This window comes from Aythya fuligula, chromosome 8, assembly GCF_009819795.1.
Source record: "Aythya fuligula isolate bAytFul2 chromosome 8, bAytFul2.pri, whole genome shotgun sequence".
NCBI lineage: Eukaryota > Metazoa > Chordata > Aves > Anseriformes > Anatidae > Aythya > Aythya fuligula.
Window position 1 is genome coordinate 1 of NC_045566.1, and position 227929 is coordinate 227929.

The 227929-nt window shown below is 40.6% G+C and overlaps 4 protein-coding genes, 1 long non-coding RNA gene and 2 other non-coding genes across 9 annotated transcripts; 1 reads left to right on the forward strand and 6 right to left on the reverse strand.

Annotated features, from left to right (window-relative positions):
• Positions 1-1465: 1465 nt before the first annotated feature.
• LOC116492239 lies at positions 1466-5520 on the reverse strand. Of its 3 annotated transcripts, XR_004253558.1 has the most exons (7): positions 5494-5520; positions 5171-5224; positions 3189-3301; positions 3018-3067; positions 2539-2632; positions 2294-2429; positions 1466-1590 (listed from the first exon to the last, which is right to left on the reverse strand). It is a non-coding gene; the product is annotated as an uncharacterized LOC116492239 (long non-coding RNA). The 3 variants fall into 3 exon arrangements; XR_004253559.1 differs by lacking the exon at positions 2294-2429; XR_004253557.1 differs by lacking the exon at positions 1466-1590 and having other exon boundaries at positions 2212-2429.
• A 13553-nt stretch (positions 5521-19073) lies between these two features.
• On the reverse strand, positions 19074-51714 carry MSH4 (mutS homolog 4). Its single transcript, XM_032192815.1, has 20 exons — positions 51415-51714; positions 49035-49196; positions 45670-45833; positions 42081-42188; positions 40848-40963; positions 40054-40227; positions 37612-37784; positions 37071-37138; positions 32162-32236; positions 31782-31846; positions 31138-31307; positions 29579-29715; positions 29035-29138; positions 28121-28245; positions 26083-26283; positions 23672-23790; positions 23015-23143; positions 21361-21535; positions 20173-20261; positions 19074-19824 (listed from the first exon to the last, which is right to left on the reverse strand). Exons 1-20 carry the CDS (start codon positions 51686-51688, stop codon positions 19639-19641), a joined length of 2814 nt encoding a protein of 937 aa, XP_032048706.1. The 5' UTR covers positions 51689-51714; the 3' UTR covers positions 19074-19638.
• Positions 51715-52831: 1117 nt separating this feature from the next.
• On the reverse strand, positions 52832-65188 carry RABGGTB (Rab geranylgeranyltransferase subunit beta). The gene is made up of 9 exons (XM_032192051.1): positions 65165-65188; positions 64434-64541; positions 63209-63406; positions 60433-60538; positions 59099-59151; positions 58870-58980; positions 58391-58516; positions 57502-57651; positions 52832-54991 (listed from the first exon to the last, which is right to left on the reverse strand). The coding sequence occupies exons 1-9, from the start codon at positions 65165-65167 to the stop codon at positions 54851-54853; spliced, it is 996 nt and encodes a 331-aa protein (XP_032047942.1). The 5' UTR covers positions 65168-65188; the 3' UTR covers positions 52832-54850.
• On the reverse strand, positions 62128-62212 carry LOC116492258. The gene has a single exon (XR_004253569.1). It is a non-coding gene; the product is annotated as a small nucleolar RNA SNORD45 (small nucleolar RNA).
• LOC116492260 lies at positions 64190-64272 on the reverse strand. Its single transcript, XR_004253571.1, has one exon. It is a non-coding gene; the product is annotated as a small nucleolar RNA SNORD45 (small nucleolar RNA).
• A 10542-nt stretch (positions 65189-75730) lies between the features above and the next one.
• SLC44A5 (solute carrier family 44 member 5) lies at positions 75731-162562 on the forward strand. Its single transcript, XM_032192327.1, has 22 exons — positions 75731-75911; positions 116594-116642; positions 121144-121217; positions 125820-125904; positions 129564-129648; positions 133401-133529; positions 134317-134377; positions 136008-136131; positions 137335-137418; positions 139289-139401; positions 139861-139992; positions 141712-141811; positions 146764-146856; positions 147822-147909; positions 149113-149375; positions 152854-152948; positions 153347-153450; positions 154744-154817; positions 156655-156725; positions 158396-158484; positions 159136-159220; positions 161559-162562. The coding sequence occupies exons 1-22, from the start codon at positions 75875-75877 to the stop codon at positions 161669-161671; spliced, it is 2148 nt and encodes a 715-aa protein (XP_032048218.1). The 5' UTR covers positions 75731-75874; the 3' UTR covers positions 161672-162562.
• A 21400-nt stretch (positions 162563-183962) lies between these two features.
• Positions 183963-195572, reverse strand: LHX8 (LIM homeobox 8). Its single transcript, XM_032192661.1, has 8 exons — positions 195492-195572; positions 194983-195141; positions 191662-191783; positions 189895-190115; positions 189322-189425; positions 186222-186317; positions 184889-185072; positions 183963-184039 (listed from the first exon to the last, which is right to left on the reverse strand). Exons 1-8 carry the CDS (start codon positions 195570-195572, stop codon positions 183963-183965), a joined length of 1044 nt encoding a protein of 347 aa, XP_032048552.1.
• Between the last annotated feature and the right edge of the window lie 32357 nt (positions 195573-227929).

Sequence of the window (227929 nt, forward strand, 5' to 3'; positions counted from 1 at the left end):
TAAAAATGATCTATGCCATGCCACTGAAAAAATGGACCAAACACACAAATGGTTAATTCCTGCAAATAATACTAGGTGGGTATGTTCATTGTTGGGAGTCACTCCTTGCCTATCTTTAAAATTGTTTAGCATATCTCATGATTTTTGTGTACAGGTGGTCATTATACCAAGGATTCTATACCACACTGAAGAGTATATGTATACCTATCACACAGTGGCTGAATACCATCTGGTAAAGAGGGAGCCTATTACAGCTGTCACCTTAGCCACTTTAATGGCCCTTGGGGCTGCAGGTGCAGGAACTGGAATTGCTTCCCTGATAAAACAAAGCCAGGAATTTACTTCTCTACGCATTGCCGTAGATGAGGATCTGGCCCGTATAGAGCAATCAATAACAGCTCTGGAAAAATCGGTTAGGTCATTATCCGAAGTGGTACTCCAAAACCGTAGAGGGTTGGATTTGATTTTCTTACAACAAGGAGGACTGTGTGCAGCCCTACGTGAAGAATGTTGTGTATATGCAGATCATACTGGGGTGGTAAGAGATACAATGACTAAATTGAGGGAAGGATTAGAAAAACGCAAAAAGGAAAATGAAGCTCGTCAGAATTGGTATGAATCCTGGTTTAATTACTCACCTTGGCTTACTACCCTGCTATCAACCATAGCGGGGCCCTTGTTGTTATTAATATTAGCACTGACTTTTGGACCATGTATATTCAATCGAGTAATCGCAATTGTGAAAAGCCGATTAGAGGCAGCTCATCTTATGCTCGTGCGTGCTGAGTATGAATTTCTTGAGCAGGAGAAGGAAGACACAGAAACTTTAATGCTCAGCAAGCAAATATTGCAAAAATTCAATGAACAAAATATGTTAGAAAAAGAAAAAGGAGGGATTGTGATAAATTAGTGGGGGGTTTGTTCATTGTCTTTGAGGAATTTGGAGAAACTGCTGAAGAGATAAGGTTGTACAAATTAACGGCCTTGGTAAAGGGGAGGATTAAAGCAAGCAGATAACAGGAGGGAGTATTGGATACACATCCTTGAGTGAAACCAGACATCCTGTCTGCCGCTTCATTACCCCCACCTGAATACGAGCACAACGTGTGAACACCAGCAGAAGAACAACGACCCCCCCTCTCAACAATAAACTGCGCAGCCTCAGCCAGTTCAATAGGTCTCGATAAGCTGGAACTCGACTGCTATAAAATAGCTACCCTGGAAAGGGAAGGTGCGTGCTGTTGCGGAGCGGAGACTCCCCAGCCGCCCAGCGCTGTTTTGCTTGTGTCTGCTTACTTGATTAATAAAATAATTACAATAGACCTGTAAATTGTGTGGTCTAATTTATAACAAGCCAGACAAATAAAACAAACAAACAAACAAACAAACAAACTGAAGTCCACAAATGCCACAAGGCCATGAATGCATAGCAGCCCCGGCAGGGGTAATGGCAGACATACCCTTTGCAGATGAAAAAGGTGACCCTGCTCAGTCTCTTGGTAATACTGCACCAACGCGGTCAAGCCTCTTGTAGCATGTCATCAAGCTGGTTTTAGTCCTCTGGAGAGTTACACAAGTGGGTTGATTCATCTAGAGATTAAAATACAGATCAAACACAGGAGCGTATCCCACCATCCCAAAAAAAAAGTGAGCCAGCAACCTCTGCTAAATATCCCTCTATGAAGTGAATTCCAAGCCCTTAGAATTCCAGAAATCCATAGACTCCAGCCTGCCTAGAGAACCCGGCAACTGACTGAAGGAAAAACAAAGCACTTACCCCCAAAGAGCAGCCCAGGCAGAAGGAGCTCTCTGACGGCATACTTGGGGCTCATATACCTTTTGGTCCCACCCAGCACCCAAACCCAATCACCTGGGAAAGGGGAGGGGCAAAGCACATGAAAGTAGAAAGAGGAGGAGCAGCAGCTGTGGTTTATTTACTTATTTATAAGGCTTAGCTCAACAGCATGCAGAGGGCAGACAGGAGAACTGGGGTGTTTCTATCCCCATGCTTTCGCTGCAGCTTTGAATGTTAGAAGGACATTACCACCAAGCAAGTAACTGAAGCTTTTCCTGCTGGAATTAGCTCAAACTTTTATTTACACAGAAAGAAAAATCTAGGAGCAGAATAGATTACACACCAAAAAAAAAAGTCAATTCTATTCCACTCACAGGAAAAATCACTTACTTAAGTAGGCTAAGAACTAAAAGGCTATGCTGATGGGTCAAAACACACTACAGGACACTGGGGCCGGGCCCTCCGCTGCACCCACTTAAAACCCATCCCTACACTCACCAAGGTGCAACCCCAACCCGAACACAGACGCAGCATTTCAGCCTCAACACAGTTTCCAGAACTGCTGGAAAGCAAGCTTCATCCTCAGCGAGGCGTGCTCAGGCTGCACAGGAGGGGGCTTCGGGCACCTCTTTGCCTACCGAAGAAGACCGCCATCAGCACCTGCTTTGTTCCGATCCTAAAGGCTAACATCACAGCCCACGTCGCCTGGGACACCTGATAAACAGAAGAGAAAGCAGCCATACCGTTTTCAAGCCCTCCCTGCACGTGTCGCTCCTCGATGATCTGCAACCTCTTCTCAAATCCTCAACCGCTTCTGTGGAGAGCCTGCCATGGCACCTGCAAAGCAAGACCCTTCGCAGTCACCTCGTGCTACTTGGCAGTTCTGCTCCAATCCAGCTCACAAACAGCCCGCCCTTCCCGTGCTGCTCTTCAGAGTGCAGCTTGGCCCCACTCAGCCTGTGCGACACACCTGTGAAACAAAAAGAAAAGCATAGGCTGAAGCAGCATCCAAAGCCACAGCACAGCTGGGACAGTTACTCTCATCTGCTCCCTAACCTCTGCTCCCTCACCTGCCCTCAAGGAAGATGCTTCCATCTGCTCTCTTAAGCCAGCTACAACACCCCTGAAATATAAACAGGATTTTTACTGTACTTTGTGCAGTTAAGTAACTGCAGTGACAACTGCACCCCTAAAGTACCTGCTACATCTGTTCATCGCTCACCTTGCCAAAAGCAGCTCCGGTCAAGTCCCGCGTTGTACACTGTGTTTCAGCTTTAACAAATGAAAACGGTCACAAGATAATCATTCAGCTGCCAGCATTAGCACCCATCCCTCAACAACACAAAGGGACCCCGTTTACAATATTATCATTTCAAAACAGCAGCCCCCATACCTCAGCACACCTCAGAAGTAGACCAAGCCAGTCACCGAGCTGCCTACAGAGCGCTGAACAGTTCCGGAAGGAGCTCTTTCCTGCGACAGGTTCCTCCAAAGGTTTACACTCTACTGGGGACAGGAGAGAAATAAAAATAAAAGTTTCAAAAACCCCTTATCTGTAAGCTTTCAAGATTCCACAGACCTCCTCCTCAAGCACACCGTTCAAGCACTATGCGAGCAGCTGCTCACAAGCAGCTCAACTCTTCCCCCCCACACGCACATCTGACAAACACCACAGAGATGACTGTGCCTGCTGCCCTTCAGTACGTGCGCAGAGGCAGACCAGATGTCTTCGCCAACACAGTCCGGACAATGTATTAGCACACCCATGCACTGCCACGTTAGCTGTCATCACTAACTGCCAGGCAGGACAGCTCCAGACCAAACACATACACACACAGCCACGCCACAAACACTACAAACAAAACACACAACACAAGGCGCAAGAAAAAGTGACCCCCGGAGGGAAGCCCTATGGCAACAGCAAGTCACAACAGGTGCTCTGCACCAGACCCAAGGAGAGACTCAAATGTCACGACACGCGACTGGAAGACACTGCCAGAACTGGGGTGATGGAGGCCTAAAAAGCCTTCCTTCAAGACAAGAGACCAGAAGGATGGGGACTGAAAACCCCATATGATTCAAAGATTGAAGCCGAAATTCCTTTAAGCGGTATATTCTTTATTGCAGCGCTGGATGCACGGGGGGATCTCTCCACCTATCGTGCATACCCAAAGCAGAAAGCAGTCTTGAATTTATACAATCAATCTATCAATATTCTACCGGCGCCTATACATATTCATTGCCTACCCCCGCCTTCCCTCGCTTCTCATGCTAATTAGCCTTTTGGCACCTTGCGCCTGAGCAGAGCCTCCCAAGAACTGTGGGCAGGGGCCTTTGGGATGTGGGCAGGGGTCTTTGGGAGGAAGATCCCGAGTCTTCCTCACATTGTACTTTTCACCTTTGGTCAGGAATCCGCTGAGTTGGCATGTTTCTTAATCGCAAGAGCTGGCTGTTGCTAATTCTTCCCTTTGTTGTGTCTTTATAATGAATTCCAACGTCCAGTTTTGAGATTTATAGTCCTTACATTTGTTTCTCTGTCCGTCTGCCGCTTCCTTATCGTGAGTTCCGGTGTCTTGTTTCGAGATACACAGTCCTTGTCTGGGGACTGTCCTTGCCTCCCCAATACCTCCTTAATCACATAAGACGACGCTTAGGAAATCAATTCCCAAGCAAGAGCTCCTGATGCGGCCCAGATGACTTCCACAAGAGCGAGGATGGAAACAGATGCGATCTCAAACCGAGTATGACGCACGAGACCTGAAACAGAACTGCACTTCAAGCAGCGACTGCAAGACAAGAAGTGCTCGGATCAGAGCCACGATGACAAAACAAGCACTGAGGCCCTTCAGCACCGCTACCAAGTCGCCTGTCTGGTCAGTCCAGTGTAAAAAGCTAGAAGGATATCAAGACCCGAGAAGCACAGAACAGACGCTGCAGAAGCAACACTACAGGACAGACGAACAGAAGGAAACTGTCCTGCCTGGCGCATGCACTCACGCTACAAAATAATCCCGCTGCTTCTATTAGCCTGGTGACCCGGCCACAAGCAGCCTGAACGTGACCCAGCCTGAACCACCCTCGCAGCGGCACCAAGTATTTTCAGCCAGCTGGCTCCATGCTGCTCTGGCTCCCAGCTCCCATTAGCCACCCCAGATATGCAAATACCAGGTGCCCCCCAACTTAGCTCTCAGGTTGCTGCATGGTAAATTCCCTCCGCCTCAAGAAATACACAGGCACTGGTCGTCATCTTAGTCAATTGCCAGGCTCATCATCAGCTGCAAAAACAGAGTACCAGCATTCACTAGCATGCCGGTCATGATGCCCACCTTCTCCACAATGCTGACTACTGCTGATGCAACATACAACTATGCTCACCTGTTCCTCTCCAAATCCAAGCTCCAACACTGCAACCAGTATCATCCACACCACCTGGGAAAACAAAGGGATTAAATGATCGTTGCGTTCACAACACATCACCCAATGGTGTGGTTTTTTGTTGTTGTTGTTTTTGTTATTGTTGTTTTTTGTGTGTGTGTTTCCTGTATTTATTTATTTTTTAGTCTGCTTTAGCTCAACGGCATGCAGAGTGCAGACAAGAAAACTGGGGTGTTTCTAGAAGCCACAATCCCCACGCTTTTGCTGTAGCTTTGAATATTAAAAGGACAATACGACCCAGCAAGTAACTGGAACTTTCTTACCTGGAATTAGCTCAAACTTTTCTTCACCTTGAAAGAAAAATCTAGGAGCAGAACAGATTATACACCAACAAAATTGAGTCCATTTCATCCCCAGAAAAAAAAATCACATGCTCTCATCCCCTCCTGTACCTCAGCCGCTTGCCTACCCCACGTGGCACACGCTTCCATCTGTTCTCTTTACCCACTTATAGCACCTCTAAAAGGCAAACTGGAATTTTACTCTATTGGCTGTAGGAAAATAACTGCAGTGACAACCGCGCCCCAAACTGAGCCAGCAGCCCCTACTAAACATCCCTCTACTAAGTGAATTCCAAGCACTTAAAATCCAGAAATCCATAGACTCCAGCCTGCCTAAACAACCCTGCAACGGACAGAAGGAAAAACAAAGCACTGCCCCCAAAGAGCAGCCCAGGCAGAAGGAGCTCTCTGATGGCATGCCTGGGGCTCATATAGCATTTAGCCCCGCCCAGCACCCAAACCCAATCACCTGGGAAAGGGGAGGGGCAAAGCACATGAAAGTAGGAAGAGAGCAAAAGGAGCAGCTGTGTTTTGTTTTCCTTTCCTTTCCTTTGTTTTTTAAAATCTGTTTTATCTCAAAAACATTCAGAGAGCAGACAAGAGACCTGTGGTGTTTCTAGAAGCAAAAATCCCCTTTTGCTTTTGCTGCAGCTTTTAATGTTGAACTGATAACGGCACCAAGCAAGTAACTGAAACTTCTTCAACTGGAATTAGTTTAAACACGCTCACCGTCATCTGCAAACACAGAGAACCAGCATTCACTAGCCCTAACCCTAACCCCAACCCTCACCCTAAACTCTAACCCTAGCCCCAGCCCTAGTCCCTAAGCCCAACCCTGGTTCCCGAGAACTTCATTTCCAGGCGTGCTCTGGGCGCTCAACATGGCCTCCCGGAGGTCCGGAGTCCCAGAACTACATTTCCCGGCATGCTCCGGGCACCCAACATGGCCTCCTGGAAGTTCGGAGTCCCAGAACTACATCTCCCGGCATGCTCCGGGCAGTCAACACGGCCTACCGGAAGCCTGGTGCCGGAAAACTACACCTACCAGAATTCCCTGGACAGCCAGCACGGCCAATCAGAGGCCGAGTTTTCGAGAACTACATTTAACAGCGCTCACTGTAACCCTAGCCCTTCCCGCCCTTACACAAAAAAGCCTCAAGCCCTATCCCTAAACATCCTCGAAACCCCTACGGACCTAACCCAAACTATTTACCACACTAAACCCCTGAAGTCCTATGCCTAAAACCCCTAACCCAATGAATTAAGACGCTCAAATCCCAAACCCGCAAAATTGAGATGCTCAAATCCCAAACCCAAAAAAATAGGACGCTCAAATCCCAAACCCCCTTCCAAAAAAGAAAAAGAAAAATCAAGAAAAAAAAAATCAAACAAAACAAAAACAACAAAAGGGGTAGATCTGGTGGCATCTGCCCTGTAACCCTGCAAAAATCACGAGGGACCTAGAACAACAAAGCAAACGCACAAAATAACATTGACATCCTATCCATAAATGTGCTATAACAATTAATCACCTCCAAAGAGCTTCAAGCAATAAATGCACATACTACTAGATCGGTTTCCTCTAAAAGATCGTACCAGACCCTGACCCACCAAAAGAACCCTGCATGTAGCTAACAGAAGCATCAACAAAGCACTGACCCCAAAGAGCAGCCCGGGCAGAAGGAGCTCTCTGATGCCGTGCCTGGGGCTCCTATACCATTTGGCCCCGCCCAGCACCCAAACCCAATCACCTGGGAAAGGGCAGGGGGCAAACCACAAGAAAGAGAGCAGGAGCAGCAGCAGCTGTGTTCTTTTATTAATTAATTTGTTTGGTTTTTTTTGTGCCTATTCCTAGTTTACAGCATGCAGAGTGCAGACAAGAGAACTGGGGTGTTTCTAGAAGCAAAATTTACCGTATTTATGCCTCAGCTTTGAACATAGAAAGGACAATACAACCAAGAAAGTAAATGAAATATTTTCCAAGGGAATTAGCTCAAACTTTAGTGTTAGGTCAGAGGTTGGACTCAATGATCTTGAGGTCTCTTCCAACCTAGAAGATCTGTGATTCTGTGTGATTTACATATGAAGAAAAATCTAGGAGCGTAGGAAATTACACATCAAAAAAACCAACGACGTAATAAGCAACGCGCATGCACGGCCCCACGGCCGCCTGCAATACCCGTTTTCCACCAGCAGGAGGCGGCAGAGGGCGCCCGCGGGCGTCACCGCGCATGCGCGCCACCCGGCCGCCTGCAGTTCTCGCTTTCCACCAGCAGGTGGCGGCAGAGGGCGCCCGCGGGCGTCACCGCGCATGCGCGCCCCGCGACCGCCTGCAGTACCCTTTTCCCACCAGCAGGTGGCGGCAGAAGGCGCCCGCGGGCGTCACCGCGCATGCGCGGCCCCCGGCCGCCTGCAGTACTCGCTTTCCACCAGCAGGTGGCGGCAGAGGGTGCCCGCGGGCGTCTCCGCGCATGCGCGCCCCCCGGCCGCCTGCAGTACCCTTTTCCCACCAGCAGGTGGAGGCAGAGGGCGCCCGCGGGCGTCACCGCGCATGCGCGGCCCCCGGCCGCCTGCAGTACCCCTTTCCCATCAGCAGGTGGCGGCAGAGGGCGCCCGCGGGCGTCACCGCGCATGCGCGGCCCCCGGCCGCCTGCAGTACCCCTTTCCCATCAGCAGGTGGCGGCAGAGGGCGCCCGCGGGCATCACCGCGCATGCGCGACCCCGGCCGCCTGCAGTACTCGCTTTCCACCAGCAGGTGGCGGCAGAGGGCACCCGCGGGCGTCACCGCGCATGCGCGCCCCCCGGCCGCCTGCAGTACCCCTTTCCCATCAGCAGGTGGCGGCAGAGGGCACCCGCGGGCGTCACCGCGCATGCGCGCCCCCCGGCCGCCTGCAGTACCCTTTTCCCACCAGCAGGTGGAGGCAGAGGGCGCCCGCGGGCGTCACCGCGCATGCGCGCCCCCCGGCCGCCTGCAGTACTCGCTTTCCACCAGCAGGTGGCGGCAGAGGGCGCGCGCGGGCGTCACCGCGCATGCGCGCCCCCCGGCCGCCTGCAGTACTCGCTTTCCACCAGCAGGCGGCGGCAGAGGGCGCCCGCGGGCGTCACCGCGCATGCGCGCCACCCGGCCGCCTGCAGTACCCCTTTCCTATCAGCAGGTGGCGGCAGAGGGCGCCCGCGGGCTTCACCGCGCATGCGTGCCCCCCGGCCGCCTGCAGTACTCGCTTTCCACCAGCAGGTGGCGTCAGAGGGCGCCCGCGGGCGTCACCGCGCATGCGCGCCACCCGGCCGCCTGCAGTACCCCTTTCCTATCAGCAGGTGGCGGCAGAGGGCGCCCGCGGGCTTCACCGCGCATGCGTGCCCCCCGGCTGCCTGCAGTACTCGCTTTCCACCAGCAGGTGGCGGCAGAGGGCGCCCGCGGGCGTCACCGCGCATGCGCGCCCCCCGGCCGCCTGCAGTACCCCTTTCCCATCAGCAGGTGGCGGCAGAGGGCGCCCGCTGGCCCCACCGCGCATGCGCGCCCCCCGGCTGCCTGCAGTATTCTTTTCCCATCAGCAGGTGGCGGCAGAGGATGCCCGCGGGCGCCACCGCGCATGCGCGCCCTCCGTCCGCCTGCAGTACCCGATTCCCACCAGCAGGTGGCGGCAGAGGGCGCTCGCGGGCGCCTCCGCGGCTCCCGGCCTCCTGCAGTACTCGTTTTCCACCAGCAGGTGGCGGCAGAGGGCGCCCGCGGGCGTCACCGCGCATGCGCGCCCTCCGTCCGCCTGCAGTACCCGATTCCCACCAGCAGGTGGCGGCAGAGGGCGCTCGCGGGCGCCTCCGCGGCTCCCGGCCTCCTGCAGTACTCGTTTTCCACCAGCAGGTGGCGGCAGAGGGCGCCCGCGGGCGCCACCGCGCATGCGCGCCCTCCGTCCGCCTGCAGTACCCGATTCCCACCAGCAGGTGGCGGCAGAGGGCGCTCGCGGGCGCCTCCGCGGCTCCCGGCTGCCTGCAGTACTCGTTTTCCACCAGCAGGTGGCGGCAGAGGGCACCCGCGGGCGTCTCCGCGGCTCCCGGCTGCCTGCAGTACTCGTTTTCCACCAGCAGGTGGCGGCAGAGGGCGCTCGCGGGCGCCTCCGCGGCTCCCGGTCGCCTGCAGTACCCCTTTCCCACGAGCAAATGGCGGCAGAGGGCGCCCGCGGGCGCCACCGCGCATGCGCGGCGCCTTTAAACCTGCAGTACCCACTGTCCGCCAGAAGGTGGCCGCGCTAGAGCGGCAGGCACGGCTTTGCACGTTTTTCCCGACAAAGGACGAACGATTAAAGCAGAAATTTGCACCCTCGGCCGTCAGGGAGCACGTTATCTGCCTTGTTCAGTGTGCTTCTCGCGACTGGGAGCTGGGGCAATCTGAAACGCTTTTTTTTTTTTTTTCTTACCTGCAGCCCACAGCCCGAAGAGTACACTGTCTAACAGACTGCAGGACACCACACGCTCTGTCCTCTAATCTTGTGTTAAACGTCGTGGACCTCCCTCTCAGCTTCCCTACCACCTCCCCCTTGCCTCCTGCCCAACTTCCCACTTTCACAGGTGCCACCTCCAGCATCACCAAGAGCAGTGCTAGGGCCTGGCCTGGCTCTCAGCCTCCCCCTCATCTTCTCCTCCTGAGTAAAAAAAAATAGCAACATTCCTTGGAAAATAGAAGTAGCCTCAGAGTGAGGAAGGAGCACAGCCCCGGGCTCCCACGCACAGGTCTGGAGCCCTGCCAGAACCAGTTAAGGTCCGTGGCAATTGCAGCCCTTCCTGCACTGCTCTGCCACTGCCTCACACCTGTGCCACAGGGTGAGTGGTGCCACCCAACAATGTTTAACTGTGCTCTCCCTGAGTGAGGCCTGCCTGCTGCTGGCGTGCTGCTCCCAGGGCCCAGCTCTCATGCTAGGGGGCTGCCTCCTCTGATCAAGATTGCATACAACAGCCATGGGGACAAATGACTTTTTACTTAGATGTGAGTTACAAAGGCGCTTTACTAGCAAAGAACAACAGACAGACTTGCCTTATACATGTAGCTACTTTCATCATAAATACAAGGGTGTAAAGCAAAGCTAAGCCACCAATAAATTATAAAATACATATAACTCAGTGCTGTGACTGAATCTTTTAATAGTTTTTTCTCTAGTTTGATAGTGTTAGCAAAAATGAGTAGACTCCTTCCATTTTTTTAAACTTATTTTCAAGCAACCATTTTTTTTTTTTCCAATTTTTGCCAATTCAAGGCAAGAGGTAAGTATTATAAGTCACCTGTTAAGGATGTTTTCCTTGATTAGAATAAGGTAACTGCTAATACCTCATTACCTTGTTCCCCAATCTGACCACACCTGTAGTTTAAAAAAAATATATTTAAAGTGTTTTATTTAGAAAAAAATGGAGGAATCAATCTCTGTGCTTCAAGAGCTTGCAGAATACAGCTGCATTTTCTTAGTAATATTTAATAATGTTCCACCATTATTCTCACCATCCCCAGATCAAAGGAATGCAATTTTTAAGTCCTTCTATGATACAGCAAATTCAGAAGCAGCTAAAGAAAAAATTAAAGAAACAAGTCAAGACCTTTATCCCATTACACATCTCTTCTTCCGATAGCAGTGGAAATCCAGTTCTGAAGTCTCCCTCTTTCAGATGATCTGCACTGTAAAGATCTACCTTCAGTTTGATATGTAAGGATGTTTTTGTTGTTGTTGTTATTGGGTTGGACCCCACATGCATCAGCATTAAAATATAGTATTTAATACAGTCTAGATGTTAGCAGGTTGAAAGACGTAATTGCTTATTAAAGAATTACAGAAAAATTATCCTCAGGAATGTAACCATTGCAAATATTGCGAGTGGCTTTTATAAGCAAAGATCTAAGCCAATGAACTAGTGCTTACATAGGTCAGAGATAAGGCAGTTCAACTTAACTCAGTAATCTGAAAGAACAGTGAAAGTGACAATTGAGTAACTTGAAATTTGCAATTAAGTGTTACGTCCCTTCTAAAAAAATTGAAATACTAAGAAGAAAACAGGGGTGGAAGAAGGGGCAGAACAAACAATTAGTTCATGATTGGATTTATTTATTTAAGAGTCTCTGTATTTTTATTGAATCTAGCAGAACAGGCAGCACCACCACTGCTGTGGTGAAAAATCCACTAAATAGTAAAACAAATGGGGACTTCGATAGAGGTAGAAAAAAATTAACTTTTTAAAGACTGACCTATTTAAGATAGTTGTCTTCCCCCAAGGGAACTTTTTGACAAGTCTGCAGGTAGAGCTTAACATTTATTGAATCAGATAAAGATATATGGAACATTGCTCTAAACTGGAAAAAAAAATACATTTTAAATGCTTTGCAAGCAGCACTAAAAACTAACATCTTAAGATTTTTTCAGTTTCCCCTCCCAAAAGGCTTCTTTTCATCCTTATGCAGTAATAAATGTCCTCCACAGTCCTTCTATGTAATGGGCCATCTGTAAATTATTATATAGTGTCATTAAGAGAAACAAATGAAGAAAAATAAGACACTGAAGCTGTTCTATGTGTCTATAACACATAATCGTGAGTAGTTCAGCAACCATATGACACTTATTAATTCTCCAGACCCTATGCATTCTCAGCAACTGGCTTGCTGTCATCACTGCCACAAGCTCACAAACAAATGGATTACCTGGACTTCAACAATTTTTTCATTGCAGTCATTGCTGTTAGAGAGTAACTGGAGTCTGAATAAAATCTCTAACTTTTTTCCTTCATGAGGCAAATCAATAAATCAATTGCTCTATAGTGCCAATCTTTCTCTTTGTACACATAACCAGAATACGAGACTTATAAAGAACGTGATTAGGCAAATAAAGCAGCCCTAAGTTTATCCTAATAATAGTTTAATCCCCAGTGCCATATAAAAATACATTCTCAGGGGACCTTCCAAGTAGAACATAAAGGTCATAAAGGTACAAGAAGCAACGCACTACAGACTCGGTCAGCACTGTCAATTCACAAGAGGTTCTTAGTCCTTTGTCATAATACATTTGATATATTTTAGCAAGGTATGGGCATATACTGATGCATAGCTAAATCATTACAAGTCAAATATGCAGGTTTCTATTTATATCCCCTTTCACAGACTTGCCAGCAGAGGTCAGTTACTTTCCACAAAATTTCTTGTTCAGAAGAAAGATCAGAAGGTTGACATTTACTTTTGCTCTGTCGAACAACTTCATGACTGCAACGCCTTCATACTGCAGCTGCAAAAGATCCTGTCAAAGAGAATACACTTATGAGTGAGTAATCCTCAACAGCTTATGACTATACAAGACCCTGTGAAACAGTAAGCTTTTGAGGAATACCCATCACAAAGCACATGGCATAAGCTAGAAAAACAAGCAAGCTAAAGACCAAATCATCGAGCAACATATTTTGCTATTTTGCATGCGCTAAGACTTTTCAGATCTTTCATCTGTGCTTACAGAAAATAAAAATTACAAAAGGGCAGAATTAGAAAGCAATTCCAAGAAAGCTGTATTTCAGATCTGGACATCATCAGGCTTCTCATTCGTGTAACAGCCACAAAGTTTAATTTTCAAAAAGGGTCTCACTTCCATATGCCTAATGTTATCACGTACCCATGAAACATTAAAGCATTCCACAGTATGGCTTTCTAAAATGCCTATCTGCCATAGACCTCTGTGAGGCAGTTTAAAACATCAGTTTAAGTCAGAGAAATAAACAGTACCTCCATTAGTAATAAATACATGATGCTGATTCCAGCTCTCCAGTATTTATGCAGTATTTCTAGCTGCACTTTCCTCTTGTCTGTGACGCACCTGACAAAGCATTAAGACTACCTGCACCGATTCATCTCAGCAATGAATTTCTTTCAGCAGCTCTCACTCTTGACCACCACATACTGGAGAAGGTGTTCAGGTTGTGCTACCACGAAGAAACGTTGTGTGTTTTCTGAAATATGAACTTGCCTCCTGCAGCTGTAGAGTCTGGGTGATGCTGGAGTAAATATCAGAAAACTATTTCTGCTACTTTCTATAAAATCTTGGCAACGCAAGCAAAGCCATTGCTAATGCTGTATTTGGAAAAGCAATGGCAGCTTCCTCATTACTCCCCTCTCAGAACATCTGCTGTTTCTGAACAGCAGTTCTACAAAGACACATCAGTACAGCGACACGTGCTTGAGGACTGAGCAACCTGAGGTACCCACATGAACAAGAGTTTGTGACCAGCTTCAATGGATTAGAATTGGAATGAGCTACAGGTGTTCTTAGAGCACACATATGGGATATGCAAGACAGCTGTCCCTTCCAGCAGCTGATTACTGAGTGTGACACAGATTTATCTGTGCGTACCCTAACCCTAACCCTAAACCCTAACCCTCTAACCCTAACCCTAACCCCAACCCTAACCCAAATAAAGAAAATAAAGAAAAAAAGAAGAAAAAACAAAAAAACCCTAACCCTAACCCCTAACCCTAGCCCGCCGCCCTAACCCTAACCCTAACGCTAACGCTAACCCTAATAGCCCGCGCCCACCCTAACCCTAACCCTAACCAACCCTAACCCTAACCCTAAACCTAATGACCCTAACCCTCACCCTAACCCTAACCCTAACCCTCACCCTAACCCTCACCTTAACCCTAACCCTAACAACTCTAACCCTAACCCTCTAACCCTAACCCTAACGGATCTAACCCTAACCCTAACAGATCTAACCCTAACCCTAATGACCCTAACCCTAACCCTAACGCCCCGCTGCCCCGGCCGCCCGCCCACCCGCCCGCCCCCTAACCCTAACCCTCTAACCCTAACCCTCTAACCCTAACCCCAACCCTAACCCCAACCCCAAACCCTAACCCTCTAACCCTAACCCTAACCTAACCCTGGATCTACCCTAACCCTCTAAACCTAACCCTCTAAACCTAACCCTCTAAACCTAACCCTCTAAACCTAACCCTCTAAACCTAACCCTAACGACCCTAACCCTCACCCTCTAACCCTAACCACTAACCCTCACCCTCTAACCCCAACCCCTAACCCCCAACCCCTAACCCCAAACCCCTAAACCCCAACCCCTAAACCCCAACCCCTAACCGTAACCCTAATGACCCTAACCCTAACTCCTAACACTAACCCAAAGGCCCTACCCCTAACCCAACCCCCAACCCCTACCCCTAACCCCACCCGCAACCCCCACCCCTACCCCACGCCCCAACCCCCACCCCTAACCCCTATTCCAACTTCTAACCCTAACCCCTACCCCAACCTCTAACCCTAACCCTAGTTCCCGAGAACTACATTTCCCAGTATGCTCTGGGCACCCAACATGGCCTCCCGGAAGTCCAGAGTCCGAGAACTTCATTTCCCGGTATGCTCTGGGCACCCAACATGGCCTCCCGGAAGTCCAGAGTCCGAGAACTTCATTTCCCGGTATGCTCTGGGAACCAAACATGGCCTCCCGGAGGTTCAGCGTCCAAAAACTACACCTCCCACGATGCTTTGGGCATTCAACATGGCCTCCCGGAAGTCCAGAGTCCAAGAACTACATCTCCCGGCATGCTCTGGGCAACAAACATGGCCTCCCGGAAGCCCGGTGCCGGAAAACTACGCCTACCAGCATTCCCCAGGCAGCTGGCTTGACCAATCACAGGGACAATACAAACAAGCAAGTAACTGAATTTTTTTTCCATCCCTCCGCTGCACCCATTTTTTTTTCCAGGCCCTCCGCTGCACCCACTTAAAACCCATCCCTACACTCACCAAGGTGCAACCCCAACCCAAACACAGATGCAGCATTTCAGATTCAACACAGTTTCCAGAACTGCTGGAAAGCAGGCTTCATACTCAGCGAGGCGTGCCCAGGCTACACAGGACAGGGCTTCGGGCACCTCTCTGCCTACCAAAGAAGACAGCCATCAGCACCTGCTTTGTTCCGATTCTAAAGACTAACATCACAGCCCACGTCGCCTGGGACACCTGATAAACAGAAGAGAAAGCAGCCATACCGTTTTCAAGCCGTCCCTGCACGTGTCGCTCCTCGATGATCTGCAACCTCTTCTCAAATCCTCAACCGCTTCTATGGAGAGCCTGCCATGGCACCTGCAAAGTAAGACCCTTCGCACTCACCTCGTGCTACTTGACTGTTCTGCTCCAATCCAGCTCACAAACAGCCCGCCCTTCTCGTGCTGCTCTTCAGAGTGCAGCTTGGCCCCTCTGAGCCTGTGCAAGACACCTGTGAAACAAAAAGAAAAGCATAGGCTGAAGCAGCATCCAAAGCCACAGCACAGCTGGGACAGTTACTCTCATCTGCTCCCTAACCTCTGCTCCCTCACCTGCCCTCGAGGCAGATGCTTCCATCTGCTCTCTTAGGCCAGCTACAACACCCCTGAAATATAAACAGGATTTTTACTGTATTTTGTGTAGTTAACTAACTGCAGTGACAACTGCACCACTAAAGTAACTGCTAGATCTGCTCATCGCTCACCTTGCTAAAAGAAGCTGTGGTCAAGTCCCGTGTTGTACACTGTGTTTCACCTTAAACAAATGAAAACAGTCACAAAATAATCATTCAGCTGCCAGCATTAGCACCCATCCCTCAACAACACAAGGAACCCCATTTAGAATATTATTATTTCAAAACAGCAGCCCCCTTGCCTCAGCACCTCAGAAGTAGATCAAGCCAGTCACCGATTTGCCTACCGAGTGCTGAACAGTTCCAGAAGGAGCTCTTTCCTGTGAGCAGTTCCTACTAAGGTACACACTCTACTGGGGACAGGAAAGATATAAAAATAAAAATTTCAAAACCCCCTATCTGTAAGCTTTCAAGATTCAACAGTACACCGTTCAAGCACTATGCGAGCAGCTGCTCGCAAGCAGCTCAACTCTGCCAAATCCACATCTGCCAACCTCCAGAGATGACTGTGCCAGCTGCCCTTCAGTATGCACCCAGAGGAAGACCAGATGTCTTTGCCAAAACAGTCTGGACAATGTATTTGTACACCCATAGACTACCACGTTAGCTGTCATCACTAATTGCCAGGCAGGACAGCTCCAGACCAAACACATACACACACAGGCACACCTCAAACACTACAAACAAAACACGCAACACAAGGCACAAGAAAAAGTGACCCCCAGAGGAAAGCCCTATGGCAACAGCAAGTCAGAACAGGTGCTCTGCACCAGACCCAAGGAGACACTCAAGTGTCATGACATGTGACTGGAAGCAACTGCCAGAACTGGGATGATGGAGGCCTAAAAAGCCTGCCTTCAAGACAAGAGACCAGAAGGATGGGGACTGAAAACCCCATAGGAAGACACTTAGGAAATCAATTCCCAAGCAAGAGCTCCTGATGCGGCCCAGATGACTTCTGCAAGAGCGAGGATGGAAATAGAAGCGATCTCAAACCGAATATGATGCACGAGACCTGAATCAGGGAATGTTTCTGCCCTCAGTAAAGGCACAGCCAGACGTCACTTCCGCCCATAATTCCCAGCCAATCAGGGAGTGTTTCCACCCTCATTGAAGGCACGCTCTGACACGTGAGGTCCAGAACAACAGAAGCAAAAATGACCAGGACAGAGTAGCAGAGAGAAAAGGCTGGAGAAGGGTAAAATGTAACTGACTACAGGACAAAGATGGAAGAACCGAAATACAGGGAAGAGGCCTCTGCCAGCCTCAGCCAGATGCAATCGGCTACAATGTCCACAGGGGACAAAGGGACCACTTGGCCCTCAGCACCAGCCCTTAGAGAGGAAAGGAACAAGCTGCTGGCAGCAACACTTTATTCTGAAGCTTGCAAACAGCCTGGCAGCCCTCCTCCTGTGGAAGCTTCTGGAGGCACCGATCCTTTCCCAAACTGACTCTCCTGGGCATTGGGGCCTGCCTTCTTGTTCTACTCTCTGCTACCACTCTGCTGGTTGCCTGGTGCGGCCCTGACTTTGGCTCACTGGGAAGCTTTCTGAGCACTCACTTGGAAACTTCCCTAGGCAGGCAGACTTAGGTCCTGGGCTCCTGCCAGTCCCTGCCCTCAGGGCACCTGAGGGAGGGGGGGCACCCAGGGGAAAGGTCCTGCTTCCGGCAGAACATGTCCCATCCTCCCCCCCGATACTCCTGGGAGGCACCACCAAAGGGTTTCCCTCACCTCACTACTGGGAACTGCACACACAGTTGTCAGTGTTTGGACATGAGCCAGCAGTGTGCACCTGTAGGTCAGAAAGCCAACTGTATCCTAGGCTGAAGATGTGTGGCCAGCTGGTCAAGGGAGGTGGTTCTTCCCCTCTACTCCGCTCTTGAGACCCCACCTGGAGTACTGCATCCAGCTCTGAGGTCCCCAGCACTAGAGAGGCATGGATCTGTTGGAGCGAGTCCAGAGGAGGGCCATGAAGATGGTAAGAGCATTGAAGCATCTCTCCTGTGAAGACAGGCAGAGGGAGCTGGAGTTGTTTAGCCCAGAGGAGAGGAGATGCCAGTGAGACTGTATTGCAGTCTTCCAATACTTAAAGGGGGACTACAAGATGGGGAAAGACTCTTCACCAAGATCTGTAGCGACTGGACAAGGGGTAATGGTTTTAAACTAAAATAAGGTAGATTTAGATGTTAGGAAGAAATTCTTTACAATGAGGGGGTTAGAACTAGATGATCTTTATAGGTCCCTTCCATCCTAAACCGTTCTGTAACTATAAATGAGCATAAAAGTGTATTATCTTTTTGTGTTCTGGTCCTGTCTCTTGGTATTCAGACATCAGTAGGGGAAGAAAGGGAAAAGGGACGAATTTACAATTTATTTCAAGAGAATGGTATGAGCAGTACATAAACACAGTCCTCACAGACCAAATGGAAGCAACCCAATGGCTCTGAAATGACCGGTACAGAAGAGGGGAACAGTTCTGATATTATCAATCTACCCAAGGCAGCTGAGAAACAACCCTCAGAACTGTTACTTCTGGTGATGTGGTGGCTTACACAAATGGGAATGTACACCCTCTTCAGTCAGAGTCTGAAGCAAATACCCCTTGCACTCTGGTTCCTTTTGTTAAAAGCAGTGAACACAAACTACTTACTTTTGTCAAGACTCTCACTGGAAGACAACAAATATGGTTATTACTGATGGGTATGAGTGATAAAATCAGCAACACTTGAGGCATGAAGACAATGGAACTGTAATTAATAAGTCAATAAAAACACTTTTTAAATAGGAAAAGAGTGCAACTAGTAGAAATGTAATTCTGCTTACGTTGGTATGTTTGCAAAGGAAATATGAAACTATATATAAGAATGTATTTTTTGTTATTATTTATCAGATTTTGCACTCCTGTGTATACATTAATGTATATATTACATATATACATATATTACATACATACATTTTATGCATATATGTAAAATAAACTATATATAAAGGAAATCTATAAATTCCTGGACAAAGTAGGTTGGAAGGCAGTAAGGTAAAGACAAATTCCTTCAAGCTGGAATACAAAGTTGCAATCATTTGATTAATTCTTATTTAAAAAAAAAAAAAAAAAAAAAAAAACAGGAAAAAGAATAGCATTTTTAAAAATTTATTTCCCATTATTTTCCACTCAAAACCCAATCAACAATGTTAGAAAGTCCTCGGTGCCGAGTTCTGGAGAAAAAGCAGTCCTGGACTGGTTACTTGATGTTGCATTAAACAATGATTTAGAGAGTTAGAACCCTCTATGAGCAGGGAGCAACAGGATTTGCACATGCACATCCAACAGTGCAAACAGAACGTGTCTGTGAAAGACAAGCGGACAGTCTGTTTCAAGGACTACTTTTTGTTAGGTAAAATCTTTGGAATCAGATGTAAGAGCTGTAATACCACATATATAATGTAGAAATGGCTAATTAAATAACTTTTTGTCTCTAAAACAGTGAAAGAAATATAATTGCTATCAAAAAAGAACTGTTTCACATACAAAGTAAATGCTTTTATTTGTGACAAAAAAAAACAAACACAAAGAATATGGTCTTTGGTAGCGAGTATAATTTAGACTAAGAAGTTATAGACATACAAGAAGCTGTGTTTCTAATACTGTGGAAAAAAAGCAGAATCTTCTTGCAGTCAAAAATTATTAAAACAGCCTGCGTTATACATTACTGTTGTTCATCGTTTCGTTCAGCTGCAGGACAACTGGCTTTATACTTTTTCTTCAAACCTTTCAAATATATTCGCAAACTGTCTGAATCTAATCGTGAATTTCTGGCAGTCTGAACCAATCTCATTGCTAAATGATATACAGCTCTGTGTTTCATCATCTCAGGAGTGCTTTTCTGCTGGTGCTGTTCTTAAAAACATACACATGCATTAAAATAGGAAATTAATTACGTTCTGTCATTACAATACCAATAGTGTATTTTCCAACCTATTTCTGATCAGGTGTTTCTTGGTTTGAACTCCAACATTACATCTAATGCTCCTTTAACAATAAGGAATGATTTGTGTTGTCACCTAACAGTGATCTGAGTATAACCTCTTATAATTAGTTTCAGAAATAAAAGATTTACTTTCTTGATGCCATCTATCATCATAAAACCTGATGTAGCATTTATTCTGTAGCCTTTTAGAAACAGTGAAAATATACAGTTTTATAAAAACTATGAATTAAAGTATAACTAACCACTACATACCAAAATTTGTTTTGCAATGTGATTTGTGATTTCCTTTGCATCCAAAATTATGGATGGTGGTAGAGAGGAAACTTCTGCAGCTTTTAATCCTAAACATAGAAAATACAAATAAGGATTTTAGATAAAAATCTTTCCCCATCCTTCACAGTATGTGTACTAGAATCAGCTGAGTTCATTTTTAAAGGGTGAAAGTTTCATTAAAAATATTTTAATATAAATTTTCTATTTTGGTCTCTTTTTCAAAACAATACTGTTTTGAGAGGTGCCAAATGCACACTTTGTTGTAATGGTGTCTCTAAAATACACTTCCACATAAAGTTGCTGCTGTCAGTAAGTGGGCAGGATTTGATACATCAGAGGCTAAAGGAAAAAAATGAGACAGTGGTGGTAATAGCTTTCTCTGTTTAGTTTTTCAGTTTGGCAGGCTGGCAAAATACTGAGATTGTGCTAAACGTGCTCTCCACTGAATCTGGGCATCTAGTGGATATGGATGTCACATTCCAACTTCTACACTCTTGCCAGCAGTCAAGGTGTCAGGTACTCAGGGTAAAAAAAATGTGTGTTTTTTTCTGCCCTAATATAATTTTTTCACTTTTCATTTTGCCTGTTGCCCTGGCTGTTGAGAGGAAATTCTGTGCTTCATCAGGTCTACACTAATCCTACATCTAATACTGTGGGGTTAAAAATGGAAAGGGCCAAGAATAGATCTTGCACTTTTTCTTTTTTTTTAATGTAACTTTGCTCGAGTATGACAATAAAGCAATACTACAGGAGTTACTACAGGTCTCCTGTTCTCTAAGAACGCTGTCTAAACATATGTGTTTTTTTTCGTTCTGAGTTAGGCCTGTAGCATCCAAAACAGACGCTGTACTGCCAAAGGTAAATAAATTTACAGCTGAAATACTGATAAAGAAGCAGTTTAGGTCTAGTTAATTCAAACCTGATTGGAATAGTCTGGAGTCTTCAGTCACCACTGGCTTGCAATAATCATGTGTAGCTAGTTTCCTATTGATTAAATGTCACTTAAATCACAGATCCAACTACAGAATCCAGCATTTGGAAACATACGGATTTCCGTAACTCTTTAAAACATAGTTATACCTTATTGTCACTCATTCATTTCTTTATTGACTCACAATCCTTCAATTTGTCCAGTCTTCTATTAAGAGTCATAGTGGAATCCATTACCATAGTTCTTTTCCTCTGTATATCCTTTAGAGAGCATGTAAGTGTACGCGATTTTCTCCTTCTTTATAGCACTGCTCCTCACATGTTGCACTTCAAAATGGTAATTTTCCACATTGGGATACAAAGCATCTATATGACACAGTTCCAGGAAATGTGTAGCAAACAATGTAAATGCCTAAATAAGAAGGAAAAAAAAAAAAAAAAAGAATTTATTTTTGAAATGATCCTTTAATAAATAAACCCCACCTAGAGTACTGTGCTCAGCTCAGGGGACCCCGGCACAAGAGAGACATGGACCTGTTAGAGTGAGCCCAGAGGAGGGCCATGAAGATGATCAAGGGGCTGGAGCATCTATCCTACGAAGACAGGCTGAGGGAGTTGGGCTTGTTGAGAATGGAGAAGAGAAGGCTCCAGGGAGACCTTATAGCAGCCTTTCAATACTTAAAGGGGCCTACAGGAAAGCAGGAGAGGGACTCTTTGTCAGGGAGTACAGTGATAGGACAAGGAGTAATGGCTTTAAACTAAAACAGGGTAGATTAAATTAGATACTCAGAAGAAATTCTCCCCTTAGAAGGCGGTGAGACACTGGAACAGGTCACCCGCAGAAACTGTGGATGCACCATTCCTGAAAGTGCTTAAGGCCAGGCTGGACAGGGCTTGGAGCAACCTGGTCTAGTGGGAGGTGTCCCTGCCCACAGCAGGGGGGTTGGAACTAGATGATCTTTAAGCTCCCTTCCAATCCAAACCATTCTATGATTCTACGTTACAGTGAATAACAAAAATGATCTCTCAGATGTCCAGTTTTCCCTCCACAATTCTGAAAAGCCATCTTTAAATTACTAAAATAATAAACAGATGAAAAAAAAATAAGCCATGAGTTCTATCATTGGCAAGGATATCTTTTCCCATTCAGGATTCCCCCACTCCTTTCTCAATAGAAGGAAAAGAACATCAGAAGTAACACAAAATCCATGATGCTTTTAAAATCTGACTTGGGTTATTTTGAACGACTGTCAAATGGTTGCCTTAATATTTTCAGGGAATGCTATTCCAGTAGTACAAGCTACAGAAAATGTGTGTGTTTTTAGACCAAATCACAGAAGTACTCTGAATAAAACTCTGACAAGAAATTGAATCTATGTGTGTCAAAAAGCTGACAACAAACTGAGGTTGATTACAAAACTAGTAATAGAGGTTACTAGTAATAAAAGAAACTTCCAACCCATCTAAAATCATCTTCCACTTTTCTAAACAAACCTCTAACCTCCATAATCAATTCTTAAGTTGTATGGAAGAACCATTGGTAAGATAACAGACATGTAAAGAGGTTCAGCTTTAATGGTCAAGCATACAAAGTTATATATATACATACTAAGCAAAACTAAAGAGACTGGGTTAGCCTTTTTCTAGATAAGAAAGCAAGCTTCCAAGCAAGTTGTAAAGAGACGAGACCAGTGAACAGAAGTGCAGATTATATCAGCATTTTTTGTCTATCACCATATCTCTTTGCATTCATTGGTTACAAAAAAAGTCTTATGTAGGCAAGAAATACCTAAAAAAAAATTAAGTACAGTTATGAGAGATTACTGATTTGCTTCCAGTATGATAAAATAATTACAAGGCTTAAACATTTTTTTTTTTTTTTCAGAATTACCTTCAAATTCAACAGGTATTCACAGGCAGCATAACAAATGCCAATACCTTCTTCAGCACTGGTACCTCTGCCAAGTTCATCAATTATGATGAGTGATTTGTCATTAGCGTTTTGTATGATGTATGTTATCTAGGAAAATATTAAATTTGTTATCATTCCTAGAAATGCATCTTTTTTAAAACTCTGCTACTAATAGGAATAGTTTGTATTATTCAGATAAAACTTAAATGTAAAAGAAACTCATCAGATCCATTTTTTTTCCACAGCTTTCAAATAGCTATGAATTCTAAACAAGCAAAGATTTGTCCTACAGCACTCTTTCTTTTTTCCATTGACCATATCAGTTTTCCTCAAAATCTCCCAAAAGTTTGGGAAAGTGAGAAGGCTTAGGCTTAGAAAAATAATTCTGTAAGGCTCACGAAATAACAAGAAAACTTTGGAACTATTGTCCAAAGGAACACCGATTTTTACCCAAATTGGAGTATCTTTATTTAAGATATGCATGTTTTCTGTAGTTTCTCATTTAGGTAAGAGATTAAAGATGAATTTTTGTACTGTTTCTAAAATACACTCTATCAGTAGAAATATACTATTACAATTTCAATCAGATTAACAGTAAAAATGGGCCCTGGCCCCTGGATTAGCTATGTTTAATACCTCTTTCATTTCCTTCATGAATGTTGAGGCATTTGTTTCTATATCATCATCCATACCTATTCTGGTAAAAATTTGCTCCGCAATTCGAAAAGAACAATACTCTGCTGGGACGTAAGAACCTACAAAACAAGGGAAGAGTTTTCTCATATCAGCGTGACAAATGCCAGCTTGCCTGAATACATCAGTGTTTTACATTTGGTCCTTATGCACTGTAGAGAATGCATCTTGTTCTGCAAAGTTTTGTAGGATTATATTCTACCACTACTTCGTAAGAAAAAGTATTACAAAGATACCATAATTGAAGAATCTGATCAGCAAAACCTTAAGAAATCACATGCCTGAAGCTGTGTGTCAGTCTAAATGAATGCAAAAGTGGGAATGAACTGTAGAATTAATTTACATTTCTGTAGACATTGTGATACTAACACCATGAAATCTTAGTTTTGTAAACCAAGATTTATATTGCTTTACCAGACTTAGAGACTTACTAGTTTTATAGAATAGAAAAGAACAGGAAGCTTGCCAGAAGACTTTGCAGACTTTATTCATATTAAACTCATGTTTCTGAGAGTAATTCCTGAAGAACATGCTGTTTGGGATTACACCTATAAACACACACTGAACAAATATTATTCTGCACCGCGAAGTAAATTCAATCTAGTAGTTAGGGTCAGCCTATTAAAGTCTTTCTCCTGTGCTACTGGCCTTACCTTCTTCACCTTCAAGGTAAGAATCACGAAAAAGTCCAAAGTACAGGGAGGAGGCTTTGATAGTGAGACTTTACAGATATTTTACTTTCATAATTTTAGAGATAGAACTTTGCAATATTTATTACTTCTTTTATTTGAAGAAATGGTTTATCATTTATCTATTAATTCTGCTTGCCTGCAAGAATGCTTCCCCACATAACTGAGGTATCCTTGGGTTCATCTATTCTTCCTGGATGACTTAACACATACACAGCCTACTTCCAGGACATGTGCTATTAATCTAGCATAAGGTGGCTAGACAGGGTTAGGGTGCTCGAAGAAATGAAAGCACATAACTGTGCTCCTCCTAAAGACAAACCAGGCACAATTCCATATATAGGTGACCATGTAAGCTTCCACAAGCAGACACAAAACTCTGCAGTGCTCTCTGTCAGCAAAGCAAGAGCTGGCAGGAACAAACAACAGAATGCCTTGAGTTGGAAGGGACCTTAAAGATCATCTAGTTCCAACCCCCCGGCCATGGGCAAGGATACCACCCGCTCGATCAGTTTGCCTAGGGCCATATCCAACCTGGTCTTTAACACCTCCAGGGATGGGGCATCCATAACTTCTCTGGGCAACCTGTTCCAGTGCCTCACCACCCTCGGAGGGAAGAAGTTTACTCTTAACCTCTAATCTAAATCTCCCTTCTTTTAGTTTAAAATCATTCCCCCTTGTCCTGTCATCTGATTGAGCAAAAAGTTGCTCTTTTGTCCAGAAGAATCCAAAAAGTCCATCTTTTTTTAATAGTCCCCTTTAAGTACTGAAAAGCTGCAATAAGGTCCACTTTGGAGCCTTCTCTTCTCTAGCCCCAGCTCCCACAGCCTTTTTTCATAGGAAAGGGGTTCCAAGTCCTCTGGATCAACTTTGTAACCTCCTCTGGACCTGTGCTAATAGATCAAAACCCTTCTTGTGCTGGGGGCCCCAGACCTGGATGCAGTACTCCTATTGGGGCCTCACAAGGGCCACCTAGATAGAGGGGGACAGTCCTCTCCCTCAGCCTGCTGCCCACTCCTCTTTTGGCACAGCCCAGGACGCACACTTGGCATTCTGGGCTGCAAGCACACACTTCTGGCTCATGTCAAGCTTTTCATCCAACATAACTTCCAAGACCTTCCCTGTAGGGCTGCTCTCACTGAGTTCTTCTCCCAGTCTGTACTAATGTCTGAGATTGCTCAGACCCAGCTGCAGCACCTTGAACTTAGACTTGTTGAACCTCATTAGGTTCACGTGGGCACACCAAGCTTTTGTCCAGGTCCCTTTGGATGGCATCCCTTCCTTATGTTGTATTGACTGTACCACTCATCTTAGTGTCATCTGCAACCTTGCTGAGGGTGCACTCCCATTGTCTACGTCATTGATAAAGATATTAAATAGTCAGTACCAGCCCAAGGATGGACCCCTGAGGTACGCCACTCATCACTGGCCTCCACCTGGACAGACATAGAACCACTGACCACTACTCTCTGGGTGCAACCTTCAAGCCAATTCCTTATTTACTGAATGGCCCACCCATCAAGAGAACTAAACATTATATTTTCCTATTTAGATATAATCTTATTCTTGAAACTGAAATATTAAGCTTCAAAAATAATTCTATTTTTAACAAGAAACCAATAAAAGTGGTGCAAAAGATTACAAATATGGTGTAGTCTTACTCACCAATCTGGGCCATAATTTGACAGAGCGCAATCTGTTTTAGATAGGTTGATTTTCCACTCATATTTGGTCCTGTAATAATGAGAAAGTTGCTACCCTCTGTCAGGTATGTGTTGTTAGATACAGGTTTTTCCATAGCTATCTTTTCAAGAATGGGATGCCATCCCTGTTTGATCGCTAAAGTATCCGTAAATTCTGGACGAACTAAAAGAGAAAAAGGATATAAAGCTTTATAGAGTTAGTATGGAAACCTTTAAGTTACTAAACTAGAGTGTTCTGAAATAAATTCATTCTTACAGAAGTCAAACTCTCTGGTCCTGATTCCCTATTTTTTACTTTCCTATAGTCAGCAAGACTAAGATAGAGCACTTGAAAGAATTACCAGCTATTTTCAGATATAGATTCTGATCGTCTTTCAGCCCTCAAGATTTATCACAACAAAAAGAATCCCATAACTAACACTTTATTTCTAAATTAAGATAGTGTTTGTGTTGCATGGTAAGTAGTACAGAATTCCAGTAATAAAGAAAAATACAAACAGTGAAACTTCAAATGGAGAATGTGGAACCCAGTTTCATTTTTATATCTACTATATAGCAGAATAAAAATAAATTATAAAAATGAACATAAAAAATACAGGGAAGTCATGAACTCTACCTGTTACTAATACATATATACTATTAGATAATCATAGGAAACAAGGAAGTTGCCTTTAATTTTTGTTCATATAGTATATTGATAATCCATGTATATACCATGCCTATGTAGATCCATTTGATACTGGGACTATCTGTATGTGTTTCTGTCCAAACAGTCTTTTTCTCAACCTATTCATTTCTCATGCCTCCTCTCTGTCTACTTCTATGGCAGTACTGCAGGCTAACAAGGAAGTATTGTTAAAATAGCTTATCTGTTTAAATGGAACAACCTTCGAGAAAGAAATGCCAAAGCAGGTTTTCAAGTTTCAGCGTTGAGGAACTCAACTACCATGTGTAGCTTTTAGCCATTTAATGATTTAGAAGAGAGAGAGTCAAGTGGCACAGGACGCTGAAAGCTACAAATGACAGTCTGCTTCTTTGGGCAGATACGCATTCAAGCCTGTCAGTGCAAACGGCAGGTACAGATTTACAGGAGAAGCAAAGCAGCTTTATACATGTATTCATTATTAACTGCTGAAGTACAGTTGTGCTCTGATTCCTTTGGTGTGAAAAAGGTTGTAATGACTCAAGTGTACCAGTTACTGAATGGAATCAACTGCACATAAAGAATCACTGCGATACTGCAAAGTAAACAAATTCTGCTCCTGTACCGGAAATTTCAGAGCAGCATCAGTAATGATGAGCTAATACACTTACTGAGATGGCTTTCCAGACCTGATGTGATTTAGCATCTACACAGCATTGTACTCTAGATAAGTACCTCAGGTTTGCATTGGTTGTACAGATAGGTATCTCAGGTCAGCACTAATTGAAGACCATGAGTTCATTTGTACATTGCAAAAATGGGGTGGGAAGCAGAATGACACAGTGATGCAGTATGACCAAACTTTTGACCCAAGACGTGAATAATATGCAAGTAAGCACACAATCTTGGATTCCTTAGAAGACTCCCCAAAAATATGTAAAAGTGTTACAAAAGTTGAAGCAAATAAAGAAGTTAGCCCCCTATTTTGTCTAAAGGTATAAGAAGGCTGACCTCGTTAATATAATCTTGTGTCCTGTTGGAACAGAAGGGTAAACTCAGCACGTTCACAGACGACATACTTTTGAAAAGAATACACTTAAACTGGCTAATTTGAAAAGACTGGCTATGAAGGCTTACAGCATCTAAATGGCAGAATGCATTTCCAATGGATGGAAATAGGAAGAGTATCAGCACAAAACTGGCAAGGATAGACCAAGATACTTAGAGCCTACTGAGACCTATATAAATAGAATAAATGACATGGGCTTAGCAATTGGAGAACCAGACAAATAACATGGACATCCTGCAGCAGGAGAGTCTTTAATTGGCCTATGACAGAATCAAACAAGAAACTTACCATAGTCGGAAACAGTGCAGACATGGGCAAATGAAAGCAGCATGTCCAGCATTGACACAATATCAGACAGCTTGTATAGGCAATGAATATGTTCGTAGATCTCGTTCAGTAGCTTACACACGATTCTAAAATAAGACACTGATTTAGCTGTTGTACAGTACCTAGTGTCACTTTATACACCTTATGGAAATAAAGCAACAGTTGATAATGTTCATACTCCATATGTTAGGATGTGAGGTTATCAAATGCAGGCAAATATGTGAATTTCTTTGAAGTATATTAGATCTTATACAATAACATTAGATTAATTACTGCTATCAGACACAAGACACATAGCTCAAATACCAACAGCTTGTAAGAAAGCTTCATGAAGAATTAACTAAAAATATAGCCGTAGAGTCAAGTATATTCTATTAACATCTCAAATATGACTCTAATTCCCTTATGCCTTCATGCAAACAAACGTGGTTTCTAAAAAGAATTTTCATAAAATTCACGTGAAATGTTACACCTAGTAAGTCTTTTGAAACAACAGAGCAACACAGTGTGCAGCAAGGACAAAAATACAGATATAGGTCATTCTACTGTAAATACAACAGTGAGTAAAATTAATGATTCACCATTAAAAATTAATACATTTACTGTGCCATTTTATGCAGATAATTCATCCATAAAAATAATTACAAAGGTTACATTTTTAAATAAATGCCTATGTATTTGTAATCATCTTAATACAATTAATACCACGTTCCTTCCTTTCTCTCAGGTACTACACTTGATCAGTGTCACTTTGGATTATTTCTGTAAGTAACCATAATTTAACAAAAAGGTAGCGTTAAGAAAACATGTAATTAGCTGTTAATAGGATAAAATAAATGCTGTTAGCACAAACATTTAGTTTTAAATGGTCTTACAAGTATGTCATGTGATATATTTCTCTCAGGGACTCCTGACATCTCTCATTCATTTTTATTAAGTCTGCTGAAGTGAAGCTATATGTGTTTTTCATTTTAGTGATCTGTGGGGAATTCAAACCAACAGTAAGAACTTGCCACATAATCAGAAGCCAAAAACAGTTTCTAAAAACCAAACTGGTAAAAATATGGGGGAAAAAAAAAAGGGGGGAAAAAAATAATGCCTTGCTTCGTTTCATAAAAGTCTACTTAGGAAAAAAATCCTCGCAAATGAATGCAGTTATCAGCAAGATACAAAACTTTATAATTGCAAACAAGGTAACTGCATGTAATTGCATATTTCTTACTATATTAAGTTTAGCTAAAAATAGCATGGTTATAAAAAACATATCAATTACACCTTCATTTATTTCTAGGTATATTCACTTAAATTATTTTAATTATTTAAATTACTGTTCAATACGTGTTGTGTTAGTGTATTATACATTTTATATAAGTTACTCATTCAGAACTATTTTGAAGAAAACACTTCTAGTGCAGATACCTTTGTAAATTCTGAAGGAAGTTGGCCACTGGGCAGCATTGAACAATCAGCATTCATCTGGATAAAAAATCCACGAGCAGAACTGAAACTTGTTTTCATTGGTAGGTTGTACTTTTCTGCAAGTTGTGTTATCATACCTACGTATCACAAATAAAGATTTGAACCGAATTACATACACGCATGCATACACACTTATACGCACAAACTGTGGAAGTGATTTACACAGGTCGAACATGTCAGGTAAGTAACATGACTAAAGGCCTTAAAAGTGGATCTACGGGATCTAATTAACGTATTAATGTAAAAAAAATTGTCTGCATAAATGGATTGGAAAAAAAAAACAACATGGGGAATCAGATCTATTTGCGTATTCTTTAAATGACTCTAAGCAGTCTGTCACCCCTCACTAATAATCCCACCCTTAAATCAATCTTGTTTCTAGCTGAGTTGAGGAAACTGTTATATGATTGAATAAGATGTACTACAAAGTTATGGGACTTCTGAACAATGCAAATAGTGGCATTCCTTTGAGAAGAAAGGCTGGATTTATTTAGTGTGTTTCCTGATACTTGTTGCTCTAAGCTTGTTCACTTTTGTGTTCCAAGCACCCATGCTGTAGACCAACAAAGTTATAAGCCATTCTGGATATTTCAGTCTTGGAGTTGCTTAGAATATAATGTGGTAAAGAACAAAAGAGAGAAAAAACCCTTCTCCAAGCACATCGACTACAGTAAAAACAGGCAAGGGGAACACAAGTGTCGACACACTCTTTAGTCCTAGCAGCTACCAAATTTTGGAAAGTTTAGGAAAGAAAAAGCATTAACATCTGTATTTTTCACCATGTACTATATAGAATATAATCCTGGAAGGAAACAGGAGGTTCACAACATATTACGGATGCTAAAGTTTCTGTTACTTTGTATTTTTTCTAATTATACAGAAAACTAAAAAGCTGGTCCTCTAGTTAGGAATCAAACTAAAACTTTTTTTGACTAAAATTTAAAAACTAAAATTTTGAACTAAATAAAAAAATCCATTCCAGGGGATATTTTTTCATCTATTTTAAATTAAGGATAAACACAAAGGTTAATAAAGCACAGTAATAAATAATATGCTAAAATTTCTTTAATTTGTACTTTCCAACTCCTAATAGGTTCGCTAAAATAGCCCACAGATAGGTCAAAGCTGGTCAAAATATAAAGAAGAAAGTACTGAGATATTTTAAGTTAATAAAAATAATTTGATTTTTTATACAGAATTGTTTTAGTTGGAATAATTATTATACTTTAGCTTGTCTGTATTTTTAGAGAATAAAGAGGAGAAAATAAAGGAATCAGAATTGTTCACCCTCATTTAAATGAAATTGAGTTTTTACCTACAAACGGAGAATCTGAATGTACGTATCTAAAGTCTTTAGTTACTCATCAATGATGACCAGTTTATAACAATACTAAATACATTTTCTGCATAAGGTCATAAAACACGATTATGTGGCTTCTGTATGCCAGATACAACGTTTTTTGAATTGCAAGTAAATAAAAGTTTTGGTTTGGAAATACCTGCTATGTCATCAACAATTTCTGTGTATGTTCTACGAGCTATGTCAAGGAATTCATTGATGTTTGGCTTAACAGCATAGCATTTTTGTGTCCTCATACTCAGGCATCCTTTTGTGTACCTTGTATCGTCATTAATTACAGTTGTAATCTTTTCAAGTATAATTCCAAACCTGCAATATTAGTACTGTTACTTATTAGCAATGTAATATTTTAGTTTTTATTTGCATAATCATTCTGAAATTAAAAATAACTGAAGCAAATTTTCTACTGTTGAAAACAAACACTAAATTTCATGGGTATTTCCACCTCAGAATGAAGTACAAATATACCTAAGTCTGATTGATAACAGAATTCAAATCTTCGGGACATATAAATTCTCAATTATATAAGCAACATTTTTTTTTTTGCATTAGTATAAGGACTACAGGGAACTACTACTTTTGTCTTTTCATAGTAATTTCTAACAGAGTATAGTTCACCAGTAACTACAGTATCAGTGGTTAGTTTTCGCTTTTGCTTTTTTCTCCTGCATTTGTTTGTTGAAAAAAAAAATGTTTTTAAGTTAATGTCAGCTTTTAGTCAAAACAATAGAGCTATGCCTGTAACTACAAATAAGCAAAGATAAAAAATTATCATCATAATACCTTCTATCTTCAAGAGAACTGTAGTATGCCTTTAGCAGTGGTGTGTTACAGTTTCTTAAAGCAGCCTGTACAATATGAACACAAACAGTTAATTCTTTTCATAGCACTTTTAAAGGGTGGACAGTAGTTGGATAAGCAGCTTACAGAACCTGAGCAGGTAAATCTATGCTATAAAATCATATTCAGATAACAACACGAATCTATTTCTTAGTAGTATTGAGCTCAAGGACTTTCTTTCAGTTGGCTTAAGAGTTGACAGACTACATTGGCAGTACTGTGTTCTGCAAGATATAAAGTAAATCTAACCAGTGTAACATGTATAAAGAAGGGCAAACTGGTTTGTACATTACACAGAAGAAGAAATTACAGATAGAGCTTACTTTTAGGGGCTCCACAAGTTCTAGAGTATGCTTCAGGTAAATTAAGTTAGTTATTTTTGATTCAGCAGTTTTAACCTGTTAAAAATTTTACAAATATTAGAGGTTTGTATGTCTGTTTAAAGAAAATACTTAAGATAAAGCAAAATTCACATTGTGACTATTAACAACTTTGTATTTTTAATCTCCAAGGAACATTGCTAAAATACTTTATAAGGTCATTTTGTCAGCTTGGTGTATAACTGCATAAGAAACATTTACAGAATTTTTACACTGCCTGCTATTGTAAATTGTCCAGCAGTAACATATTTTTCTTGCATCTCCACTGATAATGATCAACTCTGAGAACATTTCACTAACCCAAGCTGCAAAGGCTTCTTTGAATCTCCTACATCTTACGTACAGACTCTTTCAAAGCCGCTATATGCATAATTAAGAAGCAAGGTCCTTTTCATAAATGTTAAAAAACCATATAACCCAATTTGCTTGACATAGTTTTGGTTGACATATTTCACAGAATCACAGAATTGTAGGGGTTGGAAGGGACCTCAAAAGGTCATCAGGTCCAACACCCCTGCCAAAGCAGGTTCCCTAGAGCAGGTTGCCCAGGTAGGCATCCAGACGGGCCTTGAGCAGACTCAACAACCTCCCTGGGCAGCCTGTTCCAATGCTCTGTCACTCTCACCGTGAAGAAGTTCTTTTGCATGTTGGTGCGGAATTTCCTATGCTCCATTTTTTGGCCATTGCCCCTTGTCCTATGCCCACAAACCACTGAAAAGAGGTTGGCCAAATCCCACTGTCTCCCATACTCAAGATACATTGATAAGATCCCCTCTCAGTCTTCTCAAGGCTGAACAGACCCAAGTCTCTCAGTCTTTCCTCGGAGAAAAGATGCTCCAAGGCCCTGTATCATCTTTGTTGCCCTCCGTTGGACATTTAAATCCTTACGCATAATTAAAAAAATAAATGAATGAATGTTAAGTATTTTTGCTTGCAGAAAGTACTGCTCAAGATTTTTTTCCCCTACATATATATTCTACCCTATTTTGTATATCCCATTAACACATCTGGAAAAGAATTTTGCTGTTGTCATTACCACATAGCATATGTACTGCATTGTATGCTCTTGTACTTTCAGATAAGAGACCTAAAGGAAATTATAATCCTGCTATTTTATGAAAGGGAATAAAAAAGTGTATACGCACACATATACATTGTGTACGTGTACTCTACATGTATGTTATATACACACATGCATGAAAAAAATCTTACACCCATTCAGAAACTTTTAGGGTAATGGAGACAAGGGGGAAGGAATCTCATACACACATAGTTTAACTTGAATAGCTACCTGAATAACAGCAGTTACCTTGACAATAACATTTTTCCTTCATCTGAATGCGTACTTGCTTATTCCCCCTATTGTTACTGTTAAACAGTATGTGAAACTGCATACAAAAGCTGAGGAGCCATGCATTTTTACATATTTCATCCTATCAATATGAGAAGATAGTGCTTTGAAAAGAAGAAAAAAAAAATGCATCTCTTCGCCCGAGAGAAATTTTAGAAACTGATAAGCACGTTCCAAAGCAAATCCAGTGTCAGTTTTTAGCATGAATCTCTGAGTAAGGCTCTCATTACGATTTTGTCACATCTGAGTATAATATAAACTTTGCTCCTGTGGTAGGGAGCATATCTTGCTTTATCTTACCTTCTATACAAATTAGTTTTACATAGAAGATAGAAGAAGATTAAACAATGTTAATGTACTAACGGAGTAATCGTAATCCGCGAAACACATGGGGTCTAAGTCCCATGACAAAATTTAACATCAAAAGGAGATGGATGGTCATATATGAAAAGCCAGCATATCAAAATGAAATGTATCTGTACCAAAAGAGTTCTTACAGGAACTTTAATAGAACCAGCGTTAAAAGCGTGGCTTTATACATGGTACACTTCAGCATCAAAGGCAGGAAATGAATATAATCATCACGACTAACTCTCCTATATAATATTCTCTATAATTCAATATTAGTGACTGAAGTGCAAGCCTATCTTTTACAGTCTCACATTAATTTTTGAACATCATACTCTGGTAAGTAAAACACAAAGATTCAGAGAAGCACTTGTCTTCTTTTTTTTTTTTTTTTTTTGCCACTAGGGATTTATGTCCTATCGACCTAAGTGCTATGGCAGTGTATAAGCCCTGGTTTAACTTTATTTCCTGGAAATTCACCAAAACCAAAAATACCGCTTATCTTCACCCTGAGACAGAAGGAACTAATCTCTCATGGGCCTGGAACTTCAGCAGGCATAACATCTACTGAATTTGTTCTTCAGACGGGTGATCAGGTAATCCAGAGAAGGCAGTCCTCACTTCTGCCAGAAGCTGGATGTTGATCCAATTTCCATGGATCTGTGATTGAGACTAAACGTTCTTTTAAGGAAATTTGCCTTCCCCCCGTCCTCAGGTAGCACATCTCAGCAAGATTGTCAATGGATGGTCCTTCTTAGAATGAGAGAATGCTCACGCTGAACACACTACTCACATTTCTAATGACTGAAACTGTAGGTTTCTCAGATAAGCACTTCACCTGTTGACTGGTGGAGCATCTGTGATGGAAATTTTTATAGAGAGTGGGAGTGGAACATACTGAATTGGTTAATTTACCATTTCACAAAAGCAACTGAGCTAGCTCTTGATTGAATGTGCCTGCTGGATGAATAGTAATCTCTGCTATACTGGAGCCAGTCAAGACAGAAAACATCACACTTCAAAGTTTTGTGTACATGGTCCTACATAAACATAAATGCACTCAGTCTGACAGTTGTAGCCATATAGCTGATACTGCGTTCAAGTTACAGATTTCCACAAGGAAAGCTGTGAGCAATACATTTTCTCTTTTTGGAATATGTCATTAAAAAGACTTACCTGCATTTATTACAGGTCTTTAACTGGCTGAAGTCTTTAACTGTCATTAGACAAGTCATTTATCTAAGTAGGTAAGGCAGTATGTGAGAAGAAACCGAGAGGTAAAAAAACCATAAGGCTCCATGATGCTTGCATACTGGCATAAGCACAGGCAAGTATAAACCTCAACAGCACTGACAGAAATCTCCTACTTAAGTGCAACAGGCCAACGTAACTTATAATGGTAGGATCACAATATGCTTAGGAGACAGAAGTGGAAATTCAGTTATCTCAAGCCCACTGTAGTTGACTGTTGTGTCTGGCCTTAACCAAGAGCTACATGTAAGCCATATGTATTTATCCTACTTTGATGATTCTACTGCACGTGGTAACATATGGATTGATAGAGGTGAGATCTGATGAAAAACTTTGCATTTTACTGAAAAATGTCAATACTCGCTAGGAAAACACTTATAACCCTGCTTCAATAATTTTTGTTTATGAAGTAGTTAAGAACAGGAGCTAACCCAAGTCTGAAAAGGTCTGAAAAAGACACAGTGGCATACTGAAGGTAAAGAAACCTTACTGCAGTTAACCACAACTGTCTCCTAGTTAAAAACATTACAGCATGACCTTCAAGGTGGAAGATTAAATCTGTCTCAAGCTCCTAAAAGACTTAAAAGGGGAAATCGAATCGGAAGGTATATTCATTAATTCTCCCAGTGGTGATTTGTGATGGAAGCCTTCTGTTAGTTAAGTTCTTTAATGCACTCTAATGGATACAGCACGCATAAAGAACTCACACAGACTGAAACATGCCTACCATTGTCAAGTGGATAAGGGATAAGATACCTTCCCTCTGAAGTCTTAACGTAATCAAAGCATTGCTCCTCTTTCAATTAAACACTGTTGCTGTAAGCATTTATGGCTTTGTTGCCTTGTTATTCTGTTACAAATAAATGCTTTTATCTGCATCTCATTTTAGTCTCCTTTGTGCAATGTGTGAACTGTGGCAACACATAAGAGCAGAGTATTCCTTGAATCCATAAGCCAGGATACTGAGAAAACTGCGTACTCAGTTCTCCAAAACATTTATTATGCCTTGTTAACAGAAAAGCATAGGTCAAGCTGAGAACTGGAGGCAGAAAGAACTTCAAGACACTATTTGTAACCTGGGTGTATCTCTTTATGTCTGAACCGTAAGGTTCTCTGCATATTAGAGAAGTCAGTTCAAAGGAAACTTCTTTGTTGGTACTGCTGTACAACTGAACATGCTACTTTCTGTCAGCTGGTTGCTGTTCAAAGGAAAACACTGAACTCCCCATTGAAAAAGCTGTGCTTAACTCATACAACATCTGTAGCTTGGAAACTAACAGGCAAGTCTGGCTTTATAGATTTACACAATTCATTTATTAACTGAATGCAGATTTACGTTTGTCTGTATCTCTGTATTATAAACACAGTTGAGCAAAGTCAAAGTGCTTCTCAAGAATCTTTTTCAAGGTATTTTTTTAGGTTATAAGGAGTAATTTCTATTGAGTTATATTACATGAAAACTCACTATTTTTTGAATTTCCTGTAAGAAAAATGCATTGTTTTCTTTAGGCTATCAAAAACTGTACTAACCTCCAAAAATAAAAGACCGTATTTCCACTATACAGTTTTTTCTTTCATGCTGATGTGAAAATTCCTTCTTATCCTAGCACTATTAGGTAGTATGTACATTTATGAAGAATAAATGTGGGGAGTGATGAATGATTGAAAACTTCTGAAGTTTAATTTGCATGAAGTAAGATGAAACATTGCAGCAAACCTGAATTTTCCTAACATTCTCCTTTGAGAACCTTCAACTGCTATAAAATAAGATACAATCTAAATCTACGGTAACATTAGTCAATTTTTAAGGTGCAGCCTTTTTTCATATCTATATATATCACATTTGTATATTGCATGTTATATCCAGGTAACTGATCATCTAACATTTATTTTGAAACATACTGTATCCTGCTTTGGAATTTGTACCAAAACTGAAAGCAGTTGTTCTGTATCCAGAAATTTTGAGATAACTGTAAAACAAAAGTAAACAGATCAGGAACTTAAACGTCATTGTAATAAGATCATATTAAAAATCTGTTTCTTTAAAAAATGCACGTAACTGCCTAGTAATATTTACACTAATGTTTTCCTTTTGTCCTATTTTCATAAATTATTTACCAAAAGAAAAAAAAAACATTAATATTAGCTATCTAAATTATTTTGTCGTAACTACACTTACCACACCTCACTGGCTTACTGACTTTTATGCACTTTATCAGATAAGTTCACATTTCTTAGAAAAATAGTCAAGAAAAATGTCAGTGTATTACAATAAAGATAACTTTTTTTTTTAATTAAAAAAAATGTCCATTATAAAAATATTACCTCACAAACCAGAATAATATACTTTTCAAACAGATTAAGTCATATCATATACTTCCACATATAAGAAAAAGTATTTTAAAAGAAAAATATTGTTATGTATTAAAAAATAAACTACTACCTGCTTGAAGACCAAAAAACAGCTCCTCATCCTGGAGTAATTCCTGAACACAATCCAGTCTTGTGTTAATTGTTTCCGCATCAACTAGTGGCTCCAGGATATTGGACCTGAGTCTTCGACTTCCACCTGGAGTTTTAGTATAATTTAGGACACCAAAAAGCGTGTGACCATTCCTTTCGAAACAAAATACATGAGAATAATACACTCACAAAAGTAAAGATGGTAAACATCAAATGACATTTCTAGTTAAAAGTATCCTACAAATTTGAGGCTTAGTTTTGGGGTACTTAGCGCCTCCCTACTCACTATGTTTATTTTATGAACAACAGCAGATCAGGAATTAAGATGAAATATAATATAACATTAGCCATCATTACATCACTTCCCAAAGCACAAAAATACATTTGTATACAGTATTTCTTAATTTTTTTGTAGTAATATACCATTACTACTTCAGTTCACACTTTTCCTCTCAATGGAACTACTTGAATTTAGGACAAAACAAAACCTCCAAAAGGAGAATATTACCAGAGATAAGATGATTTTTATTAAAACACATTTATGAGAATGATTAAATATACTTAGACGTATAAGAGTTAAAAAAGACACGATTTTGTTTTCTTTTAAAAGTAACTGACTTCCAGTCAATATAGGAGCCAAATAACACGCTTAAATTTTATAAAAGTTATTTTCAAGTTCTTGACTTTTACATGCTACACATCCAAGGTTCTCACACTTAAGGCTTGACTGTATCTGTTTAAGATAAATATCCCACAATACTTAAATCTAGTACATAGCTAAACGGTTTTAGAAATCTGAAACCTTAGATGCTATTGCTTGATAGAAGACCAATGAAAAGGCCATGTAAACCCACTGACTGAAATCAGAACTTGAATAGCAAGGAAGGAATCTGATAGGGGTATATAAAATAAACAGCACAAAGATAATACAGGAAGCCCGGAATTACCACGGTATAAAAGAACAAAGCAGTATTCTAGAGAATTAAATGGGGAAATTCAAAACCAGTTTTAATTAAGGACTTGTCAGAAGATGCAACTCATGACAAAACTTGAATGAATTCAAAGAGGAGCTCCACATTTGGGATACTATCAACATTACATACTTTTAAACAATTATAATTCTGAGGGCTCATTTCCCTATATGGTACAAATAATGAGATAAGCCCCTACTGAATTAACATTGGCATAAGACCTTGATTTAGGTGTTTCCGGTGTGTGTCTTTACTAGTAACTTTTACCTGTTAATATCTCATACAATGATGTCTAACTTCAGGCATTAATATGTGATACAATGATATCTAACTGCAGGCTTTAGAAGTAAGATCTGTGTAACGAAAATAGTTGCCCATGGCCCAATTCAAACTTGCCAGTGGATCAGCAAAAATGGCTGCAAAAATACTGCTAAAGAAAGAGAAGCTGACAGCAGTTTACTGCTGCTAAGTTCCTCCTTGGGCTTTCTTTGTCTCAAAACCATCTGTGGACTTAGGAGCTGCTTTCAGAGAATACTGCTCTAAGGTACCAATCTCAGAGCAGCTGGCTCCTGCACTTACAAATGAAATAACAGAGCAGAAAAAGAGGGGATGAGTGATGAAAAGAAAGAAACTTTACCTCCCATTTCTTCTCAACAATACAACCACCAGTGTAATTTGTGATCCCCACAAGAAGGGGAAAAAAAAGGAGCAGCAGCAGTAGAGCAAGGACAACATCTCTTCAAGTGGAAAGCTCTTATGAGTGACACCTGTAGAGCGAGAAATCTCCAGGCTCCCCTTTTTCTGTCAGGGTGGTAACTAAACAGAAGTGGATCCCTTGACAGGCTACAATGTGCAATTTGAGTTTTTCCTCTTTCTGACTAGAAGTGTAACAGTATGGAGAAGGGAAGCCTTGCAGCTTCTTCTGACTAACACAAGTAACTGCCAGCAAAGGAAAGTGCTATAAACATGGTTCTCATTGTGGAAGAACTACCGCACAACCAAGTGCGCACATGTACCGCACATGTCCATCATTATAGAAATTACTCTGTTTGCCTCTATTCCTTAGAGCTAAAAGAAAACAAATCAACCTTTCAAGTCTAGGCTATTTGCCTTGTATAAAATGAGTAAAATCTAGACATTTTAATCCAACATATTCAACTTCTTGCAGAAATGATGCTTTTACATTGCTATAATCTGTGATTTGCATCAATATCACTTATAATTCTGAATAAAATACAGACTTTGATGTAAGGATCCGACAGAGAAAATACCTTCTCCTCCAATTCACTTGTAGAATTGTCTGTGCTGTATGTTCTTAACAGCTCTGAATGGTATGTAAGTTCTGTCATAAAGAAATAAATGTATTGGATAGCTCTTTGACAGACACATCAAGGACATCTGGTGAAATACAACGTTATAAAACTGTAATTTGAAAACTTAAATATTCTTACCGAGAATCTCTATTATTAGTTACTAGTTCAAGATTTTGAGCTGATGATGAATCTATCATAGCTGTTTTCTCACTCCCTTGGAAATGCACCTTGAGTGATTTAGGTGCATAAACAGAATTTTGAATAAACTCAACATATTTTAGCAAAGCTGCAGCAGCTGCAAGACAGTAGTACCTTGGAAAGAAATAATCTTTAATGAATTTTGAATAGTACTATTTAACTACCAGAAAAAAAGAAAACAAAACAAAACAAGTTGTGCACTATAGAAATCACATTTACACTTCTGCTGTTTTACAACTACTGGCACTGTGAGCACTGAAAAAGCAATATATTTTAAGTTTCTACTTATCCATATAAAGTGCACATACAAGCATGTAAATCAAGTATTCATGAATGTTTGAGTCACTGTACACTTAATAATCCATATTATATAACTAGCATTGTGCTCTTACGTAGTTTAGCGGTTACACATGACTTCAAATGAAGACTCAGCACAAAGTATCATTACTGAAAATGGCTGCGACAAGGAAAATACTTGCTGAGGTCAAAAAGAAATGCGATCATAGCTGTTAAGGTGTATCGTTAAGGACAGAGTGAAAAGGGAAAAGCAGAAGGTTGTGAAAGCTCAAAGAAGTCTTTTTATTTAAGTTTCTGGATACATCAGAAATACTGGAAGGTAAAATAAAAAACTCTGTTAAGACCTTCTAACTTTCAAGAATGCAAAAAGCTACAGATTTGTAAGAAGCTGTTAAAAACTTATCTGGACACTGTGTTTTTTCCTTATCTATACATACTTTGACTGAACCTCCATGAAAATGGTGCTGAATTCAGATGCACACAACTGTTCTATATATTCCAATCCCTTTGTTTCATTGAAGTATTTTCTTTGGACAGTTGTGAAAGTCACATTCTGTAAAGATGGGGGGGGAGGGGGGGGGGGGGGGAGTTTGAAAAGCTAAAGTGAATATTTCATCAGATAGGCTTCTCTATTTGTCTAGAGATATGTGTTTCCATGAAAATATATCAACTGATTTCAGCAATCTGTCTTTACAGAAGTATTCAGTGCAGTTTATTAGCAGAAGGCAAGTCACAAAAGTCTTGTCATGTCTGCTTACATATTCCCTATGCAAGTCACACTATTGTCGGTCATCTATCTTTCTCTTTTATTTAGTACAGTTAAAAAGGCTCATACACCAGATTCTGAAAAAAATTAAGAGGGTTTCTCTTGGATACAACTTTTCCTCTCAAGAACTAGCTACTCAAACTTCTGAGTTTAACCTTGGATTGAATTAATGACTTCTACGGAAGAATTATTTTAATACTTGCATTGATGCTGACAATGAAATTGTAGTTTTCGCTTTCTAAGGTCTAAGCTCAAGGGATCGTTATCAAGCCTTCACTGGTTAAAAGGAAATAAAAATGTACAGGCTAATATAAATGCACGTGTGTAACTTGTGAATGATTTACACAAGAAAAAGAGGAGGGAAGTCAGTAAGCAGGTCTTACGTGAGGAAACCATCAACAGTGTAGACATGGAAATAAGTCAAGTAGAAACACAATAAAGCTTTTACAGTTCTGAGGTTTTAATACTCATAAAATACATATACTAATTCATCTCACCCTGTGAGTACTCTTCCTCCTATTCAGTGATGTATTTGCCCATCTATTTATCAAGTAAAGAATAACAAAACAGAAGGAAAGGAAAATACTTGATTTTTTCATCTCTGAATCCTTCCTAGGTTTGGTATTGTTAAAATTACTTCAATGATGCAACTTCAAAATTTTCTGCTTTAATCAGTAATAATCTCTGTAATTCTCATGATTAGAACAAGCAGTGCTGGAGCTGCGTTTGGGTAATTCTTTACCATGGTAAAAAATAAAATAAAATAAAAAAGGTCAGAAATCATAGAAAACATGCAATATATGACTGCATTTATGGCTTCAGAAGTTGTGGAAGACTGAACTCAACAATCATATAAAAGAGATTAACAAGAGTTCTAAAACATGGAATAAAATTTACCAGCTACCTTGAAATGTTCTGTTATCAAACCAAACAATTTTGTGTTCCCTGCATCACAAGCAGTGTTTGGCATTATTATTTCCAGTGGTGTTAAAATCTTGAGTTTAGTAATAACCTGAAAAAGAAAAAATCCAAATAGTTCAATAAAAATCCATATATAATCTGAAACAGTTCTACACTTTAACATATCAGCAATAAAGTACTATAGAATTTTTATATTTTAAAATTGCAGTTCCAGGCTTGTAAGTAATTACTTAACTTTCTACTAACTTCTACATTAATAAGCTAAATATATCTGTATTTGTAGATATACAAAAATATACATAAAACTATATTAAAAAAAATTAGAGGTTCTCTCTCCCCTGTTATTTGAACACAAAAATATACTTGTGTTCGAAGCAAGAGATAAATATCCAAAACTCTGTTCCATGGCTCTGATGGGAAAAGGACCTTATTTTCAACAGCTGTTGGCTTTCTGCCTTTACAGATAAAAAGTTAAAGGAGCTCTGGAAGTCAAAGAAATGCAATGGGTCTGAACATTAATCTTTTGATTAAGACTTGTTTTCAGCTTTGCTCTAACCTCCTCGTATACTTTCTCTCAGTCTTGCTTTTTTTTCTCTTTCAATATAGCTCAAAATGCCCGTATTTAAATAAAATTTCATTTTAATTTGTGATACATACCTGCTGTAGGGATTTAAAGTATACTACATGCTCTTCTATTTGTTAGCAAATAAATAAAGAAAAAACATCATTAAGCATGTCTGTCAGATTCATTTATATAATTACCCACAAACTGTCAAGGGAGAAATGTGGGGAAAAAAAAGCCTGTATTTTACATGCTTCAAAATTAAGATATGAAAGAGGGGACACATAACAATGGAAAGGTGAACAAGCATAAAAATTACACAAAATAAATCAAAGGATATTGGGGGTAGAAGAGTGAGTTGTCACTGTCCATCCTTTTTGATAATCATCAGGATTTTTTTTTCAGAAACATCTAAGTTAAAGCAAACCTTGAGAGGCTTCAAGAATACCAGAGAACTTTATTGAATTAATTTACAGAGCATTCAAAAACAGAAGGGTGCATGAAAAAGAAAATACAAAAAGCTTAAAATCAATCACTAGCAAAGCACAGATCGTAACATTGTAAGAAAACAACTGATCAGTAGATACTGTTTTTTAAAGGTCTCAGAGATTAAGATAATAAGCAGATAATAAAAAACAGATAATAATTTAAAAAAAAAATAGATAATGAAAAAAAAAAAAGATAATAAAGGCCACATAATACATTCTGGAGAAAGTAGCAGAACACTAGTAGCTCTCATATATGTTGGTCAGGACAGCCAATACAGTATCAGAGATGTCCAGAAAATAGAGAACTCAATAATCCAAATGGAAAACTAAGAATATACGTGAAAAATAAAAATGGACTCTTTTGGAACTGTAAGGGAGGAAAACACTGAACAACCTGGCCGTAGGCTGGCAAGGCGTTACAAAAGAAGTAAACTTGTCTTATCAAATTACAAGTTCAAGTAACACTGAAGAGAATCACATAAGCAGAATGTAAAACAGCATATGAAAGGCTTAAGAGAAATAATTAAAATTTTATCACTGAATTCAAGACAAAACCAAAAGTAAACTTGGGCACAGAGAGAGAAACAGAGGGAGACCGCGTGTTTGTGCAGCTAAAATTCTGGACACTATACGGTTCTTAACCCTCATAGTGGAACATGAGAGACTTCAAACTATAAACACAGCTACAGCTCACTACAAAGAAAGCCTTTTACTCTTAGAAATAACTGTCATCTTTATGAAAACAACTTTTTAAAAGTAGTAAACAATTCCCATACAGATAATCTAGCTTCCTTATAGAACTGTAGTCTTTATCATTCTCTGGGGAATGAGAGGCTGGAGAGCAGCGCCATTAAAAGGGATCCGGGGGTTCTGGTTGATGGTCAGGTAAGTATGAGCCAACAGGATGCCATGGCAGCCAAAAGGACAAAGTGTATCCTGGGCTGCATCAAGCACGCATCGCTAGCTGGTTGAGGAGAATTCTTGTCCTGTTCTACTCTGCGCTGGTGTGGCTTCACCTCAAGTACTGTGTGCAGCTTTGGGTTCCTCAATACAAGAAGGACATAAAACTATTAGAGAACATCCAAAGGAGGGCTATGAAGATGGTGAAGGGTCTGGAGGACAAGATGTATGACTGGCTGAGGTACCTTGGTTTGTTCAGCCTGGAGAAAAAGAGACTGAGGGGAGGCCTCGTGGCAGCCTACAGCTACTCAGAAGGGGAACAGAGGGGCATGAGATGATCTCTGTGCTCTGGGGACAGCGACAGGAGCCAAGGGAATGGCATGGAGCTGTGACAGAGGTGGTTCTGGGTGGGTGTTAGGAAAATGTTCTGCACCTAGAGGGTGACTGGATGCTAGAACAGGCTCCCCTGGGAAGCAGTCACAGCAATGAGCCTGCCAGAGTTCAAGTGGTTGGACAACACTCTCAGACACGAGGTCTGGTTTTTGGGTGTTCCTGTATGGAGCCAGGATGATCTTTGTGGTTACATTCCAGCTCAGGAAGTTCTGGGATTCTATGATTATCACAATTACATATGACTTTTTCTAGGTCCAAGCAAGTAGCTCTTCAATTAGAGATTTTCAATTTCAAATTCTCCAGTGAATTGTTATTTAAGTTGCTGCATTATCATCTGAATATCTAAATCTTTCTCATGCACTTATATTTTCAAGCTGCATGTCACTTTGAATTTTAGTACCATGTATAAAGGAGGTACTTATACAACTGCCAGATTCAATACGTAATTATGTGTATTAAGACCAGAATAACATTTAAAAGACTAACGGTCAAAAAAAGCCTGACTTGTTATAATACATTTTAGTAAATAGATTTCAGTTTATATTCTGAGCCATACCTACTTATGCTACTAATATGTTTTAGTTTTTATTAGTCTGAATATTATACACTAGTAGCTACATAGTTTTCTAGCATTTAAAACTGCAACAAAACTTTTAAGGAAGTGGCTTTATTAATATTGGTGTTGTATAAGTCAGAAATCACTTTCTAAATGAATATAGAGTATGTAGTCCTGGTAGACAGAACACTTGCTTATAAACTGAGCATGTTGAATTTGGAACCAACTGAGAAGGAAAATTCATGCAACCATACAAAGACAATCCTATGGTCAACCCAAAAACACCTGTCACACTTGTGCAGTTCTGCTTTCAGAGATATTCTGCCTAATGAAAAATATACTTGCAAGTTCTATTACCATGAATTACCTGATGCTCTTCAACAAAAGGCAACTCACTCTCACACAGTTTGAACACACTACTCTTTATGGAAGGATTTTTTTTTCCTTTGGAAAAGGTTCTCTCCTGATCTAAAATCTGAGGCATATTAAAGAAAACAGTAGCCCTTGAGACATGTTAAATATTGCAAATTTTCTAAAACTTGTTACTTTCCCTTTTGAGAAATGTATTCTAAAGACTACATGTTTCATTTCTGATCGTTCATAAGCTTTTTTAAGCAAGCAATCCACAGTAGTCAGCTTGTAAGATATACAAAAATTAAGTATGCAACAATACCTTGGCATAAGTTGTATTGTCTGCAAATTGTGATAATATCACCTCAGGATTTTTTAAGTCAATACTGGCCATTCCTACTTCACCTCTGGCAAGGCCTCTTCCTTCCACTACAGCTACAATAACTGATGCAGTGGTATGAGCAGAGACTGCAGATGAGGATGTAACTGTAAAACAGTTTCATATATTCAGTTATAACCGACTTCTTTATACTTCTTTATATTCTATATATATATAGAATTATATTTCAACATTCCAAGCTTGAGCAAGCTGTGACTGAACTGGAACACTGAAACAAGGTTGTGAAGCTAATTTGTGATCAACTACGGTTTAATGAAGTATAGTCGACTGGAGCCAAACTTCCCAGAATCATAGAATCATTTAGCTTGGAAAAGACCTCTAACATCAAATCCAACCATTAACCTAGCACTGTCAAGTCTACCACTAAACCACGTCCTTAAGCACCACATAGTATCTACACATCTTTTGAACACCTCCAGGGATAGTGACAACTACTTCACTGGGCAGCTTGCTTCAATGTCACACAACCCCTTCAGTTAAGAAAATTTTCTTAATAGCCAACCTAAACCTCCCCTGGCGCAACGTGAGGCCACTTCCTCTTGTCCTGTTGCTTATTTCAACACATTCTTTCATCTCACTGCTCCCACAACTCCTCATACTGTACTGAACTTTAAATAGCACTGATTAAAAACACTAATGCAACTCTTATCTTCTAGCACTAATATTTCTGTGCCTAAAGCCCAAGAAGTGAGGCAGTTAGTTTCAGAGATGAGGTGTTATCTGCAGTAAGGATTGGGAGGTAAATAGTCAGGCAAAATGAGCTGATGCTACCACTTAATCCCTGATTTCCCTTTGTGCAACAATATGTCTTAGCTAATAGTAAGTGAGTCTCCCAGTACCACATTAAGCTCCATTAACTGAGAAGCACTGCTGTTAAGTGCTAAGTTACAGCACTCCCTAAGTAAGAGATTTAACTATCAGGGGTTATGCCCTTTTTCTCTGGTATACTGCATTTCTTTTAATCTATGAAAGACCAAAAATACAAATACTTCTCTTAGCATCTCCACTAATTTTGTTCCCCATTTGCAAAGTGGTTTTACATCCTTTCAAATCTGACTGGAGAAGCTACTAACATTTTGTTCCAATATTTTCAACCACTGTGAGACTATGCTGTTCATGTTAGAAAATGCTGTAGAGATAAGGTAGCTATACCTCTTTTTTAACGTGAAATTCTTTTAAGACCAGATGCAAAGAACAATTATTCATTTCACCAAAGCAGTTAATAAGAAACTGAAAAAATTTTTAAATGCTAAAGTGTAACTTGCTGATCAATACTGAAATAATTACCACTCCATAAAAAGCAGATGCTTCATCATCTCAAGCTTCTTAACTTTCAGATAGGTGACAAACTAAACCTTACCACAGCTGAGTTGAACAGATTATTTACATACTAATTCCTCATGAATTCATTTAAATGTTCAGAAGAGATGCAATTATTAATTAACTACTAAGTCTAACATATGCAAAATAAGAAAGATACTTGCATATACAAGAAATTATATAAAAACACCTAAACAGTCTTGGATTTTGATACCATATACATATTGATTGATCTGAAACACTAATAATCTGTATCTGTTTCATGGTAATCATTTACATTCTTTTCCACCATTACCTTCCTCTGTTCTTCACAGAATTAGCTCTCAAAAACCAATGGAATATAAGTATTCTCAGAACAGAATGGTCCTGCTCAGAAGGCATAATATACCAAACCTGTCATTTTCTTCTAGGTGTACCCAGTTTGTACCCCAACAACCAAAACTAATCCTACATGGAATCTCAAAAAGCAAGCAGAATCAGAGTTTATCTAGAAACTGACAATTGAAAGGCTGATCTGCAACTAGCTGTCACCGGAGCATTAGTAATAAAATTAAAAATCTTTTATGCTACACACAGCTGAGTCTTCATCCTTCATTTACTCTACCTATGTTCTGTAAACCACAAGATGTCAGCAACAGCATTCTTGCAAAGTTTCACCTGAGGCCTACCAAAAACGTAATTGTTATTCTGAATGTCCTACCCAGGACAATCCGTGACTTCCCCCATCACAGTTATTACTCTTCTTTTAATGGCAACTGAAGGTGATGATGATGATAGTTTCTAAATTAAGTACGGTAATTACAAAAATTTTATTTGGAAGATGGTTAGCTTGTGACACTTAAAAAAAAAATGCAGTGACCAATGTTCTTCATAATGTGCTATTTTAGATACACTTTCTCCAATACAGATTAATGAAAGATTGGTCAAGAGTTTCACATACAACACAGCAAATATAAACAATTGTATAGACACACACATGCAAACATATACGCACGCACGCTTGCACAGTAAAATGAGACTGAAGATACAGTTTTGTTTAATTGTTAAGCCGCATAAAGATGAAAGAGAAATCTGCTCTATGGGTTTCAAAGTCATAGTCACTCTGGTCTCCAATTCCTGAAGTAGTCACCAAAAAAAAAAAAAATGGATTCACAACAGCTGAAGGAAATGACAAACTTCACGTTACTTCAGTTGTGCAATAAAGTAATTCAATTCAGTTGTGAGTGAAGACCCAATTTGTAATCTTACAGGAATAGATGGATGTTTGAAAAATCACTCTTTAAAAAAAAACAGTCTTTTTTTTTAACTAGTTTTCAGAGTTACCATTAAATAGCCATCAATAATCATTAGTAATTGAACTGACAAAGCTTAGACTGAAAGGACTAACTTTGAATACAATTACTTCAGCACTACGAGATAAATACATCATGACACAAGGCACCATTACCCTGTAAGATGACTGTTCGTAAGCATTGCAAAACATCCACCCAATGAACTATTGTGTAAAGTGTTCTTTTAAAGATCTAATGTTCTATACTGTTGGAGATGTCCACGTAAAATGCACAAAACTTGCATGAAGAAACTCAAGAATTACTTCATGGTATCTTGTACAATGTATTACAAGCCTAAAAAGAACCCTGGAAAAAAAACACTCTTTAGTTCAGTCACAACAGAAACCAACACGTCCACAAGACTAACTGAATGTTGTACAGCTTGAAAAAAAATCTTGATTTTAACTACGTTGGAAACTTAAACATGAATGCAAACTACGTGACAGGAGTTTGCAATGCCAAGACATCTTAATTATCTAAAATAGTATTTTGCACTTTCTGTAATACAAGAAACATTATGTTTTGTGTTTTAAAAATCTTCACGTATCTCACTATAATCACACAAAAATAAAGCGTGTTTAATGAAATGTTAGAGATGCACGTTGAACTACTTCCTTTAAGAACTGTCAGTTTTACCTGAATATCCCATATGAGGGGTACGGCTTCTGCAAACAGATCTACTAGCAGAAAGGGGTAATTTTCCTATACGTGTGCTATTCAGGCCTTGCGCAGAAGAACTTGTGAAATTCAACATGCTACCATTTTCTGCACAAGAACTTCTGTCACCAAGGTAAGATTCTGAGGGGAAAGAAAAAAAAAAAACTTTTGAGATCAGACACATTACATTGCCTATCAGTTAAATTAAAAGAAGATTTGTGTCATTTTTTATTCAGAATACATGTACACTTTAGAAAACTTCGTTTTTCTTACTAGAAGATAACCAAATAATACACATGAATATCTTTCTATAAAAGTTCTATACAGTAGTAGAAGTATGCAATTAAATAAAAATTAATTTATTTTGAAACCAGCTGGTATTGACGCAATTATTTTCCACAATGACTTTGTTGCAGTAGCAACAAAAATCCTTGTTTACATTGCTGAACTGAAACTATAAGTCATTTTACAATGCATAATTTCAAATTCTGAGTTCTAGATTTATGAAAGAATGCTGTAATATTCAACACTATCTCATATTTGCCCATCAGTTTTAAAATCTGTATTTGAAACTACACAGTTGCATTTACGAAAATTCCAATGTTCAAAAAGGTCAAAATAATATTATTTTTTTTTAAAAAAGCTAAATATTCCTTTTAAGAGAGGACAGTAAAAGAAAATAAATAACCAAGCTCAAAATTTCCTCCCTTTGAATTTATCTCCCTTCGAATTCATGGAGTTCAACCCTCAGAACTCATATAGTAACCTAGGTTATACGTTATTTGTTGTCTGGTTTCTTCTACAGATGTATCTTAAGATTGACCTATATTTTTTAAAATCCTACAATATATCTTTTTCTCAAATCACTCCTTAATTTCAGTAAATTAGTAAAGGTATCTTAATCTCCAGTTCTTTTGAGATGAGTAAATACAACATTACATTGGTAATCTAACACACACAATTTCTACTTAAGATTTAATATATATATTTATCTTACTTTATATATATTTATATACATATATTTATATATAAAGTAAGAGTTTTTCCACTTAGAAATTCCAGGTATTAAGAGGCATACAAACCCAAATGTTTCTGTTCTATTACATTAAAATTGATTTAAAAGACAAAGTACTTACCGATTTTTGTTAAATGAACCATAAACTATGTGATATTTTATCATGATTGGTATAAAAATATTTACATTACCATATTTATTTGTAAGAAATCTTACAAAGCTGTCACTGTGATACACCTGAAAGCAGACAGCATTAAATCAAACTGTAATTTTATTTTTTAAAAAGTAGACAAATCTGCATCACAATGCATACAGATGATTTTTAAAATTATCACACGCTCAGATCTTGGCAGAACTTCACTCAGACGTTCAGCAGAAGAGCTACTGATGTTGAATATACTGAACCTAGCATAATGTGGTGAAAAAGGTAGTTCTAAAGACCAGAGGATCCAAACCACCCACAAATATTTAAAAAAATATATTCAATAAATAAGTTACGCTCTACTCAAATTAGCATCACAAGGTTTTTTTGTTTTTGTTTTTGTGTGTGTGTGTGTGTGTTTTTGTTTATTTGTTTTGGATTCACCACCCATCATGTACCGATTACTAAAAACCCATGTGCTACCCTTCATCCCTATTTACAGGTAACAGAGATATATGTACTTCAAAATGCATTTCAGTAAATGCCCCGTTCTTTTTGAGTAGTTCTACTGAAGGAAAAAGACACTTTTTCCAGCCTGCCATGAAGCGACTCTGCTAGTAGGATCAAGTCTTATGAAATGTTTGATGCATATATGTACGGTATGCAGCAGCTGTTCAGGGGTGTTGTCCCTAGAGAGAGGCAGCAAAATGATGTAAACGCAGCTTTATCTAAAGGAAAACAAACACCAGCATAATATTGTAGGACCACAACATTCTTAATGCACATGAAGGATAACAGCACTTCTACCAATTCCAAAGACTAGGCCAAAAAAAAAAAAAAAGAAACCCAAAAAAAACACTGTAACCAACTGAACCTGGTTCAGGCAGGCCTCTAGTAAAAGCAACCACTGTGGTGACATTCAAGCCACTTAAATTGGCCCAGAAAAGACCTCAGGAGCTATATCCAAAAAGTTAGGCAAAAAATAACGTCTATTTAAAGAAGAGTGACGAACACCTCTGTTCTTCTGACAGCTCAACACAGAAGAGGTTGGCTAAGATGAAGTGACAGTGCTACACCTTCTTACCTACCGATCGTACAGGATCTTCCGAAGCTCGACTCAAGAGGGCAAACAGAAGACGCAAAAGAAAACGGAATAGGGATAAAGACCCGGCTAAAGATAGCTACACCGCACCGCACCCCACCTCCTCTCCCGGGAACCGGCAGCTTCACCCTGCTACTACTGGCAGCAAGGCCCGCGCCGCTGGAGCTACCCGGCCTCGCCCCGCCGCTGGACAAGTCGCCGGTGCTGTCCGCCGCGCTCCGCGGCGTCTGCAGCAGGCCCAGAGTATAGCGGGGCGGCTCTTCCACTCGTCCGCCCAGCCCTGACGTGGAAGAGCAGCGGCCCGTATAGGACCCTGAGGCGGCCGAGACGACGGCCCGCCCATACGCGTTCGTCTCGCTGCCTCCTCTCGACATCGCCGCGCCGCCTGGATCGGGCACCGTGGGAGGAGGCTCCGTGGCGAAGACCAACCCGCGGCCACCACACTCTCCCAAAATGGCGTCAAAGGCTGGCGTCAAAGGCGGCCCACCTGCGCATGCGTACATCCCCCAACCCCCGAGGCCGCTTGCGCCAGGGCGACGGCGGGGCGTGGATGATCCTCGGCGCGTGCCAGACACGGGGCTCCTCCGTTCAAGAGAAAGCGTCAGTTTTAAGTTTAGTTGCAGCCATACAACAGCTTTCATTAAACATACACAAATACAGCCAATAAAAGGATGGCAAAGGCATGAGGGGGGGGGGGAGGAAACGGAGGAAAGTTGCTACACTTTTTACAACAGCAGTAGAGCATTTAAGCATTGTTTCTCCCTCTGTCTTTCTTCACCAGACTATACATTTTGAGACCATTTTAGCAGGAATTTCAAAAATAGCGCCCCTTCGGAGTTCAGATATCAAAAGATCCAAACTAAAACCAAAAAATATAAATAAAAGTTGGTTATATCTACGTATCCTACAGTGACTGCAAGCAGCGGCTGCTCCTTTGCTTACACCTGAAAAGCACTGCCCCAGACAGGTGAGTGCTCTCAGCGTCTGTCAGCCACAGCTTGAAAAATTCAAGCATCAGAAATTTAAGTTTCATTGCAAATGATAAACAGCATCATCCACAGTTCCAGCTGCTGCCCATCTTAAGTCCTACGCTGAACTTCCCATTCACGTTCAGGCTCCAGAAGCAAGCATTTGACAGGCCATCTCCTCTCAGACTGAATTCCAAGTGCATAGCAAGAAAAGCAGAAACAAAAGCAATGTGCAGTGCATGCCTCCCCCTCCTCCCCCACCTGGTCACAAATCAATACTGACTTCGCCTAACCAAAAAGTGGCACCTTTAGAATAAAGCAGCATCTCTGGACTTGACTGTGGCTGACTTTTATTCCCCAGATACTCTTTTAATAAACAGATCTAGAAACATTTTTTTGTAGCTAAGTTATTCACTATTCTTTTGGAAATTCTCATGCAGCCACTCAAAAAATAATTATTGCTAGGATTAGCAGCTACACCACAGTACTAAAGACTAAATATGAAGATATGTCAGGACATTCCCACAAAGAAATACACAGAAAAAAGTGTTATGAAAGTGCAAATTTCTGGAAGCCTTTAATAAAGGACCTGCAACTGAAGACTGAGAATAGCAAATTAATTATTGCAGTGTTTGCAAGTACATAAGCTCAGACAAGTCAAGAAATACATTTAACAAAACAGAGGTAGACTTGTAACAATGTACTCTATACCAAAATTACATATTTAAGTCTTTTTAAGATCGCACACTGGGCAAGGTATTTTTCCACAGTACATTTAGCAAAAAAGTGATTGTTTGCACAAAAAAATGTGATGACACTTTCTACATACTGAATATTTATAAAGAAGTAAAAAATGGAAGAAAATTCTTAAGTTCTTAGTTTGTGTACATGCGATCTTCTTTAATCTGTAATCTGTTTAAGGAGATCTTCAAGAATTACAGTTGATTTAACAACTGAAGTTGACCACATCTCCTTCAGAGAAAAATTCCAACATTAATAGGATTCCAACCTAGTGTTCTACACTGTCATGCAGTATCACCCACACACTAATTCCCAGGGTGTCTCAGTCTACACTAGACTAGAAATTCTGAAGATAATTCTATTATATTTATGCATCATGGGAGAAAAATCAGCAAATTCCTATCTACTGAAGAGTGACCACTTTGATGAACAAGTGGTACTTGCAAAGGTAACCTGGAATGTGTTTTTTTAAGTTTCTATTTGACTTTACAAATAAAGATCAGTGCTCTTATTCCCTTGCACTCAACAAAAAGCCTACCATGACTTTTTTTTCCCCCCCAAAGTCTGAAAAAAATTCCAGCCTTTGACCAAATAATTCATCAGGAAACTGGACGGCTAAAAGTAAAGTGCTTCTGTTTTGTTTTTAAACCTCATCTAAAAGATTTTGGAGAAATAAAGGTTTAGAAAAAAAACATATGTGAACATCCTCTTCATATGTGAACTCATTCTCTTTGAATTGCTGTACAAGTAGAGGTCTACCAAAAAGTTAGTGTCTATTTCTGTTCTTACTCTCTACTAACGTGAATAGGCTAGATAAAACTAATCACTTGGTTTTAAAACTGTTGAACCAGCTTTAGACCTCCCTTAAGCATACATGTATAGACAGAGACTATCAAAGACTTCTACAGAACTACCTTTTACTGTGTACCAGAATACCATTCGGTCTCAGCCAATGCATGGTAGATGTAAAGTAACAGGTTTCTGCAAAGACAAAAAGGACTTCATCCTTCAGAGAAATATTTCCCATGGCTAATTTTATTCTCAATTACACCATAATGAAGTGTTGTTTCAAAATCTACAAAAGCAGAATTTCAATCCAACAGCAACAAATTTAGGAACAACATTATATTCAGCTGCAAGTCACTGTCCTCTAAAGACTTTCTCTAGAATGATTACTGTTAGTGATTTTCATTATATGTACACTCAAGGTATCTTCCATTTAAAGTATCGGTGAAATTTTGCCTAAAGGGACTTCATCTATCAATAACTGAAAATGTTTTTATTTAATAGAACTTGTTGTTGTTTTCACTGGTATCAATTACTATCAGAAGTAAAAGCTTGCATCTCAGTATATAAAAGTGATAGCAAGCATTAACATGCAGAATTAAATACACGCATGTGTGACATTACATACATGGCTTAAGGGGTTTTCCCCATATTCATTTAAAGTGCTTTGTGTGATCCACCATCAAAGTATGCTTATGTAAAGACAGATACTACCGTGGTTGATATTGCAGGAACAGAAGAAATTAAACCAAACTATTGCTTTGACTTGATTATTCAAATAAAAACTCCCAAGGTCCATATATTTAAATAAAGGTTAGAAACGTTTCTACACCTCTATATATACAACCGAAGAACATGTTACACTCAGGTTATTAGAACAAGCTTGTTCTGATACAGTTTACAAAGTGACAAAGCTAACAGTAAAGCTACTGCTTTACTATAGTAAACACATCTCAAAGAATAATATGCTAAGCTTCAGAGATGACTTCCAATCAGTAAAACCAAAACAACAGAGCATCATCAACCTTCTGTCTCTGAGGCTTAGCTCACAAGCTCAGGCTGTACATTTATTCTTCGTAGGACATCTTCTGGCATACAGAATACAGGATTGACAGCTTTAATTTGTTCTTCTCCTAGTAAGGATAGTCCAGCAATTCCAAATAAAGTATGAAATGGATCCACCTGGGAGAAGAAAGAAAGTTTGTGTCCATTTCCAAAAGACCATTATTTTCTTCATTTGTATGGGATGAAGCTTCTGTTTGTTAGCAAGAGAACTGTAAGCCTGTATGGTGGAAGACGACACTACACAGCTGCAAACTGTCACTTGTATTGCCCACCAACATACAACAGCACAACTCCCACAGTATGCAGAGTTAAGATAGTATGATCTACCCAGAGAGGCAGACATGTCTCCGTTAACAACTGGATAGCAGAAGCAAATACAAAAAAAATTTAATAGGCAAATACAATCATCTACAAGTATTGCTTCCATAAATTCCCCATTGGGTCTTCAGCAACAGTATAATGCTGTTTAATGGTCTCTGAATAAAGAGCTGTGCTGTAAAAATCTTGAGAGCAGCAACCTACTATGCTATAAAAGTGAAAAGAAAAAACACAAAGAAGGAAAAATAAAAGTGCACCAGTTATTTGATACCAAAGTATTTCTTCACTTTATGAAGTTTCCCCAAAAGCATGCATCATCACCTAACTGCAGCAGACTACTCAGTCTCATTGCATAAGCATCCTGCCAGTGGAGTTAACTGGCCATTCTATGAGATCAAATCCAAAATTACCTGTGATACATGGTGCACCATACATTCTGTTTGTATTAATGGAACTTCTAGATCTTCTTGCAAAGGTTCTATGCTGCAGTAAACTGAGCTAGTTACCATGTTACATTCATATACACAAGCCCCAACTGCATGACAGCCTAAAAGGTTGAAACTATACTAGCATAACAAGCCTTGTTCCTCAGTAGTTTTGCAACCACATTACAGGTATGGCCAAAGCACATAGACATATATGCTTATTTGTTTCTTGCCAAAATTATAGAAAGGGTTAAGAAAAAAGTACACAAAATAATAATCAAGTACACTTGAGGACACGTGAGAGACTTTCCTTGTACAGACGGGCAGGCCTAGAAAGGCACTTATTTCCAACCAATACGTTTGCAAATTAAATGACAAATTCTACCTATTTATGAACAGACTATTCTTAGGAAGTATAGCTACTGCTGTCATCCTCCGCTGCTTTCTGCATTTTTTTCAAGCAAAAATACAAACAGGATAACTAGCTCTTATTATAATTCAGCAGGTTAAGTACTACCACTAAATTAAGTTACCAAGAACTGGTTGCTTGGAACTTAAGATGACAAGTGGTTCAAAATCTGAAATACAATCAATGTTAAACACTACGATCTAGATTTAAAAAAAAAAAAAAAAAAAAAAAAAGGATCTGTCAGGAATTAAATCCCACAGGGGCAATGCCAAAACCTGCACACATTGACATTTTTATGGAAGTGCCCATATTTCAACAAGATATGGTAAAAAAAAAAAAAAGACTGGCAAAAATAATAAAAAAGACTAATAATATCCAAAAAAGGTGACAGCACTAGATACAGAAAACTCTGCAAATTTGTTCTTCTAGCACATCAGAAATAACTTAAGTTTAATCTCAAAGCCACAAATGCATTAAGATAAGTACCAAGCTTTTCTTGGAGCATTCTGAAGAGTCTTTCTGCAAGTTCCTTAGACATATGAAAACCTATCAATGTTAACAATATCAAAATATTTTCCAAATGACAGACCAGAGTTAAAGAGATTTCTCTCTCCTCCAAGTGGGAAGGGTGTATCAGTTCACAAAGAAACAGAAAGCTACTCCAGTTCTTAGAGTCAGAATCATTTAGGTTGAAAAAGACCTCTAAGATCATCAACTATTAACCATGTTAATGCATTTGTGGAGGAAAGACATTGACAGCTGTAATAAAAATAGCTAAGATTTCCCCCAACCTTTTACAAATAAGCAGCCAAGTGTTCTAGAGTAGTTGCACTACAATCTCATAATAAATTTTATTTGACCCTTTGAAGATATGGTCTCTATTTGCCATTTTACCTATACAGTCTCGATTACTTGAAACCACAGAAAACAGACTAGCTAAAACATAATCGCTCTTTCAGGAGAGAGTACTGGGTCAGAGAAAAGGAAAAAATCCATACCAGCAGCATCTTCATAATGTTATCAAAGTTTCTTCCTCCCTCACTTAGGGCAATGCCAGTGAGAAGATTTATTTGGTGGCATTTAGGGATTCTGAGCACTGACTTACATGGATCAGGCAAAAGCACCACGAGATTTGAAGACAACTTGTGGTCTCTAGATGCTTGCAAATTGTTTAAAAAACTCAAGCCAGTATTTTTAGCAAGATCTTCTAAGTGGTCTTGTGAGACAGTGTGGTATGTGAACCACAGCTGACTTCAGTGAGTGATACTCCAGAGCAAGTGCAATATAAAAATTGCATGTGCTCCCCATGGAAGCCTTCTAAAGCAACGCTACCTTATCCTTTCCCAACTACAGCATTTGCTGCAGCTCTGCAAAATGCTCAAACCTGGATCACAAGTTACATTCAAACATGAAACATGATTTTTAAGTTTAAAAATTCTATGAAGTAAACTTTATTTAAATTGAGAATTATTTACCATATCTCCTGGTCTGTCAGCAAATCCTCCTGTCTCCTCATCCTGGCAAGCCAAAATAAAGCTGCGCAGTTTCTCTCTGTCAATCCAATGTAGCCTACCAATCATCTTCAGAGATGCTAGAACCCACCATGAATAGCATACATCAGGTAACTGACAAACAGAGAAACAGTATTATTCAATTTTGTTTTAAACTTGATGTTGCCTTTTTTTTTTTTTTGGTGATTCTGTAAACTCCTAGCTGTGCTATCATAACAACATTGTATAGAAACAAGACTTAAGAATTTCTCTGGATGTGTAAGAAGCAAGCTACTCAATGCAGTCTCTTTTTACATAATCTCTTTGCCTTTCCAAGAAAGCACAAGAATGTGTGGAACAGTCTTCACCTTGTGTGGGAAAGGCTAAAAATCTACAGCATCTTTTTTGTAAGTAAGAACAATCTTCTTATCAACCAGTGTTTTGTTTTTGTTTGTTTGTTTGTTTTTTTGAGGGGGGGGGGGAAGTTGTCTCTTTGCCAGTGGAGATTATTCCAGGTTACACCAATTTCTTACTGTGACAGGAAACACAATTATACCCAGGATTAACATCCAGTAAAGCACTGTTTTTTATACAAATCCTATGGAAGGCATCACTCCCAGTGTCATAAAATACCCAAACACTGATTTAATAGGACACTGGTTGCAGTGGTCAGCAAGACATACTTTAGTGCATACGTTCCTGAACTATAAAAAACAAAGGAGCACGCAAGCGCTACTGACAAAATGGAGAATCAAATCCTTTGAGGAATTTACAAAACATTTCATAAAAAGTCATGACATTTCCCAGAAAGCCATCAGCTTTAGAAAAATAGTCCCGATTAAGCCTTGAACAAACAGAAGAAGCCACCTAATACCTTCTCTGGTCGTCCGTTGAGACCTCCAGAAGGTAACTGACGTTCACAAAGCCACCAACCCAACAAGTCAGCGTTTATTTGATGCAACTGGTCCGTAATAGCCAGAAATCCTGTGCAACAATAGATCTAAAATTACAGACATAAGTGTTTTGTATATTTAAAAACTGAACACTTTAACAGACTAAATGCAGGAAGATCTTGAAGAATATAGTCCTGAAAACGTGATACAAACATGACATAAAATAAGCACATTTCACTTTTTAGAAAAGTTCTACTTTTCCATTAAAGTAAACCTAGCTTCTCATATCTACCTATTTGTTCATTTAATTCAACTAAGGGACTAGAAATGAACACTTGAGAAACAATACAGGTTCATCAATTGACATCAATAAAAAATGATAGATGTCAAAAACCAAGCACTTACAGGTACTACGTGATGCTCACTAATTTAAAACACTTCCATGTAAAATAAAACTTACCTGTCCCGCATGTGACTCAGAACCCGGTCTACAGCCAAATCCTCCATCAAAGTTCATACAGGACAAAACAAATTCTACTGCTTTCCCCACGTCAATAGTATCCAGTTTTCCCTGCAAGTCACAAAGCCGACTAATACATTGTATGTTCAGCACGGCTGATCAACAGAAACTTCAGCTATACACCAATAATAAAACATTGTACTTGTTCATGTGATGATTTAGGACTTACCAGAAGTGCAAGAGTTGCTGCAGCACAGAAGGAGAACCTTGTATCTATTTCTCCTAAAATACAGAAGTTCAGAATGACATTTTTATGACTAACAACAGTACTTTTAAAATCACCATGGAAAATATGGAACAAATATGCAAACAGCAACACAGATCGACCAAAATGTCCCCATACTCTTTCCTTTTACAACCCTTGATTATTTCCTCAATTTACAAAGTGCATGTTACAAGTCAAATGATCTGTTCACTGCACAGAACAGCAAACAAATTCTCTGCTGCCCTACTGGATAATGGCAGAGCAATGAACTCAAAAAGAAAAAAAAAAAAGACAACTCTTGATTTGCCTTCTACATTTCATGCTCTCTGATCCTTATGTAGGCATCATTTTTGTTATTAGATCAAAAGTGACTAGAACTTCAAATTTTCTTTAACATACTTACACCTGGAAGTAAAACCAAAAAGTCACACCTATTGCTGAGAAAGTCTGTAATAATATATCTCTCCTAAAACACACAGTGGAAAATTAGTATTTTAAGTCACTACTTAAAACGTAATCCAGGCACAAACGTTTAACAAATGCCCTTTTTTTGTTGTTGTCAAACTGGTACGGGAGTTTCTTAAATCTACAAACTAGTAAAATGAATCCACACTGTTCTGTACTACATCAGGTATGTGCATTCCACAAATTTGATTCAGTACTTTAACCAAAAGGAGGCAGCAAACTACAATAGGTTTTAACACAGAGCCTAAAAGCTAACTTTACAGTAGCACAGATATACTACTGTGATATTAGCTGATGAATTTTACTAGAACAGTAACAAATGATATGCAACCTATTATTACAACTTAAGCTTTCCACAGGAATAAGTATTTTTAAAGCAACTAAATGATTATGCTACAGCTTAAAAGTTACCAGCTTTGTTCATAAGTAACTTATGTGCAGAAACAAGAAAAGCAGGCTTTTTTCCTCGTTCTTATGTGGTGAAAAATGTACGACAGATAAAGGTCATAAGTGAGTTATGAAATAGCAAGCATAAAATATTCCTTAGGGAACGGTGTATCCGATGTATGAAAGTACTGTCAGTTAGAAGTGCCCAAATGTTTTCTACTTTAACAGCTGGAAAAAAATATATATATATATTTTTTTTAATATGAATGAAACTCAAGTGTAGAATCCTTCAGAAATGAATAAAACAAGACTTCATTCTTCACAAAACCTCCTCTTTCATAACTCAGGAAATAAGTGTTCAAGCAAAAACATCATCCAAGATCACTTAAGTTCATAGACTTACACATGTCAACCTAGCTGCTTAATTTTAAAGATCTAAAAATTACCCCATTTATCTCCAGCAAATGATCCATCTTCTTTTTGCAGGTTCTGTATATATTCAACAATTTTATTTACATCAACGACATGGAGACTATCATATAAGATAAGAATCTGGAAAGAAAGCCACAGTAAAAATCAAAGAGAAGCAAAGGTTTGTCGAACATGTTTATTAAAAACAGTTTCTGGACTTGTAAGAGACTTAAACTAACTGATTATAAATAATATTTGCTAAGATTTATTAAAATTAGATTTGATGCTCTGCAGTTCATCTATCACTAGCAAAAAACTTCTGAAATTAAAATATAGACAATTCAAGCTGAACTCCATGCTTTGTAACTTCCTAGCTTCCAGCTCACCCTTTTAAAGCATAACCAGGTTTATTTATTTTTGTTAGCGTTATGTAAGACAACAGATTTATTTGATTATAGGTGAAATGTGTGATGGGATAACACCTTAGACTTCTAAGCATGCAGTTTGTGCAACGCTGCTATTCGTACATATGCAATTTAAACAGCCAGTAATATCACTTACAGCCAAAGCCTGCTAGCAGAGATTAATTTCTAATAGTTCTAATAGTTAGCTTGGTTTTGTTGTCTTTTTTTTTTTAAAAAAGTCCTACATTCAAATTTTAAATGTAATATCAAATTGTAACAAATCAATAAAAAATATGAACAATATGAAGACACAAACTGCACAATTAATATATTCTGGAGGAAAAATAAAGTTCATACTAGGAAATACAAAGATCTCTGCGCTAGCATTGATTTGAGCCAGTAAACCACATCATTTTGAGCAGAAAAAACACAAAACACTATATAACTCCATCAGAAAATATAATACCCTAGCATGCTCCCTGAAAAGGAAATCTGAACACATTACCACTCATTGTGATCAAAGGAAGACATGGTGTGACCCTTTAAATATTCTGGATGTGTAAATAGCACTAAATGGTGTTTATGAACTGAGAGTATGCATGCTCATTGCAACATGCTGGTTATGTGTAAAAATTTCAAACCAGGCATTTGTAATTTTCAACTCTTCATGTCGAGAGGTGCATTATTATCAAAATACCTCCTAGTAATATCAGGTATTAATCCAAGAACTATACTTCTCTAACACAAACATAAACAACCTCAAAATGTACCCCCTTCTCCATATATCTTCACAGAACCGTAAAATATCCTGAGTTGGAAGGGACCCGTAAGGATCATCAAGTCCAACTCCTGGCACCACACAGGTCTACCCAAAAATTCAGACCATATGACTGAGCACAGTACAAACACTTCTTAAACTCCGACAGGCTTGGTGCCATGACTACATCCCTTGGTAGGCTGTTCCAGTGTACGACAACCCTCAGTGAAGAGCCTCTTCCTGATACCCAGCCTGAACCTCCTCTGTCACAGCTTGACACCATTCCCTTGGGTCCTATCACTGGTGACTAGAGAATAGATTAGCACCTGCCCCTCCACTCCCCCTCGTGAGGAAGCTGTAGACCTCAATGAGGTCTCCCCTCAGCCTCCTCTTTTCCAGGAGGAACAGGCCAAGTGACCTCAGCCACTCCTCATAGATCTTCCCCTCCAGGCCCTTCACCATCTTAGTAGCAGCCCTATTAGCCCTATCTTATTAGGCTTTGTGAAAGGAATTTGATCGGAGAGTTTGGAAAAGCTCAAAGGCCGTAGCCTAAAGAAACTCTAGTTTCCTGGGTCTCAGAGTAATTCTAGAGCTAAAGTGGTGATAAACATCAACTTTAGATCAGATAATACATGCCAACAATCATCACTGACCCAAGAACACGTTTTTCTGTCCTACCTATGGGTTTCAAATCAAACACCATAGAACCCGAAACATTTTCTTCTTAAAACAGGATGTTTTAATAATGTAAACCAGGTAAATAGTGTTAACTTACTTGTAACAATATATAAATATCTCTTCACAGAGACTAGACTAGAGGTATACTGCACAAGCAAACCAGCAATTGTTTACAAGCGTTTGCACCTCTACATACTATTTCCGCTGCAGCTTACATAAGAAGGAAAAAAGACTAGATGGTGAGAAATTAAATCTACAATGGAGACTGCTATGGTGAAAAAAGATTGACAATATTTTTTTTCCCTCAAGGAAGGGGCACGCATCAAATACAACGTGTAGCGGACTGCTATGACATTTTAGCTATACAGAAAAAAAGCAGATTTGAAGAACACAGTGAGAACTAGCTACTATAACATGTCATTTGCATAGTACTAAAATGTAAACACGCTAGTTATACACCTTTATGTAAAACACATTTGTGTAATATTACCTAATTATGTTGTAATATGTAGCAACTGTACGTATTATACATGTATATGTATGTATACACGCAACAGTAAGAGACACACTTTTGAGCATGTATATATATATATATATATATATATATAAATAAATAATTCCTCTGGCCATACACATCTTTCACACCTCAATATAGTCTATTGAGAGCTTATAAAATCCAAAATTAATTAAAACTTATAGCTAAGAAATATTTCAAGATGACTGTTACAAAATTTTTCAAGAATGCAAAGTCACCAGTAAATGAACATTACCATCACAACTTCATCAAATCTGACAATTTTTTAAAGAAGTGACACAGCTAAATCCTAAAATTTTGTTCATTATACTTTTTTAAAATAAGGTACTGAAATAGTTTTTGCCATTAATATCAAATAGCACCTGGCTCCTAAATCTGCCATCATTAAAATTATTAATTACAAATAGTTGTTTCTACAGTTACCCTGTTACTTTTACCTGGACAGCACTCAGGGTATACAGAAGATGAGGATCGTGACCTATGCTGGCACTTATTCCACCACATTCATGTTGACAAGATTTGATGAAATCCAGAATTTCTTCTTTGTTCATTCGGTGCAGCTGTCCCATGAGATCCATGGCTGTCAGCCCCCAGTAAACACCACTCATCCTCAAATACTCCGACATACAGTACTCCTAAGAAGTGCTTTATTTTAGTTCTTAATCAGATAAGTACATCATCAAAATAGGAAATGAAAGTACATTTAACATTTACAGTTTATAATAGGCTAAATATTTTCCATCCCATAAAAAACTTCGTATGTAGCAAGCCCCCATACTCCATATATAACGTATGTTTGTGAATATACTTCATTCTCCTCCTTCCCTAGATTTTCTAGTTTATGGCCATCAAGCTAAATGCCAAGTTAAAACACATTCAAGTAGTAAGCCACCAATTCACTTCAGATCATGCATTATTCTCTTGGCATCCATGCTACCACTTAAGTCACCACCCAACAAGTTTCAAAAATAATAAATCTATCATTTAATGAAACTCCCTGACAAGTGCCACTACCTGAACTTTCACTAGAAATTGACTTTTTACCTAAACATTGGTTACATCACCTATACTACCTGTAAGCATTACTTTTTTCGTGCAGTTTTTTTAGGTGGCATGTATAACTACAGGAACGACATTAAGGTATTCTGTGGACAATAAAGATAGTTGTAACTTTTCTTTCTCCCAAACATATGCAGTTACTGACATTTTTCACCAAATGGAATCCAATTCCCGTGGGTTGCATCCAATGACTGACACCTACAGAAGCGATGCTAGTTGAAGTGTTCATCATGCCCAGTCAGCACAAAGCCGTGTTGTACTAAGACTCAGTACACTGTCCTATGAAGCAGACACATGCAAATATACATATACTCCTTGTGCATTCTAAAGGAAGAAGGAGCAACAAGTAGTACACTTCCAAGGTCTCAGAGTAATTCTAGAGCTAAATCAATAATCTTCACATTTATGCTCAGATAATACATGCCAAAACTCATCACAGACCTGGGAAAATCAATAAAGCGTTTTTCCTCTTACACTTTGGATCGCAGGGCAATAAACAATTGGCACGTGAATACACATTTAATCCATACTCAAAACAAGTAAATAAGGCTGATTACTACTGTTAATAAAACCACAACTGTGCTAAAACAAATTGGTACCTACATAATCATCTTTCTTTGTCCCATACGAAGCTATGTAGTCTGCATGTTTCTCCCAAAGTAACGTGCTCGGGGCATCAGGTTTTATTACAACATCCTTCTGCGGTGTCCCCTTTAGAAAGTACCAACAAAGGGTCAGTTGTATGGCCAGTTCAAGACATTATAGCATCTCTTGACGTTTAGGTATAGCTTAGTCAACTGGTAGCAGAAAGAAATACTTCCTGGTGTACTTTGAGCATGGGGTTGATCCCATCTCACTCCTGTCACTTCTCCGTCCAGCTAAATCCTTCCTAGAGGAAGGGGGCTAACAGTTTTTTTTAAATAACGCTAAGAAAAGCCGTTAGTTTACCAGCGATAAACTCAACGCGCAAAACGAGCCCTTCACCACGCGCCGGAAGGGCGCCGCGCCCCTAAGGCGATTCCCAGGCCCGACACAGGCCCCGAGAGCCCTCAGCGCCGGGCCGCCGCTCGGGGCAGCCCTGCCGCGCCCGGCGCCGGGCTATCACCCGGCCCGCCTCGGGCGGGCGCCAGGCGCGCTCCCGGCCCGCGACACCCCCGGACTCGGAGCGGTGAGCGCCAACGGCGCCGGCCCCGAGGCCCGCAAGGCCGCTCGCCCGCGCCGGCCCCACGGTAATGCCAAGCAGAGGCGCTGCCAGAAAGCCGCGCGCGCCACACCAAGGGCGCCGCCACCCTCGACGCGGGCTCGCTCGCCGCCGCGCCGCGCCCGACACCCACCATGCTCGCTGCCCGCGCCGGAAAGGGCGCTGCAGCGCGGGGCGGGGCATCAAGTATGGCCCGGCGAGGCCCCCCTGTAGCTGCCCGCGAGCTGCCGCCCGGGCCGCGCGCCAACGGCCCCGCGCGCCCGGGCCGAGGCCGCGCCAGGGGTACGGCAGGGCGCCGCCGCCTTGTGGCCGGGCGCGCGGAGACCCTCAGCTGCCCGAGCCTAGCGCGGCCGCTCCCGGCGGGGCGGCGGCCGTTCCAGTCCCCGTGGTGGGCGGGCAGGGCCGCGGCTAGGACCCGCGGGCGGGGCGGGGCGGGGTGGGGCGGGGCGGTCGCCTGGTGCCGGTGCCGAGGCCGAGGCCGGCTCTCGCTACGGTCGGCTGAGGCAGCCGGATTTGGTGTCTGAGCGGTGGCGTTCGGGCTCGCCGCAGCCAAAGGTTATCTTGAAGCAACGCTGGGCGTAAATCTGCAGCGTGGTAATTCCAACCGCGCACTTCCTTGCGTCGAGGTAAACACAGCAAGTGTTCAGAAATAACTTCGGTTTCTGTCTGGCACCTCGGTTCTACGGAAAAGCAAATGCGAGAATTGGGTTACCACAGGACAGGTATAGGAAAAGTTCATTCATTCAAAAAACAAACGAACAAACAAACCTTTGCTTCATAATTAAAACCGATATGACCATGCTGTTAATTACAACTGCACCAAAAGAGGAGTGGGCAGCAGTCTGAGGGAGGTGATTGTCCCCTCTACTCTTATGTTGATTTAGATTTAGATTTAGATTTAGATTACAGGTTAAGAGGAAATTCTTCCCTTAGAGGGTGGTGAGGCATTGGCACAGGTTGCCCAGAGAGGTTGTGGATACCCCATCCCTGGAGGTGTTCAAGACCAAATTGGATGAGGCCCTGAGCAACCTGATCTACTAGGTGGCATCCCTTCCTATGGCAAGGGGGTTGGAATTACATGATCTTTAAGGTTCCTTCCCACCTGAGCCATTCTATGTTTGATTTGAAGGCACGTGTGGGAGACAGAACCATATCGGGCTGCAACAGCATTTTGAGACCATCCAAGAAAAATTATGTATAACGCTTAACCAGGATGCTACATTGTTAATCTTCCTGTGGTAAATAGGATGCTGATTTATAATGCTTAAAAATTATTTAAGGAACTAATTTCCCAGGAAGCCTACCTGAGAAATAAGCAATGCAAAACTCATACCTGTGGACAACAATTGTATCATGTAGCACTAAATTCAGGTAACGGATGAAAGACCACACTGAAGCAAGAACATTTTGGTGAGAAATTGCAAATGAATTGACAGAACTGTTGGGGTTTCAAGGCACTTCTGGAGATCATCTAGTGCAGCCCTTATGCTTGCTTAAGCAGGGTCACCTAGAGCAGGACCACGTCCAGTTGAGTTTTGAGTATTTCCGCAGGTGGAGATTCCACAACACTTCTGCGCAACTTTCTGCCAGTGTTTAACCACCCTCACTGTTTAATAATGTTTTCTTCTGTAACATTTACAAATACGGTTTAATTCCCATTTGAGTTGAAGTTCTGCTTATACAAACCTTGTATTTCTCTTAAACTCCTACATCTCCACTTGAAAGGGAAATAACAAGTATTAATTTTTGGTGAGTGAATTAGGATGGTTTTCCAGGTACTATTTACTATTTCCTTACTGAATGTGTCTGATTAAATATTCCTTGACTTTCTACAAATGTTACTGTTTCTTTACAAACCAAAATGGGCTAAGCTGTGAGTAGACATTAAAAAAAAAAAAAAAGTTTAGACAGAATCACAGAATTACTAGGTTGGAAGAGACCTCAAGATCATCAAGTCCAACCTCTGACCTAACGCTAACAATCCCCACTAAACCATATCCCTAAGCTCTACATCTAAACGTCTTTTAAAGACTTCCAGGGATGGTGACTCCACCACTTCCCTGGGCAGCCCGTTCCAATGTCTAACAACCCTTTCAGTAAAGAAGTTCTTCCTAAGATCCAACCTAAAACTCCCCTGGCGCAACTTGAGCCCATTCCCCCTCGTCCTGTCACCAGGCACGTGGGAGAACAGGCCAACCCCCACCTCGCTACAGCCTCCTTTGAGGTACCTGTAGAGAGCGATAAGGTCGCCCCTGAGCCTCCTCTTCTCCAGGCTGAACAAGCCCAGCTCCCTCAGCCGCTCCTCGTAGGACTTGTTCTCCAGGCCCCTCACCAGCTTCGTCGCCCTTCTCTGGACCCGCTCAAGCACCTCGATGTCCTTCTTGTAGCGAGGGGCCCAAAACTGAACACAGCACTCGAGGTGCGGCCTCACCAGAGCCGAGTACAGGGGGACGATCACCTCCCTAGCCCTGCTGGTCACACTGTTTCTTACGCAAGCCAGGATGCTGTTGGCCTTCTTGGCCACCTGAGCACACTGCTGGCTCATATTCAGCCGACTATCCACCATCACTCCCAGGTCCTTCTCTGCCTGGCAGCTCTCCAACCACTCATCTCCCAGCCTGTAGCTCTGCTTGGGGTTATTGCACCCCAGGTGGAGGACCCGGCACTTGGCCTTGTTGAACTTCATGCAGTTGACCTCAGCCCATCGGTGCAGCCTATCCAGATCCTCCTGCAGAGCTTTCCTACCCTCGAGCAGATCGACACACGCACCTAACTTGGTGTCATAAACACCAAGGAACATTTAGAAACATGTGTTTAAGAAAGAAACATTTAGAAACATGTGTTTAGGAACATTCTACAATGTAGCAGTTATACTTGCATGCGTTATTGGTTCCTCTGTCATTCTTCCTAAGTATTTTTTCTGCTGCTGCTCATTTCCTGCAGTGATTACTTGTATTCGCTGAAATAAAATATGTAGACCATTAATTCATCTTTTTTTAAGTGCACAGACTGTAGCTTAAAGGAGGTAAGAAAAAGTTGAACTTTCTCCTAGGGAATTTGCTTCAATAGCAGTTTGAACCCTTGTTCATCCATAAGCTAACTCTTCCCATAATAAGGCACACTTCAAATCTGCTACAGCCAAGACCACCTACAGTGGGAATATTTCATTTACTAAAATGGGTTTAAAGTGAAACATATCAGTGATTTACTCAGAAATTATGAAAAACACATTTCCCCATAACCTTTTGATTGTGCTCTTTGTTTAATAAGACATTCGCATGCAAACTTTTTAAATAAAGTTTTCTGACAATAGTAACAGGTAATTTCAAGATTCCACAGTTCCACAGCTACTGTGAGATTAATATGGGACAAGTTGCACAAAATGGTAAAAATGTACCACTTTAATTTTTTTGACTACTTGTAAGAATTTTCGTAAGAGTCCTTTGGAAGAAATAGTTACAAAGTCTCCTTCTGCAGTTCTTTGCACCAGCCTCATTTTTCCTACACTGAATAACTTTGTATTATCAGTAAATACTATCACTTCACTGTTGACCTCCTTTTCCAGATTATTTGTAGATATTCCAAATAGCAAAGACCAAAAAGAAAAGCCATGCTGCTCACTTTTCCCTACAAAACCTGATGATTTTTCAAATTCACTTTGGAAGTTCAAGCATTTTCTATCAACCAAGCATCCCTTGTTCACACATTCATTCGCTGCCTCAGCAAACTCCAATTATTTTATGAGGTATGACTTCCTTTGACAGAAACCCTTCTCTAGCACATCCACATCACATTTATCTGTGTCCAATATTTCTGTGCTTCATACTTGCACTTAATTTGTGTGGTTTATCAGGCTTACTAGTACATATTTTTTCCAGATCTCTCTTGGAGGCCCTTTAAAGCAATGGTGTCCAACTTGCCCCTTGTAAGTTTTCATTTAATAACCAAATGATTCTGCACTGCAGTAGTCCAGCTATTTCACCCTTAAGTTTCCCTAGAATTTGTGGCTGAATAAATGTGATCTTCACAATTGCTCCTTTTGTCTCTTTGCTCCTTAACCTTGTTAATTTCATTTTTCATAGAAGATAAAAGACTCTGATGAGTCTTGAAAAAAAGACTCCTACAGACAGTTCCCCATTTTCTTTTTCAGATAATATAAATGCAAAATAGAGAATCATTTAACATTTTTTCATGGTTACTCATACATTTAAGCACTGCCAAAGTACTGCTGTAGTGTGCCTAATCTAAACAGGAAAACTGTCCTTGAATAAACTCTTAAATTGCTCCAGTCTGTGTCAGAGACTAGATCAAAATATGACCTGCAATTTCTCTGCCTAATCAGTTGACGCAGCACATGACGGGAACATTAGGCAGCTGTAATCATGGTAGAAAATCTGCTTATAAATTGGTAAATCACAATGATTTAGCAATCATCCTGATTACATCCACACCTACTAACACTTGTACGTGTTAACTTTCCTAATGATTAAATTTGGATTGTTAGTATGCAACCATTTTATGTAGAATCCGTAATTACCCATGTAAATCTTATCTAATGCCTTTTCTTTGTTTTATTTTACAGATTAAAGAGAATGTTTACTTACCACAGATTTCTGGTGTGTGTGAATTCATAAGACCAAGTTCACAAGCCCATTTTATGAGTGGGAGAGGATACTGAAGTAGGAAAAATTACCTTCCAATTCAGCACAGTTAACATTTTAAATTTTATTCAGATTAAGATAAAAATGTATTTTCCCTGTACTGTATGATAGATTCATCTCTCCAGTTTTGTCGCATTGTGCAGCAACAGGAATAGTGTCCTCCACAACAATTTTATTATGAGCAGCAGCTTGAAACTCTTTCTGCTTGTAAGTTCTATTAAATTAAAAAAAAAAAAAAAAAAAAAAAAAAAAAAAAAAAAACGGTCAAAATTCCATATTATCTTTAATTTTGCCAGTTGCCAGACGATGAGAAAAGAGAAAAGCCTCAGTTCCTTCCAGGGCAATTCCAGGGCAATCCAAACCACCACTTCCGGGACCAAAAAAGAAACAAACAAACAAACAAAAAAAAAAATTCAAGTTGGTTACAAAGTCAAGAGGCTATAATGCATCTCAACATAGTGAAAAAAAGGATTTTCAGAAAATCCTAAAAACATCTGTAAAGTTAAAAGAAGAAATGCAGGAAGACCACTGCTAGGCATAGAAGGAGAAGCTATGACATAACTGAACGCTAAACTGCTAAGTGATTTTGTTAATAGTTCAGGACTGCGTTTTCCAGTAGGCAATACATTATTCATTTGGAGTTTTCATGAACCACAGCCATTGAAAAATGGTATCTTGCTTTACTCGAGTTGTGTCACTACTATCACTGTTACACGGAAGAAGACAAAACAAGAAACAAGAAAGACCTTGTTGCTTCAGAATTTTATACCTTATATAGAAAAAGACAAGATGATGTTGAAAAAAAACAGATAATTGTATTCACCTTTTTTTTTTTTTTTTTTTTTTTTTTTTAAGGAACAGCCCTTGATACAGTCAAACATAGCTTTGTCATCAGATATTTTTGTCTAAACTAGAAAAAGTACTGATTTCAAAATAGTGCTAAAGGTGATATGTCTATGTGAAAGATGCTGTCAACTTTACAATAGAGAACATACATCTGTTGTTTTTTCCTGCCAGAGTCGTATGCAAGGTTAACACTGAAGGTTACTCTGAAAAAAATCATCACTCCCCCCACAAATAGAAATATGAATTGGACAGGTGGGACTCATACTTGGAGTGGCACAAGTGACCAAGTGACAAAGGATCAGTTTTTAGCATGTAAGATTTGGGTGACGATCTATTATTCTGTCAACTTTCCCATTGTTTGACTCAGTGGGACATTTAGATTCAATGACAAGTTTACTAGTGACACTCAAATGCAACTACCACAGCATTTCCTTGGTTTAGTACATAAGCTCTGTCACAATCAGAAATGTGACCATTAAAGTGACAAGATCACCACTGGAATAACCTCCTGTCCGGAAAAAGGGTATGACAGAACATGCAAATGAAGCAATCACTTGCATGTCATACATGCAAGTGAAGCAATCTTTATTACCTTAATGTCAAAAGAACTACTGAAGTTGTTCACAAAGCTGTACATCACAGAAAAAGATAGGACAATAAAGTAAGGTCACTAACCTTGATTCTCCATCACATAACTCAGGACAAAAAAAATAAGAGTTGTCAAAAACAGTTTGTTGCTGGGGTAATATGTCAGGAAGCTGGACTTGAAATACCAATCTCCTATGGTACGCATTAACTGTCTGTGGGCTTCCCCTTCCTAAAGCATTTTGTTTGATCTGTGAAACACTCAACTGTCTTGAGATGGAGCTTTATTCCATAAATGACACTGTCATGGAAACACTTTTGACATTTAGGCTGTGTCACCCTGGGGCTAGGCCACACTTGTTGATGATGAGCTCTGGGTGAGGACCCTTCAACTTTTACCTAATTCACAAATGACTCTGGAAATGAGGAAACCAGAAAAAAAGGCCAGCGTAGAAACTAAACAAGGTACTACCTGAGTTTTGAATCATTTTTACTTTCTAGTTTGAAACTAGGAGGTTACTGGTGGTTCAGTAACTTCTCTGTATAAGCAGTATTTTTACTCTATAGGGGAATGTCAGTACTTCAGAAAAGCAACTTTTATATACCGCACATATAAAAGAATAGCATAGGTAGAACAGCTAAGCACGTTTAAAGAAATGCATTGTATAAAATGTTCTAACTGTAAACCCTGACAATTTGAAGCTGTCTCCGCCATGTAAGTGGGAAGCAGAGGGCACCAGACCTACACATATTTTTCTAAACACTTCACAGCATGCCTTTTGGTGCACGGAGAGTCCCAGGGCTGTGCAACAACTCAGCTAAAGAATAAAGCATGGGAGACCATGAAGGCTGTAAACAGATGGATCAAAATGCAGAGGCAGGAAAAACAGAACTGAGCGCGGATTTCCTCACGGCCAGGAGTGGGCAGTGACGGCCGGCAGCGAGACGGTCGAGGAGGGAGCGTGGCTCTGCCCTTGGCCCCGCCGAAGGCGCTCCTGTCCCACGGCCCCTCGCCCTCCAGCGCCGCCGCGGCGTGCGGCCCTTCCCAGCCAGCAGCGCCCGGTCCCGTCTCGCCCTCCCTGGGACCCGCATCCCGTCGCCGCCCGGCCCGGTCCGGCCCAGACCGACCGTTCTCCCGAGCGGCTCTGAACGCCGGCATCCCGGGAAGAGTGGCCGAGCGGCCGGGGAAGCTCCCGGCGATGCCTGGCGGGGCGGGACTCTCGGAGAGCGGGCGCCAGCGCCGCGCCGGCCGAGACCCGGGTGCGGAAGGTCCGCGGGCTCGGGGCCGGAGCCGGGGCCGGGGCCGCCTCGCCGCGGTGCTCCCCTCGGCAAGCCCGCAGTGTCCCCGCCTGGAGCGTCGGGTGGGGGCTTGCAGGCTGTTTGCGGTCCGGGCCGCGGCGGAGGTCGGCGGGGAGAGGGAGGCGAGGGCGCAGCGGTTTGTACGCGCCCGGCCGTGGTCGCTGAGGCCCTCCTGCCAGCTGTGGCGTTTACCTACGGTATGGCGTGTTCCATCGCCTTCCAACGCCTGCGAAGTGCGGTGGCCTGATGGCGAGAGAGAGCCCATTTGCTCTCTGTATACCGAGTCTCCTGGGCTGTTTCCAGCCACCTACATCTTAGCCCTGTTACCAGAAAAGTCCTTGTGGCCGATTTATAGTATTTTTGCCCCTCAGGGACCCATAACTTTATATTTTAGATATGTACCAGGCACTTGGGCATGACTGGGACTGGGGCATGGGTTTTGCTCAGCCTCAGCTCCTGTCTGTCACAATTTTCAGTTCTGTGCACAAACCACAGCATGTACCTGGGACTGGTCTAATTCCAATAACTTACCAACTCCTTATTAAAGAAGAACAAAGTCTACTGGCTTAGCTAGGCTTTTAAAACTTGAGTTTAGTACAAACATGAACTTTAACACATTTGAGATGTGGTAGTGATGTGTATATCATGTTGATAGCCATGTAAAATGTGTTTATGAATGCTGTCAGTTCTGGCTGTATGTTGAAACAAAAGCACTGATTTTGTAAATTAACTGCAATGTATAAAATACAGTCTTTTGAACATTATTGCTTCACTGCAATAAATCAATGTTACCTAGGGTTTTATTAAAATAATGCTTTCAAGAGAGAAATAGCTTCTTTGATGTCTCTGTGAATGACCTTGTTTGGAATATATATATATAAATTTAATTACTCTAATATAAGACACTTCTCTGGGAGCTGTATTTTGGATAATGCTTTATTTTGCAAAACAGCTCAAAGTAAGGTGACCCAAATATTTTTAGCACTGTTATTGTCTTGGTATGTTTGATTCTTGACGTCTTGTCTTGTTACTGACAGTTACAACTTTTGAATTGGTACTTATTACAGTAAAATCACTTCAGTAGGAAGCAAGCCGTGTAAGAGTGGTTTGTTTGTTTGTTTGTTTGTTTGTTTGTTTTCATGGATATCAACTAATGAAACAGGGGGTGGTTGCAATGTTGCATAGCATTTATCCTGGCACAATTCCAGGTCTTTACTGAATGGAGTCGTGTCAGTAGTGTCAACTTAGTGCACAGACTACTGATTTTTCATTCCAATATCAGTGGATTTTTTCCCTGTACTTTAAGGGTAATTGAGGAAATGTCATAGGCATAATTTTTAACTTTTTGCTACCTGGGTGCTTCATAAATATTTTTTATGTACTTCCTGTTTTAAATCTAGTTTAAAGTACACTGTACCATTGGATTGTGTGGCTATGGGGCTTTTAAATACCTGTGTTCTGTGCTCCTTTTTGTATATAGGGTTCTGTTCCATACGTCATGTTTCTGACTGTGGTGTGGAGAATTAAATACCAAACAATACACTTTCTATTCATATATTGCATATATGTTATTTATATGGTTTCTGTATTCCATTAACTTGGTATGCCTTAGATGGTTTATCATTACAACAGCCCCGTGGTATAAGGAAACATATTCAACCAATTTTAAAAAACAGTAATTTTGGTAAACAGCACGTCTTTTACTATGGGTATTCTAAATAAAATTACACACAAAACAAAATTCTAAAGGTGGGTAGATGGCTTCAGAATCTATATTAAAAACTAATGTCATAGGAAATATATACTGTCATAGGTGTTAAGCAACTCTGGCTGCCTGAGTCAGGTACCTGAACACCTGTAAGGAAGTTACACTAAATGTATTTACTAGCTGCAGGATGGTATTTAAATTCTATAGTGCTCAGAATTGAGACATTATTTCTAGGTGCCTTCTAGATTAGGATCCACAACCCTTCATTAAGTAAATAATGTTGTCTGCATGAGGTTAAAAGACAGCTTGGAATGGGGTTGAAGACATTCCTAAGTCTGAGAGACTGACTAAATCAGTACACTGAAGGAATGTTTACATTAGGATCATAGAATAGCAGAACGGTTTGTGTTGGAAGGGACCTTAAAGACCATCTGGTTCTAACCCCCCTGCCATGGAACCTCCCACTAGATCAGGTTGGATGGGGTTTTTGCACAGCCTGGTCTTGAATACTTCTAGGGATGGGGCATCCACAGCTTCTCTGGGTGACCTCTTCCAGTGCCTCACCACCTTCATGGTGAGGAATTTCTTTTTATATTTAACTGAACCTACTTCTTTTTTTTTTTTTTTTTTTTTTTTAAGTTGAAAACCATTACCCCTTGTCCTGTCACTACCATCCCTGATAAAGTCTCTCCTCATCATTTCTGTAGGCCCCCTTTAAATGCTGAATGGCTGCTATAAGCTCTACTTGGAGCTTTCTCTTTAGGCTAAATAACCTCAACATTCTCAGCCTTTCTTCACAGGAGATTCGTTCTGCATTAGGAGTCTCCTTTGTTAGGAAATAATGTGGACTAATGCTTTTGGATTTATAGGGTAAAATAGTGAGATTCAAGTCCTACTAAGCATTTGGGAGGGTTTTTGCTTTGGGCTGCACTGAATACCCCCTAGGGAGGGTCTGGAGCTCATCAAATGCACTCCTAGAGCATGTCCAGCTAGTTTAATCCAAAGTTCAGTTAATGTGCTTTGAAATGTCTTTGTGAACCGCGAACTAGGGGAGTTCGCCCGGCCGCTCAGCACGGGCCGCCCGGACAGCTCCGCCGGGGGCCGCGGGCGGGAGGCGCTTCCCGCGGCCGCTCCGGGGCCGGCGAGGCCAAGGCCGAGGCAGGAGCGGCTTCAGAACGGCCCAGTTCCTACCAGCGGCAAAACCTCCAGGCTACGGGCACGGGCCAGGAAAGGGGGAGCCTTCTCCGCCTTGACTGCGGCACGGGCGCCTGCCGCAGCCGAGCGGAGCCGATCCTGCTGCTGCTGCCCGTCACGTTCCACGGGGCAGAGCGCTCCTCCCGGCAGCGCCAGGCGGCGAGGGAGAGCTCGCGGGCCTCGGCAGGGACAGCGCCCGCTGCCACCGGCTGCCCGAGTCGCCGCCGGGGCCGGGCGCAGGCGGGGCTGGCGAGGGGCGGCGGGCAGGCAGCCGGCTGCGGGCCGTCCTGCGGCCCCCACGCCTGCCCTCGGCGCCCCCCCTCCGCCCGCCGCCCCCACCACGGCTCGGGCACCGCCCCCGCGGGCTCGGCGCAGGCGTCGGCCGTGGAGCCGGCGGGACGGGTGGGCCGGCGCGGGGCGCGGGCGGAGCGGGAGGCTGCCCGGCCGCTGCCTCCTCTCATGCCTTCACGGCAACAAAGAGCGCGCTGAGCGGCGGACGCAGGCGCCGGGCTGCCGGTTGCGCTGCCAGCGCGGAGGGCGCCGGGAGACGATGGCGAGGAAGGGGGAAGCCTCCGCGCCTCCCTACGGTAAGCGCCCGGGCACGGGGGAGAGACGGAGCGGGCGCTCGTGCGAAGAGAGCCGGATCCCGTGCCACCCTCCGGCCTATTTACGGAGCGGATCCATCGTGCAGCCAGCGGCGAGAGTTGGTTTCCCTGGGCAGATGCTGGGGACGTGCGTGGGGGTCATGCGGGCCCCGGGCAGCCGGAGCCCCCGAAGGCGCCGGTGCAGCTCTCTGCCGGCGCTGCGGCTCGCCCGGCTGGAAGAAGGCGGGACGGCTGGGCTCGGGGAGGGGAGCCGGCGGGCGCAGAGATGGGGGCGGGCAGGGCGAGAACCTCCTCCTCCCCTTCCTGCAGCAGAGCAGGTGCTGTGCGGCCGCTTTGTCCGCGCCCACCGGAGAAGGCCGTCCTGGGAAGGAGGAGGCTGCAGCTCACGCCCTGCCGAGGGCCCGCGGGCAGGCCGGCGGGCGGCAGGTGCGGCGCTCTCGGAAGGGCCCGGCCGGTGGGCGCTCGGCGCCCGGCTCGTGGGAGCGGGGGCCGCGGGCCCTGGTGGGCCGTGGTACCGGGACCTGGCGGCGGGAGCCCGTTGCGCTGGTGGCCCCGGTAGGGCGGGTTCCGGTGTTTTGGGCTGGGGACTGGGAGCGCTGCGGCCGTAGCAGAGGTACCCGGACTAAGCAAGCTCCGTGCCCTCAGTGGATCCTGCCAGCCCGCGCGTAGGAGAAGGTCACCGGGGGCAGAACTTCATCGCAGTGCTTGAGCCGTGCTCTAATTGCTCTTTGGAAGCTAATGCGTTTGCCACAGAGGAGGCTGGTTTTGCAAAGCTTCTTAGACTGTTTGAAAGCGTCGCTACAAAACCGATTTCCTTTTGCAAATATACGTGAGATTTTGATAGCCAAAAAAAAAAAAAATCTGCAGAATGTGCAAACCCCCTTAGAAACAAGGCTTGTTTTCTGTGAGTCCCAAAGGCTGACTGTAATTGCCTGCGGTATAAAAGTGGGCAACAATGGCTTGATAAAACAGTCTTTGCCTTGATATCACCGGCATGTTGTGTGGCATGTGTACTACTCGGAAAACTCAATTTTATAGTTCATCTCTGTGGTCTGAACTGCGATCTGGCTAAAAAGGAATATTCATAGTTTGGCTTCCTCATTCTTTGGACCTGATGGACAAAGCTGGTTAGTTTTACAAATTTAGTTAAATATGTTGTATGCAAAATAAAAATCTTGATCCCTCTCAATAGTAGACTCTACTATAATGGTGGTGATTTTGTTGATTATCAAACTGTCCAAAATAGGGAAAAAAAAGGAAAAAAATAAAAGAAAAAAAATCTTTATGTAATTAAAGCGACCCAGAAAGAAATTAGAATATTTCTAACCAATCTGGTGGTCTTCTGTGATGGAGTTGAGTGCATCAGTTGACAAGGGAAGACTGACTGATGTCACCTACACGGAATTCTGTAAGGCCTTTGACATGGTCCTACATGACATCCTGGTCTCACATGACATCCTGGTCTACAAATTGGAGAGAGATGGATTTGATGGGTGGACCATTCAGTGGATAAGGAATTGGCTTGAAGGTCATACCCAGAGGGTGGTGGTCAATGATGCTATGTCCAGGTGGAAGCTGGTGACGAGTGATGTCCCTCAGGGGTCCATCCTGGGACCAGTACTGGCTAATATCCTTACCAACAACATAGGCAATGGGGTTGAGTGCACCCTCAGCAAGTTTGCAGATGACACTAGACTAATTGGTACAGTCAATATAACAGAAGGAAGGGAAGCCATCCAAAGGGACCTGGATGAGCTCGGGAAGTGGGCCTAAGTGAGCCTAGTGAGGTTCAACAAGGCTAAGTGCAGGGTGCTGCACCCGGATCAGGGCAATCCCAGACATGAGTACAGACTGGGAGTAGAACTCATTGAGAGCAGCCCTGAAGAGAAAAACTTGGGGGTTCTGGTGGACAATAAGCTTGACATGAGCCAGCAGTGCATGCTTGCAGCCCAGAAGGCCAACTGCATCCTGGGCTTCAGCATCAGAGGAGTGGGCAGCAGTCTGAGGGAGGTGATTGTCCCCTCTACTCTTATGTTGCGAGGCCTCACTTGGAGTGCTGCATCCAGGTCTGGGGCCTCCAGCACAAGAAAGATGTGGAGCTGCTAGAATGGGGCCGGAGGAGGGCCACAAAGATGATCAGAGGGCTGGAGCCCCTCTCCTATGAAGAAGGGCTGAGAGAGCTGGGGCTGTTCAGTCTGGGGAAGAGAAGGCCCTGGGCAAGAAGAGAAGGCATGTTATTGCAACTTTTCATTCCCTGAAGGGGTCTTATAAAAAATACGGAGAGCAACTTTTTAGTCAGTCAGATAATGACAGGACAAGAGGGAATGGTTTTAAACTAAAAGAGGGGAGATTTAGATTACAGGTTAGGAGGAAATTCTTCCCTTAGAGGGTGGTGAGGCACTGGCACAGGTTGCCCCGAGAGGTTGTGGATACCCCATCCCTGGAGGTGTTCAAGACCAAATTGGATGAGGCCCTGAGCAACCTGATCTACTAGGTGGCATCCCTTCCTATGGCAAGGGGGTTGGAATTACGTGGTCTTTTAATGTCCCTTTTAACCCGAGCTGTTCTATGATTTAGCTAATGTACTTCTTAAATATCTGCACACTTAGAGCCTCCCTATGAGGAACTACTTTCCTATAATTTCTCTTACCAGTGCAACCAATACTTGAGTCTATAATTGGAATTACTAGTTGCTGCTGTGAAGTGATCATGTCAAGTTTTTTTTTTTGTTTTTTTTCTTTCACTAAAAAAAATATTTAATTTCCCTATTGAGGAAGGTCCTTCTGTTTCTCTTGGAAGACCTTTTCATGACCTAAGAAAATTTCTATCAAGATACGTTATTTGTGGTGGGTTGGCCTGCATTTTTAATTTCTTAATTGTATCCAACTACACATATATAGTTTGTGGGTAGGAGGACATCTTCAGTCTAAGGAGAATGGGCTATACTGTGGGACCTTTCGGCTGTGATACTGCTACAGATAGTCTCCTTATCCCCTTCTGGTAAATTGTCATATATCGTTATATGCAATTCATTTCACCTTCTGGTGTTCAAATATCATATTAATGGGTGACGTTCATATTAAAGCTGAAAACTGATTCAAAGCTTCATTCAGATTTCAACTTGATCTAGTGGGAGGTGTTCCTGCCCATGGCAGAAGGTTGGAATTTGATAAGCTTTAATGTCCCTTTTAATCCAAAACATTCTGTGATTCTATGTCTCTAAGATTTTTATATACCCAGCAGTGCTAGAAGTAGGTGAAACTCAGATCCAGATGATTCAAACCTTTAATTCTCTGATATAAATTTGGACCACTTCATCTAGGCTTTGCAGCGCGTGTTTTAGGTCCTTTTTCTGTTGTTATGGGGTCTCCAGTGCTAAGCCTTTGTCCCATCTCTTGTCATGCCATGCCAAAATTCTGTATTACTGTACTGTCTTGTGTCTCTACTTCTCAAGGCCTCTGCTGTCATACCAGGCCTTTATTTCTTTGCACTACATCGTTACGTATTGGGGGCCTACAAGAAAGCTGGAGAGGGACTCTTTTATCAGGGAGTGTATTGATAGGACAAGAAGTAACGTTTTTAAACTAAAAGAGGGTAGATATAGATTAGATATGAGGAAGACATTATTTCCTATGGGGGTGGTGAGACACTGGAACAAGCTATCCAGAGAAGCTGTGGAAGCCCTATCACTGGAGGTGCTCAGGGCCAGGTTGGATGGGGCTTTGAGCATCCTGGTCTGGTGGGAGGTGTCCTTGCCCATGACAGGGGGGTTGGAACTAGATGATCTTTTAGGTCCCTTCCAACACGAACCATTCTGTGCTTGTTAGAGTCATAAATATCTCGTTCTGCACAGAGGAGTTAGTTTTTGTTATTATCTGTATAAAGCCCTGGCTGTCTCATACAACGATAAGAAAAAATAAAACAAATTAGCCATCAGAAGAAAAAATGCTGTTGCAGTTAAATCAAGTGAAAGCAAACCAGAAGGTTATTGAGTAAGTTCTAACAAAACAAGCCACACATTCATTCTTCTGTCTCAAGCCTTGCAAACTAGCATTGCCAGTGCTGTATTACAAGACTATAATCTGTGATTTGATATGAAAGTAGAACCTTCTTTTCATCCACTTACATGTAAATTGAAAAGATAGTGCGATAGTGCTTTTACTCTTATCACTGGATTTGCCTACGTGGGAAAGTGGAGGGGAAAGAGAAAGTAAGGCACCTGTGGAATAATTAATAGTAAACTTTAACATCCTGTATTGATACACTCATTCTGAAGTAAGATGTTACTCCAAACCGGTATAACAGTATGTAGAATAAGAGCACACTCAAGTGGCCAGTCTAAAATAGTTATTACATTTCAATTCACATCCTGTGTTACTCTGAATTAATTTACCTAATTAGACTAGGGTTGTGAGATACTGTATGAAATGTTTCAGTTTTGTAGAATACAATAAAACATGACAGAGCAATGAATGACATGTTAGAGTAGCAAAAGGTACCTTCAGTATAACTAAAATAGCAAAAGGTTATCTATCTTCAATGTAATGTGAACAAACCTCCAAGATTAGGAGGGTTCAGCAGGGAAAACTGCTTGTTGTGAAACTACAGGTGACAGTAAAAATTGAGTAGTCTGAAAGTAAGGTGAGATCTTCTGCAATGAACTTCCAGTTTTAATACAGCTATTCTGTAGAGGGAAACTTGTGTCAGCTTATACTAGAGATCTCCTAAATACTCACTTTTTTGTGTGTGTTTTCAAGAAATAAATTTAAGGACATTTAGAAACAATATTTATCACCAGCTTTGAAAAATAAAAATAAACCTATTTTCAAGATATGGCTAAGGGCTACCTTTGATATATTTTCCTGAGAATTTACCATTTTCTGTCTTCCTTGTTTTAATTTTTGGGTTGTCAATTTTTTGGGATAGGAAAGCTCTTGTGTTACACGAGTGTTCTGTTGCATAAGAACTATTGGAAACAAAATGATAAACAATGTTGTCAAAATAAATGATAAAATCAACTGACAACTCCTAAAAAAGGGTCACTATGCTGTTGTATGCACAGTCATCTAATATCCAGATGTCAGCATTTAGTAATAACTCTGAATTTGTATAGAACTACATTGTTCTTACAGTATTATCTGAGAAAGGTTAGACTTGGAGGAAGTCTTGTTCTAGCTTCCAAAAGATAAAAACAATCTTACTGCTTAAAATGTAACTTTTTTTTTGTGTGTGTGTGTATGAAAAAGCAAGCCTATATTATAGTGACGGAAAAAATGAAACTTCTACATGTATAAACTATGTGCTCATGAAATATTCCAGTTAATATGACAGTTTTTTACATGCTGGTACTTCTTAGGAGCAGTTAGAAGGAAAGACCCTTTTCTTGTCTGCTTATCTACATAACTTAGTCCAGGAAAAGAATGATAGCTGCAACAAGTTTATTTTCAGATATGATTCTGAATTTGTACAAATTTAATGTGCATAACCTTTTGAAGTTCTTCTTTACTAGTCCACTTCTCAGGGTTTTCCTGTTTTTCTCCAGTTTCCATTAGTTAATTGATCTGATTTCATTCATGTCAGACAACTGGATATGTTCTGTGTCACTGGAAGACATACCTGGTGGTAGGCACTGGATTTTGGCAGCTGAATGTCACGGGTTATTCTGTAGACCCTGTAGTGAATCCCTACTAGGTAAATGATTATCACTTGGATGTGAAAATGTTTTTTTTTCACTGTGTATTTGCTCCTGAAGTGCAAAAGTACATAACATTCGTGGTTGCTTAACTGTATTTACTATTGTTTTTCCTGTTGCTCTAGTGCCTGGCTCAGAGGCAGTCAGATTTACAAAATCTGCCTCTGTGAGTATATAATGACGTTTTTCCATAGCATCTGGAGGTTGTGACAAGGATAGACTATGTTTGTATCAGCTTAATGCATTAATACAGAGCCATCTAGTAGGATAACATAAATTGGCTTAGAACTATTAAAGCACTTAAACATAAGATCCTGTGTATGACATTAGGAACAAGGTGTATGATGACAAACATCTCTGCATTGTTTAATACAATGAAGATAAACACATGCCCAAATTTGTTAACTGTTTCTTTTACAGTGACAGCTAAGCAAGACATAATGGCTGTGCATTGTACAAGTACATTGCACTTAAGCTTGGACAACAAGGTTGTTGCATTTACTCTTTTCCTGCTGAACTTATGCTGGTTCATTAGGGACTTTGAAGATGTTTCAGTCACAGGTAGAGGAAACAGATGACAATTACAATAGCCCTTCAAAGTTCCTTACGACTTTATTTTCTCTGATCACTTACCTGGGAGGTGGTCCAGTCTCAGCAAATTTGAGAGCCAGAACCTCTGATGAAAGACAGCATTTATGTGGGATGCTTCTATCCGTGCTACCTTCTTCAGTGTCTGTAGAAGCTCCTGGTCAGGACACAGAAGACTGCATTTAGCACTGCTGCAATATTCATTGCTTAAAAATTCATCCCTTATTGCCTCTTGGATGGAGAAGATTAGTAGACAAGACAGGAGATCTAGTCCACAGTACTAGATGGACTGTGCTGATGTTAATGAACAAATGGGATATCATTCAGGGTGGTATCATACAGAGTGCATAAACTCTATGAGGATAGCGGGAAAGCAGTAACAAGCATAATAAATAATTACTGGGAAAAAAAAATATGTTTATTATAAAACAAGGATTTACTTTTGTTAGGATGATAGGAAATAAGTGCCTGGCAGCCATTAGAGTTACATGCATGTCTTAGATATTTAAGTCATCTTAGGCAACAAATCCTCAAATTAACTGAGTGTAATTTCAAACCAAAGACCTCTGCAACTTAAACTTTCTTAATGCTTTTGCTTTATTTTTTTTTTCAATATGGTTCAGTCTGAATTTGTTCATACCAAGCTTTTATGATCTTGGAATTTTATAAAGGTACAAATACATATATAAATAAATAAGGTATAAAAATAGAAGTATGGTTATAAACATATGTCTTTATGCCTGTTATTCTGAATAATAGAACTGCAATCCTTACAAAACATCAGATATGGTTTTTTCATACCACATTAAGCTGCTATGGCACTCTACAGCAGCTGGACTGCTGCAAGCATCCACAAACAAAGGCAGCCAGGAGAAATTCTCCCTGGATACTCCAATATAGCTTGCTGCTGATGTAGAAATTCACTTCTGGTCCCATACAAATTCTAAGGAGTTCTTGTGGGCAAGGATGGGATGTTACTTACTGTCATTAGCAACTCAGGGGAGGCCACACTGCAATATTTGGTCATCTCCAACCTTGATCCACATAAGTGAAGTCATCCTTTCTGTCCTAGATTGTGCTGAAGAAAGCTACAACAAGTAACTGTACTCTTTGAGTATACTCTGAGCAGTTACTGTAAAGTCAGAGCTGTTTTGAATGTACTAAAACCTGAAACCATGCCTTTGAAAACCTCAGGCAGTTGCCAGGACATGGAAGTTTGGCCTGAAGAAGTCATCTCCCTGAAAATGACTGATGACTAAAGCTCTCAAAAGATGTTCAGTGGGTTACTTCTCTAGCAGAAGGTACCAAGCTTGTATCTATTTCTTAAACCAGGAGCTAGATAATACTGTTAAAGTATATGGTTTGGTATGTGACTCTGACATAGTAAAGGTGGAAATGTGTTTATGCCTTAGGAGCATGTGTCTCCAGAAAGAGGAGCTCTAGCAGATGAGCTGGCCAAAATTCTCCTTGTCTCTTCTGCATAGCATGTAATATATAGAAGAAAGCAAGTATCTTTTTCAGGTTAACACCTTCCTTCTGGGCCAATTGCACACAGAGCATCTAGACTTGTACAAGCTGATGTGCCATGAAATCTGGTAGCTGAATTAGTGTTCTTCATAATCATTATACTTTGACATAAGTGAATATGCTAAATAATAGCTCTGGTACTTATTATTTAATATGTTTTGTACTGGGTGTTACAGTAAAATTATTATTTTTTTATCACTTGTATTTTTCTATGAGAGAATTTCTTGGATGTGATCTGAGTGTTAAAAAGCAGCTGACTAACAGTGTGGAAAAATACACTGTTTATTTTTAGACTTTTTTCCCCAGCAGAATGATAAATAGTTTCATTGCCATTGCTTTGCTGTAGCATACAAAAGGCAACGAGCTGTGTCTGTGAATACCCCTCTCTGTTGGTTTCAGTACAATGCAATATCTGTGCTAGCATCTAAACAACTGCTATAAACAGTAAAATGATAAAAGTGCTATCTCCCTGTGAGCAATACTCTTGAACTGTAGTAATATTTATCCCCCATTAGCAATTTGAAGGTTTGATGGGAATTTGTGAGATAATAAAATGTTTAGATATATACATTTATATATATGTATTCAGGAAAATATGTAGGTAATATATACATATGTATATTTCCTTGCTAACATTTTTCTGGCATCTATCCAGGTTCATGGGAATTGAGAACTAAACTGAGACAAAACATCAATACAGAATTAATAAAGCCACAAATACAGTGTGATTTGAAAAACAAGTAATGTAATACGCATATACATTGCATTTCTGTTTATGTAGTTCAGGCCAAGTAGACGCTTGCTAATTTATTCTGATAGGCTCTTCACAAATGATAACAGGAATGTAAGACTAGTCTAACGTCTTTCCACAAGCTTGAGGCTAGCCACCGTATTAGAACGCCAAACTGAGGGAGAACGTCCATCTCAGCATCTGTCCTGGAGCTTATTTGTAGAGAGTAAAAAAAAAACAGCTACTGAAAACTGTTGGCTTTTTCTTCTTATCCCCTTGCATTGAAAGATTTCCTTTTCAACAAGTAGAATCAAAAAATATGTAGGTAGTGAAGTGGTGCTTTGGGATACTGAAAAACAAAACAGAAAGCTAAATCAATGAAAGTTACTTAAGAACAAACACAATTCTGCAACAAGTGAACCTCTAACTGGGCATAGCAAACAAACAAATAAAACCGGTAGAATTCTGGGCCAGGAGTTATCACTGAAGCTGTGTAGTATACCTGGAAACGTGCCTTTGCATGTGGAAGGAAATAAACCATGCAGCTGCCAAGAGGCCCAAACTTCCAATTCACTACAGCTTTTAGGGCTTTAGGGCTCAACACAGATTTACCAACACTGTAAAAACTCTGTTCCCATATAGATTGAAAAAGAGAAATAGTTTAGAAAATAGGTGCTTCATCTTATGATTCTGATTCTGATAAAGAGACTAGGACAATGTAAGCTAACACCTTATTCTCATAGCTATTTTTGTCTCCAAAAACAATTGTCAAGCTTTTTCTAATCTGTACATTACCATCTGGACTTCGGCTATTTTCTTGTGGTTTAGGAAAATAATAATATATATTAATTCTAATAAATATTAATAATTTAATACTATTTAATAATAGATTATTTGATTACTAATGGTTAATACGAATACTAATGGTTAATACAACTCATTGATAATAAATATTACTACATAAGTGCTAATAAATATTAACATTAAATAATAGATGATAGTATATATCTATTTAACAATCAGATTATCTTTCCCAACTAGATATGTTACACTTTCAGATACTTCTCACATGTTTTAGAAAAAACAGAACTTAAAACTGAATCAACCAGTTTTTGCTATCATCTAGGAAATTGAGAAATTCAAAAGAGAAGAATTTGAGTTGAAGATAATAGTAAAACAAAAAAGTAAAGATCATACAGTAACTCAATAATACAACATTGTTGTAGAAAGGAAAGGGTACCCTTCTGTTCCTAAAAATAAAGAACTCGGGAAGGTTACTCCACAAAACCTGATAATATAAATTGTGAAAACAGTGTATTCTTCCAAAAAATAAGGATATCTTCCCACAAAAAATTCCCGTTTCTTCAACAGAAACTTTCATTTTCCTTTAAAAAGATTTAAAATGTTCTGCTGCAGAATTAGAGATAGCAATACATATATATGTCAGTGCATCATATGTTTCTTCTTTAGGTGATGCATCTGTGAAGAAAGAGTTTGACTAAAGACAGATATATATATATTTTTTTCCAATTTATGAGTGAGCTGTTAGTAATGATCTGTAACCTGATCATAATTGTTCTTTGTTTATATGAGATGCTGTCTCTTTAAATATTATATACTCATTATACAACTGTGTTGCAAATAGGAATGAAATTAAAGCTGTAGACCCAAACCATTGAAACATTTTCATGTGTGAATATAGTGGTTTATATATGTTTGTGTGGCAGAACTGAGACCATTGCTGTTACTGTACTAATATTATGCATATAGTAATGTTAGATTATCATAACATCTAGCACTATATCAGATTTTCTTTACACTAGGACAAGATTCCAGTGAATTTAGATTTGTCTTTGGTCAGTGCTTCAAACTGTGTATGTGCTGCTTAAAAGTTTGCACAATTAAAAGCAGCACTTTTAAAATTTGGCACTTCTGAAAAGAATATTATTTCAGGCAAAATTAAGAATGCAGACTTGTGTTAATGTACAACATGCTGTAGATAAATGACTTCCCTGTGCTTCTCATTATAGATTTAACAAATAGAGCTCATGGTATTGCTGTATTGCACTACACAGTAATATGACGTTTTCTTTTGCAAATAATGATGAATAAGTATTAAATATATTTTATCATAGATAATCATTAAATACCACCAAATTATCATCACTTCGCATAACTTCTCTCGGAGGAAGAACTGTTTCTTGGTTTTGTTGTTGCCACTTCCCAGGTGCAGGACCCAGCACTTGTTCTTGTTAAACTTCATGCGGTTGGTGATTGCCCAGCTCTCCAATCTGTCCAGATCTTTCTGCAATGCCTTTCCACCCTCAAAAGAGTCAACAGCTCCTCCCAGTTTAATATCATCAGCAAATTTGTGCAAAACACCTAGACCTACATCCAAATAATTTATAAAAACAACAGTACAGTACAATTTCAACAGTACACATCTGACCTAGAGCAAAATAAACATGAGTGCAAGACTAGGAATTCGATGTTTCCTTTTGTGTTACATTTGCATTGTATGTCACCATCAGAACTCTAATTTTTTAAAAGGTAACTGTTGGTGACCTCACTATAATCATATTTAGAATACAAGATTTCTACCAGTATGAATTTGTACTTGACATCCAGCTATGAGTTCTCTGTAATGTACAATTTTCCCTGCAGTGAAAACTGCCATTTACTTTTGGCAGAACTTTGCTAGTGATAAACGTTAACAGCAAGTTGTTGGAGGTGATATTATTCATTTGCAGGTAGAAAGCACATTGCAGCAGATTTTCTATAGAGCTGAAACCTATTTGCACATCTTTTCCAAATCTTCTGTTGAATTTTAAATCTATAAACATGTTGGCTGGGAGAAAATCTTCCTGTAAAAGCACTAAGTATGACTAATGTTGCCATGGACTATCACGTTGGTTAGCATGTTAGGTTGACCTTGGCTAGCCATCAGGTGCCCTCCACACGGATCTCTCACTCTCCCTCCTCCACAGGACAGGGAGAAAATACCATGAAACATCTTGTGGGTTGAGATAAGGACAAGGAGATCACTCACCAAATACAAACACAGACAAAACAGACTCAGTGTGGAAAAGGTTAGTTTATTGACAATAAATAACAGTAAAGCAGTGAGAACTGAAAGAAAACTAAAACCTCCTTTCTCTCTATCCTCATCCTTCAGTTTCCTCTCCCTGAGCTGTGCAGGGGAATGGGAGGTGCAGTCAGTCCATAACACTTTGTCATCTGCTGCACCTTCATCGTCAGTCTCTGCCCCTGCTTCACATGGGGTCCCTCCCATGAGATGCCATCCTCCCCAAACTGATCTTGCGTGGGCTTCCAACAGGCAGCAATTCTTCAAGCATTCTTCAAGAATTCTTCAGAATTCTTCAAGAAATTCTTCAAGAATTGCTCCAATATGGGTACGTACCATGGCGTCCATCCATCAGGAGCAAACTGCTTCAACCCAGATCCCCCATGGGTGGCAGCTCCCCCCAGATCCCTTGCTCCTGTGTGAGCTCCTCTCTGTGGGCTGCAGTGTGAAAATCTGCTCCACTGTGGTGCCCATGGGCTGCAGGGGGACAGCCTGCTCCACCATAGGCCTCTCCATAGGCTGCAGGGAAACTTCAGCTTGGGAGCACCTGGAGCACCTCCTGCCCTCCTTCTGCAGTGACCTTGGTGTCGCTGACCCTGCGGACACAAGGCTGTTTCTCAGTCCTCTCTTCCAGCTCCTGTTATGCAGCAGTTTTACCCCATTCTTAAATCTTCTGTCCCAGAGGCACAACCAGCATTGCTCATTTGCTTGGCTTTGGTCAGCAGTGGGTCCCTCTGGGACTTCTCTAACATGGGGCAACTTCTGGACTTCTCACAGAGGCCACCCTTGCAGCCCCCCCTTGCTACCAAAACTTTGCCACATAAACCCAATACAGTTATAGAAAATATCAGGAACCATTTAATAGACAAGGGAAGCCTCTTGTTTTCATTCAGTTTGCTTTTAATAAGTTGTATATTGCTCAAGACATAAAACTTGTAGACTGTATAAGGAGAAGCTCATACTTCAGGAATATAATAAGACCATTTTTCCAGTCACTTTCTTAAACAACTAATGCACTCATAATAATTGTAAATGCAACTGTATGGATACAGCCAGTATCTCCTGACAAAGTATCAGAGGTATCAAATGTCTCAATACCTAACGTTCAGAACTCTTTTTGGTTCGATTTGTTTATTTCTGGTGATGGACTGTGAAAAACAATTGCACTAGTTCAAACACTGGACATATGAGTAGGGTGGAATGTGAACTATGGGTTTTGCTTGAATTCTGTAGTGAGTAGGAAGTTTTCAAAGGGAAAAAAATCCAGACAAAGAAGTGAAGAAAGTACCTTTTTTTTTTTTTTTGTTCCCTCTTGAATCTGAATACTGGCTTTTATTCTTAATGTGAAAACACAGAATTGTTTTGCTGTTCCAACAGAAACTGGGTAATGACTAAAGTAGGGATTAGCAGGGTAGGGAACAAAATCATAGTGAGAGAGACAGAGACTATATCTTGATGTAAAATAATTGACAAATAGGACTGATAAGTATTGACTTCCATACTTGATAACCATTGCTATCAAACAATATCAGACAATTTATTTTGTCTGTTAGTAAGAAGAAATTGTTGTGGTTTAGGTAACATTTTTTTTCTTCAAACAAGTTCATTATTACGTTTCTTAAAGCATTCATGGTATTTGTATTATCATCTTAAACTTCATTTTGCTGATACCTGCTCATTATCTACATGGTTCTGTCAAGAAATCAAGTGGGTCTTATTCTATTTCTTTGTAGGCATTCAGGAATTATTTAATTAGTCTTTTCTCTGAAAATCAAAGCCAAGTAATAATGCATTATAACTACTAAGTACTCATCTGTACTATTTTCTAGGGTTATAGTTTTATTCATTTGGGTTCAGTTGATGGGAATGTACTCTTCAGTTAGAGAGTACTTGAGTGCGTCTATTTTCTTTAGCAGGAATTAATAGTTAAGATTAAGTCATGTTATAGCTTGTCAAGAATTTACAGAATTGCTATGCTTTAGATTCACTATTTTAGTCCATAGATGGATTTTGGAATAGCTTGTTCCATTTCTCAGCTGTCAAAATGAAGACAGTCATTGAAGAAAGTCATTGACAAATGAAGAAAGTCATTGACAGTCAATGAAGACAGTCAACCAACAGATTGGTTGCCAGGAAGCAGGGTGGGAGTGTTATGTTCTCAGTATTAAGATACAGATTGTATAGCAACTGATTATTGAGTCTGGTCATCTGTAAATGGGTCCTGAAATGTTCATTGTTGAAGAGAAACACATTTACACAAAAACTGAAGTGAAAGACTACCACATTACTACTACATTAACACCAGTGAAATCAAATATTCAAAAGATAGAAAGTACTGGAGTTAAGGTTTCCTTCGTATTCCAAAAGTATCACCCTAATACATATGCACAGTTATATAGTCTTTCATTACATGATTGCATGCTGTCTGTTGAGCATGCGAAATACAGTATTTTCCTTCTAAAGGTTTGGGGATGTTCTGGGATACAAACAGATGTATCCTTGACATAATACTTATTTCCTGGAAATTTTAAACTTCAATGATGATGAGTGCTACAGATTTACAAAGAAAATACATTTCAATGTGAATAAAATGATATTTTTTTCAGATCTTTCTTGGAAATGTTTGGATAGTTTAGCTAGAGATTTTCCTGAAAGTCTTGGTGGGAGGAACCAAACTGGCATACCAAATTCTAACTGGTCAAGCTGAAAATGTTTAAAATATGTTTAAAATGGTAAGTAACTGGAAGCCAGAGCCTATAGTGAGAACTAGGGAATGACAAGGTCGAGTCCCTTTGGGTTAGGATCGGCAGGGCCAACAAGGCTAGCGTCCTGGTCAGGGTCTGTTATAGACCGCTGAACCAGGATGAGGAGATGGATGAGGAGTTCTACAGGCAGCTGACAAAAGTTGCGAAATCTTCAGCGCTTGTTCTCATGGGGGACTTCAACTTCCCTGACATATCCTGGAAGCACAACACAGCCCAGAGAAAGCAGTTTAGGAGGTTTCTGGAGAGCGTGGAAGATAGCTTCCTGACGCAGCTGGTTAGTGAACCTACCAGGGGTGGTGCCCCGCTAGACCTTCTCTTCACAAACAGAGAAGGACTGGTGGAGGATGTGATTGTCGGGAGCTGTCTTGGGCAGAGTGACCATGAAATGGTGGAGTTCTCTATTCTTGGCGAGGCCAGGAAGGGGACCAGTAAAACCGCTGTATTGGATTTCCGGAGGGCTGACTTTGTGCTGCTGAGGACACTGGTTGGTAGAGTCCCTTGGGAGGCGGTTCTGAAGGGCAGAGGAGTCCAGGAAGGCTGGGCGCTCTTCGAGACGGAAATCTTAATGGCGCAGGAACTCTCTGTCCCCACGTGCCCAAAGATGAGCTGGTGGGGAAGAAGACCAGCCTGGCTGAACAGAGAATTGTGGCTTGAGCTTAGGAGAAAAAAGAGGGTTTATAATCTTTGGAAAAGTGGGCAGGCCACTAGGGAGGACTATAAGGATGTTGCGAGGCTGTGCAGGGACAAAATTAGAAAGGCCAAACCTCATCTGGAGCTCAATCTGGCTACTGCCGTTAAAGATAACAAAAAATGTTTTTCTAAATAAATCAACACAAAAAGGAGGACTAAGGAGAATCTCCATCCTTTACTGGATGCGGGGGAAACTTAGTTAAAAGAGATGAGGAAAAGGTGGAGGTGCTTAATGCCTTCTTCGCCTCAGTCTTTAGCAGCAATACCGGTTGTTCTCTGGATACCCAGTACCCTGAGCTGGTGGAAGGGGATGGGGAGCAGGATGTGGCCCTCACTATCCACAAAGAAATGGTTGGTGACCTGGTACGGCACTTGGATGTGCACAAGTCGATGGGGCCAGCTGGGATCCACCCAAGGGTACTGAGAGAACTGGCAGAGGAGCTGGCCAAGCCACTATCCATCATTTATCAACAGTCCTGGCAGTCGGGGGAGGTCCCAGTTGACTGGTGGCTAGCAAACATGACGCCCATCTACAAGAAGGGCCGGAGGACTGACCTGGGAAACTACAGGCCTGTCAGTTGGACCTCAGTGCCAGGGAAGCTCATGGAGCAGATTGTCTTGAGAGTCATCATGCAGCACTTGCAGGGCAAGCAGCTGATCAGGCCCAGTCAGCATGGGTTTATGAAAGGCAGGTCCTGCTTGACGAACCTGATCTCCTTCTATGACAAAGTGACGTGCTGGGTGGTTGAGGGAAAGGCTGTGGATGTGGTCTACCTTGACTTCAGCAAGGCTTTTGACACCGTTTCCCACAGCATTCTCCTCAAGAAACTGGCTGCTCTTGCCTTGGACTGGCGCACGCTTCATTGGGTTAGAAACTGGCTGGATAGCCGGGCCCAAAGAGTCGTGGTAAATGGAGTCAAATCCAGTTGGAGGCCAGTCACTAGTGGTGTTCCCCAGGGCTCGGTGCTGGGGCCGGTCCTCTTTAATATCTTCATCGATGATCTGGACGAGGGCATTGAGTGCACCCTCAGTGGGTTTGCAGATGACACCAAGCTATGCACGTGTGTCGATCTGCTCGAGGGTAGGAAGGCTCTGCAGGAGGATCTGGATAGGCTGCACCGATGGGCTGAGGTCAACTGCATGAAGTTCAACAAGGCCAAGTGCCGGGTCCTCCACCTGGGGTGCAATAACCCCAAGCAGAGCTACAGGCTGGGAGATGAGTGGTTGGAGAGCTGCCAGGCAGAGAAGGACCTGGGAGTGATGGTTGATAGTCGGCTGAATATGAGCCAGCAGTGTGCTCAGGTGGCCAAGAAGGCCAACAGCATCCTGGCTTGCGTAAGAAACAGTGTGACCAGCAGGGCTAGGGAGGTGATCGTCCCCCTGTACTCGGCTCTGGTGAGGCCGCACCTCGAGTGCTGTGTTCAGTTTTGGGCCCCTCGCTACAAGAAGGACATCGAGGTGCTTGAGCGGGTCCAGAGAAGGGCGACGAAGCTGGTGAGGGGCCTGGAGAACAAGTCCTACGAGGAGCGGCTGAGGGAGCTGGGCTTGTTCAGCCTGGAGAAGAGGAGGCTCAGGGGCGACCTTATCGCTCTCTACAGGTACCTCAAAGGAGGCTGTAGCGAGGTGGGGGTTGGCCTGTTCTCCCACGTGCCTGGTGACAGGACAAGGGGGAATGGGCTCAAGTTGCGCCAGGGGAGTTTTAGGTTGGATCTTAGGAAGAACTTCTTTACCGAAAGGGTTATCATAGAATCATAGAATCATAGAATATCCTGAGTTGGAAGGGACCCTTAAGGATCATCAAGTCCAACTCTTGACACCGCACAGGTCTACCCAAAAGTTCAGACCATGTGACTAAGTGCACAGTCCAATCTCTTCTTAAATTCAGACAGGCTTGGTGCAGTGACCACTTCCCTGGGGAGCCTGTTCCAGTGTGCAACCACCCTCTCTGTGAAGAACCCCCTCCTAATGTCAAGCCTAAATTTCCCCTGCCTCAGCTTAACCCCGTTCCCGCGGGTCCTGTCAGACATTGGAATGGGCTGCCCAGGGAAGTGGTGGAGTCACCATCCCTGGAAGTCTTTAAAAGACGTTTAGATGTAGAGCTTAGGGATATGGTTTAGTGGGGACTGTTAGTGTTAGGTCAGAGCTTGGACTTGATGATCTTGAGGTCTCTTCTAACTTAGAAATTCTGTGATTCTGTGATTCTGTAACTATATTAACCATATTTTTGTCTTTTCACAATGTGTAATGGCACATAAATGACCTCTAAGTCATCAAACACAGTGGTTTGAAATTAGGGAATTTATAATGGTGAGAGTGTTCTGATGCTAATTAGCTCTAGTGTGAACGCTTACACTGGAGGTCAGCTGTTCTGAGTTTTGTCATCTGTTAATGGAAAACACTACAGATTGTGAAATGGCTGATGAATCTACCAACTTTCCATTGTCTCACAAGAGATGAATGTGTATTACTTGAGTAATCTTCTGTGTAGATAATGCTCTTCTGATTCAGACTTGTAGAATCCCATGTGACCAATCAACAGACCCCAACAGTTGAAGACGTTTCAGAGAAGATGGGCAAGAGTGAACTCAGGGAAGAACAAAAAGAATGAGCATAACTTGTCACTAGAAAAGCTGATCTTGCCTCAACAAAGAGGACTCTGGGGTAACCTTTGTTTTTGATATACAGTGGGTCACAGAGTTGTTTAAGTGGTCTTTTCTGAGATAAATCATAGACAGTAATATCTTTCTGAGCTAGCCAGACCAGCATGCAACGTGGGAAAATGTATATGTGTCTCAGCCCATTATCAAGTATAAAAACCGACCACCCAACAAAAAGAGATTTGAAGAAACCATCATGCTGACTGCTCCTGATGATTTTCTTGTTCTTCATGTGTCTGGGAATGTTTTCCAAGATTAGCTACTCCAGCCACTTTTTTTTTTTTTTTATACATGAACTATCAGTTTCATCCTTAGTTTTCTTCCTAAATTCGACACATGCATTCTCACACAGTTCTTACTGAATTCAATATGATACGAAGTTAGAATTGTCCCTTTTAATATTATGGTACCTCTGCTGTAGTACTTTTTCATATTGCTTTTAAAAAAGTCTGTATTATTGCATTTTTCTTATCAGTTTATTAGATTACAGAGAATATTATAAATAATTTTGCTGAGTTTCTGTTCTACCATGGTTATGGTTCTTAACACAGCTTCATGGAGGAACAAAACGACGGCATGTAGAATCAATCATTTTTTCTTTTAAGCTCTTCAGGGCATGGATTCTGCTTGCATATCTATTTTTGCAATCATAGAATAGTTTGGGTTGGAAAGGACCTAAAAGATCATCTAGTTCCAACTCACCTGCCATGGGCAGGGATACTTTCCACTAGACCAGATTGCTCAAAGCCTCATCCAACCTGGCCTTGAACACTTCCAGGGATGGGGTACCCACCGCTTCTCTGGGCAACCTGTCCCAGTGCCTCAAGCACCTCCAGTGTGATCTCTATCAAATGTCGAACACTGCTTTTGAAATGATCATTTTAGCTATTAAAAATCTTTATTAGTTTTCACATGTTGAATTATACATAGATATATGAATAACCATCATTTAGTTTATTCTAACTTGTGTTCCCACGAAGGCTTTTCTTGGTTCTATATCTGTCTTTCTGACTGCACCAGTTGATGCTCAGTGTTGGGGGTCTCCAAACTAGTTTTTAGGCCACTGTTTTTCTCCTTGAAGTCTTTTTCCCTAAGATCGATGACATCATGAACCATTTTTACTCAGTGGACACCAAAATACGGAACGCAACTTTTTAGACCCAGATTAACTTTTGAGTAGAGTTTCACTTATGCTATGAAAAAACTGTCATTGATATCAGTAAACTTCAGACTTCTTTTCTTCCCATTTTCTCCTCTGTAGTGCAAATTAAAATTGCAGTAATAAATGATAAATGCCTGAATATCTCAAGTAGGCCAGTTTGCCACTATGATGTTCAAAAAAAGGTAGATCAACCAGAAATCTGTAAGTATCTGCTTCGTATCAGTAAAATAGTGACAGGACCACTGTACTCTTGTAGGTAGTTGATAAATTTGGAATCGTTTGTCAAGCACTCAAAGAGTCAAATAAAGGTTATAGAAATTTCATATGAAAATTAGAAGGTCAGTATGGATTTAAGATATCATGGTAAATCAGGTTTGAGACTCTGACAAAAGTCATGAATTTGGAATAACAGGTAATTGTATGCTAAAAGGAAAGCGTATACTTAAATTAAACCCATTCCTAAATGCTTTCTTGAGTTCAGCTATAATTAAGAGGATAGAAGAAATATTTCCTCAGATGGAATATGAATATCACAGTATAACTATTATGAGTTGCACTTACATTTACACTGAGAGGCCTGATCAAGTTTAAGTAGGTAACATTAATTCTAACATTTATTAACCTTTTAGATCTTTTAGCATTAACTGTGTGTATTTTCAGGGGCTGCTGTAGCCTTTAGCTTACATGGTTTGTGCTATTGATGCATGTCTACCCATGTAATGTATAAATATTAACCAAAAAAAGATATTTTTTTTGTTAGTAGTAATTCTTATTTTATCTGTCGCTCCAGATACAACCAGATGGACATATTGGAGTCAGCCATTTCTTAGAACCTGAGGCATCTGACTGAGGCAACAAGTGACAAGTGACTATTATTTAACATGTCTTTTTTACTTTGATAAATGACTGACCTTCTTAAAGGAGAGTTGTGTTTTACAATAAAGTTTCTATCAGGAATGTGCCCAGGGACTTCAGATCTAGACTAGAGATCACTGGCATTGTAAGTTCACATAAAGGAGATTTTGCTAAATTCTAAGTTTAATACCTGTAAAAAAACCCTAAGCTATATTAAAGCAAATATCTAATTTCAGCATTATTTTATGTGTCTTTATTAGCTGGATGTGAATGAACATAAATGATAGAGAAAAAAAAAAAAAGAGAAAAAGAAATCAGGTACAAATACAATAGTAAAGGATTATAGTTGCCATAGAATATGTGCTATCTTGAGCTACTTTACAGTATTACAACAGATTTTTTCTTTGTTTCTCTTTATTTGTTGTAGTTGTAACTGAAATAGTGTTTGACTACGTGTGGGTTTTGGAAATAGAAAACAAATTCTGCAATACCATAGTCCCGGTGGAAAAAAAAAAAAAAAAAAAAAAAAAGAGAATTTTGGGGAGTATGTATTCATTTTCTTTAAAAACAAGCCAAACCCCTAGAATATATTTTGGGGGCAGTAATTTACCTGGGAACTGGATAGAAGTATGAACTTCTTCCAGTTACCTTCAGAGTTACTTTCCTGATCAAATGGTTCCAGAATCAGGCCCCAGATACTGTATATTTCCCCTAACACAATGGCAATGAGAAGTTTGCATCATAATGATTTCTGAAGCAAATCTGTTCAGTGAAACACAAAGGATGTAGGAGTATGTCTATGTATTTCTGTCATCATCAGCCCATAAAGTGTATCCATTAATCTCCAGACTTGCTTACATGGCTGCCATACATCACCTGAGGTGCTGTTATTCATGCTTGCATGCACCTGTTTCCTCATTTCCTGGAACAGCTCTGTGAGGCCTTGCAGTGAAAGTTGAGCCAGCTGCTAACCAAACCTGTTTGTTTTGAGGTACTTCTCACTCTGATCAAACCTGGCTGTTACTTCCCATGGACCTGCAAGAACACTACCATTAGCACAAGGAAAGAGATCTGGAGCGGGGTGGCTAGGGTGCAAGACCAACCACTTGAGTCCTGCTTCTTAAGTCAATTATCTCTCAACCTGTTCTTAAGTCAGTTATGTCTCAGATCAGAAACTGAGCCTCTCCCAGCAAACATATGTATATGATTGCTGTCTTAACAGAACAGTCCTTTCTGGTAGAAAGGAAGTGTTTTGTCTGCTAGCTAAGTGTAGGTTATGCAAGTGTTGCCATGTATCATGCGATGATACATGGATACATGTCACCTTGGAGTGTTAAAATCTTGCATATCAGAATCACAGTGAAGAAAATCTCTCCAATTACATTATTTAATTGTTAATAATTAACAAAAATTACTTAACTATGCATATGTGTATGCACACAGACACATGGAAACAAAATAGGTAAAATACAATCATTATAAAATTGCTAGTAGTAGTTTTTGTTGTTTTTGTTTTTCTTTGCAGATTTGGAATATTTAGTGAGAGCTAAGAATAAATTTTAATTAATGTATTTCACATATATAGTATAGATATAGTAGTATCTTTCTCTTTGATTACTTTTTTTTTTTTTTTTTTTTTAAGAGATTAGTGGATAAATAGAATACTAATGAAAAAAGTTTGCTATAATTACATACTGTAAAATCTTCCCTTCGCACACTGACATTTTAGCGTTGCAATACCTTTAGTTACTCTCAACCAGAGGATTATCAAAATTAATGCTACAGTGTGGTGGTCAGCATAGAAGGCAAATTCAGATTGCAGGCTATGAAATTTATGTTGGTGTGCAGTTCCCTCAAGATCTCAAGAGGTTAGGTTCATGTACAAAGCTATTCTGTAAGCTCAATTCTAATTTAATCATGGTAGTTAGAGGCCATGGAAAGAGTGCTAGGACCTGCCCTTTCTGCAAGTAAATATGTCCTCACAGCACTTTGTAAGTGTACCAGTGGGAAAGACAAAGTATAATTCTTCATTGCACCAGTAATAGAGTTACTGGCCACAGAAGCCTACCTTCCTTCTATAAACTTTAATGTAGTGAAGTGTGTTAGAAGCATCTTCATTGCTGAATATTAGCTGTGTGATGATCTGAACCAGCATTTATGTTTGACATACTGCCCAGCTTTTGGATCCTTCTCTTCTTAAGATGTTACTAAAGCCCATGCTACCATTCCTGTAACAGAAATGGACCTTGGGTTGGGTTAGCATTGAGGAACCTTTCTTTTGAACAGCATGTTGTTTAGATGGTACAACGTATTGTAGAAATGGTACTGCATGACTTATCTTGTCTAATCACATTTTCACTAATTCTACATACCTTATGGTTGATCCACATGTAATAAATAATACTTAATATTGGATTTTACTTCTTTAATCATTCCAGTCTAGACTGAGCATTCAGGACTGATTTATTTATGCCACTGTGTCCATGAATTTACATTCAGATGTTTTCATTCTAAACTGGTATGCCAATAGTATGAGAAAACAGAATCATAGAATCATTTAGGCTGGAAAAGACCCTTAAAATCATAAAATCCAGCCATCACCTATCATTACCAAATCCACCACTAAACTCCATCCCTAAGTGCTACATCTACATGTCTTTTAAATACCTTTAGGGATGGCAACTCCACCACTGCCCTGGGTGGCCCATTCCAATGCCCAACCACCCTTTCTGTGAAGAAATTCTTCCTAACATCCAATCTAAACCTCCCTTGGGGCAAGTTGAGGCCGTTTTCTTGTGTCCTATCCTTTGTCATCTGAGAAAAGACTCTGACACCCACCTCACTACAACCTCCTACCAAGTTGTAGATAGCGATGTGGTCCCCCCTCAGCCTCCTTTTCTCAAGACTAAATAATCCTAGTTGCCTCTGCTGATCCTAATATGTCTTGTTTTCTAGTCCATTCATCAGCTTCATTGTACCTAATATACCTAATACCTACATGTACTTAATTGCCTCATTGAATCCATTAAAACCAGTTATAATAAATTGAGTTTTGTATATTTTGCTGTTGAAACTGAAGGTGGAATGTGAGCTAGCTCTAGGTGCTTTATAAAGTAACTTGACACCTGCATCTGGAGAGGGAGATTATTTTTATAAGCACTTCTATCAAAATGCACAGCACTCTGTGTAGAGGGTTGGGGGTACATCTCTGCAGCATGTGATTGCAAGTCAGCCTATGTTCGGGTTAAAGACTCACCAATTGGTACTTCAGTAGACTAGCTAACATGCAGTTTTTCAGACTTTATCCTCTTACATTCAAAATAATTCAAATACTTTTCCACTCATTATTCAAATCATAATTATTATTTATTGTAGCACCTAATAATTAGTTGTATGGAGACATTATTTTCCGCTTCATTGTAACTATCTCATTAATCATGTATGTTGGAAATACTGAGAAATTACGTTTAAGAAAGAAAACCTTTAACTAATATTGTTTTACTTTAATAATTTTTAGTCTTATTACCTAGGAATAGAAGCTGGCTCAATGGATGCAGACCAACTTGGCATAATTTATGCATTTAAGGGTCTACAGGGACAGAAAAATCAGTAGTTACAATTGCTGCCTTTTGTCTAAGAACACATTTGGCTTTGTTTAAACTCAAGCTTTTGATTCCAGAAGAATTTTTATAAAGACAAAATAGAGAAAATAGTGGAAGTCTGTTCTTTATTAATAAGCAGAAAAAACTTGGAACAAAGGGTCACTTTTGACCATTTCTGAGCAACTGCAAGTGATTATTTGCTCAAATAAATTCTTAAATTGAATCTGCCTGTGTTATCATTTTGTGAATGCCTTCACTGTTCCAGATACATAGAGCCATTGTTAGCACTGTTAAGACTACAGAACACATCCTACAGTAAATGACAGTAGTGTCAGAGATGAAGGCAAAAACAATGAAAATGTGGCTTTCCATTAAAATACTGGATCTAATTAACATAATCTTACAAACTCCACTTGTAACTACATATCTAATGGTTCAAAAACAACTATGGAGAGCTGGTGTTCTGTTCATTATACCAGACATTGTGCTGTCTGTAGATTTTGTTCAGAAAGGCAGACATTCATGATCATCTTAAGTACAGTGTTATACAAATTTCAACAAAAGCAACAATAGCCATGAGACACCAAATCTCTATTTGAATATTTTTGTATATAATTATTTATTATTAAAAAAAAAAAAAGAGAAAAGAGTACTGCTACAAGGTGTGTATATCTGTATAGAGAATAGAAAGGGAATTAGCACATGTCTAATGATAAGACTTTTTAATCTTATCAGTGAGTCATTCATTTTCTGGACAAATCTATTTTTGCCTAACATGGTAATTGGTCTAAAGCATAACCAGTTATTTTTGTGAACAGGAAATTATAGTCATTATCAAAGGTCAAAATGCACTGAAGTGCTAATTATTAAGTGGATTAGATTTTGTTAGTCCTAAAAGTGTATGGTGGAGCAGTATTACAAGTCTAATCTCTCCTTAACAATAAATTACAACTTGCTCTAGAGCTGAAGGTTGTTTTGGGGTCTTGGTTGTAATTGTGAACTCATCAGTAACTAAACATGCTCAACAGACACATTCCCAGAGGACTGCTGAAATGAAAGAGCAGTACACGTTTGTGTAAGGCCAGGAATAGAGTCACAAAGACATAAGGAGCAAGAAAAGGAAAAAAATGAAAAAAAGAAAAAAAAGAGAGGTTAGCTGGCTTGAAAATTGGGACTTCTGAAAACTTTCTTTCAAGACACACTTAAAATCTAAAACATTAGAACCTTATCTTACAGCTTTTGTCTTCTGAGAGCTGGATATGTAATTATGACTGAAAAATGAAACAACAGTTACATTTCTGAATTATGGAACAAAATCACAGAATCACAGAATCACAGAATTTCTAGGTTGGAAGAGACCTCAAGATCATCAAGTCCAAGCTCTGACCTAACACTAACAGTCCCCACTAAACCATATCCCTAAGCTCTACATCTAAACGTCTTTTAAAGACTTCCAGGGATGGTGACTCCACCACTTCCCTGGGCAGCCCATTCCAATGTCTGACAGGACCCGCGGGAACGGGGTTAAGCTGAGGCAGGGGAAATTTAGGCTTGACATTAGGAGGGGGTTCTTCACAGAGAGGGTGGTTGCACACTGGAACAGGCTCCCCAGGGAAGTGGTCACTGCACCGAGCCTGTCTGAATTTAAGAAGAGATTGGACTGTGCACTTAGTCACATGGTCTGAACTTTTGGGTAGACCTGTGCGGTGTCAAGAGTTGGACTTGATGATCCTTAAGGGTCCCTTCCAACTCAGGATATTCTATGATTCTATGATTCTATGATAACCCTTTCGGTAAAGAAGTTCTTCCTAAGATCCAACCTAAAACTCCCCTGGCGCAACTTGAGCCCATTCCCCCTTGTCCTGTCACCAGGCACGTGGGAGAACAGGCCAACCCCCACCTTGCTACAGCCTCCTTTGAGGTACCTGTAGAGAGCGATAAGGTCGCCCCTGAGCCTCCTCTTCTCCAGGCTGAACAAGCCCAGCTCCCTCAGCCGCTCCTCGTAGGACTTGTTCTCCAGGCCCCTCACCAGCTTCGTCGCCCTTCTCTGGACCCGCTCAAGCACCTCGATGTCCTTCTTGTAGCGAGGGGCCCAAAACTGAACACAGCACTCGAGGTGCGGCCTCACCAGAGCCGAGTACAGGGGGACGATCACCTCCCTAGCCCTGCTGGTCACACTGTTTCTTACGCAAGCCAGGATGCTGTTGGCCTTCTTGGCCACCTGAGCACACTGCTGGCTCATATTCAGCCGACTATCAACCATCACTCCCAGGTCCTTCTCTGCCTGGCAGCTCTCCAACCACTCATCTCCCAGCCTGTAGCTCTGCTTGGGGTTATTGCACCCCAGGTGGAGGACCCGGCACTTGGCCTTGTTGAACTTCATGCAGTTGACCTCAGCCCATCGGTGCAGCCTATCCAGATCCTCCTGCAGAGCCTTCCTACCCTCGAGCAGATCGACACACGTGCATAGCTTGGTGTCATCCGCAAACCCACTGAGGGTGCACTCAATGCCCTCGTCCAGATCATCAATGAAGATATTAAAGAGGACATGAGATAAAATGAGACATGAATGATTTTTATTTATTTTTTTTAATGTGTTGCTCATTTTAACAACATTCATGATGTCTAATTTTCACAAAATGTTAGTTCACTGGACAAATACAGCTAGCCAAAAACAGGCAAGTGTTGGCTATTAGTTTATATCACTACTATTAGAAATGGCTGGTTATACAGAGGAGGACAGATCATCAAAACTATGCATTACTGTTTAGGCTCTGATTAGTGCAATTTCAGAATGGCTTTTGTGAATTAGACACTAGTTTATTCAGAAGGTTGTAGGTCTGACTGTATTCTTGCAAATTTAGCGAATGTGTTTTATACAAATGAAATAGTGGCAGATAGATGATGTACACATGGTCCAAAATAATCTAGCTTTTGTTTCCTTCATCTGACATTTTTCTATCTGAAATTGTATTTCCTTTCCCAGTAGAAACAGTAAAGTGGGGTAATTATTAAGGTAAAATATATAACGTAGATATTAATGTAATGTAATTATTATTAAGTAAAGGCTGTTGTAATATCCTCCTTCTGAGGTTATGAAAGCTATTTTCATGTAATTAAAGCGTTATTTTAAAGATGAATAGAAAAAGCCTCAGCTGGTATAGCATTTTACATCATAAGGTAAACTAGAAAAGGTTGTAATGATATGTAATGTTATAGTGCATTTAGAGCTAGAGAATCAGCTATGAGAAAAAAATCAGTCTAGTGTCTGTCTACCCGGATCAACTGGAATGAAGTAGCCTGGAAGCTGAAACCTCTGTTGTTTTCTGATCCTTGGTAGAAAGCATTTGATTCTTATTTATAAACTTTTTTTTTTTTTTTTTTTTTTTTTTTTTCCAGTTAAAGCATCATTAAAGGCTTTATGTTTTAGATGCAGTGTTACTAAAACACGAGAGAGCATTTCAAGGCCAAATACCCTTCCTAGCTTGCTTAATTAATAAACATGTTGATAAAAGGGGATATTTACCGAAACAGTAACATAAAACAAAACGGTATGATATCAGCTTGCATTTTTCTACAGTTAAACCAGTCTTCTGTGCCCAATCTCACTTGGACAAAATGTCTTACAGAGTCACAGAATAGTTGAGGTTGGAAGGGACCTCTGGAGATTGTCTAGCTCAACTCCACTGCTTAAAGCTTGAACAGGTTACTCAGGGCTGTCCACAGCCAGCTTTTGAGCATCCACAAATTTCACAACTTCTCTGAGCAACCTGTTCCAGTGTTCAGTCACTGTAACAATAAAAAGGTTTTTCTTATGTTTCTTGTGTCTATGTTTGTGTTCATTGTCTCTTGTCCTTTTATTGGAACCACTGAGAAGAGTTTGTCTCTGTTTTCTTTACTCCTTCCCATCAAGCAATAAGATACCCTCTGAGCCTTTCCTTTTCAAGGCTAAACAGTATGACTTCTCTCAGCCCTTGCAACTGCTCTATCCTGTTTTGTGACGTAGTTAAATTTTGACTTCAGTGAGAACTTCGTTCACATACAGATTATGAAGTTAGGTCTGAGGTGAGCACGGAATGTACTGAAGTACTCTTCACACACACTTGACTCCATTTTGGGAACATAATGATAGCTGTCTTTGCTTGGAAATTCCACGGAACTTGTAGCTGCAGTAGTTCCAGGACAAGAATGAAGAATGGAAGTTAGGAGGCAAAAGAACAAAGTTTCATCTCTACAGAAGAATTTGGGGGAACAGCTAAAAAGCACATTGAAATACAAACATTAATTAAGTCCTGGAGGTGATCCAAACTGCCTGCAAACACTTCCGATGTTTAGAGATATATTGTAAACCCCCAACCTGCTATCACTGTTCTCGATGGCCTGGCAGTATTGCAGATTAGTGATCAATTAAGTTATAGTATATTAAACGCCTAAATTTTCAAGCCTACTTTCTGTGGGTAGTAACATGACAACTGGCATATTTCAAAACCTGCCCAGTATCCCATGGTGTCTTTCATATCAGAAGAATGTGAGATATGGACCTTTGAAATGTGATCACATCAGGCTAGTCAAATGGGCAACATGTCAATTGTACAAGTGCTACCTCAGGGAAAATGTTGTCATATTCATGGATGAACTGATGTACTAGGTATACGATGTGTTGTCATTCAGTCTGTCTTGTGGCTATGAACTGGAGAACATCATACTTCTTTAGATATTTGACTAATTAGGACAATGCTATAACATTGTTTGAAGTTTTGCATTTTTTATGCCTAACATATTTCTTGATTTTGTTCCTACACTGGAAAAACTACACTGTCTGCATTCCCTGTTGGGCTGTCACTGACCTTAGGACTCCCAGGTGATTCTGTCCATGGTATGTATACGTATAGTGCTTAGGGTCTGGGCTGCTTGGGAAGCAAAGGAGACTGTATGATGGGTAAAACTGGCACAGTAGTATGGCCCTTAAACAATTGTCTTTCATTCCCTCACCACCCCTCCAACTTCCCTCTTTTCCTCTCTTTTATCATGGCCTTCAGTAGGTGATACTTGTTTTGTGAGCAGTGCTGAATGCCCTCAGCTCCACTGTAGTCAGTGGCAGTCACTTTTTGAAACTTAGACTGAATCTGGGTGGAGAATTGTTACTTCTGGTGTTTGCATGTGAAGACTTGCATCCTTGCAACTGTATAAAGAAAAGGACACGTAGGTGATGAGGTGGTCTGTTTATCTCCCCATCTGCCACCTCCTCTTCCCTCTGCACCCCTCAATTTTTCATAAGTCATGAACTGGTATCTGCAAGATTTTACAAAGTAGTACTGGATTCAAGTATCATTTGGCTTTCAACACTGCCTAGTTAATGAATACACCCTGCATGATTCTTGCCTCCCTAAGCAGTCCCTAAAACACGCAGTGGTGGCTGTCCATGGACAAATGGCTGGGGTGTAGTGGTCAGGAGTGATAAAAATGAAATTCCAAAATACAAAATTAAAAAAAAAAAAAAAAAAAAAGATGTAGTGGAAAGCTGATGGACAACTATAGGAGGAAAGGAGCATGGGAATCTGGAAATGAAGTGCAAGAACTGTGTGGGAGTGGTTAGAAAATGTAGGAGACATTTCAACTAATGTCATTTGTTCTGCTGTTGAACCACAACTTTTTTTTTTTCCTTATGTGTTAATCTTTCTGAAAATTCCTGAGAGGGAATGAATTTATGCTAGTCTAATGCAGTAGCAAATGTATAGCACAGTGAAGAGTCATTCCCTTCGCTGTAGCTTATTTAAGAATGTATTGGACTGTACATTAATAAAAATTTGCCTGTTCTGGTTTTTATTGCTCATTTCTGCAGTTCTGATTTTGTAAGTTGAAAAAAAAAATGTTAAAAATATTTTGCTTAGAAATCTGGATGAGTTACTGTTGTCATATGGTAGAGGAAATGTTTTTTCATTACTGTTAATAGTTTTCCCCTTACATTATTACTATCAGTGCAAGCCAAGCCACCAGTTAGATCTTTCTGAAGCTTTGTATTTTGAGAATTTCTAGTAAGAAGAATGATGAGTACTTTTGGCATCTACCATGAAAAAAATTACTGCTGTGTAATGGCTTTATAAGATTTTTTGTTGTTGTTGATGCTAAAACATTAAAAGGAAGGGGAAATATTTTTTTCTCTCTGAAAGAAATAACTTACTGTTTTGACTGTGTGTTAAGTATCAGGTATTGGAGTAGGGGAAGGATTCTTGGGTTCTCATAGCACTATGAGCTACCTGAATGTATACATAATTGCATTTTCTGACACAGTGACACTTGCAGCTGTGTAGAGTGCTTTTCCCACTTAAGGGAATGTCTTCCATCCCACTGTTCTGCAGTGTGGGACTCAAGTTAGAACTCTTGCATCCTGAGTGGGAGGAGTGCGTTTGTACAGTAGGAGACAGACACCATCATCTCTTTTGGCATTTGCGTACTTAGGGAAAGAATGCCTTGTTTGTCTATGATAGAAACTCCAGCAAAAGAGTCGCTGTGGATTTTGCTCAGAAATACCCAATACCCCTATGGAGGATTGAGCTGAAAATGTGCTTATTTATTCAGGGTTTTTCTGTTAGCTAGTTGGTCATTGTGTGCTTCAGTATGCTGGATACCTCTGCCTTGTTCTCAGACCTCTGTTTCAAATTAGATGGCCTAAGTGACACCGAGCTGTGGATTCCACTGCTAGAGCCCGGAGTCCCTGAATTTAATGACCTAATATTGGCATTTCTTATTATTTTACACCCTCCCCCACCCCCTCAGCTTCTCCGTATACCATTTTGTTCAACCTAAATAAATGTTTCATATGTGAAGGCAATTTTTTAACTTATTTTCAGATTTCTACTACATTGATTTATAATACTCAAGCTACTAGCGTTCATATGCATCTGTGGCTATATGAAGAAACAAGCAAGGGGTCTCTCCTGTTGTTCAGGGTCTCCAACAAACAAGACAGATGCATAATCTACCCTACCATGTAAGATAGGATCAAGACATTAAAACTCTAGTACAATTATTTAATGCAGTGATATTGCTAACTCACATTTCATTGTGTGGCATCCTTTCACCAGGACTTTTCCGTGATTTTTAATTATTTGAACATATCTATTTACTCCACTAGGGGGAAGCAACACGCACAAGTAGAGCCCAACAGCTTTCTAAAAAAATACTCTTAAAAAGCCATGCTTATTCTAGCCACATGCACATGTAATTGTTGACCAACGCCAAGGAAGAAACCTGAAGATACTAATAGTTATTTAAACAGGAGTAGCATTTTATCAGAGTTGAGTAATATATTACTGGCAAACTGACATGTTAGTATTTAGCAGTGTCTGTTGTCTGTTCAGGGCCTTCTGTTTCTGTATTATAATGTTATAATGAGATTAACTGAAGTAGCCTTTGACAGAGGTGCAAATGAGTAGGAGAACAGTAGAACCACAGAGCTGTAGTCATTTGCTTTTTTTTGCTCCCTGCTCTCTCTCCCCCTTGTGTTTGTTTGTTTGTTTGTTTTTTGTTTTGACATTTCCCTAACAGCAAAGTAGCAGGAAGCCTAGCCTTGGGAGGTAGTTCAGCATGAGAATACAACCAATGGTTAATATTTTAGAAAAGATCAATTACATCCTTACCATACTCTGTTACTGATACTGGTTATGCTAAATATCTCATTTGGTAAACATTAGAACATTGCTGTGATGTTTTATAATAGCAAAATTGGCTGTCTGCATATCACATGCATATTTTGTGAACTATAATATAAGATCATTAGATTTTGTCAATGTGTAGTATGTGGTTGAAAAAATTTATGTTTGCTATTTCAGCATGTAGTCCATTCCTGATTTGTAAAATTAATATAGGAATGAGTATATAACAGTATGCATTTCACTTTATAGAATTTACAATTGGTGTTTTAATCATATTTCACAGAAAGTGGAAATTTCACACTGGTCAGGATCACCACATTGGGATTCTGCTTGCTTGTAACTAAAAGAAGAGCTGGCTAGCTCATTAAGAAAAAAGGTTTTGGTTTTACATAGTGAATACAATGCCTTGTATTTCATTTTAGTATATACGCATTACAGTATCTAAAACAACAATGCTAAGACTTTCTAGCTCTAACTCATCTGTTCTACACTCCTGTGCTATGCAGAAATATGAAATGTATATTCCATTAAGAAAATAATTCAGTGAATGATGACACTTTCTACAGATATGGTTGACAACAATGAATATGCAGCAAACAGTTTATATTTTAGACTAAGATGTGGCAGAGTAAATCTTTTTTTTTAAATCTCCTTGCATGACTTGTACTTTGGGGGAGCTAGTCATGTGTATAGAGGAGGAAAGATTGGGTCAGCTGTGAAATGTAAGGAGTATTTTCTGTTACAACAGCACAGGCTCCAAAAGCACAATAATTGATGGCAGTGTGATACCTTATCCTTGGTTAGCAAATCATCGGCATATTGCACAGAAAGCTGAATATGGTGCTTGCAGAAGTAACATTCAGACATTTTATTCCATGCCACGTTTCAGTTCTCTCTGAGATCTACCAATGTAACAGTTTGAAAACACTGATTTAAAACATGCAGTTTAATTATAGCTGCCTAGCCAAAAGTTAAAGTGTACTGTTAAGAGCATTATCCAAATGCCTGTTGAACACTGATAGGCATGGAATATCAACCATATCTCTAGGAAGCCTGTTCCGGTGTCTGAGCACCCTCATGGTAAAAAAATTTTCCTAATGCCCAGTCTGAACCTCCGCATTGCATTTTGTGCTGTTCCCATGCATCCTGCCATCAGTTTCCAGAGAACAGAGTTCAGCACCTCCCTCTCCACTCCCCTCAGGGAGCTGCAGAGAGTAATGAAGCTGCCTTTTGGCCTTCTTTTCTCCAGAGTAGACAAGGCAAGTGTCCTCAAGGCAAGTCTGTCATCATAGGACATGCTTTTCTGCCCTGTGACCAGCTCTGTTTCCCTCTGCTGGATGGTTTCAAGGACCTTGGCATCCTTTTTATGTTGCTGAGCCCAGAACTGCATGCAGTATTCAAGGTGAGGCCACACTAATGCTAAATGTAGCAGGAGAATCACTTCTTGACCAGCTGGCAGTGCTGTGTTTAATGCACCACAAAATGCAGTTTGCACTCCTGGCTGCCAGTGCACACTGCTGGCTCATGTTGTTGAACCAGTATTGGTTCACAACCAAAATGTTGCTAGAAGAGGTAGCTGCAAAATGCCCCAATGCTAATAGATGTAGACTAAGGTAGAATTAGTTTCTGTGAAATTTCTGAAGTTTCATCAGTGAAAAAGAAATGTATTAATATGAATTATCTTTGTTATGAGATGCATAGGGCTGCAATCTATACACAAATGCCTGATGTCTACCCATAAAGGCAAAAATACAGCAGAGACACCTAATCACTCTCTCTGTTTCTCATTTGCATTTGCTGTGGTATTAATTACCATAGCTAGTATACTTCTCAAACTGATAGAAATAGAAACCTCGTCCATTGATGGCTGAAATTGACATTCACTATAGAAATACTTGCAGTCAAATAATGGGCTATGATTATCCGACAGACAAAAAAAGTTCGAGCAGGAAGAAAAAAAAAAAAAAAAAAAAAGAGATTTTAGCTGTTACAAAAAGTCAAAATCCGAAAATTTATTTATGTGACATTTTATAAGTGGTGTCCAAGTGCAGACACTTCCCTTTCTATGTACATAGTGTAGGATAATAAGAGCTAGTAAGAGTCATTCCTCTTTAATCACACTATCAGACTGGCTTGAAGTAGGTGGGCAAGGCACTGAGTCATATCTTTCTACTTAAGGAAATGCCTCCCTCCTTTGTGAATTTCCATTGTGATCGGAGAACTCTGTGACAATCAGCTTTACTTTAAATTGTATTTAAATAGTATTTTTGTGTATTTGTGCTTGCTGGGGAGAACGTGCCACCAACACAGGAGAACACAGTTAATATCTCACACAGACAACCTGCTAAAGTGATCATGAATGGGGATGAAGAAAACTACTATGGAAAACATGGTAATTTATGTGCTTTCTTAGAAAACAATTCATAAGGGCCTGATCTAAATCTCATTTAATTCAACTGGGTTATTTCTATAAACTTTAATAGACTGGGATACAGCCCCAAATGTTTGTTTTTATAACTTCCTCAATTATTAGCAATATCCTTATTTTTTCCAGCATAACATTTGAAAGTTTATTTAAATTGCAGATCAAAGGTAGACAGTATATATTTGCCAATTTTTATTTAAGACAGGTAATTATTAGTCTTTTTTTAATTATTAAATTAATGCAGTGATAAACTGCAATGTTTAATTCAATTTGCTGTTTGGAGTCAGAATTGGTAGATCAAATATCCTGTGAAATATTTATATTAATGGCATTATAATTCAAAATGCAAAAGTATCCTATTAAGCAGCCCTGAAATAGATCTGCCTCGTCTGCGAAGACTATAATCTCAGTTTTTAATACTAGCAAAAAAATTACAGTAGTTATGCCACATCACTGCTTTCTTTCCTTACACCTTCCAAACTCCTGAAGCTTGGAATTTGCTTTCTAAATGTGATCTTTGGGCTTTTATAGTTAAGGAAGTGATTTACTTTTACCAGGAGATACCTATTAATAACATAAAATAAATGTTATTTTATTATCTTATGTTATTATTATTATTATATTATGTTATGTAATTTTAAAATAAGATAAAATAATTTATCCCACCCCCTGAAGAATCTTCTCCATTTTTAAAAGAACGATATTAAAAAAAAAAAAAAAAGTAAGGGATTTGATTCCTAATTTGGAAAAAATGAGAATGAAGCAAACAACATACTGATTTATTTATTATTATTATTTTGCAATAAAGTATATTCCCAGTTTCTGTGTTTAAATCCAAGATTTAAAGTTTCTGCATTTAAATCCCAGTTCCTGCACCTGGGGCACAACAACCTCTAGCAGTGCTACAGAATGGGAGATGAGTGGTTAGAAAGCTGCCTGGGAGAGAAGGACCTGGGAGTATTGGTTGATAGTCAGCTGAATATGAGCCAGCAGTGTGCTCAGGTGGCCAAGAAGGCCAACAGCATCCTGGCTTGTATAAGAAACAGTGTGACCAGCAGATCTAGGGAGGTGATCGTCCCCCTGTACTCGGCTCTGGTGAGGCCGCACCTCGAGTACTGTGTTCAGTTTTGGGCCCCTCGCTACAAGAAGGACATCGAGGTGCTTGAGAGTCCAGAGAAGGGCGACAAAGCTGGTGAAGGGTCTGGAGAACAACTCTCATGAGGAGCAGGTGAAGGAGCTGGGGTTGTTCAGCCTGGAAGAGGCTCAGGGGTGACCTTATGACTCTATGTATTTACCTTAAAGGAGGCTGTAGCGAGGTGGGGGTTGGTCTATTCTTCCACGTGCCTGGTAACAGGTCGAGTGGGAATGGGCTAAAGTTGTGCCAGGGCAGGTTTAGAGGGCAGGTTTAGGTTGGATATTAGGAAGAACTTCTTTACTGAAAGGGTTGTTAGACACTGGAATGGGCTGCCCAGGGAAGTGGTTGAGTCACCATCCCTGGAGGTCTTTAAAAGACGTTTAGATGTAGAGCTTAGTGATATGGTTTAGTGGAGGACTGGTTAGTGTTAGGTCAGAGGTTGGACTCGGTGATTTTGAAGGTCTCTTCCAACCTAGATGATTCTGTGATTCTGCTTATGTTTTGGTAAGGAATATTCCAGTGATGTTACAGACTACTTTGGTCAGTGAATTTTAATGTACTTTAGAATTTGCATATAGTTACTCTTTCCTGTGTAAACTGCCACATTCTTTAATGGATTTATGTCAAGAGTTGCATTACAGAGGGGCACAGTTTAAGTATCATGGCACAGCAATGTGCCATGATAAACATAGTGACTTCTGACAATGAAGAACAGTTCTTGGAAGAAGTTTGCCTTGCTGCAATAATTATACTGCTGTTAGTGAATAATACTATGTTACAGCATCCCTCTGCTTTCTTGATGGACAAGAAAGTTTCCATTTGAATCACAGCTCATTATCTGGAATGCTTTGTCTGTTTTTATTTTCTTGCCTATGAATTAGAGATACTAGTTTTTATTGTATCAGTATTGTGAAGTTCACCTACACTTGAATATGTTCCACAAATATATACATCTTTTGACATGGATTTTCTTGTTTCCGTTTCAGAATCAGGTATGATATAAATAACAAAACTTGAACTAGTTACAATGTTAGACACTCTGTTAGTAATGATTTTATTACAGTGAGAAGGACACTGCAATAAACATGTATCTTGCCCAACTTGTTATGTTATAAAACCATTCTATTTAATGGAGACATTCTGGAAAATCAGGAGATTGATTTGTCAACAGGCTTTCAACAGCACCGACTGACTGGAGAAACATCTATAAGCAAAATAAAAGTATGGGTTTCCCCGCTGAAAGCCTATCATATTTTTAAAAATCTAGCTTGTTCCAATGCCAAGAGGATCAGGTATCTATCTGAAAAGTAAATAATATGTAACACATTAGAAAAGATGAAGTACGTTCAAATAGATTTGTGATGTGCTAGGTCTTGGCTGGCTGTAATCATAATTACAGCAATGTGGGGCTGGATGTATCTCAAGAGATCCATTTGGCCATCTTCGTGCTGAAACATGGTACATTTTGCTATTCTGTTCCCAATGGGTGTTTGTCTAATCTGTTCTTAAAGCTTATGGTGAGGAAAATCAGAAGTATGCTTGAAAACCTATTCCAGTATTTAACTGCCTGTGTGCTCTGAAAGGTTTCTTAATGCCTAATCTAAACCATCTTTGCTATAAATGAAGTTGTTTCCTCCTCTTTCTCTGATAGAGGAAGCTGAAGATAAATGATCACTGTAATTTTTGTACAGTATTTGAGGACCATTTTTTTGTCCTCTCTCCCTTAATCACAGTCATTGAAGTTTACATTCATTTACTTCTTTTTGTAAACTTCTTAGTATCTTGCTTTTCAGTCAGTCCTTCTACTCTTTCCAGTTTGTTTGTATCTTTTGAAATTCTAGTGCCGTGTTCTAGATACAGTTTTTCAGCTGAGGTCTTACATGTCCCAAGCAGAAGGAACAATGACTTCACCAGTCATGATCACCCTTCTTCAATCAGTTGTGCAATTTTTTTTTACAAAGGCATTGCTTTACTGACTCATTCTCTCTTTGTAGTCTGCCATAATTGTTTAGGGTTGTTGATGTTGTTAAAGGCAATTATTCTATATGGATTTGTAACCTGAGTTTGTCTTTATAACTTCCTTCGGTTTATGAAAATCACACTGAATTGTTAAAATGTTTATCAAAATAATTTTGATTCTGTCTCCGGAAGCATTTTAACACTTGTCACCTGCACGATTTCTAAGTGTTCATTCTATTTTTTTTTGTTGTTGTTCAAATTGTTACGGAAATTATAATAGCCCTGGAAAACAGGTTGCTCCAGTAGTGAGGTTGTGCTAGCTACTGACACTCAAGAGTGAGATTTTGGAGTCAGTGAATGGTTTGGTAAGTGTTTGCCCTCAAAAGCAAACAGATTGTAAGAAAGAATTATTGGGAATGAACTGAGATCAAATGAGAAAAATCATTATATATTTTATAAATAACAGCCAATGTGTACTGTGAATATCCTGTGCAGTTCTGGTCTTTCCTTTTCCAGTGATATATAGTAGCACTGAAAAAGGTCCAGAAAAAGAATATCAACATGACCAGAAGTGCGGAACAACTTATGTATGAGAAACAGCTAAACAGACTAGGACTCTTGACTCTGGAGGACAGATTAATAAAGAGGAATATAGTAAGAACCTGTAAAATTATCAGTAGCATACTATGCTACAGGTATGAGCTGACTGATGGCAAGCTTAAAACAAACAAAAGGAGATAGTACTTCAATATTTCATTAATCTGTAATAGGGCATTGCAGATTCTGAAAGTGTGTGTGAGTTAAAGAGATTTATGAGATAAAAAGAAATTCACCAACAACTACTAAATACAAAGTCTGTTCAGAGTCTTTGGTTCAGAAAAGTGCTGAGTTGCAAATCTCTATAATCTTAGAGAGAATTTTAGGAAAATACCACTGTTAGTCTTGATTTTGCATTTCTCCTCAGGTGTTCACTATGGCCCCTTGAAAAATACAGGTCATAGGTTTGATGGAACTTGTGATCTGGTGTTGGTGTTCTTACAGGTTAAACTTGGGTCCTATATGAGCTATGTACAAAGGCTCACTTCAGTATGCCTTATGCCTAGAATTTATCAGTAGGAAGTATTATAACGGATTCTGAATTGTTCTGTAGAGAAGTTATTTTTTATATGCTTAATTTGTAGAAAATGTTATATGAATAGATTCTTGAAAATACAGGCTTTGGCCCAGCATAAGCTATTGTGTGGAACATTTGCTTTCTGGAGCGTGGTGGATTTCCATTGTCACTGAGTAACAGAATAACTTAAATCATCCACTCTCCAGCATTTCTGTCATACTTGGCTCCTCCAAAGTTTTAGCTTTCCCAATCTCTTTGTTAAAATGTATTTGTTTTAGAAGCTTGGTGAGGTGGAGCTGAACAGCTCAGATAAAGAGCAAATAGAATTGCAAGATCTGCTTTGTTTGTTGTGCTGGTCTGCCAGTATTTTGATAAGGTTTTCTGATATAAACCAAGAACAAAGTCTAGAGTTAGTAAGTAAATTTTGCTTCTAATAAGTTTCTGAATTCTTCTCTAATTGAACAAAAACAAGTATTTTGTTGGTGGACTAGGAAAAGTTTAGGCTGGTAACAACACCCTTTAACACTAATTGTATTCTGAAGAAGAGATCCTTAAGTAGGCAGCGAGACGGTACTCAGCCATTTGTATTGTAGCAATGATATCCTAATGAAGAAGTGATTTTTCACTGCACATAATTTGGTTTGGTAAATCCTTATAATTATTGAACTTCAAAATACCCTGGAAGTCTGAATAGCTTTAAAATCATGGTCTTTTAAATGAGGTAGAATCATAGAATCATTAAGTTTGGAAAAGACGTCCAAGGTCATCTAGCCCAGCTGTCCCCCTGCTACCAATGTCACCCACTAGACCATGTCCCTAAGCACCACGTCCAACCTTTCCTTGAACACCCGCAGGGACAGCAACTCCACCACCTCCCTGGGCAACCTCTTCCAATGCCTAACCACTCTTTCTGAGAAGAAATTTCTCTTAATTTCTAACCTGAACCTCCCCTAGAGTGATTTGAGGCCATACCCTCTTATCCTATCGCTAGTTATCTGCGAGAAGAGGACGACCCCCAGGTCCCCACAACTTCCTTTCAGTAGCCAATGTACAGCAAATGTTTTTGAAACTAGAACATTGCTAGTAATTAAAAACTAAAACGGCAGATGGTGTTACTCCATGCAGGGCAATTTTTTCATCTCTCAGGATCTGTGAGTAAAGACAACCAAGTAATCTGCTTAAACTCCAACCCACAACAAAAGAAGGAACTTGAAAAGGAAAATTTAAACTCTGCCATAAATTTTTGTTATTATTTCAGAAGTGAAATCACACTGTAAGCCTTTGTATTCAAGTCCACATTTGAAACACAGATTGGAGCTAGTATTTTGTAGTTTCTCAGTAAGGTTTGCTTATTTGTAGAGAGGATCAATTGGAACTATGCTAACCGGGATAGCCATCCATAGAAATTTATCACAGTTAATTCCTTTCATCTGTAAACTCAGGCTAGATGCTACCACCTGTTTATAGGAAGGTCCTGACTTGACCGTCTTGTCAAATATGACCTTCTGAGGTTCATACAAAGCAACAAACATATTCAGGAACGTATGCGTTTCTTCCCCAGGATGTTCAACACCAAGAGCTTGTAGCAAACAAATGTTATTTGTTGAAGCTACTGAATGTAATATTTCTTGATCAAAATAGCAGTACAGAATACAATACGTTATAGTAATGTTGGCAAGTGTCCTGTTTTCAGCTAGGATAGAGTTAATTTTCCTCCTAGTAGCTGGTAGGGTGCTGTGTTTTGGCTTAGGAGAAGAGTGCTGATAACATGCTGATATTTTAATTGTTGCAGAGCAGTGCTTACACCAAGCCAAGGACATTTCAGCTTCTCACTCTGTCCTGCCAGCAGGCAGGCTGGGGGTGCAGCAGGAGCTGGGAGGGGACAGACCCAGGACAGCTGACCCAAACTGACCAAAGGGGTATTCCATCCCATCTGATGTCATGCTAAAAAATATATAGGGGTGGCTAGCCAGGACTGGGGGGCTGGCTGCTCAGGCATAGACTGGGCATTGGTCAGCAGGTGGTGAGCAACTACATTGTACATCGCTTGTTTCGTACACATTATTATTAGTAGTACTATTATCATTATTATTATTATTATTTTTCTATCTTAATAAACTGTCCCTGTCTCAACCCACAGGCTTCATTTTCCTGTTTCTCTCCCCCATCCCAGAGAGGGAGGAGGGAGGGTGAGCAAACGGCTGTGTAGTGCTTAGTTGCCGGCTGGGTTAAACCACAACAGCAAGATGCTGGACAACAAAAAATCTGATCCATCTTCCTGTATTACTTATAACCACAGAATCATTGAGGTGATTGGGAGGTCTCTAGTCTGACATCCTGCTCGGAGCAGAGTCAGCACTGAATTTCTGCAATCTCCAGCCTGATTCTTGTCATCTGGTAAGCCCAATGCAACAAGGGCAAACCTGTGATGCTGGTATCTAAAATAAAGTCCCGTAACCAAAGAAGTAGGAAGTAAGAATAACTGCAAAGGTGGAAATATAATGCAGAATCATAGAAGAATATAATGCAGAATCATAGAAGAGACATTTAAGATCATCTAGTTCTTAAGTACAGAAGTGACTCCAGACTGTCATTAGATTTTTAGAGAAAAATCAGAAGGGCGTAGCCTGCAGCTCCAGAGAGGTAGGTTCATTTACTTGCTGCCAAACACACTTTGTGTGCAGCTGTGAGATACAACTGTTGTCTCTCAAATATCAGCAATTTTATATTGTGAACTCTTTGCATAGGTGTAGTGATAGGATGTACATTGGAAATAATTATGTGGTAAATGAGAGGCCCTCATTTTTTTATGCTAGAAGAAAATAAGCTTTGATCTTCTCTACCAAAATTAGGTAATCATATTGGTGAATTACTGATAATGCTGACATGAAATTATTTTAACAGAATTGAGTAAATAGGAATATATAGAAGACATTCTTCAAAGACTGCTATTAACTCCCCCCTCTATGTAAGTTTTATTTTTAATAAGGACATGCTTTTATGCTGTTTTATTTTAAATGCAGGTGAACCAAGGAAATTTGACCCAAAGTTCAGAGGACCTATTCATAACAGGTAAATATCTTAAGTCATTCTTTTTTCATTCAGTTGGGTTTGTGGTGAACAGAGCATAAACATTTAATTTACAAAACTTGTGAAATTGATTCTGCAGTTCTTTTTAATCCAGAAGACTATCCTTACCACACTTAAGCAATATTATATGTATGCTTTTAGTTCTTTCAACCTAAATGCCAATTCTGTATGCTTTGTGTTGTCTAGTACCTGCTGTCTTAACTTGAGCTGATGTAAGCAGAACTGTTAGTTATCAAATACTACTAAGCCTGCAGGAACTGGTGGCGCAATCTGTATCTGTGCAGTCTGTGGTGTTGTTATATTCTGTGGTCCCTTGGCTGGATAATGCAGTCTGTCTTGTTTCCATATAGTATGGGACTGGAAACCAGACATACTCTATTCTTCAGTTTGCAGCTGGTTTTCCTGCACAGAGGGATGAAACTGTGATCATATGCCAGGACAGCTTAACATTTTTACTGTTATTGTATTCTGATCTAGTGAAAGGTGTCCCTGCCAATGTCACAGGGGTTGGAACTAGATGATTTTTAGAGGTCCCAAACCATTGACATTTTCTGCAATTTCAGAGATATATATGTGGTATTCTACCATTTCATCACTTTCTACCATTCCAAAGCAGCTTTTAAAAAACAAAATCACATAAAACCATCCCATAACTGATATGCCACATTTATTCAGTGCCTATCATAAATTCCCCGGTGAGATGATATTACTGGAAACGCTACAAAATAGGTCAGTTCCCTATACAGTGAGGGCATGACCTCATTGTACAGTAGACCATAAGGCAGTGATTCCTAAATTGGTACATACTAAGCTTACATTGCAACGAGGTGCATCTGGGTTTAGATTCAACATATTGTTTTTGCAAGACACTCAAAAGACTTACCTGACTGTGTAGGGTCATCAGTGCAGAACTGTGCAGTAGACATGTAGAACTGTAGACATACCCTTTAAGTAGTTTGTCTTTTTAAGACAATGAATGTTTGTTTGTTTTTTTTTAATTTCATTTTTTTTTTTCCAGTTACTGAGATGAAGTGATTAACAAATGACAATCTTTTGAGCAAATAAGGATTAGCTAATTCCTGTGAACAAAATGCCTTCTCAGAATATATTCCTAAGAGTTCAACAGGAGAAAAGTAGGATTTTGCCCTGAATTTGCTCCTGACTTTGGGACTTCCCACTTTTCTGTAGGAGGAGAGAAACTGATGTCATTTAACCCTGGCAGGCAGATAAACACCACACAGCTGCTCAGTCACTCCTCCAGTGGTATGGGGGAGAGCAGTGGAAAGGTATGAGTGCAAGAACTCATAGTTTAAGATAAAGACAGTTTACTAAGTAATGCAGAAGTCGTGCACACAAGCAAAGCAAAACAAGGAATTCAATCACTACTTATCAGCAGACAAGTGTTCAGCCAATTCCAGGAAAGCAGGGCTCATCATCTGTAGCGGTTTCTTGGAAAGACAAATGCAACCACTATGAACGTCCCCTCCTTCTCTTTCTTTCCTGCCAGCTTCTATTGCTGAGCACAGTGTCATATAGTATAGGATATCCCTCTGGTCACTTGGGATTGCCAATCACAGAATCATAGAATCATTAATGGTGGAAAAGACCTTCAAGATAATCTGGTTCAACCGTGACCTTACTACCAATGTCACCCACTAAACCATGTCCCTAACTGCCATGTCCAACCTTTCCTTGAACACCTCCAGGGATCGTTATGCCACTACTTCCCTGGGCAACCCATTCCAATGCCTGACTACTCTTTCTGAAAATGTCTCATGTTTTCTAACCTAAACCTTCCCTGGCACAACTTGAGGCCATTCCTTCTAGTCCTATCACGAGTTACCTGTGAGAAGAGGCTGACCCCCAGCTGGAGATGTATTCCTTCCTCACACCAGATCTATGATCAGTTTAACTGAAATCATATGAGACAGAAAAGATTTGTGAAAGCAATAGCTGGCATCACAAAAATATCTAGCACAACATGTTTGAAGTCTAACCTGTCTTTAATTCATCAAAGGCAGAAATTTACTCCAAACCAACTTGCGCTGCCCCCAGAGGTTCGCTGGTAGAAACTGAATATGTTTGCCACCTCTCAGTTTCTGAATGTACGAATACTTGCCTCATTTCACAGCCCTAAAATAGTCTCTCTCTCTCTCCCCTTCCCTTCTATCCCACCACTTCACTCACTGAAAGTGAGCTGCTTGAGTGTTAAAAGGGACTAAAGATTTGCATATTGTATCTAGTAAAATAAGTAATTATTTTTTATGAGCAACAATTAGTCTGTATGACTAATGAGTCTCTATGTTTCAAAATTCTCTGAAGCTACCCAATAAAGTATTTATTTATTTATTTATTTATTTCAGTATTTAGTTAACAGTGATACTTGGCCACAGGGAGTTTTACTAGGACCTATACAGGAGTTTGTGTCGTACAAAGAACAGAAAATCCTGTCTTTTGGTAAAGTGTTTATGGGTACTTACTCATTGTGGGGTATACAAAACTATAAAGTAAGATTAGCACAAGTAGATGTAATCTTTAATTGTATTTAGTTATCATAAAATGAGACCTCTGAGAATTACACTAGAAGAGGATCCTGAGATTATAGGAGTTGTAATTGAAGTATTTATGGTGGCATATTTCTCCTTAGATATATTTTATTAAATCTTGTGTCTCTTATAAACTGCTCTGATGCCAAGCTTCAACACAGTGTCTGAACAGACTTGGACAATGAACAGCATTTCTGTCTTTAAGTAATTGTCCTTCATTAGATTACTGTCATACTAACCTTGAATCTGTACCAGCTTTGCCTCACTAAAAATTTATTTCAGTGATTTTTTAAAACTGTATCTCTCTAAAGAAACGAACAGGAGTTTTCATTCCTTTTCCACACCTGAAAACACTTTTCAAGATCTCCAGTTGTTTAAAAGTTCATCTTCTTTATGCTAAAGAATAACGGTTGTTCATAAAAGGAAACGTAGACTGGAAAATGGAAAGAAACATAGCCACTAAAAATTACTGTTTGTCATTGGAGTTTGCATTCTGAGATTTCTTACTTGCAGTCTTCAGCTCTCATCCACTTGGCTCCTTACGTAGACTCTCAAGCAGAACTAAATATTGCTCAGTTTATGAAGACACTCTTTAACATGAAGAACACATTAGACTTCCTGAAGTGATTATTGCTCACTCTTATATCAAGAAAAAAAAAACAAGATACAGCTTTGATCAGGTCAGAACAGAAGCAGCTTATTGCTACAGCTGTAGGAGAGAGTAGAGAGCAACACTGAAGTCTTCTGCCTATGCGAACTCTGCCCAGGCAAGGCAGCTACAGATTTTACGTACCTTTAGGTTATACAACCTGCTCTTGACCAAAACTGTGTCAGATAAACAGAATATTGTAAGTAATAGTGATTGAAATACTTCAGATGAGTAAGGTCAAGACAGTACATCCTTCTACAAATAATTTTCTCCTTTGTTAATGAAATTGTGCTGACTGGTGAGACCATTAGTTGCAAATATTTTTTAGCTAGTGAGGCCTGCAAAGACCTATGAAGCATGTGCTGCCACACGTCTTCAGAAGTAAAAACTTGTGAAGTTAGCTTGTGAAAGAGAAAATTGGTCACTGTAACTGGAGACCTCAAAATTTGTTGTCTCTGTAAATGCATACTTGCCCTTCTCCTACCTGCTTAAGTGTTCATGTTTCATATAAATTACATCTCTAGAATGACTCTGATCAGGGTCAGATGCTGGAAAAAAATGATTGTAGTGATCCATATCTCCACTCCTCTGTCTGAATGAGCTTGATATGTAGACCAAAAAATTAAAAACAGCAATTGAATTGAATGCTGACTTCTCAGTTTTCAGACTGGAGAATGTGTTTTTTAGCTTGTCTGCAAATAGAGGTATGGCGCTCCAAAAGATTTTATCTATTTATTTATCTATCTATCTATTTATTTATTTATTTATTGTAGAGAATGTTTTGGTTGCACTAAATGAGGTCAAACAACCAAGTCAGAAAAGTCAGAAATTTGTGCAGAGATCAGGGTAGGTAGTTAGATACTGGCTTTTTTTTTTTTTCCACTTTTTTGTTATTTTCCCAATCATAACCTATTTATAATGCAGGTAAGCTGTGCTGGATCATCATCTCAACATATTGTTTATAATACCTGATACCAGAATTGATCTCACGTTTTCAATGTTTTAACATACCATTTGTTTTAAGAACGTTTAAGCCTGTTCTTCCATATGTTTTTATTTCTGCCTACAATTCAAAAGACATATATATTTATTTGATGGTCTTGCAGTGAAAGCAGGACCTTACACCTCACATGTGATTTTGTGAGTAAGACTTCAGAAAATAGTAAGTGCAGATGCAAACATACTTATGTAGTATATTACGATGTGAGAATACCCTATGGCACTCATTGTTTTCAAAGGGTCGTATTAGACACCTTATTTTTTAAAAAGTGTTCCCTTCTGTCCCTAGGCATTGTACAGACATTATTTGCTGTGTAATCTTCATAGTCGTCATTCTGGGTTACATTGCATTAGGAATTGTGGGTAAGTAAAAACAGGTATAGTATGTAGTAGTGCTTTCTCATACCCAGGAGAAGCAGCTTTGTGAACATCAGTACTTTTAACTGACATGTCCCTTTTGCTTATATCTACATAAAGCATTCAGTTCAATAAGTAATACCTTGCTTAGAAGCAAATCATGAATTTACATTAGAAGCAAATCATGAATTAACACTCAGTGTCTGTTGTAATTAGGGAGACACTCAAATCCACATATTTATGATAAAAAAATTAAAAATGAAGTATATTCAAGAAAAATGACATTGATAATTTTGGTAACATAAAGTAACTGTGGTGGAAAAAGCCTTTCATTTGTCATTAAGCTGAAAGCAAAAGATAGAGATAAACACTTTAGTTTTCAGAGGCTTTTTGTTCTGCAGATTACCAAAAGAACCTATATGAGCAGTGAATGGGGAAGTAAAAGAGGTAACTTCATTTACTATGAGATCCAGAGTTGTTTGCATATTAAGATATTCATTAGTAATACCCATTTTATTTTGTGTGAGAGAATTGTATAAATGCCTGTATGTGAAAACACAAATAATATTGTGAAAGTGTACTTGCTGTGTGTCTGCATGCTTTGCTGAACTCTAATTTATTTCAAAATAAGAGGTCATCTTCAGTACAACTCATTAGTCATGAATTGAGCCTTATGTCTTATTACAGAAACAATAAAAAGTACATTTCTGTATTTTCTTGTGTGAAGACCCTTCTAGATTCCTATTAAATTTACCTTGAGGAGTAAGCAATAAATAAATGTAGCTTTATCACACAGCTGCAGTGACTGAAAATCTGAATCCAATTTTGCTCTCAACGTTGTATATAGCACATAGGTTTTAGCTGTATGCACATCTGTTTAACAATGGAGTAGAATTTGTTTAGGTATATGTTTCAAGAAGAGTTAAATGTAGTCTAAGTAAAAGGTAGTTAAATCTCCTTGAAAGATGAAACATGATAATTTTTGATACTGGTCTTTCTTGGTCCTGCTTCAATGATGGCTGCTGTTAAATGACTTTACTGAATAGAAATATTTATTCCAGGATTTACTCTTTGTTTCATTCTGTTAATTTCACAGATGAGCTAATAGTGCCAATTTAACAATGTAATTTTATTTCCTATGGAACTGGCTTAACACTACATACATATTTCTGAGACCTTGGGTTTATCTGGGTGATATTTTACAGAAGTTAGCGTCTTAATTGATGATGATTTTGATTCAGAAAGATATACATAAAAGGCAACAAATAAGTTCTATTGGAAACGAGCCTCATGTTCCAAAGGACAGATTAATTTGAAGTAATTGCTTTTGTTGTATTGCTCAAAAGGATGTTTATACAACTTCAGTGTATTCAGCATGGATTTACAAATTCTGCATCATGTGTGCCACTACCTGCTTCAAAGCATTACTAAATTGCTTGTGTTAAAAATCTGTTAGAACAATTTCTCAATTTTCAGGTTAGGTTCTGCACACATTAAAACATTAAAAAATACATTTAAGAGAAGCAAATTAATAATGTGAAAGACTGCCCTTTTGAAAGTACACAGTAGAGGGAATGAAGCAGATAGTATAAACAGATTTGTGGTTATTTTTTAAGTATCAAAAGATGCCACTGTTCTAATCACGTTTTTTCCTTGACAGGGAGCTTTCCATCCTTTACAACCAACAACATAGCCCTAGAGCACAGAAAAAGAGGAGTACACCTGATAGACATTCAGATTGACAGGCAATAGGTATTTTTGATACTGTCCATGTGTGTTGGCTCCACATCAGTAAAAGCGCTGACATAACTGCAAACCTCCTGACAACGAAATGGTGCTATCATATAATGTCATGCTGCTGCTCTGGGGGTTGGCTCAACTGTGTAATATGGTTCAGCTGTTCTTTAATTTTCTTTTTTCATCTCATTTTTGTTTGTGCCAGCACTCAGACCACAGCCTTATGACTATTAGAATGTGCTCAGAAAAAAAATCTGAATGACTGGATTCTGTTTTATTTAGTGCTTGATAGTGGGTCACCAATAGTACAGCAAAACACACAAAACATGCTGCTCTGTCAAACTAGTTCTTATAATAGCCTTCTTCCCTCAGTCAGAATTGTTGAATTAGATACTTATTCTGCACTGCTTATGCCAGAAAAAAAAAAATTGTGTATTTATGACATGGATTTTTTCACTGTCATTGTTCTCAGTTTGCAAAAAAAAGTGGCAGAGAAATGTTTATTAATCTTGATGTTTAAGGCCTGGCACAGCCAGTGAAAGAAGCACATATTTTCTCTTCTGGTCATTTCCCTTCTCCTTCTGCTGCTGAGTTAATCAAATGCTAAATGTTTATGTTGTAAAGCGGACTAATTCTTTTTTGTTTCACTTTGGAATTTAGCTGAGAAGCGTCTTCCTCTGTTGACCCAGCAGCTGATTCCAGTGGTGGAATTTCATAAAGAAAAGTGTGCTCAATCTATCTTTTAAATCAAATTAGTTTAGATATTGTTTTAGTAAAAACATGACTGAATCCTCAGGCATACAGGACAGCTACTGCCAAGCAAGAGAAGTTTTAGAGAATTTGGTAATGGCAAAGCAGGAACAGTCTGTACAGAAATTCTATTGAGAAGTGAGTAGTATGCTCCATCATTTATATTCTACTATTTTCTATTAGTAATTGAGAAATACACTGAAAACGATGAGTGATGAAACCTGAGACCAAGGATTGACACAAACCCTGTGAAAAAGAGACTTTTGAAAGATTTCAGCAGAGCTTCTGTTGCAACTGAAGAGTGAGAGGATGATACACTGCCCTGCTAATTTAATGAGCAGAGTTTTATTCCTGATGGCTATATTAGTCCATTGAAACAGACTGAAGGAAGTAAGCCTGAATCACATTGACCTTTCTGGTGGAAAGATCCTTAGGAAAAGATTGCTGTGTACATAAGCAATACACTGAGACACCAAACAATTACTTTACATTGCTTATCTCCTTTTTCCCAAGTTTGTCTGAGGAATTAAAAATAATTCCAGGTTTAAAATGCTACCTTAGTAAGGGGTATTATTGGCTGTAGCAGCTACTTCCAAATTATATGTACAAAGGATCTTTAAGTCTTGCTACTAAATTCTCATCAGTACTTTGGAACTGGCATGGTGGGGTTTATCTCCACTGGTTCCTGTTTCATAAAGTGTCAAATAAAATAATAATTTAAAACACTAATTTTTAGCCTAGGAAAACACTGATGTAGAAGAGTCATTTAACATCATACAAATAAGGCCTGAAAGGCTTTTCAGATCTGTATAGGAGCTTGATTCATTTGAGCTCAGATTTTTAAGTTTATGAAAAGTAAGGTCTTACTAAAGTATAAGGAAACACTACTTATTGTCTGAATCACAATGGAAGAAAGTGTACATGGCATAACTAACAGACAACAGTGCAATCACCAGAGAGCTATGTGATGTCATGCATACATACGTGTAATTGAGTTTTCAGTTGCCTACAGGTGAGAGCTGATAGTTCATGTCTCCTGAATGTTCCCATTAGCTAGTGTTAATGAAATAAGTAAGTGGGGTTTAACAAAGAAAAAAAATAAATGGGGTTTAACACCAGTGAAGCACTTCAGCTTTCTGTGAGCATCAGAATACCACAGTTAATCTGAAATGCGATCAGTCTGGAAGTTCAGAAGTTGGTTGTTACCAGGCAACAAATTTAAAAATTCCAGAACACAAGCAAAATGAGATATGTTAAAATAAACTAGGGGATTTATTTTGGTAACTTAAAACCATACAAGGTGAAAAGTAACATTACAGATTCTCTTTTGGTGGACGTTATTATAACTACTTGCAAAAGTAAAAAAAACTATGTTGCGTATCTGTTCCAAACATTCCATTAGATTTGTAATTTGCTGCTCTGAGATCTTGTATAGGTTCTGTCTCTACTGCACATATAATAATTGTTATAATAAGCACTATTATTCTCACCAAAGTGACCTTGAGGAAAATGACAGTTTCACAGTTGGCTAAATTTAATGCCACAAAGTGGAGAGAAAATGGTGTAATTACAGAGAAGCAAATTCAAGGTAGTATACATAGGTCAAAACCTAAAGTTTGGCTTCTGGCATTCAGTAATGTATTGCACAAGAGAGGGAAAGCTGGGACTGAAAACTTCGTAATAACTGCAATCTTTTACACATAATACAGACACAAGGAAATGGTTGTTAAGAGGATTTTTTTAGTGTTCTCTAGCAACCTGATTTTAGTGTGTTAGCTCAGGGTACTGATAAGGAATTATATTCTGGAACTATAGTTTACTTTCAGATGATGCTTTAGAAAAATGAAATTTCTGTGACTTAAAGGCAGATCAGCAATTGGTAGTCAGTAGTTCAAAGACTAGTCATTGGCTAGTCATTAAGGAAGCTTTTTTTGTTTTGTTCTGTTTTTATTTATTTATTTTTTCGCTAGGAAATCTACAAATCAATACTCTTCAGAGGCAATCAACAAAAATTAAAATGATACATGAGAGGTGACATTTTCATGCTAGTAAATTTCAACTACTATCAAGTTATTGCTATACACTTTACTGTAATGTTAAAAGATATATGTGTATTTGCAGCTTGGGTGCACGGTGATCCTAGGAAAGTGATTTATCCAACTGACAGCTATGGGCAGTTCTGTGGTCAAAAAGACACCTTCAATGAGTGAGTACTAAATCCAAATACCTATCTTTATGACTTATGCACTAAGAACAAAAAGTGAGGTTTCAAATTCTCTCTGTGCAATTGGTTCTTGTGCAAAGCTGAAGAGACAACTACACTTGATTTCCTCTTCTTGTATTTATTCCAAATAAAATTCATAAATAGATTAATCCTTCGGTGCAAATCTAGACACGAGTTATTACTGCAGTGCAGTTGTTCTCATTCAAAGAATATTTTTGGTAAAGTATAATTATAGCTGATTGCATCACTGATTGCATTGAAAGTGACTAGCTGGCTCAGCTTCTGGCTGTGAAGTTTAGGATATTTAATAACCATTTGAGAAATTCTTCTGTCCACATTTGGATAAATGTAGTCCTTAAAGCATTGTAGCCAGGTTCTCAGTTTCTCTCAATAAGCTCCAAATACCATAAAAGAACATATGGTAAAGGTCTTGTTTTCTGCTACTGCTTATCTGGGGATAGTGGAGAGCAGAATGTGTGGTCAGGCAGCTGTAGCCATACCTTTCTTGGAGATACCAGCCAAACAGCTCTGTTTAATTGTCTCAATTTCCTAATCTCTTAGCTTTGAAATTACAAGAATTAAATTTATTAGTTAATATCAACAGAGTATTTCTGCATGAAAACAGCTGCTCAGGAAAGAAGGATATCACATTATTGTTTCCTCTGAAAATCTAAAACTTTTTTATGAAACAAAATTTAAGAGTTTTGTTTCTTTTTTAAAAAAAGAGGCTGATGAAGGGACTGCTCAAAGGCTAATGCAAAAGGGGGGGGAGCAGTAGAGAGGAAGTGGAAGCAGGAGAGAGAAGAAGAGCTAGTACTTTGTATCCTCTCAAGCTCTTTTTAGAGAGGAAACACAAATGCTAGGGACTGTAAGAGGACAAGACCTGTTGCACTCTCTGACTAAGATTCTTTCTAACAGTTGTTGGCGAGTGACCAGAAGAGTCCTCTTCCTCTATGAAGAGAAAGAACTAGGAGCAAAAGTGTTCCCCTTCTTCTGTTCTTTGCTCTGTCTTTGCCCCCTCTCTGGTCCATGGGAAGCAGCAGCAGCTAAATAGGTTTGGTGGTCTGGGGCATACAGCATCCATGCACTGTGTGTGATATGTAGCCAGATTTAATTCTGATTACCCATTCTCATTGCCTCTTTCTTTTTGTTATTCAAGTCTTCAATTATTTCTTACACCATGATTTCCAGTCTGTATTTTATTTGCCACATGGAGGAGTTCTTTATAAAAAATTAAGCCAAAAGTTACACAATATAATTTACTAGAAAAGGAGGAGTGTTATGACAATATTAGTATTAGGGCCTGCCAGGAGGCTCCTCTGAACAAGTCCCTCTGGTTCCCAAAAGTGGAGGTGTGGGATGTGCTTATCAGTCCTTTATGGATACCATAAGAAGTGAGAAAGACTAACCCATAACTATGGTTTTCCAAAGTCCCTGCAGGCTTAATCTGTGATCTCTGAATTGCGAAGTGATGACAGTCTCTGTGATTTGAATTTTTTGCTTGGAACAAGCATCCCCAGCAATCTCACTGAGCAGTAGAAAAGAGGAGCCGATAAGCCAACACTCACAGTTTGTGAAAAAAGAAAAAAAAGGAAAAAAAAAAAAAGAAAAAAGAGCTGAACTCTAATGAATTCCATGTATTCAAGTTAATTCTACTTTGTATAGAATCTTTGTGTGGAACTTTATCATTAGAGTATCTTTTAGGCCTCTTCATACTCCACTGTAAACCATCCATTAATCTTCATGGAATCTGTAAGCTTGTTTTGCCTTCTACAGAGCATAGTGTAAACATGGAATACAATAGTGTTTCACTGTAATGGACACAGACCTAGTTTTCAGTGGCTGTTTCCTTTTGTTACCTATATGCTTAATCTTTGTTTTCTGCCGGTAATATCAGCAAGTGGGCTAACACATCTGAAAAAAAAAAAAAAAAAAAAAAAGATTTCATTAATGGCTTAGAGAAGTTTACAGACTGTAAATACTCACAATAAACTATCGGAGAAAAATGACATTTCAGTCCAAAATTTTATTATTTTGATTTGAAGAAACAAAAACTAGTGAATTGTATTTGCTAATGTGCATGTTTTGTTAAACAGCACATAATAGAACACACTGCACTAAAAACAAATTACGCATCTAAAATGTCAGGCAGTTGACCTAATCTCAGTTTTAAAAGGAGCTTGAATGTATGATTGCTATATATACAAAACTTGCTATATAATGGCTTTGTAGACATAACCATATTCAGCAGCTCGCTGTATATGTCCTAGAATGGGGATTACCCCAAAAGCACTTCATTATTAATATATCCATCCTATTCCCAGGGCAGAGCTCTTTCTGTGTTGCATTGCCTTGGTTTGCATCAGTGGTGGCTCAGACAGTGTTGTATTGTGTTTTCTTGCACATCACAGGCTACAGGGGAGTATATGCATTACTAGCCAGACCACTTATCCTCAGGGTACTCATCCTCCCGACCTGGAAGTCTGGGAACATAAGCAGAAGCCCCCTGCAAAGTTCAGGTGGAAACAGTTAGAGACATGGACTGTCACAAGTCCGTGGGACCAGATGGGATCCACCCAAGGGAGACGAGGAAGTTGGTGGATATGATTGCTGGGCTGCTTTACATCATCTATCAGTGATCTTGGTCATCCGGAGAGGTCCTGGATGACTGGAGACTTGCTAATGTGACGCCCATCTATAAGAAGGGTCATCAGGAGGACCCAGGGAACTACAGGCCTGTCAGCCTGACCTTGGAGCCAGAAAAGGTGACAGAACAGGTCATCTTGAATGCAATCATGCAATGTATGCGGGAACACCGAGGGATCAGGCCCAGCCAGGATGGGTTCATGAAAGGCAAGTCCTTTGAGTACTGTGTTCAGTTTTGGGCCTCTCACTACAAGAAAGACATCGAGGCCCTGGAGTCATCAGTTTTCAATAAATCCAAACTGAGGTGACAGCTACCTCAAGGCCTCAGTTTCCAGAAATTGTCAAGTGTGGGGATTGTGGGGTGCAAAACCCTCAGGCTGTCCTTTATATCAAAAAAAAGGTTTATGAGCATTGTTTTGAGATTCTACAATCATTCCGTTTCCTGGCTATCTGCTTTCAGTATCCAACCATAAAAGCTTTTGATTGATTTTGGTGCCACCTTCTGCTCAGCAAAGTAATCAACTTTCACAATGTAATGTTTTTAATATGCAGTTTCATTGATTTTGGTGCCACCTTCTGCTCAGCAATATAATCAGCTTTTACAATGTAACATTTCTAATATGCAGTACATACACAATATATTCAGTACAAGCAAAGGAACCACAGAGTTTTGCAGAGGTGTTTTACCAAACAGTCTTTCCCTTTTTAGAGGCAGAACTGCAGACACCTTCTAACTCTTATAGTACCTAGGGTTGTTTCAGCTTAAACTCCTGACTGTGGAAAAACTGTTCAAAATTAAAATTCTTTATTAAAAAAAGATTCTGGTTTAAAAGAACATTCAGTATCTGTTTGGGATTTGTCTTTTGTCTTGTGTTTGCAATATGTGCATTCTGAATAAAGGAATTAAAATACTAATTTATGCTATAAATTTTGGTGTGGTAGGATGTGTAAGCACCCATATTTATAAAATTAATTATCTTGTATTCTCTTTATAGGAACAAGACCATTCTGTTTTACTTTAACATTCTGAAATGTGCCAGCCCAGTAGTGTTAATAAACCTACAGTGCCCTACAACACAGGTGAGTGAAATACAGAGCTAAGATATTTTCCCTGCCTCTTAGTCATGGTGCTTAGGAACTAGACATACATTTGTATGGATTTTAAAATTGCTTTTCATGTTCTGTGAAACATTATATGATTGTTTTACAGATGACATGTATAGCATACAGTATCTGTCACCTGTGATGGTCAGAAGAAAATAAATAGGAATGTACAAGATTGGCTATTTTGGATCAGCATTGAATAAAAGTCTGTCTAGCTGGATAAAGTGACTTGTTATTCATAAATTTATCACAGGCAGCTGTTCAGTAGTAGTAAGTGTATGCAAAAAATAATTTTGATTAACATCAAGGATTTTCCAAACTGGATGTGTACAAGAAAATGTACATATCCCCAGTGAGAGCAGTTTCTGGGTATAGTTAGATCTTATGGTGCTTTCAAAATTGAAAAAAGATTATTTTTGGCTAATGCCACAGTACTCTGTTAACTGTGCTGCAAATTACTGTGAAGCTGTGAAATAATCCCTGTCACTGACCTCATGTGGGTTAAAATTGTTCTTCTGATCTTTTTAAAATTAGACGATTTTATTGACCTGTTTTGCTGAGCAATTGAAGGGTCCAGAGGGCAAGATGTATGAGGAACAGCAGAAATTACTTGGATTGTTCATCCTGGAGAAGAAAAGACTTAGGAGAGGCCTCATGGCAGCCTGCAGTTCTCTCACAAAGCGAGCAGAGAGACAGGCATTGATCTCTGCTCTCTGGTGATGTGCGATAGGACCCGAGGGGACAGTCTGGAGCTGGGACATGGGAGGGTCAGGCTGGGTGTTAGGAGACGGTTCTTTACTAAGAAGGTGGTCAGGTACTGAAACAGGCTTGCTGGGGAAGTGGTCATGGCACTGAGCCTGCCAGAGTTCAAGAAGCGTTTGGTCAGTGCTCTCAGAAATGTGCTCTGATTTTTTGGGTGGTTCTTTGGGGACTCAGGATTTGGTCTGGGTGATCCTTGTGGGTGCCTTCCAACTTGGGATATTCTGTGATTCTATGTTTCAATAATTCAATTGTACAAACAGTTATATCGGTTCATTTTGGAAAGCAACAAATTATGTCGTGGGATTAAGTTGGGAGTTAGGAGCAGGACTGCTCTGATCCACCCTTGCTGCCAAAGTAATTGTAGCGTATAAATGAACTAGGTGATAGAATTTGGTCTCAGTCAGCTTGACAACATTCAGAGAAATCCAGTGCTACTTTGGATGAGGGCTGTTAGATAGTAACCAATTTACATATGGTAATTATCTTTTTATTTCACTGTCATTTTGAAGTGGTTAAATTCCAGCTTGTCCTTACTCCTGATCCTAGTCCTTGCTAGATCTTTCTGGCCCATCAGTTAGTGTGACTGTATGGACTATTTAAAACAGCTGAAGAGATGGGTATCTCCAGGAAGGGAGAGCAAGAACCCTCTTAACACTATTCAGGTGCTGACAGAGTGGAAATTTTATCATCATCAAATTTGTTTCAGGATTCCCCACCTACCCACAATCAGACACCAGCATTATTACCCTGCAGCCTTTGGACTCTTTTGTTACTGGAACAATTCAGGCTGTCTAGAAATACTGAGTCATTATGTGGGAATTGGCTAGTACTGTGGTCAAGTTGGTGGTGGTTGTGAGTCAAGAAAGGTGGAATACTTCTTGAAACGGAGTTTGGGGGAGGGAAGATAGTTACTATGTTTATTTTCAGACATATATCTCCAAAGCTGAGAATGTTCTTGATTGCTGTTTGGTGCTGCAGAGGTTTAATACCCTGGTATTTTGCGAAAATGCTGAAGAAACTTTTCTTTGATAATACCTCTTTTGAACTGCAGAGATCTTTCATTCCTGTCCCTTTCTCATCAAATAGTTCAGGATAAAAACAAACAAACAAAAACAAACAAACAAACAAAACAAACAAGAACTGACATGGGAAGAGCTTCAGTTCTAGAGTAAGACTGGATTTACAAACTGTTATTACAGTTCACTGGACCCACAAACAACATATTTCATTGCCTGTTTCATAGGTGGGAAACTGAGATTATGGTAAAGTGTATACTCATAGTCACCTGTTGGCCCAACAAGGAAAAAGCTCTTCTTTCTTTGCTCCTTGCCTTCTGGGTAGTCCACAGGACCATAGTACTCATCAAGAAAGATCCTCTTACAGCATCTAGCCTCTAGCCTGTTCCAAGGATTAGCCTGTTAATCTAAGGATTAACCCAAGATCTTTTCCCAATATTCCTTTAGATGAACTGTATGTGGCAGAATGCCCTTGAGGTGAAATATAACTGCAAACGGCATCTCTCTGGTACTTGGGTAGCAAAGCTTTGCAAAGGGTGTTTGAACAGCACAGCTTTGGAAACAGAGAACAGCCTTCTGGAAAAGGCTGAAATTTCCTAAGAAGATGGACTTCAAACTGGCTTACAGCAATAAGCAACACTGAAGAGGTCAGCATAGCTGTACACTTGCATGATTCTAGTGACCAGGAAAGCCTTTAGAGCCTGTGTTCTAGGGCAGCTGCTTCTCCATTACCTAATCAGAATCTCTTGAGTGGATACATTCATCAAACCCCAGCCTTCCCTAAGTTTCGCATATAAATCCTATTTATACTGGCTGTACCTGCTGCACTGTGAATTTCATTCCTGAAATGTTAACCTCACTTGCTTTGTAATTAGAGATTTGTCATTAGTCAGTCATAAAATGTTACCTTTATTTGAGTGATACACACCTAATTGAATGTTATCTGTGGAGATGTATTAGACTGAAGAAATTGTGTAGAAGGGTAGTTTAGTTTCAGCTGCATGAGACCTTTTTTTTTTTTTTTTAAAAAAAAAAAAAAAGTGAAGTTCTTCTTATAAATGTAATGGAAAGAAATGCCATTTATCCTGTGAAAATAGCTGCTGCACCACCTGGCTCATATAACCAATTATTATAGAAGGTCTAAAAAAGGTTATGAAGATGCTGAGGGGCCTAGAGAACAAGACAGATGAGGAGCAGCTGTGGTCCCTTGGTTGGCTCAGCCTAGAGGGGAGGAGGCTGAGGGGAGGCCTCATGCAGAGGGGCAGGTACTGATCTCTGTTCTCTGGTTACAGTGACAGGAGCCAAGGGAACAGCAAGGAACTGTGACAGGGGAGGGTCAGGCTAGGTGTTAGGAAAAGGTTCTTTACTGAGGGGGTGGTTTGGGTGCTGGAACAGGCTCCCCAGGGCAGTGGTCACAACACTGAGCCTGGTGAAGTTCAAGAAGCATTTGGACAATGCTGTCACACAGGGTCTGATTTTGGGGTGCTCCTGTATGGAGCCAGGAGTTGGATTCAGTGATCCTTGTGGGTCCCTTCCAACTCAGAATATTCTGATTCAATGATTCTATATATGCTACTACTGATGGCAGCAGAGGAGGGCCCCCAATTTTTTCCTTGTGCTCAAACAGAAATTTTGTTTTGATTAGACTTAAAGCTCTGTGTATGTACCAGAATGTGTAGAACCTAAGAAGATATGGAGAGCAGCTTGATATGCCAGATATGAGGAGAGACTTTGAAATGTATTCTATCAAACAGTTTTAGAATTATTCATCTGGAGATTCAAAAGCAAAACTCGTGTGCCTTCCTATATACTACAGTATTGCTTCAGACAATTGCATAAAACTGTGCACTTTTATAGGTGACCTTTTTCTTTCTTTTTAATTACATTGACTTTTATTACCTTTCTCTGCTCCCAGTGCATCTTTACTCATTTTTTTTTCTTTTCTTGTAGCTTTGTGTCTCAAAGTGCCCAGACAGGTTTGCAACCTATATTGATGTTCAGGCTTCCTACAGATATAAACCAGATCAGTGGAATTACTTTAAGCAGTTCTGCAAACCTGGTTTTAACAATCCTCGCAAGGTGTGTATGTATACAAAGGTGATGGAATACATTTTTTTCTTCAAGCAATATGTAATACACATGATTTTACTGGGCTACATCAGAGCTTTGAATTATTTCTGTTTCACCATATAAGGAGTTGTCCTGTATATATGGTTTGATACTGATTTAATCAAGGCTTAAGTATTGTATGCATACCAAATTCCCCACTCTTTCAGTGGATACTGTTTGCTTGCAAGAATATTTGCAGCTACCTGTGTAGGTACAGTACTGTGGCAAGGAAGTCTCCAGTAGTTAGGTACTCCACAGCAGTAGAGAATATGTCTCAGCCGAGTTCTTAAGGCTGCTACATCATCTACAGCTGCATAGTCAATATTTTTTAGCTAGGAAAATTTAATCTATCCTTCATATAACTGATTTTGCACTGAAGCGTATTGCAGTATTTCTTCTGTCTTTAAAAAACCTTGTGAATCAACAAAATTGTGTTAGCTTTTTACTCTACTTTAAGAGAAAAAGTGAAGAGGAGGCAAGGAACAACTGCCCAGTCACCTCGGACCTAGATAAAGATACAAAATGAGCAGGTCTTTTCTTTTTTTTGTCACCAGAAAAGGCAAGGAAAATAGTCTTTTCCCAAATCACACTGACAGTTTAGATTTTCACATCGTGAATGTGTATTGCAGCTCCACCAGTCAAGTTCAGGGAGGAAGCTACAAAACCCAGTTTGGGACATTTTCTCAGACTGGGTGAGAAATGAAAAGCATTTAGTTATTCTGTTATGTATTCAGCATTCCTATTTTTCCTCTTTTAGTCTGTTGCTCAAGTTCTACGTGATGAAGATTGTCCTTCGATGATCATTCCAAGCAGGCCTTGTGAGTGGTTCTACTTCTTACACACATCTTAGCAGAGTATTAGCGTTCACATTAAAGCACAACTCTGATCTGAAAAGTAGTCTGTGGCAAGCTCCCTAAGAGCTGTCTGTTATCTGATAGTGACTACATGTATTATTCAATCTTAAACAGCTTGAAAGTATAAAGATTTTTATTTTTTTTTCTAACTGCTGTCTGTGAACATTCAGCATGTGATCAGGTCAAGATGAGCTCTTTTTTGTTCATGAATCGTCACTAATAGAAAAAGATTTACAGTTCAAATTGTGTCTTTTAAAATATGTGAGCAAGCAACCCCACTGGCATCAAGAAAGTATCATGAATGTAAGAAGGATCATATGGCCAGCTATTAAAGTTCAAATGATACTTGAGCACAATTACAATGCGGCACAATTATTTGTTATGATGCTGGCTCTGCATGGCATACAGATCAGTAACGGAGGAGCCAAAAGGTGTTTTGGTCACTCTGGTCAGCAGGTATTTCTGAGTAGATAACCACAGATCTCAGAGTAGATCTCAGCTACAGAAGTGTAATATCAAGAGTATCTGCCACTGACCCAGAAACTCATGCAAATAAGAAATTGCTGTTTATTTTTCCATGCTTTAAAGTAGGCATCATGTAAATTGGGGGCAGGTTATCAACAAGAGGAAACATGGATTCTCTTTAATAAAAATAAGAATTTTTATTGAAACTGATGTGCTCACCCAAAAGGCAGAAAATTAATTTGCAAAGCTATTAGCTTCTTTTAGATGACAATAGGGGGCAAACATTACAGGAGAGGCATGTTACTTAATTATATCCTCACAATAATTGGTAGAATAGATAGTCTAGACTGAATATTGAACTCTGGCATCAGTTTATATTAGAACTAAATAAAGAAAGCACAGAATTCTTATATAAAGTTCAAGTTCAGCTGTGTAGGAGGAGTGACCCGCTCTTCCTTTCAAAAATGAAAACCAGGACTTCTTGCACCAAAGACCAAGGCACATAAAGAAAGTATGTAACCATCTCTCCTTTTCTCTCTTTTACAATCACCACCTAGTTTGTCTTTTCTATTTTCTCCTCTCCAAGGATATCTAGTGATAACATCTGGTACAGCAGGTCATCTGGCATATGAAGCACTGATGCTTGCTGCTATGTCTTGGTTTGGGTGCTAGTACCATTTGTGACCAGTTATGCTGAGTCTGTCCCCAGGGGCTGGTTTGATTATTGCTGTGTAAATGACATATTTGAGAAGCAGCAGTTTTTGTAAGCTGCCTAGATACTGGCAAAGAGAAAGTTCTGTATTTATTACAAATTCTTAAAGTGCTACAGATATTGTTACTGTTATTTAGTAGCACATAGCATTGCCGGTTGAAAGTTATGCTCCCATCATACCTGAACTTATACAAACATAGGACAAAAAGCCCCAGAGCATAAAAACATTATCTTGAATATAATGGTTCTTCTAATATTTGTCAAATGCAATGTGTCAATAGATCATGAAGTGTAAAACAATTGACTATGAATCTGAAATGATTTAAATATGTTAGAATTTGTTGCAAAAAACAGGTGATGAAAGTGGAGCTCATCATGAAATGTAATGTGCATCCTTTGCTTTGATATTCTGAATAGTTCTTAAGAGATGCTTCCCAGACTTTTCAACAAAGAATGGCGTGCTAACTGTGGCAAATCAGACTACGTTCAGAGATGGAAGAGGGAAAACAAGAAATGTAACTGATCTCAGGGAAGCTGCAAAGTAGGTTTTACTGTTCTTTACGTCTAATTTGCTGCATTATAAGATTGTAAAATAATTTAGGAATTGAAAAAATAATTGGAATCTGTTGTAGCAAATGGCTGAAGGTAACCTGGCAAGATTTACTAGTAAATGGTCTCTATGCCTGGGCACCTGCATAGTTCTAGTAAGGGAAACCATCATTGTGTTATAAAAAATGAGCAGGGAGCTAAAAGTTTTAGTTTGATTGTCTCAAAGTGATTGGTTTTCAGTTTTTAAGTCATTTTTCTTGTTTTTCCTAACAAAAATTAGTGTTAAAGAAAGCTAAAGAAGGCATAAAATTAAACCCTCTTTGTCTTGGCTATTCCTTCCAATGATGGTTTTTACTCTGGGCATTTCACCTCTTAAGGGTGCCCCCAGTTTTTAATAATATGTCTAATGGTCAAAAAGTGATGTACTGGGCTCTGATGCATGGTAACACCTCCCTTGCAGATGGAAAGCTAGCACTTCCAATCCTGGGTATTAACCAGGATGAGAAAAAAATACCGAACAGCTGAACTTTTCCAGCTTCTGTGAGTCCTCATCCTGTCTGAAGAACAGGGGTACCTCTTCATGCCTCTCAATCCAAAACTGCCAAACTCTAGCACCTTACCAACCCTGATAACACCCACACCTGTAAAGTTCCCTTCTTCTGGCATGTACAACCACATTGTCTAGTCTTACCAAATCTTTAATTTCCTTTTAGGAAAACATGAATGTGGCTAAGCACTTTGTGAGATAGGAAAACAATTCCATAAATTCAACCTTTATCTTCACTGCACTCTTTTCTGCTTCTCTGCTATTAGCAGTCCTGGAGTCACAACTGTGTGGCTTGTAGCACACTGCAGATCTTAGTAATACATGATTTTCTTGTGACATAATAAGCAATTATGGTGATAAAGTTGGTGATAATCAGCACTCATAGAGCTTTTCTAGTAAAGCTCTATCAGGAACAGTATAGACTTTTTAATGCAGTTTTTTTTAATTTATTGAGGATTCTTAACTTCAGAAGAATTTTCTTTGGCATGATTCTGATTGATGTTGGCGTAGTTAGAGAAATGAAGCAGGAGAATAGTAATATGATCTTACTAGCAATATTTCAAATTCTTTCACTGGGCCTATTTGTTGTTAAAATAAATTCTGCTTTTTTACCCAAAACAACCTTTTTTTTGGTTTATCTTTTCTCAGCGGCATCAATAATGTCTTGGATGCACGATCAGTTGGAATGAAAATTTTTGAAGACTATGCCATTTCTTGGTATTGGATACTAATGTAAGTTTTTAATGGGAATTTGTAATTCTTCCAAACACCCTTTGGACTGTACAGGAAATGAAAAAATACGGATCATGTATGTGTTTGTTACCAATCCTACTTTTAAACTCAAGGAGCAACTGTAACTTCCTGTCATCACATGATGGTAATGTTATGATTTCATACATGAGGTAAGGATAGCACAGCATATATACATAGAATGTCAATTGATGTGGAGTAGGTTTTAATATCCTATGAGGAAAAGTGGGAGGTGGTATGTTGCAGGACCCATCTGTGTGGTAACTCCAAAACTGAAACTCTTACAGACTTTCAAACCAATTTGAAGTGTCTAAGTGCCATTGGTATTTATATAAAACACAATTTCTAAATTCATACTGCCAATTCAATGTATAGTTAAATCTATTATAAATCTGCTAGCCCCAATTAAGTGGGCAAAGCAATGTCAAGAACAAGAAGTATGGAATAAAATTAACTTTGTCTTGCAATTAATATTCACTAATCACCAATCAATAAAAATACAGCACTGAAACAGAAGTAGTGGTGAGCTACTTCTACTACTTCAAGCTTCAGTTTAAGGCAAACTGTCTGTTGAGGACAGTTGTTACCATGCTCTCAGTTTTGGTGTTACTAGGACTCATGTATATCTAAAGAGATTTAAGCAGGGTACTGTCAGTACTTGCACAGGTAGCCTACTGCTTTCAAGAATAGAACCATAAGCTCCAAAACTACAACTTGTTTTGAGGAACATGTTCTGAGTTTTAAACAAGCCATTCGCCACAAGCCATTTCACACGAGGGAGACTTTAGGGGCAAGGATGTAACGCTAGCTTACAAAGACTTAAAATATAAGGTGATTTCTTGTCCCTCTGCCCATCTGGCTTAGTTGGCCCCAAACATCTCAGCGTTTTTGACTCTATGATCAGGCTGTCCCACATCCTGTCTTTGGTAACTGGCTAATAATACTGGGAACATTCAGAAGGGAAGTTATCAAACACAGGCAAGAGATTTTAAATTTTTATGAGTATGTACTCAATACAAAATTCTGATACAACACCTACAAAAATTCTGAAAAATTAAATGTTCTCTGAATCATCTAAGCTGGATTTTTGTTGAAGGGGAATTACTATTCACATTGCTTTAGAATGCCTCACCTAAAAGTAAAAAGACTTTTTACAGTTGTTTTTTCCTTTTTGACTTGCCTTCTGGGAGTGTAATGAGAATAAATATTTCCCTAGTGCAGACTTGAGAAAAAGAAAACAGTCTGTAGTTATGTTTCATAGGGGTTCCATTAATAGATCATATAAGTCAGCTCTTACAAGTTTCTTTTTATGCATCACAATATCCTGATCATTCCCTGTTGTGATGGGTAAATAGTCACTGTTTTTCTTCCTAACCTTAATTATCTTTGTTTAGGAAAGCTCCTAGAATGTCACTTTATTAAAAGTGTTCCTTTCCAAGTAGGGATTTTTAATGGAAGACAAAAAACAGTAACGTCCTCCCACACAGGTAGTCCTCTACTTCAACTTTCTATGCTGTAGACTACACCATGTCCTGAAAAAGGCAGTGAGTTGTTCAGCTGGTGTAAATGACTAAAAAGTCATTTTTGGTGCTAGTCCCATTCAGCTGAGCTGAGAACCTAGTGTATACAAACATTTTTGGCTGTGCCCTGTGAGATCATCATATCTAAGCTACTGGTTTCTAATAGCAGATGATATCCAAGAGGATCTATTTCATAACAAAGATTTTGAAATACAGTTTTAAAAATCATTCTCATGTGACACAAAGTGACCTTCACTTGGAGTAACAGGCATGGAAGAAAGGGAAGATTCTCACACTTTTTCCCCCCATGTTTCTGTCTCCTATCTCTCCAGTGGGTTGTTCATTGCAATGATTGTGAGTCTGCTCTTCCTTGTGCTGTTGAGGTTCACAGCTGGGGTTCTCTTCTGGATTTTCATCTTTGGTGTGATTGGAATTATAGGTTATGGTAGGTATAATCTTCTAGTTTCTGAGGCTATTTTTCCTTATTGCTTAAATCTGAACAAGGAAAATCAGTAATTATATCAATTAAATGGTACAACTGAGATAAATAATGCTCAGTTTTGGACACAGTTTAGTGAGAAATGCTTAAATGACAGTGAAACGTAGTAAGAATTCAGCTGTGCTGACACTTAGCACCAGATATAGTAACCTGAATTATTTACCTACGGTATGCTTAATGTATATGCATTTGCACTGATATTTCTTTTTGTACATGTGATTTTATAATTGACTAATTTCTTGGTAATGCATTTTTGATTTTTGTTTACTGACATGTTGAGGACATAATACTTGGCTTGTAAAAATATTTTTAAAATTAATTTTAAATATTAAATATATATATATTTAAAAACTTGTCTTTGCGCTCTTCAGAAGCACACTTTTTGTGTTAATTGCTTCTTAAAAGGCATCTGGCATTGTTACTGGGAGTATGATCATCTCAAAGGCATACCTGGATCTGACCTCACTGTTTACGATATCGGATTCCAGACAGACTTCAGAGTGTACCTACAATTGAGGCAAACATGGCTAGCATTTAGTAAGTGCCCTTTAAAACCTGTATCAATTAATGGATATTCAGGAGAATCAATCACTGTCTTTTTGCAGTGTTTGCCTTGTTAAAACTCCTTCAAACATGTCATTCAGACAGGTAAGAATTCTTTTTTTTGTATTGTGCAAAATACCTGGTTTTAGAAAGGATAGTAGTGTATTTGGAAAGGGAAATACTGCAATCACACTGGTGATGGCAGTGAATAATGATTCTGGGAGAGACACAGAAATTAGATTAATAACTATGCACATCTTTGTGGAACTCCTTATGATCAGATCACTGCTTTTTTTTGGAGGCTGCACTTAGACTGTGGAACGACCCTTCACAAATTTCATCATCTTTATTTTCAAGAGTGCTTCATTGCCTTCTCTTACAGGGTCATACACATCTGTTTTTAAAATAAAATTCTACTGGAAGAAGAAAGCGTGCACATTCCTCCCCAGGAAAGGAGGGGCAGAAGAGAGAACAAATATGTGGCAAATATTAATTGCACTGCAGTTACTACTCTATTAGAAGGCACATGAACAGTATAACTGGGATGGTGAATGGGACATAGCCTAGACAAAAACTGTTATCTGAATTAATAGAACAGTATATTGCTTAAATCTCCTTTCTTTGCTTTGTGTTTTTGTTGGATCATTGAGCTTGCGAGACATTTTCCTATGTACTGTTGAGGCAAATCTTTTTAGTATTCTATCTCTAGAGGGCCTTTTGACTGTATTATGTTTTTCCTTGTAAGTCTCCAGTCTCTTCTGCTTCCTGATTCTTAGCAGCCAATGTGTAGTTTATCTAGAGGTCAGTGTCACTTTCAGACATATAAACTGAGGTACTCAGGAACTGTCCAAATGATTTGTCCAAAATCACCCAGCAAACCAGTTAAATATCCTTGATGAAAATATAAGTCCTCTCAGTCCTAGTCTAGAACTCATCATGTTTCATTTTTTCACAAGGGAAGAAATCACACTAACTTAACTGAAATGAAATGAGACCAACTTTAAAGAAAACTCATTATGTTTTCCTTCATGAGGAACTTCATCAAAATAGGTGCTAAAGTGCATGTTACAAAAACTTTGTTCAGAACAAAATCTGTGGCTCTGAGCATCACAGTGGTTACTTGCCACCTACAGTTCTGATGGCCAGGAATGCTGATAATATTTGTAATCATGTTTTAAGAGTATCTGTGTATATCTCTGTCTGGGAGATATAAAATTTTTCAGGGAGATAAAAAAAAAAAAATGCATGAGAGAAACACACTCTTCATGAGAGTTAACTCATCATCTCCTTTTTATTTTATTTACTGTATTTAGACACTACAAATTAGCTGCAGTTAAGTATTAACATGGAAAATGCTTGTTTATGAAAAATATGGTTTGTTATGGGTAAGCTGTATTTAAGGGCAAATGGTACGGTCATATTTCAGTGCATGATTATCTTTGCCTGAGAATGCTATCTTCCATTTTTCATCTAAAATTACAAATGCTGATGTCAGGGTCTTATACATTCTAATTCCCTGCATGTAGAATTGCCCTACACTGGCACTTACAAAATTGTGAAATAGAATTGAAGATTTGCAGCTGCAGTGAATGAGAGGGAGAACTGCTGTAGCAGAGCATCTAGTGGAGTTCATGAGCAATAGTGTAAAATGCAAGGCAGGAAAAAAAGCAATTTACAATTCTTGATAAATTATTATTTTTTTTTTATTTACAGTGATAATACTTTGTGTTGTTGAGGTCATAATAATACTGATGCTGATCTTCCTAAGGAATAGGATTCGGATTGCTATTGCACTGTTGAAGGAAGGTAGTAGGTATGTTTGTCTGATCTTAAAATACTTTTAACTTTATTAAACGATCTCTAGGGTATATTCTTCCTGAGTTTCATCTTGCACTACAAAGAGCAGAAAGCTGAGAGTAAAAGCACAACACTGGGTATGTTGAGAACATTAGGCAGTATGTGGAATGCTGGTTCTCTCTTAAAGAGGTTGTATTTGTAAGAGTTTTCTGTTTTGCAATAAGACATTTCTTAGCTCTCAGTTTCATGCCTTAAGAGCACATATACAGCTAGTGGTACCATGTATCCTGAGTGCAAACAGGTGTATCAGCTGAAATGTTAAATGCAGTACATTATAATAGGAGGAGCCTGGGGACCTATTGCTGCCAACTTCGCTCTGTAACTGGACTGTCTCCAAAATGACATACAGGTGGTGGAGTTTTGGTGCTTTTTTTTTTTTTTTTTTTCAGTGATTTTTATTTAGAAAAGACTGTCTTCTTCTGTCTCCAATCCATAGAACCAGAGAACCACAGAATATCCTGAGTTAGAAGGGACCCACAAGGATCACTGAGTCCAGCTCCTGGCTTCACACAGTGCAGACATGCATAAATCTGCAGAGAGAAAAGGAGGCTTCCATTACCAGACATTGCAAAACAGCTCAGTCCAAGATACTTCTTTTCAGCTCTGAGCAAATAGGAAATCAGAGCATGTTTTTTGTTGTTGTTGTTGTTGTTGTTTTTTTTTTGTTGTTGTTGTTGTTTTTTGTTTTTTTGTTTTTTTAACCTGAAGGCTTAGGAGACCTCTTCATTTTATTTTTCCTGAAATCATTACAGACTTTGCAGTAGTTCCTATGTTATACAGTGCCAATCATAGAATTGAGGAGGGACCCTCAAGGATCATCAAGTCCAATTCCTGGGTCCCCAGAGGACCTCCCTAAATAAATAAATACACACATAAATAAATAAATCAGTTCAGATCGTGTGTCTGAGAGCATTGTCCAAACTCTTTTTGAACTCCATCAGGCTTGGCACTGTGACCACTTCCCTGGGGATATGCTTAGTTATTTTTAAAACTAGGTTTGTAACAAAGGGAAAAAGGACTTGAAAGATCAGGCCCTTGAATTTCATTTCAAATAGGCAAAGGTCTGATTGGCAACTACTGAAAGCATCTTCCTTAGCAGTAGAGCTCTGTTGTTAGAGTACATTGACTTAACTCTGAGTTTACCTATGTGCACTTGCTTACAATTTTCTGCCACCTCCCTTGGCACTGTGGTCTTCAGGAATCAGGATCTGGGATTTTTATGACAGGATTAACAAATACGGAATTTCTGTATGCAGTCAGATATTGATTTCTTATGCTACTATGCAATTAGGGCATAGCAGTTAAACTGGACAGCACTAAACTATGTACTTTAATTCTTGTTCATTAAAACCTGGGAACACTTTCAATACCCTGCAACATTTTTGGTTTGTAGTCTTGACAGGTAGGAGGATTTCAGAAATTTTATAAACTTCCTGCTGAGAAGTAGTAACATTCTATAGTTTTTCAGCAGCATAGAATGGTCACTTGAAGATGATATTTTTATACTCGTGAATACAGATGAGGTGAAACAGGCCTTACAGAGGGATCTTGACTAATTAGAGGGCTGAACAATCACCATCAGTATGAAGTTTAACAAGAGCAAGTGCGGGATTCTGCACCTGAGAGGGGGCAACCCTGGCTGTATGTACAGACTGGGGGACAAGAGGTTGGATAACAGCCCCAGGGAAAGGGATGTGGGGGTTCTCGTTGATGTCAAGTTGAATATGAGTCAGCAGTGCACACTGGCAGCCAAAAGAGTCGAGTGTATCCTGGGCTGCATTATGCACAGTTGAGCTAGCTGGTTAAGGGGAGTGCTTGTCCTGCTCTACTCAGCATTGGTGCAGCCCTCACCTTGAATACTGTATACAGTTTTGTGCACCACAATTTAAGAAGGACATAAGATGTTATGAGAGAACATCCCAAGGAGGGCTACAAAGATGGTGAAGGGTCTAGTGGGCAAGGTGTGAGGAGCAGCTGAGGCCCCTGGTGTGTTCATCCCAGAGCAGAGCAGGCTGAGCAGAGGCCTCGTTGTGACCTGCTGTTCCCTCATGAGGGGAGTGGAAAAACGGGCACCGAGCTCTGCTCTCTGGGGACGGCGACAGGACCTGAGGGAACAGCGTGGAGCTTGGACAGGGGAGGGTCAGGGTAGGTGTTAGGAAAAGATTCTTCACTGAGAGGGCAGTTAGGCACTGGAACAGGCTCCCCAGGGACCCCTTGGTCATGGCAGCGAGCCTGGTGAAGTTCAAGAAGTGTTTGGACAATGCTCTCAGACACAGGGTCTGATATTTGGGTGTTCCTGTATGGAGCCAGGAGTTGGACTCAATGATCTTTGTGGGTCTCTTCAACTCAGGATATTCTGTGATTCTAAGAAACACTATTTAATTACTGTAAGCCTAAGAGACCATGCTCTGTATTCAGGAAGATGAAAAATAAGTTGCTAATGACTGGAAATCAAGTTATGTTTCTCAATACTGTTTAACTATTCTTTTAAAAATGTTGCAATTATAATACAAATAATTGACTTGAAATCCAAAGTTAGAAACAATTAACAGTCAGTTTGCTGGAGTAACAGCCTGTGGTTTTAGTAGCAACAAACAGGCCTATTAAAAGCTGAACACTGCTAATATGTTGTGATTATTTCTCAGAAAGCATAAAAGCTATGTCCTCCTTTGTGACTCTTAATGTACTTTTACATGCATAGACTAGGATGGAATTTGACATGTTCAGGATCTTAACATCTTGATTGCATGTTCCCTTGTATTCCCCACATTCACTCACCCCCTACATTTACTTACTAGTTTAGCAGCAGAAGCTGAATAAGTTTGTCTCCTTTTGTATTTTGGAAACTGCTTCTTATAAAGCAAATGACATCAGAAGTACCACAAGTTATAAGAGGAAAAACCGTGAGCAATAGTAAGAGATGAAAAAGCTTGTGATAAGCTTATGGGGTCACTGGAAAGAAAACTTAGACAAGTGGGAAGAGGTACGTGAGTGTAAAGGTAACCAACCTGTAAGCTTCAGTGAACAAAAAACATGCACTCCACCATCACATCCAGTGAGATAACAAGCTAAAGGTATTAGCCTGTGAGACACCATGGTACCCAGAGGAACAGTCCCTGGTGGAGTAGCAATTAGTATGCTTAAGTTCCTGCTCACTATTTACATTCTAGCCACAAAAAGTACTAGTAGACTGTTGCCCTCTAAAACATCAGACGATGTACAAAGGGGTTCCTTAAGCTGTAAACACTGCAAGGCTTATTATTCTTTCTGATTTCCAACAGCCAAATACCAGCACCACTCATTTATGGCACATACAAGAATGGTGTTTTTACCCTGCTGAGCAGCTGAACTCCACCACATCCACTTCCTCACTCCCTCTCCTCAGAGAAAAAAGGGGAGAAAATGTGATGGGAAGGGCTCAAGGGTTGAGATAAGGACAGGGAGATCACTCACCAATTATTTTCACAGGAAAAAGATTCAGCATAGGGAGATTAATATAATTTTTTGCCTATCACTACTGGACTAGAACAGTAAGAAACTAAAAGCAAACTAAAAACACCTTCCCCTCCATCCACCCTCTTCTACCTCTTTCCCCTGAACAACACAGGGGAACAGGGACTACAGTCAATCCCTAATGTTTCATCTCTGCCACTCCTTCACAGTCACTCTCTGCCCCAGCTCCAGCATAGGGTCCCTCCCATGGGATGCCATCCTTCCCAAACTGATCCTGTGTGGCTTTTCACAGATAGCAGCTCTTCAAGAACTGCGCCAATATGGGTCTGTACCACAGGGTTCATCCATCAAGAACTAACTGTTTCAACATGGGTGGCAGCTCCTGTCAGAGTATGGGCTCATGCATGGGCTCCTCTGCACAGGCTGCAGCTCCAGCCCAGAGCCTGCTCCTGCAGGGGCTCTCCATGGGCTGCAGCCTTCTTGAGGCCACATCCACCTGCTCCGCCATGGGCTCCTCCATGGACTGCTGCGTGGAGATCTGCTCCATGTGGGACCCATGGGCTGCAGGTGAACAGCTTGCTCCACCAAGGACCTCTCCACAGGCCACAGGGGAACTTCTGCTCAGGTGCCTGAGCACTTCCTTCCTCTCCTTCTTCACTGACCTTGGTGTCTGCAGGGCTGTTGCTCAGTCCTGCAGTCCTTTCCCAGCTGCAATTGCTCAGCAGTTTTTTCCTTTCTTAAATATGCTCTCACAGAGTTGCAATCAACGTTGCTTATTGGCTCAACTCTGGTCAGCGGCAGGTCCCTTTTGGTGCATAACATCGGGCAGCTTCTGGACTCTTCTCACAGAGGCCATGCCTGCAGCCCTCCTGCTACCAAGCCCTTACCATGTAAACTCAGCATGAGGAAAGTCACAGTCATGGGAAGGTGTCGGAATGTCCTGGAATTCTGAAGAGAAGTTCAGTGCTTTTACCCAAACTAAATAATACTTAAGACAGGAAAGGAACAATGGGAACAATATCCCAAAATACAAAACAGTAAGGGGTAATTTCAGGCTATGTAGGGGCTGAAGGGAGAGCATAGGATCTGATCAGAGTGGGACATGGAAATAAAGGATAATGTCTGCAGCAGTCAGCAAGCAGATGTGATTGAAATGGGTTTATGACCAGGAAAGAGCAGGATCTGTGAAGCAGTAATGGAGAAGGAGAAAGTAGAAGACAGGCTCAAACATGGCAAATAAGTGAAGTCATCTGTACTGCTGCCAATAGAGTGGTAGAAATATTGAAGCGAAGATATATGAAGGCAGTACCTGCAGTGTTTTGAGATCCCAGCACTAGATTATGCTACCATTATCAACAAGTAGTTCAAAGTAAAAAGGATGATGTTAGAAGCTGATAAAAAGCTTTTTTTTGCTTATCTTGTTATAGCTTACGTGACGTTTTCTTTCTTTCATAGGGCTATTGGCTATATAATGTCTACATTGTTCTACCCAATTGTCACCTTCATACTCATTGCAATTTGCATTTCCTACTGGGCTGTGACAGCTGTGTATCCTTCTGTCTGTATACATCTCTGGAGAACAGTCTTCTGCTCTGCAAGAAAAAAATCATTCTCTGTGATATCACCTTAACCAAACCCATGTCAATAGGGCTATTTGGTCACTTAGCACTTGCTCCACTGATGCAGGATTGTTCCTCACTGCACATTTGGGACTGATGTACAAATCAGACAGTAGACTTAATTTCATTAAAAAGAACTGGACTAAAATTCTTGCCAAGGCATAGAGGATCATGCAAGGCCTTAGTACACTACATAAGGTGTATGTAGTGTACTACAGGTGAAAAAAAGGTGAAAAAAAGCCCTCAGCAAAGAGGAAATATGGCCATTAATGTGCTGCGTGCTCTATAGGCCCAATGTTAATGGTCTCTTAGCTGGGGAGGCTGCTGGTGTTTTTTGTTCAGAAAAGTATAGGAAAGGAATGAGAATATATAATGCATTTAGTCCTCTCTAAACTGCAGAACAGCAATAACTGTTTGCTCCTGGAACAGCAAGGGTTTAGCAAGAAATCAGAGAGGGAGAAAATTGCTTTTTTATAACATTTTTTTTCTTCTTTCACGTGCTAAGAATGCCAGATTTTGCTGTTCAGGACAATGTTAATTTATTCTTCTGCTCTGTGTCTACTTCCACAAAAGTATGAACCATCAAAGACACACTGTATAATCTGCCTTACCATAAGTAGGTGTGCAAGAGAGATTAACACAACCTTCAAGGTTATTCTCCTTGCCCATTCTGGCCAGGAATTATCATAGTTCAGGATTGGAGTTTGCCTTAGTTCTCTGAGTAATGAGAATATTACATCATACCTGTCAGCCCTTCATGTACATATCTGCACAGCAAAAGCAATTTTTCTGTTATCTGCACATATTCTTTAGAGCTAGTGGTTCCCCACTTCAGAGTCTTAAGTTGCTCAAAGCCTACAGTTGTGTGATTCCTCCTTAAAACATTTAATTAAGTTTTTTAGCTACATCAGGAGAACCTGTGTATAAAGTAATGGCTAATCAAACACTGTGCAAGTATGCAAACCTGACTTGTGACCCAGAGGTAAGTGTAACTAATATTTACTTTTATTTATTTATTTATTATTTATAATAAATGTTATACTAATTGCATTTCTTAATTCCTATTAGATGCAATGCTAGTAGAAAACATGCTTATTTTAAATAATGTTTCCTCATGTTAAATCTGCAAATAGTTCTTCAGGTTAACACTTCTTTGTTCAAAGCAATTTACAGATATAAACTATTTTTTCTTCTAAACTGTCTCGTGAGACAGGTAGGTATTAATAGTTTACAGGGTGAGGGAGGGAGACACAGAAAAACAGATTTTTTTGATAGGTGTTCTCAAATTTGCGAGGCTTCTATTTCATTGTCCTTTGTTCATTTTAATTCAAATGTGGTAATTTACCGAGATGCAGATTTTCAAATGAATAGTATATATATTTTTTAAGCTGAACAGGTTTTCCTTAATGAAACTGAAGCATATTAGGGCCACAAAGATGATCCTAGGGCTGGAACACCTCTTCTATGTAGAAAGACTGAGAGAGCTGGGTGTGTTCAGCATGGAGAAGTGAAAAGTCCAGGCACACCTTTTTGTGACCATTCAGTACTTAAAGGGGTCTTAGGAAGAGGGTGGAGAAGAACTCTTTACTTGGGTAGATAATGATAGGACAAGGGGGAATGGTCTTAAACTAAAAGAGAATAGATACAGATTAGACATTTGGAGGAAATTCTTCACTGTAAGGGTAGTGAGGCACTGGCACAGGTTGCCAAGAGAAGTTGTGGATGCCCCATCCTTGGAGGTGTTCAATGCCAGGTTGGATGAGACCTTGGCCAACCCGATATAGTGGGTGGCATACCTGCCTATGGCAGGGGAGGCTGGCGTTAGATGATCTTTAAGATCCTTTCCAACCCAAGCCATTCTGTGATTCTATGCTGCTATATTCTATGATTCTATATTTGTCTTAAAAGTAGATTTCTGAAATTCATGTTCCATTTTTGTTGGTTTCAGACGTGGTGAACAGGTCTGTTTGCTAACTCCTTAGTTTAAAGTTAAGCACCTGAATAAGACATTAATATAACCCCCTAAATATGTAAACAGGTTGCATACTGTTGGAGTGCAGTGTTGAATAAGCTAATGAAACATCAAACAGAATTATGTGATTTTTATTAAGTCACTAAATTTCAGAGACTTTCTACATGGAATTTGTTGCTTATCATTCTGGTTTCTGTTTTTCTTTCCATACAGACTTTTAACACAACCAACGTTACCAAATTATGTCCAGGTGCTCAGTGTACTTTTGCATTTTATGGAGGAGAAAGTCTGTACCATAAGTACATCTTCATCTTTCAGTTAGCTAATGCCTTTGTTTTTCTCTGGCTGGTAAACTTTGCAATTGCACTGGGTCAGTGTACCCTTGCTGGTGCCTTTGCCTCTTATTACTGGGCCTCTCGAAAACCAGCTGATATTCCACTGTGGCCACTCTTCTCTTCCTTTGGACGGGCAATAAGGTAAGACCATGAAGCTGGATGTAATCCTTGTTATGTGTTCAACAAGTGCTGTTTTTACAATTTGGTAAGCCAAATGGAGAATATCAAATGAAAATGTTTAGTCAGGAAAATGTAATTTCTAGGGGAATACCAAATCCATTAGCCCAGTAGAGGCAAGGCAGCTGCAGCTTGATGTCCCTCAGTTCAACCAGTTACAAGACAGAGCAGGTATTCCCAGTAGGTGCAGACACCCAGACACATGTATACAACAAATATATACACAGCTGACCATGCAAATCAGCAGACTTGCACACAGAGCACTTGCACAAGCAGCACTAGCCCCAGTAACTTCATCCTGTTCCCTTCTGATCAGGACTCCTGACTGTTGAGGATGATGGTCTGTTAGTATATGTAATTCCCACTAATGGACTTCTATCCAATTGTATATATATATATATAATATAAGGTGCATATACCACCAGTAGCCTGGCTCAGACACTTGAGCTATCCAGTAGCTGGCTCCTGGATCCCCTAATTCCCAAGTTGCTGGCAGCTGTCTATGTGACCCTGAGGCCCATGGCCCCACTCCAGTTGCTGTTACAGACTCCATCCTTCATGGACAGACACAAAGATACACAGACACAGAAACACACACACCCCTCTCTGTAACCCCCAGACATTATGGTCTCTCTGGAAGTTGTCTGGGACTCCTGGTTCCTCCTGTAGTCAGCCTCTCCAGGTGACTTTCTCTTAGAGACAGACACACAAACAGGTCTCAGTTAACATGCAGACCCAATGGTCTCTCCAGCAGTTGACCAGGACCCTCAGGTACCTCTGGCAGCCAACTCCTCCTGTGGTCTCACCTTTAGAGAGACACAAACATACTTAGCTCCCAAGCTACTTAAGCTACTCACTTGCTAATCAACCTTAATATCCACTAGCAATCACACTCACATACTATTACTTGCTTCAGGTGCTGGCATCACAGCTCCACTGGCCCTCTGATGTGTGGTCTGTGTCAAGCTGCTTGCACTTAAAAATCCATCCCCACACACATCCACACAGAAAAGAGTCCCTCACCCATGAAAACAGAAATGCGATTTAATAAGGTGGGTCAGACTGTGCTGATCAGGTGCAGTGCATGGCCACAGAAGGTGTACTAATGTGTAGCTGTTTACATGCAACATTTTATCCCCTTATTCCTCATTTTTTCCCGCATTTATTCCTCCTCAAACTACAATGATTCCCCTCTTAACCTGCCTTTGATTCCTCCCCAAAATATCCCATAGTAAGTCTTGTGCTATCCCAAAATCTTCTAATTCTCTTCCCCTGTATCCCATAATTTGTCCAATATCCCTAGTCATTAACACTGCCCAGTCCAAAAAGTGCTCAAAGAATTCAATTCCATTGATTCATCTTGATGGTTTTCACATCTCGGCCATGGGGCTGATGTCTCTTCTGGGACAGGCCGTCTTTTGAGTGCATCGTTTGGGTTCCCCCACCTGACATTGTGCCCCTGTGCTTGTGGAGATGAGCCTTTCATGGGACAGTCCATCTCCTGTGATTGGCATGGGAGGAGCAAGGCAGTGCATTATTCAGGCTGCACACTCCACTATTTTTGCTGTGCTCCCCCCTCTCCATGCCCTAACCTAATGGTCATTAGAGGCCAGCAGGACCAGGGAGGATCATCCCCCTGTACTCTGCCCTGGTGAGACCACATCTCAAGTACTGTGTTCAGTTTTGGGCCCCTCACTACAAGAAGGACATCAAGACCCTGGAATGTGTCCAGATAAGGGCTATGAAGCTGGTGAAGGGCCTGGGACACAAGTCTTATGAGGAGTAGCTGAGGGAACTGGAGTTGTTTAGTTTGGAGAAGAAGAGGCTCAGGGGTGACATTATTGCTTTCTACAATTCCCTGAAAAAAAGTTGTGGGGAGCTGGGGATCAGCCTCTTCTCGCAGGTAACTAGTGATAGGACTGGAGGGAATGGCCTCAAGGTGCACTAAGGGAGGTTTAGGTTGGAAATTAGGAGACATTTCTCCTCAGAAAGAGTAGTCGGGCAAGAGTAGTTGGAATGCATTGCCCAGGGAGGTGGTGGAGTCACTGTCCCTGGGGGGGTGTTCAAGGAAAGGTTGGACATGGTGCTTAGGGAAATGGTTTAGTGGGTGACATTGGTAGTAGGGTGATGGTTGGACCAGATGATCTTGAAGGTCGGACATGGTGCTTAGGGAAATGGTTTAGTGGGTGACATTGGTAGTAGGGTGATGGTTGGACCAGACGATCTTGAAGGTCTTTTCCAACCTTAATGATTCTATGATTATGAAACATTTGGTGCTTCCTGTCAACCTAAAGAAGGATGGCCTGATTCATGAAGTGCCTAGTTTACTAATAGCAATTAAGGAATAAACACTTTTAAAACATAGGTATAAGATTTACATAGTCATAATAATCTTTTGATACGTAAAGCCTATCTTGACATTATGAGATAATTGATTCACAATCTACCTTATAATTAGGCTCCTATAGTTATCTGCCATGGATACTCTGTCCAGTCTAGGATTGACTTTATTCTAGAATAATTTATTTTCCAAAACTGCTCAAAGGGATTGAGTAAAAGTGAACAAATTGTAGTGATCTAAGTTGCACCACACGCTCTAAGCAACCTGAGATAAAGGAGCCATTACTACTTTGGCAGAGGAGTTGGACCCGATGATCTCTGGAGGTCCCTTCCAATCCCTACAATTCCGTGATTTTGTGATTACAGCTTAGCACAGGCTTTGTACTTACCTTTTTAGCTGATAGCTTGTGATGGTAGGGAACGTTTAGCAATGTCATTGTGATTAAGACATAAAGTATAACTAGAGGCAACTGCCGTGATGTCCTGGTTTCAGTTAGAACAGAATTAATTTTCTTCCTAGTAGCTGGTGGAATGCTGTGTTTTGGCTTAGGATGAGAAGAGTGCTGATAACACCCCGATGTTTTAATTGTTGCAGAGCAGTGCTTATACTAAACCAAGGACATCTCAGCTTCTTGCTCTGTCCTGCCAACAGGCAGGCTGGGGGTGCAGTAAGAGCTGGGAGGGGACAGACCCAGGACAGGTGACCCGAACTAGCCAAAGGGGTATTCCATACCATCTGTCGTCATGCTAAACAATATATAGGGGTGGCTAGCCGGGGGAGGGGGCTGGACTGCTCAGGGTTAGGCTGGGCATCGGTCAGCGGGTGGTGAGCAATTGCATTGTGCATCACTTGTTTGTACATATTATTATTAGTAGTACTATTATCATCATTGTATTAATATTATTATTATTGTTATTATTATTTTCCTGTCTTATTAAACTGTCTTTATCTTAACTCACGGGCTTCACTTTCCATTTCTCTCCCCCGTCCCAGAGAGGGAGGGGGGAGGGTGAGCGAACGGCTGCGTGGTGTTTAGCTGCCAGCCGGGTTAAGCCACGACACGTGAATACAAGCCATTAAATAGCATTTAATTTGTTTCAGATACCATACAGGTTCACTGGCATTTGGAGCCTTAATTCTTGCAATTGTCCAGCTTATTAGAGTAATACTGGAATACTTGGATCACAAACTGAAAGGTGAGATTTACGAATCTGCTCTAGCTTATTAAGAACTCCTTTTGTAAATGATTTCATGACTTTACCAAGATGTTATCTGAGCAATTAAAAGAGATAAATTCCACATTAGCACTAGCCATTTTAGTTCAATTCAAAATCAATGAATGTATGCTGATTTACTCAAATTGAGTAAATTGGGAGTTTAATGCAGAATTCATTCAGGACATGAATATGACCTAACTGAAAGCTAGTGAGCTAAACAGGTTAGGAAAGAGAGTCCGTAGAAGAAAGAAAATATTAGAACATAGAAGAAAAGAAATATTTCTGGTTTTGCCATAATGTAAGAATTTCTTCTGAATAGATTTCTTTGTTCTGAAGGCTGTTTGTGAATTCTATGATGTACTCTCTCCTTTTTTCAGGTACACAGAACTCCTTCACTAGATTCCTACTCTGCTGCCTCAAATGCTGTTTCTGGTGTTTGGAAAAATTCTTAAAATTTATAAACAGAAATGCCTACATCATGGTATGTGTTGTCTTTGCATGTGGTCTCCCCTGTCTGGGATGGCAGAATAACCTAGTTACTTCTAGTTGTTCAACAGCCAGCAGTACTAGAATATGCTGAATAAATAATGGCATTTATAGGCGTTTTCAGGAAATGCATGTGGTACTACCATGAAAAAGTAAGATTTTTTTTCCTTCTTCTAAGCTCAGCCTTTTCTTGACTGTCTTTTTCCATACTCCATACCTCACAAAGTAAGTGGAAAAGGATGGCATAACTGGTTAACATCCTCTCTGAATCAGTGGGTGAAATCCTGATTTCAACAAGAATGTTATCTTGTTTTTTATTGCATGTTGGACACTTCTTTGTGGTGGCAGGATTTGAATAAGGAAGTCAGAAGGCACGTGGTATCTGTATTTGCTCCTGGAAGTCAAAAGCACAAATTCTACTAGCAGCAGCAGTGATGTTACTCTGAAATAACCCTTGTTATTTCAGCTTCCTGAAGACAAATTCCAGATTTTCACCTAAATAGACATACACAGATTTAACCCTAGGATGTTCTGACCTGAAACAATTTAAGTGATTGAAAATGACAGTCACAGATGTTATCTCAAAGGAAGTGGCTGTAATGAATCTATTATAAACCACTGTTCTAATAAAAGATATTTCAAATTAATGCTGTCTTGAAGAAGAAGTATTCTTTTTGAGTATCTTTTTTACAGTTGGCAAACTGACTGTACTAGAACCAGAAGAAGTTTTCTAGAATATCTTACCCTTGTGGACACTATTCCAGAAAGAAAAAATGTTTTTGTTCCTGTATAGCTTTAGCTGCTGTGCTTTATGCTGATGTAAATCTACTGACTTTGATACTGGTGTTGCTGATTTATTCTCAAGAACAGAGTCAGGTTTAAGTCAATATCTAAATGGGTCAACTCACTTTTGCTCTACAAGCACCTGTTCCTTTCCGCTGGCTATAAATCTTACATGGGTAACTAGCTAAGTGAAAAGAATCACTCAGCAAGTAGCATTTTTACTCTGCTTGGAAAACTAAGTACTGAATCTGCTGCCTGCAAGATCACAAGGGGTAGCATGCTCACAAACAGGTGATTTGGAGGGAAAAGATGGATGATATTCTGTTGCAGCTTGATGGGAAGCATCGATAGATAGCAGGTCATTGGGGGATTGTTCCTTTATGTTCATCTGAGTGTTCCATGGCCACAGATTAAAAAGAAGTATGCATTACATGTAACATGATTCTTAAATACAAAGAGGTATTCTGATTATTTAAAACACTTAACAACTACTATTGTTTTGCAGATTGCCATATATGGTAAAAACTTCTGCACCTCAGCAAAGGAGGCATTCTTTCTGCTCATGCGAAATGTGGTGAGGTAAGGGGCCATCTCTCAGTCCTTGGAAATGTCAGGATTCTCTGTATTGCATGCTGAAGACACAGCCTACTTCCTCTCCCAACCCTACTCCAATTATTAATGTAAGCTGGTTCTGTCCCATGACACGACCATCACTTCTAAAAGCCAGTGTGTAAGAGCAAGCTCTCTGGCACAGTAACCTTTACAAAGTTGATCTAATACAGCAGTTTTGTTTTGATTGCTTGTTTAAAATCCTAAGCACCCAATAGATTGTAATAGTGTCTCCAAGGAACTAATGGAGTCGCTGAGAGGAGATCTATGGGTATACAGCAATGCAATACTCATAATGTGTTGTTTGTGTTTCTTGAGTGTTTGTCCACTTGCTTTCTCTCAAAAAGGAAAACTGAAAGATCAAAGTCTATAGATTGCTCCAGAAAGCCTGGGGTGTTAAAATGTGGCAAGAAAGAAGAGGGACTCAAAAACAGTGTATTTAACATAACCAGATCTTCCCTGATGCTGGGAACTCCCCAGGTCTGTTTCCCCACTACCAAGACTGCTGCCAGACTCCCTGTTCTCACCAGTACTTTTCTTCATTGTTCTTGGCTGTTCCTGTAATACAGTGGGATCAAAAAAGAATGGGAGAAGAACTTGGGAGCAGGCCATATTGATGTCATAGCAGACAATCTAAGCAAGAGTCACAGTAAAACAGGTTAGGTAGTTTATTTAGTGAAGAACTGGGAGGAGGAGAGGAATGGAAGGGGATGCTGAAAGACAGCAAAATGGAAACAATGCTTAAGAAAAAGGAGGAAAAGATTGGAGATGTGAGAATTGAGTACATATCAGAACAGTGCTGGCCACATTGTGTAGTGCTTGTGCAATAGGAAAGAGAAGCTGCATTTGTTTCCTCTCAGAACCACTGCTTCACTGTCCCTTGTGCTTCTGCTCTAATCAGTAAAAGCAACAACTAAAATATAGGGATATAATTTTACGGTTTTGAATAGAAATTTTTTTATCTTGTGTATTTTGCTTCTATTGTTGAACTCTGACAGGCTAATTATGATTTGTTCTTTTTAATAGTTACAATGTTTATTTTTCACGGTAGTCAGTACTGTATACTGCAATCTGCATAGCATTCAGTGTAGTCATGAGACTGAGTATGCAAAGCTCATTTTCCATTCCATTATTTACCTAAAGTTTCTGGTAAGACAGGCTGGCAGGATTTCAGGCAGAAACTCCCTGCTGTTGCTTTCAGTGAAGGCTGCAGATTTACTGTCAATTTTTCTGTCTACCTCCATTCATTCATCTGTGACTGTCCCTCTGCTTTGCAGCCTCCTACCTTCAGTGTTGTACAATATCTTAAGATAGTTCTGTAGATTTGGCATGATCTGGAGTGATGAAATGTGGCCAGATGGGACCAAGTGAAAAGAGGACATACCAGCAATCTACACAAAAATTGCTTTTTGTTATGGTGTGTACTTTGCCTCTTCTGGGCTGGTTTATCTGTGACCCAAAAGAAAGATTGAAATAAAGATACATTTTTATTTTTATTTTTATTTTTATTTTTATTTTTATTTTTTATATCATCAAGAGCAATGAACAGTTTCCAAGTACTGTGGCAGTGTTGCTGCATTAAGGCCTAATTCAACAAAAGGCTCAGTGTTTTTTTTTGCCTCACAGCATTAGGTTATAACAAAGTCCATATCAGTGTTGCTCTTCTGCATTGTTATCCTATCAGTCTGTTAAATCAGCAGTAAACAGCTTCTTGGCCACATTTTGTCAATTACCCATAGTTGTAAGGAAAAAGAATACAAATGTCCGGTTTGTGATGGTTATATATCATTTGTCTTTTGCTAAACAGAGTCGCAGTTCTGGACAAAGTCACAGACTTTCTTTTATTCCTGGGGAAAATTCTCGTTGCTGGTGGTGTAGGTAAGCTAATAATTTTTTTTCCAAATTGTATGTTCTTATTTTCTGCTACCTACAAGTATGCCTCCCATATTCATATATGCTTAGTTAACAGTTGGAGGTTCTCCTTGGTCTGACTATTTGGGAAGCTGTTCCCATATCCAAAGATTTGCAAGATTGAACTGAAACAAATATATTTTTTCCCATTTTTTTCTCTGTATGGTCATAATAATATCAATTAGATGAAGAGGGTAGGATTAGATTACATATACGGAGGAAATTCTTTACTATGAGGGTGGTGAGGCACTGGGACAAGTAGCCCAGAGAAGTTGTGGATACCCCTTCTGTGGAAGTGTTCAAGGCCAGGCTGAATGGGGCTTTGAGCAATCTTGTTTAGTGGGAGGGTTTTAGTGTCCCTGCCCATGGCAGGGATGTTGGAACTAGAAGATCTTTAAGGTCCCTTCCAACCCAAACCATTCTATGATTCTGTGATTTCTGTAATTGCTTTTACTGTGTTTGCATGGGTTAGTAGCACAAGGACTTCTGCAGACAAAGCATCATAGCTGGATCAAATCAAATTCACATCCAGTAAGTCAGTCATAATCTGTTCTCCCTCCGTGAGAACTGAGCAAACTTGCACATGACATTCAGCTGGTACCAGACAGCACACATACAAGAGGAGATGGTACAGATCTGCAAGAGATGGGCCTGAAGCTCTGCTGTATAAAAGTCCATTCAAAAGAATGTCCAAGCTATAGGAATGAAATAGAATATTTCTAACATCTTCATAGAGTTTTCTTTGTTACCACAAAATATCAAAAAACATGTTTTGAAAATTTTGAAAATTGCTATGATAAAAAATAGATTTTTAAAAAATTTAAGCACTTCCAGAAATTCAAGTTGGCAGTATTTAATTACAGCTTTTCTAAAGTGTGACAGCAGTTTCAAAATATTGTTACACTAATATACATATTTTGTATTCTGTATACTTTAAAAAATTACTAATGAATGATATTTTTACTAGAAATGGAAAATTAATGCCAGGACCACATCTTTTTTTTTTTTTTTTTTGTCATTACTGTTGTGTGACTTTCAAGATGGGGCAGCAAATTTGATTCGAAACATATTTTCTGAAATGCTAGCCATAAAATACTGAAATTCATTCATGTCTTCTTTCTCTTTAAGATGTAGTGGATTTAAATCTTTTTGTCTGTTTCTGTTTTAAATGCATTGTTCTCTTCTAAATTTATTATTCTGTTTATCAATAGCATTGTCATTTCTCTTTTTAATCTGAAATAGTTAAGTATTTCTTCAAGCAATGAAATCTAAAGCAGCGGGAATTTGCTCTCTTTCTTCCTTATTTTAGAAAAATCCACCTGGTGGTCTTAGTTATTATTCCATTCTATCGTCTTTTTCATCATTATTTATTAAATCCAGTAGAACGATGAAATAAACCAATTGATTAAAGTCATTTTGGGCCCATGGATATCTTTACAGTAATTGATTCATTTACATCTATCTCTCTCCTGTTCAGAATACAGATCCAGGAGATAGTATGGAGGAATAAATTGTTTACAAGCTCTTGTAAAAACCAGCCTTGGATCTACTGTCTGTTGTTTTTTTCTCATCCATTCTTTAGTTGTTAGAAAATCAGAGTAGCCCTAGGAATCACTAACCTTTTGTGCTTCTTGCAGGTGTTCTTGCATTCTTTTTCTTCACACAGAGAATACCAATCTTTGCACAGGAAGCACCAGCATTAAATTACTACTGGGTACCATTGTTGGTAAGACAACTGTCTAATCCTCTGAACACTGCAGGCAACCTGAGGTGCTCAGACGAGACAGGGCATGTTCTGGTAACAGCTCCTGTCATGCTCTCAGTGACATACTACCCACTGAAGTGAGGAGTGAACTGCTATACTCTACTCCTCTGGGTCCTTCAGGCAGAAGTATCACTGCAATGACTCTGCACCTTCAGAGAAATTAGTTTTCACATCTGCTTTGCTCAGACTTTCCAGATAGCAAAGGCTGGTGGTGAGGCACCAATGACAGGGGGGGATTATAATGAAAAAGGTCTGTGATGTGTGTCTTTCTCCTTGTAGCCCTCACAGACTCTGGAACAACTCCAGGATGAGTCATTCTTTAGAATAATATCTTGAAGGAGTTCAGAATGTTCTTGGCATATAATTTCTGTTGGAGTTGAAATGGCTCCAATTTGGCAGCTGAAAAACTGGTGGCTACTGCATGTTAGGATACAGCGTCTTGAACATGTAATACCTTTTCACATCAGTAGTAACATCTGATAGAATTATGGAGCTGCAATTAATTCTACCAAAATTTGCTTAGCAGACTAGGCTTCTAATTTGTGTTAATACTGCCATATTGATGACAAACTAACATTTGGGGTTTTATTGTGCTTTGTTTTTTTTTTGTAGACTGTCATTATTGGCTCCTACCTTGTTGCACACGGGTTCTTCAGCGTCTATGCAATGTGTGTCGATACGCTTTTCCTCTGCTTTTGTAAGTACTGAGTTTTGTTTCACTAATATCTGAAAGCATTCTGTGGCACTCTCAAAGGGACTACTGTTCAATTTTTCCAGTCAGAGAATACTAAAATCACAGAATCACAGAATCATCTTAAAAGAAATCAGTTGATCTCAAATTAGGATGTAATTATAAGAAGAGGATATACTTCTTACAGAACACGTTCCATTTTCTAGACTTAGAGGATTAAAGAAATAAACATACTAATTTATGTGATGAAAGTCATTCTGGTAGGTCCAAGTGAAAGTTACGTGACAGTGATTGTTCTCACAACTGACAAATTATTACGTACTAAGGGAATACTGAAATAGTAACAGTCTTATCATATCCACAGCGATCACTGAGGTAAAATAAACATGATAACACTGATTCTCCTCTTACAGTAGCATATATTCCTCTGAATCATAACCATATTTAAACACTCACCTTCTTAACTCTGCTTCTCTAGGAACTAAAGTTAGGATAAATTCTGGAGATACCGGGGTGTCAATCACAGGAACAAGATCAGTCAGAAACATTTTTTTGGCATCCTAATATGCAGCTTTACCGCTATAAATAGAAAGAATAGCCTACTGTAGAGTATCTGTATTTCACTTCTTACCTCTCTGAAAATTTAGAAGTGTTCCCACCAAACAAAGCAAGGAATCATGATGATTTTTTCTAGTCTATAAGGTGGTTACATCAATTGCAAGGCAAGTGAGAAATCTGGACACGTGTGTTCATGTATTGCCATCTGTGCAGGATACTGACAATTATACTTGGGTGTTAAGAATAAAGATACAAATGGATTATGTTTGAGTGCTACAATGGCACCTGAGTCTCAGTCTTGACTTCTGTAGAGTTGTAGTAATGGCTGCATTTTCTGAAGGAATCAGAGCCAAATAATTCAGTCACATTGTTGATTTCACATCAATAGGTAGCTAAGCACCACTCCAATGGAGGACAGAGACAGGGGTGGAAAATATGATGAAAAAATATGATGAAAAGAAACTAATAAAATATGATGAAAAAAGCTAATGGGTTGAGGTAAGGACAGGGAGATCACTCACCAAGTACCGTCACAGGCAAAAACAGACTTGACTTGTGAAAGATGGAGTATATCATCACTTAATAACAGAGCAGAGCAGTAAGAATTAAAAGTGAAATAAAAGCATCTTCCTCCACCCCTCTCCTTCTTCCCTGGCTCAGCTTCACTATTCATTCTTCTACCTCTTCCCCCCAGGTGGTGCAGGAGAATGGGGAATGGGGATTGTGGTCAGGCTGAAATAATACTTTGTCATATACTGAACTGTCAAGGTGACTCTCTTCCCAGGCTCCAATGTGGAGTCCCTCCCATGGGATGCCAGCCTTCCCAAACTGATCCTGCATGGGCTTCCTACAAACAGCAGCTCTTCAAGAACTGCTCCAATATGGATCTATACTACAGGGTCCATCATTCAGGAGCAAACTGCTCCAACACAGCTCCCATGAGATCATCTGCTCCTATGTTGGCTCTCGCTGGGCCACAGCCTCCTTCAGACCAGATCCATTTGCTCCATCGTGAGCTCCTCCATGGGCTGCAGTGTGGAGATCTGCTCCGCCATGCACTGAAACAGGTTGCCCACAGAATCTGTGGATGCCTAGTCCCTGAAGTTGTTCAAGGTCAGGTTGAATGGGTCTCTGGGCAACCTGATCCAGTGGGTGGCATCCCTGCCCATGGCAGGGAGGGGTTGAAACTAGATGATCTTTAAGGTCCTTTAAAAAATAAAAAGGTCCCTTAAAAGTAGTTATGTGCCCATCTCATTATTTTAATTTCATATTCTGTTTTACTTCCCATGCTTCCGTTTTGTACTGGACAGTAGGAAATCCTATATGATATTGTGCACTCACGGCATCAGGTTTTCAAACGAATTTCATCTTAATGAAGAAGGGTCCAATTTTAAAAAGTGCTTAAATCCAAGTTTCCCTTTAGGACAAAATGTCAGGCTGCTTTAGGAAAACTGGCCACCAGTGTGTAAATATGAGTGTTCCTGAAAATTTCCACTTATAATGCCAAAACAAAGAAATGGAGAATAAAAAGGATATATTGCTGTAATTTTAAAATGGTTAAATGTGTGTGTCTTTGCTTTGTGTAAAATAAATTCTGGCTTGAGAAAACAGAATTTTTTGGTGTCCTTCAGCAATTTAACGCTACAACTAAATTGCCTTGAGATTTTTTTTAAATGTTGGTTCTTTTGCTGTCTCCCTTCAACTCTCTCTCTCTCTCTTGTGTGTGTGTTTGCATTTGTTTGCACTGCTGTTTGCTGCTTTGGCTGCTTTTGCTGTGTAAATTCAGGTGAAGACCTGGAAAGAAATGATGGATCTACAGCAAAACCCTACTTCATGTCAGCTAGCCTTCACCGAATTCTAGGGAAGAAGGAACTGAGCCCTAAGAAGGCAGTAGGATAACATACAGTAAACCTCAACATCAAAACAGTATCAATTTTAATCAAAATATGTATAAAAGGCACAAGTAAAAACAGTACATGATGCTTCTGGTTAATGGGTGATTCTTTTTTCCTTTTGCTTACATCTAAAAAAAAATCAGCAACATTGGTAATATTTAACTAATTTAAACACTTAAGCTTGTGAAACAAGGCCACGTTTTAGTTTATAGAGTGCCTATGAAAAGGAAAATGTAAATTTGAAGCTTTTCTAAGTCTATAATAATGTTTTAATAACTTTTGTAACACAAGTTGCTGCCTTAGATGACAGCAGTTTTGATAAGATTTCTTTTTATAAGTGTATATTTGTAAAAGATATTCAGGCAATTTTTTGAAAGCACTACAATGTAACCTAATTAGCCATAAAAAGATAGTTTGAGACTCTCTGGTTAACCAGGAGATGCTACTAAATTTGTAAATATGGTGCTATGATTGTATTTTTTTGTACATGCTGGTTTTCAGCTATTTAAACTGTGATTATACATGCATTAATGATGCCCTACACTGAAATATGTAGTAATATTTTAGTCATATCCATGACTATTTTAAGAAATGATAGTATCATGTAGTCCCACTGAAGGAAATTGGAGAAGACTACAGTTGGTACTGATTTAAGTGAAGTTTTCTATGAGTAGTACTTAAAAGATGATATAATTGAGAAATAGTCTTTTAGTGCTTAAAAAAAAGTGAATTGTGGTTCACAGAAAAGGGATTTCATCTGGTCCCAGGTAGTGAATGTATCATTTCTAGCTGTTGTGTAAGAGGGAGGTGCTTGTACTATCCCCTATCTTTAATCGAACTCTGATTATGTTCTACATTATGAAGACATTGAGCTGCACTGAAAGGAAAACCAAATTCAGACTTTTTTTTTTTTTTTTTTTTTTTTTTTTTTTTACTTGAAGGAAAGTCTTAGCTCTGTTATGTACACAAGGAACTTCATTGCATTTGCCCAGCTGACAAAGGCTTCTTAGTAGGCATTGCAATGACCATGTGGATTCTAAGAGCCAAGTGTGCTCTTTCTGCACACTTTTCTCTAAGCTTTCGGTGGCTCACTCAGTAAGATGTGAAGATAAGACATTGAACTTGAGTCTTACATGATACAGGATTAATTAGCTACCAAAAGATGCTCCAAAAGATTCAGTGCTCCAGAAGATTATTGGTTATTAGAACAAAATCTTTTCAAAAAAATCACATTAACATTCTGTTCAGGTCTATGAACCTCCCTTTAGTAGAACTATCACTGAGGTTAGTAACATCTTTGTTCATAGAATTAGTCTTACGCTCTCTCTGAATACTTTTCAACTTTGTTACTGCCATGAGCTGAGCTGGAAATGTTCTAACTTAATCTCATAACTACCCAAGGAAACGACTATATTCAGGTGTGCTCCTAGTTTTCATGGTTTCCCCAGTACTGAATAAGGTATTCCATAACAGTCCAATTACCAGGACTGTCATGTGGCATACTTCTCCTAAATCTATGACAGGAATTCAGCTGCTGGAAATAGTTTTCCAGCCCAAGGAGTCCTTTGGTGTCATAAAGAGAAAGGCAAATTCTTTTCCAGATTATTTGAATTCAAATTTCTGGGGAAATTTATCAACAATACACATTCCAAAATGATTTTGCTCCCTGACTTATGGCTCTGACTGTCCTTCATGCAACAGGTTTGAGGTTAAATTAATGTACAAATGATTACCACCCATCTTCTTGAAGTCATGGACATGATAGGATCTTGAAATCCTGTGAATGGAGGTAAAAGTGACAGGATGCTTCTATGCATTCTCTTATCCAGCTTCCACTGTATCTCTTTCCCCTGAAGCAGAAATGAGTGTTTCATTTTTGAACTTAAATAATGTAAACTAAAGACATAGTTTCAAACACAGCTAATGACTGTGGGAACCTTCAGTTTTTGAGAACCCCACTTGAGATACCATAAATTTACAGAAACGGCTGAGAAACATAGCTTCAGAAAATAGACTAGTGGTTTTCACTGACGTTATCATTCCTTTCTCATCACATGTGTGGCAATGAATATACAACCCCCCATTGTTCTAATCTTGTCTGAGAATTACATCAATAACTTTATGAGGCATGTGTCACCAGTCCATGATTAGATAAGCTGCTGGTCTGTGATTATGGTCCATGCACTAATTATTATCATTTTTGACCTACCATGTAATTAGTTTGCAGCTGAAGCGGCTGCATTAAGTGATCTATATTTCTCTACTGGACTCCAATGTCTTACTGGGATCTCAGCTGAAAAAGTGTATTTCTGAATACAGTATGCTTTTTTATCATATGAATGTAACCATAGAGTTTATTAGGAATAAAACATAAAAGAAATAGTGTACAGTTATTTAATTAGAAGACTTTTGTAACAAACCTATGCATTTACTAAAGGAATTTCTAAAAGTGAAAGTTTTAAATTGCATTATTATTTATATACAGTAAATATATGTGTGTGTATAAATTGTTCCACTCACTATTTTGTGAAAATTAATTATTTAGAATGTAAATGATCATCATTTATGAGAATAAAATTTAAAAGCCATTTTCTTAACGATATAGTTAAGAGAACTGTGAAAATACAAAGCAATACCATGCAAATTTTGTAATCAATAAACTGAGTAAATAAATCATAATAATTCAATAGTAAAATTGGCTTCTTAAAATAAAATGCTATTAATGAATTAAGTAGAAAATAATGCAAGTATTTACTTGGAAAAAAAAAAAGTTTTAAGACGAGGTTATAATAATGGTTCCTAACGAATCCTGTGGGACAGTGTCTGAAGACTTCCACCATGGGTACTAGTAGACTGGTGGCCATGTTTTTGGATTTGGACATTTACCTTTTTAGTATAAAATTTAGAATTCCATTCTTCACTTTAAAGTGGAACACGTGGCTACATACAACACAGTAAAGTATGTTATATAGTCTTTGATCCTCAGCCCATGGAAGTCAGTGATAAAATTTCTACAAGGCATGGGCCAGCCTTGTATAGTGAGGCTGGTTATTATTCTGTGTGCACAGTCCAGTAAGTGGCAAAATTTAAGGAACTGACAGCCTGGATCTTGTGGTCCTGTGGTTTGCAAGGGCCTCAGCAGGTGGTGGTGGGTCTTCTGTGGTCCTGCCCAGCTATTGACTAGGTGATTCTCCTCCTAGGGAAAGAGTTACAAAGACAGGATGGCTCTTCAGAAAGACCCTTTTACATTAATATTTTATTTTTTTTTTGTGGCTCTTGAACAAGCAGAATGTAGAAACCAAGAGACAGGAGAAAATACCCACTGTCATATCCACGCAATCATGTTTGCTTTAGTTATGGTTTGATTCACTGTGTCTCCTTGTGACACATTAATGGACGGCTTTTATTTGCATGTATTATACCAAAGTTTTAATGTCAAGCCTTCAAATTTTGTAAAAAACAAACAAACAAAAACAAACAAAAACAAAAACAACAAAAATGCAACTCAAAAAAAAAAGTAAAGAAAAAAGTAAAATGGAATTATTTTTCATACTGAGGTTTTTTTTCCAAGTATTATTCAGCAGTTGATTATTGTGAATTGGGTGTTATAAGGATGCTGAATAGTCTTTCAAACATTACTATTTAAAAGTATGAAATATTTTGTTATTGCCTGTTCTGTAGTAGAACAGTAAACTGAATTGGCAGACACAATTTCAAGCTTATTTTGGAACAGTCAATAAGTAGTCTAAAGATTGGTTATCACAGAAGTGACTATGAGGAACAGACTGTCTTCTGTAATGTAGAATGTCTCCCTTTGACCAATTGCAGGTCTCTCAGCCTGGACAACTGTATCCTCTTTGACAAAGTGCCTTAACTGGCTATTATTTTACCTGGCTTATATTTTTAGGTCTATTCACATCACATAAACTACACAACAGAAAAGGCTAGCTAGAAAACACATGCTCTCTTTATTTGAATTTAACTGACAAAAAAAATTAATTGCAGAAAAAAATATGAGGCATATTTAGCCTGCATAATGCAGCATACGCAATTTTCCTGTTGCTGTCATCAGATCATGGAAGTATACTGTGTGGTCCAGGAGAAAGTATATGACAATTGTGGTGTTGCAAATAATTAATTAGAAACAATGTAAGACTGTTCCAGTTTTAGTAGTAGATTTTTTATACCTTTAATTTATGGTATAATGAACTTCTGGGTATGGCCCATTCTGCTTTCAGTTACAATGATCTTACTCATTGTCCTTGTGTAACTGCAGGGAGAACTGGGCTATTGCTACTTAGATGAATAAAAAAGCTAGCAAATACTATCCTACTGTAATACATCTATTTGTATGTTCCCAAGCATAAAATTCATTCTCCATTTTAAGAATGATAATTTGTTGTTCTGGAAGCGTTTTATAAATTATTCCAAATTTTTTAACTTTTTATACAGGCGATTTTTGAGGTAATAAGTAATTTGTACTGTGCTGTAATCAAATAAGAAATATAAATGTTTCTTCGTGTATATGATTACTATTACTACTACTATTAAAATTGTTTGTTACAGAAAGTCCACAAGCATTTGTCCCACATATAGAGTTGTAAAATCACCAAAAGTCTATTTAAGGTTTAAGAAATGGAAGGGAGGTTACTGTGTGTTTCACTAATTAATGTGATTGTTAAGGTTATATTATTATCTTGCCAAAACCAAATTAACATGAGCACATGACAGTTTGAGCTCTAAAACCTGTTTGCTTCTGCTATGCAGAAATAGGAACCTATTGTTTAAATACCTTTGGTAACTAAAGCGTTTAATATTTAATTTTGTTGTTACTCACTGTTTTACAGCTCTTGGGGATTGTTCTAATAAAGATTTAGATACAAAGCAGAGTACGCCTGTTTTATGAGAAGCGCTGTGCAAGGCAGGGCGCTGGTCCCGCTTCAGCCGCCAGCAGGGTATCACCAGCCCGCAGAGCAGCGGCGGGAGAGCCCGGCCCGGCCCGGCCCGGCGCGGCGCGGCGCGGAGCGGAGCGGGGGGGAACGCCCCGGGCTGCGCTGCGAGCGCGTCGCGGGCAGCCGGAGGCGGGGGGGGGGGGGCGGCCACAAGCGACCGGCGAAGCGGAGGCGCCGCAGGGAGCGGCCTCGGGGCGCTGGGCACGCTCGGCGCTGCGGTGACTGCCTCTGAGGGTGGGAGTCGCGTCCTGCGGCGGGGGGAGGCCACACTCCGCTGCGCCTTAAGGAGTGGAAATTCTTAATGCGATTTGTAAAGGCTTGGGGGTCGTTTGTTCTGTTTATGATTTACATTTTTTTGAACCGCAGAAGAATAATACATGACTTTTTAGCTGTACCTGTTTTGAAATCTTGTTTTACCAGACAAGACAAAGTTTAAATCAGCCAAATTCACACCTTGTAATTTGATAGAACTCTTTTTTTGGGGGGGTTTAGCAGACTCACTGAAAGCCATGTTTTTCTGCTGTCATTGTGTGACGTCCACAAAACTTTTATCATGTGCAATGGGTTGACTGAGCCCCTTAGCTTGCACAGGAAATACTGCCGTAGGTGTTGAAATCACAGATGTAGCTGTAGCAAGCCAGAAGTGCTAGTCTCACCAGTGGCCCAGTGCCACAAATAGGGGAAAAGGGGCAGTGTCTCTCTGCCTGCAGTACATTTTTCTGTCTGATGGGAAAAAAATGAAATAATGAAATGAAATGAAATGAAATGAAATGAAATGAAATAATAAAATGTAATAGCATTTCAGAGATGAGGATGGATTTCAGCAGAGGCAGCACAGCAGTACTGGAGCAGTTATTTGGAGCCAGGACAAAAGCAGAACTTGAGCTCAAGGTTAATAATTAAGGTATGGATGGTAAGTCATTCCATATGTGTGGAGTCTTTTCTGAGGATGCTTCTGGCCTTGAGCTATCAGCGCAATGAAATTGCAAGATGAAGTTTTTGAATTAGTACAAAAAAAGATATGATGACAACTGGGCATGGCTGTCATCTCATTCAGAGTGGCAACTGCTATGGTAGGAGACAGAGATGCCTCAGTGGAGAAAGCATGGCTATCTGTTTGGGATTCAGTGACTGAATGGCAAATAGATACATTCAGCAGATTCATGGGGTACACAAGAAGGTTTTATTTCAGAATTGCAGCATGTCATTTAAGGCTAAACATTCAATGTATTAGGCTTACACCGGAGGATGCTACTGCTTAGAGAAAGCTAAACGCTGTCATTTTAGTTGGTGGGTTTTTGTTGTGCAGTCGGCAATCTCGTTGATCAGTGGCCACAGCAGGAGAGCAGTGCTTCTTGTACAGCACAGCTTGCAGCAGCACTGCAATGTTTTGCTGTGCACGAGTCTCAAGATTTCTGTGCCTCAGGAAGTGGATGTTTACCAGTGACAGCTGCTGGAAAAGTAAAATTTAAGTGGTGACAAGGTAAATAGCATACAGAGAGGCAAATGGATCAGCCCTGCAGGTTTGGATGTGGTCAAGTTTATTCCCAACTAGGGACTGAAAGCATGGCATTGCTCGTCAGTCGAGGGAGGTGATTGTCCCGCTCTACTCTGTGCTGGTGTGGCCTCACCTCGAGTACTGTGCACAGTTCTGGGCATCACAGTACAAAAAGGACTTGAAACTGTTGGAGAGAAGGGCAACGAAGATGGTGAAGGGCCTAGATGGGAAGTGGCTGAGGAGTGGCTGAGGTCACTTGGCCTGTTCAGCCTGGAAAAGAGGAGGCTGAGGGGAGACCTCATCGAGGTCTACAGCTTCCTCATGAGGAGGAGTGGAGGGACGGGTGCTGATCTATTCTCTTTAGTGACCAGTGATAGGACCCAAGGGAATGGTGTCAAGCTGAGGCAGGAGAGGTTCAGGCTGGGTATCATGGAGAGGTTCCTCATCAAGAGGGTGGTCACGCACTGGAACAACCTCCCCAGGGATGTAGTCACAGCACCAAGGCTGTCGGAGTTTAAGAAGCATTTGGACTGTGCTCTTAGTCATATGATCTGAATTTTTGTGTAGGCTTGTGTGGTACCAGGAGTTGGACTTGATGATCCTCATGGGTCCCTTCCAACTTGGGATATTCTATGATTCTATAAACTACATAATAGAACTGTAAAAACCATCTTCAAAAGGATACTAGTGTTTCCTGAACATGATTCAGCAACTGGGCTGACAAAGGCCACGTAACACCAAAGGAGGAGCAAGCCCTGCAGAGAAGAGTGACCTCCTTATTGCTTGGAAGAGCTAAAAGACACTTTTGCTTTACAGTAAATCTTCATGAAAGCATGCATATTATTTTTTTATTAACATTTTGATCAGATGCAAATATAGCAAATATATGTATATATGTTCATTCCATGCTTTTTGTTCTGTAAAGCTTCAAGCTCACTTCTGACCATAGTGATAAATAACAACAACATCAATAATAGTAAAGCACTGTGTATGCTCAAGTACAACATCATCTTTTGGGTTCAGGTAATCATGTATAGCCACGCAGAATCTATCATAGTGAACTTGCCGAAAGATACGTTTGTAATATAAATGATATTGTAAGGGAATTTTGGAGAATAGAGGGCCTTTACTATGTGTCTCATATATACATAGTTATTTTAACTAAATCTGGATTTTTTAAAAAACTACCTCAGTATCTCCTTTTAACACACATGGTCTGTTGGAGCTGACTATACATATATTGTCCTTCAGAAAATGTCAGGCTTACTAACAAAATTGCTTTCTTACCTTCCTTAAAATGTGTTTTCAGACTGATGTTTTATATCTCACATGATTTTCTTACCATCCATATCACATTTAAATCTACCACTGGCTGCAGGCCATAGAAACTTTAAGCCACATCCAGATGAATTCAAAACGTAGCCTTGTTTTCTCTATTGTACCAGAATTCTGATTGCAACTCTTTCCCAGGGATCCTACATCTCTTTCAAGGTTTGTTCTTTCTAGCTGCTGTTATCCAAGGGGAGCCTCATACCACGTAAGCCTCCCTTGCAGGCATGAGGTGCAGTCTGATAATCCATGCTGCCACTTGGTGGGATGCAGCATGGCTGCTTGGTTTTGGTTGGTATGTCTGCCCTCACCCCTGGCAGGAGGGAGATGGGAGGAGACTCATCACTGCCCTCTTTGGCACTACGCATCCTAATTGTGCTGCAGTTGCACTGGACAGAGTAGAGATGCTGACTGACGAAATTTCTGCTGAAGAAAAAAATTACACCATAACCGACCTGTTATAGTGAAACAGACCCTCGTCATAAATATAGGATCAAAATGTTTCTGCTTTTGACTTGGCCAGTGTGTCATGTGTACCACCTGTGATGTCTTTACAGTTTGACTTTGCAGATGAACATTACTGTTAGTGCGTTTTATTCTAAGACCTGGCATGTTGCTCTGCAAATCCACACAGCTGCAGATGGCTTGGAGAGAGAAAGGAAGAGACTGTTTTATACAGTGCTTCATAATGCAGTTTCTGGTTGCCATCATTTTCAACACATCTGACCAACTCAATTTCCTGTCTTGAATCAACTTTCTTTTCATTACTTCCCAAGTTCTTATTTCTCTTGGTTTGGCTGTGCTCTGTGGGTGATTTTAACTTTGCAGTCTGAAAGAGCCCAGATTTGCTATTTGGAAAAGAATCTAAGTAGTCTCAGGAGAAGGTTGTGCATTTAATTTGCTTCAAATGATAATTTAAAAAGATTTTTTTTGTTTGTTTTTATTTTACTTTTTCCTTTTACATTTCATGCAGTTTCATTTTCTTACAGAAATACCAAGTACTTGAATAGTACATACTGGTATGATTAAGCTCATGAGTGTTGTTTTGTGAGAATACTAATAACAATCCAAAAAAGTTTGATTTTATAATATAATCCTCAACTGTAGTGATTCTGGAGCTTTAGAAAAGTAGGTGTTACCTTTGTGAGTTTTATATTACTGGTTCTTTGTGTCCAGAAGTGGCAATTCTTTCTGAACTGAAGTCATGACAAGAAACTGGTAACTGCATGTTTGCAACCATTGTATGGAGTAGGTCTTATCATTTTAGTCTGCTACAAAGAAGCCTGTGCAGATTCCTGCAGACACACTGAAGATAAAAAAGAATATTGAAAGGTAAGGTTTCTACAGCTTTGACTATGTGTAACATAGAACCAAAATTACAAAATTTGTTATTTAAGTTAGTATTTTGGGAGAGTGGAATGAACTTTCCAGTAAAATATAAATAAGAGGAATTAGCCCCATGAAATAAGTAAATTCCTGTTGGAAACCTCACTGAATATGCTCAATGGAACCAAAGTCAGTAACTGTGGAGAGTAGTGTTGTGCTAGAACCGTGCATATTCATGACATGCAAAAAGCTGGATCAGCTCCTCATGACTCTATTTAAAAGTGCCTCTGATTTTGCATTGCACTGCTCAGCTTTCACACACCTTTCTTCCATGGAAGTGAACTGTGGGGTGGAATCTGTCTCCGACTCCCTTAGCTTACCTTTGTAGAACCTACTCTGCAAATAGCTCTGTTACAAGATGATGTAATTTAATCTTAGTTTTAAGATGGAACAACTGCTTTTGTCTTGTCCTGAATTTTTACAGGTACTGTCTATGCTGCAGTTTCAGTGTGTGTGTGTTCCTTCCTCAGTGAGCATTCTGCATGAGAGAGACTGCAAATGCTTCTCAGTATAGTTTTGAGAACTGTTAATAGAATGATTGCAATAACAATTTTTTATTTGTCAATGGTAAATTAAAGTTCGGTGGCTGTGTTACTGTAAAGAGGATAACTCTTCAGTCATTGCAGTGGCTGCAGTACTAAAGCTAGGGCATGGGAGACTCACCAAGAAGAGCAGAGAGAAAAAAAAAACTGTTGGGAAAGGGATACCTTGCAGCTTCTTGGTCTTCTGTTTATGGAATCACTCAGCTCTCACATACCATTTAACACGAGTTCAAAATCTGTGTGGTCCACTAACTATGAATGCTCACATCTTAGCTGGTTCTGCTTAGTATCACATAACATGTATTTCCAATCAGAGTTCATTTAAATAAAAAGGTTATTTTTGTTTATTATCACATTAAGTTAGAGCTAATTTTATGTCACCCATAAGAAGTTCTTACTCAAAAACTTTTAAAAAAAAAGCATGTGGCTGACAAAGTACTATTTATTTGCTTATAACTGCTTATTGTATTACATTTTAAGTGTCTGTGTACATAACATAGGAATGCTAGCATTTCTGCTTACTATGTCTGAAATTATTAAAAAAGGTGGCTGTTAGCTTTTCCTACATTCAACAAATTACAGTTTACATCCTATTTAAATAATATTTTTATGTTTAGTTTTCTTGGATAACTTGCTCACTGATAATCAAAAAATAAAATAAAATCACACATTTCCTTGTGTGACTTTTTAATGAAGTAGCTGTCTTTCAAACACAATGGCTTAATTTTCAAATTTGAAAGTGTAACTTTTTTATACACTGATGTACTCTTATTTGTTCTAGGTTTATCATATTTTGTTTATAGGAAGTTTGGAGCAAAAGACAGATTTTTTTTTCCATGAGATAAACTTTGTAGAAAATATTGGTGCATTGTGTGATGTCAGCTGTTATAAGATACCATTCTTGGGGGTAGGAGGGATTGTTCCCATTGAGATGTAGGAGAGCTTTTTTAAAAAAAACAAACAAACAAACAAACAAACAAACAAAAAAACACAACAACAACAGCAAAAGCAAGACAGCACTGTCCAAAACAGATCTGATACATAGTAATGTACACCCCCAACAGGGAAATGTTTTTTATGAGATGTGTGGGGGAGAAACCCAGGGAGAGTTGTATAGAGAGGAATGTGTTGTTTTCAAGCAGGAAAAGAAGTTGTAAGATTTTGAGGTCTTTTCCCAGGACTACTGTTGCATTGCTGTATGTTTATTCATGTAGATGAAAAATAAATAAATAAATAAAAATTATGGGTTGTAGAAGGGAAAAGATGAGCTCCAGAAGGGAGAAAACTAACCAAAATAAAGGCTGAGAGAGCTAGGGCTGTTCAGCCTGGAGAAGGCTCCATGGTGACCTCATTGCAACTTTTTATAAGACTCCTTCAAGTACTGAAAAACACAGAGAGCAACTTTTTACTCAATCAGATAATGACAGAACAAGAGGGAATGGTTTTAAACTAAAAGAGGGGAGATTTAGATTAGAGGTTAGGAGGAAATTCTTCCCTCAAAAGGTGGTGAGGCACTGGCACAGGTTGCCCAGAGAAGCTGTGGATGCCTCATCCCTGGAGGTGTTCAGAACAAGCTGGATGAGGCCCTGAGCAACCTGATCTAGTGGGTGGCATCTCTGCCCATGGCAGGGGGGTTAGAACTAGGTGATCTTTAAGTCCCTTCTGACCCAAACCACTCTGTGAGTTTTTTCCCCCTGTCCTGCTGAGGAGGGGGAGTGAGAGAGTTGTGTGGTGGGTACCTGATGATCAGCCAAGATTAGCCCACCACAAGCCCTTGTGTGTGGCTAACACCACACTCCATACTCCCTGGAATTTATATGGCTGACCTAGACTCCCAGATAGCTGAATGCATGCATGATCTCCTTTATGCAGCGATGGGGAAAAGTATTATATTTCTGGATGTTGTGCTTACACATAGAGACGTATCTGGAAGAGGCTATAAATTATATTGACAGTATTGCAGCAGCTTATAAACAATTGAACTTCTAAGCCTGAGCTCAGAAAAAAGAGTTACTTCCTTTGTTATGAATATATACTGTCAGGTACCTTGGACATTTATTTTCTGCAACAAATCTCTTAAGCAGCATGAGAGAACTAAGTAATATCAGGCAGTATAGCAGTATATTCAATGCTTTAGTCAAATAGAAAAAATGTCATGTATCTTACAAATTTCCTTGCTGAACTAGCCAAATACATACTTAGAAAAAAAAAAGTCCAAATGAAGATGTCTGCACAGGTCTAAGAAACAACAAAATAATGTGAAACCAACTGAATGTTAGTGGTATCTATCAACACAAGTTTAAGTATATTTCAATATATAAATAATATATTTATCATAAAATAATATTTATTGTTTACATATATTATTATATATTATAAAATATAAATATTATAAATAAAAATATAATTAATATATTTTATTTAATATTTTAATAAAGTATAAGACTTTTTTTTTTTTTTCCTTGTACTTAATTGTGCCTGTGTACTTCTAGCAGGAGAGGGATAAATTATTTCCTCTTAGATATACTAAGGCATTAGCTATGGAACAAAACCACTAAATAACATCATCCAGGAGAGCTTGCATTTTTAGCTCTAAAAAAGCTGGGATTTGTATATGCTATAAATACCTTATATTCTAGGTAATAACTCTGCTCCACTATAAGGACAGGATGCTGCAACACAGCAATGCAACACAAAATTAGCTGACTTTTAGCTTTCCTATTGCTTAGGAAACTCTAACATCTATCCATATGTTTTGTCCAAGATGATCTGTTCTATGGTAGTAGAGTGATAAGTCTCTCATAGCTGCTGGATGATGGCAGGACAGCTCAGTGAGCACCAGTTCTTGAGAAGTCTTCCATGTGACTGCAACCTCAATCACACACAGAATCACACAGAATTTTCTAGGTTGGAAGAGACCTCAAGATCATCGAGTCCAACCTCTGACCTAACGCTAACAGTCCCCACTAAACCATTTCCCTAAGCTCTACATCTAAACGTCTTTTGAAGACTTCCAGGGATGGTGACTCCACCACTTCCCTGGGCAGCCTGTTCCAGTGCCTCACAACCCTTTCAGTGAAGAAGTTCTTCCTAACATCTAACCTAAAACTCCCCTGGCTCAACTTAAGCCCATTCCCCCTCGTCCTGTCACCAGGCACGTGGGAGAACAGGCCAACCCCCACCTCGCTACAGCCTCCCTTGAGGTACCCATAGAGAGCGATAAGGTCGCCCCTGAGCCTCCTCTTCTCCAGGCTGAACAAGCCCAGCTCCCTCAGCCGCTCCTCGTAGGACTTGTTCTCCAGGCCCCTCACCAGCTTCGTCGCCCTTCTCTGGACCCGCTCAAGCACCTCGATGTCCTTCTTGTAGCGAGGGGCCCAAAACTGAACACAGTACTCGAGGTGCGGCCTCACCAGAGCTGAGTACAGGGGGACGATCACCTCCCTAGCCCTGCTGGTCACACTGTTCCTGATACAAGCCAGGATGCCGTTGAAACAAGTTATTCAAGATATATTTGTCAAAATCATTGAATATAGTGAAAACATGAGTTATATTGAGCTAAAGTTGTTGGAAAAAAGCCAAATCAACTACTGAAAAATCTTTTTGCAAGAGAGCAGTCTGGAGGCTACAGATAAAGAATGTCATTCTGCATTATTACTGGGTCTGATCCATGTCAAGAGAAGAGTCACTGGTACTAGACTAGTGGTTACAATGCAGCCCAGTCAGGTTGCACCAAGATTCCTGCATCTAGAAATATCAAAACACGTTGTATATTCTTGGTCAAAGCAGCCTCCTCTGTTGCTAGTTGTTCAGAAGACATAGCAAGAAACAATTAGAGTAGCTTTGCTGGCCTTACAAGGTGTGTTGTTTTCTAATTGAAATGCAGAACTTGAAACTAATTGAAAATAGAAATTAAAAATAAATGTTTGGGTGACAACACTTTACCAGAAACTGAGAGCACCATACCACTTTTTACACCTACAAGTAAGCAGGGATTTAATTCTGCTAGTCTTGTATCTGAAACATAAGTCAAACCAAACAAACATTAGCAAGATGATGTGATCTCTAGGTAGATAATGTAAAGCTTTCTAAAACCATAGGATACAATACATAGCATGACTCTTTTATTGATGCTGTATTTGGATTACTTTGAAAATAAATCTTGCACTATTATGGCTGTTGAATGCAGCTTATAAAAGCAATATTAGTGGATAGATCAATCTACTAGCATTGTGCAAATGCTGGACTGGTGCAGAGTTCATTTTGTCACGTGACACATGAAATATTCAGTTCTTAGCTTAACTTGTATTCTATTCAAGGTTTCATGTACTGTAGCCAATACTATTTCAAACAGAAGATGGATAGCTTTCAGGAAAAAAAAAAAAAAAAAGAGAGAAAAATCACAACTCATACTTCAACATTTTAAATACCTTTTCATATGTCTAGTGATTTTCAGTTATGTCTCTTTTTATTGTTGATCCAACTCTGTGAGATGCAAATCTCTTGGGAAGTCTGTCAAATGTAAGTAATGCAGAAGTTTCTGCACTCAGAATGAGAAAAGTAGAAAAGGTGGGGGGTTAGGAGGGGAATGTAATCTCCATTCAAAGCAAACTAAGCATGCAAGGCTTATAGATATTACTACTATGAACAACCACATTATAGTTTGTCAATAGAAACGTTGGCTGAAACTATGTATGTTCAGGGATGAAGAAATATAATCACTTCAGCAACTTCTTTGGGAATACTTAGTTTCTTCCTCTTAAAGTTTTGCTGGAAAAGGATCCAGGTAAGTCTGGTGCTATCCCTGAAGGTTTTACAAATTGAAAAATCTCCTCTACTAAGAGATTTCCTCCCCTCCCCCCCCCCCCCCCTTTTTTCTGGAATTGCTTTCATAAAAGATCACATTTAAAGCCATTTGATTGTGTGTTTAAGATTGTCTAAATCAGGATCAAGTGTGGAGTACAAAAATCACCATTCCTAAATAGTTAGAAAGATTATAGTTAGAAAGATTAAGTGTTGATGATGAGCCAGCTGGGGATAACATTGGACACTAGGATAGAGAGTGAATGCATATGAGAATTAAGAATTACTTTTCTCTTGGAAAATATTTGTGATGTGCAATTTATTTAAAATAGAGGGAAGGAAACATTTTATAGGGGTCATTTTAGCATATGTGGAAGAACTAAGAATGACTCATCAAGTCTTTAACTTAAGTTTATACAGCATATCAGCCTATAATAATGCTTTTCCCCACAAGAGAGTAAAAGCAGTTATCATACATTTGTATTGCAGTTATTACTACCAGACTTGTTGAAAAAAATCTGTAAACAATTTTAAAGTAACGGGTGGTTTTATAACAAATGTACACCTCCAGAGCTTGAGATTATGCTGTTCTAAGTAATCCTAAACATACCTGCTTTTTCAAATATGAAGGGCTGAAGAAAGCACAATCCAAGTACCTACAGCATTCCTGTTTCTTTTACCCTCCAGAAATGGAGGGCGTGTTCTGGGCTCAGTATTTCCTAACTGGGAGAACATTAGTTACAACATGAGTTGTAACTGAGAAAAAGCGTCCTCTTATAACTTAACAGAAAAACTATTCTGCTTGAAGCAAGGATAGCTACATAAGGCAACAGAAGATTGTAACCAGCCTGATGGATTTGGGGGGGAGCAGTGGATATTGTCTTCCTAGACATTGGTAAGGCTTTTGACACTATCCACAAGATCCCTCTCGAGAAGCTGTTGAAGTATGGCCTGGATGAGCTTACAGCAAGGTGGATCAAAAAATCAAAAACAGGCTGAATGACTAAGCCCTGAAAGTATCAGTCAGTGGGGTGCAAAATCTAGCTGGAAGCCAGTAACAAGTCAAGTACCCCTGGTGTCAATGCTAGGTCGGCCCTGTTTAAAATCTTAATGATCTGGATGATGTGGTAAAGTGCACCATCAGCAAGTTTGCAGAAAACATGAAACTAGGGGGAACGGCTGACTCACCAGAGGGTTGTGCTGCCATCCATAGATACCTTGACATGCTGGAGAGGTGGTCTGGCAAGAATCTCATGAAATTCTACAAGAAGTGAAAAGTTCTGCACCTGTGGAGGAACAACCCCAGCACCAGGACATGCTGGTAGCACCCAGCTGGAAAGCAGTTTGGCAGAAATGAACCTGGGAGGCCTGGTGGACACCAAGCTGAACATGAGCCCTAGCGTGCCCTTACTGTTAAGAAGGCTAACAGTGCTCTTGGTTGCATTAGACAAAGTATTGCTAGACAGTCAAGAGAGGTGATCTTGCCACTCTTCTTGGCATTAGTGAAGCCATACCTGGAGTGCTGTGTCCAGTTCTGGGTTCCCCAGAGTTTCCTCCTTTGTTCCTTGGAAATCTTCAAAAGCTATCTGGAAGAGGTTATGGCAACTTGCTGAGGATCTTTGCTTAAACAAGGAGGTTGAAACAGATGGACCCAGAGGTGCCTCCAACCCCAGCTGTTCCATGATTCTGATTCTGTGAAGGTCACGCTTTAAAACTGATATTAGAATTGCATTCCATTACCATGTATTGAAGCAGTTAAAAGTGCACTATTGCAATGGATACCCAAAACAGTACCTTGTTCTTTGATGTTCAACTTGAGAACATGTGAAAGACAGTTAAACTGATCATCATGTTTTGAGTAACTATTCACTGATTATTTTTTTTTTTAAAAGGAAACAGGAGAGTTAAAAAAAATGTATAAGCATATATTTCAGTGTATATCAAGAAATTGAAAGCAGTTGTTTCCAGTTTTAATGTTGTACTATCTTTGTCTGTCCATAGATGTCACTATTCTGGAGAATCATCCAACCAGCTATGGATTTTAGAAACCAACCAAACCAGTGTTTTTTTCTCTTCCACTGAAATTAATGATAAATTATTTTAATTTTTCTAGTAAGCAAAGATTAAGGTGCTGTTAGTTCTCAAGTCTTTGTATGACAAACCAGTTGCTTTTTTGTTTTCTTAAATTCTAGAATGAACTGGGGTTAAAAGGTAACTAGCAACAACAATAATACACGGAATTAAATTCTTATGTTAAATTTTTGAACTTGTAAGATATTTCTGGTGCAGGTGCACAGATAATTCCCAATTAGTTGCCCAGGAAGTTCATATGAAACAGCTGGATATTTAGAGTTTAAGTGTACACTACTGTAATGAGAGCTGTGGTTGAAAATCAGCAGTGTGAAATAACACAACCCTTTAGCAGAGGCTGTCAGTGCTAAGGCAGCGGGCAGCAGGCCACATTCTTGCTCTGCACCAGCCTACAGCGCAACTAGAAGCATTTCTAGGTTGTTACTCAGCGCCACTACTGCAGCAAAGAATGGAAAAGATCACCTCAATTGTTACAGCAGGCTACATATGCACTTATACAAAAGACATAATGAACAGCTGTCATTTGAATTAAGGATAGAATCAAGTTCATCTGTCAGACTGGTCTGACTTTTGAGTCAGTAATAAGACTAAATGTGATGCAAGTTTAAAAAAAAAAAAAGAGAAGGAAGAGGGAGACAAAAGTACAGATGCCTACAAAATATTTCGGGAAACCACAACAATGTTATCCCTCAAACACCCATTTGACTATCCATACTTATAAAATCACTGTGTGTGTCCTAAGGAGCAATGGATTGCAAGATAAACACAAGGGGCCAAAAAGGCATACCACAAATCCAGAACTGAGCTGTAAAATGCCCTAGACATTGGAGAACATACAGGAATCACCAGTAACTTCAGAAAGGACAATTATTGATAAGTGACAACTATTAATAAGTTACCCACAGATGCAGAAAAATAATAAATAAAGGTAGAAGTGTAAGAAGATCAATTTTCCTAGCCTTTAAGCAACTCTTCAACGTAGAAAGAATACAGAAAAACAGGTGATGGTTACCGTAATGCAAATATATAAAACAGCATGAACTTCTGGACAATGAGACAAAAAAACACTAGCAAATGTCATCAAGGGTAAAGAAAAGAGTATTTGTACTTTTATTAATAAAGCAAGAGTAAAGCTGGTGTTGACTGGTTGCTCTGAGTTAAAACTCCTGTCAGTGAATACAGGAATGGCATGCTAGACCTTCTACTGCATCAGCTTTGACCAAAAAAAATAGTCTGTGAACAAGTTAGGGCCAATGCCAACAAAAACTCTCTCTCTTGAAGTTTCACTCTAAATGTTTTTGGGTAGACTGGACCTGCTGCACTTCATCCTGGGACTGTAGAGCTAGACAGAAACCTTTACAAATTACTAACTCATTTTTAAGAGACACTCAGTGCTTAGATCTTAGGGAATGGGCAGAAGAAAGCCAGGGAATTCAACAACATAGTTTAGTTTCAGTCTAATTATTTTATTTGAGAATTAGAAAATCTTAACCAGACTGACAGAATCAACAATACAAACAGTAAGACTATCAAGTTGGCCCAGAGTCCTTTTGGCAAGGGTAACAGCTGTGTGGGTGATCAAGATGCTGTACATGTCACATTCTGACATAGGCAAGATATAGAAATAACCTTGGGTAGAAAAGTTTGAAAGTAAGTAGCTGCAAGCAACTCAGATGATACCTTCTCCTATTTAAAAAATGGAATTACAGAAGAATCAGGCTCCAGCCAGTAATTTAGTTAATTATTTGGATGACAGTATAAATAGATTTAGTGAATTTTCTGACAACACAAAACAAGCAATACTGGGGAATGCAGAACTGTGATTCAGAATGATTGACAATTTAGAGAAATAGTAATAAAGAAGTGGGGTGAAATTCAGTATGGCAAAATATAAGCTGCTTACCTAGGCTGCAATAATCTATGGAGAATTGTAAACAGGAGACAAAATAAGAGCTGGTCACAAATAGAATGTGCAGTGTAGTGCTATTAGAAGAAAAGCAGTCATCATCCCGGAACACATAGCAATGAGCAATTTATATGCCCTAATCTTCCTGCTGAGCACCATTAAGGGCTTTGCTAAAACTGAGCTGTGCTTCAAGAAGATGGACAAAACCAGAACAGAATCAATTAGACAATTCACATATGCAACTTAGTACGGAAAACTCAATGAATCAGACAAATCAGAAAAAAATATATATTTTTATTTTTATTAATTTTAAGTGCCAGATTTCCTGATGGTTCTGTAAAAAATTTTAACATTGGAGACATTTAACAACAGTTTAGACAAAGTTCTCTATGACCAGTATTTGTTCATTGGACTGAAATGTAGACTAGAAAATATCCAAGAACTTCTCAGATTTGTCTGTGTTATGAAAAAAACATACTTCCACTGAGTAGACGGAGTTTCAAAGGATTTATATCCCAGTATTTAATTTAAATACTAAGTTTGAAATATCTCTGAAGGATCTTGAAGATTCTAGTGCAATAGATATTTCTGTATCCTGCTTCTGTACCCTGCAAACTGAACTACTAAATTCTAATAGCAAACGTCCTTTACAGATCTTGTGAAACTTGTACTGCATAGATTTTTTCATCTGTATTTTCCCCTCTTCCCACAACAGGTTGAATATAATGAATTTTAAGTTGTATTTTGCAGTGTAGTTACAGTTACTTGTCCTGACACACAGTAATACACGAGCCATCCCCAAGAGCGTATTGGCTATATAGGTGAGGGAAGGAAGGGAAAGAGGACTGGAAGTTGATAGCCAGTCTTCTCAGTACTTTCAAGACAGAGCTTTGATTTTGTTAGTGATATTTCTTCATTTGAGAACCTCTAGGTGCAGAAGACATTTTACATCATTAGTTCCATTTTGGATTTCTTTGCTAAGTTTCAGTGTAGTTTGTATGAAGTGCCATTCTACCTTGTAGGCTAAACAGTTTAGGATCAGAGGGATGAATGAGTTCTTCTGCAAAATAACCCAAGAAGTAGAGCACTAAGCACAGCTCTACATTATTTTCTGTTCAAGATACATTACTTCTAAGTCACATGTTAAAACCAATTTATTTTGTGAATTAGTTTATTTCATACAACATTGCTTTTCAATTTTAAGTCAAATACATTGAGCCTAAAAGACACTAAACATACTATTTTATACTCCTGCTGCAGCAATATCCACATTCTTTTCCTGTAAATGCATCCCACAAATTTTCTCAGCCAAGCAGTGTGTTACTCTTTTAAAGCAGCAGGAAGCAGTAAGAACAGCTCCAGTGTCAGAGGAGTTCAGCAGCACATGCTATCAAAAATGCAAGTGAGCACACAACCAGCAGAAAAAAAAGAAAAAGCATTCAAACTTGCAAGTCATGGTACAGCAACAGCTTCAGCTGAGAGCACCAGACTAAGACTCCTGGTTTTCCATACACCTTGTCTACTCCATGCAGCCTATTCAAGGCAGGCCAGCAGCACAGGTCTTATGTTCTCAAAGGCAATGCTCAAAGTCCAGATCCTCTCCTGGAACTTCCTATTTTCAACTCCACATTTCTCCAGCCTCACTTTCTAAATAGCTGCTCATCCATTCACAGTAGCCAAAGATATCTCCTGCTTCCTATTTTCACTGGGAAGTGAGGAAATTGCTCACTGTTTACTTTAATCCTACTCTAACTGTGGAGCTAGACAGAATGGGATGTTTCATAAAGAGGTCTGTCCTTACTTTGTCTTAAGAAACCTGAAGATGCTTACGTCCTTCAAATTAGGAATTACTTTTTTTTAAAGAAAGAGATTATGTGTGAGTCAAGCTGCATTATAAAAACATGACAATTGAGTAGTATTTTACATTACCAATTTGTATTAAGAACTAAATTAGCATCAGTTAACATTTAACTGAAAACCTTAGCAGTAAGGTCCTTACCCTAAGGTCCTGTCCTTACATATCAGACAACAAAACAAGAACCTATCTGTCTACTGCTATGCATACAATTTTGTATCATGCAGATATATGGGGCTACCTTGGGTACTGAAAGTGATGCATTCAGGTCAATGTTCCACCCAGAGAATTTCAATGACACATTGGAAGAAAACAAAGTCAGTCAAGTTCTACAACACCCTGTGTCTTAAACATTGTTTGTGAGACATTGTGGCAGGGTATACTAGCCTAGAAAAAGCATTGTGCCAGTGCAAAGAGGTTACTTTTGCTACTCAGATTAACTTGAGCATCTGTGAGTAGCACTGCAAATAGTGCTGACATTTAATTTATGGAACATGAGTAATTCAAAGCTTGGCATTGAAATTATGCTCTTAAAAGCCATCATCTTCCTGTGGTGGGAGAATATTACTTTTATTAACACATTGAAATGGTTTGACCAGAACAGTTACGAAATTTGACACATTAGAGATGCTAACTCAGTTGGAGAGGAAAAAAGGACACACACACACACCTTCAAAAGTATGATTTCCTTCTGATGCAAGTAGAGTTTAGGTGTGCAGATTGGATCTACCCGTCTTAAATCCTGGAAGGAAACTAGTCTGTGAAGACAAAAATCAGTTCAGTTCATGGTATACGCTAACCTTTAACCATCAAATCAGCATGTCAAAACATACTTTTCAATTAAGGCTTAGCACAGCAACTGTTAAACACAGCATACTTTCCAGCATTTGACAGAATTCCTATTTCTATTAGCATGCAGTTTGATACAGGTCAGTCAAAATACTGAACTAGATGTTACTTTAAAAATGCGGATGACTAACATGTAATACTTAAGTAATCTTCCTGCTTAGCAAAATTGGAAGGCAAAAACCCTGACAAAAATCAGAAACTGAACTAGTACAAATGTCAAATACTAAAGCGGATTTAAATTTAGTTCCTCCACTCACTAACTTAGGTCACAGTTAAAATCTGCCCGGCATATCCACAATTTCCCTCACACTGCAGGTGTGCACCTTCACCCTCAGGAGAAGCACTGCTGTGTATACTTACATTAAAGGAGTACTTATCTGAGGTGTTTCAAGACAAATTTAAACTCATTAGAAGGACTTTTAAAATCAGGTAAGGCAGATGAACACATCTGAAAGAGTCTGGTGCAGCCTAAGTATACCAGCATCCTTTTCTTAAAATATGAAGATTTAAGTTAAACGCTTCACAAATAATCACAGTGCAGCCATAAACACAGCAACATTTTTGCTTAGCATGCTACAGCAGAAACTTTATTTAGTTCACGTTGAAAATATTTGCAACAAAATTTTTTGTAAACTCACAGAAATAAGCTTTAACATATAGGCTGTATACAACTCAAATACAGGTAATACTTTTAGCAATAACTTACAGATACAAACTAATGATAAACTACAATTTCACAAATAATTGTAAACATTTTGCACAATTGTCAGTCCTTTCTTTTAGGCAAAGTGCTCTTTTGATGACAAATAAATTAACAAATACATAACTAGAGTGGACTACTTCCAGACAATACAAAAAGGTGTTTAATAAGGCTTGTAAACAATGTAATATTTATTTATGCAGAATCCATAAAAGTGTCTTGCAGGCTAAATACATACTTACATACCTGGACAGCAGAAGTGGTCTTGAAAATGCTTTATATGTTAAATAAAAAGTTAACATTAATACCTTTCCAATGATATTTTTCATATACAATAAATGACTTAAGATTACATCCTTAATAGCTTATATCCCTGACAGAAAGGAATTAGGTATGACTTATTGGCAGTTGTGTCATTGAATGGGGTAGCAAAGGCTGGAGTCCAAGAGCTGTAGGTGAATGAGCTATAAAGACAGAAAGATTTACTGGTCAACTTCATTGGAGGTAGAAAAAGATTATTAGCTAGTAAATTAGCTACTAAAACCCACTGGGTAAGTAACAGTTTACTAGTCCTCAACCAACTAAGCAAGCTTTGTTTTTCTAGCCAAGTCTGACACCAGGAGGCACCAGCTGGCATCACAGACACTTCCACCAACCCCGCACTTTGGGCCCAGTGTTCACACGCCTTCATCCACAGCCCACCTTACACCACAGTTTTTGAGAAGAATGAACTCAGGCCACACATGCAGCTCAGAGTCCAGTGCTTCCAAATCCTTCAGTCTCTCCTAATCATAAGTAGGAGACAAAGTTGACTTGCCAGGTCAAACACCACACAATCACAAACATTTTTGAAAACCAGATTCCTCCCACCTCCACTCCCCCACCCACTGTGCATCACTGTGAAGGAAGATGAAGTTTTTCAGTGCAGTTGCTGGATTTAGTACACATACAATTCATGGGGTAAGAGTTGGGGGCTGGATAGTGAACAGTTTTCACTTAAATTAAATATGGGGGAAAATACACCACAAATACTTTAAAGTGTTTGACTTCTCATTACTAACATTCACAGTTTGGAGGAAGTACAAGAAGTGGTCTTCACACACAGATTTTCAGCTGCACTATTACAGTGAAGGACTATTGCTAGAAGTGGCACACTTCTTAATGAGGCACAGACAGCAAATACAGTTTTGAGATATTCTATAAAGAATACTAGAAATGAGAAATCAGTAAGCTTCTTTAACTGATGCTTGGTAAACTGTTCTCACTACAGTCAATAATGATTTTACTTGGATATGGAAAGTTGTTGTACCTACCATCCATATAACTATGTAGAGCAGTTAACATAGTCCCATCTTGGGGTACATATGCTGAGTACGCCATTTCTTCTAACATGGGTGGAGACAGCCTGGAGGGCTGAACTGCTGTGACAGGAGCAGTAGATGAATGATTAGGACTAACATGTTTCTTATGGCGTGCTCTACAATTTTGAAACCACACCTGAAAAGGGGGGAAAAATTTACATCATGTTGATCAATTGCATTCTGCTTTGACATGAACTTGATAAAAAAAAAAAAAAAACAAAAAAAAAAAAACAAAACAAAAAAAAAAAACACTCAGATCAGTTAGTTAATTTGGCCTTCAGCATAACACTGACAGTCCAAAAGAAGAAATATCCACTCTAAGACCGCATGGTGCCTTAAGCACATGCAGAAAAGTCAGGAAAGCTTCTGCAGCAACCAGTAGCCTGCAGAGGCAGATAACAGGCACTGGGAGGGGCTGCATGGTTCCTGAGGCAAGCGCCTGGCTGGACTGAGGAGCAACACCCACAACAGCCCAGCAGCACAGTTTAGACTGCTGCCCCCAGACACACAACTGGACAGATCCGTCTGCGCCTGAACACTGTTGGCCGCAGAACAGATTTTCACAGGATACCAGTTTTACTTTTTCATGCTGAGAAGCAAGCAAGCTTCAACTTTTTTAAAAGCTTAATCACAGCTACCTGATACCTCGCTTCTACAGAAGCGCTGTCAGTCTTCTGAGCTAGGTTGAGACAAGGGAACCGCAAGTTCCTTTTTATTTACAACAAAATTTATAAATTATATCATATGTAAAAATATTTGTATGCAAAAAGAGCATGAATATAATGATTGTTGAGAGGCATCTTCAAGCAAAGTAAGAATCTAAGTTTGTGTTTCTCACAGTTTTGAATTGTTTAGGCATATATTTCAACTCTGCTCTCTATACCACTAGATACTTAAATCACTAGATCCTTAATCCTCATGTCTGTGTTACATATCACAAGCCATTTTCAAGAAGTGCAGCTCTTAAGAACAGGCTACTGAAATCACAATTTTATATTTAGAAAAAGCTTAGTGCCAATTTATATACTATTTAAGCTAAGGATTTTCTTCCTGGAAGATAAATAATCCTCCACACAAAACACAAGAGGACTACAGCAAATCATCCAAATCAGCACTTTGGTTCTAGACCTACTCCTGACTAAGGAAGTTGTCCAAAGTTATATTAAAACCACCAGATTAGATTTTTTAAAATCTCACAATAACTACATTCCTATTGTTGATTTATCATCAACCATTCCCAATGGATGAGTATCAGATTGCTAGTCAAGTAATTTAGCACAGTCACCTGTATAACACGCCTGCTCAGGCCTGTTCTTTCTGCCAGTTTCTGAAGTGTTTGTGCATCTGGATTGTTGTCCTGAGCAAACTGTGCTTGCATAACCTGAAAAGGAAAGATAAGAGATTACAAGTTTTTATTTTTGTGCAGTCTTGAGAGTGACGTTATAGACTCTTCTCAGACTATTACCCTCCTCCTTCAATGCTTTCAGGAAACTGCTTTAACCACTAGTCTCCAGACAGTCCCCAGTACATTAGGAAAACAAAAAAATCTGCAAAAAAACAAATCCAAAATATAAGCCCCTTTTTCTGTTTATCTGAATCAAGACATTTTTGAGAAATGAAAGAAATGAATTCTGCTTGGAAATAGCCAAACATAGACAAAGTGTTCTGTTGTGATTGCATGAGAAAATCCACTGTAGAGTGATTCAAACATGCTTGATAAAGAAAACATCTTAAGCATCAGACCACAGTGCACAGCATAAGGAAGGAATGAGCTTTGACTGGCCTTCCTGAACTTGTCAATCACTATTGGCATCTTGTATTATATGGAGCAACTCAATCCTCTTTTCAGCTACATGGAGGATGCAGGCAACTTGGAAGCTCTTTGTGCCTCGTTTACTTTTCACTAATGAGAGACACACACGCTCCACCCTGACTGACCTGCACTATGCAACTGCTTTGCTGGATTCTTCTTTTTAATGAAGACTGAAGAGAATACTTGTCATTATGATATCAGCTACAATTTTTGAGGAAGGACGAAGCAGAGATGTCAACCTGGCCTGCATCCTAAACAACTCTGAAGCCTGTAAGAGTTTACCTTATTTAAGGAAGACTTAGATTTCTGTGGGATTTCTTCAGCAACTTAGTAAACTAGTTTCTCATTTCTGTATCTTGTCCCTTGACGGTCTGCATATTTTGCCTATTTCAAGGATTCAGACTACTACTCTTCATGTTCAGAAGTGTTGGAACTATTTACTTTCCAACTGAATTCCATACAAAGACAAAGAGCACAGATACCCTTCTGAACACGGAGTACTTCACAAAGCACACTATTATACGCTGCCACTCTGACAGTGGCTCTTTCCTCTGATACTTCTCTTAGTGGAAATCAAGTCTTATATCAAGGAAAGGTACAGAGACTGAGGCACTGAACAGACAGCAAGTGTCTTAAAACAAGAAGCCTGACGAGATCACACATTCACTGAAGTAGGTAACAATCTATTTAAAACAGGAAAAGAGAACATGAAAGTTTCATTGATGTCAAACCAGGAGGAGTCCCGAATACAGTTTCTGCTCGATTAGTTGGAACTATTTCCCATTCAGTTGGTGCTGGAAAAGACAGACCCCCTTCTCCAGAAGTTCAAGCTTAACATCCTTGCCTTATGCCGTTTTCAGTTTTTTTTATGCCATTGTCTCCAGTCATGGGTGAAATAGCAAACCAAGCTTTGAACAGCCACGTCTTGTTATACAGTGCTGCTTAAATGATGCACATTATTATATCTCTGCTTAGTTTCCCTCAACTGTTTTTACCATGGACAAGAGGAGGACAGGCTGACAAGATAGAACTTAAACTGAGACACCAAAAAAACAAAAACAAAATGGTAGTGTAGTGGCAGTGTACATCCAGAAACTTGCTGAAGATATGTTATAAACTGAATGTGGGGATGTGTAGCTAGAATTAGGGAGAATGCTGTAGCTTCTTTCCCACTACAGGTTGAAGCCTCTAAGTCTGGTCTCACTACTACCCTTTTCACAGGGAGCTGGTCATGGCCCTGGTCATGGTGTTTTTCTAATTTAGTGAGCTGGTGATCCAGAGGGAGAAATTACTCATATTTGAGGCAGTCCAGAGCTAACTCTTGCCAAGATAGCAACAATAAAAAACCTTGAAAGCAGAGCAGATGCAGGCAGTCCCCATCCCTCCCCCTTCAGGGCAGGCTTGACCCTACAAGGAGTTTTTATTTGATACTTTCAGACTTCCTAGGCTCCCACTTCCCTTTCATCTTGACAATGGAAAGGAATATAACTAGTGGTTGAGCTAGTACAATGGGATATTGAAAAAATGTGTTTCAATAATGCATGATCAAGAACAAATTAGACAGTAAGAGAACTGCTGCCAAGAACTTTAAATACACTTTTCCTGTATTTTACTCCACCCAGTTCTGTGAAAAAGTCCCCTGTTCCCCCCACTCCCCCCCAAAAAAAGAAAAAAAAAATGCAGCATTAAATACCAAAGCTAGGCTCTTGAAACATGACACCAAGACTACAGAGCTTAGTATGTTTTAACAAGCAGCAGCAAAGCTCAAAAGATACTTTGAGAATTAGTATGCCTGTGAAGCATTTTGTAAAGGCTGAGAGAAGGGGAAGAGAAGGAAGAAGAGCAAGGATGAGTCCCTATTGATAGTCTATCTTGCTAGTGCATATAAATATAGCCAAGACTGTAATCTGATCTAAAAAGCAAGTATTGACATGAATTAGATGCTGAATTATACTTTAGATGAAACAACGGTGATAAGAAATGATAACTACTGCTCATCTTCTTTATAAACCAAAGAGAAACAAGAAAAAAGTAATTGACAAGAGTTGAGCTATGTTCACATGAATATCAGCAGGAACCCAGAATACTTACCCATTTTGAGAACACACACTTTTACAGTCTTTATTGTACACAACAAAATCCAGGCTTCCTGCCTCTTAATGTCTTTAAGTCATACAGTACCCATCTCTAGCATAACTCTTGATGCTACGTAATTCTAAAAATATTCTCCATTATGTGTAGTGATGTAAATGTCTGATCAAATAGATGTAAACCAAGCAATCAAAAAATCAACCTTTTTGTTTCCACTCTGCAGGATTACCAGCTGCCCTCAGGGGGAAAAAAAAAAAAAAAAAAAAAAAAAAAAAAGCTTGAAGGATAACTATTTCATATGAAACCATTGAAACTGACAAACTATTCCAGAAACATGCTCCGTCTTGATAGTTTATGAAATAGTTTAAAGCGTACAAACCTCTCTCTCCCCCCCACCACCCCTCACATCTGTCTTCCTATCAGTTCAGGAGTTATGTCCTGCATAAATCTGAAATACTCAAGTTTTTAGCACTGCATTTACCTGGAGTTGATCTGCTGTGAAGCTGGTCCGAGCTCTTTTTGCTGGCTTTGGATGATTAACATCTTGTTCTGTTAGCAATGCTCCTTCCACATTAATCCCATTACCTGAAGCATTAAAAAGAAAACAATGCTGTTGTATCCTAAGCATTCAAATTATGTTGTTCATAAATCAGACTGTCCTCCAACAGTAACTAACAGTAGCTCACCAGCTGAATTTCATCTTGAAAAAAAATTGTTTTGCTTAAAGTTAAATTGATCTGGCACCATCACCCATAACACCCCAATAAACTCCCTTGCAAAAAATGGAAGGGATAGAACCCACATGACATTTTATCAGTGAGACGTGCTTTACTTTCTCTTCCTTGGGATAAAAAACAAGTTACACAAACTTAAAATAAAAAGAAAAAAATAACTTTTATACATCAAATAATTTGCACATTATTTTAATTCAAGAACCTGTGCTTCCAGCCTTTGTAAAGCTAGATAATTACCTCTTTTAATAAGGAAGATGAAGTAAAACCCAACAATTTAATTAAAAATAAGCCACAAACAGTTCTTAAAAGCTGGATGTTACCATTTTCAACTTCTCTTTTCAGATTGTCCAACATGCAGTCATAATGTACTCTACAAAGGACTTTCTCTTCGACCAAAGCAAATTCCTCTCCAGTAGAAAGTTGTCTTTTGCAGGAGAAGCAGGCAAAACACGCCAAGTGATATACATTTCCTTTAGCCCTCCGGACCCAGTCAGTAGAATGAATGTGCCTCCCACAGCGGGAACAGCGGGTGCCATACCGCCTGCAAATAACAAAGGCCAACAGAAGGCTAAAATCTCAGACACTAATCATCTTGGGCAAAACAGTCACCCCAGGAGTGTCAGTGTCTATGTGATGTGGAAGTTCAGCTGAGATCCACACCAAGTTCATTGACCACACAAAACTAGGAGGACTACATAACTGCATTTTAACTGCAACAAAATCAGCAAGTCTGTATGTGCAATTTTAAGGCAAGATTACTACTGAACTACAGAAGTTAATGATTTCCTTAAGGCAAAGAGCAAAACTTCTGAACTATAAAACGAATTCAAAATCCATCTTTCCTTTTACAAAAGCAATCTCTTTCAAAAGCTGTCAGTGGGAGATAAAAACAGCAGACCTCACATTCAAAATCCTCCCATTTATTCAAATATATTTCACATTACCGTAGTGGTAATCCAAATAATTTAGCTGTATCATCCTTCACTAATCATTTTGACCCTTTTAGCAAAAGGGGGACAACCTACATCTCCAGAGTAATTTCCTTAATTACCATCATGTTTATGATTTTTCATCCTTAAAAGAAATTCAAATATGGACAAACATTTACATCGCTACTGTAGAATATTGCTCTTTCAAGAGAAAACTAGCAACCAGGATATGTTGAATTATGTATAAGCATTCTGAAAAAAAAGTCTGCAAAGATTTTAAGTCCCATAAAATGTATTTTGTTCTTCCAAATGCCTGCAGTACTCAACCTGCTCCCTCCCTCCATGTCAAAACTGACTAGCTGACCATAATCCATTCACTACACAGGTAAGAATCCCATAAATATTTTGGTATGGGGAAGTACTAGTGGTCACACCAAAATTAACAGCAATTTTTTTTTCCTGCTTACTGAACTGAACATTTGATATCTTAAGTACTGGGGCCAGAAAGTCTTTTAATGCTAGCCAGAGTTAATAATATTCTTCCTTACATGATCAGAAATTAATCTTGAAGAGCATTTCACATTTAAATCAAATTGATCATAGAAAGGTATAACCGCTGCAACCATCTTAAAGATTTAGAGATTTATTTCGGGTTGTTTTAGTATTTCCATGGGATATCCTACGTCTTATACCAGTGAGAGTGATAGTCCAAACAGAAAGTCATCTCAACTCTACCTTGTATTCTCAATCGCCCTTAGGTAATGCTATGATAGATTTACATGTTTACACAATTTTTACATTGCACGTGATAGATTTACAACTTTATTTTGATAGGGACTTTGACTAACATTTCCACCCTCTGTGCGTACAGAGGTAAATTATTCTATAAATGCAGTAGCTAGGATAACTTAAAGGAAAAAAAAAAAAAAAAAAAGGACTTGGTACGTAGGTACATTAGGCAGACTGGGGGTTTCCCAAATCCCTCTACAACACAAACAAACAAAAGACCAACTCAGTAGTTCAATTACTTAAACTGGCAACAAGAAAAAAAAATCATATAAAGATAGTCTAAACACACATTTTAGTTACAGACAAAGCAAAACCTGACAAGGAAGTGTGATATTTTATCTAACAAAATTATATTGCTACATGATATACCTGAAATAATCAAGTTTGCAGAAGATATCTTTATCTTTGATGTAACAGCTGGTATGCCTTCCTAGAGACGTTCTGCAGACACTGCATGAGAGACAGCGCACATGCCAGCAGAGGTCGTTTACCTGCAAGAACACCAAAAGAAAGATGCTTTTCAGTTTGTAAATACAAAACACTAATAGTAGTGGCAGAAGGCCTTTTTTTCTTTTTTCATACAAACAGAAAAGACTATAAACAACACATACTGTGATTCACAGAAAATTTATCTTCAAGGCAAAACTGCCTATAGAACTGCATACATATTAGGGGTTAATGAATTTGACAAAGGTCTTCAGAAAATGCTTTCATGGCTTTGTAATTAAAAGCACAGGAAGAGGAAGCAAGAGATTCAAGTTCTACGCAGGTATTTTGTGACCAGTTCTGTTCTCACAGTATTACAGTAACAGAGCAAGTTTTGGCCTCACATGACCTTACTGCTAACTTACATGCTCCTACTTCCCAGTCAGCAGAAACTCCTGCTTAACAAAGAACAAACTTTGCAAAGTGATTTGAAATTTTAAAATGAAAGTACCGAAGCAAAACAGAAACAACATGGTTTGTCAAGTAGAAACACACCATGAAACACACCATATCATCAATTGTCAATTTCTGATAAAGCTAAGTTAGGGAATAGATTGAAGAGCTTCAAGACATCAGCAGTTTTTTTATAGCAAATTCAACAATTGTTTAAGATGTAATGCCCGCAGTGAAATTAGTTATAGTCATGGAAAGCAGTAGCCAATCAGGAGTTTTGAAAAGCCATGTATAAGTTATGTGGAATTTTCATTTCTTCATTCTTATAAAGAAAATTCTTTGTCATGAACATGTTGTGCATTACACACCAGCTTATAACTTGATTTAAACACCTAAGACTCCCACTGACCACAGAAGTTAAGTAGTAGGTGTTTATATAATTCTAAATTTTATAGGAGAAATTACATAAAGCAAGCAACCAGCAAGTTAAGATATACGAATTTTTAAGTGTCCTGTGTCCATTTCTCATCCTATAGTAAACATTAAGAACTTCAGCCCATATACTGTGAATGGCAAAACAGCAGATTTGAGATAATCCAGGATGTTCCTTTCATAAAAATGCTGCCAGACAAGCCACAGAGAAAGAGAAAGTAAGGTATCAAATCTTACAGATCAGGCTGGAAAAGCCTATTTCAGCCATTCTTGAGGTTTTAATATTACATCTTGCAGCTGCTCAATGCTCCCTCAAGATTTATTCTTGTTGGCAGCCATATTTTCATAGACTGACAAATTTACACCACAGTATAATGTGAAACTGTTGATAACAGCTGTCACCAAATTGAGCCTCACAACTATTCTTTAAAATGGATGCACTGCAGACAGACACAGGACAGCAGCTTTTGGGCCAGACCAAGCCCACCCAGTGCTTCTGCACACAAAGACTTGCCAGGCGACGCCCACTACAGCCCACACCAGGACCCCTAGAGAAGGCAACGGGATCCCATGCACAGCCAGGCTGCTGGCACACAGCTCCGTGCAGCATCAGCGGTGCAAGGCACAAGCTGACATCCCACAAGACAAAGCTCGTTGCACTGACTGCTCTTGAGAGGCTAATGCTCTTCCATAGAGGAAATCAGTAGCTTTGTTACATGCCCAGGTTGATGTCATCCTTCTACCTTCTTATTTGTTAATTTATAGGGCTGAAATTAGAATACACGCTGATGCTGATTAGCAAGATTACCAGGCTCCCACCACAGATTTCTTTTACCACCTATAAAGAAGGGAATAATGTTTGAAGTCTAAATAATCATTTAGAAATCTTTCTCTCCAAGCCACACTATCCCAGTTTTTCAGACAGAAGACAGTGATGTAAACAGTGATGTAAATGACCTACCTAAATATCACCGGAGTTAATGATGACAGAACCAATTTCTGTCAGCTCTGCTCCCAGTTCCACAGCACACTTCGTGTGCAAAACCAGCCTACTGCAACGGTGACTGGGGTTTACTAGCACAAATGATATACAGCTTTCCTGAACTGCAACAACCTTGTTTTAAATGAATGCCAACCCGACATACACGTTCCTTTGACCTTCTTATCACCACTGAGGTCTAAAGCAAATGATCTAAACAGATTATTTTGATGTTTTCAGTGGTGCTATCAACTTTCTCTTTGCAGGATATATGACTTCGTTTAAAGCTTCACCTATTACAATCAAGTGACTGAAAGAAGAATTTTCTAATCTCACTTTTGAAAGTGGAGAGGCAAGACTCTGATCCAGGAAAACTAATGGCTCTAATCCTAGAGGAAAATAGCCACCTCCCAACTGCCTTAAATTTTATACTTAGAGACCACCACGTTTTCGATTTTAAATAATCTTGCTCAGTCCTGAATGCTAAGACTAGCAAAACTGCTCTGCAATCACACGGATTTCCTTCTTCTACAGATATTAGTAGAACACGTTTTAGAGGAGTAGCTCACTTCCACGCTTCTGAATAGGTACTTTTTGCCTTTAGATTCATGGCATCTCACTAAAAAAAAAATAAAAATATTATAAAATAGCTAATAAAAAATGGGTCGTGCTACCACTGCTTAATCAGGAGCATAAAGCACAACCAGAAACTTAACCATGTACTGAACAGTGTTCTTTGACGCTCCTCATAGAGAACGTGAGAAAAAGCAGCCCCAAAACAGAAAACTGTTATCAAAACATAAATACCACTTCAGCTTTCCTGAAAGGCCCAAACCTCACAGACGCGTGCAGTTAGTGCAGTTAGCTTCATGGCATTAAGTGCCGTTTCTGCAGTAGTTCTACTCACATCTGCAAGCCGAAGGGCATACCGTCTCGGCTGCAGCGAAAATAACGTGCTAAACGTTACGGATGCTAACTGCCAAAGTACCAGCGACGAAGGGAAGCGGTTCGGAGACAAGCGAGAGAAGGGGGGCATGTTTCCTTAGAGCTCGTTTATCCGCTCGCAGCGCTGTCGCGTTTTCTCGTTGAGCTCGGTTTCCGAGGATCTTCATGTGTGCCGGGAGCCAGCACGGCTTCGAGGCGCCGGACGCCGCTGCCGCGCCAGGCTCCGCCGTCCCGAGCGCCGCCCGCCGCGGCCCGGTCGAGCTTCCCCCCGCACCGCCCGGGGGCGGACGCCGTGCTCCCCCCGGCCGAGGGCGGCCGGGCATGGGGCTTCGCCCGGCCCCCGCGGCCACGGCCCCGTGCCGACGGAGGGGCGGCGCGGGTCTCGGTATAGACGCTGCAGTCTCAGGTCAGGCCGGAACCCCGCCCGAAGGGCAGGGTCCGGCGGGCGCTCTTACCTTCAGCAGATATTTGTCCACGATCTCCAGGCCGCAGCTGCTGCACACGCACTTGTTGGGGGCGCAGCCGGAGCCCGAGGCCATGGACCGTGGCGAAGAGGAGGGCGACAGCGCGGCGGAGGAAGAGCAGGAGTCCTCGTCGGCCGCCGCGGGGCTCGCCTACGGGGGAGCGCACGGGAGACCGCTGTCAGCGCTGGCGGCAGCCAGTCTCGCCCGGCAGAGGCGGGGAGCTCCGGCCGTCCCGGCCCGCACGTATGCGAGTACCTGCAGGGCCCGACCGGAGCCTCTCCGCTGATGGTCGCGGCGGCAGCCAGTGCTTCTCCGCCAAGCAGGCGCAGCCGGCGGTCCCGGGACCCCCAGACTTGAGCGGGGAGAGGCGGAACCCGCCAGCCGGCACGGGGCTCCCTCCTGGGACCCGCCCCGCACCGGGCACCGGCGCCGCGCTCGCTTCCGTGCAGCCCCTGCCGGGCGACCGCCGCCCGCTCCCTCTGTGCCGCCGCCCCGCTCACCTTCTCCGAGGGGCCGCCGAGCGCAGGAAGATCCTTGTCATCCAGCCTGCACACGAACATCGGGTCGCTCTTCCAATACATGGCACTACCCTACCGCATACCAGCTCCGCGGCGGGGGCGCGATGAGGCTGCTCCGGGGACCCTGCTCCGGGTCTCTGCTCTCAGCGCCTGCAGGAAAAAAAGTTTTGTTTTCAAGGGGGTGGACCCTGCCGCGCGGGGACCTGCCTTCCGCGGGCTCGCTGGCCTCACCTCCTGCGCAAAACCCGCCTTCTGAACAGAGCGAGATCGTTATCTGCACCAGAGAGCCCGCGCCAGGTTTTGTTCAGCCAGCCAAAAAAAAAGAAAAAAAGAAAAAGAAAAAACACCAGAGGACACCCCCGCCCCTCCCGTTTCTCTTCAGTGTTTGCTACGGCTTCTCTCTCCCTCCAGTCTAAACAAAGATTCGAGTTACATCTCTCTCCGTATTAGCAAAGAAAAACGCGACAGAAAGGCTACGTGTGAACGGGAAAGGTTTTTCCGTCCTGCTGAAACCTAAAGCCCGATCGCATTCCTATAGCTTAGAGAGACTCACAACTCCTAACTCTGTTTTGCTGTTTCTACACTTCTCTGCGCTTCCAAGATCCCATTACAAAACCTTTCTCAATAAGCTAAAGAGAGAATATCTGAGCTGGCCAAAGGCTGTAGCATTACTCCGGTTCTGAAATTAAGCCTCAAAGATCACGGATGTTGCTAATTAACATCCGTGTCTTTGTTCACGCTGTGGACAGAGGCTTCTAGGAGCCGGCTGTTCACATCTCTCCGGAGAACTAGAACATTTTTCTTAGCGGAGGGGGTTACTTGTATGCTTTTTCCGCGTACACATTCCCCACAGAGAGTGAGTGAGTGAGTGAGTGAGTGAGTGAGTGAGTGAGTGAGTGTGTGTGTGTGTGTGTGTGTCGTGTCGTCCCCCTCCCCCCCCCCCAAACCAAATACTGCTAGCATACTCGGGACGTTTCAGGGGAATAAAGCAACAGCTTGTCCATCGCAGGTGAGGTAAATAATCGGGGTATCTGCTTCTCTGCACGTACTTAACTAGACAGGTGTTTTTAATTAAAATTCTCGTTATGTTTCCACACTTTTCTCCCTCTCTTTTTGTTTTTGCTCTGACGATAGATGTGAGACATTTTGTGACGTTTCCATAAATCAAGCTGAGAAAGTTGCCCGGACGGTTGGAAATACTGAGTTCGATAAAATAGAATTCTGCTTTTGAAACGTTTTAGGAAAGGACTAACCCCATAATACTTGCTCTTCCCCCCACCCCCCGAAATTTTTGTTTCAAATTCTAGGCCCCGAATCTGTACGACTGTAGTTGACTGCGTGGCGGCGCCGAGCCTTAGTGAATCCGGTATGTCCCGAGTAAGTCTCTCGTTTGCCGAGCGCTAAAACTGATCTAACCCTAGACCGAGTCTCGCTTAAATTTAGTCTTAGGATCCCTAACAGCTGCTGCCGCAACAAAGTCTTTCAGACTGGCAGGCAAGTAGCGCTCTTTTCTGACTACGACGAGGTTCAGGATGGCGCGACGGAAGCCAGCCCAGTCGCAGGGGCGGCGGAGCCGGCTGCCTCGGCCGGGGCTGGGCGCGGGCGCGCAGCCTCCGCTACGCCGGGAGCGGGGCGCCGCGGGCCGGCCGCAGGCGCGCTCCGTTCCCGCTCCCCGCCCCGGGCACGCCGAGCGGGAGGGTCCGACGCGCCCGTCGGGTCCCCGAGTGTCCTCGCTGGCGGACGGGGGACCCTGTCAGTCCCGGGACGCCCCGGCCCGGCCCTCCTCGCTCGTCTGGAAACTGCTTACGGGCATCTCCCCGTGGGGCTCGGGCTGCTGCCCATGCCGTCCCCCAGCCCGGGCCGCCGTGCTCCCGTCGCGCCGACCGGATGGCGCGGTGTGGGGCGGGGGGATCTCGAGGGCCCGCGCCGCCGCGATGTGACCGGCACAGCACCGCAGGGCGACGTCCGGGGACCCCGGCTGCCGGAAGCTTTCCTCTTCCCCGGGAATCGCCGCTGCGAATCGGAATCGGGGCGCGCAGCGGAGCTGCCCGGTCCCAGCCCGGGAGCCGCTCACAGTGGTTTCATCTCGGGACTCCCGCAAGGCCCCCTCTGCTCCCCGTCCGCGGCGGGACGACCTGGGCTGCCGCTGGCCGAGTGCTGTGGAGACGAGTGCCTCGCGGGCTCCGGCCGGGAGACGCGCTCGCCCGCGTCGGGCTCGGCCCGCAGCCGCAGTCAGGACGGAGCCCGCGGGGACCCGCTCTCTGCGGCTCTCTCCGTCCGTGACCATCAGAGGTATGGCATTAGAGCTATCGTCTGTTCTAGACGGCGCGACAGAAAACGATCGTCTGGTCTGGGGGCATCCAAAGAAATGTGCCGTGGAGGAAACGGGATAGAGAGGCCTGGGTAGTGCCGGCGTGCAACCCCGAGACCTGCACCGCTGCAGGGCCGGAGCAGCGCCGTTTATTGCGCGTCGGTCCTTTCCCCGCGCTATTTCAGAGTGCTTGTGCGCGTTTCGCGGACGGCTGAATATTAGATTTCGATAAAATAACACCTTTTCTGTATGCGTACACCTTTTCTCCAAGACAAATATAGCAGTTGGAGACAACAAAATCAATACGGGCGTTGTTCCCCGCGGGAATAGCAAACGTGCAGCGGTAATTCATAAATCGTGTGTCTGGAGGAAAAACAGAGTGTACGGGAGATTTCTCAGTGTTTCTTGTTTTCGGTGCCTGGCTCCGCCAGGCGACGAGCGGGCGATGGGGAAAGCCGCGGATGCACTGGCGGCCCCCCCGCCCAGCTCCCTGCGGCAGCCCCCCGCCCACATCCTCGGTCCCTTCCGCTGCCGCGGACCCGCCGCTCCCGCGCTGGGGTGCAGGGCTCGGGGGGCTCGCCCAGGACCGCCCCGAGGGCTGCGCGGAGCCGCGGGCCGAATCCTCCGTCCCGAGGCCGGCTGGGTCGGCGGCCCTGGCGGCGCAGGAGCCACGGAGGGACAGCAGGATAACGCGCCTTGCGGAGACAGGTAGCGGAGCTTGGGTATTGCTATGGCTGGGGGTGCTTCGCAAGAAGGGAATGTATTTGCCGAGCTTGTTGGAGAGAAGAGTTCTTTCCGAGAAGAGGTCAGAAATGCTAGTGTGTACATGGGGATGGACGCGGACAGCGCATGGGCTTGGCTATCCGGACTCCACCCGTGCTTCTCCTGTACGGTTTTGTCCCCTACCTTTCCAAAGTCCAGTCTAAACTTCACCATTTAACAGTTACGCGCCCTCGCTATTTTAGTGAATATTCCTAGTACAGCATCGTTTCTGAGAAGATGAAAGCACGTAGATACACAGAGTTTAGTGAATCGCCAGCTTCTGCGCGCCCTCGTCTCCCCGGTGCTCCATGCACATCGGAGGGAGGCACGGCTCGGATGGTGCTTCAATCGCGCCGCTCAGCGCCCCGCGGGCCCCACGCGTGGGAACCAGCTGAAGCGCCGCAGGGGCGGCAGGTTCGTCGACGGGCTGTCAGCAGGGAGAGACGGGACAGGAAGGGAACTTGCCGGGGACAGACAGTCCGTCGCGGCTGGGCCGGGCGGGGCGGCCCCAGCCTTGTCCTGTCGAGGCTGCGAGCGGAGCCGAGCGCTGGACAGCGCTGGGAGGGAGCGCGGGCTTGTGTGCGCGGATCGAGAAGGAGCGGAGGACTCCCACGGGACTCTCCGACGGGGGGACTGCGCCTGTTTCTGATTCCTCTCTCTCACAAGTAATGCGAGGATGTGTGTGGGGGAGAGTGCTAATCAGTTACACGCAGGAGAGATCTCTTAAATATCTGACAGCAAGGCGCAGCACGAAGAAAATGCTGAACGCGGAGAATAAGGGTGGTTTTAACGAGAGGGTATGGGCACATGGGCTTCTTAATCTCAGACTGCACCGTAGCGCAGATGCTGGATGTTTCTCTCTGAAGGGCGCTCTAGCGAAACTTCCTCTCCCGCGAAAAAGTCGGGCTGCTGAGAAATTAAAAATGGCATCGTGGTCAGTTTACGAAAAGCGGGCGCTGAAACTAAGCTGCGGTAAAGCTGGGCCGCCCACCCCCAGTAGTCCCGTCGCGCACGGTCCGTGCTCGCCGCCGGGGCGATACCTCCCTGCGGCTGCCTCAGCGCCGTCCCCTGCCCCGGGGGTCCCCGAAAACGACGGCGGGCGGCGAACCCGCGCTCCTCCAACTACGCCTCTGCTAAAGATGTGCTGGAGGAGGTGCCGGCCGGGGGCGCGGAGGCTCGCGGGACACGGCGGGACAAGCGTTCCGCTCGCGGCGTTTCGCACGGCTTGCGAGGGAGCGACTGCGCCCCGGTAGCGCAGCTGCGACCGCGCCGCCCTCCCCGCGGCCCGCCTCTGCCCAGCCTGGCGGCGGCACCGCTCCGCGCTGCCTCGCCGCCCCCAGCGGGCCGGGCGCTGTCCCGGCGGAACCCCGCCGGTCGCGGCCTCCCCGCCACCTGCCCCGAGCCTGTCCTGCGCTGGCAGGGCCCCGCTGGAGCGGCAATGAGGTTCCGCAGCCCGCCCGACGGCTGTGTGCCCTCATCTCGCAGTCTCACCTCCCCGTTCGTTTATGGACCTCCAGATCTCTCCGTGCTCCCGGAGGGAGGCTCGGGCGAGGCAAGGAGGAGGGACTGCGCGTTCTGCTCTGGCTCTGTGCGGTTTGCTCCTTGTGCAACCGTGGGGCCATGTGGTCACTTCATTTGCCAGCAGCTGTCTGGCAGGAGAGACAGATCGGAGAGGAGAGCCTGACAGCTATGCGGGACAAAGTTCACTTCCATGCACGCTCCCCTCTCCTGTCTCAGCCATCCTCTTATACGTACTTTGATACTTGCACACCTGCCAGTATCCAGAGGTTTTCCATCTGTAGACCACAGCCCCCTGGGTTGCGGGGGCCTCTGAGTGCTGCAGCAGACAGGCAGTGGAATCAAGCCAGCACGCTCGGGCTTGCTCTTTGTGAGTTTGCATCCCCACTGGCTCCAGCCATTGGAGAAAGCTGCAGGGTTTGGACTAGTCCTGAATTCTTGCTTCTGGGCTGGTTTAGTGAGGGGTAAACCAGCCCAGTCTCTTAACAATAACTTGTTTTCCAAATCTAAATCTGTGTAATGCACTTTTATTGGGCCAGGCTCTCTGTCTTCAGTTTGTGGGTCCAGTATCTTCTGAAGCTGTACACATGTGGCTTTTGCTCATGACTGTTCCAGTGTGGAGCTCTGTGTTGCTTAGTTGGGAATGACCAAGTCAGTCAGAGGGAAATGTCTCTGTGTCCTAATCGGATGTGTGAGCTGGTGGTTCTTGTGCCAATGTCCGAAACTTGATGCAAAGCTTTTTCTTCCTCACTTCCTCCCTTTCTTCCCTTTCTTCCATTTTCTTTTATTTTCTTTCCCCTGTAGAAACATGGAGGCAGGGGAGGCAAAGAGCAAGAAGGGAGGTAGTGGGATGCAGCTCTGCATCGTTTTAGAGAAGTGGCCCTTGCACTGCAGAAGTAAGTGTAGGGAGTCGTTCTGGCACCCCAGAGTGTAACTGCAATAATTTTGCCTCATTTACTTAGGTCTCACTATTGTGTATTTGATTTCCACACCATGAACAGACTACCTGGATGAAACCTATGCATGTTCAAATTAGGTGTTGCACCTATGCATTCTTGAAATTGCAGTGAAAACCTTTATCTATAAGCTGACCTTTTAAGCATCCGTGCTAATTGTGTCATGCTGTCATTCATTTAGGGAAAGTGCCAGGGACAGAGGAAATTGGAACAGCGATCACATTATGTAAAAGAGCTCTTTGCCCTTAGCATGCTGTAGGGCAGAACCTAAATGGAAACCATCGTTGGCTGTCTATGAATACACAGCTACAAAACTTACTGCCTGTTTTCGGTTGTAAGGATGTCCTGTTTTCTACAAGCGTAGAAAATCTATGCTGAAGAGCCTGAAAGGTACCCCTGAGCTATCACATCTACCCGCTTAATTCCTTTCACTTCTGTTTATGTAATGAATAAACACTGCTCTCTGGCAGGAGACCTGGGCCGTCAAATGGAAACGCGTGTGCCGAGGGGCGGAGGGGGCCCGCCGGAGCTTCTCGGCTACCTCGGTCACCGCCGGTGAGGACAGAGCCCCTTTCTTCTCCCTCACCCCTCTGCGAGGGAGAGGCCGCGCGGCAGCTACCCCTGCTCCGGGCTTCTGCGACACGTCCGAGGAGCAAAGGCAGCAGGAGGGCTGCGGGGGCCGGCCACGGGTCACCCCGACGCCGCCCGTCGCCTCGGCTCCCCGCTACCGTGGCCACCGAGGGGCGACCGGGGCAGGGCGCCCCGGCGGGTCCCCGCAGCGAAGCCTAGGAGGGCGGTCTGCGCCTGGGCGCTGGCTTTGGGGCGCGCCAGGGCCCCAGGTGGGTGCTGTGGAAACAGCGAACCCTCCGGCTGGCTCCGAGCCGTCTTGCGCTCCACGCTTCGCGAAGGGCCGCAGCTGCGCCCCGGCGGGAGCGCGGGCAGCGTGTGCGCGGTGCTGCACGCATCCTGCCATGCACCCCCGGCCCCGCACGGCTCCGGTCCCTCCGCGGAGCCCCCGCCTCCGCTTTCCGTGATGAGGGTCGGTGCCCTTGCGGGACGCGAGCGTGGGGCTCGGCGGCGGCGCTCCGCCGGGCGCGGTCGGGATGCCGCTGCCCTCGGCTTCCGTCGGGATGAGGTGTGTGTTCCCCGGGCCGGGTGCCCGCCGTGCTTTCGCGCGAATTGACAGCAGCTGCCAAGAGTGCCGGCTGGAGGGAAACAGCGGAGGTGGCAAACAAAAATATTTGAAGATGAGGCTACTGAAGGGAACCTTCCTACGCACTCCGAGGTGGAGCAATCGTACGTGGGGTACGGGGCGCTGCGGGACTGCCCTGGGGCTCCGCCGGGCTCAGGGCCGGGCCTCCGGGTGCACCGCGGCTCCGGGAGCGGCTCGGCGGGCGGCTGGCCCCCAGTGGGGTACGGCCGATTTCGAGTCGGTACGGCCGGCAGGGTCTGGCGCACACCTTTCCTCCGTTTGCCTCGCTGGTAATGGCTTCCTGAGAGAAGGGAGATTTAGCGTTGGCACAGTATCTCGGGGCAAATACAAATTACAGAAAGCAAATAGGGTCAGCACCAAATGCCAGCGGACCTGCTTGCATGAACTGACTTGTAGAGTAGGCAGCTGCCTTTGTCTTTCACAGGACCCTCTCCTTCATTTTGAGTCATGCCTCTGAATGCCAAGCGCAACTCAGCCTGGGGCAGGCAAAGGAAGTTAGTTACCTGTTTTAACGAACGAAAACTTTCCTCCCCCACAAGAGAGCAAATGCTTTTCAGAGAAAAATCGTATTTGCTGTCTTGGGATCAAATCCCACCTGTTTCCCATGTCCAAGGTCACAGTACAAGTTAAGCAGGGTGAATAGTATGATCCTCAGTCCCATCTTCTCATCCATGTATCATGCACTGAGCCAAAACAGAACCTTTAAAATGTACTTGCTTTTGTTTGAAATTTATTCATCGATTTCTAAGTGGCTAATTATTCACAGATTTCGTGATTTTATTATTATTATTATTATTATTTTTTTTTCAGAGCTCAGTTGCAGACATTCATGGGACTTTTGCCTCAAGTAGTACTCAGCTTGGTGAAAGTCAGGATTCAAAGACACTAATATTCTGACACTAATACTTAAGTCTCTCAAACTAGCCATGGATAGACATTTTGGCTGCTATATAGAACTTTGAATGACTTTGTCTGCTGCAGGATTAAGGCAGTAACACAGAGAATATTACAGTGAATGTCTCGTTGCACACTCTGGTGGGACTTCCTTTCAGCCTGTCAGTACAAAGGACTGTTCTTTGTGATGCGAATTAACAGACAGATTCACTCTATTTCAAGATGTAAACTCTATTTCAAAGCTTTCCCCAGCTAATTTATGACTTTACACATTGATACAATGTTCAGCATATGTGTATTAAAATGAAAATATCTGTTAAAAACAGCACATTTGGGACTCCCTATCCAGAGACATTTTGTTTGCTAAGTAGACAATTTGGGAAGGAAGCTCATGAAAAAAGGTGATTCACTTGTACCAGATCTGAAAACCACAGAGAACCTCCAGAAACAAGATCTCGGTTTGCTACCCACAGGTTACAATTCCCAAAATGTTTGCAAGTATTTACAAGTAGAAATATCAGGATTTATACAAGATTAATAATTTTGTGACTGGTATGTACAAAGTGCTACTGTAATTCTCTGAAATAAAATACATTTATTTTGAAAGAGCAGAGACAGTACAGGTGTTCAGCTTAGTGGTTTAAGTAACGATAAGGGATCTTATTCTTCATTGTGTTTATAATTTTTACACTGATGTAGCTTCATTAACTCTTAACTGGCACTCGTATAACTAAATGGGGAAATTTTACTTGTTGCCAGAGTGCTGTTGCTCCAGAGGAGAATGAAATATCTAGACAGAGTGACAGAGTGTATTTCTGGCCAGACATCTACTTTTATTAAATGTTGTGCTTGGGGAAAAAAAAAAAAAAAAAAAAAAAAAAAAGGTAATTCTAGACAGGGGACAAGGTATGGATAATGACATATAAGTTTAACATAACTCCTTTTGGCAGCCTGTTTTTTTTCTAGAAGTTTTCTGATACTAACTAATCTGTTCATACATTAAAGCACACTGATCAGGATTAAAATGCATCTTTGATCTGTAAGCACACTGCAGGTCTAGGAATAAGGATTGTTCTATTTTACCTTTGCTACAACTGTTGGGAATCTGGATCCAGTCCTATTCCTGTTGTGGCCAGCAGGACCCCAGCTATTCTGCTTTTGAAGAGCAGAAAGGAAGTGTTTCACTAAGCATAAGTAAAACTAACTAACCAACAAAAAACTCTGAAAAATAACAGAAGCGATCAACAACATAAAGAGCACATTTTACTTTTCATGCATGTACCTTAAATTTACTGTTTGCACATACAGGAGTTGTCCTCACTGCTATATGCAAAACTGCTTGTCTGTTTTGCAGGGCATAAGAGCCATTGTACTCTCTATATGATACTCTTAGTATCTCTTGTACCCCACAGAGTAAAAGTTGAACAGAAGATGATGTTTTACGGATGATCTAATGATAACCTTCTTTTCATTGCTTCAGTTTGGGATTACAAGGAGAAGAAAGTGACAGAGGGATTCACAGGAGATTTTAAAGACAACTGTTTGTTTTAATATTTGCAAATAAACATTCAAAAATGAGTCAGCTCTGGCTGGCTACATGGAAAAAGCTATACATAAAGCAGCACTTCACTGTCTGATGTTTTGCTGTTCCTTAATACCATCTGAATGTTGATGCTTGAGCAGGAGAAAAATTATTTATCTAACTTTCATGAAGAGAGGGACTAATAGGATGAAAAACAACCTAAGAATTGAATGGAGTACTGACTTGCAGTTAGGGTTATAAGACCATAATATTGTTGCTTTTCTTCTGCTGTCTTATTCATATCCAAATATTCGGATTGCCAGCAACTGGCCCCTGATGACATTGAGAAGCAGGCTTACAAAATGGAGAATGCAATGCACCTGTGCTCATCACACTGTACCTGAGAACCACAGAACTGTGGACTTTGTATTGTACTGCTCCTAACCACTGAAAGGCTCTCGGTATATGCAGCAGAGTCAGGGCTGAAATTAAGTATTTTTGTTAAGTGGAAAAACGACTCCCTGAAAGTCTACCTGTCTTGTGCCTGTCACAACAGCTGTGCTGTTGCTAAGGTCTGTTTGCTTTTGCCTCCCACACAGATGTGAGCAGAGTGGGGAGCCATAGCCCCTTTCTGTCTTATTTTACTGTTTATGCTCTGCAGTGACTTTTGCTATGTTTCCATCTCTACTTTCCATTGTTATTTTGGGAGTCTGGGTATCCTGATAAGACAAAATCATAGTTCAGAAATGGAAATTACATTTATCCTGTCTTTGCTGCATCCCATCTGGTATATATGCAGTTCATGACAGGGTTCAGGGGGGAATTTTCATAAAGACAACTGATCATGCACTGAGTCCCTGTGTAGGAACAGGTCAGGGCATATGATGCTTTATGTCTCAGCATTGGTGTTAAATGGGATGTGCAAGATCCCACAGCAAGCATCTCAGACAGGTAAATCTCTGCTGAGGCACAAAAGGAGAACATGTGGATTCTGTTCTGAGCTAAAAACTATGAAAGTACTTTTCAACTGTGATATGCATGACTAGATATTACAAGAAGAATGACATCTGTCCAGACAACTCTTGCATCCAGAGACCAACAAAGGTGTCGCTATAATGAAGGACTTCTTCCTATAATGAACAAGTAAGGAAAGTAGGTTTAGAATGACTGCTACAGCAGATACATGAAATAGTCAAATGTGCAGTGCCTGTCTAACCACAAACATATCCTCTGGAACAGGCAGAGGCACTAGTTACAGCTCATTCCTCCAGCAAGCTGGTGACTAGTCTGGTCCATGATAGCACTTCTTGAACAGACACAGAGCTATCGTTGGCTGTCTGAAGACTTTGAGGTTAACTTTGGCTGCATTCCAGCATTGCAACCTTTGGTCTCTGGTGCTCAGGTATCTGACCATCTGAAGATCAGTTGCCATGTGGCAGATCACCTCTCTTGGATTTCCTTCCTCTCATGTGCACTGCATGCAGCTGCAGGCTCCAGCTCTTGTCAGGCTCAAGGAGTGCAGCCCTGCCGTGTGGGCTCATGTGCACTTGCTTATGGTGAAAGGCTTGTCCCTGCAGGGGAAGACATCTGGGTATCACTCAGGGAAAAGTGAGATGAGAGGAGAGATCCATGATCTCCCACATCTAGTGGTAGCAGAACAGCTGGATCATCCAACAAATCTGCTACTTGCTACATTTCTTATCTGCTTTGTGGCAGGGTCATGACCTCTAGGCCAGGACTCACCCTGTGACTGGCAGAAGGTATATGAAGTTGTGTAGATCAGCAGGCACATATTTACAGGGTACTGTGTACGTGTGCAGAGTGGGGCTAATTTGACAGGCATAACAAGGGCTAATAACCCTCCAACCTCTACTTGTGGTGTACATGTAATATGATGTGTGATGGCAGAGACCATGCCAGGGCTCAGCTGTCCTAGACTGTCACACCACTTACAGCTCAGGTGTGACTGACACAGCAGGGATGCATGTACCTCTCCTGCATGGCTGCTCGTACTGCCATCCTGCCCTTCCTGCACAGCTGGAGTGCCCTGCTGTACTCTGGTGAGCTCCAGATCTTCAGCAACGGACACCACTTGCTGCAGTGCTGCACTTTTTATCAGAAGGGCTGAAATCAAGCCCTGTCCTGCCACACTGCTAGTGGTCTGCACACAGCAGTACTCATGTTTGTCCCTTGAGAGTGTCTCATGAGTGAGAGTTTTGAGATCCTCTTCAAATGGGGTCTTCAGGCCAAGAGTCTAATCATTATCTGGACTTGTGCAATGCCTTAGCTAGAGAAGTCAGTCTGGTTTCTGTGCAGGTAGGTGCTTGAAAATGAACAAAGCAAGCTGCCTTGGGGTGCGAGGGCTGATTGACCCAGTGTGCCCTGCAGAAGTGTCACTAACAACCAAGAGGGAGCTGACAGCACAGGTAAACAAAGCATTTCCATCTTCCTTTCTGTTTGAGCAACTGTCAGACACTGGTTGTATAGACAAGAATAATATACTGCATAATTAGAATAGTTAATCAGTGTAGGGCAGCCTGCTCTGCAAGTGTATCTTCATGGTTTCACTGAGCACAGCATCTCCCACTTTGTTACAGGAGATGTGGTAGGTAATTCCTTCTGTCTCACTTTCAGAGAACCACTACACACCAGCAACAGAAAATTAATCATTTTGGAGATCAGCTGAGATCAGATGCTCACACAAAGTGTATTAGGGTTTGTGTTAGTCCTCAGCAAGGTACATATAAAGATGCAAGGAGACTCCATTCATCTTGGATCAGTGGCAAGCTCTCATCTTTTTTGGGATCATCTGAAGGATAGTCCTCTTACACTGAGAGTTGGTAGGCCATGCTGGTGCAGGATTTGTCTGTTCATGACCCTGTTTCTATTGTTTTAGAAGAGAGACAATACACAGGTGAAAGCACAAGCTAATGGATCTGATGCAAAGTACTTTAAAGACCACAATGAAGAAAGAAGAAGGAAGCAGAATTAGACCAGCTCAATGAACAGAAATGATACTTTAAATATGTGCTGGCCTACATGCATAGGCTTCCTTTCATTTAAATTCCCAAATCAAAACAGTTATTTTAGGGAAGCATTGGGAGAGTAATGGATCCAGTTAAGGGGTGTAATATCTTCCTCTGCAAATAAGATACTGGATGAAGAGGTTATTTTAAGGTTATATACTTACAGTTCACAATACTAATAAACAGTTCCGGGGATAGATTACATAAACACACATGCATTTAAAAGTAGGTTTCATGTCAGTTTTTCACTGTATATTCAGTGCTCTGCTCTGCAATCTGAAACCGTGGATTCCAGCAGCAATGTCTTTGCTCCTCACGTAGGAGTTTAACAATCTGCAATGTGCATCTGAAAGATGTAATTTAGACCCAGGCTGGCCTCACATGAGGCTTACCCTGCTCAGGGTTAAGACAATGAATCTATTGACTTCAGCAGGGACAGGCCTGGGCCCACTGCCATCGGCACAGGACATTATCTAAACTAACAGGTCCCTGAGTAAATAGCTTGCAGTACCTCCGATGGTTGTTACTGCTGTTTCAGTCACTTGCCTCATATGTGGGTATTTGGTGATGGGAGGTTTAGCACAATATCCAGTTCCAGGTTTTGAATGGAAAATGTTCTCTAACACCCAAAGTATGCTGCAGACGGATTTCCAGGAGCTCCACACAGTCCTACCCACAGGCTGGCAAGCCCAGCACCTCCACTCACAGCGAGCCCCGGCCTCCCGGGAGCAACTGTTTCTCCAGCCCCTTTGCTGGCTAGTCTCTGCAGGGTGACAGCACTGGGCCCCAGGGGCCAGCGGGGTACCACATGGCCTGTGCTTGCATGTGGATCCTTCCCAGTCTCCCTGCCTGTGCCAGAGCAGCGACCCAGTGGCAGCAGTGAGCCAGAGCACAACCCAGAGCTGGCTCCTACCACAAAGAGATGTGGGGTGCATAATACTACAGTACACATCTGTATATGTGCTGTTTTTACAATGTGTGTAAAAACCTGTTCTGCAGATAAATCGTGTCTGTTTTACTTGGCTAGACAGAGCTTAGCCTCTAGGACATTTTGAGGCTTTTTTACTTATTCTGAACAGAACAGACCAGTTTTGAGTTCAACTGCAACTCCTGGATTGTAGTCACAGAGATTCAATTGATTGATTCTTCAGACTGTTTATATTCCTCTTAATATCAGATCTTTCATTTCTAAGAAAGGCCACCTTAGACAAATGGTTTAGTTCGTATAATGTGTTATTTACATTTTTGGATGCAAAAACTACTTGTGTATTTAGTGATGACAAGCATAGACATTCAGAGTTTAAAAAATGAAATTGTAGCACTGTTTGTGTAACAAATCCCGTGTTCCATACTCTGTCAGAATGCCCGCTGCCTTTAGTCTGAATAATGACTGCAAGATTTGGTATTCTCTCTGTGAATTTTAAGTTTCTCATGGAAATATGCTTATACACAGATGAAATACATATGTTTGTCTGAAAATGAATGGTTACATGGATATTTTAAACATGCTGAGAGAAAAAGTATAATCCATAGATATGGTTTTAAAGTGCACATAAAGTGCAGCAGTACAGGTATAGGACTTTTAACTTTGTTGTGGAGTTTATGATTTTAGCCTTTCATTCTGGAAAAGATTTTTTTTTCTTCAACATGTTCTGTGATCTTAAATTCTAAAAAAAATATTGAACAGTCTTATTAACAAAATCAAAATTCTGTATTGAAATGTTGATATTTTATTTTACAGTTTATTGGACAATATTAGTTTCAAAAAGTGAAAAGAAAAAAAAAAGTAGTTCAAAAGAGAAATAGAATGCTTTGTTTTACTGGAAATGCTTTCTCTTCATTTTTATTTTAAAACTGACATTCCTCAAAAGTGACATTGTTCTCCAAGATGTTTTGCTTTAGACAGGCTGATATGTTATGAGGTAAATGTGTCCATTGGAAAATTTCTGACTGATGTTGGTATAAAGTCTTTTTTTGTTTGTTTGCTTTTTTTCAAGATAAGGCCCAATTTCTTTAATCAGCTAGTTGAGTTTTGCCTGCATCGAGTCTCATGCACAAGTCTCTCCCTAAACATGGGTGGGATTCAGCTGTGTTGTGGAGGATGGGGTGGGATGGCTTTGCTAATGCAGGAGAGGAGTTGTGGCCAAGATACCGTCCCCAGGAAATCACCGCCTCAGCGGGAGGGCTTGAAGAAAAAGAAATCAAGGGCTTTCTTCTATTGAGTGGGCTAAGCTTTGCTGCTGTGCTATGGACTAAGAAAAGGAGAAACTTGCATGTTTTCTCCAAATCTGTTACCAGTGTGCAGAAAAACAACTGAAGCAACCCAAAGGTCAGAGAACACGTGGGACAAACCGATGAACATTGTGGACAGTTTATCGGTGTTGATGCAAGTGGTGGTCACAGGACTGACAAGGCTGGCAATGCCACTAGTGCCTGGGGGAACAGACTGCTCTTGTAAGAGGCAGCCCCATGCCATAGTGCCACCTCCTGCCCATTCCACGAGGGGCATACATCAGACCTGCAGGTACACGAAGGATGGGAGGGATGGGTGCTAAATCTCTACACACCTCAGGTGTCCTGAATGAATAACAATGCTTATTTTTGGCAAATGATGCACCCTTTGGTGAAGGCCTGTTGAAGACTATGCCACCACTGCCCACAGAGTACTTGGAAAGCCTCATATTCAAGGTGTTATTGGTCTTGATGCAAAGCCAATGGAAATAGCCACATGACATTTAATGGCCTCTAGAATTATCAGTTTTGGAAATGTAATGTCTTACTTAGTGACCTGCTTGATACAACCGCAACAACAAAGAAAAGTTGTTCAAATACTTCCAAATTACTGGCTCTTAAAAACATATACATGCCAATTTTTTTTTTTTTTTTTTTTTTTTTTCTTTTCTTCTTTTTGAAAGGACAGATAAGTTTCAATTGGAAAGTGAGAAGTTTGGCTTTAAGAACTAAAACATATCAAAAATGGAACGACTCAGAGCCTTCAGTCTGTGTACCACAGATGTTCCCCTCTCAGACAACTCAGGCTATGGTCCTCCTTCCTGCAGAATGAAAGCCCCTCATGATGTTGCCCTCAGACCCTAATGAGTTTAGTCTGCAGGATTTCCTCTTCTGGTGACATTATCAGAAGAAATTACTGTGTACCATTACCTGTGGCCAATGAAGGTTGACAGGCCTCCCTTCTCTCTCCTCTACCAAACTGCATGTGATTCCCTGAGACAGGAAAGTATTGCCTAGACTTGACCCTTTCAAGTTTCCCTCACCTCCACCTACAAGATTGCTGCAATTTCAGTGCTGTGTTCCCCTGTCCCATGCATTTGGAGAGTGCAGATGCTGCTGTGGTTGTTACAGCTGGGTGCCTTGGATGCCTGTGGGAGGCCCACTCCATGGAAGCCTGGGGTGGAGGATCTCCCATGGGATCACCCCTTCCGCTCCCTCCTGAGTGGCTGGGTTGGCCTCTGGCTCCACTGAGGAGGCATGTGGGTCTGCAAGCTGAGAAGGCTGAAGGGATGCAGTGCAATGGGAGTTGGTGTTTGCCCTGGTGCTTGTCCTGTTGCCAGCTCCACCTGTGTGCCAGACTTCCTGTGATGGCCCCGGCCTGGACCCTGGGATCTGGGCAGTAAAGGGCACAGGGGGGTGCAGGGCTTCCTGGTCCCCCTCTTTGCCTTGTGCGGCACACAACGCACAGTGTCAGCATGTTAGGATATTTGGGTGAGTGCTGCTGCTGTGTGGCATGGCCAGGTTTGAGGCTGGGACTGGGTCTTTGGTGCCTGCCCTGTGTCTTTGTGGTTTGTAGAGATCCAGTCACGTGTAGCCTCTGAATGTCCTCATTACAAATATTCTGTCTGATGGAGATACACTGCCCCATGACAGGCTTGTGAAGATGAACCTGGGCTTCAGAGCTTTTTGAAAGAAAAAACATATATGGGATTGTTCACGAAACACTCAAATCTAACTCTTCTTGGAATGACTGCATGAGATCTCATTCATGTATATTTTACAGCAGGCAGAGCACTGCTTTCTGGCTGTATAATACTCCAGGCTCCACTGCGCTGGGGCGTGCAGCATGATGCTGATCCTCCTGATCCCCAGCGGCATGCTCCAGCAGCATGAGTGATGGGGAGAAGTGGGAATTTGCTGCCCACAGGGTGGTTTGTGTGCAGCCTGGATAACCTCAGTGTTGCTCACTCTCATAGTACCTCAGGGACAAGCATGCCTAAATGTGTACTAGCTTGTTTGGGGGCAACAAATTTTTGTAACCATACCCTGTGAGCAGTGAATTAAGTCCTTGGTGAATTAGGGCAGGATTTGGAAACAGCTAAGTAAGCCTGATATGTGCTGTGTATTCTGTTTGTATACATAACCGTTCAATATCTTATGAACTTTCTCACAAAGTCAAACAACACCCCTCTTGAGGGAGTGGTTTTCCAGTTCTTACGAAAAACAAGTTGTGTGGCATCTGGAATATACAGAACTATAGCCAAACAACACTTTGCTATTGAGTCTTTTCCTTTCCCTCTGATTTTAAACATTTATTGCAAGGCTGTATCATTTGTCTTGAAAACTTCTGAAGGGTATACCTTGGGAGTCTTTTCTCTCTTTAGGACTCTGCTGGCCTCACTTTATGTCTTTTGGCTGTGTCCACAGCCAAGCATTATTTAGCCTGTGTTATGTGACTCAGAATGGTTTCAGTTTACATCCACTTTATCATTCTGTGTCGTCCATAATATTACTTTACACAGATATTTAGACCTATGTACAATTAGATAAAGTGCTAAAACTCTGTGCATGAGCTCTAAGGGCACTGTAAATGTCACAGCCTCAATTAAAAATGTCTATCTAGGAAAAAATGGAGAAGCCTTTTTGCAAAACGGAGTATCTCAAATCTTGTCTGATAACTTTGAGTAACAAAAGAACTGTCCTGTGGAATCAGTCCTGGGAGGGTGAAACAAGGTTCAGAAAAAAATTCTCATTTAAGAGCCTTCCAGCTTTAGTGCTTGGCTTCACAGAGGAGGACTCCAAGGAAATGGCAACCTACTTGGTGGGCACTCAAAAGAGGCATATTTTGCCTTGACTGTAACTTCATCCCTCTTTTCTTTCACACTATAGAGGAGATGCACTCTGTAGAGAAGGATCTACTATGGTTGTTAGCAGCAGTAAGTTCTAATATTTCTTTTTTCCCTGGCCCAAAATGCTGGACTGCTGGAAAATTTTCTGTGACTGTGTTTGAAAAGCACCACCCACTCCAAGCCCCATCCACAGGGAGGTAACCTGGCACAGCTGCCGCGGTCTAGCATGGATAAGAGAGGATACAGCAGGGATTACTGCTTCTTGTGGAGCATTTCTGTCTGTGGCTGCTGTCTCCCCAGGGGAACAATGGACTTTCCTGCTCCCAAGTATGCCAGCAAGTATTAGATGATGACTGGAAGCATTGTTATGGATTTGCATTTCTATCACTGCTTCTGAATCAAATAGCATAGCTTTCTGTAACTGTGAGGACTTCATGTAAAACTTGATATTGTTGTCAGTCACTTTAGTGATTTTATTTGGCCTCAAAGTTTTCTGTGGCTGGAGGAAATGCACTATGTAAAACTCATAGCTTCATCTGGTAGTGATTTGTCATTTACCATGTTGTGGGCTTGCTGCCAGGTCAGCTGTTGCCAAATGAAAGGAAGACCAGGGAATAAAACAATTATCAGGAAAAAAAACTTTGAAATGTTGCAAATGAAATAAATGAAGAATAGCTTAAAACTAAGATGAGGATATGTATAATCAATCACAGAAATCACGGGAGCAGGCAGAGAGGGAGCTCAAGTATCCCTTAGACTAGAGTCCTTTTCACACTCAGGGCACTTCATCATTATCTTTCAACCATATGTGATTGAGCAGACCACCAATAAAAAAATTCTTGTGAACCTGCAAAACTGTATTCACCTCTATTATATGTATCTTTAAGTGGGGTATCTATTATTAGCGGTTACAATGTCTATTATGACTACACATTTGTTCAGAGGTCGGAGCTAAAGTCCATGGCAGCAGGCAAAGAGAGAAAAAAGGGCAGCCTCTGACCGAAGGCAGAAACTGCCATAGCACCACACTTTCTGGAGGGAAACACAGCCTCTGGAAGGTCTCACAGGCCTCAAGCACTGCAACAGACCTCCTGCTCTTGTCTTTGAAAATGCAAGTATGGAAAATTAGTTTTGCCTTCTTCCAGCTCAAAGAAGCTGACTGGAGAAGACAATTGTTTGTATGATCAGTATCCTGGGGTAAGGAGGTAAACCAGGACTGGCATCCTGGGGTAAGGAGGTTATCTAGGGAGGTAACGAGAAAAGTCTGAAAGAACTTTTCAGCTACTTTCATGTAATCTCTCTGTTAACGGAGATGCTCAAGGATGTCTGGACACTGCTGGGACTGCAGTTCCTGCAGCCCTGTCCCCACTAGCAGTAAACAGCTAGCCTGAGTATCTGTTGCACACAGCCAGAAAGGAATGGTGCTTGAGGCAGGCTGCATTTCATCCCTTTTGGAAGTCAACACCACGCATGATGCTCTGTACAGCCAGGGCTAGCCCTCTGCAACAGCCTTGGCTGGCTAGTGGGGTCCAGCTGGGGCTTCTCCATACTTCCACAGCCCCTACAGAGCTAGATGGCCTCACCTCCAAGCTGAGAAAGGACAGACTGAACTCTTACAGGGTCTGTTAAGAGAGTGGGGTCCTGACCCCTACTTAGTGTGAAAAATAGGAAGATTCTCTTACTTGCGCTAACCGTTAAAAAACCATCTGTCAGTGTATGGAGACAAGCTGGCTTTCCCTTGCCACTCAGTTTATGTTCTTCATCTAATCATGTCCTTAGCTCTTCTGTTAGGTGCTTTTTCCTCTCTCAATCTCTCTCTCTATCTTTTTTTTTTTTTTTTTTTTTTTTTAAACTCGAATCCATTTGCTCTTCTGTATCCACTGTCTTTATTGTAGTTGTTCTTCCTGTGGTTACTACTGCTACTTTCCTCCCTTACATTGCCTTCCAAACCCACTCTTCCTATTTCTGCCTTTAATTTTTCTACTGCTTTGAGATGCATATTGCCTTAGCTACTTTTCCCCTGCTGTGCTAAATTGGTCCTTGAGGAAGGCAGTCCCTTCCCTCATCATATATCATTGCTGATTTTCCCTTGCAGAAAGGAGTGTCTGCTGTCAAAGGGGTAGTGGCCTTGATGATAGGTGATGATAGGTGGCTTCATATCTGTTATGGTTGTAGTCTTCAAGTACATGAGCAAGAGAAATTTTCTTTTCTTTTTCTTTTTTTTTTTTTTTTCCAAAGGTGCACTAGTACACAGAGAATAAGAAGCTTAAATTGAGCTGGCAGTGGTTTCTTTGTGATATCAGCACACTGGAATACCATTCTGTCTTATTCAGGAGGGCAGAATACTGCTGCTGATGATGTGAGATGCACCCCTATCCTATCAGCTGTTCTCTCCACCCAATGACTTAACTCATGCTGAATATTTATATGCTTTTAATGGTAGTGAACAAATTATTCTGTATCTTTTTGATATAGCTAGAAAAGCTATTAAATAGTGAGCCAAATGGAGGACTAAGATCAAGAAAATGTTAAATTTTATTCCAGGCTTTCTTAGTAGTACTGTACATAGTGTTATGTACAAACCTAATTTAGGAAATAATTTGAATTGAAACGTGTACGTACAACATGCACCAGAAGAAATATAAGTTTATTGTGCTTGAACTTTCAGTTGGTGAAAGACAGGATCCATTTAGAAATGGAAAGAAAGACTGCTGAGATAATTTAGAAATAGAAAGAAAGACTGCTAAGAAAGACTGCAATAACAGTTTAGAAATGGATTTATATTCCACATCTGTAGAACAATGACATATATATTTTTTCATATCTAGGAAACGTGGATCTCTTTTCCACGTTGTGCTTTAACAAAAGTGATGGTCAAGCTTTCCTAACGATGAAAATATATATGGCCACCATACTGTAAATTCTTCTTTTTAACACTGTGTTCATCTATTATCCTATTTTTGATCATTTGAGGTCACTTGCCCTGCGTGAAGTCTTGAAATGAGGCAAACTTATGGCAGCTGTTGGAATACTTTGGCAGATCTGTGGAGCTCATCCTTTGAAATGTATTTTAGTATGTATGGGTGCATTATTTGAGACAATAAGACTATGTAAGAAGTAAATAAATTAGTGTGGTTCAGCCCAGTCTATTCAACACTGGGGTGTGTCATGATGCATCGAAGTTAAAAAGAGGAGTTAATGGGAAGTCAAGATACCCGAAAAAAAAAAGTGTAGTGATCTGATCCAAAACTACCCATTTTATACTGCACCTTGCTGAGAAATTAAAATATTATTGGACTCACACCCACTGATTCCCTCAAATAGGGTCTGGTTGGTTAGCAGCTAATACACAGTTACTAATGGGAATGTGCATTTACCTCTGTTGTTGATGTTGTTACTGCCATTCTGCATAAACATAGACTGCAGGGGTTCAGATACTAGCTTTGTTGGAAAGACTAAGAAGCAAAGGTAAATGATGTGGGGGGTTGGCTTGCCTTCATCTGCCGCCATCCTTGGAGACACTGAAACCTGATCTACTCTCAAAGTTTCCCTGCTTTGAGTAAGGGTTGCCAGAGTGCCTTCTAAGGTTACTTCCAACCAAAATTATTTTACAATTCATAAGAGGATTTTAGAAAAAACTTTGAAATTCATTTGTCTTCTGTTACTACTGCATTTCTGTGAAAATACCCCCATTTTGAGTAACCGTCTAGAAAGATTTCAGTTTTTTTAATGACATGTTTATGACTAATTCACACTCCTGGATGAGCAATAAAACAGTCAAAATCCAGGCTACCAGGCTATGAATTATGCAGCAAATTATATATATATATATATATATATGTTTATTTTCTTAATCTGAACTGCAGGGTTAATCTAATATTTTTGTCTTCTCAAAACCAATGCAAATACCATTTCTAAGACTCCCTTAGTAGAATAATAATAATGTGCTTTGGAAACAGGAAAAAAGAGAAAAAAAAATACATTTCTAAACAAAATATCTATCCAAGCAGGTATTTGTTCTAAGAAAGACAGAGGGGATGTCCTGAGGCTGACAGTGGTCCATGTAGTTACATGAGCAGTAAGAATGGGAGGGAAGGGTAAGAACTGTCACTTTGTCTCCCACTGAAAGAATTTAGTGTAGCATTTTTCACTGCACTGTAAATAGTTATTAGAATAAGTGCAAATTAAATAGGCTTCCAGGAAGACCTTCACAGTATTTTCTGAGCCAACAATCTTACTACGATTTTCACAGAATCATAGAATCACTGAATACCTACAGTTCACCGGGACCTCTGGAGATTATTCAGTACCACCCTGCTGCTCAAGCAGGCTCACGCCCAGGACCACATGCAGTGCAGTTCTGAGTATCTGCACAGGTGGAGATTCCACAACCTCTCTGTGCAATCTCTGCCAGTATTTGACCACCTTCACTGTGGAAAAGTGTTTCCTTATGCCCAGATGGAGCCTCCCATATTTCTGTTTGTGCCCATTGCCACTTGTTCTGTTACTAGGCAGCTTTGAGAAGGGTCAGGCTCCTTCTTTGTCATTCACTCCCACCAGGTATTTATATACATGGTAAGACCATCCTGAGCCCTCTCTCCTCCAGACTGAAAAGTCTCATTTCTCTCTAACTCTGCTTATTGTACGGCCTCGGAAAGCAGCTTTGCAATGCACAAGGTGCAACAAGGTCGTTCCTCTAAGATGGTTTCCATCTCTCATCTCAGATTTGCCACCTTATTGAAACTCAGTTTGCAAAACACCAAGGAGTTTCTTGGAGGGCTCAGTGTGCCTGCAGCCACACTTGCTGCCTGCAACCTTCTTGTGCACTGTCCTTGGGGCTGTAGGGGCAGGGGCTGGGGGCTCTGGGCATAGTCCCAGCACAAGTGATCAGCTTGGCCAGTCTCCACTGGGAGGCTGTTTCTGGACATTGCTTCCCTCTGTGCTCCTGCCTGGACCAGCTTATCCACTGCTGCCAGCCAGAAGCTCAATTCAACCTGGTTCAGCTGCTTGGACATATTCAGGACATCAGGACATATGAGGTCAGATTCTTACCTCGTGTTTCTATGTTTCACCTGAAAGTTTGATAGTCATGGCTAAACTGTTCCAGACTGAAATCAAAAGCATGCTCTAACCAGCTTTCCAGTGTACTGGGCTGGGAGAGGAGAGGGGTGAGATCAATCAGGACATGGTGTGTCTGTGGACATATGGACAGTCTCTGTATGTATAAAAAAAGTTACAAATTAAAACTGATTAGAAAAAAAGAAGAGCCACAAAAATGAGATTCTTTTTGATGACAAGATCAACTTCTACTAAACTATCCACAGTTTAGAGTTTGCTGCCTTAAGAGGCAAAAGACAATCTTGATTTAAAACAAACAAATAAATCTCCCTTTTTTCCTGTTTGCTTATGCCACTATTCCCACTATGTAATCTGAGCATAAAGGAAAGCATGCTGCTAAACTTTCTGAAGCCTTCATTTAGCATCTGTATGAAGAACTTTAAAAGAAATAATACAAACAAGTTGAATGTATATAAGGCGTCTTGGAAGATTATATCACAGATAAGGAAAATGCTTAGGATTTTCTTTTTGTATGTGTAATGCCTTTGCAACCTACTCGCAACATTATTCCCTGCATGAGGGCCCCCTAATTATTTCATCATGCAGCAGGAAATTCTGGTAGGTCATATATAAACAGCCTGAGGCAGAGACCTCTTCATCAGATAGAGCGTGACATCTGACATCTGTGCAGCCTGCCGTTCGCATGCCACAATTAGCCAGGCAGCCCAAACACTAACTAATGCAGGAGCAACTGGGAGCATGGGGCTAACTGGTGGTGGCAAAGGTCTCCCTTAATCCAAAATTAAAACTTCTGCAGCCTATCTCTTCCCAATGGCCACAAATCCCACCTTGCCTGGCTAAGCCCATGCCAGGCAATGTACAGTCCTGACCCTACTCTGCAGCAGGCTCTCCCCACAGATGGGGCGATGAGCCAGGCAGACCCTGCCACCCATAGCAGCTGTGCCATGGCCAGGCTGGTGCGCTGAGCCCAGCAGAGGAACAGTGCAGTCACTAATCCAGCCAGTCTTTGTCCAGCTCCATGCTTGGAGCACCTCCTGGCACTGGTGCACTGTCAAGGACAGCACTGGCTCCTGGTGCCACCAGCTGAGAGTCAGAAATGTCATGGCGAGGAACAGCTGGAAGTGGGAGATGGCTAAAAAATCAGGTGACTGAGACAGATTAGGGCTCTGTGTCAGACATGATCCATGGCTGCTTATTTTTTCTTTTAATTGTACTTATTTTTATAGCTCCTCTGTAAAAAGGCAGATTATTTTTCCTAAAATGAGTAATGGTCAGTGGTATTTCCTTGGCACAGCAAATGGCTTCTTAGGGAAATTGTTGCAAGTAGCATTCCAGAGAGGACTTTGAAGTAAATGGAAATGTGTAGGAAAAGCACGTGCCAACAGTCACCACTCTGCCCTCCAGTATTTCTTACCTGAAATTCCCTTCCTCTTCACCTCTGCCTTCTTATGTGGGCGTGCCCAGGCCATGCTGTATGTCCAGGAGTGCTACAACAGCATTGCTAGCTCTGGCACTTGGTTAGTTCATCTGTCTTTCTTGGATGAAAGTAAGAAACCGCATGAAAAACAAAGGAAAGTTCTCAGCTTGAAGGAATGTCTTAGGGAAAGAGCAGTGCAACATTTATTTTTCCCTCCAGTGTATATCTTCAAATATACAACTCTATTTCATCATCATTATTATTCAGACTATTGCTTTATATTTTCATACGTCTTGGCTGTTTTGAATCAGATCTTTTTTTTTTCATATTTTTTAACTTCTAGTTTAACCTTAAGCCCAGTGCTAGTAAAATCTATGTTTAGCAGTTTTCTGCAGTCTGTTGAAATCTACTTACACAAGAAAATGTTCTTTCTACTACTGCATTTAAGAAAATGATAAGTTCCACAAGTTTTAACAAATTTAGGAGTAACAGTATTTGAAGACAGGCTCGTAGTCTTAATATAAGACTACTCAGGCATGAGCTGTGCTGAATCTCTCACTAAAAATCTCCAGACAAATGATTCATAATCAGTTACTTGTCAAATTTCAGTCATTCAGTAATTCCCAGGATTCCCTGAAAAGTCAACATTTATTTTCCATAGGGAAAGTGACTGAAACGGGTTAAGTTTGTTTAATGAAATCTGCTACTTTAAAATCAAAGTATATCACTAGCTGAAATATCTATTTTCTTTTACTGTTCTCCAATGTACTTTTTACATTATCTACATTTATAACCAGATAATTCTTCATTAACCTTTCTACCCTACCATTTTCTTATTGCATCTTGATAAATTTGACTGTTCATACATTCACTTTTAATTCGAAGATCGTAACATAGAACATTTTTTCTGTGCTTTGTGGAAGTTAAAACTTTAATATCTAAAATGTACTTTCTATAACCTCCATTTCATTTACAGCTTTAATCCTTGGATAATCCTGACCTTGTATACATATCTGTATTTCTGACTTAGAGTATATTCTTCAACAGCTTTTTTTTTTTTTTTTTTTTTTTTTTTTCAGGGTTAATAAAATGAAATGTTCAACTCTAAAGGTTTCAGCTTTTCTTGCTAATGAAAAAATTAAGACCTCTCTTATATGACTTCTAAGGTGAAATTCTCATCTATTTATAGCTTTCTCTGCTGTATTTTGCAGCCTTGGACCTAGGCATTTAGCTGGAAGCAACACCATTTTAATTTTTTATTAATCCATATACAAGAGCAGTATTCCATGAAGTTAAGGCTAGTATTACCAATGGCAAATGATGGTGCATTGCCAAAGTTCAAAGCATTCAGTTTGTTGTCATCTTGAAAATTACTGAATAGATAACGGAGCATTTCCCCCTTCAATAATTGCTGAAGCATCAGTGGTCATATAGGGGTGGGGGGTGGGGAACCTCTCAGTCAATTTTTTAATCATTTTTTAATCACTTTCCAATGCAAAAGGGAGCTAGTGTGCTGTTCACAATACACAAAACTGGTTTTCCCACCAAGATTTACCTACTGGAAAATAATACTATTAGATTTGCTGTAATCTACACTAGCAAATACAGAACACTTCAACAGTGACCTTGTCATTTTGAGTGTTTTTAAAAACATTCACAAACATTATTTTGAGTTTTATATTTAGAAGCTGCACTAGAGTTATTTTTATGATTCCTTCTGTTTTACACTGTCATACATCTGACAGTTCATGATAGACAATTGGAGAGTTTCTATATAAACTCCACTAAGCCTTGTAGCAATTACCGTTGATCCTTGTAAAATGACTCCTGCACTCCTAACAGGAAGGACAAAATGGCTTCTTTACAGGAAGTGGATCTTGATTTGTGGGTGCAATGTTACCCACACAACCCCTTTCAGGAACCTGGTCATGATCTACTTAGGGATGTAATTTGAAATCTGTCTAAATAAGGCTGAAGTAAGTACATGTACCACATAAGTAAGAACTACAGCATAGGTTGTGAACACTGCTTCTGTTGATTCTTTGTACTGATCAATATATCCTAGACATGGTGCACCATAAAATATTATCACATGATACATACATATTAAAATTTGCATCTTTTCAGAGCAATCCTATCTGCAGTGTTTTTTTAAGAAAATTACTTATTCTGTCAATACTTCTCAAGCAGTTTCTAATTTTCAGCAGTTTTCACAGTCAATTTCCTTCTGTTGCTGGTTACACTTTGGGAGTATGAAGCCTCCTGCTGAAGTCTCTGAGGCTCAGGACATAACCTTTCCCCCAAGGAACTCAAGTTGTCCTCATGTTATTGCCTACTTGTATGGTGAGCACTTTCAGAAAGCTCTCCTAGGCCTCCTCCAACAAGCCTTAGTTTTGCTAGAAGTGGCTGATCTATTACCCTAGTTCCAAGCCCCAACTCCCCAAAACTCTGCCTTGTAACATTTTGATGCCTGCCTCTGCACACGGTAGGCTAGCCATGAGCCTTTTGGGAAGTTTTCTTCGTTGCTGGCTGTGGTCTTTGGTTGCAAGTGCAAAAACAAGTAACGTTTGAGATCTAGCTTGCTAAAACACAAAACCACATAGAGTTTTTATTTGAGGCATGCAAATTAAAACCTTGGGACAGGGTTAGGGCTTTGGGGTTAACTTCTATTTAAAGAGCTGGTTTCTTCCTCAGGCTTAATTTCTGAAAACAAGATTTATCTGCCGCTTTAGGAGTGAATTAGACAGATACAATCTTAGCTCTGTAGACTGGGGTGGCAGCACAGCTAGATGCTGCTGCTCAGACACCCTCCTAGGTTTCTTGGTGTCCCCATATGGTTGGGCAGAAGCAGCTTTTAGCAGTGCAGAGAACTGTGGTGCAGCAGTCAGGTAGGAAATGAGGGAAAGCAGCATTACCCCCAGCCCAGGACAGAGGCCAACATCAGGGCCACCCTGAATGCTAAAAGGCATGATGGCTCTGACCAGCCTCACCTGGGCCTCCCAGCCACCTGTCTGCCCATGGTTCCAGGAGACACACTTAAACTCAGGCCCTGTCCTTCTGTCCTTGCCTGAGTGAAGTTACAGGGGTGCCTCTGTTAGATAGATCTTGGAGCTATACTGTAGGTAGCTTGTTTCCTGGATGGACCTTGGATGTAAGTGGTAGCTTATCTCCAGTTCTCTCTTTTGCCCTGTCTCCTGAGTGGGCTTGAAACCACATGGTAGTCTTGTTTCCAGTCCTGTCTCTAGGCCCATCTCCTTTTGATCCTGACTGTATTCCCTGGACTGACTCTGGACTTCATTCATCTCCTTGCCCTATCTAGGACTATCAACAAATGCAATTACCAGCACCCAGCTCTGCCTGCTCTGTTCAGGTGCTGTGGGATTGCATCAATCAGCGAGGGCACTCCTCACAAGAGGGTCACCCTCAGCTCATCACTGGTATGTGCGTGCTGCTCCTGGCAGCTCTGCCCTGGCACAGGCTTTCCTGGTGCAAAGGCAGTGAAGGCTGCTGTGGCTAAATCTGGGGACACGATCCAGAGATGACAAATAACTATGGGAGAGCTGGGCTTGGCTTCAACAGAACCACAAGCATTTGACAAGCCAGTGAGGCTGGGTAGGCTGAGCTGTGTACTCTGTCTGAGGATGTAGTGAGAAGAGGCTGAGCAAGGTGGAGCTCCAAGCTTCTGTCTCAGGAGACAGTGCCAACAGTGATGCACTCTGTGGAAATAACACAACCCAAAGCAATGTCTGTCATCTGGAAATGGCTACAGGTTACATCTGGGCAGGACTGTGTAGGTGCTGGCGAGAGAAAATGGCACAATGAAGGAGACAAGAGGAGCAGCTTACAAGGAGATAGGTGACCTGGAGGCTGGTGGGAGTTGGTGGTGAGCTGGAGACTGCTGCAGGCCATGGTGTGTTTACATTTGCAGTAGCAAGAGACAATTCCAGCAGCACAGAGCAGGTGCTCACAGGACTAGTATCTCCTGTTCTGGGTTACGGGAAAAGAAAGTTTGTAATAGATACCTCTGCTGATTAGGTTCTTAGTCCTATGCATTAGATACATCCAGTGGAAAGGCAGCAGTTTCAGGACATACTTTTTTTTTTTTTTTTTTTTTTTTTTTTTTTTTGTCAAGGGGCAGGACTCCTAAATTATTCTGTAAAAGCTGCCTCACCCATAGGCAGAGTCCACATGTGAAGGTACTTTGCCTGATGGGCTGGAGGTAAGGTGGTGAGCAGAAGAGGTATAAGTGACTTTTTCCCTACCATGGGGAAAGTCATCATGTTTTCCAAAAATCCTCATTTTCAATCTGTAATACATGAATGATCAGATTTTTAACTTAACTCCTGCAGTTATAGCAAGAACTTAACACTTAATAGATCTCAGAGGCTCTCCACAGGAGAGAAATTTTCCCTGAAATTGGTCCTCTCATGTGCCTCAGCTAGGTAAATATTTTCAACCGTGCTTCCACAACCTCTTCCTTGTGTGAACCCTCAAATACCGCAGGTAGGCTTTTGTTGTATTTTTTTTTTTCTTTAATCAGTAAGAATATTTTTAATATCTCTCTGCTATTTGACCAGCTGTTTTTGTTAAGAGTTTGGGAGATGGCTTTCTGTTCTTCTGCTAGAGCTAGCTGAAACTGGTGAGGGGTTACAAGCTGGTTAAGTGTGGACTCTCTGAGAGACTCTGCAGGTATGACTGTACACAGCTGAACTTTACAAGTTAGCCTTATTTCTTAGGAAGCAACAGAATGCTTCTTCCATTTTTTTTCTGTATAACTTTGCAGAGCGAATGCTTTCTATTTCCTGCAGTGGGAAACATTTGATAGAGATGGTCAATGTTAAAACATATTTTTCTCTACCTGGTGTTTCAGGTTCTGCCAGCTGCTGTTAGAAAAACGGGTCGCGCATTTGTGCATGCTCAGTGTTTCCTTGGGGAGGTGGCTTCTGAACACAGCTACTTGTACTTGGTACCTGAGATATTTTTCCCATGAAATGAAACAGTCTTTTGATGGTGTTGAGGAAGAGCCACAGCTCTGGCTAAAGCTGAGCAAATAACATGCAGTTTTATCTAAGTGAGATAATAGATCTGGGATAGCAGTGAATACAGCAGACTCTGAAAGGGTGAGTCTTGTTGATGAAGGAGATACCAAGATACACAATGAAGACTACAGGAAAATTGGTGTCTTTCATCTGGCTGCTGTGAGAACTACTGTGTTAAGCTGTCCTTGTTCAATGAAGTGTTTGAGAAACTAGTGGAGTGCATCACTGTGTCTGAATTACCTGTAGTCTCACTGCTAAATGAAGTTCCCAGAAGAGTGTTGACACAGCCGGAATAAAATGTGTTTGACTGTTGCTTGACAGCAGTGAAAAACATGCCCACACAACAGTGTAAGGTATCCTTAGAGGCGTTTTTAACTCTTTCCTTAGTTTTAATTTGCAGGTAGATTATATGTTCTTGAAATTCTGTGATGATGTTTAATTGTTTTTATTCCTAATCTTGCTGGAAAATGCTGGTATGGGAAACCAGTACAAGTTAACATGCTTGTTGCTCATGGTAGGCTCTCTACACCTCTTAGAACTGCAACATTGCATGTAAGAGGCCCTTGTTGTACAAGGTGACTGCTTCAGCAATTCCATCAGACCCATCAATCTGTACAGATGGCTACGCAGGCAGCTTTGGGGATGAGCCAGGCTGTTAGTGCAGATGAATGGGCAGAGGCATCTGTGGATGGTGATGGAGAAGAGTACGTTATTGGAAAACATGACCCAGAGTTCTGAAGCTCTGGTTATCCCTATGCCACCCAGTACGCAATAGCGGTGTTGTCCCACCTAGCGAGGCAGAAGGACTTTGCACTCTGGGAAGGGATGTTTCAGGCATGGAAAGATGTCCATGAACTGTCTAGGGGATCAGAATTCACATAGTGTGGGACAGATTCCATGGGTTGCTGGGAGGTAGAAAATGTAGGAAGAACTATAGTAAATTCAATACCTTACCAGTTTTTGAGCCTGAGTTGTACTTTTTTTTTTTTTTTTCTTAACCTGTACATGCAGTGCTTTTGTACTTCTGTCCTTATCTGAGAGCACTAGAGTGTTAATGTATCCTTTAGTATGTTGGGCTGAACTAAAGTGACTTTGATTTTCCTGTTACACAAACTCATTTGGCTGTATTTGGTGCATGTGTCCTTTTTAACCTTGCGCCAAGTAGGTACTGGTGCACAAGAAGCACTTTAAGAGTTTTCCAGCTAGTTTGCTATTTCATCCTGTACAGCTGCTCTGCTCAGTGTCTGAGGCCCAGCCCTGCAGGCATGGGCTGCTGATGAGTGATGGGTCAGGCTGTGAACTCCCTGGGTTCCAGGGGGGAATGCATGGATCCTGGACCACATGAGTAATGGGCTTGTAAGAGGGCTGGTATCACTGCAACTCTAAGAGCTGTTGGTTTGTCTCTTTGTCTGGTTCGCTAATTGGGCTTACATTGACAATAGTAGCTGAGTTCTGGGATAATTATTTTTCTGAGTGTGTGTATCTATGAGAGTTACCAAACACCTTATTCCAGATAAGCTGAACAAACAGGTTGTAACTGATTCCTATCTTTATTGCTCTTTTGCTCCTGTAGTTCACCTGACTGCACTCAGTGTGTCACACTGTATGGTGGGAACAGCACATGCTGGATTTGGTGTTATGCTATCTCACAGCTTCTTTCTAGAAAGTGGGATGCTGAAATTCTGATAAAACTAAGACAGGTTTGTCTGAGTTGATGAACGCTGCACTTTCTGATTCCAGTTTAGAAAGCCTCTCAGGAAAGGTTCTTGCTTGCATGCTTCAGAAACATTGAAACCCCTGAGATTCAAGTACCCATAATGCTCTGGCTTGATTAATGCTTGAGCACAGCACATACTTGGGATATTTAGAGCATTTATTTATTTATTCTGGGGCCATGTGTTTGACGTGTAGCTATTTATCAGGAAAGCCAAACATGTTCTGCTTTGGAGCTTCTGCCTATTATATTCTAGGTTCTAGGAGACTTACAAATTTAATGGGGGGACGGGAGGATGGGCGGGGCGGAGGGGAGGGGGAGGGAGAGAGGAACTATTAAATCTCACTGGTTCTTTAAAGCATAGGTAATTAGCTGTGTCTGAAACAAAATTCTCAGTAAGTGGTGCTGGGCTTCTGAGGAAAACAAGGATATTCCCCTCAGATGTTTGGCCAGCAGGTTTTGCCACAGACTCATCATCCCAGCAATCAGCAGAAACATGGTGTCTCTCAAAGCAGAACCTGCAATTGTGCAGGTAGGCTTCTGAGATCAGCTGTGTGAGTCTCTTAGACTGATGTCCTATGTGTGTAGAAGTGCCAGGTGGAGGCAGCACAATCTCCTTGGTTCTCTGTTAACAGCAGGTGTTTGGTTGTAAGTGTGAAACATTTAGCTCAAATCAAGTCTTTGTTCATGTTATAGCCCATATGGATGGTATCTCTTTAGGCAGTGATATGACTGTAAAAAAAAAAAAAAAAAAAAAAGATTAATTGTCCCTCTGTATCTATGAACCTATTAAATCTAGCCTCTTCTGAAATCAATGACCCCTGTAAGGAGGTGGGTCATTGATTCTAGTCTTCAGCAACATAAATGGGAACAGGGTCTTGCCCAGTGTTTCTGTGAAACCTAGTGGAAATGCAGAAAACAACCTGTTGAATAGGTGGAAGTAAAATTTGGTGTCATGTAGTCAGGGTGACCCCACTGAAGAGATCAGTCTGGACTTGACTCTACTTACCCATGCCTTTAAAAATCCTTCACTAGTAAAAGTTGAAATTTAATCATTAGTAATTATGTCATCAGCACCATCTGTTGGAAATAGTTGAGACTCAAGATGCTGAAGCTTTTTGAGTAATTTTGCCCTTCTGCACCAGAAAGTGTATGCAATGAATACCTCCTGCAGTTGTCTTATTGAGAGAAGGTAAAGATCTGTGTTTCTTCTGTCTCAGCACCAAAATCCTATAATTATTGCTGAAGGGGACTGAGAAATATCTTTATTAGGGATTATATCAATTTATACATACTGTGAATTGTTATTGGAGATAGTAAAGGAGGAAAACTATTCCTGTTTAAAAGATGTATATGCTGAATGCAAAAGCTTCTAAAATAAAAAACCTTCAAAAATAAAAAATCTTGTTATGGATGGGAGTTTCATGAATGACTTTCTCTTCCTTTTTTCCTCTTATTTAATGAAGAACACAGGTAAAATTGCAGATTCAAACACTTTTGAGCACTGGGGCAGGCAGGGGGTTGATTAGAGTTCTCTAATTATAACTAATGATAGAAATAACATAGGCTCCTGTTTTGCTTAGACGATACATGAATTGACCCACCTCACATAAATACAGTATGTATCCCCTTATTTTTCTATGGCAAATTATTACAAATCCAACTTAGTAAGCCATGCTGCTGTTTCAGACTTTTAAGAACTGGGCAACTCAGTCTGTCTTGACACCTGCAACTGTTTGCTGGGCTCTCAGTGATGAGAAATTGTATCCTACAATGGTGTAACAGTGGGTATTTGAGATTAAAGGTGTTCTCAGTGTGCTTGCTCTCATTTTAGTTGCAGCCTGGTATAGGACAGATTGATGTCTTGCTTAGGGCTGTGTGACTCCAG

Coding starts and splice junctions, on each gene's coding strand:
- MSH4 (XM_032192815.1), bottom strand. CDS start 51,688: ATGTCGAGAGGAGGCAGCGAGACGAACGCGTATGGGCGGGCCGTCGTC. Junction 45,834..49,034: donor CCCTCATATGGGATATTCAG/GTAAAACTGACA, acceptor ACTGTTTTACAG/TTACATCCTCATCTGCAGTC. Junction 31,847..32,161: donor AACTTGTGGAGCCCCTAAAA/GTAAGCTCTATC, acceptor CATATTGTACAG/GCTGCTTTAAGAAACTGTAA.
- RABGGTB (XM_032192051.1), bottom strand. Junction 63,407..64,433: donor GGACAAAGAAAGATGATTAT/GTAGGTACCAAT, acceptor AGCACTTCTTAG/GAGTACTGTATGTCGGAGTA. Junction 60,539..63,208: donor ATACCCTGAGTGCTGTCCAG/GTAAAAGTAACA, acceptor CTTTCTTTCCAG/ATTCTTATCTTATATGATAG.
- SLC44A5 (XM_032192327.1), top strand. CDS start 75,875: ATGGCGAGGAAGGGGGAAGCCTCCGCGCCTCCCTACG. Junction 125,905..129,563: donor CAAAAAGACACCTTCAATGA/GTGAGTACTAAA, acceptor TTCTCTTTATAG/GAACAAGACCATTCTGTTTT. Junction 149,376..152,853: donor TCCTTTGGACGGGCAATAAG/GTAAGACCATGA, acceptor AATTTGTTTCAG/ATACCATACAGGTTCACTGG.
- LHX8 (XM_032192661.1), bottom strand. CDS start 195,572: ATGTATTGGAAGAGCGACCCGATGTTCGTGTGCAGGCTGGATGACAAG. Junction 191,784..194,982: donor TGGACAAATATCTGCTGAAG/GTAAGAGCGCCC, acceptor GTGTTCTTGCAG/GTAAACGACCTCTGCTGGCA. Junction 186,318..189,321: donor TCACAGCAGATCAACTCCAG/GTAAATGCAGTG, acceptor TTTCCTTTTCAG/GTTATGCAAGCACAGTTTGC.